This window comes from Colletes gigas, unplaced genomic scaffold, assembly GCF_013123115.1.
Source record: "Colletes gigas isolate AHSC1104 unplaced genomic scaffold, ASM1312311v1 Colletes_gigas_Sc00016, whole genome shotgun sequence".
Lineage (NCBI taxonomy): Eukaryota > Metazoa > Arthropoda > Insecta > Hymenoptera > Colletidae > Colletes > Colletes gigas.
In genome coordinates, this window is record NW_025106645.1 from 2,284,335 (window position 1) to 2,570,469 (window position 286,135).

Below are 286,135 nucleotides of genomic sequence, written 5' to 3' on the forward strand. Positions count from 1 at the left end.
TAGTTCTGCAAAGGAACAAGACTTAATACGGAAGTACGAGACCAAGCTCTCTCACGATTAAAAATTTGTAATATTTTTTTAGACACTGTACTTCTGTAACCTCTCAACGTTATTAATTTCTGATTGTGGTCCGTTTCGGGTACGGTAACTTTGTTTACCCTGTTTTCCTATCTTATCGTGACTTCTGAACAAAATTAATTGTCCACTTTGGAAGCAGTTTGTCAGTCAACGTTGCAATTATCCGAAAAAAAACGAAGTCATGGGCGGGATGGGACTTCGTATCGGTACGATTTTGATACCGGTATTACGTAGAGCCGAGTGTTAAAGCGCTAATCATTTTTGTTAGGCGTGAGTGCGTGCGTGCGTGCGTGTGTGGATGTGACTGTTAACGGTCTCTTTCAGATATCACAATTTGTACACTAGTATTATTATTAATTGTATCTGCGTATACAAACACACGTATACATATATATATGTATACATATATATATATCTTGTTTTTTTTTTTTTATTTTTTAAATTATTTAATCAAAGGCTTGGTCAGTCAGTTCAGCTGATGTGTAAGCATGTAATATGCGTGGGCGCTGTGTCTTTAGGTCGATCAACAAATTTGTTAAAAGGTTTTATTAAGTTATTGGTTAGCTGAGAGCAAAGCCGTTTTCAGGGACAATGCGTCTAAAAAATTTGTGAATTCTGTATCTTACGGGGCTGTTGAAAAAGTAATCTTGGTTTTAAAAAACTGACGAGCATCGGCTATAACGCGTGAGCCCGGTGAAGATTTAACAATATACTGCTCGGTGTAATTAGCGTGTCGCGTTTCTGGACGATTCTAGAGCGCGTTCCTCTGGAACTAAGAATATTAGAGATGAAAATATTCAGAAAGAAATACTATGTATTTAATATGGTAAATATTTTTCATCGAATTTGATGTAATTTGCAGCGTATCGAGCCCACAATTTGATTTCTTTTTCGGCAGGGAATGTATTCCAGTTAAATAGATATAACTTTCCTTGATATAGCAATGACAATTGGAATTCATTCTTCGAGCACCGAAAAGTATAAAAACTATCTTCGACCCGGTTATGCGTGTTTCGCTAAAAAAAAAACCGTTTCTATAGCTATAACTGTTATAGGTTTCGCGCGAAAAGATCGGTCAGGCACGATGAACGATCGAATTTGACGACGATAGTACTACTAAATTAGTAGAGATTTCGAATAATATCGCTACTGAATCAGTAGGATTTCACTGGACGCGAAAGCAGTGCTTTATTGCGTCAATATTCGTGCGATCGAATGAAACAAGTGCAATATAATTCTTGGGAATAGTCGAACGGAAAGCAATTCCTCGTTTCGAAACGAGTCAAAAAAAGAAAAAAAAAGGAAAAAAGTATAGAGTATCTAAATAAAAGTGTCCAACAACGAATAAAAGATAAAACTTCTTATCCGTTACTGGATCGAATAAAAATTAGAAAAAGTAAAGATATATGAACTGTTGGTTGTTCTCGTGTATCATTTGCCCGTCTCTGGTCGCGGGGAATCGTCGTCTCGTCGATTGTATTCACGAATTACGCTTGCACGCCCGGGCCCAATCTCGCGGCGCCATTTTCTCAGCTGGTAGGCTCGTTGCACCAAGATGACTTTTTCGAAAGCTGTCGCCGGGCTTCGATCGTCGATTGATTGTTGCTTCTCAGCTCGCTCGTTCTTCGTATATCTCAATTATTGTCTGTTTCTTTTAGTTCGGCAAGATCAGCATCGAGATTCGTAAACATATCCGAGCGTATTTTTTATTTGGACGGGGGAGGGGGGAAGGAAGAAGTCGGATAGAAAATTCGTCGTCCATATTTGCTGATCGCGTCCCGCGGCGAACGTCGGGATTTCTGTAAATTAAACGTGTCTTTCGAGGGAATGTATTTCCATAAGATCTCTAAATGGTGGAGAAATTCGTAAATTTCTCGGGGACGGTAGAAAAGCTGCTCGAGGAAAATTCAATTCTACGCGCGTGCGCGAACGGAAGTCGCATTTTGTTCCCTCCTAATAAGTTAACCATGTGACTGAATCAGATCGCACCGGGCTCTCGAACTGTGTAATTCGGTACCTTCGTTTAATCCGAAAGTCGTGCAATGGATGTAAATAGTCGTACTAGATGTTTTGGGGGCATTCTTAAGCTGCATAACCGGGACAAACAGGCAAAAGCGCAGAGGATGGTATCGTCAATTTTTGCTCGTTGAACGCGGAGTGAGTAACTAGAGACTTCGATCGACTTCGAAGCCACACTTTTGTACCTTCTGATGCATTTGTCGCGATTATTTTTCGATAATACTTTCTTTGTGCAGTATATTTCACAAGAGCATCGATTCGATATCTAAAAAACTAATTTTCGACAAATTCACAAGTAGGTTTAACTCTGAGGCACAGGATTTCAGATAATAAAATAGACCCATGTTGCATAGAAATTTAAAATTGGTATACTTAATTGGTATATAAAACATTGTCGCAATAAACCTTCCACTTGCAACAATTGATGAACCTGTACTGGCATGTTGAATATTGCCAACACAAGTGAATACATTTGTAACATTTGTTGAAGATTTTACCGACTGCTTTATGTAAATAAGACAAAATATAAATCTATGTGCATGCAGCCATTGCAATATTTCAAAATGGGACTAAAAATGTCCCATCATGCATTATGGTGCATCAAAAAGGTGGGACACTGGTAATTCCAGTGTGCTTCAAAGTACGCATATAATGGTACAATGCAATTACCTAATATTCTTTAAAATCTCCTTTATACCCCTTATTCGACTGCATAATTGCTTCAGTGAAAGTGTATATGCTTTCCACGTAGTTTTAACTTCATAATAACCCACATATTTTCTATAGGGTTTGCATCAGGTGATTGCGAAGGACAATCCAAGACATTGATGGCATATTCTTTTTTCCATCTGGTACACAGATGACTCCAGTGTTATGGATCATTGTTTTCTTACAGTATCCAGGATGTATTGCTTTCGCTGAACCACATTCTTGCAGAAATAAACAGTTTTGATATATTTTTAACATCCTTGTACAGTTTCAGTGAAGTTCCAAAACCCAGGGAACAAAAGCATTCCCAAATATCAATGTCTTAGATTGGCTTTCAATCACCTAATGCTAACCCTATAGAAAATGTTGTTTTAAACCCTAAAAGGCTATTATGAAGTTAAAACTATGTAGGAAGCATATACTCCAGAATAAATGAGATTCAATGTTAGGCAATTGCATAGTTCTATTGTATGTATACTTTGAACCTATTTGTGAATGTTTCAAAAATACTTATTTTCTTGGACATCAAGCCTATGCTCTTGTAAAATATAAAATCAACCTTAAATTAATTTTCTTACAAAAAGAAATCATTGAAATTATAATAACAATGTTTCAAGCAACAGATTCGAATTTCAATGTGTATATATCTTGGTTTTTTTGTTGTATAAAAAGAGCAAAACTCGTTATTATTCGTAAAGCTCATTTTGTAGAAATAAATTATACCTTTGTTGTGCTTAGAGTTTGCAGATATCCGATTTCTGTTGGTATTATAGTTTTACATGTTTTCTTTGTTTGCTTGTCAAAAATATTTCCATCGGTTTTTCCATCCCGTTACTAACGAGTTAATTTGCTGAAAGTCTGAATATCGATCAGATTTTGCCAGATTTCTTTTTACTAAAACAATGCTCGGGAGTTGCTCACTGCGCGTACAGCGAACGATCAATCAAAGGAAGCTGGCATCAGGACGAACGGAAACGTGGAAACGGGATCGTATTTGCCGTCGAATGGCAGGTACAAATAGCGACTACCGAGACGGGGAGCAACGATAACAAATTATCGTTTTCTTCAATTGTATATAGAGCTCGTCGATCGTCGGATGGCAGAAAGTATGGAGAACGTGCGGGGAATATTATGTGTACATGAACAATGTGATATAAGTAATTAATAAAATTACTTAGCACTATAGCGTTTAAGCAGAACTGTTAAACTGTTTACAGCGTAGACGTGTACGATGCTAACTATTATTTACTAACATCCTAAAAGAATCGTAAGGGAATCTAATTGTACATAAAAATTACGAAAGTGAGAGAGAGAGAGTGTGAGAAGATTAGTGCGAAAGATAGAGAAAGAGAGAGAGAGATAGGTGTGAAAGATAATCGCGAGATACAATTATATCGAATACGAGATATAAATGGATGAAAAAAAGTAAAAAATGAAACGAAAAAAGTATCGAGCGAGAATGCGACGCGAAAAAGAAAAGAACCTGACGTCTTGTATATCCTTCGTGATAGAGCCTCTAGATTGTAATTCTCGTGTGTGAATGGGAACAACGCGAAGAATAAGTGCGATCGAGCGTTCTAGTAAGAGTGTTGTTGTTGTTGTAGTCCATGTCGAATTTTGTTATATGCCATCGCTGGTATATGAAACACACGGTATATCTCACGAACCTTCGAACAACTTGTTGTGCATTGAAAGAACGAAAAAAAAAAAAAAAAAAAGAATAATAATAATAATAATGATAAAAACGAAAGAAAGAATGATAAACGCGAAAATGAAACGGAGCGCGTCGCGGGGACGCGAAGATCCCCGCGCAAACAACACTTTTTGTTTTCAAAAGAATGCGACAAATTTCAATACAATCTATTACAATAAAAACGTAAGCGTGAAGCGTTGCCCAGTCCTATAATTGCCCCTCACAACAACGTGTCTCGAGAAACTCGCCGTGGATCGGGCACGTAAAAATTTATTCTCGAACGATAAATATAAATCTAAAATTCGTATTAGTTGTTCGCAAGTAAAATTTGCTTCTTTAAATATTAATCAATCATGTAGTATCCATTCTATGTAACTACCCTTCAGGTAGTTTATTTTATTAAAATCGACAGTCGTAATCAATGAATTATAACACTTGTGTCGAATTGACTCGATTAGATTTACGAATGGTTACTAGTTCATCTTTTTACATGGAAGCAAAATGTTTGACGTGAAATAATTTCCATTCCTGTCGTTACAAGCATCGTCATTCTGCTTTCTGACACGGACACGTGTCCGTAGTTTCTTCTCTTCGTGCTTGAACATAGTCTTCCATCGCGTTAAGCGTAAAATACATCAACTTGAGATTACATTGGTCGGTTTATTTAATAAAAAATTAGTCCAAAGGTTATTTTCATAATAAAAAGAGGATGCATTACTGCACGATAGATGCACCTCCATCTACGGCAGCACGCCCAAATTCGTCAAGAAATAGTTCGTAATTTTGGACACTAGATACTGCCCCAATTAATGTCCCGTGCAGTTACGAGTGCACCTTTTACCGTATGGGCTTTCGTGGTCCAATCTGACTGCCATACCGACCTGAAAATTCGGAGGTGATTTTAGCGTCCTCTTGTCATGGATGGCGGTCAGTTGAGAAACTGTCCATTAAATTAGTATTGATGGGCAGACAGCTGTAGTGTGTGCGCAAATACATGGGACGGATTCAAAAAGGCAATCCAGTGTCGACAAAGGCAAACTGACACAAGCCCTCTTTCTCGATTCTCCGAAGCTGCCCGAAGTAATTTTGGACCGTCTCGTGGGAGTCGAGAGAGGAAGGTTCATTTGCCTTCTCGCTCATGAACAACTGAAATTCGACCTCACGTCGACGGCATACGATTCCAAGTCTCGACTGGCCAGGTATTTTTTATTTTCCGACCTATGTACGTAGACGAACTTACGCAAGATACTATAATGAACAAAATTTTGTGAAATTTTTCTTACGGAAATACACGTTTTAAGACCCCCCGATCATATTTGAATTATTGAAAAAAAATAAATTCATTTTTATTATTCCTATATATGAGCGTACATATGTACATGTATATCATTTCAGATACCACTTCTGATACATCTGGCAACGTATAACCATTACTGCTAGCTACTGCCAGCCTCTCGCAGCCTCTGCTGGCTTCTGCTGGCCACTGCTGACCACACCTGATACTTTCGACAACGTATAACGATTATTACTGGTTACTGCCAGCCTCTCCCAGCCTCTGTTGGCCTCTCCTGATCACCGCTTATATTTCTGACAACGTATAACGATTACGACTGGATACTGCCAGCCCTTCCCAACCTCTGCTGGCCTTTGTTGACCACCGCTTATATTTCTAACAACGTATAATGATTACGAGTGGTTACTGCCAGCCTCTCTCAGCCCCTGCTGACCTCAGCTGACCACCGCTTATATTACTGACAACGCACAACGATTACTACTGACTTCTGCCAGCCACCGCTGGCCTCTGTTGACCGATGCTGACCACCACTCCTGTTACTTCTGACAACGTTGTGGCGCTGCTTCGCTGCGGGTAGAGGATCTCGTGAGAATTCGTAGGAGGACAGAAAAGGAAAGGAGGGGAGGGGGCGCGTTTCGTCCGGGCCTACCAGTGGACTTATCAGTAAAAGGCTTTCTAGCAGTCCCTGCCTTAGACGACTGGGATATTGGGAAGTCGTTCGAGGAGTGTATATATAGCAACGGAGGGGTCGGAAGAGCGCTTGTGAGAGCGCGACCCCTCTGGTGGCGAGCATGGGAGGCGACGCCACAACGTATAACGATTACAACTTGCTATTGCCTGACTCTGCTTGCCTCTGCTGCCCCCTGCTGGCCCCTGCTGTCCCTTGCTGACCCCTGCTGGCCACTGCTGACCACTGCTGACCACTGCTGACCACTGCTGACCAACGCTGACCTTTGTTGACAACTTCTGATATTAATAATGTAAATCTATGCCAATAAATGTTATAATTTCAAAGAATTCTATGTGTTCTCGTCATTTTTACCTTTCTTTACCTCTCCAAAGCATTCCCATAGTTATAAGATACGTGCCACCTCTTCCCATATCATGCCCTCCTAATAACAAAGTCTAAAATGAACCTAAAACCGCCACCGCCATACCTACTCAGCTCTCTTACCTGCTGGCAAAATTAAAAATTAACTTTCAAATTTTTGCCCGAAAAATTTATAAGTTCCTGGAAAAGATTTGAGGGGGATCCCGTTTAAATTTTTTTCAGTAACCGTTACTCTCATACCTGCTGGCAAAATCGAGAATTCATTTTTTTCGTCAAAAAATTTTTGCTCGAAAATTTCGCCGATTTCCCAATTTTCCAGTTGTTTCAGGACTTTCCAGCTGTTTCAGGACTTCCCAGCTGGTCCGGGACTTCCAAGGGGGTTCCAAAATTCCAAGGAGTTTCAGGACTTTCCAGTTGTTTCAGGACTTTCCAATTGTTTCAGGACTTTTTGAAAAGTTAATTTTTGATTTCAGCAGCAAGTACGAGAGCTGGATACTTTGGGAATCCATTTCTAACCGGAAGAACGGTCTCTTAAAACTAAGGCAATGATTTGGAGAGGAAAAGAAAGGTGAAAATGATGAGAACACATAGAATTCTTTGAAATTATTTCATTTATTGCCATAGATTTACATTATACAAAGTTTTAATACATATACATCACGTCAGAAGTTGCCAACAAAGGCCAACAGTGGTCAACAAGGGTCAGCAGTGGTCAGCAGGGGGCAGCAGAGGGATGTAGAGGCATGCAGAGGCATGTAGAGACCAGCAGGAGCAAGCAGTAACACCTAGTAATCGTTATACGTTGTCGGAAGTAACAGGAATGGTCAGCAGCGGCCAGTAGAGGCCAGCGGAGGCAGGCAGAAGTCATTAGTAATCGTTGTGCGTTGTCAGTAATATAAGCGGTGGTCAGCAAAGGCCAGCAGAGGTTGGGAAGGGCTGGCAGTATCCAGTCGTAATCGTTATACGTTGTCAGTAATATAAGCGGTGGTCAGGAGAGGCCAACAGAGGCTGGGAGAGGCTGGCAGTAACCAGTAATAATCGTTATACGTTGTCGAAAGTATCAGGTGTGGTCAGCGTGGCCAGCAGAAGCCAGCAGAGGCTGCGAGAGGCTGGCAGTAGCTAGCAGTAATGGTTATACGTTGCCAGATGTATCAGAAGTGATATCTGAAATGATATACGTATGTACGCTCATATATAGGAATAATAAAAATGAATTAATTTTTTTTCAATAATTCAAATATGATCGGGGAGTCTTAAAACGTGTATTTCCGTAAGAAAGATTTCACAAAATTTTGTTCATTATAGTATCTTGCGTAAGTTCGTCTACGTACATAGGTCGGAAAATAAAAAATACCTGGCCAGTCGAGACTTGGAATCGTATGCCGTCGACGTGAGGTCGAATTTCAGTTGTTCAAGAGCGAGAAGGCAAATGAGCCTTCCTCTCTCGACTCCCACGAGACGGTCCAAAATTACTTCGGGCAGCTTCGGAGAATCGAGAAAGAGGGCTTGTGTCAGTTTGCCTTTGTCGACACTGGATTGCCTTTTTGAACCCGTCCCATGTATTTGCGCACACACTACAGCTGTCTGCCCATCAATACTAATTTAATGGACAGTTTCTCAACTGACCGCCATCCATGAGAAGAAGACGCTAAAATCACCTCGGATTTTCAGGTCGATATGGCAGTCAGAATGGGTCACGAAAGTCCATAAGGTAAATGGTGTACTCGTATACCTTGTCTCTGATACTAGATTAAGAATTTTGTTCCGCGTGGCCGTGCACAATTATGAAGAGGAACAAAAAACGACAAATTACAATAGCAGTTTCCTACTCGATAGGAATTTCTCAATTTTATGATCCATTTATTAAAAATATGCACTAATTCACATTGAGTGGTGTATGTGTGTATGTTCGTGTATTTCATTACTTTCAATTAGAGTAGAGTATGACACAATTATTAATATTGTCCTCTATCTACGCGTTCAGACACCTCTATATAGCATAGTAATTCTCAAAATATACAATATTCTCGTGTTCATCGTTTACAAAAGACTAAATTCATTTTTCTCTAGACGCTTCGGTAAATTTTGAATTTCTAACTAGAATCTCGATCATCTCTCTCCCTCTCCCTTTCTCTTCGTTACACGATTCACGTTTTTCCCCAAAACATCTTTTCACTTTATTTTTTGGTCAGGTTCGCAAGGTATATTCTCGTTTGCCGAAGATCGTCGCGTTTCCATCTCGCACGTGTACATATACACATTAAATAGAGAGCGAGTATAGCTATGAAAATCGCAAAGATTTACAATTTTTTAATTCCTTTCGAACGATGGAAACCGGTATTATGCCAGCAAAGTTATACCGAAATCGATATAAATACAGGTATTGCTCCGGTATTTCTACTACAGATTAATGTTTCTTTCCCAATGATTAAGAACAGTAACAATGTATTCATCAATTTACAAATTCACATTTTTATCAGATCTATGGTACTATAATATCGTTAAAAATATCATGAGGAAGAAAAGATTTATTTTAAAAACTTAAACTTACTTCAAAGCCATTCCGAACAACGAACATAAGAAACGAAATACATAAACAAAAATTTTCGCGTAGTTTCCTTCAACAGGATAAAGCATATTCGTAATGTCTAAAGTATGGGTAGAATTATCGTGATTGCGTCATTTATTGTCCAATTTCTGCAACATTTTTTCTCCATCGTTTGTTTCAACTTCGTCTTAAAACATTTTATCTTTATATTACCAAGTACAATTTGTTGTTGATTTAAAACTATATTATCACGTTAAGAAACATACATGCGAAGAGAATATTTGTCGAATAGATTAAAATGAGGACTAAAACATTGTTGTTGATTATTTTTCTTTGATATTACAGCGTTTTCGGTATGACTGCCAATATAATACCAGCGAAGAAAGTAATACCCATGTTGTGTCTCTATTTAAAAATATCGTGGAAATTTTAATCAAATAGGACAACTGAAAAAAATGATTGGTAAATATAGTTTGTTTCGGTACAAGTCCCTGCTCGAAATTTAAAGTCATGGATACCGTTGTGGTCGTTGATGGTTTTTAACTCAAGAGACGAAGTTCTCAAAGAACTTAGAAATTATCGAATCTATACTGTATCTATTATGCCTCGTTTCAAACGTTGAAATTATATAAAAATTTTATTGGGATTCTATTAAACTTGCCGCAACGAAACCATGATTTTTTAGTTTTCGCGACGATTACAAGTAATTATTCGCGGTACAATGTTATAGCATAATCGAACAGAATCTTACACAATCTTCGTTTGCACGAGTGCATGTATTTTACACGGTGATCACGATTACGAGGTAATTCCCGGACCGAGGATTAAAAACGATACGATGTCCGGTACAATGATCATCTTAATAGTAAAATATGGATAATAAAAATAATATAAATATACAGTAACATAGAATATAATAGAACATAATATATTAGATATCTCTGCATCAAAAAAGGTACTCTCGATTGTGTGTGTATGGCACGCCATACTAATACCAAAGGTAAACAAAAATGTTCGTAACCGAATTCTCGAATTCGCGATCACAGAATTCAAAATTTCGGTAAGGTAAGTGCGCCTAATTTCGAGACACTTTAAAATTTCATTCCATTTAACAGCAGTTTGGTAAACGGTATTATGTGTATTATATTTTTTAAATATACATTTTCGAAATTTCTTGGTAACGTTAAGAATAATAGGCAAGAATTTTCCGTTAAAGCGACGATTGTTAAAAAATGTGTCGACAATCGGGGGATTTACCTTACTGGGTTTTCGCCTTAGATCGTAATAGGAAATTAAACATACGTGTTTTACGTTAACATAGTCGAATTACAATTATTAAATTATTTGGTAATGCAAGATGGAAGGGCGTGTTATTACATAAATGGTACCTGAGCCTTTAAATATTAATGTTAAAATCATATCGACGTGGATATCCTACGATCCTACGTCTGTAAATACGTCGTTGAAAGAAACAGGAAAATACGCGCTTATTTAACGACGTATTTGTACGTCAGTGAACAACCTATCATTAGACTTCTTTATTTTTATGCCTATCCTAATAAAAGATAGTTGTAAAATATTAATTAGAAAAGAAACATTACCTAATTTAGGCAAATCCTTCAACCAGACAAATCTTTACACAAATTCGAGAATTGGTTCCCTAGCGATAGTTTTAAGAAACATGCGAAATAGAAATGAAGTTTTGTATATCGAAGACAGCGAGTATAAATATGACGTAATAACGAGTCATGGAATGTGACGACGAAGTCAATTCTTCGTGATAAATTCTTCGATTACTGGCAAAGGTTGAATATCGTGTAATGGTTAACAGAATATGTACAATTATTTATAAGTACTGTTTTACAGTTAACGCCTGGATATTTTACGTTTAGACAATTTTTTTGAGAATTAAATTAACTAAACTTTAGCATTTTCTAGAGTATTTTAGAAAATAATTGCCCGCAAATGAGTATTTATACATTAAAAATACCATAATGTATGGGAACTTGACGCGTACGAAAAAGTTGCATCTTCGATATACAATGAGTTGCAATTATTCTCGATTGCAATTGCAAAGAAACTGGAAAGTACGCAAAAGATATAGTCGGAAAATGTCAGAATTCTGTTCAAATTACCAAGTCACCTAGCAAATTTTAACTACATAATTGATAATACAAAACACAAGATTGTTTATAAACTGGAACCATGTTGAAACTTTTAAAAGTTTAAGAAATTCTATGAAATATAAAATGAAAACATGACTTCATAAACACAGAATCAAACTTTAAATTTAGAACAGTGTTGGTAATTGAAACAAAAACGACATCTGTACAGTAATCACGTTTCGATAAACGTCTAAGATCGAGAGATCTTTGGTCGCGAGAAGAGAATTCAATTATAATCGAACAACTAATCCTACGATTTTGTTAGTCTCGTAAGCTAAAATAGCGAGCATTAACATATTTGTTAACACATAATTCCTTTATCGAAACTCGAGGTATCTATCTAACGCAATGTCTCGACATTTTATTAGTAAAATATTATATTAAAACGTTCCGCCAGGAAGTACGTAAACATACGATAAAACAAACGCCTCACATTGATCGAAGAAAATGGCGACGTTACGCAAATTCACGCATAACAATAGGCTCGAACGACAAGGTGACATTCTTCTTTTTCATTCTTTCACGTTCGAATTATTATTAGAGTAATGGAATATACGACAGGGTGACCCTCTCGGGAATAGAATGAGAAAGTGAGTCTCGTAAATTATTATAAGCCCGAAGGAAATCGTTCGTTACGCGTAACAAATGCTCGAAATTTGCATTATAAAATCGTCTACACGAGATTATTTATTTAAATTCGAAACCTCCGTTAGAATCCATCGAATACGTAGTGCTCTTTACATTTTATTCGATTCAAATATTACAGAGAAGAAAGTAGCCGTTGCTAAAAAATAACTGCAAGCCGATAATTATTCCGTGAGTCGTATTTCTTTATTTGTTGTTTGGTTATCGGTACACGTAATATCTATCGATTAAAAAATAGTTCTCTCCTAATCACTCGCGTGCTAGTATCCGTAATCCTTTAAGAATATACTCGATAGAAAAAGATGAAATAAAGATGGCGACGCTTTGGTTCCAATGCCGCGGTTACGAGTCTCAATGGCGCCAGGGAATCGCAATTTTTCAACGCGGACAAACTTACGTGTACAACGCTAAAGTATTTCAGGTAAAACTATTTATCGTTACGCAAGTGAAATATAAATATAGAAAATATGTAAAGGGTTCGATCGTGTCGCGGTCAACGTTGTCATTGCTTTAGAGGAAACGAAGAACGAATTTCCCAGCGTCCACTGTTCGTTAATAGTAGCGTAGAAAAAATGGAAAATTGTTCTACGAACTCGTCGCGTAGACGGTTTTAAGAATTCACGAATTTCGATCGGAATTTCGATTTCACGTACGAGTCTATCTACGATAAATTCTTCGTCCGATTGGTTCGCCGCCGATCGCGAATAAAAATATAACTGAACACTTTTAGCGCGAAACGAACATCGTCGACCGGCGTTAAAGAATTTTTCATTTATTTCCCTGTAAATGCGCGTGGACGTCATTTTTTACTTTAATCTCGCAGCGAGTTATCTGAACTTTCTCGGTCTACGATTATCGAAGGAAAGAACTTTCACGAAGCTTTGTCGGACATCTTACATGGCGCGTTCTCGCATTGACTACTCATCGGAAAGGGTGCACTAAACGTTACTAAAAATAGCTTATATAAAACATCTGCCTGAGAGCGATAGATCTTTTTCTACTTTAATATAACCGGCATTTACAGCTTTTTTCCCATCGCTTATTATTAAAAATACTATATCGACGTGGACCTTACGACACCTCGTTCAACGACCTCATTGAATATAATTTCACCACGAAATTAGTCTCGTTTGTACTGCTCTAAATGTACTATGCTTTCGCTTTTTTCTATTTATTTTTCTCTTTTTTTTTTTTTGGAGGGGGAGGGGGGAAGACTTTTTTCTCAACGATCGACGATTTTACGTTTTTACGCTTCCCTCAGTTTAGGTACTCGTGACAGTTCATTTAGGAAAAATAATTCACGCTCCTTGCATTGGTTCGAAGACTTTTTCGTCGCTAACATCGGCGTTGAAGTAACAAAGAAATCGGTGGAATTCGTCCAAAATACGTTAGCCGATCGTTGCAGTATTTCCTTGCTGATCGTATGAAAGTAAAACAATTTCATTTCAGTTTCATTCGAAACGATAGAAACAACAAAAGTCTCGAAACCATTCTTGGCAAAGTTCTTTTCCTTCCAACTGTGTTCCTCGAGCAGCAAATGTACATTGGCGCAGGGCAATAATGGAATTTGTACTCTGCAACGTCCGATATTTGTTATTTCATCGTAACTGCGATATTGAGGCGGGGGGTGATAGCTGTCTCGAATATTCATAGGATGGAAAGAAAAAAGGTCGTACGTAACGTGAGACCTGCTTCGACGCGAGCGCTATTGCAAAACAGAATAAAAAAGTGCAATGCAACGGAATGCTCGTTACGCAATATAAATATATTCTTTTACTACAGCGGCGAGGAGATACTGTATTTACAAATTGGCACTTTCTTCGGTTTGGAATATTACATAGTTTGTTGGTAAATGCGATTGATTCCGATGCGTGGTCAACCGAGAGAATTTTTCGAGTTGCGAACACGACAAATGAGGAAACTTATGCTCATTTGCATTGTCTGTCATTAAGGTTTAGGCTAGTTTGAAACAGTATCGCTCGGTACTGCAAGGTGTTGCACGATTTAGGATCACCAGCAATCTACGTACATTCGAACAAAGTCGTTTTACACGCTAATTCTTCGTTTTTTAATTCGTCGATTGCCACCAAAAAAAGAAATATCAAAATTAATAAAAAAAAAAATGTTTGAAACTATATATTTAAGTTATTCTCGAGTTACTTACTCGCACACTTTTTAATGCAAGTGGCTCTCTATAAACTATGAATAATAATAGGCTACGCATCAACATTGTGCAAGTTAAAAACGTGCAAATCTATTATCGGGACATATCGTCGAGAACACTTTAAACAACCTTAATTTCCCCTATGACAGTGCAACACGCCAAACTATTTCAAACTGCGTTCGATCGTTTCGATGCAGAGATTCGATGGTTTACGCTACGTTAGGAAATCGTAATCGTGTCTTTTTGTCGAGTACTCCGGGTCGATCGATCGAACGATTATAAACACTTGCAGCAAACACGAGCAGAACTCAAAGTTTATATCCCAAAGAACAGGGACGGTTCGATTCTTGAAACGATTTTCTAGGATTCGTTTCTATACTTTGAAATTTTACAAGGCGTGAGATCGAAAGGTGATCGTTTACTATGAATTTTCAAGCGAGAATCACTCAAAAAATCAACAATGAATTACTAGGCTTTTGGCTGGACCCAAAGATTAAGTGGACTCTCAATCTCAACTGAATTATTTTAGTTAATTTTTATTTTTACCACATTAACTTTCTTTTAAAGGATTCAAAAAATAATGAACTAATAGAGGATTACATAAATTTTCGCATTTTTCCGTACACACATCAGCAGTGTATTGTACAAGTAAAATTAAGACTGAAATGTTACATAACAAAAAATCCATAAATGCTTTGTTACGCAGTTATAACAAAAATATGAACTGTGAAACTCGGTTGAGATTCAGGACATTAAAATGAGAAAAACAATTTACAATAAAATGGAATCAATCTTTTGCAAGTACTGAACATAAACTTGAACGATAGTTCAAAAAGTTATCATCGAAGAAAGAATGCTTCAGCAGTCAAAATAAATTATAGAAACTAAACTCTGATAAAGAAATGTTTAAGTTATCCACATAATTCTACGTAAAAAACTATTTTTTCGTGCCTTAACTAGTAGTTGCACTCTTTAAACAAAATTTTAGTAAATTTATTGGTTTAGTAAATAAAAGAATATTTTATATTTTTGTCATAACTTCTTAACAAATCATGTATGAATTTTTTGTGTATAACACTTTAGTCTTATTTTTACTTGTGGAACACACTGTTGAAGTGTGTACGGAAAAATGCGGAACACCCTGTATATTATCCAATATTTAAGCTGCAGTGGCACCAATAATCCACTTAAGGAAATTACACGGATGAAAATGGCGCGTATAATGCAGAAAAAAATATTTATTTACGACGAATGTACCAAGCTCCAACTTTTAACGTTTATTCGACGAGGGATATAAGAATTAAATTAATTAAACTTTAGTATTTCCTAGATATTTTAGAAAATAATTGCCCGTAAATGAGTATTTATACATTAAAAATATCATAATATATGGGAACTTGACACGTACGAGAAAGTTGCCCCGATATACAATGAGTTGCAATTATTCTCGATTGCAATTGTAAAGAAACAGGAAAGTAGGCAAAAGATATAGTCACAAAATGTCAGAATTTTGTTCAAATTATCAAGGTATCGAGCAAATTGTAAATAGTAAATATGAAAGTAAATATTTACTTTGCATTGAAAATGAAGATATTCAACCCTTCAAAATAAGATTGGATTTCAATTAGTTTGCACCAGTTTCGCTCCACGGTTCAAATTTAATCAAACTTAATTTAAGCCTAACCCTAACCCAAACCAGTTTGGATCGGTTTAAACCACTTTCGACGTGATTGATAAAATTAAAATTAATTGTAATATATCTCAATCAGTAAAATTGGAATTTTGTACAAATTAGCAAGACAATAATATTAGTTTAAGCTACAGTGATCCCAATGATACACTTAAGAGAATTACACAGTTAAAAATGGCGCGTATAATACAGAAATAAATATTTATTTTCGACGAGTGTACCAAGTTCGAATAACCCAAGGGGTACCTTACCAAAATGGCGCGTATAATACAGAAAGATATATTTATTTTCGACGAATGTACCAAGTTCGAATAACCCAAGGGGTACTTTATCAAAATGGCGCGTATAGTACAGAAATAAATATTTATTTTCGACGAATGTACCAAGTTCGAATAACCCAAGGGGTACCTTACCAAAATGGTGCGTATAATACAGAAAGAAATATTTATTTTCGACGAATGTACTAAGTTCGAATAACCCAAGGGGTATTTTATCAAAATGGCGCGTATAATAGAGAAATAAATATTTATTTTCGATGAATGTACCAAGTTCGAATAACCCAAGGGGTACTTTATCAAAATGGCGCGTATAATACAGAAATAAATATTTATTTTCAACGAATGTACCAAGTTCGAATAACCCAAGGGGTACTTTATCAAAATGGCGCGTATAATAGAGAAATAAATATTTATTTTCGACGAATGTATCAAGTTTGAATAGCCCAAGGGGTACTAGACATTTTTAATCGAATCGTTTCCTAGTTACTTTGTTTCAAAATCGAACGTTCCTGTTGAGGAACGATGCAAATGAGCATCGGGGTCGTTCCTTGGTCGCGTCTCGTTCTAAGCAAGGCATAAACCTCAGTTGCTATTATACACACGTAACTATGAGTATGTACAACGACTACGGATAGTTGACTTCCACGTCGTCTACTCCGCACGAACGTCTACTCTCTCTCTCTTCTCCCATTTTTTGTTAAGTTTACTTACGTTATGTTGAACACAATGATCGAATGTTTTCAATCACAATAGATTTACGCGAACGTAACGGCAAACATTCGCCTTAGTAACTCGATTCCCGGGTTGAATCGCGCTAGCCACGAGCCACCCTTAACACGTCGACTGCCCCGGCGATCTCGAACGAAACGATTTTCGTTCACGTTCTCAACGCTCGTTATTTCCTAATCGTAGATGGCGGCCGATGGACGAATTGTCGCTTGCAAGTTGACAATCGACGCGTTAATTTCCCTTCCAATCGCGATTTCAAGTTCGATTAGACGCCCAGAGGTTGCGATCCCGTCGTTCTTAAATCGACTAATATTGGAATCTAGAGCGTCCAGCGGAGTTCAACGTCGCTGGATCCCCGACGAGAATCGTCGACGCCTCCGGGAAGCCTTCTTCGAGGATCGAATAATCGTACGATAACGAAGATTGACTTGGCAATGTGCGTTTTACGTGACCGCGTGGGTACGAGCAATCGGCGGAGCCACGACCGGTTGTGTTCAGCGTCGCTTCGTCTACGTTTGAGGTAGAGTAATTCGGGAAAGAGAAAAAAGTTGTAGTGTCACCGATGGATTTATAGAATAGCAGAGAAAACCTTTGGTAGTGTAGAGTTCTTTTGCTCCATTCTTTCAGCTGTTCCGATCGCCTGGCCGTTCTGTCCGTTGCTCCGTTCGACATTACTTCGCCCCTGGTATTTTCCCTAACACCTGTAAATCACGATGATGTTATGTAAAATGTAGGAAGTAATTGGAAAATGGCATTTTGATCGGTTCTTGATGTCGCTACGATGTTTCGTTTGGCAGGAAACATTGCAGCCACATCAGAGAATCACTTTGCATATTGTTAATCCTTAAGTGGACTCTCAATCTTGATTGAATTATTTTACTTAATGTTGATTTAACCAAATTGGTAAATCAACTTTGTTTTAAAGTATTTAAAAAACAGTGAATTGTTGGAGGATTAGATAAATTTTCAAATAATTACGTTGATGTTAAGTTGTTCTGAGATATTTCTACAAGTTCTTCAAGCAGTTGTATTATAGATGTTTGACGCCGTTTGGCCAAGCTATTTCTTCCTTCGAATCTCAAATTCTATCTAATAGTTAAGTGCCAGTTTCCAGATATTTTTACCATGTACGATTGAATTGAATAATCCACTTAAGGGTTAAAGCTGAAGAAGAGTCGTGGCAAGTCTACGATCGCGAGCGGTGCAAAATCTCTACGTTTGTAACGTGTAATTTACAAGCTTTCTTTTTATACAGAAGTAACATTTTCGCTCTGGAGACGTGAAAGAAATGTATGATAGTATCCATAGACTTAGATTTGAATTAATTGTCAGGCAATGATCTTCAAGATCTTTATTCATATACGGGTGACAGGGCTTTTAGCTATCAAGACAAAGGAAATTAATTAATTATCGAATTTAGGTGTAAAGTGAGGATACAATAGTAGATACCAAGACAAATTTTAAACAGGTTTTGGTCAACGCGTTAATGTTAAAGTAGTTTGCAAATTTTCTGTATGAAGTTAAATTACTAATGCACAGTTAGAGCAAGATTATTGAATATTTTTGTACAGATTTTTAAAATACACGCTTTAAGAAAAGATATTCGATCTAATAGAGAAAGATATAAAATTAAAAATTAAAATTAATACAAAGATTAAAAATTAAAAATTAAAATAAAAAATTTTTATGGCAGATTCTAGAAGCCAAAATAAGACGAAACTCAAGAATACCAATTTGTTGATGGAGGCTTCGTTAAGAAGTTATTAACGTTCAAAGTTCCGCCAGTACTGAATTTTTTTCTCGAAAACGCGCAGGATTTTTGGAGTATGTCTATTCACCAAAAATGATTGTAATTGACCCCCGCAACCGAAAATAATTCTTTCAGAATGATTTAAAAATTTTTTTTCGCCTTAAAATTTCAGCAGTTGTCGATTTTTCATAAAAATTCGTTTTTCATTTTTAATCAAATTTGTTGACGCTGTACAAAAAAGTTGTTTAATACTTTTTTGTAGGTATCTATGAGCTCTACTTTAGAAAAAAGTTTCATTGAAATATATTCACTATCGTAGGAGTTATGACTGTTTGAAAATTGGACCATTTTTATGGGCTTTTTCTCATTTTGCGGGGTTAAGGATCAACTTTTTGAATATTTTTACGATTTCTACATATTCGCCACCAAAATACGCGCTGCTTGCCGTTTGAAACATTGAAATCCTCCAATCCGTTCAGAAGTTATGATGTTTTGAAGATTCGCGTGAGGGCAGACATTTCTCTGGCCATAAATTATAATTTCGGTGAGGAATTTTTTTCTCGAAACTGTGTTGGATTTCAGGGGTATATCTTTTGACAAAAAATACTTGTAATTGATCCCTGTAACTAAAAATAATTTTTCCAAGACGATTCGAAATTCTTTTTTTTCACCCAAAATTTTCAGCACATACACGAAATTTTGTCTCGAAACTGCGTAGGATTTCGGGGGTATGTCTTTTGACCAAAAATGCTTGTAATTGACCCCTGCAACTGAAAATATTTTTTCCAGAACGATTTGAAATTTTTTAATTTCACGGAAAAATTTCAGCACCTACTCGAATTGTTTTCTCGAAACTGAGTAGAATTTCGGGGGTATGTCTATTCACTAAAAATGCTTGTAATTGACCCCTGCAACTGAAAATATTTTTTCCAGAACGATTTGAAATTTTTTAATTTCAACACCTACTCGAATTATTTTCTCGAAACTGAGTAGGATTTCGGGGATATGTCTATTCATTAAAAATGCTTGTAATTGATCCCGTAAGCGAAAATAATTTTTCTAGAATGATTTAAAAATTTGTTAATTTAATTTTTAACGAAACCTCAGTCAAGAAATTGTTATCCTTGATTTTCGTCTTATTTTGGCTTCTAGAATTTCCCATTAAAATTTTTTCTAAGGGTGGCCGAACACCCTGTATAATACAAAAATTAGACGATTCCTAAAAGAAAAAAAGGACTGGTCATTTGACCTTGATAGGAATGAGTTTACACGAAGTGTTGGTAGATTTAGTATTAGATAATAATTCTCCAGTCCGAAAAGGGGTCCCTTCCCATACAAGTAATACTCGATCCACGATGGTGAATTAGCTATGTACAGTTTCTAGAGGACCCAAGGGCCTTTCGAACCTACTTTTGAAATATCTACACCGGTCAGTGCTTGTACAGCTGGAGGTACTTGCCCCACAAGGCGGGTAATGTCCCCGCTGATCGCGTCGCTTCCACCGAGAATTACGATCTCCTCCGTTCTGGCCAACGGTGCTGCAACCTCCGCTGCGATCTGAAAGAGGAACGTCGACGTTAGAGCGTTTGTACGGTTGTCGAACCGCGAAAATCGATGCCCACCTTTGGCAGTGCGTTCAAAGCGATCTGCAGAATGGCCGCCTCGCCGTATTTCTTGTACACAACGGCTTTCATCCGCATACGCTCCGCTTCCGATACACCTATCGCCTCCAGAGCCTGAGCCTCCGCTTCTCCGATCAATCGAATTTTCTCGGCCTCGGCCGCAGCCGCGTTCATCGTTTGCGTCCTAAAAACGACGCAAAACCCGGTAAAAGCTTACGCTAGAAATAGCGAAGCCGGACGATTGATTTCCTCTCGTCGGTCATTAATTCTGCCCGACATTTTCCTGACTGATTAACGGCCTTGGGATCGTTCCGTACATTACCATTCGATGATCTTTGGTGGTATTCTCATCGAATAGGGATGTAAGCCTCTCAAAAGTCTGACTAATCAACCACATTTTCAATTTTAGCGATATTTTGAGGGGAGTCTTCTACTGTAAGTCGCCAAAAAATTCGATTTTTTATCTTTTTGCGTTTAAAATTAACAAAGTTATACGTATTCCTCGAGCTATATGTGTTTGAATGCTCTGACCCTTCTATTCAAATGCGTTTTTCTAAAAACTATCTCTTCTGAATTGGCTCCCATGTTATCTCAACGAACAATAAAGTATTACTCATGTAGCACAATAACGTAAAAATCATTATTTTTTCTATTTTTTATTAGTCTGCTAAAGTTGAAAATAACCAAAAAGATCGATATTTCAACTTCAAAATACTGCCATTTTTTAAATTATAAATTTTATTCTGTCCATTTGTCTATAAACAAATGTATCCTAATTAAGAATCTTTTTCGTTTTTTTCACTTAGACAAACACAATGGCTGGAATCATGGAAGCCATTAGGGCTGGAATCTGTACTGCCACTAATTTTGACTATTTCTCGTTGCAAAAATTTGTAAATATTACCGAACGAGTAATAAATACATGTGCAAAACACTGATGCAAGAAGTTGCATAATTTCTTTATAAAAAAAAAAACGCGTTTTACTGAAGAAGACCGTAAGAAACGTCGTAGAAGCATAACGTCCATTTTGTGTAGCTTAGTTTCAGTGAACAATTTGGCACAACAGTTTGACTTAACGTTTTACCAATAATTTGGATGGCCTACGTTGCACGATTTTAAACCAAAAACTGACGTAATTTTAAACAGAAGGAAACGTCGACAGAATGAATGAGCTTTTTTCAGCTTTGTAATAGTGAATTACATTTTTCCTTCGGCCACTCTGCCAATTTTATAGTGTTCGGCCTCGGCTGGCAGCCGCACGGTGCTCTGGAGCTCGTGTTCCTTTCGACGGACTTCCTGTTCCTCCACTTCGATCTGTTTGCGCCTCTCCACGACTTCTATCTGAATCTCCTCGTTTCGTATCCGTTGCCTTATCTTGGCTGCTTGGAGTTCGTAGGCCAGCTGAGCCTCGGCTTTCTGTGGAAAGTTCGAAAGATCAACCGTAACCGTGGCGGATCGCAGCAGAGAAGTGGCTAAATGGAACGTAAAATTGTCTTTGAACGTCGACGTACCGCGGTGTTGACTTCCTGATCGAAGTGTGCTTTTTGTAGCTGGAAGAGTCTCGCGTTGTCTTTGATCTTTGTGTCGGTGTTGTACTTTATGTCCATCGCCGCTTTCTCGCATTCCGCTTCCTGTTCGAAGGGAGGAAGATGTTAATTGTGGCTGGGAGGCAATCGAGTCGAATAAAAATCAATTGTCCAAACGTTACTGCTATAGCTAGACTAGCTAGATTAGATTGTTATATTTAGGGGTTGAGACAGCCCTCTGCAAAGCTCACATTTCATTAATTCTATTAATAAAAATGTGAATTTCCATAAAGATCCGCGGTCTAGTTATAGCATTAAATTTTTGATTGCTTTTAAAGAATAATAAACGAAAAAGAACGATAGTTTTACGGAATAATTATTGAATGAAAAGAACGAACGAATGTATTAGTATTGTTATTTAATTTTTGTATCAATTGCCCTCGATCATCTTGAAACGAGACAATCTCAATTAAGACTCCTAACTACTTAGAAGACCGGCTCATTTGCGGAAGACTGATACATAGTTGCCAAGTTCCTTATTGTTGTCCTACTTTCCACAATAGTAATTCAACAGACTATTTCTACATTATACCGACTAACAGATGTTACATTTCACGTTTAAGGAGAGCCAATTCCGTCTGCCAGTTTCCCGCACAGCGGGCAGCCATATTTCTAATTCGCCACACAACGGGGAATAAATGGATCATACGGTTCATTACAAAAGAATTTTTTGTGTAACTATAAATATGATAATACTACGTGCAATTAATGCTTATGACTGGCGGAGTTGTTGACTAAGAATGAAAATAACATTGATTGCTGATCTGATGGGAAACTCTTAAATGGAAAAGAAAAGATACTAACTATTCAAAGCATGTTGGGTATAATAGTTTTCCATTTTTATTTCATGCAAACCTTTCTAATTAAGAGACAGAAAACGTATGCTTGGTATTACTATTCAAATATTTTATTTTATTGAAAGTAAAATAAGATTGCAGCATTGAGATTTGAATCTGAAATATAGGTGGATAGATCTTTTGTATTTTTTATGACTCTCAATAAGAGAAATTTTAAAGATAGAAATATATATTGTTGATACATATGTAGGTTGAAAAATAGTCAGAATTAAATTGAAAGCATTGTAATCACAAAAAAATAAAAAGAGATTGCAGTACTGAGATTTGAATCCGGAACATTAGAGGATAGATCATTGTATTTTTTATAAATAAAGATATGAGAAATTTTAAAGATTGAAATATATATTCTTGATGTAGGTTGAAAAATAGTCAGAATTAAATTGGAAGCATTGTAATCACAAAAAAATAAAAAGAGATTGCAGTACTGAGATTTGAATCTGGGTCATTGGTGGGTAGATCTTTGTTCTTCTTATAAATCACGACAAGGGAAATTTAAAAGATTCAAATATATGTATGCTGGTTGAAAAATAATCTGAAATAAATGCAATTTTGCATTGAAAGCATTGGAAACACCGAAAAGTAAAAGAAGATTGCAGCATTGAGATTTGAATCTGTGACGATCTTTCTATTTTTTATGAAATGCAATAAGAGAAATTTTAGAGATTGAAATATATATTCCTAATATATACTCACGTTGGAAAATAAACAAAATTAAATTGAAAGCATCGCAATTATCAAAAAGTAAAAAAAAATATTGCACCATTGAAATTTGCATCTAGGACATTGGTGGATAGGTTTTTGCATTTTTTATGGCCCACAGTATGAGTAATTTAAAAGATTTAAATATATGTGTATACATGCAGATTGATAAATAATCAGAAATAAATGCAATTTTGCATTGAAAGCATTGGAATCACCAAAAAGTAAAAAAAGATTGCAGCATTGAGATTTGAATCTGGGACGATCTTTCTATTTTTTATGAATTACAATAAGAAAAATTTTAGATTGGAATATACATTCCTGATATATACTCACGTTGGAAAATAATCACAATTAAATTGAAGACATTGTAAGTATCAAAAAGTAAAAACAAATTGCAGTATTGAGTTTTGCATCTAGAACATTGGTGGATAAATCTTTCTATTTTTTATGTATCACAGTATGAGAAATTTAAAAGATTGAAATATATATTCCTAATATATACTCACGTTGGAAAATAAACAAAATTAAATTGAAAGCATCGCAATTATCAAAAAGTAAAAAAAAATATTGCACCATTGAAATTTGCATCTAGGACATTGGTGGATAGGTTTTTGCATTTTTTATGGACCACAGTATGAGAAATTTAAAACATTGAAATATACGTATATACATGCTGATTGAAAAATAATCAGAAATAAATGCAATTTTGCATTGAAAGCATTGGAAACACCGAAAAGTAAAAGAAGATTGCAGCATTGAGATTTGAATCTGTGACGATCTTTCTATTTTTTATGAAATGCAATAAGAGAAATTTTAGAGATTGAAATATATATTCCTAATATATACTCACGTTGGAAAATAAACAAAATTAAATTGAAAGCATCGCAATTATCAAAAAGTAAAAAAAAATATTGCACCATTGAAATTTGCATCTAGGACATTGGTGGATAGGTTTTTGCATTTTTTATGGCCCACAGTATGAGTAATTTAAAAGATTTAAATATATGTGTATACATGCAGATTGATAAATAATCAGAAATAAATGCAATTTTGCATTGAAAGCATTGGAATCACCAAAAAGTAAAAAAAGATTGCAGCATTGAGATTTGAATCTGGGACGATCTTTCTATTTTTTATGAATTACAATAAGAAAAATTTTAGATTGGAATATACATTCCTGATATATACTCACGTTGGAAAATAATCACAATTAAATTGAAGACATTGTAAGTATCAAAAAGTAAAAACAAATTGCAGTATTGAGTTTTGCATCTAGAACATTGGTGGATAAATCTTTCTATTTTTTCTGTATCACAGTATGAGAAATTTAAAAGATTGAAATATATATTCCTAATATATACTCACGTTGGAAAATAAACAAAATTAAATTGAAAGCATCGCAATTATCAAAAAGTAAAAAAAAATATTGCACCATTGAAATTTGCATCTAGGACATTGGTGGATAGGTTTTTGCATTTTTTATGGACCACAGTATGAGAAATTTAAAACATTGAAATATACGTATATACATGCTGATTGAAAAATAATCAGAAATAAATGCAATTTTGCATTGAAAGCATTGGAAACACCGAAAAGTAAAAGAAGATTGCAGCATTGAGATTTGAATCTGTGACGATCTTTCTATTTTTTATGAAATGCAATAAGAGAAATTTTAGAGATTGAAATATATATTCCTAATATATACTCACATTGGAAAATAAACAAAATTAAATTGAAAGCATCGCAATTATCAAAAAGTAAAAAAAAATATTGCACCATTGAAATTTGCATCTAGGACATTGGTGGATAGGTTTTTGCATTTTTTATGGACCACAGTATGAGAAATTTAAAAGATTTAAATATATGTGTATACATGCAGATTGATAAATAATCAGAAATAAATGCAATTTTGCATTGAAAGCATTGGAATCACCAAAAAGTAAAAAAAGATTGCAGCATTGAGATTTGAATCTGTGACGATCTTTCTATTTTTTATGAAATACAATAAGAGAAATTTTAGAGATTGAAATATATATTCCTAATATATACTCACATTGGAAAATAATCACAATTAAATTGAAGACATTGTAAGTATCAAAAAGTAAAAACAAATTGCAGTATTGAGTTTTGCATCTAGAACATTGGTGGATAAATCTTTCTATTTTTTCTGTATCACAGTATGAGAAATTTAAAAGATTGAAATATATATTCCTAATATATACTCACGTTGGAAAATAAACAAAATTAAATTGAAAGCATCGCAATTATCAAAAAGTAAAAAAAAATATTGCACCATTGAAATTTGCATCTAGGACATTGGTGGATAGGTTTTTGCATTTTTTATGAACCACAGTATGAGAAATTTAAAAGATTGAAATTTGTATCCTTAATATATATGCACGTTGAAAAATGATTAGAATTAAATTGAAAGCACGGCAATTACCAATAATTTTCCAGGATCATGCGTTTAATATGAAAGGAAAAATAAATAAAAATTTCGTAACTGAAATTGTGTTGCGTTAACCTCGAGGTTGAGTTAATTAGAGCCATGCGGTGGATTGTCTGGTTACAGCAATAAACTAGAACGAAGGGGGTAGGGAGTTCTCGTGTCATTCGCTGGGTATTCGTGCGTGAACGTACCCGAATGCCAGCGTCGCGGTTCGCCTCGGCGACGCCGATGTCGGCGTCCCGTTTAACTGCGGCGGTCTGAGCCTTGCCAAGCGACGCCAAGTATTGAACTTCGTCGTAGATATCCTTTATCGTGAAAGACAGGATCTCGATGCCCATGCGACCGACGTCCGGGGCAGCGACCTCCCTTACGAGCGTGGCGAACTGATCTCGATCCTTGTAAATCTCCTCCACCGAGAGCGTGCCTTTAAATTTAGGAATCCTTCGTTAAACAGAGCGTTTTCGATACAGTAACGCACGATGAAATTTCAACTCGTTTTCTTAATCGCGAAATTAATTTGAAACTCCCACGACGGCATTTATTTTAACAAGTACAAACCAAAGAGGTATAATACACTTGAAAATTACAAAATACAACGATAGTGTAAATAAAACAGATATTTAATTGAATTTGTTTGTTCCTCTATTTGTTTAAATTACCCTACTTTTTAGTTAACGTAAATTTCAAATGAAACAGTTAAAAGCGTTGGAAGTTTCTGGTAACGAAATTGAAATATAATTCGGAGTGTAAAGGGTTAACGGTGACTTTCGACGAGAATAAAATTGTACATAATTCGTAACGAATATTTAATTTTTGTCGATCTAATAGTAAAATAGGGATAATAACAATTTAAAATATTAGATGTCTCTGCATCAAAAAGGTACTCTGGATTGTGTGGGTATGGCACACCATACTAATACCAAAGGTAAAGAAAAAGTTCGTAACCGAATTCACGAATTCGCGATAACAGAATTCAATATTTCGGTAAGGTAAGTGCGTCTAATTTCGAGACACTTTCAATTTTATTTCATTTAATACGCTTAATCAGCAGTTTGTTAAGTGGCATTATGTGAATAAAAACAGTTTGGATCACTTTTGACGTGATTAATAAAATTAGAATTAATTGTAACGTACCTGAATCGATCTACGCCGGTTTGAACTAGATTCGGACTAGTTTCAGTCAGTTTTACATTGTTTGATACAAATTGGGAAGAATTTGCACACACCTGATTCTAGTTTGAAACGAATAGAATCAGCTGGAATCAATTTTTCTCTGTTCGATACAATTTCAATGAGTTTGATTCGATTTAAACCGGTTTGAACTAGATTCGGATTAGTTTCAATCAGTTTTACATTGTTTGATACAAATTGGGAAGAATTTGCACACACCTGATTCTAGTTTGAAACGAATAGAATCAACTGGAACCAATTTTTCTCTGTTCGATACAATTTCAATGAGTTTGATTCGATTTAAACCGGTTTGAACTAGATTCGGATTAGTTTCAATCAGTTTTACATTGTTTGATACAAATTGGGAAGAATTTGCACACACCTGATTCTAGTTTGAAACGAATAGAATCAACTGGAACCAATTTTTCTCTGTTCGATACAATTTCAATGAGTTTGATTCGATTTAAACCGGTTTGAACTAGATTCGGATTAGTTTCAATTAGTTTTACATTGTTTGATACAAATTGGGAAGAATTTGCACACACCTGATTCTAGTTTGAAACGAATAGAATCAACTGGAACCAATTTTTCTCTGTTCGATACAATTTCAATGAGTTTGATTCGATTTAAACCGGTTTGAACTAGATTCGGATTAGTTTCAATCAGTTTTACATTGTTTGATACAAATTGGGAAGAATTTGCACACACCTGATTCTAGTTTGAAACGAATAGAATCAGCTGGAATCAATTTTTCTCTGTTCGATACAATTTCAATGAGTTTGATTCGATTTAAACCGGTTTGAACTAGATTCGGATTAGTTTCAATCAGTTTTACATTGTTTGATACAAATTGGGAAGAATTTGCACACACCTGATTCTAGTTTGAAACGAATAGAATCAACTGGAACCAATTTTTCTCTGTTCGATACAATTTCAATGAGTTTGATTCGATTTAAACCGGTTTGAACTAGATTCGGATTAGTTTCAATCAGTTTTACATTGTTTGATACAAATTGGGAAGAATTTGCACACACCTGATTCTAGTTTGAAACGAATAGAATCAGCTGGAATCAATTTTTCTCTGTTCGATACAATTTCAATGAGTTTGATTCGATTTAAACCGGTTTGAACTAGATTCGGATTAGTTTCAATCAGTTTTACATTGTTTGATACAAATTGGGAAGAATTTGCACACACCTGATTCTAGTTTGAAACGAATAGAATCAACTGGAACCAATTTTTCTCTGTTCGATACAATTTCAATGAGTTTGATTCGATTTAAACCGGTTTGAACTAGATTCGGATTAGTTTCAATCAGTTTTACATTGATTGATACAAATTGGGAAGAATTTGCACACACCTGATTCTAGTTTGAAACGAATAGAATCAACTGGAACCAATTTTTCTCTGTTCGATACAATTTCAATGAGTTTGATTCGATTTAAACCGGTTTGAAAGAGTTTTAATCTGTTTATTCCTGTCGCATGGAACTCGAAGCGGACAAAATAGAAACGGAGATAGGTAAAATGCAAGGAAATATTCTAAAGGAATATGTATATGTATCTCCAGACATTTAACGATAAAAAAATAAGCCATATAACGAAATATGTACACAAGAATGAATTGGGGGCCCGACTTTGATGCATTCTACGTATTTACGACAACGGTCTTGTCAGTAGCCAATCCATCACGAAACTTTCAAAAAAAGACTCGAATGTGTCGTAAGTAATGTGTAACACGCGATCATCGATGTTTATATTGGGATTAGAATTACTTGATTCGCTTTTATTTATACGCTTTCGCCATGAATATTAATCCCTCTTTGTAAATCACTACCAAAGATTCAGATAAAATAATTTTGTTTTCAAACCACCTCCACGTCGAGGTCTCTGATCTTTATTTCGACTGTACAGCCAATAAATTTGGAAAACACAACGAAGAAATACGACGTTAACAATATATCTCAAATACCATCTAGAAGGAACCCAAAATGAAACAGCTGCTGTTAACATTATTCCATCAACCGAACGTTATTCATTAAACCGTAGAAAAGATCATAGCCACGAAAATCCAAAGGTTGGTCTATAGTAGGTAAATTAAATAGACTTTGAGTACAAATTGGAAGGAGTAAGGATGCAGGTGATTAAATAATTAATTTTATTTTCGTGAAATTGACCTAATATTGCACGAAGATGACCCTCCAGGGTAGAGAGGATCGTCGATTTGATTTCGTGCACGCTCTTCCCGAGAAACTGTTCGCTGGCAGTGTGCAATAATTCGTCAGCCTTCATGATCTTGCATTGTGCGACCCCGGTGACGGTTAAGGGCACCCCCAAGGCTGTCTCCACGTTCTCACAGACGGGATTCAGCGTCATCACCTCCAAAGACAATCGTTGAACGTCGGTTACGAACCACCACGTGAAGGTGTAGCCTCCGACGATGGTCCTCTTCTTCATAGGTCCGCAGCATCCCCCTAAAAACAAATTTCGAAGACCAATATTAAACGCAGTTCGAAAATATTTATTTTTTTTAGATTTCTCGAACTAGATTTAGATATTATTTTCCGAAGAAACGACAATAAAAACAGTATTTTTACTCGTTATCGAATTGTATTATATCACGACCGGTTTGATTGCAGAATACGCGTGTTTCCTCGAGTTTGAAGAAACAGGCCTACAATGTCCGTTCCTTCACGAAATGGAGCATGCACGATATTCATAACACGCGATTAACAAAATTCCAATCCGAAATCCTGCGTAAGTTTCGTTTGATTATTGAAAATTCGATAAACACGGTGGACTGGGAACAACGTAAAATCGCGTTATTGCCAGTCTCGATGGAGTCAGAGCTTGTAATTAGTATCCTCGTTCGAACGTTACGTGGAAAATTATGCACGCAACTACAGAATTTTTGAAGGTCGGGGTTGTCGAATAGAAATACACGCTAAGAAGAATATTCGTTAAAGATTTGCATTTTTGGATCATCTACGTATAATTTGTTAAGAACGATTGCTGTGTTATTTTTATATAGCGGTCCATGTTCGGCGCCAGATTTGTTATCGCGAGCGTAAATCATGATACGAACTGAACATTACGATTTCGTGAACCATAAATTACCCCAAAATCCCGCCTACGTTAACCAGGTAAATCATCGAACGAAGTATAATTGAGGTAGTCTGTGTAAATTAGTTAACATATGTATACTATAAGAGAATTTTCACATAATAGAGCGCTCAGTTTTATACAATAATACTACGAACAGAAATTAAGAAATTTCTAGACAAATTGTCAGCAAGAAACAATATTAAATATAACATTGTTTACAACGTCTCCGTTTCATTTTTCCTACTTTCGATTCCATTTTACTTTCGACGAAGGTAAGGGTTATTTTCAATATTAAAAATCGTATCCATCGAAAGTTTGTACGAGAAATTGGATCACGACACTTTCGTCGAAAGAATTCAATCGAAGCTTTTGTAATTTGACGAATCGTTCGGTGGTTCGATTAACGTCAGAGGCGTCCAAATTTTTCCCCGAGCGTTGTTTATAATAATTCGCACGCATCGTCTTGTGATTCAACGATCGTTAAAGACAATACATAACCGCTTCTGTGTTGCAACGGTAAGTAGGTCGTTCTTGTACAGCAGTGGTGTACAGAGGCCAATTCGACACTTTCATCGAGTTTGTTAAACGAATTAAATACTCTAATTGCTACGAAATTAAAAAAAAAGCTAAGAAATATCAATTATTCTCTCGACAAAAGTGTCTTTAATCACGAATAACAGTTATAAGCAAAGTTGTATTAAAAAACGAGGATCTCATTTTTTCCAAGGGAATGCAATATTTATTGTAATGGAAATTCGAAACGTTTGAAATTAAAGTTTAGCATAAATTTAAAAATCTACTCAAATTCATACCAATTAATCTTACACGGTTTCTCATTCAGAATAAATAATATGGTCACAATCGTAGACACTGTGGAACGACTTTACTTAAAAGCGGCAATTTTAACATTTCTCGACCCAAAAAATTTCACAGTTTCGTTCGATCGTGTATAAATGAATTTTTGAAATTTGACTGCAAATGGAGTTGTGGTTTTTTTTTGGAAAAAATGCCCAAAGGAATTAAAAAAAATTGCATTTTATGTTAAACGATTCTTCTGAATTGGAAATTTGGTTCGTTGAAAATATTTTATAGTTTTGTTTGGCCCAGAAGCGAAAAAGGTTGAGCACCGCTGGCGTCTAGTGACCGACACCACTCTTTACCGCAAGTCGATGACGTCAAAAACTGACTCCTCGAATACCGTGTGTATCGTCAGTCGTAAACGTGATGCGTATCACGTAACCATCGATTTTGAAATTGATGGTATATCTTCTTTCCTTTCGAATCGAATTCTTTTTTCCCCCATGGGAAAATTACTATTAGAAATAATTACTGCAGGGCTTGAAAGTTGAGCACACTATTACCTGATTTTTTTTATTAAGCTCCAGGCATATCGATTTGAAACGAATAATTTTCTTATAAATATTGAGAACTTGGTAATCGTGGATCAGTAAATATTTATTTTATTTAATTAGAAGCACGTTCTTAAGTGCAACGATTAGAAACAGTGAAAATGAATGGATTCGTCGATCGCTAGAGATTATATTTCAACAAATAAGTATTACAAATTTTATATTTTCAAGTATGAATCATATATTTGAAGGATGAGGAAAGCTTTGTGTGCTCGTTGCGTGCTCGGAATAGGTAAAAAGTACGAAGAAGTTCGATAATGATATTCAGGAATCCCCCGGCCGTGCATTACGGTAATCCAAATCCCGTTCACGGCATTCTTCGATACTTTATCGTCCAAATTCATTCTAAGTTTCAATTATCTAATATTTAAACTTCCATGCTTCGCACGTACGAAACTTTTAATTTCGTTTTCCAAAAGTAATTTCACCGCTTTGGCAGAAATGTACATATCAATCGAAAATAATAATTGCAAGATTGATTAGAAAATGGCTTTGTATGTTTAAAATATGCGAATATTTTATACTTTTCATAAGATTCAACGCGATGTGAAAACAGTAAACACACATTTTTCTCGATATCTAAACAATTAATAGATACAGAACAAAAATTATTTGAGTAAAAATTATATTTAGTAATAAATTTTAATAATGAATTTAACCGTGAAAAGAGTTTTGCAAAATATCTATGTATTGTATAGTCTACTGTGCTCCGATCAGAAGTTGACAAGCAGGTCTGATCCGTCATGGCATAATCTCCTTTCTGCAAACTTAGGAGGCCTTACAGTCGTGAAAACTGCTTTTGAAACGATAGCAGGTGCAAGTTATAGTATATACCTAGTATTGATAAACCCTAATATGTTTCTTCACGATGGACCTTCTTTCTCGAGATATTTTAATTTAAAGTTTCGTACATATTTAGTAAAAGAATTACTTTTTACTTTACAGAACAAGATTTGGTTAAGTCCGTAGAATGATTGGCTACGAAGCTTTTGGTATTGGGTGGGAATCCCTGACAAATTATTTCCTTTCTTTTATTATTTTGAAATGCAGAAATATATTTTGTTTATTATGTATATGTGACATAAATATTAATGCAAAAAATCCTTAAATTTTTAATACAAAAGATAGTAGCAAATACAGTAGTAAAATAGCATTATATTTCTATCATAATCATTATCAAGTAAATTTTGTATTTCAAATATGTCCTACAATCATAAGCGTCGATAATGACGATACGAATGACTAATACAGAATTTACTCGTTAATGACTAACATGAACTATTAATAAAGAAAAATATATGCGACATATAATGTTATTTTACTACTGTATGCCATATATATTTAATAAATAAAATATATTTTTGCATTTAAATATAATAAAAGAAAAAAAGTTTATGGGAATTCGAACCCACTACCAAAAGTTTCGTAACTAATCACTCTATTGATTTTCCCACATCTATAAAGTAAATTTAAGTAATTCTTTTACTATATGTGTACCAAACTTTAAATCAAAATACATGAAAAACGAAGGCCCATTGCGAAGAAATCTATTACAGTTTTATAATATTAGGTATACACTATAACTTGCACCTGCTATCGTTTCAAAAGCAATTATCACGACTGTAAGGCCTCCTAAGTTCGCAGGAAGGAGACTATGCCATGACGAATCAGACCTACTTGCCGACTTCTCATCGGAGGCACAGTAGATCGTATAATACAAGCATAATAGATGAAGTAGATTATATTGCAACGAATCAGACCAACTTCTCATCCCAGAATAGTAACATTATAAAATAATAAATACAAGCGATAGAGTAGCCGACATAGACTATAATTAGCCGGTAAGATTAATCTATAATTAACACTTTTACGGCCGCTAACGCGTATACGTGACTTCGCCACCTAATAGATATCAGTCACTATCGTGTTACGTGACTTCATCAGTTACCGATTTTTGGCCACTATCGCGTACACATAACTTGGCTAACTGGTTATCGGCCGCTGACACGTATGTGTGATACGATTATTTCGGTAACTACGTCATTATTAATGTGCAAAAGGGATGAAGGTGATTTGTTCGTGAGGGACAGATGTGATTCTTATATAATATTAATTTGTGTAAAATGATTGTGTGATTGGTGCGTTTTAAATTCATTTATATAATTATATCGTTTGTAAATTTGTTCCAAATGCAATTCTCTTCGTTAAATCCTACACTATTAGGGGTCTTGGGTCGAAAATTAATTGCTTCGGAAGTTATGATTTTCGTCCCGAATTCTCATATACTCTTTGTTATATCCTACACTATTAGGGGTCTTGGGTTAAAAATTAATTGCTTCGGAAGTTACGATTTTTGTCTCGAATTTCCATATATACGAAACACCGTGTTAATTGAAAGTTTGTTCTTCTCTGGAAAATTCTATGAACGCTACCGGGGTATTTGTTTGTTAGAGAAACCGTTGCAGGTAAGTTCCATTTCAACGAGGGCCGCGCGTCGATGGGGTACCGTGCCGGAAGAACGGTCCCGCGAAGGAGGCGGAGATGAACGTCGATGGAACGAGCACGAGGCGTAGGAAGGAAGGGGAAACGGTCGACCGTTATGCGGCGTGTTCGAAAGGTTCGTAACCTGTTCGTTCGCCAGCCGTTGCTCCAATCTCGTGGATCCAGCATGCGGACGCCAGTGCCAGGAGCAAGGTCATGGTCAGTGTTACACCGTCCACAGCGCGACAATTGCCACGATCACGAGGAATTCGTCGATCTTCCGGCCGATAGAAAAGGCATTAGGCCAACGGTGACCTGGTTCGACGTCTCCAATTTTCTGGGACGTCGCTCGAGGAACCGGACGATTTGGTCAGCAGAGACTTTCGTTGACGTCAAAAGACATGTTACTTTTTTTATTATCGCCGTGTCGAGTCTCGCCTCTCGCTGCTGACCGTTTAGTGCGGAAGGGGATCTCGGAAGAGGATCTTCAGGGGCCTCGTAGATCGTCCAACGGTCGTGAAGTGTCCTTTCCAAAGTGAAATTAGAGGGAAGAGAGGAAGGAAATCGAGCTGAGAAAGTTGCTTCGAAAATTCGTGATGTTCAAGCAGGCCAGGATCAGGATCAGGATCAAAGTGAGAAGTGACTGGTAGAATTCTTGGAAAATGTTTGGGATTGTTCCGTGATAGAGAGGAACGAGTCATAGGGAGCTATGTGGGCAACGAAAGAGGCTGAAAGCAAACGTGACCAAGCAACGTTGAACCTGTGAATCCTCTTCCCGAAGAATGGACAGGCGGTGTAACGACTAAGTGCATCGATTACTTAGAGGAAAAGAAGCTTCTGGAGTGCAGGTTATCTGCAATCTCTCGGAAAGTAGGTGAGCGAGTACTGCTTTCCTTTTCGTATACACTGAATCCCTATCGAACGCGAAGCACATCTGTGTCTCCGGGATGATTTACTCTTTCATGGAAATGCTTTCAATCGACCGTCGAAGGCTTCGGTTACTTTTCCAATCCTTTTCACTCGGTTTCCCGGACTTTTAACAAACCGTCGACACCTTGCTTCGTTACAGCCAAACGCGATTATTTATTTACTGTTGTGGACACAATTAAGTGGACAGCTAAAGGAAATCAGTGTAAATTAAATTTAACCAAAATAGTATAACTATTGTGCACTTAAGTTTTATATATTAACGTGTTTCATTTGCTTACAGAACTTTTATAGAAACTTCAATAATATGAATTTATAGGAAATGCACTTTTGAAGTAACAGTGTAATAGTCAAATTTAAAATATATAATAACGGTTTAGGAAATGTTTACCTTTTTTACTGGGGCCCCCATTTTCCAAATTAGGCTCATAGTCCTTGTAATATGGAATACAATGACACATCAAATTCAGTAGAACTGGATCATTTTTGAAATTTTAAACCAATTAGTAAAGATATCCACCTGAATTCAACTAGAAGGGTGGGCTTTGAATATGGTTCCATGAGGAGCACCATTTTGCAATTTATTTTTTTATTTTGCCCCTCTTTTTTTTAATTAAATATTATAAATTGACTATAGCAATATTTTTAAATGGTATACAATAAAATTCTTATGAAATAATCTGATATGGTTTAAAAATCCTATTTAATAATAGAGAAATTTTCATATATCCAGTGAAAATTATCAATAATTGAATATGATTTTTAATTAAATATTATAAATTGACTATAGCAATATTTTGAAATGGTATACAATAAAATTCTTATGAAATAATTTGATATGGTTTAAAAATCCTATTTAATAATAGAGAAATGTTCATATATCCAGTGAAAATTATCAATAATTGAATATGATTTTTAATTAAATATTATAAATTGACTATAGCAATATTATCCTCGACAATCAACCAACATTTTCATTAAATATACTTTATTTCAACACCAATGTAAATATTAATTTCAATTATTCGTCAAATAATCTACGTACCATAAAGGTATAGAATATTCAAAACTTAAGTACATAATAGTTATACTACTTTGATTAAATTCATACCTATTTCCCCTACCTGTCCACTTAATTTTGTCTGCAACTGTATTTATTATATAAAAATCTGTCAGTGTACAGAATATAATATTTTTACAATTTAGGTAGAAAATAGATAAAGAATAGTATTTTATTTATTTAACACTAGAACTATCCAACTGCTCAAAATTGATCGTGGTTTTCTATAAGAGAATGGATAAACATTTCTTTAAGTATCTATCATTTTAATTTCTTTATAATTTTCGCTAGTTAAGGGATAAATCTTGAAGAAAGAGAGAGAAAGCAAATATGAACAGTAAGATAGAAGATAGTTCGAAGAAAATGTTAATGAAGGAAAAAAGTATTTTAAATTGACGCGTCACGTTAAATTGTAAAACGGATGGATAGGATTAAAATAGAACGAAACAAAGCAAATAGAACTTATATAACAAAAATAAACATAAACTCGATTTTTATTAGTTTGAATAATCGAAGGAGAAAGTCTTTCGAACCGGTAACACATCTGGATTAATGGCGTTTTGCTCCATTTTTGGCCTGACTCGTTCCCATATCGAATTGCTAATTATATCGAAACCGAAATGCAGTCAAATTTTCAATCAGCAGACTAACAAAACAGGGAGGCATATTTTACTATATTTACTATATTTTTCTATATTTACAAAAATGTCGAAGAATAAATTCTATGATTTTAACCAAAATTAGTGTTAATTTGTTTGAAATAGTCTCCTTTGCAGACCCTACTTTGTAAAGCTCTTGACCCAAATGAAACAAAGACACGACTTTTTAATTTGAAATTAACAAGCTATTCTCGTAATCGACGTTTGTCAAATCATCGTGTTTCGTCGAAGTTTTCGAACAAAAGGCGACCCGTTATCCCGTTTCACATTTTCTGCAAAATTCTGGGCACGATCTCCGTTCAACGAAGTACGCGACTTTCGACCAGCGGATACGTGAGGATCGTCGCGGGCGCACTGCCCGCGTTAATAGAGAATTACTTAACAGCTGAAAGTTTCACGTGTCATTGATATTCCTCTCGGATACGCGCGTTCCCTCCACGGGACCACGTGTCCTCTGATTTTTCCTCGACCGATTTCTAGTTCGACAGTATCGAAGGACCCTCTAACGAAGCCGGGCCCACCGCGAAATTAATCCTAACGAGTCGTTAACAGTTCGTTTAATGACTGTGCTCGCGTGGAAACTTCGATATCAATTCGAAGAGGTTCGACTTCTCAAAGGATCATTTTAATCGAGAATCATTTAAATCAAACACGATGACAAAGATATAGAATATACAAAGAGATAGAAGAAGTTATTTACGAACAACGAACAGAAATTTTAGATCGATTCGTAAATTAACCTCCGCGTAAGTTACGTTCGTAAATTTGTGTATAATATAGAATCCATTAACTTTTTTAAATCCATAAAAAAGCTACAGGCAAAAGCTGGTTTGCGAGAGAACGGAACATTTTCTGTCATTGTTCCGAAAATAAAATCTGCCTAACTCCGTGGAATCGAATAATGCTCGGCACAAGTAGAAACAGCGAGCGATGGACAGACGCGTCCGACGTTCCTCAAACTTTTTACTTGAAAACGTTCACCGCATATCATTCTGAATATTTAAGCCTGAGTTGCTCTGACAGTGAACGCAACATTTGCTTATTTACTCTTTCTGTCTCTACTTAGTTAAATGTTGCAACTGCATCCCTCCTTTTGATCCTTGTCAAAGCATACGCGGACTTGTTCGAGTGATTTTTAAATATCTATCGCTATAAATAAGTTAGAGTCTCGCAGAATTACTATTATATGTGTCTGGAGTGCGGTAAAAGTGGTTTACAATCATCGATTTGCATGTTGTTAGTCATTTGGAACTTCGAATTTCTAATAATTCAATCTCATGTTTTTCATCTTTCTACATTACGTATTTTAAAACAGTCGATTTTAATAATAGAATGCTGTGTTTTAATTCAATATTAATTTAAAAGTTTGTAGTGAACATTGTGCAACACGTATGACTGCAGAGTTGATTGCACCTCGTCAGATATATTAACAAATTCATCTGCAGAACTTATAAACGAAATATTCGTGTTCATTATATTCACCCCTGTAAACCGCTTGGATTTATTATAATAACTAGACTGCGGATGTTTATGCATTTATGGGAAATTTTAATTCTCTAGAAACTACAGTATGCATTTAATAATCAAAAAAAATATAAGAAATATTTAAGGAAGATAGGGAGTATTATTCCATTTCATTAAGGGTCATTTAATTTCATTAAAGAATTCTCAAAAACTACAGAATGCACTTAATAATCATAAAAAATATAAGAAATACTGAAAGTAAGATACGGATTATTATATTTAGGGGTCGAGACAACCTTCTACAAAGTTCCCATTTCATTAAAGAATTTCCATAAAGGCCCACAGTCTAATAATAACTGTCTTTAAAGCGTAACAATGTTTACTATCGCGAGAAGCTTTTAGAGCCTTATGTTGTTTGTAAAAGGAACGTATTTATAGTGAAAAGTATTATTAGATTGCGAGTCTATTCACGACTCTTTATTGACTTTAGTGACACAACCTCATGAATGAACGTATTAATAACACTTTTCTTTACGTAACGTTACAGGTGATCGATAGAGACAATTAATTATAGAAATACAAAATGGGGATCGAGAGCGTTTTAACGAGTGGTCTGACTTCTGCATCGAGCGGACTTTCATGGTTTTTCCCGGTTCTTGCAGCAGCGCTCGTCTACTTCCAATATGAAGTCATGGACAGCGAAGCGCCACCGATTAATATACCATCCGAAGTTCTCCTGCCATCCTACGATTTCATCGTGATAGGAGCAGGTTCTGCAGGTAAAATTAAATATAACATCACAATACCAAATAAAATATTCAATTGCTTCGAAAGTTCCTGGTCACCTATGATGTTTCATACTTTGAGATACCCGGAGGAACCATTTGAGATACGTGTGTCTTTCCACTTTCAACTGTTTGTTTTCTAGTTCAGATTTTTACGAAAATCCTCTTACCCAAATGTTCCTGTTCCGCCAGGAAACAGGCTCCTTCCGCTTCCTGTAAAATTTCGCGTTTCACGGACGACGGGTTTTATTTATAAACCAGTTTGCACAGATCGGATACTAACCTCTGCTCTTATGAATTTTGATCAAGCTCGTCGCGATATTCCAGTTCTATTTTCTCGTTTGAGAAATCTCTGTTGAGGTCAGCGTCCCCATGATAATATTTTTACTATTTAAATTTGCATTATACTGGATCTCATACGAGTTCTTTAAACTGACAGATAAATAACGATTACTAATTTATTCATCAAATAAAATTCACGTAAACGTCTAACAATTTTTAAAAAATACCAGAGATACTTGCGTATTCTTCTGCTTGTAAACTGTCAATAAAGTTTATTTTATGTGCTTTAATTTTGTTTCCCCTAATCATATTATCTGGCAATGACCACAGTTTGATATTGGCAGAAGTGAAATGATTGCTAAACAACGTCCATTAAACTTTTTTCCCCCTTACACGATTAACACTTTTCTTTTTCAAGTATCTCCTCGCTAATTTTCAAATTTCTAGAGAAGCATTGTGTATATTAATCTAAACCAGCTGCTGTCCCCCTGTAATGTATGGTGTTTTTTTTTATGGACAAGTGGGTACAGACACATATCCTAATTGTATTGTGTATCTATGCGCGTTGCTAATAATCCTGCAGAAGATTACACAGCATTCAATAAAAAAAACCCTGTTTTCAACATTGTACGAAGTGCGTTATTCTAATTTTACGTGTGTTTACGAAACTCGTGTGCACGTTCGCTGCAGGGGCCGTTGTAGCGAGCCGCCTCTCCGAGATCGAAAACTGGAACGTGCTTCTTCTGGAAGCTGGAGGCGACGAAACCGAAATCTCGGACGTGCCTCTGCTCGCTGGTTATTTGCAACTCAGCAAGCTAGACTGGCAATACAAAACGGAACCGGAAGGAGGCTCCTGCCTAGGTAAATATTTCGTCCTAAATGTCATCTAATCTTTCCCAATAATCAAATCAACCGTACCACAAATAAGATAAGCGTCGTCTTCGCTTTGGCGCCATCTTTGAATTCAATGCTAGCCTTAAAATTGCCCGTTTCTGGAGCTCTGTCGAAGCTGGAGGTCTGCCAGAACTTCTTGTTCCACAGAGTTACTTGGAATTTTTTGTAAGTTTGCTATTACGCGTCTACCTCTGCATAAGATATTAGCAATTTTAATGTACTTAACTTTTTGCTACATTCCTTCTTACTCGATACTACGCAAGTTAAGTTTATATTAAACTTGTGGGATGAAGACTTCCTACGAGATCTAATGTCTCCTATGTGGAATTACAAACTAACTAGTGAAACTACGTCTTATCGTTTTGTCCCTAGCTGTAACTCAAGTTCATAGTTTGGTACTGGGACTTTGCAAGGTATTATAAACGGCCATATAGGAAATGCAGGCCGTTATTAACACTTTACCGACCGGTAGCAATTTCCACTGCTCACTCGACTGCAGATACATAGCTGATTACCGGCTCTGTTTGACCCTAGGCTATCGCGTGAAAATGAAATTACAGAAACTTTATTATTATTTAACGGAATGAAAGCTGTACATACGCGTTGTTTGCATTCTGAAACATTAAAATCCTTCAATTCGTTCAGAAGTTATGATTTTTTAAATATACACATCAAATTTCGGGGAAACATTTCTGGTCAGACATTATATTTTCAGTAAGGAATTTTTTTTCTCAAAAGTGCGTAGGATTTCGAGGGTATGTGTATTCACCAAAAATGATTGTAATTGGTACCTGCAGCCAAAAATAATTTTTTTAAAACGATATGAAATTTTTCAATTTCGTCGATTTTTCAGGGGAATCGGAATTTCAGGGTCAGACATTGTATTTTCGGTAAAGAATTTTTTTCTCGAAAATGGTTAAGATTTCGAGGGTATTTCTATTTACAAAAAATGATTGTAATTAACCTCTGTAACCAAAAATAATTTTTCCAAATTAATTTGAAATTTTTTAATTTGCCCGAAAAATTTCAGTACGCCCTGTTGATTTGTCTTAAAAATTTGTTTGACGCTCTTTGGAAATGTTTTAATACACCACTGCTGTCTGCCCATCAATACTAATTCAGTGACTATTGTTTTTACTGATCGCCATCCGTAACAAGAGAACACTAAACTAATCATCTCCAAATTTTCAACTTGGTATGGCAGTCAGATTGGGCCACTAAAGTCTATATGACGTGTAAGATCTACTCGTATACCTCGTCTGTGCTATCAGAAGTCTAATCGACTTCTAGCCAATCGAACACTCTAAGCCTTCAGTTTTGAGTCACCCAGAAGGTGTATTCGGTCCAAAGGCTTAATTAAAAGCTCAAAACTTCTTCCTCCCTAATCTCAAATGTCTCCTGCCTGTTCCTCAGCAATGGAACACGGTCGCTGCAACTGGCCACGCGGCAAGGTGATCGGCGGCAGCAGCGTCCTGAACTACATGCTCTACCTGCGTGGCAACAAGCGCGACTACGATATCTGGGAGCAGCAAGGCAACCCAGGATGGGGCTCCAGAGACGTTCTCTACTACTTCAAGAAGTCCGAGGACAATCAGAATCCCTACCTAACGCGTACACCGTATCACTCGACAGGCGGATACCTGACGATCCAGGAGGCGCCTTGGCACACTCCGTTAGCTGCAGCGTTCGTCCAAGCTGGCCAGGAGATGGGCTACGAGAATCGCGACATAAACGGCGAACAGCACACGGGTTTCATGATCGCCCAGGGCACGATCAGACGTGGGAGTCGATGCTCCACGGCGAAGGCCTTCTTACGACCGGCCAGGCTTCGCAAGAACCTGCACATCGCCATGCACTCCCACGTCACCAAGATCCTCGTGGACCCCAAGTCCAAGAGAACCTACGGGGTGGAGTTCGTCAGGGACGAGAAGGTGTTTCGTATCCGCGCCAGGAAAGAGGTGATCGTGTCTGGAGGTGCAGTGAACTCCCCCCAACTGTTGATGCTGTCCGGAATAGGACCCAGGGAGCACCTGATGCAACACGGGATCCCCGTGATCCAGGACCTCCGTGTGGGTCAGAATCTCCAGGACCACGTGGGTCTGGGCGGGCTGACGTTCATGGTGAACCAACAGATCTCCATGGTGGAGAAGAGGCTGCACAGCGTCCAGGCGGTGATGCAGTACGCCATCTTGGGTGACGGTCCTCTGACCGTCCTGGGCGGCGTCGAGGGCCTAGCCTTCGTCAACACAAAATACGTAAACGCTTCCGACGATTTTCCTGATATCGAGCTACACTTCATATCCGGATCGACGAACTCAGACGGTGGTAGACACATCAGGAAGGTCCATGGGCTCACCAAGCAGTTCTACGATTCTGTTTATGGACCCATCAACGACAAGGACGTGTGGAGCGTGATACCCATGCTTCTCAGGCCTAAAAGTAAAGGGGAGATCAAGCTGCGCAGCAAGAATCCGTTCGATCATCCGATGATCCATCCGAATTACTTCAAGGAGCCGGAGGACGTCGCCACTCTGGTCGAAGGAGTGAAGATCGGGGTTGCTCTGAGCAGAACAGCAGCGTTCAGACGCTTTGGAAGTGAGCTGAATTCGAAGAAGTTCCCTGGTTGCAAGCACATGCCGATGTACAGTGATCTTTATTGGGAATGCATGATCAGACACTATTCTGCGACGATCTATCATCCCGTAGGCACCTGCAAGATGGGACCTTATTGGGATCCAGAGGCTGTCGTGGATCCTCAGCTTCGTGTTTACGGGGTCAGTGGCCTTCGCGTTATTGACGCTTCCATAATGCCCAATCTAGTTAGCGGGAATACTAATGCACCGGCCATTATGATCGGTGAGAAAGGTTCTGATATGATAAAGGAGTTCTGGTTGAAAAGAAGAGGTCGGGGCTGAACGCGTCTCTGTGGCGAATTCGGCGATAATTCGAAGAAGATTCAGATTTGAAGATCAGACACCTGAGAAACGGCGATTCTAGGTGGAAGAAAGTTAAATTCTCTTGGACTCTGAAGGATTGAAATCTTTGTGAAAGTTGAAGTTGTTGATTCGAGGAAGAAACTTTGGTACACGATTATCGTGGCAGTTCGACGATGGTACTGTGTTCACAGTCGATTGGGTACCATTTGAACGATGCAATTGCGCGTGGTTAATTGTTTCGGTGGTAAGATACTGCTAACAGCTTGTGTACAAAGGACAGATAATAGTCAAAACTAGAACAGTGTAATGAGCTCAGTTTGACTATAATTGTAACTGCAGTGAAAGGTATTACAAGATTGCCACTTTTGGTATTCTTTCGTAAAGAAACATTTTTACGAAACGTACGATTGTTGTAATAAACACGTACGCAGGTTGGAATGTTGTAACAAGAACAACTCGCTTATTTAATGTATTTTTAGCCTCGTTTTTCTCCGAGTACACATTTTCATCTGCGGGGCAGATAAAATAAAATAATATTCGATGTAACGTGTAAAAACGAGTGTAAAACGATATTTAATTTAATAGAGTATTAAATTTATTTAAAATAAGCATCTCTATCTTCTATTGCCTCCTTTAGATTAAATTGGAATACAATGGCTGACATTTTGCTTCTGAAATACGAGGCTTCTTTCAGACCTACCCTTTTTAGGAAAATTACAGGAAACTCTGATAATCTCTTTGATTTATTCAAATGTAAGAATTTCTGCTAAAGGATATAAATGAACGTAAAGTTTATGTAATTTAATATTTAATTCATGAACGAGCAAGTTTGATTAATGGTACTCTAATGACGACACCTACCCTACTTATGATAAGTTATTAATGAGCAAAAACCTACGTCATTAAATACGTTGACCATGAAACATGTGTCATCCTAAAAAAATGTATATATATATATATAATGCAATAAATTACACTTGTATAATAGAAAAAGGAGCAACAATACGGTATCGCCATTTGCGTAAACATATCGAATAAGCGTGTACGAGTTTTAATGCAGAAATTATGTGGATCGAACTCAGTTAAAGCGCTACCGGAAAGAAATTATCAAACTGTTTTCCTTTTATATAGAACAGCATATTATTCGAGTTTCGTCTGAGTTGGAAGCCTTACGAAACGCACTATCGAGATACTATCAGTTATTATTAATTCAAAAACAACGCACCGTAACAAATATAGATTATAGACGAGTAACTAAAGCAGATATTTTGCAACATTCCGCGCTGCATATCCTTGGCAAACGGAATAATACTTTATATCGTAACGGATTTATGATTTCCCTGCTTCGCTGGACTTTCTACTAAAGACCCTGAACGTTATCCTAAATAATTACTTCAGAAACGAACCAACGCTCGAAGTTGAAACGTCTTAAATAGGTGAGTACCAACAATCAACCTGTTTGATCCATTAATTTTTTTTACACAAATCGTCATTTTATCGCGTCACCACTATTTTGTTTTATGCTTCGTTTGGAAAACATGACTCGAGCCTTTCCACCGTTTCAGAAACGATGGATTTCTTTCGGGGATTCTCGGTGCTCCAGCCACCGTTGATATTCAGACCAGAAGTGACTTTTCTGCTCCTTCTAAGAATACTCATCAACGTGCACAGGCCCGACATCGTCGACATTGAGAACAGAGTGAAACCAATACGTCCAGTGTATATTCATAGCAATTATGATTTTGTTATAATCGGGGGTGGTGCGGCTGGTTCGGTGCTCGCCAATCGTTTGTCGGAGAATGGTACGTGGACGGTGCTCGTTTTGGAGGCTGGTCCAGACGAACCACTAGAAACTGATGTGCCCACCATGTATTCGATTCTACAGTTATCATCGGTGGATTGGCAATTTAAAACGGAACCTACGAACGACTACTGCCTGGCTTCGCCTAATCAACAATGCGAGTGGCCACGAGGAAAGGTATTGTACTTGATATGAAAGGAATTGATATATTATATTAAATTTTTTATTTTTTTATTTCCTTTATATTGTTTATTTATTTTAAGTATATTAATTGAACTAAATCGTAAACCATTTGATTTAATTGAAGGAGAATCCGAATTAATTTCAGGATTTAATACTGAGTATTTTAGAAGACAATTTACAATAATTTTTATGGTTATTAATCCCTATACATGTACTATTTAATTAGAATTTATCAGATGCGTATTGTTTAATTTTGTTTGAATTTTTATTATTTTTATTAATCAGCAATGTGAGTGGCCACGAGGAAAGGTACTTGATATATTATTAACCCCTATACATGTACTATTTAATTAGAATTTATCAGACGCATATTGTTTAATTTTGTTTGAATTTTTATTAATTTTATTAACCAACAATGCGACTGGCCACGAGGAAAGCTACTTCACATGAAAGGAATTTATATATTATTAACCTCTATACATGTATTATTTAATTAGAATTTATCAGATGCGTATTATTTAATTTTGTTTGAATTTTTATTCAGCCATGCTTGCAAAATTATATTTTGCCAATATTTTGGGGAACGTGTGGATTTTAATATATTAGACTTAAAAACGAGTGTAATCTCTCGTTCTGAATTCCTTGTATGAATATATGTATAGATATTATACGATAAAACGTAAATATAAATAAAGGTGAGAAACAATATAGGGTTCAAGAGGGTAAAGTTTTGTGAATCGAACCGTTTGTTTGACGTGCATCAAGAGATTCAACGCGTCAAAATAAGGTAAAAATTAGGAACGACGATAATGTATGTTTGAGACTTGTTTACTTTTCGAGATAGGTATAAGAAAAGCGTTGTTATTAAGAAGAAATTCCGAGAAAGTTTCGGTTATAAAAAACAGGCTTTAAATAAAGCCCTGATTACGCATCGATTACCAGAACAGGACAAATATTTTCTCGATGCGCGCGTGTAAATAAAAATTTGCATTCTTCAAAGTAAATAGCCTTTTTTCCTCTTTTATTTCTTCGTAAAGAATTAAAAGTGTTATTGCACTAGACTTTTAGTACTATTCATCTAATCTTTTCGTAAATAGTAGTTAAGAAGAAAAAATTTCAATATCAAAAAAAAAGTTGTTCTTCAAAATGTTATAGTTTTTAAAATTTTCCATACTTTTTGTTTAAAATAAATTCAACACCAGTGGAAATTTTTGTACACTTATGTATATTTTAATCGTCGGATTGGATTAAAAGACTTAACTACTATATAATAAAAGATAATAAAAAATAGACAAAAAAAATATTTTCGTATAGTTTATGCCCTTAAAAGTCTGCTAGAATAGAACTTTTAATTTTTTACGAAAAAAATAAACTTAAAATTTTTGAACTCTATTACACGAGAATCGCACCCCCCAACAAAATGCAAATTAATTGAATAATTTCCACGGTACTTTTCTAGGCCCTAGGGGGGAGTACAGTGATGAATGGATTAATTTATATACGCGGAAACAAGGAGGATTACAACCACTGGGAGAGATTGGGCAATCCAGGATGGGGTTACAATGACGTGTTACCCTATTTCAAGAAATCGGAAGATATGAGGATCCCGGAATTGCAAAATTCCCCGTACCACCACACCGGTGGATACCTAAGCGTGGAATACTTCAAGTATCGTTCACCTATAACCGACTACTTGGTGCAAGCAGGCGTCGACTTGGGTTACAATGTCGTGGATCCGAACGGACCATCTCAAACCGGATTCGTGTATTCGCAGGCCACGATGAGGAACGGTCTGCGTTGCAGCGCTGCAAAGGCTTTCCTTCGATCGGCTTCAAAAAGGCCAAATCTCCACGTTAGCATTTATTCATACGTGGAGAAGATTTTAATGCACACAGGCGAGTACACGATCAACTATTATCATTAGAATTTTAATCCATTAATTCTTTAACGCGTCCACTGCCACATGGGATCTCCCAAATTGCCCACGAAAACGAAACTTTGTTTTTAGACATTTGTAAACTACCCATAATTTGGCATAGAATTTATTTTAACGCGTTGACTGACACACTAAATCATTCAAATTGTCCACGAAAACGAAACTTTGTTTTTAGACAATTAGATACTATCCACGATATAGCATAGAATTTATTTTCTACCGTTTCATTCGTTGGTTCAGGAAATTTGGATATTTATCAGAGTTTCATAAAGTATAACTTCTGATAGAGTATATGGAAAGCGACTGCAATGTGAACTTGAACCCATTTCACCTGTTCTGCAATTCATTCTACTGTGGCGTCACCTCCTGTGCTCGCCACCAGAGGGCTACGCTCTTGCCTCTCTCGCAAGTGCTCGACTGACTGTCCTGGCCCCTAAGGCAGGGCCTCTCCTTTCCTTTCCTACCTTCGTGCTATCTCACTTACAATTCCTCCATTTAGCAAAGCGCGCCACACTATAATTTATCCTACTTATTCCCAGGTTAAAGAACTGAATGTATGGTATCTACGCACCGAATGAAATGTTTCTGAAATCTGAAATCTACTTTTATTCTCTATTTTCAGAGGGAGATGTGAAGACTGCCTACGGAGTGCAATTCCTCGTAGGTGGACAACGGATTGAAGTGAGAGCCAATCGCGAGGTTATTCTATCCGCTGGCGCGTTGCAATCGCCCCAATTGTTGATGCTGTCTGGAATCGGTCCTAAGGATCATCTGACAGAGATGGGGATCCCCGTGGTGCACAATTTGCCAGGCGTGGGTCAGAATCTTCAAGATCACGCGGGGGCGGCCGGTATAACTTTCGTAGTGGATCCACCGGCGAATTACAGGGGCTCAGAACCGTTCACGTTCGACGTATCGAAGACTGTTACACCGCGTACGATCACGGAATTCGCCACGAATCGTACTGGACCTCTGTACTCTTTGTCGTTAACCGGATCTATGGCTTTCGTCAACACAAAGTATGTATTTAATGCAACGAACATCGTATGATCACCGCCAGAGGGCTACGCTCTGGTCTTTCTCACAAGTGCTCGACTCATTCGTATATATACACTCCTCGATCAGTCTGTCCCGGTGTCTGAGGCAATAGACCATTTCTTTCCTCGTGCTATCTCGCTTACTTCTTCCTACAATTACAATAAATAATATAAATACCAGGTGATCAAACGTCGAAACGATTTTGTATTTCAATTTACAATTCTATGTGGAAAACCCGTTACATCTCAACAGTAAAATGTATTCAATTGGAAATGTATTCAAACAGACAGAGGAAAAATAGGTTCTTCATTAATTGAGCATATTCGTTGAAGATTCTTATCAACGCATGGAATAAATTCTTTCAGATACGCTAACGCGTCGGCGGATTATCCTGATATACAGTTCTTAATGAGCTCTACAGCCGACCATTGGGACCGTACTCCCATCATAAACACGCAAGTATACACGATCGTCCCGCTTCTTTTGAGGCCTCTAAGCAGAGGATACGTCAAGCTGCGTTCGCCATATCACATCCATCCGGTCATCGTCGCCAATTACTTCAAGGAACCATACGATCTCGAAGTCCTGGTAAAATAACTCTAATTAAAATACTCGAAAAGTTTCAGGATAAATTCCATTAACGCGAATCACAAAGCCCCATTATTCCCGTACACCGAAAAAAGCTAAGTAGAATGAAAATATCCCAAAGCCAAGAATGTACAATTCCATAAATTCCGAAATTCGGAGTTCTGATATCGCTAAATCGAATCGATAAATTCTTGAATGAGTCTTTAGAGTATTTTAACAATTATGAACGTTTAATTGACACAGATAGAAGGGGCCAAGATCGCTAACCAAATGGTGCAGACACCAACGATGAAGAAATTGAACGCTCGTCTGCTGTGCGATCCAAGATGCTCGCGGTACGCGTGTGAATCGGATGATTATTGGCGATGTATCGCTCGGCAGTATACAATGACGATTTATCATCCATCAGGGACGTGCAAAATGGGACCAGCTAACGACCCCATGGCTGTGGTCGATCCCAAACTGAGGGTTTACGGAATCAATAAGCTACGAGTGATCGACACTTCGATCATGCCGACAGTCGTTTCTGGCAACACGAATGCACCGACGATCATGATCGCCGAAAAGGCTGCTGACATCATTCAGGAAGATTGGAGAATAAATAGTTAGGGTTTTGCTGTTTTCTGAAATCGTGCAAACATGTTACGTGTTATTAACTGCAATAACAAAGACAGTAACGATAATGAAGATAAGAACGATGGTAATAAGGGAGTCACCGTCAACATTTATACAGAGAAAAACAACGATTATTGAAGTGTCAAAATTGTTTAAATGTCGTGGGAATAGTAATGTTAACGATTTATTTTTATTTAGACTATTGGAGGCATTGGAAATCCAGGGTTTTATTATAATAAGGCAATGTTATGCAAAATTTATGAGCTTTGCGCGATAAATACCGATTGTCTAACGATATATAAATTTTCCGTATATTAAAAACGTATTAAACTTTAATGCTTTGCAATCGGTTACGTACGCTCGGATAAATGCACGCTAGTTTTAAGGACGAAATGTTAATGCAAGCGAATTCTCATGACGTTTTGTATAAAAATGAAATATTATAGGTTTACGCGCACCTCTTTCCCGAGTATACATGATATTGAAAATGCAAATACGCATAATATGATGAGTTGTTATGAGACGTTTTATTAACGCAATTAATCTTCTATAATTTGCACGTATGAACTGGCGGTATTCTTCTTATCGGGCAATCTGTGTTGTTGCAATTGACTTGTACTGGTACGAAATACGACGATTGAAATAATTTAAAGATATAAAAAAAAATAAAGATGGTTCTGTCGTAGAGGTGAATATGAAACTCGAATAACAATTATCGAACTGTCCATTAGAACCAATAATTTTTAATGAACGTCTCACAAAAGGATAAATAAAAACTATTTTATTTAATATACAAACATATGAATTTAGTCGTAATAAAACTTATGTATACAATTTTATTTTCTAATCGAATAAAATCTTCCCACGTATGAGAAAAAGTATACTCCCTCCCCTCCATCAGCGACCCCTTCTTGTACTCTTTTGTCACATTAATGGTTAAGGTATTAACAACAAAGCAATAAATGTAAAAAAAAAGACGAAAATTTAAGGAACTAAAAGTTGGACCAAACGGAAAACAAGAATCTGACAGCGGAGGCTAAGAAAACACAAGGCAAATCCGTCGAAAGGCTAAATTCAACACAAGAGAGTGAGAAAACAAAAATCTGACAGAAGGGATTATACTTGAACTGCAGCGACCGAGGAAACGGAAAGTAAATCTGACGGAAGCGACGGATCGTAACGAAAAATAAAAAGATATTTATATATAAAAAAAATAGTAATTATAATTTAATAACGTAAAAACAATATCACTAGTTCGACTAAATTTTAAATAAGCATATAGTCGAAGTTTCTACCAAGATCAATAAAGAACCTACGTTGTGTCTTCAATGAAGTTAAATAATTTATGACTCAATTAATCTAGAAGCTAATCCTAACTTTCAGGCATAATTCAGATACGAAATTACCTTTCGTTCCTTCTAATAACAGCAGATTTAGAAATGACAAATACATTCTAAATAAGAAACCATATTTATGAAATTACACATGTATTTTTCCAGGTCGAAGTTTTCTTCTTTATAATATTATTACCCACAACAGGAAGCTTTCTCATACAAATAGAGTTTTACAGAAAGCATTTTCTAATTCTCTATTAAGAATGGACCTTTGGGAATAGCGAACCATCGCAAAATATAGACTCATAATACGCGATGAATCATCCATAGAACATGATTAATTATATTTATAACTATAATGCGATAAATTATATTTGCATAATAGGGTAGAAACGGTTCCACGTGCAGCCACAATAGGGGTTTGCCATTTGCGTAAATACTTCGATAAGTATATCAACGATTCTTTGTAGAAGTTTTGCGAAATTTTTTTTTTATATCGAACAACATATGTTCGAATTTTAGATGAGTTTTAGGAGTCTCGTAGAATGCAGTGCGCGGAGGTTTCGGTTATCATTAATCCTAAACTTGCTCTCCAATTTTAATAGTTTAATAATTTCTCTGCTTCGTTAAACCTTTCACAGAATTTCTAAACGATCGTCGAAATTGTTACTTTGGAAATAGATCACCGTTCGAAGAAGAAGAGATCGAAGAATACAAAATGCGTGAGTTTTCGATTTCTGTACTAACAAATATATAAAAAAATAGAGCCGGGAAAATGTTGGCATAACTTTTAAGTTATTTAAAAAGTTTCATTTTATTATCTGTGATAAATATTTTTAACAATAGCAATGACAAAATGTAAAAATATAATTAAATAATTTTCTAAATGATTAGATGTTCCTGATACTAGTGACGCGTTTAACTAAAAAATTTACAAATTTGTATTTGCGTGATTGGTTAACAGATAATTCACTACTATAGTTTTCGGCGTTATAAATTGCAACAATGCGTTCTAATGTTAAATCTCAATATTATGACGTTAAAATTTATGTTTGTGTTTATCCGTAACGAATAAAAATTTATTGGGGCAAATACGCCATATCTCATTTTTTGTATAAATTACGTTTACTGCAGTACTTTCCTTCCTCATAGGACGCAAAGTAAATACATTAAATCGCGAAGCTTATCAAGGAATAATCATACAAAAATCATTGTTATCTCAATCGCGTACTCCCACTCTTCGCTTTTGTTCTTATTTAAGAATGCAGCGCAGACCTGTGCATAGTAAATAATAACATTTTCTTGGGCAGACGGTGTGCATTCTTAATTTTCAATGTAAGTACAGACTCGAAAGTTCTTTAGAAATTATATATTATATCGATCAATTTCATTTCGAACTTCCTGTAATATTACTTTATAATTGTTTATAGAAAGTTTTTTACTTTAACGATTTTCACATACTTTTTTTCCAAGTACGAAAGGAAAATAAAAATATAAGACCTCGGAATTTATCATGTAATATCCATATTAAATTGTAAGTTATGTTTTTGGTATCTTTACTCAATTTTCCATTGTTATTTAAAGATCGCGTACTGCTTTAGTAACACTTTAGTGGACAGACGAATTGTAATTTTAAACGTAAGTAATTGAAGTTGTTCCTTACGAAATTTAGGATTCATTGAATTTGTCAAATTTGTTAGAATATGTAAAGTGTCTACTTTCCTGGAATATTTCTTTATAAATTTGTCTCGAACAGGAAATCAGTAAGAAATGTGGTAGACTATCTGATAAGAGAAATAGTTTGCACTTTGACGATTCATCCACAATCTGACTGAAACGGGAGTCTAAATTCTAGGTCTAAAAGGGTTAAAAAGGTGTTTTCGGAGGTAAAAATTGTAGACACGATGCTCTATTTCGATTCGTTTCTGTGACAACACAATTGTTACCGAAATCTCACTAACGCGTGTAACGTTTGCTTTATTAAAACACCGATTACGTTACAAAATGTTGATCATTGTTGTGTCTTTGGGGGTCGTAAATCACGAACAGTTTGCCCTGGTACTTGCATTGCACGATAATGGATGCACAGAAGCTTATTATAACGCTCTTATTATGTGTTTGATAAAATGTTGTTTCACTTTTCGAGATCAACACGAGAATTCTTGTCGATTTTCCAACGGTTTTCAGAATTTCTTCCACGCTTTCGTACACTCGCCACGACGTAATTCTCAAATATTAGCATAATTCCAATTTCTATGGAAGCAGCTTTCAATTTCAGCCATTATTATCGTTACTTCATTAACTTGTCAACTTTGACATTCGTAATTGCTTAAATGTATCGTTCAACGAGCAAGTGTATATATGAGTCAACGAATTAAATGAAAATATTCCCCACTCGTTAAGCGATGTAATTTGTCTAAGATAACATCACGAATCGTACGAAAGAAAATATACAGGAGTTAGGAACTTCGAATTGAAATAAAATGAAAACTACGGAAGATAATCTGGTGCTTGTTCTATTTTGATATATAAAAGATGAAATCGTTAACTGGTAATGGTCACATACTTCCTTCATTTTGATACAAATAAAGATCGATACACCATTCATAATTTTTTAGAGTATAAGGGTCGATTGGGGATTAGCATTTAAAATTCGACAATTTTGCTCATTTGCAATGCCAATCTATCCTAAAGTGAGCTCGATTTCTTTGGAAATATTGGGAATCAGAGCTCCATTAGCACTGTAGGTTTCAATTCTCGAGTCAATTGTGTCTTCTCAAGACGAAAGCCTAAATCTTAACACTTTAATGGCCGCACGTATCACGCGAAGACCTTTGTTGGTCACCACTGATATTGTAGACCAAAGTGAGATACATGAAGCTAGGAATATTATTATAAGGAATTATAAATGTAACCTCAAGAAACGTAATAAGTTGAATGTATGATGAAATGGTGGCTGATACAGTAAATCACGCACACGTGACAGTGGCCAAAGTCTGTTAGCTCGCAAAATCACGTATACGTGACAGCGGCCGTCAAAGTGTTAAGTCTGAGGAATGCCTGAATGATTTTCAACAGTTTCTCCCTACAGTACCAGTATTTTCTGAGCACTAAATTTTTCCACTAAACGATGCAATCGTGAGCTCCACAATGGTTTGCAAACCGAATACAAATGTCAGGTGCAAGTGTATAACATAGAGATCCTATATTAGTCGTAAAATTTAGATGAAAAATAACGATCGAAAGAGTTTTCTAGCGTTTCCAGGTGATGGTGAGCTATAATTCGCGACTTTTTCTGTCGACAGCGACGCGCGAGGAGCTGGAAACGATGTCGTCCATTACGAGACTCGGCGACAAGCTGTCGGTGGCTATGACCACCGCGGCGGAAGTGGTTTTCGTGGTAGCCCTGAGCATGTACATCACCCTGTACAGACCCGACATCGCCGACATCGACCACAGAGTGAAGCCTGTGATACCATCGAACATTAACAACAGCTACGATTTTGTCATAATCGGTGCTGGTTCCGCTGGCGCGGTGATGGCCCATCGTTTGTCGGAAGTTGGTTGCTGGTCGGTGCTTCTGTTGGAAGCTGGACCGGACGAGCCAGAAATATCGGACGTACCTGCCGTGTACCCGACTCTGCAAGGCTCGGTTTGGGACTGGCAATTTAAGACAGAACCTTCCGACAAATATTGCCAGGAGAGAGACAACCAACAGTGCGCATGGCCACGTGGAAAGGTACGATAGGATTTTAATTAAAGGTATTAAAAGTATAATTGCGATCCACGAAGCAATAGTATGAAACGCAATTTTGTTGTATTTGATCCTTAAGGGGGTCTTCCACTGTAAAACGCGTTTTTTTTTTTTTATGTTCTCTTTCGTATTTTTTGTATAAAGAGAAAACCAACAGTGCGCATGGCCACGTGGAAAGATACGATAGGCTTTTAATTAAAGGTATTAAAAGTATAATTGTGATCCACGAAGCAATAATATGAAACGCAATTTTGTTATATTTAAACATTAAGAGGGACTTCTGCTGTAAAAGAAGTTTTTTTTATGTTCTTGATACTTTTTTTATACAGGGTGTTCGGCCACCCCTGGGAAAAATTTTAATGGGGGATTCCAGAGGCAAAAATAAGACGAGAATCAAGAATACCAATTTGTTGATGGAGGCTTCGTTAAAAAGTTATTAACAATTAAATTCAAAAATTTCAAATCGTTCTGGAAAAATTATTTTCAGTTGCGGGGATCAATTATAATCATTTTTGGTGAATAGACATACCTCCAAAATCCTATCCACTTTCGAGAAAAAAAATCGGGTAGGTGCTGAAATTTTTCGGTGAAAAAAAAATATTTACAATCATACTAAAAAAATTATATTTAGTTACACGGATCAATTACAATCATTTTTGGTCATTACACATACCCCCGAAATTCTACGCACTTTCGAGAAAAAAATTCGGGTAGATTTTTTCGACAAAATTACAAAATCTAAAATAGTTCTAAAAAAATTACTTTTAGTTGCGGGGGTTAATTACAATCATTTTTGGTGAATAGACATACCCCCGAAATCCTACCCACTTTCTAGTAAAAAATTCGAGAAGGTGTGAAATTTTTCGACGGAAAAAAAAAATTGCAAATCGTTCTGGAAAAATTATTTTTGTTTGGGGGGGTCAATTACAATCATTTTTGGTGAATAGACATACCTACGAAATCCTGCGCATTTTCGAGAAAAAAATTCAATGAGGGCGGAACTTTAAACGTTAATAATTTTTTGACAAAGCCTCCATCAACAAATTGGTATTCTTGATTTTCGTCTTATTTTGGCCTCTAGAATCCCACTTTTCCTACAAAACATCAATCATAAATGGCCCAATAGTAAGGGTTGATTTCACAAGATTTTCATCGAAATTTTCCAGGCTCTCGGTGGAAGTAGTACGATAAACGGGATGCTGTACATTCGTGGCAACAAGGAAGATTACGACAACTGGGAGAGATTGGGAAATCCTGGATGGGGTTACAAGCGTGTATTGCCCTACTTCAAAAAGTCCGAAGATATGAGGATCAAGGAATACGAATCGTCGGAGTACCACGGAACCGGTGGATACCTGAGCGTAGAATTCTTCAGATATCGTTCCCCTATAACTACTTTGTGGATGAAAGCAGGTCAAGAGATGGGTTACGAAATCTTGGATGTGAACGGGCCCAGGCAAACCGGATTTACGTTCTCGCACGGCACTGTGAGGGATGGTTTGCGTTGCAGCACCGCGAAGGGTTTCCTTCGATCGGCCAGGGACAGAAAGAATCTGGACATCAGCACACACACTTTCGTGGAAAAGATTTTGGTGCGCAAAGGCGAGTACACGGCGTAACAAAAACGCTAATTGTTTCGTTAAAAAAGATTTTTTCCCTCTAAGTTGTCATCTGTTGCATGTAGGGGTGTGCGAGATCTCGATCGGGATGGAATCCTGAGAATTTCGAAATACCGAAAGCATCTGTGATTCCCGACATTTTAAGTTTCTCCATACTTCCAACAATTACCAGAATCCGAAAGCTATTGTGTTCTCGAAGATTACATATCTTATTAATCGTGAATGTTTATGTTAGTAATATTGTAGAAAATAATTGCAAATTTCGATAATTCTGGCAATGCAGAATTTTAATATCGATAGATATTTCTGAATGGATAGTCAATCACACAATTGTGTTCCGAGAATACCAGATATTATTCTATATCCCGTATGTGGTGGGGAATCTCGAACATTTTTGGGGTCCCGTATATTCTTGGAAATCCTAGATCTTCGCAGGATCACGTGTACTCTCGGGATCCCGCACATACTCGAGAATCCCGAATATTTTCGAGAATCCCGAATATTTTACGGAAATCCCGAATATTTTCGAGAATCCCGAACACCCCTAAATGTATGCACTATCGTCCATATGTCACGAGACATTTTGATCGTACGTCTTGATAAATGCAAATTACACATACAATTTTTAAAAAAAGGCGACTTTATTTTAAGTGACTGCTTTAGTATAAATTTTTCGAGAAATCAAGTGTTTAAAATCGAAAAAGGACACGTGAACAATATTGCAGAGAGCTTAGAATGGTATTAGTGAAAAAAATACAAAAATATAATTGTCGATAGAATTCTACCATTAATTTGAAGGATCGTTTTCAAACTGATACACTCATAAAACGAACATTTTGAATTAGTTAATGTTTGTCTATAATGAAATGAACAAATATGCGTTAGTTTCATTGTACTATTTACATCGCTTCACAGTGTTAATATGTTTTTATTCCACGTTCGAGTACCTGGTGACTTATGGGGGTGTTGCTGACTAAATTGTAATTATTTCGGTCTTTTTTGTGATTTTTTCTTTTAATGAGAGGTAGGTTGTCTTGTGCTGAGATTTTGCAGATATATTTAATTCATTTTATAAATACGTCCAGTATTTTTTGATGATAAAATATTTTCAAAAATACTGTGTTGTAGAAAAATTTCTATGTTATTAAATAGTTTCAATGTTTCACTTGCACTCTCCATCCATAAGGGGGTATTACTATCTAAACTGTAACTATTTCGGCTTTTTTTGTGATTGTTTTTAATGGTAGGTAGGTTGTTTTGTACTGAGATTTTGCAGATAGATTTATTCATTTTATAAATATGTACAGCACCTTTTGATGAAAAAATATTTACAAAAATACTGTACATATTTATAAAATGAATAAATATATCTGCAAAATCTCAGTACAAAACAACTTACATACCAATAAAAAAAATCATAAAAAAGGCCGAAAAAATTACAGTCTAGACAGCAACACCCTTATGAATGGGAGTGTAAGTGAGACATAAATATATTAATAGTGAGATATAAATATATCTGCAAAATTTCAGTACAAAACAACTTACCTACCAATAAAAAACAAAATCATAAAAAAGGCCGTACAAATTAGTCTAGACAGCAACACCCTTATGAATGGGAGTGTAAGTGAGACATAAATATATTAATAGTGAGATATAAATATATCTGCAAAATCTCAGTACAAAACAACTTACATACCAATAAAAAAAAATCATAAAAAAGGCCGAAAAAATTACAGTCTAGACAGCAACACCCTTATGAATGGGAGTGTAAGTGAGACATAAATATATTAATAGTGAGATATAAATATATCTGCAAAATCTTAGTACAAAACAACTTACCTACCAATAAAAAACAAAATCATAAAAAAGGCCGAAAAAATTACAGTTTAGACTGCAACACGCTTATGAATGGGAGTGTAAGTGAGACATATATATATTAATAGTGAGATATAAATATATCTGCAAAATCTCAGTACAAAATAACCTACCTATCATAAAAAGGCCGAAAAAATTACAGTCTAGACAACAATACCCTTATGGATGGGGTGTAAGTGAGACATTGAAACTATTTAATAACACAGAAATTTTTCTACAGCGTATAGAATAGTACAAGGAATTACTGTATCTTCTTATATTGGTTTTTCGTTTCGCAGAAGGAGGTGTGAAGACTGCGTATGGCGTACAATTTACCGTAGGGGGTGAACGCCACGAGGTGAAAGCCACTCGCGAGGTTATTCTATCTGCTGGCGCGTTGCAATCGCCGCAAATGTTGATGGTGTCAGGAATCGGTCCCAAGAAACATTTGGAGGAAATGGGGATCCCGGTGGTGCACGATTCCCCTGGCGTGGGTCAGAATCTTCAGGATCACGGGGCTATCGGCGGTGTAGATTACTACGTGGATAAACCGGAAGACTACAAAGGCTCGGAACCTTTCACATACCTTTTCCCGGAAATTCTCACTATTAAGACTATTATGGAATTCGCGAAAAATCACAGCGGACCCATGTACACAGAACCCTTGGGCGAGGGTATGGCTTTCATCCCTACCAAGTGAGTACTATCTTTAAAAATATTTTTTCTAGTATTTAGTAACTTTTTCACGAATGTAAACTACCGTGAATGTTGGAGAATCTCGATTAATTCAGAGGGAAAAGGAGCAACGTATGTACTATGTGTCTGCGAGAAGTTGACTGGTGAAAGGACCGCTAGATCCCCACTCTAGTTTAGAGTTTCGCGCTATTGGTCGTACCTAGAAAGTGGGGATGGGCGGAGCAAGCAAATCCTCCCTGTCAACTTTTCGCGAATGCACAGTAGCAACGACCGAATAAGCGAAGTAATTTTCACAGAATAACTAATATATAACCTGAATAAGAATTGGACACTCCAAAATTTTCCATTTCCACTTATTATCAAGGGAATCTATCCTAATATGCGAACACTGCAACACAACAATTACAACGGACCACCTAATTCTTGATTTGCTAAAATACAATACTCTTTGACGTAAACACAAGCTGGAATCTCAACGTAAAGAAAACCTCACCAACAAAAAGCTACGCAATCTATTGGGATTCATCACAGAAGCAAAATTAATTTAAAAAACTACTAAAAAAAAGAAGAAAAAAGAATCATTCTTAACCCTTTGCACTCCTTTGGCGCCGTCATGGTGATAATGCAATAGCTCAATTCAAGTTTCATTTATGATAACAGAAATTGAATTTAGGAAACATATGAATAAAATTTAAATTACAGGTATTTATACACTTTTGTAGAGAAAAGAATAATTTTTTATTTTTAGGAATCAAATCACAAAATTACAATTGACATTGCTAGTTGTTCATACTGATAAAGACTTTCAAAGTGCAAAGGGTTAATACTGTTCATGTTGAAAACTCGTGAAAAGATTTAAGTTCAAGTAAATATTTTACAGAATTTTATTAAACTATTCGTTTCTTCAAGTATCACCAAAATCGAAGGGAACAATTTTCGAATGTTGATCAAGCATACCACCAACTATTTATCAATCTTTATCAATATGATCTAAAACACATTGATAAATATTGAAAATTATTGCCTTCGATTTTGGTGATATTTGAAGGGACGAATAGTTTAATAAACTTGATAAAATATTTACTTGAACTTGAATCTTTTCACAAGTTTTCAGATTGATAAATATAGATTCAAATTGTAATGCACAGGAGTATTAAGTTTCATTAAACGAATAGAAATTTAAACAAAAATTTTGTACTGACGTGGCAAATAAATCTTAAATTTCAGATACGCCAACGCGTCGGAAGATTTCCCTGATATACAGTTCATAATGACTTCTGCGGTGGACAATTCGAACGGTAATCCCAAGGTATACTCGGACGCGTTCACGACTATTCCACTCCTGCTGAGACCTCGAAGCACAGGGTACATCAAACTGCGTACACCGAACCCGAAAGACCACCCAGTCATCGTTCCCAATTATTTCAAGGAACAATACGATATGGACGTCTTGGTAAGAATTGATTATTTATTGAAAGAATCTAAGAATACACGATTTTTCGCAAAAAAATTCAATTGTAAAGTTTCGTAGCATTTTTTGATTACGGGATTTTGTTTTGAAATTGACAAAAGATTAACACACATTTTAATTAACAATCTGTCTATTGAACGTTCATAAGTATACTGCGGATTTTTATGCAAAGGGGAGCTTTGTAGAGGGTCGTTTCAACCCCTAAATATAATAATTCGTACTTTACTTTAAGTATTTCTTATATTTTTGCATATTAACACATTATCGATGGGAAACGAGTATTCTCGTTTTACAAGTGAAAATATTATTCACATAAAACTCCTGAAAATTTCAATGAAAATACATTATATTAAAATATTATAACATTATATAAATATTATATATTAAAATCACCTATCGTATAGGAAAGTTTTAATAAAAATGCCCCGTCGTTAATGCGTTAAGTGCATTTTGTAGTGTTTTGAGAATTAAAAGTTTCCCATAAATGCATAAACATCCGAAGTCTACTCGAAAGCATCGACTATTTCACTTTTTCCTATTAGTATAGAAAAAGCAAGGTTTCCAAAGAGTTTTAAAAGATTCGTTCAAGGAATACAAAACACAAAAATATTTTAATTCAATTTTCTAATTAATAAAGATCGACGGAGCGAGGGTCGCCCACGAGTTGACCAAGACCCCAACGATGAGGAAATTGAACGCCAGACCGAGATGCGATATAAAATGCTCCCAATACGGATGCTTGTCGGATAAATATTGGGAATGTTTGGCTAGATCTTACACGATGACGATTTATCATCAATGCGGGACGTGCAAAATGGGACCCAAGAAAGACCACATGGCTGTCGTCGATGCTAGATTGAGGCTTCACGGTGTTGCTAAACTAAGAGTGGTCGACGCTTCCGTTATGCCAAAAATCACTTCCGGGAACACGAACGCGCCAACGATCATGATCGCTGAAAAGGCTTCCGACATGATCAAAGAAGATTGGAAAAGGCTATAAAAGATCGAAGTCTCTCTGGTTCTCGAAAGTATTCGAACGAGTTACGTTCTGTTAACCTCTTCCCGGTGCCATTTATTTAGCTGGATGAAATGACCCAAACGATAGGCGTCAACGCGCGGTAAACAGACCAGACTGATGCTAACACTGTTTTAACAGAGATTATAAGAATCGTGACCGACTCTTGCGGCGTACCGATAGGAACTAAAACTCAATCACGATCGTGATCTACTGTCCGGTAGCCTGGCTCGTGATGTTTACGTTTGGGACGACTTTCCGTTCGCGAGTCTGACTTGTGACATTCGTGTTTGGGTCAAAACCTTCGTCACGAGGCAGACTCGTTAAAGTACGGGAGGGGGTTAACTGAAATAACGAAAACGTTTACGATAACGAAGAATCATAACAACGACGGTGTCAACGATAACCTCAAGAATTCTGATCAATGTCAAAACTTTTTACACGAGAAATAACAATGCCTATGATTTTTTGTTATTCGAGCTGTTGGAGTTTGTCGCGAGTATATAGAACTTTATTGTAATGAAGTAATACGATGAAAAATTTGTAAGCTTTGTGTGGTAAATGACCATTGTGTAAGGGGATGTAAAGTTTCATGGTAATAAAAATGAATTAATTGAATGATATATATAGTTAGTACGTACGTCCCGGAACAAAGTCAGATTATTGTTATACTATTTTTAAGGGACAAGTGTCGACGACTGAACTGGACCCTCGTACTTCGTTTTTGATAATTGTATTTTTACGACTCTTTGTACTCAGCAATTATTTTTTTAAGATATCTGTTCACTTATCGTTGAAACACCATTTTCTAGTTTCGTTTGAGAATGTATGTATAATTTTACAAAGCAGACAGTACATTCTCGATAACTGAAAATACTAAATACTAAATATTATTCAGTCTGATAAGAGTTAACGTTAAAAAAAATTAGCTTCGATTCCTGAACTATTTAAGAACATTTTATGTGGATTGCATGGTACATTGGTGAACCTAATTACAGACCTGATATTGCAATGTTAACAAAAATTAAATACCTTTACCATGGACGAGACGAGCAACGAAAGTTGTTTCTTATTGAATTTGTCGAATTGGCAGAAACATCTTGTATTGGAATCGACAACGAACAGAAAACAGCTGATGCAGCGAATTTCATAGTATCGAACGAATTTAATTTACATTCTTTCGACCAGTCGAGTTTTATGGTTGGTGAACAAGAACGGTGCGCAAAGTGAAAGGTTTTTTAAACGTTCGATACATATTTATAATAAAGTATAAGTGTATAAAACGTATTCGTTACTACGAATTGACAAAGAGGTAATTATTTTCGAGGGATGTTCAGAGGTTCGAAAAATCTTTCTATAAATCTGGACCATTGTTATCGTAATACTTTACCGTTTCATTCAGAAATTGACGATGCCTCAATCGATCATGTTTATTGCAGAGTTCCATCACGTTCTGACAGAAACACGGACCAATATTTATATGGCAATCGACTAAATTCGACCTTACGTGCGTGTCGTTCGAATTACAGCGAAACAGTGAACGGCGTTAAATGGAAATAAATTTATTACACCTGCAATCGAATTTCGTCGACTCGTGCCAAATCACGCGACCCACTTGTGTTTCGTTCGCTCTCGTACTTCGAACACAAAAGCATCGTTAGAATCGTTATTTTTAGAACAAAGATAAAATTGTCGCGCTATTAAAAAACCATAATAATTATATCGATTATTCCGGAGGTTCGAAACGATGGCTACCATTGGCAGACTATCCGCGCTACGAATAGCGATGACCTACGGGCCGGAATTGAGCTTTTTCGTCCTTTTGAAGGTGCTTATCACTATGCACAGATCCGACATAGCCGATCGCGAGCATAGAATAAAACCAGTAACTCCGGCGGTCATTCGAGACGACTATGACTTCGTCGTAATCGGGGCTGGTTCGGCGGGCTCGGTGATGGCCAATCGTTTATCGGAAAACGGCAGTTGGTCCGTGCTTCTGTTAGAGGCCGGTCCAGACGAACCGGACATAGCGGACGTGCCTACCGTGTTTCCGATTCTGCAACTCTCCCCGATAGATTGGAAATTTAAAACAGAAGTTTCTGACGAGTACTGTTTAGCGATGAAGAAACACCAATGCAGCTGGCCACGCGGCAAGGTAAACTATTGGGCTGTTCGGAAAGTAATTTCGTTTCTCTCCTTCGTGAAAAGGAACAATTTTCTTATAATATGTAAATATCTTATGGAATTGTGTATTGGCCATTCTGGTCCAACACCTTTTGTTATCTTCCTGGTAATAGCATGTGTTAAGGATTCTTAAGGAACCTTCACATCGCGGGGTGTATGATACGGACGTGACTGCTCCGCTATTTTTGAGGATTATGCCTTCGAAAAATTTTTACTTGACGAATTATGTTATGGTAATTAAGGAAACTCCAAACTCCACACGGGACTTGGAATCCTTGGAGCTCTTCCTTGCCTCAATAGCGATTGACGTATCGTAAACTCGTGGGAGCGCACATCTGGAGATTACCGGGGTTTTGGGGGCTTTGGCTTTCCCCAAATGTTTATAAAAAAGGCAACGTTTTTGCTCATTCTTGCATGGTGCACCTGGACACTGGACAGCAGAGTGGGTGGGAATGTTGCAAAAGGCAAGAAACGCCCTGCCAAGGTGACCACTTTGAGGATTGGCTTGACCAATCCTCTCAGCGGTTAGCGCTGCGCATTTTCGTCACCTTGGTAGGAGAAGCCGAGCTTAGGTTAAGGGTAGCACTAAGTTTCGGATTAGATTCGTTTGATCGAGCCTTACAACCTCGAGTCGACTCTCCGCAAGTGTAGAAATACTCTTGTGCAACTAAAAAGAACATCGAGCTCTTCCTTGAAGCAACGGGTTTCAAGGTTATCGGTATTTTCCCAAACACCAGTTCGATAATAAAAAGCAAAATATGCCAAAAATGCAGATTCTGATTTTCCATATTTGAACACAATTGCACAGAAACAAACAAGCCTTGAAGTGTCAGCTGTGAAAACATATAATGAGAATACGGTTTAGAATGAAGTTGGTTGGTTAAAAATACAATTAACGTCTCTGTGATAAGAAAACTAAATTACTTTCCGAATTGTGTTATGGCGTGAAATAAACATTAGGGTTCATTATGGTAAAAATTAGAAAAACTAAAATCATAAAATTATAAATGTTTCATTTCTATTAACCCCTTGACGTACGATTTAATTTCGAATAATTTGTTAAACCCATACTGTTTAATTTTGTTTAAATTTGTTAGTACAAGGAATGGCCACGAAAAAGAATAGATTTGTTTTATGAATACTTCGTAAATGTAAATATGTGTTGATTTTAATACATAAGACTTGATGACGAATGAGTAGCATTTACGATTGTGAAACTTGACATCAAGAACTTATAACGAGTCAGACTCGTCATTGCATGGTAAGGGGTTAAATTCACTGCGCCGAGGTCCGTACCATAACACCGTTCTAGCGAATAGGTTAATCGTAAAAATGTAAAAGATTAAGAGATCTCTAGCAGAAGCAAGTTTACGAAGCCATTGAAACATTTTTCGCTTTTCAATTCTCTTTCCAAAGTCAACTGCCCTTTTATCATTGAAGTAATTACTGTTTTAACAGAATCAAAGCCCTCCATAACGTTATTAACTATAACTAGCGTTATTCGAAGATGACCACTATCTTGAAGGTTGCCACCTTTTAGAGACCATGAATCACCGAATCAAAACGATACACCCCCATCGTGACACCTCCACAGGCAATTATAAATAAACTAAAATGTCCAAGATAACGACAGATTCAGATTTACGCTTATATTCGACGGTTCACTATTATATTCAATATTCCAAGTAACTTAATCGACTGATTGTGATTAGTGTATACCTTTCGTATCCTAGGAACTATTCATTCGTCATTAAGTTTACATGTGAAGTAATACTTAAAAGATTTCTTTCATCAAATTAAATTTATTTGCTCAACCCCTCAACAAATGGATTGTTCGGAAAGTAACTTCGTTTTTCTTTATTTTTTTTTATTTATTCATGTTTTACGCTGGATTCTCTTCCTTTGGTGTGGTTATATTTTGTGGTAGGTGTACTATTGTTAATGTACATGGCGTAAGGTAAACAGTGTAGGAAATGAAACGTGGGAGGGCGATCTTAAAAATGAAAAAACTTTATACAGTTACTGTTTCGATGTTTAATAAAAACTAATTTGACGGGCAAAAAAGACACTAGAAGAAATTAAAAGGAAAATCGGAAGGTAACTAACTACATGAATTCGACAAGGGATATTCACAAAAATGAAGAAGTTACAAGATTTCATTTAAATAATTAAAGGAAAACTAAATTTCACAACTAAATATATTTATTTTGTAAATTGACAAACGTAAATATTCTAACTTTTAAGATGTAAAGGAAAAAACACAGTTTAAGGATTAATCTCAAGGATTAAATAGATGAAGTTATTAGCCTGTAAAGCTGCGACTGAAAACCAGTTTATTCGTTAATGGAGAATAAAATTTTCCCCACTCTTCTTTTATCGAAAATTTTGTAGTCCTTTATAAATGAACTTCATTGTCACCAACGTTTCTATGATGTAATAAGGATAATTCTGAATAAACCATAAGCGACGAGGCAAGTACCCGATTGTCGAAATTAAAACTAAAATTCCCTAGGTGCTCGGTGGAAGCAGCGTGTTGAACGCGATGCTGTATATTCGCGGCAACAAGGAAGACTACAACAATTGGGAGAGGCTGGGAAATCCAGGATGGGATTACAAGAGCGTGTTACCCTATTTCAAAAAATCCGAGGACATAAGGATCGAGGAATTTCAACGTTCTCCTTACCACCGTACCGGTGGAGATCTGACGATAGAACGTTTTAGGCATCGAGAACCTATAACCGATTATTTGTTGAAAGCAGGCATGGATTTGGGATACAAAGTCCTGGACGTGAACGGACCCACTCAAACAGGATTCACGTACTCGCACGGCACACTGAGGGATGGACTGCGTTGCAGCACTGCAAAAGCTTTCCTTCGAACGGCTTCGAAGAGGAAAAATCTGCACGTCAGCATTCACTCGGTCGCGGAGAAGATTTTGGTGCACGAAGGTGACTTGCAGTTTTGATCGATCGACTATCAAACGAAAATGCCTTCGAGAATGCTTTATTAAATTGGAATATTAATTTTTTTTGCGAGAAATGTTATTTGTCAAGTTGCGACGCATTTTGTAAACAGAATATTTATACATTTCCAGCGCTCGCCACTAGAGGGCTACGCTCAACTTGTCTCTCTCACGAGTGCTCGACCATAGTACTATAAAACCACCCTAAATAATTGTTGACATTTGTAGAAATGGAATATGCCATACTTGAGATTAGCAATCTATGTTTCTTTAGGAATAGTTGAATTATATTTATTCTAAAAAAATGAACTACAGAAAACTGATTGGTTCAAGCATTCGAATGTTGTTTTCTGTCAATATTTCGTCAGTTCTGTTTTGTCTAGTATGTTGGAAGTGTGAAAATATTAATTTGGTTAATAATGCTACGTGGAAGTTATTTAAGTGAGCAAGAAAAAGGCAAAATTTTAATTCTCACAATGTTGTGATCAATATGAACAAAATAAAAAAGGGGGATCAAAGAAGAAGCTTTCCTCCAGATCTCAACGTTTAATCCTTAACAAGAAATATGAAAAATCGACTAATTGAAATTCTTGAAAATAAGGAAGGTCCAATTCTTACTAAATTGTTGTTATAACTTAATTTAATTATATTCTCAACGCAATATTTATATAATTTGTTTAATAAGAATACTCCGTTATTCTGGTTTTATAGTTATGAAAGAAGAATAAATCAGTTTTCTTTAATCCAATTAATTCAATTTCAAATATGGTACACTTTTGAAAATTTTAGAGTGGTTTTATAGTTATCACGCGCAGTGTATACGCTACTCGACTGACCATTTAATGTCCGTACTAATTCCTTGAACTAATCATTCGTAAGAGATTTTTGAAATTTTTTCCTCTGGTACTGACACATGAAAACTACTATAACCCTACTGACTCAAAATAGAACTAAACACTAACTCTCATTCTAAATGCAGGTCCTAGGTTATAAAAAAAAAACATTGATCTTACTTATCTCTTCTCCCTCTTTCCTTTCCTTTCACTTCATCTTCGCCATAAATAATATAAAATAAAATAACAAGTCTTGTTAACACGTTCACTGCCAGATCAAAATCGTATAATATTCTGCAAAGGTAAAATTTTGATTTTAGACCATTATAAGGTACATAATCTACAATTTATTACTTATATTTCTAACCTTGTTAAAATTCACAAATTCTACGACGTCTTAACTAGAAAATTAATTTTTCTAGCGTCGTAGTGGTAAATCCTGTCACCCATGTCTAGGTGACGTGGCAGTCAAAGTGTTAACTAGAAAAATAGACCAGAATCCTGAGAATATTTCGAAATAAAAGAATTTGATTCGCAGACGGAGCATCGAAAATTGCAAATGGCGTGCAATTCCGTGTGGGAGGAGCGCTCCGGAAAGTGAGAGTAAATCGCGAGATTATTCTGTCAGCCGGGACGATACAATCGCCACAATTGTTGATGCTGTCAGGGATCGGTCCCAAGGACCATCTGAACGAAACTAAGATCCCCGTGGTGCACGATTTACCAGGCGTGGGCCAGAATCTCCAGGATCACGTGGCGATGGGAGGAATGATTTATTTGGTGGATCCACCGGCGAATTACGCGAAACCAGAACCTTTCACGTTCCTTTTATCGAGCTCGATTACTCCTGAAACGATCAAAGCGTTCGCCGTGAACTACACTGGACCTTTGTACTCGTTGCAAATGGCTGAGGCTATGGCATTCGTCAATACAAAGTAAGTATTTAGAGGAATAGCTACTTTAGAAGTCCGAATTCCGGAAATCTCGAATAATTTGGAGGGAATAAATAATTTAATTATAAAACAATATGGAGATCCTAGAACAGAGAGGGAAGCATCCTCGATGGAGGAACATTAAATAGAAAAGTTTCAGAGTCGTGATCAAGCTATCAGACGGTTTAGATTTTAGGTCTAAATTTTGCCAAATAGAAATTCCTATTTTTATGTTTGGATATAAGTATGACATTAATTCCTAAAAACCAATCAATCTGTTACTGGGGTTTTCAAACGTATCTACGTATATATGTATAATGAATGATTAAATACTTATGTACTTTAATTTATGCATTGCAATATTCACGAAATGGTAGACGTAATGTAATACATAGATTGAACTGATTCAAAGTACAATGTGTCTCGTTCAATTAAATTCCCATTGGAAAGAACTTAACATTTATTACATGTACGGTTGATAAAAGCGTTAGTTATTAACTCTGAGATAATAACGTACAAGGTGTTCCATTGTACATGAAAATGAAAGCCATAAACTCGTACATTTTTTTATTAAAATAATTGTATTTGATTTGGTTGACACGTCTGTAGTTACTTACTACAGTGAAAACTCGATAAATGTCGCTACTCCGGGTCCGGTCAGCAACACTTACGGAATAGGAGAATCGTCTTTCGAATTTGATTGTAGTTTGCCGACGCTTCGAACGTAGAAAGAGTCAGTAGCTAAAGAAGAAAGAGGGACTGAAACTCGGATTTATCGCCCCAGTTTAAATATCCGCGTCAGTGTGACCACACTACTGCACAGAAGAAAGTTTTTTATTTTTTACTTTTTGTTAATAAAAATTTCACTATCATGTTGGGGAGATTTCTCTGATTAAAATGAGGCTAAACACGATATAAATCGGTCAATATTTGGTAGCATAATATTGAATTAAATATTGTACTTGCGAGTCTTTCTCTCTTTATTTATCCTTCTTGTGCTGTCCTTTTCTGTGTTCGGAAATATCAAAGAACGACGCATCGAGGTGCTGGCTACATTTATCGAACGGGAGGTAGCTATTTTCAAACGGAACGGTTCCACCGTTTCGTAAGTGATCAAAAACTGCAACACTTATGAAATAGGGGGTTTCGTTAGCTACCACTGTTGGATAAATGTACCAATCCACTGACCTTGCGAAGATACGAGTACACAATATTTAATTCAATATTATGGTAACAAATATTGGCCGATTTATATCGTGTTTAGTCTCATTTTAATTAGAAAAATCTTCCCCACATGATAGTAAAATTTTTATTAAAAAAAAGTAAAAAATAAAAAACTTTCTTCCCGTACAGTAGTGTGGTCACACTGACAGGGACATTTAAACTAAGATGACGAAGGCAATAAAGATTTTTAAAGAAAGCCGCTACGTCTCCGGTTACACTTCGCCTCACTGGTTCAAGGGGGATCCCCCTAGTGGTGGGGATAAAAATGTATCATTTATGGAACAGCTCTTGAGGACATTTATCGAGTTTTCACTGTATTTCCACCTTTATTTCCGTGTATGATTTTTTGCCCATCCATTAACGAAGTCTCGTACATTAAAATCAACATGTTTTTGCATTAACGAGCTATTTGCAAAGCAAATCCGTTCCTTTTTGCGAGCATCGCGCGTACGAACAAATTTAAACGAAAGGAAACAACAATATGTAAAACGGATACATAAAATTAAATATTATAACGAAACATAACTTGCTTTTAGATACGCGAACGTATCGGCTGATTATCCCGACATACAGTTTCTTTTGTCCTCCGAAGCGGACAATACAGACGGTGGTCTGTTCGGGAAGAGGGTCTGCAACATCGAAGACGAATTCTACGCGCGTTTATGCGAGAATATCGTCTACCAATATTCGTACTGGGTCATTCCGCTTCTTCTCAGGCCTCGAAGCAGAGGATACATCAAGCTACGCTCAATGAATCCGCAGGATCATCCGATTATCGTTCCTAATTACTTCAAAGACCGCCATGATCTCGACGTCTTGGTAAAACAACCGATAATTACAGGAAAATTTAAAGAACAAGCAATTAAACGGCTACGAAAAAGGCTAAGATAACTTTCACACGATACTGTGAAATACTTAAATCGACGTACTTTTATTATTTAACAAGGGAAACATCTGATTTTCTTTTTTTTTTAATTATTAACAGCCAATAAGCGAAAGTAAATAAAAATGTACTATCCAACGATGACTTGATGGCTAGGCACGCCGATTGGCTGGACGCGAACGAGACGTATGGAGATAGAGTAGGATGGAATAAGAGTTAGCGACATTGGCGTAACCGCGCGCTCATAATACTAACCATGAATAGAACAAAAATCTTTCCCCACATTTTACAGTATCATTATAATTTGTAAAAATTACCCTGCACAATTTATCTGCTAGCCGAGTTTATTATGGGCCCGATTGGTCTGAACGTCCATCATTATCGCGTAAATTAAACATTTCTCTTGCAGGTATCGACCTAGTTATAATTTGCCTCCAAACATAGACGACTTATTTATTTGTAGCAGTCCCTATCCCGCCCATAGACAAGCGAAATGAACTCCTTTTGTCACAACTCTCTAAAGGATGAATGAATCCGATAAAATAAGCATTTATGAAATTCTTGAATGAAAAGAAATGCATATAATTTATTCGAATAAAAATCTTTCATACAAATAATTGCATACTTATTCTTAAATATTTGCAAAAAGATCTCAAAGCTTATTGATAATTCTTACATTTTTAAAAATATTTCATATGAATTATACGTTTATTCATGTTTTGGTTTGTTTATAATTTGTGAAATGTTTGAAGACTATTCTAGACTTCATCAAATTAATGAACTTGCATTATGTGTAGACAGTAAGTAAAAGCGTAGATATCGAGATCCTACTACTATGTAGCGTGACGTCTCTCCTTGCCCTTGCCCCGTTTAGTTTGTGGGTGTCTAGCCAACAAGTCGTCGATGGATAGTACATAGTTCGGGGTACAAGAAAATCAATTTTATTTTGCACACGAATTTCAAAATTATTGAATCTTTCTGATTAACAACAATTTTACGATCGATTAAGAACGATCTATTATTAAAACATATGGGTCTAAACGATTTGTTCAAACTTTACACTAACTTTTTTCACGACTAACTGACCATTGCGGCTGTAACTACTGATGCATGCATAAAAAATTGTAATATACAAAGTTCGACTAAAATCCATGAATTTTTGATTCACGACAGATAGAGGGGGCGAAGATCATCCATAAATTGAGCCAGACCCCAACGATGAAGAAGCTGAACGCTCGCCTGAATCCGAACCGCGTCGCGGAATGCTCGTCGTACGAGCATCTGTCGGACAATTATTGGCGATGTCTCGCTCGTCACTACACGATGACGATTTATCACGCGTCAGGGACGTGCAAAATGGGGCCCAAAACCGACCCCACGGCCGTCGTTGACCCCAGACTAAGGGTTCACGGAATCGCTGGACTGAGAGTCGTGGACGCTTCGATCATGCCAAAAATTATCTCCGGGAACACTAACGCACCGACGATCATGATCGCCGAGAAAGCTGCTGACATGATCAAGGAAGACCTGGGAACGTAAACGATTTGATTTTGCCGGGTTTTCGAAGAAATTCGAACGTGTTGCGTGCGCTGCTGATTGCAATAACGATGACAACGACGATAAGGGAGACAACGATGATAGATACGGGAACAGTACCACTATTGATACAGATAAGAACAAAAGAGATTTTGGCGAATGCCTCGTTCACTGTATTTTACACCATTTTCACCAACGACACTCGATGTCACGAAAGACTCTGTTATTATAATTTTAGTAACACTTGGATTGCTCCCACTGATCAACGCTGTGCGGATCGTTTGTATTAAATATCGTTAGAAGAAAATCTAGCCAATCATTGTTATTCGAACCCATGTGTCTCAACTGTTGTCCACGCTCCTTCAACCATTGTGAAACGTCACACGTTTCACTAAAATAGGAAAACTAGCGTAACGTTATTACAGATATCATGAATTCTCTTCGACACTTGTTTCAACATTTTTTCAGATTATTTACGATCGATTGAAAGTGGTTTGATTAATTGAACTCACCTTGTACACGCCCCCGAGTCCTTCAATATTGTAAGATACGGTAAATTGTGTAATTAACTACGGAAATGTACTCAAATTTATGTAAGGTCTTTATGCGAAGGACTTTGTTATCTCCAATAAGTTCTCCCACTCTTTGCTTTTATTCTTATTTAAGAAACGAATATTGCTCGATCGAGATTTATACGGGAAAAAACACATCACTGGGCCGACAGTGTGAAATCTCACTTTCACTGTAAGTACATCAGTCATACATAATATAATTGAAGTTACTCTTCGGAACATCGTACATTAGAATTTACTCGACTCGTCAAATTGGTGAGAACATTTATTTGCATTTGTAACGAACGTAATGTCTTAACCAGTTAACTGTGGTGCCCCCTTTTGAGAGAGCGCACCTATTACGTGCCGCGGAAATCGAGCGATGACGAGTATACTCGACAATCACAGCTAACTGGTTAGGGATGCCTTCCTCAATCCATCTATATTTCAAATTTATTTGGATTTTATTAAGGATTTTATAGTAGAATAATGTGTGGAAATGTTGGATCGAAATAATGACCTCAATTGAAATGAAAATTTTTAAAAGATATAGGACATGATTTAACATGAGAATATGTACATATAGATGGTCGTTTAATTTGCAATTCCCAAAAAATCTGTTTTCCTCGAACGCGATAAAGAAAGATACTTCAAGGCGCAAATACGTTTTCACCCAGATGCCATAAATAAAGATATTTCGCTGAACACACATGTTACTTACAGATATGTACGATAAACTAAGTTGCACGTTATGTATCATAGTGTGTCTTAGGCTTCGAAGAATAGTTAATTTATAATACAGGCGATTACATAATTCTCGCAATGGTAAGTAACTCGTAATTGTCAATAGCGCTGATGTCGTTTAAAAGCGAAAATTGCAATCTACTGCAAACATTAACAGCGAACAAATTATTATTTCAAATGCACGGAACGTATATTTCTTTCTAAAACAATTTCACTTGTAACTCCGCCATGAACGATAAGAATAAAAATATAATTTTTATCATTCACAGTGATCGACTGACCGTTCGAAGAGATGGCGGGTAGCTCTGGATCCGTCTGGGCAATTGTGGGTTACGTGATCTTTCTGAAGTCGTTGATCGACATATACAGACCCGACATCGTCGATATCGAGCACAGAGTAAAACCGATACCACCAGGATTGATTCAAAGCAACTATGACTTCGTTATACTCGGGTCTGGTTCGGCCGGCTCGGTGATAGCCAATCGTTTATCGGAAAACGGTAGATGGTCGGTGCTTGTTTTGGAGGCTGGTCCAGACGAACCAGAAATATCCGACGTACCTGCCATGATTTCGGTTGTACAGGGCAACATCAAGTACGACTGGCAATTCAGGACCGAACCCTCGAAGGACTATTGCCAGGCATTTCAGAATCACGAATGCGTGTGGCCGCGAGGCAAAGTACGATAGAACCCTTATCAACCCTCGATCTACCTTCGCTCATGGCACAAAAGATCAACCGTGAGTCTATTGGGACCCACTTCAGAGATTCGACGCAAGAAAACAATAACAAAAAGTCAGACAAACGTGTGTCTTATTCGACATTGTTTTCGAGTTATAGCGAGTTGGAAGAATTGTTTCGGAAGACTATGCCCAGTATCCGACGTTGGATCTTATATTTTAATTCTGTAAATATTTCCTGTGCTTAGAGTACCAGGTGACAGATTATTGAAAGCCGTGTTTGAAAATGGGAAATTTGTCTAGTCAACAAATGGTAGATACGAAGATCGAGTATGGGATTATTATTATAAATAATACCTTGACAAATAGAGAGAGTAAGATACAGCCAATGGTAGGATCATTCTAGGTTTATTTTTAGTCGCACGGAATGCCTATTCTGAAGGTATAGTCAGGTATGCAAGAAGAAACTCGCTATAATTTGAAAACATATTCAAACGAGACACACGTTTATATGAACTTTTCTTAATGATTGATCTGAAGTGGGTCCCACGCGCTCTATGTACTGATTACTGATAAGAACGGGTTTTTTTAGTTTGAAAAAAATATATATATTTATTCTATTGTAAACAAATTTACATACAAAAATTACGACTATTGAGTCTCATATAAAGTGGAGATTAAATGCGACCCAGAGTTGGCCTGCTGAGGGGTAACTACTCGGTACAATAAAAAGAAATAGTAACGTGATTCCCCACTAGACTCTGCCAGAATTAGAGACCTATTAAAACTAGAATTACCAATGACTTAGGTCCTCAGGTTATCTATTTCTGCAGAAGCAATACAAATGACTAATTTTTTTAAATAACAAGGAAACTCATTAACTACCAATGACTTAGGTGTAGCTATTTCTGCAGGAGCAATACAAATGACTAATTTTTTTAAATAACAAGGAAACTCATTAACTACCAATGACTTAGGTGTAGCTATTTCTGCAGGAGCAATACAAATGACTAATTTTTTTAAATAACAAGGAAACTGATTAACTACCAATGACTTAGGTGTACCTACTTCTACAAGAGCAATAAAAATGACTATTTTTTTTAAATAACAAGGAAACTCATTAACTACCAATGACTTAGGTGTAGCTATTTCTGCAGGAGCAATACAAATGACTAATTTTTTTAAATAACAAGGAAACTGATTAACTACCAATGACTTAGGTGTAGCTATTTCTGCAGAAGCAATAAAAATGGCTAATCTTTTAAAATAACAAGGAAACTTACTAATTATCAATGACTTAGGTGTACCTACTTCTACAAGAGCAATAAAAATGACTAATTTTTTTAAATAACAAGGAAACTCATTAACTACCAATGACTTAGGTGTAGCTATTTCTGCAGGAGCAATAAAAATGACTAATTTTTTTAAATAACAAGGAAACTTCCCCCAGTGGCAGACAAAGTTTTCCAATAAGAACAAAATAACAAAGTGTTCGATAAAAATTTCGTAGGTTCTCGGGGGAAGCAGCGTGTTGAACGGGATGCAGTACGTTCGTGGCAACAAGGAAGACTACAACCACTGGGCGAGTTTGGGGAATCCAGGGTGGGATTACAAGAGCGTGTTACCCTATTTCAAGAAATCCGAAGACATACGGGTCAACGAACTTCAAAATTCTCCGTACCATCAAACCGGTGGAGACCTGACCGTGGAATTTTTTAGGTATCGTACACCTATAACCGATTACATGGTAAAAGCAGGCACGGAAATCGGTTACGACATAGTGGATTACAACGGACCCGAACAGACCGGCTTCTCATTCTTATACGCCACGGTGAGGAATGGGCTGCGTTGCAGCACTGCAAAAGCTTTCCTTCGATCGGCTTCCAAGAGGAAGAATCTGCACGTCAGTATTCACTCGTTCGTGGAAAAGATTTTGGTGCGCACAGGCAAGCTACTTTCATTCGTTACTATCACTGTAATCCTTCCAGTAATAAATTATCTTCGTAATTGATTCTATGAAAAAAATAATCCTTTCGCGACGAAACACTGTAGACCCTCGCTAACGTTTGCTACTTTTTCCCTCGATATTGTTCGCGGAGCCACCCCCACCAATACCAGAAACTGCATCATCGGGGCAAACGTTGTAAACCTGATTGTTAAATGTTTATAAGCTTAACCGAACTTCCTCGAAAACGTGCAAAATTTAAAAATGAGGAAAAAGAAATACTTAATAAGCGAATGTTGAATGGGTTAAAAAGATGTGATAGAAAATAATGGACTGATGACCTCTGGTGAGTATGTTACAAGGTCTAACGTTGTTCACCAATCAGCCTTTGCAATTTTAAAGTTGAGTTGCCATACGACAGTCATGCAATTTGTAAAAAAACTATGTAGGTACTTTGATTACTGAACAATCTTGGAATATGTAGAATAAACAAACGTTGAGCAGTTCTTTCTATTTCACTCGTTTTCATCTGCAACGTGATCAAGCCTAACAGAGATACGAGTCGATTATTCTTGGAATAGTAACCTCCCTCGATAACGTTCGCGAACATTAACGAGGGACCACTGTAGTTAGGCACACCTTACATATTATCTTTTCTCGCAATTTTTTAACTATTCCCATAAAACAACGACGCGCCTAACGCAAGAATTCGAAGTCCAGTGGATAAAAATTTGCAAAACAGAGGCTGCAAAAGGACTACAACCGCGAACTTGGACGTTTGCGTTTACTTCTGTTCGATCGAACTGTAATAAAACTTCGGTCTATTATTTGTTTCATCTTTTCAATTCACAGATGGAAAGTCAAAGACCGCGTACGGTGTGCAATTCCGCGTGAGGGGACGCCTCCACAAGGTGAAGGCTAATCGCGAAATCATTCTATCGGCTGGCGCTATACAATCGCCGCAGCTGTTGATGCTGTCCGGGATCGGTCCTAAGGATCATTTGGAAGAAATGGGGATCCCCGTGGTCCACGATTCACCAGGGGTGGGTCAAAACCTTCAGGATCACGCTGGGATAGGTGGTATGACTTATTACGTGGATCCACCTGCGAGTTATAGAGGTTCGAAATCATTCACATACATCGAACAAGAAAACGTAAACGTGAAATCGGCCATGGAATTTGCCAAAAATCACACCGGGCCTCTATATTCGGTAGCATACATCGAGGCTACGGCTTTCGTTTATTCTAAGTAAGTATTTCGTGAAGTATTATGCCACAAATGCGACGCAAACACTTTTATTCTAAACATATAAAGGTTTTATATTTTTCGTTACACCTGCAGACCACCCGAATGAAATTCGCTGATAGGGCAGAGATATTGCGTGAATAGATCATGTTCAGACTCAAATGCTTGCTGCAAAAAATATTTATTACCTCAATGAATCGTTAATCTCTTTTAAAATTAAATTTTCCCTTCCTTTTTTTTTGTTTCGTATTTTTACGTCATTCTCATCTTACATTTTATATAAAATTCCATATTTATCTGATGCAAAAGGACATCATCGGTTAAAGAAACAAATATTAAATATCTTATTTTTAATAATATCAGTTGCCCTAATATGGGTACATTCCTAATTCGGGCACGTGTTCGTAAAAGAATATTGAAGAAAATATCGCAGTCTGAGTTTTTCAAAGTGATTTCTGATTTAATATAATACGTAATAAAGTAAGTGCATGAGCTTTGCGTTAGCTCGATTATTTCTTCGAATATAAATACAGTATTCCATATTACGAGCACCATGAGCCAAATATAGAAAATGAAGAGCTCAATAAAAAAAGTAATCATTTTCTAAACCGTTATTATATTTTAAATTTGATTGTTACCAGTCAAAAGAGCATAAAATTTTGCTATGAATTCATAATATTTAAGTTTTTATAAAAATTCTGCAAGCAAGTGAAACATGTGTATAAAAAAGAATATTCCATATTAGGGCAACTGACCCTAGTGTAGAGGTTTTCCCGATGAAAATCCATATTGAGACATTGGAATATTATAGAATAAATTCAACTTTCAGATTCGCGAACAAGGTGGCGAATTATCCGGACATACAGATTTTCCTGGGGGCCCAAGGCGACTCTCCGCACGCTTGTATCCCTTCCGATTGGAATTCGATCAACGGGAACAACGAACAATCCAGTCAATATTGCGAGAATGTTGGGAACAATAATGCGTACTTAATGATACCAACGTTTGTTAGACCTCGAAGCAGAGGATACATCAAGCTGCGAACGAAGAATCTAATAGATCAACCGCGTATCGTTCCCAATTATTTCAGCGATCCCTTCGATCTCGAAGTCGGGGTAAACGAATCAAATTACTCATAGAAAGATATAAAAAAATGCCCAAATTATTATACTAATACGGACGCCAAAAAGTGTTCGAAAGTACATGCTAAGAACTTTTTATTCTTTCGATGACTTCGATCGACTCCTGAAATTTACATTTACTAGAATCAACGTAAAATATACAGGGTGTTCACGCTAAAGTCGCAATATTTCAATAACTATTGATGACACAAAAAAATTGTTTATATGAAAATTGCAGGATAAATCCGCTGAAAATCAATAAATTTCCAAGCGTTATATCTTGAAAACTAATAAAAATCGGGTGAAAAAATTGCAGGTTAATGAATTCGTCTTGAGAAACACTATCGCATGATCCAAAAATATATATATAGTTCCATTTAAAAAACGAAACTTCACCATCGTATCTTTGAAATTAATGGTATAAACAAAATTTTCGCTTACGCCAAAATAAAGATTCTATTTTATCCTGCAATTTTCATACAAACAATTTTTTCGTATTATCAATAGTTATTGAAATATCGCGACTGTCACACTTTAGCGTGGACACTCTAGAGCAGTAATATTTCGTTCCCTTTTCTGGCGTATGAAAATCAATCAAAATATACGAAAGAAGTTGCAATATACTTAAGACGCACGAAATTTTAATTAATACAGTTAGAAGGTGCGAGAATCGTTCACGAATTGAGTAAAACACCATCGATGAGGAAACTGAACGCTCGACCGGCGTGTGATCCAAGATGTTCGTCGTACGAGTGCCCATCGGTTGACTATTGGCGATGTCTAGCTAGGAATTACACGATGACGATTTATCATCCAGTCGGGACGTGCAAGATGGGTCCCGAAATCGACCCACTGGCTGTGGTAGATGACAGATTAAAGGTTCGTGGAATCGATAGACTGCGAGTGATCGATGCTTCGATCATGCCGACAATCTCTACGGGTAACACGAACGCACCGACGATCATGATCGCTGAAAAAGGGGCTGATATGATCAAGGAAGATTGGAAAGATATATGATATAATATATGACAAGATGAAATAATTAATTTTATGATATGAATGTATTTGACAATATATAACTATGGTAATACTACTGTTTTGTTCACTAAGAGTACCATTGGAAATAGGCGGTGGAATAAAAAAACAATTTGAACGAAATAACTTTTAACTAACAATAAGCTTTATTAGAAACATTTGGAAGGCGCGTCTGCACGGTTTGAAAGAAACATTAGTGACGAAAAATTCGTCCCGTATCCTCTTGCCCTTGTATTTTGTCTAAACAAGCCAAGGAAGGGGCACAGCTGCACCCTCTTGACTTGTATCTCGAAACGCGAAACGCAACACACGCGTCGATGGTTTTTGTCACGGAAAGAAAACTTTCTCTTTTGGAAGAGAAAAACCAACAAGTATAGTCCGGGCCACAATATAGCGAGGTCGTAAACTCGAGTAAGTGTCTGTTCGTTCCGTGGTCGAGTGTTGCTCGTTCGGAAATTGTAAGTTTGCACGTGGTGTGCCGGCTAGATACAACTCGAAGGACCACCTTCTCGTATTTGGTGTTTATTTATTCCAACAAGAGATACAGTGACGTTTCCAATTATAATTTTGTTGTTAATCTGCCAAAGTCTTCCGATGCTCTTCTTATACACTAAAATTGCCGATGAGGCGTAACGAAACTGACCAATCAGCCAACGTCTCTGGTCGGGGTACAAACTGGACCCCGAGAATGGATATTTCCCAACACCCGACCGGGGACCGTGCCCATGTACTATACAGCGATGACTTGATGGCTAGGCACGCCGATTGGCCGAAGCTTAATAGCGACGCCTGCTCTCACACGCATTTCCATTATTGACTGAGTCGCTCACGACTACAATTCCATCGCGTAATAAAGGACACGAACGAAACGTACAGGAACAGAGTAGAATAGGACAATCAAAATACTAGCCATGAATAGAACGAAAGTGTATCTCTTGTGGTCATGGAGACTCTACTACTATGTAGCGTGAATAAGGCGGCGCGTAGGCCTTCTCTCCTTGCCCTTGCCCCGTTTAGTTCGGGGGCGCCTAGCCAACAAATCATCGTTGTATAGTACCAAGACCGTTAATCGACCGCGCGACTAGGTGGAAGGTTTATGACACGTCAATCGCTATTGAGAACGATGGAGCAGGGCCCTGGTACGAGTTCCTAATTGCTTCAATTTTTGTAATGATTCTTTAGGGCCCTGACTCTTCGTTTAGCTGTAACTATTAACAAGCGAATTGAAATTAGCCTGTTAGCGACGGCTTATTTTTAAGGGACGTCGAGGGCAATTAGCTCGACGATATTTCGTTTTCGAACGATTTATGATAGGGGCTTAGCCTGCGTGGGGCCCAAGAGGGATGGTTGCAAGGACACAATCCAGATGCCTGTCGATGGCTGGTGACTCGAAGTCACGCAGCTATCGGGCGTCATAGGATTGAAGGCAAGCGACCCGGCGTTGTCTTGCTTTAAAGAATAGGAACTCTGTTCCTTGAGGATCTGGCCACGGAGTGGGGAAGGCAAGGGTGCCTTCTGGTAAGAGGACTAAGCTTGACCTCTTGGCACTTACCCTAGAACCGGCACCGAGTAGAGTTGTTCTTTCAAAGGACAATGTTAAGTCCTAGAGGGGTTTACTGACCCAAGAGCGTACAGCATATGCTATACACCGTTGGAAAGGTCTCGCCAAGGCGAATCGACTGATACCATTTTTAACTTCGATATCAGATGGGATAATGTCGAAAAATGGCCTCAAAGTTCGAGATTTTGCGGTTTTGAACAAAAGAAACCGGTAGTAAAAGCCCATCCGGCCCGAGGGACCTCGGGTAGGCACCTGAGGAAAAACCGAGAGGTGTAAGCGATACTCTAGCAGATTGGGACGGCAAATGTGCCCCACCACCTTCATTTCAGTGCCGTGTTGGGCCTGCGTTTGCCGCATGGGCCCCGTTCCAAATGCCCAGGGCGAAATCCCCAATGGATCAGTTGTTTTTCAAACCCCTCTAGGACTTAACATTGTCCTTTCTAACAAGCTGTCCTCAAAAATAGCGATATTCACAAGCGACCGTATCGTAAACCTCGCCGAGTTTCTGACAGTGTCAGTTTACACGTTTCAGCTCCCGAAACAAGTGAATTGACAGAAATACGAGCAGTTAAGGGCCTTAAATCATAGTCAGGACCGTACGCAGAAATGTTTTATCTAGTGTCGCCTTTTTTAGAAAACCATTTTTAGAGGTATCGTAACAGGTAAGGGTCTTACTCAAGTCTTTAATATCGTAATTTACCTGCTTATAATATATGCACGTAGAAAATGAAAAAAGATAGTGCAATTGCGGACATAGGCACCCTTAAGCAAGATGTCATGTACCCCTAAGTACCCTAAGTGCCGCAGCAGGAGTCGGTCCCAACCCTCAAGAGTTTAGTTTACGACCTCGCTATATCATGCCCCGAACTATACCTTCACACAAAATTGATGGAAAGTAATTGTATTAATGTCTTATTGTTAAAATTGTTACGTGAAGTATCGTCAAATAAGGAATTACGATTATATTATGCAGTTTATCATACCTGTAAAACGTGATGAATCATGCTTCTATGACGTAATAAAGACACTTAAACGAACAATAACAGTGGAAAAACATTTGTGTAAACGTGAACGTACTATTTCGTTACGAACATTTGCCTTCTTAAACGGAAGTTTTGTGATCCGGGGTTCAGTTGTTTCTAGCTGCTTCTACTCGAGATCGCGTAGGTTTCCCGATTTTTCAAGATTTACAAATGCACGGTACGTAAAGATTTTTCTTTTACTGATTTCAAATTGAAGTTATAAATGTGAATTACGAAAACGATACATTTTATAATTAACAATCAAAGGACAATGTTAAGTCATAGAGGGGTTTACTGACCCAAGAGCGTACAGCATATGCTATACACCGTTGGAAAGGTCTTGCCAAGGCGAATCGACTGATACCATTTTTAACTTCGATATCAGATGGGATAATGTCGAAAAATGGCCTCAAAGTTCGAGATTTTGCGGTTTTGAACAAAAGAAACCGGTAGTAAAAGCCCATCCGGCCCGAGGGACCTCGGGTAGGCACCTGAGGAAAAACCGAGAGGTGTAAGCGATACTCTAGCAGATTGGGACGGCAAATGTGCCCCACCACCTTCATTTCAGTGCCGTGTTGGGCCTGAGTTTGCCGCATGGGCCCCGTTCCAAATGCCCAGGGCGAAATCCCCAATGGATCAGTTGTTTTTCATGAACATAATATATTCATGGTAGACAATTCGCAGGTATAAGTTGGGAATGTGCAGATTAGTATTCAGACTAATGCGTCACTTACAATAGTGAATGGAGTGACATTTTATTGATTGTACGAAACATAATGATGTGAATACTGAATACTAACCTGCATATTCCCAACTCATACCTACGAATCGTCTATCATGAATATATTATGTTCATGAAAAACAACTGATCCATTGGCGATTTCGCCCTGGGCATTTGGAACGGGGCCCATGCGACAAACGCAGGCCCAACACGGCACTGCAATGAAGGTGGTGGGGCACATTTGCCGTCCCAATCTGCTAGAGTATCGCTTACACCCCTCGGTTTTTCCTCAGGTGCCTACCCGAGGTCCCTCTGGACGGATGGGCTTTTACTACCGGTTTCTTTTGTTCAAAACCGCAAAATCTCGAACTTTGAGGTCATTTTTCGACATTATCCCATCTGATATCGAAGTTAAAAATGGTATCAGTCGATTCGCCTTGGCGAGACCTTTCCAACGGTGTATAGCATATGCTGTACGCTCTTGGGTCAGTAAACCCCTCTATGACTTAACATTGTCCTTTTAGTGAGTTCGAGTTTGTTGAAACAAACACATTATGGTACTATTTTTTTAAATTTGTATACAAGTATATGACTGATAAATATGATTCGTGGCGTGTTCAGGTGACGAATAAGTGATTCAAGTATGAAAGGTGACCTCGCCTTTTTTTTGAGAAATAGTATTCCTTATTAACAGTTTGGCCTGGCGGAAGGAATTCATGGTGCACCACACCACGATAATCGAAAAAAACTGTTAACATGACTTTGATTTTTGAACGACTTTGGCGCGATTTTTTCGGTCTTTCTTCACCTTTAGCACGATATTCGCTCGATTGGTCAGCTGTTCCCGTGTCGTAGGCATAGATCCAAGTCTCATCTTCCGTAATGATGCGTTTCACGACTGGTTAATAGTCGGAAATCATCTCTTTACAGATGTTAATACGACGCTTTTTTTCGAACAAATTCAGTGCTTTCGGTACCAATCGGGACTTGACACGTTTCAAGGCCAAAACATCTTTCAAAATGGTATTCACTGACCCTTTTGAAATGCCAACAGTGTCTGAAAGGTCTCTTATTGTCAGTCGACGATTTTGTAGCACTAGTTTTTTTATTTCATCGACATGGCTTTGATCAGTAGACATTGATGACAATCCTTGGCGCTCTTTGTCTTCAACGCTTTCTCGACCATCTTGGAACTCTTTGTACCACTTATAAACATGTTTTTTCAACACAGCCTGGGCGCCGAAGGCTTTTCGCAACATTTCCAAAGTATCCGCAGCAGAATATTCATTCCGCAAACAAAACTTAATTGCAAACTCTTTCGTCAACAAAAATATTCATTATGAAAATCCCCAAATGCATTTTTACTGTTGTGGATAAACAAGCGTATCTCAAAAACAACTGAAGATAATGACGTGAAATATGTAGTAGATAACAGTAATAGAGCTAAGAAGCTACACAAAAAAGTTTATCAGTTTGGGTAAAGCCACGAAGTTTAAAATGAAAAGTCATCTTACTTTTTGGACACAGTAGTATATATTGAAGAAAGTTTGAAGAAAAGCACTCAGTCTGTTAAAGACGTCGTCGTTGTCATAATTGCAGTCTGTTAAAGACGTCGTAATATTAACCTACGTGTGGCTACACACCCACACCCACGAATAAACATTTAATAATTGCGGAGTAGATCGTGGCGTTTTTATTTTAACTACCAGCCCCCTCACTTTAATATATCAAGATCTAATTCAATACCTTTCTTGCACATATGCACGACAAACAAAAAGACGAGACTCTCTTAATCTATCAAGTTGTATTTACAGAAAATGTTAATTACAGTCTTTGTTATCTTTATTACGTAACAAACACAGTTCATATAAATACGTATACAGCACCTCTGTCGAGTTTTACACAGAAAGTAACGACACACTGAATCAAACAGGCAGTGTGAATTCTGACTTTAAATGTAAGTACATATATCGTTCATAATAAAAGCAATTAAAATTGGTTTCTTAGGACAAAACATGTTGCATTAGTATTTATAACGAACTTCTGCTGGACCGTAGTGATTCTCTCCTCAACTTATATCGTGGCCATTTTTCATCAATTTTTTTTCTCGCTCCTTTCCATCGTTCCAAACTATTGGATAGAAAGTTCACATGGTTTTTCCCCAAATTACTTCGACGCTTAGTTTTATCACAAATTAATAATTAAAATAAAAGTGTTACTTTCAATTTCATCGATTTATTTCTATAACGCCATATTTCCTTATAGAAGTCTGAAAGACCTAATATTTAGGATTTCGAGGGTTCAAAGGGTAAGTTTACGAGGAAAACAAGTTCCTTCAGATATGACAGACGAAAAATTCATTTTGGACAATGTGTTAATTTCTTTTAGAAATATAATTTACGTCTTCGACTGTTCACAGCGATTCGTTGAACACCAGAAACAATGCCAGACAGCGCTAGACAGACCCTGCGTCGAGTGGGGTCGTCTTTCGTGCCTTCGATACTTTCCGTGGTCGCTCTGAAGTTGCTCTTCCAGATCTACAGGCCCGATATCGTCGATAGCGAGAACAGAGTCAAACCGATATCTCCATCCGACATTCAAAGCAGCTATGACTTTATTATAATCGGGGCTGGCTCGGCTGGATCGGTGTTAGCTAATCGTTTAACGGAAAACAGTAGTTGGTCGGTACTTCTGTTGGAGGCTGGACCAGATGAACCGGAAATAACGGATATACCCGCCCTCAATCCGATTCTACAAGTCAGCCCGTACAGTTGGAACTTCAAAACAGAACCCTCGGATAAGTACTGTTTAGGTACACCTGATCGTAGATGCATATGGCCACGTGGCAAGGTACAGTAAATCAGGCTCGAAAACAATTATAATTTTCTATCTTTTTTTTTTATCAATAGGCAATTATAATTTAATAAATTTTTTTTATCGATCACACTGACGCTCTAATAAAATAGACTAGCTTTCCACCGGTATACATACGAGCATTAAATTGATTTTCAATAGCAAAATTCGATATTAAATATTTTCAATCACGATAATATAAAATAAATTTTTTTCTAGTATTTAGTAATTTCCTTTGCGAGGATATATTTAATAATTCAAATTTTTTTTATCAATAGGCAATTACACTGACACTCTAATAAAATAGACTAGCTTTCCACCGGTATACATACGAGCATTAAACTCATTTTCAATAGAAAATTTATTCAATATTAAATATTTTCAACCACGATAATATAAAATAAATTTGTTTCTAGTATTTAATAATTTCTTTTGCGAGAATATATTTAATAATTCAAATTTTTTTTATCAATAGGCAATTACACTGACGCTCTAATAAAATAGGCTAGCTTTCGACCGGTATACATACGAGCATTAAACTCATTTTCAATAGAAAATTTATTCAATATTAAATATTTTCAACCACGATAATATAAAATAAATTTGTTTCTAGTATTTAATAATTTCTTTTGCGAGAATATATTTAATAATGCAAATTTTTTTTATCAATAGGCAATTACACTGACGCTGTAATAAAATAGACTAGCTTTCGACCGGTATACATACGAGCATTAAACTCATTTTCAATAGCAAATTTATTCGATATTAAATATTTTCAACCACGGTAATATAAAATAAATTTTTTTCTAGTATTTAGTAATTTCCTTTGCGAGGATATATTTAACAATTAAAATTGTTTCATGTTTAATAGTTTATTGTAACAGCGGTGTAACTTTAATATAGATTTTAAAAAACTGACCAAATAATAGAAAAAACTGATCAAAAGTTAAATATTTTCAACCACAATATTAAATCTAAAATAAATCTGTTCTATTATTTTATAATTTCTTTTACGAGTTTACATGTAATAATTTAAATTATTTCAGATTTAATAGTTTATTGTAAAAGCGGTGTAACTTGAATATAGATTTAAAAAAACTGATCAAATAATAGAAAAAACTGATCAAAATTGTACTATTATTTCTTTTACGAGTTTATATGTAATAATTTTAATTATTTCAGGTTTAATAGTTTATTGAGAAAGTTGTGTATATTTGTCAATTTTGACACAAGTGGATAACTATCGTTCGCGAGATTAAATTTAATTAAAGACGAACCGAATCAACTATTATTATTGAAGTATTTTGATGCTTGCTAGGCTCTCGGGGGAAGCAGCATGTTGAATGCGATAATGTACATTCGTGGAAACAAGGAAGACTACAACATTTGGGAGAGTATGGGTAATCCTGGATGGAGTTACAAAGACGTGTTGCCCTATTTCAAAAAGTCTGAAGACATCAGGGTCGCCCCATTGCAATATCCTGCTTATCACCATACCGGCGGTCATCAGACCGTAGAATTTCCTAGATACAGATCACCTGTAAGCGACTACTTGATAAAAGCAGGCCAGGAGATAGGTTACGAAGTGAACGATCCGAACGGACCCATTCAAACCGGAATTACACCCACATATGCCACGTTGAGGGATGGACTGCGTTGCAGCACCGCAAAGGGTTTCCTTCGATCGGCTTCCAAGAGGAAGAATCTGCACGTCAGTATTCTCACGTTCGTGGAAAAGATTTTGGTGCGCACAGGCAAGCTACTTTCATTCGTTACTATCACTGTAATCCTTCCAATAACAAAGTATCTTCATAATTGATTCTATGAAAAAAATAATCCTTTCGCGACGAAACACAGAAGACCCTCGCTAACGTTCGCTACTTTTTCCCTCGATATTGTTCGCGGCGCCACCCCCACCAATACCAGAAACTGCATTAACGGAGTAAACGTTGTAAATCTGGTTGTTAAATGTTCATAAGCTTGATCAAACTTCCTCGAAAACGTGCAAAGTTTAAAAATGAGGAAAAAGAAATACTTAATAAGCGAATGTCGAATGGGTTAAAAAGATGTGATAGAAAATAATGGTCTGATGACCTCTGGTGAATATCTTACAAGGTCTAACGTTATTCACAAATCAGCCTTTTCAATTTTAAGGTTGAGTTGCCATACGACAGTCGCACAGTGGGGCCATTGCATGCCACACGCGGCAAAAAGTGGTTTTATACAAATATACCCACAATGAAATAATGGGACACATGGGCCATTATTTAGTGTGATTTTTTTTGTCATTTGTCGATTTTTGATACGACTACATGATTTTGAAACGTTCAATCTTAAAATCATCGTTTATTGTTGCTTTGATTCTTCAAAGTAAATGATGAGTAATTGAATTAAATGTACTTAGTACGTATTTAAATTACACCAAAGTACACTTTTATATCTCCAACATTTTTTGAGTTATAACTAATTGAACATGTTCAGTTTTCATTTTATTTTTTAATAATGAATGCAGTGTGATTCAGTGTTCGTTTTAGTTGCTTTTTGTAGAGTGAAGCCTTACCTTTTTTTTTTAAAAAAAATTAGCTGCTACTAGCTGCTACTGCGAAAAATATAAAGATGATCAACTGAACATGTTCAATTAGTGATAACTCAAAAAATGTTGGAGATATAAAAGTGTACTTTGGTGCAATTTAAATACGTACTAAGTACATTTAATTCAATTACTCATCATTTACTTTGAAGAATCAAAGCAACAATAAACGATGATTTTAAGATTGAACGTTTCAAAATCATGTAGTCGTATCAAAAATCGACAAATGATAAAAAAAATCACACTAAATCATGGCCCATGTGTCCCATTAACTATTAGTGAATCATTATTTCATTGTGGGTATGTTTGTATAAAACCACATTTAGCCGCGTTTGGCATGCAATGGCCCCACTGTGAGTCGTGCAATTTGTAAAAAAACTATGTAGGTACTTTGATTACCGAACGATCTTGGAATATGTCGAATAAACAAGCGTTGAGCAGTTCTTTCTATTTCACTCGTTCTCATCTGCAACGTGATCAAGCCTAACAGAGATACGAGTCGATTATTCTTGGAATAGTAACCTCCCTCGATATCGTTCGCGAACATTAACGAGGGACGACTGTAGTTAGGCACACCCTACATATTATCTTTTCTCGCAATTTTTTAACTATTCCCATAAAACGACGACGCGCCTAACGCAAGAATTCGATGTCCAGTGGATAAAAATTTGCAAAACAGAGGCTGCAAAAGGACTACAACCGCGAACTTGGACGTTTACGTTTACTTCTGTTCGATCGAACTGCAATAAAACTTCGATCTATTATTTGTTTCATCTTTTCAATTCACAGATGGAAAGTCAAAGACCGCGTACGGTGTGCGATTCCGCGTGGATGGACGTCTCTTCGAGGTTAAGGCCAATCGCGAGGTCATTCTATCGGCTGGCGCTGTGCAATCGCCGCAACTGTTGATGTTGTCAGGAATCGGTCCTAAGGATCATCTGACAGAAATGGGGATCCCCGTGGTCCACGATTCACCAGGGGTGGGTAAAAATCTTCAGGACCACGCTGGGATAGGTGATATGACTTACTTCGTGGATGCTCCTGCGGATTACAGTGGCTCGAAACCATTCACATACCTTTTGCCGGAAGCTTTCGACCTGCCATCGGTTTCCGATTTCTTTTTAAATCGAGATGGACCTCTGTACTCGTTGATGATATCGGAGAACACGGCTTTTTTTAATACCAAGTGAGTACTTTCCACGTAACATTTATCGTTCGTCATTCGTACACCATAGTAGTGTATTTATTTGTATCAAGCAAATGAAAAAACTTGGGGAAATAAATGTTTATTCATTCCCTTACAGGAAACTAGGGTGAATTTTCAAAAATCCAGTCGAGTAATGTTTGTACAATTTTTATCAGAAATTACGAGCCATTTTGACCACTTCCGGTAGTTCTAGTGCTAATAAACGTTCACGCTGAGATTTCATACTGAATAAATATTGCTTTCAGATACGCAAACAAGTCGGCGGATTATCCTGACATACAGATTTTCCTCTCGCCCGCTGGTGATATTCCGCACGGTTGTCCCGAGGCGTATCGGAGTATGAATAGAACTGAACCTTCATGTGTAGAACTCCTGACTCACTATTCGTATTGGATCATACCGCTCAATCTAAGACCTCGAAGCAGAGGATACATCAAGCTACGCTCGAAGGATCCGCAAGAATATCCGGCCATCGTTCCTAATTACTTCGACGATCCCCATGATCTCGATATCTTGGTAAAATAATCCGACTAATTAAATAATTATAGAAAGATACGGAGAAGATATTCGAAGTAGCGTATGCGTCACGTAAATTGATTAAATTTATAGCTAACATATTAATCACATTCACTTTTAAGATTGCATAGAATTATTTTAATCAAAAGCTATCCTAATTACGACTGCTGACTGTTCGACAGAAATGAAAAAATTTATTCGACAGCTATTGCAATATTGTCCAAATTAGAAAATATAGACTATCCGAATTACAGACATTGATAATCATTGACACATGTTTGCTGAGATATTTGTTGTTCACCGAATAAATTCAATTTATTCGTTTAATTAACTAGAATCTAACTCGAATGTTGTTTCTGTCTTTTTGTTGGCATAACGAATTAATTAACACTAGATTTACGAAAGCCGTCAATTTGACGGATGTCAGATTCCATATTTAAAATTGCAGAACACGTAAATATTATTTTTTAATAACTTATGTTGAATTTGATGGCATGAATACATATTCTAATTAAAAGAAAAATCGTATTTTAAGGTAATCCTCAACATGAAAAATATCAATAAATATACGTGCGATCAATGCCCGTAAATCTGGTGTTCAAACGCGTGAAAGATCTTGGAATTGATTCTTCAAAGAATTTCTAGGAAATTGCATGTTGAAGGATGTTTGAAAACGCAATGAAATTTTAATCAATTCAGGTAGAAGGCGCGAAAATTGTTCACGAAATGAGGAACACCCCAACGTTGAAGAAACTGAACGCTCGACTAAGATGCGACCCACAGTGTAGTTCGAAGCACCAGTGTGCGTCGGATGACTATTGGCGATGTCTAGCTAGGATGTACACGATGACGATTTATCATCCATCCGGGACGTGCAAAATGGGACCCAAGAACGACACAATGGCTGTGGTCGATCCCAGGCTAAGGCTTTACGGAGTTGATAAACTACGAGTGATCGACACTTCGATCATGCCGAAGCTCGTTTCGGGGAACACGAACGCACCGACGATCATGATCGCTGAAAAGGCTGCTGACATGATCAAGGAAGACTTGAAGGACTATAAATAAGGCTTTTCCACCTTTTGAACGAGATAAGACAACGAGAAAGTAGATAAGAATCGTAGTAATAACAATGGCAATTCTGATATTAAAATAACAATAATTTTGACGTTTTCCAAAACTTTAGAAAATATAAATAATCTTATAAATGCTCTGCATCAAATTTCGACTGTGTAACTGAATTTTTCAAGATAATACAAAATTATAATGATATAATGTCTCGTTTATTCGTTCCTGAACGCCTTTCGACTTGGCCTGCCATGCGCGCATAGATAGCTGCCAGGTTGCCTGTATTTAGGCGCTTCTGACCGAAATTTTGGAATGGTAGAGGAGATCTGAAGATCAATCTAATTTTCTTAAATGGAATGCTATATTTTTTTCTTCAGATATCGCTTCATAGCGCTTCTATCGCTTCTATATCGCTTTATATCCCAGGAATGGTTTATGGGGAAATCGAGAAAACTGGTACAGTAGCGTTCGGATTATCCGGCACCTGATTATCCGAATAACTATAATATAAGGTAGTTAAATTTTTTGATGAAAGTAAAAAATTTCAAATCGTTCTGAAAAAATTATTTTCGGTTGCGAGGGCCAATTACAATCATTTTTCGTGCGTAAATATACCCCCAAAATCCTACGCATTTTCGAGAAAAAAATTCGAAAAAGTGTGAAATTTTTCGACAAAATTAAAAAGTTTCCAATCGTTCTAAAAAAATTATTTTTGGTTCCAGGGGTCAATTACAATCATTTTTGGTCAATAGAAATACCCCCGAAATCGTACCCGCTTTCAAGAAAAAAATTACTAACCGAAAATATAATGCGAAGCCAGAAATAGTTCCCTGAAATTTCATTTATATCTTTAAAATATCGTATCTCCAGAACGGATTGGACGATTTTAATGTTTCAAAACGCAGACAACGCGTATTTTGATGAAGAATATGTAGAAACTCCAAAAATATTCGAAAAGTTACTCCTTAACCCTGTAAAGTGAGCAAAACCCCATAAAAATGGTCCAATTTTCAAACAGCCATAACCCCAATAATAGCGAATATATTACATTGAAATTTTTTTCTGAACTAGACCTCATGGATACCTACAAAAAAGTATTAAACAACTTTTCTATAGAGAGGCAAACAAAATTGTTAAAAATCAAAAACTAATTTTTAAGAAAAATCGACACTATTGCCTAAATTTTTCGACCAAAGTAAAAAATTTCAAATCGTTCTGAAAAAATTATTTTTCGTCGCGGGGGTCAATGACAATTATTTTTGGTCAATAGAAATACCCCAGAAATCCTACCCGCTTTCAAGAAAAATTACTAACCGAAAATATAATGCGAAGCCAGAAATAGTTCCCTGAAATTTCATTTATATCTTTAAAATATCGTATCTCCAGAACGGATTGGACGATTTTAATGTTTCAAAACGCAGACAACGCGTATTTTGATGAAGAATATGTAGAAACTCCAAAAATATTCGAAAAGTTACTCCTTAACCCTGTAAAGTGAGCAAAACCCCATAAAAATGGTCCAATTTTCAAACAGCCATAACCCCAATAATAGCGAATATATTACATTGAAATTTTTTTCTGAACTAGACCTCATGGATACCTACAAAAAAGTATTAAACAACTTTTCTATAGAGAGGCAAACAAAATTGTTAAAAATCAAAAACTAATTTTTAAGAAAAATCGACACTATTGCCTAAATTTTTCGACCAAAGTAAAAAATTTCAAATCGTTCTGAAAAAATTATTTTTCGTCGCGGGGGTCAATGACAATTATTTTTGGTCAATAGAAATACCCCAGAAATCCTACCCGCTTACGAGAAAAAAATTCTTTACCGAAAATCTAATGTGAAGCCAGAAATGCTTCCCTGAAATTTCATTTATATCTTTGAAATATCATATCTCCTGAACGGATTGGACGATTTTAATGTTTCAAAACGCAGACAACGCGTATTTTGATGAAGAATATGTAGAAACTCCAAAAATATTCGAAAAGTTGCTCCTTAACCCTGTAAAGTGAGCAAAACCCCATAAAAATGGTCCAATTTTCAAACAGCCATAACCCCAATAATAGCGAATATATTACATTGAAATTTTTTTCTGAACTAGACCTCATGGATACCTACAAAAAAGTATTAAACAACTTTTTTGTAGAGCGTCAAACAAAATTATTAAAAATCAAAAACGAATTTGTAAGAAAAATCGACAGGGGGTGTGCCCAAATTTTTCGACCAAAGTAAAAAATTTCAAATCGTTCTGGAAAAATGATTTCCCGTTGCGAGGGTTATTTACAATCATTTTTGGTCAATCCTTTTTGGTAAATCCTCATGTTCCTCGTTTTTATCACTTCATATGTAGATATAGTTCAATTATCCGACATATAAAATTTAGTGGGAGATTTTGGAGGCAAAAATAAGACGAAAATCAAGAATACCAATTTGTTGATTGAGGCTTCGTTAAAAAGTTATTGACGTTTAAATCTGTGAGGTTGTCGATACGTCACTAAGTAGAGTTTCTCATGCTGAGTGAGAACCACTGTCTCGCGTACGCAGCTGCTTTACAGGCGGAACTTTAGACGTTAATAACTTTTTAACGAAGCCTCGATCAACAAATTAGTATTCTTGATTTTAGTCTTATTTTGGCCTCTAGAATATCCTATTAAAATATTTCCCAGGTACGACCGAGGTCTCCCAATATCTCAGCACGTAAGGCAAGGGCTGCTAGGATGCTTTACCGACGAGTTCGTTAGCAAACCCGTGACGAAACGCTCTCCCCTCTCCTTTCCTTTTCCATCTCTTCCACGGGACCCCAAAAAAGGAATAAAACCCGAGACGAAACGAAAGGGTTAAAAGAGAGAACCATCCTGGAGGAAGGTGTCCAAGCTTCTGAGCTTCGTTTGGACATGATTGCCTTAATGCCAAGAGACTTTCTTCCACCAGTCGAGCGGTGCTCCGCTACATACATATATCCGAAATGTGAACCGCGATATGCTTCACTTCCCCGGTTAAACTAGCATAAGTTGCTGGCCGGGTAACCGTGTGGTGTCCGAGAGAAAGAGACCAGCGTTGTAATTATATAATAAGAGTGGATTGTTACCGCGGTGGAAGGTAAGACGCGAGGTAACGCCGAAACGAACGGGGGCCCCGCGGTTTCGTTCCTCGTTATCTTCCGTTTTCGTTTGGGCCAGCCAGATATTTCGCGTTTCTGTTTCACATACTCGCCGCGCGGTTTCGTGACCGGTATTGTAAGCTAAAATGCAGTCTCCGCCGCGGCGTTGCTAATTTATGCTACGTCGGAGCCGTCGAGTATCGATACATATCGCGAGTAAAAGTCCGTTTCCGATATCGGCACCGCTGAGATCATCGATCTGGCCTAACGCAAAAGTAAAAGGAATTTCGCGATCCGTTTATTGTGTCAGTGCGAGTCCCGATTAATTAACGAAGTAAATCGTTTCGAGGGTACGCGTTAAAAAGAAAAAAAAAAGAAAAATGGTGCTGACATAAGTGAAACTCGAGGTAAAAGTTCGGGCGATAATATGGATATTGTTATGCAGGATTTCTTAAGCGGTGGCTCGTGTATTCTAATCGCTGCAAAAAGATGTTCAGGTAATTGCGCGCGATTTAATATGTTTCTTCTTTTTTGGTGAAACCCGCGTTCAAGTGGTAATAGTTTTACGATCGACGGCGATCGAGCGATTAATTTTCATATTTTCGTATTTTATGGTTCGCGCAACCCTGCGTGGAATATTTTAACGAACAAAGGCGGAGTTCTAAAATATTAAATTTTACTTTGTAATTGTACGAATTTAAAAAGATCTATTTGCACCGGATGGAAATTATTCTTGAATCGTTGAAGAATTTTTATTTATAAAATGCTTAACTTGACACGCTAAAATAAATGAAATACGTCGTACGAGAATGTGTTCTATATTCTTTAGTTTCAGTGTTACGATCGATCAAAGAAAATGTTCGATTTGCGCGCCCACGCACGCTATTACACGCTTTAGTACATCTCGTCGTGATCTGATATTTGCAAACAATATCGTTGATCGTAGGATTCGTTACTGGTTCAAATTATTTAATTATTTCAATCAAGAAAATAGAACAGAAGCATATAGATTGATATACAAATTTCATGGCAAGTTTTGAAAGAAATATAATACTGCAACAAATGCAGTACCATGACATTTGTCGACAATGTTTTTGGTCTTAGGGTTTTAGAAAATGCGATTAACGCGAAGGTTAACTTTTTATTCAAATAAATCCAAACCCTGTCTCAAACGTTCAGTCAACCAATTGCCAGTGTGTTGCAATTCTATGTTTTGCAAGACACTGTAACCGAAATATATTATATTGTTACGTTATAACTCGGTTTACTTTCCTCTTGTCCGAATTCCGACGCTATTTAAGACTGTTTATTGAACAGTAAATAAAGCGAGCTTTAAAAGTATGTGGAACATTCGTTCTGCACTATTAGCTCCGAATAACATAATTCCTACGAATATCGAATCAGGCTTTTCGATACACAAGCAGTTTACAAGTGGAATGTAACGAACAGTGAAATGAAAAGGAGAGGAAAATCCTGAATTTAGAAAGAGAAAAATCGTGTACATAAAAATTTCTAAACTTGTGGCCGAAAAGGGAGACCACAAGTTGCGTGTGTTCAATATTTTACAACTGCTTCAAGAAATTAATTTTCAAAAAATTCAAAATAAGCACCACCACAAATTTTATTTTATTTTTTGTATTGTTATTGAAATTGATCAAAATTTAATGAAAACACGCATCCAGCTGTCCAATAAATTAACAGTAATGAAGCAAGTAGCTACTGAAAATTGTTTTTAATTAATAAATAGATGGTTTCTTATACTATTGTTCTGCCATTCAGCATCCCGCGAAAGAAAGCAGTGAATGGAATTAAAAACAATAGAAAAAATTTACCACCACGGGTAGTTCTTTGGCGGAGTATTTGCAACAACGACGAACGAGATGATTCATAGATGGATATTGCACAAACCACGTTTCAGACAGATAATTTTGTTGAAAAGATGGAGGCGAATAAGTCTTGCGTGGCTAAACCTGATTCCGCGAGATCGCGACTCGGGGTCTTTCGCGTGAGGCATTATTTTTATAGCAATGATATCTGATTGTTAGTCGGCGTGGCGGAGTAGCAGATTTCTATTCCTTGTTCCAGTTATATTTCATCCTCTTACGAGAGAGAGAGTAAATTATGTATCAATAGGATCTGACTTTGAAGCGTTGGCGAACTATTAGTCACTTTAGCCATTTTATCTTGTACGTCGTTTCGCGCAATTGCTTTTTTTTTCCACAGTTGAATGTAGACCCCGTCGTTTCAAAATCATGTTGCGCGAATCGTTTCTAAAGGATTGCAATTCTGGGGGGAGCACAAAAGGCACCCATACTTGGTTCTCATATAACAGTTTTTTTAAAAACACATCGACTACCGATAATCTACCAAGCCTCGTTCTATCAGTTAATGTTTTACGAAATTTTATAATGTTTTCAAGTCATTTGTAACTGTTAGGTGTGCCTAGATGTATCAAACAATATACATCTGAAATTAAAGAAAATGAAGTACCAGGTTGTTAAGGGCTAAAAAATTTAAAAAGTTAACCAAAATATTTACCTGAACAGTAAATATGATTCTGGAGAACGTGAATTGATAAAAATATTTTAGTAAGCAAGTTAACCTTGACGAAGAGGTGGGAAGTTCTTTTGATTTGGAAAGATGTATTTTGAATGAAGTATAGGTGAATGAAAGGGGGGAAATAATTCGTAGAAGTCTTATGAAATGATCTGATACGCATTTTCTATCGCAATGGCCGTGGCCCGGTCAATTAAGGTTCCACTTTCTGTGAGGTTGGCGCGAGTGAAACCGTGGGGCACATCGGCGCAATTCAGTGATTCTCGTTGCTCGAGTCGCGTCAGCCGGAAACTCGCCTCTTTCCGGCGAATCGTCCGCCTCCGGTTCGTTCCCTGGGCGTCTCGCTCCTTTTTCGGCCCGTCCTCGTGTTATCTTTATTTTTTTACTAGCCGAACCAGACGAAGTAGTCGAGAGGAGATTCCAAACGGCTCATCGTCCGGTAAAAAATCTCCGCTCCCCCGGATCCTTTCTTCTTCGACGCGTTCATGGTTCGCCGCCGCCAGAGAACATTGTGCCCGCGAAACGTTCAGCAGATTCGAAAGGCGGAAGAAAGTATGTGATCGGTGTAAACTTGAACGAGCGGACGATCGAACCGACGGCGATGAATTGAAAAAAAAGAAAACAATCGCGAGAAAAATGTGGTGAAACAGGGTGAAAAATATCTGCGGGCCAGGTAAGAGCTAACCTTTGACCGTTTCGTCCGACCATAGCGATCAGGTTCGATAATCGGGGGGCTGATCACGAAGAAAACGATAGAAATAAAAATTCACGAAATCACGGTTCGATGTGCATGGTTTAACACTAGAACTACCGACAATTATAGTGTGTTCATTTGTATACGCGAAGAAATATATAATGCAATGGAAATAAGTGTTTATATATATATTCTCTTATAGAAAATTAAATTTATTAAATTTTTTACAAGTTTTATTAGAAATTATGAATGGATCATTTTGACTGGTTCGGTAGTTCTAGTGTTAAAAAGGAAAGTGCAAAGTTCGAATGTGTACATATTTGGTACGTGCTCGATTAATAAAAGTCGACCACGATTCTCAGGCATGGAACAGATAAACATCGTATCTAGTCTGATATTAATAAGAACACGACGAAAATTGAAGTTTGTCTATAATATAAAATATGCAACTCATTGAGTACCAATGTTTAGAAGATAATAAAATGAATATTATTGTTGATATTGAAACTTATTTAAATATCACGCGATTTTTAAGTTACGAGTTGAATACACGTAATATTTTGAATCTTTCTAATTCTATTTTGCGTTATTATATTTCGCTGAATAGTTTATAGAAGTCTATTGTTGATGATAGTGTTTATAGGAGACGTCGTAACTCGCGCAAAAATATTTCATTTATTTTGTGAAATATTTTTTAATACGACTTATAAAAAATATCAATTTTGATAATAGTTTGGTATTTAATTTATTTTGTCCAAAATTATCTAAACAAGTCGGTGACTTATTAACGAATTAACGTTATCGAAACATCCCTTTGGTTTAATAAAAAATCAATTCTCACTTTAACAGCAGGTCCTTCAATACATTATACATTTAGGAACGAAATTGTTTGCGAGCTATTTCGAAACTATTGCAAACCGGAACAAAGGGATTATCAATAACGATATCAAAGGTTATCGAGACAATAAAACATGAAGAATTAAGTTATCCCTAAATTCGAATTCTCGGTATCGATCCTATTATTGATTTCTATCGCGATACACTGATAAAAGTAAAGAATTTATAACCGCTTTAAACGTAAACAAATGTTATTAACGGTACAAAACACTTCCCGTTTTGTTTATCACGAAGTTATCGTACTAATTACAAGTGTACGGATTGTTATCCAGATCGATACATGGGACGTGGATCTTTGAACGTAAAAAACTAATCAATAACGTCTGATAATCATCTCGCGTTTCGTATAATTCTAAAACATTCGATATTATCAAACTACATGAATTTACAACCGCGATAACGTACCGAGATAATCGTGAAGAAATATAATTAACGCATCAAGAGCTAATCATTAGTACTTCGAATACGGAAGGGTGACCATCTACGACTCATCGTTCGAGGTATGTTTCGATTTCGATTTCGATTGTTTTTTACAACGTTCTACCCAGAAATTAGGAGCACGTTTCCCGGTAAAATCAATCGTCGTAAACAGCGTTTATGATCGTCGTTTCTCGTCGTTCCAACTCTTTTATAGTCGCTTTCAAACAAAATTAAGGTTCCAAAATTGACTTCTGACCAGCTAGATTGCTCGTCACAGTGTGCATCGCGTCTTTAACGCTGCCCTGACTCCGTGCGATGACTAAGTTTATGTTCCCAACGCGGTCTGGCTTCAATTCGCATGACGTGTACAGCAGGCTCGTGTGGTTCACTGACTGGATGACGTCGGATCGCGGCTCTTTCTCCAAAAGAAAGCGAACGTTCTCACCACCACAAGCCACGGTCTCTTTAATTAGCGTGGCTAGTATAACCGCGGCCACAGACGCGGCTCTTGACAAGACGAATCACACAGATAGAATAAACGAACGTTCGTATGGCGAGCATCGGGCAGCAGCTTTCACGCAGACCAGTGTCGCACAGCTGCCCCGGATGAGTTCTTTCTTTGTGCCGTGTTCCACCGAGAGGAGCCCGTATCTCCAGCCACCCAAATGTCTTCGAATTGTCTACCACCAGCCAGTGACACCGTCCACAATCGCGCGCTGTTCCATTTCGCACGGAATTTCAGGTGAAACTGGCCCACCGTTCCATCCCTCGACTCCTAGGTGCGGTTCCTAGGGAATTTGTCGCACGTGCGACTCTGTTTTCTCGGATAAATGGATCCCCCGGATTCTGCACACCGAGTGAAACTTAATCGAGCTATCAGTGAATCGCCCAACGCGAGAATCGACGAAAGTGCGGTGTACGACGAACGGAGTGTTTTCTTTCCTCGTATCAACATTTCCTCGAAGAACCAGTTTATTTGTATAGAACCGGAGAATTGTTTACGCAACGGATAGGACTAGCTAACAGAAGTTAGCACACCACGGATGGGGTTTGGTGAAGACGTTTTGTAACACGCGATGACTCGACGTGTAGTGATTGCGATGAAATGGAGCGACAGCCATTGGTGGCTGAACGATGCCTTGTTTCAAAATAAACTAGCTAGGATTCGGTGGATGAAACGACAGTAGAGAAAGGAACTGGTGAAGATGTAGAATGTCTAATGTAATAATGATTTACAGGGTTAGTCGGAACCTTTGAGGAGGCCATCTTCTTGCATATCTTCCTAACTTTGAATTAACGCGTCGATACAGTTCTCTTTGAAATTAGTTAATACGTTCCAAATAACAAACTATTGCCTTTCTCTAGATTCTTTTTCATTAATTTTTAATCAAGAGTATCTTTAAGGTTGCCAAAAACAAAGAAGCGACGTAGGTCGCGTGACTGAAATCGCGAGGATTACGTTTATCTAGATCCACTTTCCATCGAAAGTTTCAACAGCGAGCTACGTATGTACGTAGGAAGTGATCTAACATTTAGAAGAATCGTAACGTTACGTCGTACCCAAAGTCTTTCTCCGCTTGTGGTCATTACAAGACGCGACAAATTTTATGAATGCTCTCGCGGAGATAAAACTTTCGCGTCGAAAGGATTCCACGGCGATTCGAAAGTGGAAAATTCACCATCGAACCGGTCGCGTCGACCATCGACGAGCGTTTGGCTCTTATCTGTCCGGAAGAAATCGTCGGCTTTTCACGGTGTAGATCATTAGAATAGCGATCCAGAGCAGCGGTATCTGACGATCGAGACTTTCACATGAAAGGGAGCCCTCGTTGTTTCGTTATTTCCAATAACAGTCGGGTTCGAGAGCGTGGCTGGGGAGGCCTAAACGACCCGTACACGCTGCATTTACTTTCGGATTCAGCGCTCGCGAGACGTTTTATCTACGACGAGACGACTTTGATTCCGTTTTCGTCCGAGCCGCGTAGTGAAACTGCAATTTGATTTGGCTACGCGCGCGAACTTTCACGCTCGCGCGGATTTCACGTTCGCTTCGAGAGCACATTGTTGCATCCTCGTAAATTTCGCTCTCCTAACGTCAACCGGGCAACTTCTGCGCGAGAGTATCTCGTTAAGAGATGCACGGCTCTATGCCTGAAAGTAATTTACCGCGTCCGGGACTACAGTAACTCCAGAACTTATGGGATCTTGCCTAGGATCTTTCGTATCGCACGGTTTCGAACGAAATTGGATCCGTGAGAGAACAGTGAAAAGACGCAGTAATTGGAGTCCTTGTTACAAATAAAAATTTCTCCGAAATGTTTTCATCGTTTATATCGTATGATACAAATTCAGACACTCTCGGTTTAAATGTTAATTCTGGTAGATCCGCGACAACAAGATTTATTTAAAAGGTTAAGAACCGCTTATCTGGTGTTTAACAGACGCGATAAAACGAGAAACATAGCGAATGACGAATGCAGTATTTCTCGAAATCCTCGCGAGAATTGCGGGAAACTAGGATTGGATTAGTCAAGTTTTCCTTGTGCTTGAAATGGGAAAGTTTATGTACGTTAATAACGTTGAAGATAATAGAAAATATATATGAGGAATCGGTGGAAGCCTTAGGCAATTATCTCATCGAAGGAAACTGCAATTATTCTGATCTGTGGTCTTAGGAATTACCAATGAAGTGTAAAAGTCATTGTATACTCCCGAGAATAGTTGACGCTTACGGATCGGACGTGTAGATCGATTTACCGCGTGAATCATTAGGAATTTTTAAAATTATCTTCTCAAGTATTTTGAGATTAAGGGATCGAGACGATATGGTTATTATGGTCGAATTTGTTTTTTTGTACGAGCAAAGTTGGACAAAATTTAATTTGATTATTGATTACATTTGCCACGATTCGATTAATATAATCAGCGCGTTATTAAACTGTAATCATACGTTAGTTAACGTATCGATGCGGTATCATCATTATCGTAAATCTTTAAAGCGTGTTATAACTATCTAATTATAGTATGATTAGAATGAAATTACATTTCAACTCGTGCCCCTTAAAATAGTGTAACTTTTTTATAACATACGACAGATAAATATAATTGTTATTACTCAGTTTGTGATTTATACTCATAAAAATTGACGCAATAACGTTTCTAATCCCACTGTATTTCGACTTAAGTAATAACAAATTAATTCTTCACATATTCGCCTCGAATTTATATTATACTTTTTTCCTTAAACAGTATCTGCTCTTGAGCTACTTTTACGGGGAAAAACTTTTGATTATAGGACCTCGTTCTTGTGCAACAGACATTGAAAACATTTTTCTTATCTGCTCATGTATTACACAAGAACTTTATTTCTATTTCTAAACAGCAATCGATTGAAACAATCCCTTGATTAATGATTAAAAATCAATCGTCGGGACCTGTGATATTCTCTGAACGAAATTTTTAAGAGATCGAAGTTTTCGATCGCGCGTTCCGGATGTACCGATATCCGGATTAAAGAGACTCGCCGCAACCGACATGGTGATTCCCTGCTTTACGACACCAAATTGGAGATAATACCTAAAATGACGCAAGCTAAGAATACCTGGGTTTTCTGTTAGAGTGACAAATGCATTTCCCGAACGAATAAAAACTGCGAACAATGAACACACGATTATCATTTGCGTTCACGCGTTTCGACGATAAGGTGCATCGAATTTGTCGGAGGTTCGTACCGTGTAGTAATTCACACACGTCGCGAAAATTACGCTCAATTATACATTTAGTTGTAGCTGTTAGGCACAAAAGAACTTTAATTAGACGCTCGTTTGCCGTGTCGATCGCGACTCTAATCTGTCTTTTTTGTTTACAGGTGACACTGGCCTCTAATTGGATACAATGAAACTGTACATCCTGCTCTCCCTTCTGGCGCAATTGGCGTTCGCTTTTCAACATCCGTTTCAGGTAAATAGACCCGATTTCCTAGCTTAAAAAAACTACGGTCATCTATCAACAATTGTCAGAAACTTTAAATCCTACCGGGATACGTCTTTAAAACACAAAGTTAATTATCAACGATTCTAGACGATCGCTTAAGATCTTTAGAATTTTTTTTTATAAGAGAAAATTATTTCACGCATCAGTTTCAAACTTTCTAAATATATTTACTCGCGAACCAGCTGAAGTTCGTATCATCGATGTTCTTAACCCCTTAACGCTCATGCTCGAGTCTGACTGCTTTGAAAAATGATATTTGTTTAATGGATCGATTTAAGGGATGACAATATTTGTTTTCCTTGAAATTGTACGTTAGATACAACATTGTAATTAACAAAAATCGCATTTTTATACAGCTTAGAAACAAGCCCAATAAAGAAAACTGATCATTGTTGGTCCACCCGAAAAATGTGAGCGTTAAGGGGTTAAAATTATATGAGAAATCTCTTTTCACGAACAGAGGTAGGAAAAATTTGGAACATCTCGAGGTCTCGAGTATCTGAAATTCCCTTTTAGGAGTCTATAAATAGTATAAGGAAAACGTTTCGTCAGTTAGTACCCTAAATACGGGCGTTATCGCTCGAAGCAAGGTTGGCTGAAATTATTTAACGCAAGTGGAACGCGGCTGCGTTTTCTGCATTTCAGTCGGAACGATGTCGCGTCTCGCCTATCTCGCGATCGCCGTTTCTATGGTACACTGAAGATATAATTTCCGTAGAATTTGATAGACCTTAGTCGACTAAATCTGCATTAATTTCGCAACCGGAAGATACAGAGTAGTGAAATCACGCCGCAACAAGGAGAAAACGGTTTAATTAACGAGGTCGTTAACCAGTTTCAGCCCGACCATTTGGATACCAACAACGAAACCAAAGGATGTTGCAACTGCAACTTCAAAGACACGTCGTACATGGAGTCCAAGTGCGGCGTGACCAACTCCTTCATGAATCTGATACAAAAAGTAATAACCGCCAGGTGCGACATTTCTGATCCCTGTAGCAGGCTTGGCAGAGAGGATGTACCTACTGGAGAATGGTGAGAACTTTTCGACTTTTCGAAACCTCATTTATTCATCGAGCGACGTTAGGGAAACCTCGGTTCCAAGTTTGTCTTCTTTTATTGCAACTTGCGTTGGGAATCGACAAAATTTCAATTATCGAAAAGGTGACTTTCAGTGTGAATTTTACTCGATAAAAGGGGGTTCTGTTTATAATAATTATTTGTAGAAACGTGTCACCTGTCATCTTTTTTTATATAGATCAGTATATAGAGTGTTCAGCCACCTCTGGGAAAAATTTTAATGGAAATTTTATTCTAAAGGCAAAAATAAGACGAAAATCAAGAATATAAATTTCTTGGCTGAGGCTTCATTAAAAAGTTAAATAAAAAATTAAATTAAAACATTTCAAATCCTACTAAAAAAATTATATTTAGTTACAGGGGTGAATTACAAGCATTTTTTATGAATAGACATACCCCCGAATTCCTACCCACTTTCGAGGAAAAATTCGAGTAGGTACTGAAATTAGTAGACGAAATTAAAAAATTTCAAATCATACTAAAAAAATTATATTTAGTTACAGGGATCAATTACAAGTATTTTTGATGAATAGACATACCTCCGAATTCCTACGCACTTACGAGAAAAAAATTCTTTACCGAAAATCTAATGTGAAGCCAGAAATGCTTCCTTGAAATTTCATGCGAATCTTTAAAATGTCATAACTCCTGAACGGATTGGAGGATTTTAATTTTCCAAAATGCGAACAACGCGTATTTTAGTGGAGAATATGTAGAAATGCTAACAATATTGTAAAAGGTGTTCCTTGACCTCGTAAGGTTAGAAAAACCCCATAAAAATGGTCCAATTTTCAAACGATCATAACTCCTACAATAGTAAAGGTATCTCAATGAAATTTTTTTCCGAAGTAGAGCTCATGGGTACCTACAGAAAAGTGTTAGACAACTTTTCTGTAGACCGTCAAACAAATTTATTAAAAATGAGAAACTAATTTTTAAGAAAAATCGACAAGGCCTACATTTTTCGGTGAAAAAAAAATTTCAAATTGTTCTAAAAAAATTAGTTTTAGTTGCGGGGGTCCATTATAGTCATGTTTGGTCAATAGACATACCCCCGAATTCCTACGCACTTTTGAGAACAAAATTCGAGAAGGTACTGACATTTTTCGACAAAATTAAAAAATTTCAAATCGTTCTGGAAAAATTATTTTCGGTTGCGGGGGTCAATTACAATAATTTTTGTTCAATACACATACCCCCGAAATCCTACCCACTTTCTAGAAAAAAATTCAATACGGGCGGAACTATAAACGTTAATAACTTTTTAACGAAGCCTCCATCAACAAATTAGTATTCTTGATTTTCGTCTTATTTTGGCCTCCAGAATCTCCCATTAAAATTTTTCCCAGGGGTGGCTAAACACCGTGTATGTACTATTGAAGCTCGAGTTTAATTTCAAAGTTGCTTTGTTTCGTGTTTGAACAAAAAGAGCTATATCAAACAAGACGAAAGAGATTGGAGGAATTTAGCACGTATATTAAGCTGGCGTAGCCATTTGAAAAGGCCAAAGCAAAATTAATACGATATTTTTTTGCTATTTATTTGCTAATTATTTGCCAAAGAATTAATTTTTTTGCTCCAGCCGTTTTTGAGAAACAATGGCTACGCTACCGTAATATTAAGCTGGCGTAGCCACTTATTGTATCTCTGTACGTAAGACAGATATCAATACCATTCTTGCGGCATCTTTTGTTGCTAATTTATTGCTGTTAATCCACTGATTATTAATTTTTTTGCCCCAGCCGTTTTCGAAATACTGTGGCTGCTGTAGCTCAATATTAACATAACGTAGCCACATGTTGTATCACAGTAGGTAACAAAGCTATCGATACCATTCTTGCGGCATATTTTTTTGCTAATTATTTGCTATCAATCCCCCGAATATTAATTTTTTTTGCTGCAGTCTTTTTCGAGAAACGACGACCGCGCTGGACCAGCGTTAATCTAGCATAGCCACGTGTCGCGCCTTTGTACCTGACACAGCTATCGATACCATTCTTGCGGCATATTCTTTTGCTAATTATTTGCTATCAATCCCCCGAATATTAATTTTTTTGCTGCAGTCTTTTTCGAGAAACGACGACCGCGCTGGACCAGCGTTAATCTAGCATAGCCACGTGTAGCGCCTTTGAGCCTAAGAAAGCTATCGATACCATTCTTGCGGCATATTTTTTTGCTAATTATTTGCTATCAATCCCCCGAATATTAATTTTTTTGCCGCAGTCTTTTTCGAGAAACGACGACCGCGCTGGACCAGCGTTAATCTAGCATAGCCACGTGTCGCGCCTTTGTACCTGACACAGCTATCGATACCATTCTTGCGGCATATTCTTTTGCTAATTATTTGCTATCAATCCCCCGAATATTAATTTTTTTGCCGCAGTCTTTTTCGAGAAACGACGACCGCGCTGGACCAGCGTTAATCTAGCATAGCCACGTGTAGCGCCTTTGAGCCTAAGAAAGCTATCGATACCATTCTTGCGGCATATTTTTTTGCTAATTATTTGATATCAATCCCCCGAATATTAATTTTTTTGCCGCAGTCTTTTTCGAGAAACGACGACCGCGCTGGACCAGCGTTAATCTAGCATAGCCACGTGTCGCGCCTTTGAGCCTAAGAAAACTATCGATACCATTCTTGAGGCATATTCTTTTGCTAATTATTTGCTATCAATCCCCCGAATATTAATTTTTTTGCTGCAGTCTTTTTCGAGAAACGACGACCGCGCTGGACCAGCGTTAATCTAGCATAGCCACGTGTCGCGCCTTTGTACCTAACACAGCTATCGATACCATTCTTGCGGCATATTTTTTTGCTAATTATTTGCTATCAATCCCCCGAATATTAATTTTTTTGTCGCAGTCTTTTTCGAGAAACGACGACCGCGCTGGACCAGCGTTAATCTAGCATAGCCACGTGTCGCGCCTTTGTACCTGACACAGCTATCGATACCATTCTTGCGGCATATTTTTTTGCTAATTATTTGCTATCAATCCCCCGAATATTAATTTTTTTGCTGCAGTATTTTTCGAGAAACGACCTCGAAAAAGACTGCAGCAAAAAAAATTAATATTCGGGGGATTGATAGCAAATAATTAGCAAAAAAATATGCCGCAAGAATGGTATCGATAGCTTTGTTACCTACTGTGATACAACATGTGGCTACGTTAGGTTAATATTGAGCTACAGCAGCCACAGTTTTTCGAAAACGACTGGGGCAAAAAAATTAATATTCAGTGGATTACGAGCAATAAATTAGCAACAAAATATGCCGCAAGAATGGTATTGATATCTGTCTTACGTACAGAGATACAATAAGTGGCTACGCCAGCTTAATATTACGGTAGCGTAGCCATTGTTTCTCAAAAACGGCTGGAGCAAAAAAATTAATTCTTTGGCAAATAATTAGCAAATAAATAGCAAAAAAATATCGTATTAATTTTGCTTTGGCCTTTTCAAATGGCTACGCCAGCTCAATATACGTGAATTTAGCTGTGGACGAACTAGTTTCTATTGTTTCCGTGATTTTCTCTAGGTGGCTGTTTTAAGGGATACCTGGCAAATGCCTGGAAATTGACTTCCAGAATGCATCCACAGGTTTTCATGTTACGCATCGCGTACTAATGTAATGATTCATCGATAAATCATCAGAATGTGTCAACTATCGGTAATTACGATTAATCAAAACCGTGTAAACACAGGTTCGACTTCATCGTCGTCGGCGCCGGGGTGGCTGGTCCTATAGTCGCCAGGAGATTGAGCGACAATCAATGGTGGAAGGTTCTGTTGATCGAAGCAGGACCGGAAGAGCCATCGATGACTGCCATTCCAGGACTGGCGACTCATGCTGTCAACTCGAGTGTAGATTGGAAATTCAAAACGGAACCCACGGAGCCCCATCCCACCGCATGTTTAGGTACGCCATCTTACCAATTTGGTCCTCGACTCATATAATTATTAGAAATAATAGTCCAAGCATAATCAGAACAGAGTCCTCTATATAACTATAGAAATACAAAGTTAAGGTGGTCTACGTGATAGTGAGAGAAAAAAAGGAAGTGGAATTGCTTACAGTTACTCCCACTCGTATTCCTACGCTATAATAGTGATTCTCTATAAGTGAAAATGACTTGCTTTTCTTAAGGTTTTATGTTTGAATATATTAAAAATATAATTTATCGGCGTTCGTGCCACGTTGGAAACATCAAACATTTAATTACGTTGGCCGCGACCAGTATTAGGATGGGTGACCGTGTTTTTAAAAATAAAATAAAATGAGAAACAGGATAAGACAACACTATGGTAAATCGAGAGAAAACACAGTTGTAATAAACATCATTTCATAGAAGTAAATAGAAAGTTCCTTTTCATTTATAGTGTAATCGCCATTGTAGTGCATATAAAAAAAAACAATTACAGGGTGAGGTACGAATTAATCCACATGATTTTCAGCCCCTTTTGATGGTCTGACAAAAAAATGTTTCCTATCGAAGTTAATCAGTATTTAACCAACAAGAAATTGCAGTTGCTTAAATTTAAAAACAAATTGACTTTCGATAAAAAATTAAGGTCACTGTTATATTTTTAATTTCATAATATTGGAGGCGAAAAATTGCCATGAATCGATTGCCGCAATATTTGAAATAATTCAATGAGAAATTAATACTAAGGTCTCGAATTTAGACATTTAAAATAACATTTATTCAACTTCGTAAATTAACACAAAATAAAAGGAAAAATTTATACAAAACCAAACTGAAAATACGCATGTTAAAAAGGTGCATGTAATTAGTAATTAAATTAAATGTTCGAACTCCATTCTGCCTTCTGCAACGTGAAGTTCTACTCTTTCTACACTTTTACACATTTTATATAAATTTTGTACAAATTTTCCTTTTATTTTCTGTGATAAGCTCAGAAGGTAAATAAATGAGCATTCGTAAAGTTTACTTGTAAATGCGAGGCCTTCGTGTTATCTATCGCCGAATAATTTCAGATATTATAGTAATCGATTCATGACAATTTCTCTTTCAATGCCATCTGAAGGTCATGGTATAACAGGTCGTTAGATTCGTCTCGATGTCGCCTACAATACTATGAAATTAAAAATAGAACAGTGAAAAATATAATTTTCATCGAAAATTAATTTGTTTTTAAATTTAAGTAACTGCAATTTCTCAAGATAAGCATTTCTTTGTCAGACCATCGAGAGGGGCTGAAAAATCGTGCGGACTAATTCAAACCATGCAATTTCTTTTATACAAAATTTTTACGTCCATTGCATACTTTGATATATGTAGAGGTGTACAAATTGCATGGACCACTCTGTAGTTCAGAAATAGTTATTTCTACTGTAGGAATGGATGTGCCATGTGAATGTTTATTGATTGGTGTGGCTGAGGAATGTTTCGAGTGAATCTGTTACAGAACGAACACAGAAAGAACGCGTAGAGAGGCTTTAGCGAATTGTAAGAGAGTTTTCGTGTGTATTTGTGGACTTTTGTCAGTGTGAGTCGTGAGAATTACCTGAGTTATAAACGTTATTGTTTTAAAAAAAGCCTCCAAGCCACTACGAGGAATTTCCTACAAATAATTCCTACACTAAGTTCTAATTTAATTTGTCATCGGTAGAGACCAATGGTGTGTGCACCTGGCCACGAGGAAAGATGGTGTCCGGGACCAGCGGCATGCACGGGATGATGTACGTGCGCGGACACCCGGAAGTCTACAACAGCTGGGCCAGGTCCGGTGCTATCGGATGGTCCTACGACGAGATCGCTCACTACTTCGAACGCGCTGAGAATCCCACCGATCAATCTATGGTGTCCGATAAACCAAGAACCGTTCCCATACCGGGCCCAATGAAGATACAATATTACCCTCACAAGCCTGCGTTCGCCGACGAGGTTCTGAAAGCTGCTGGAGAACTGGGCTATCAGACGTCTAAACTAAGAGAGTATATGCAGACCGGATTCATGATCGCCCCGATGACGACGGCGGACGGTCTACGAGGCACGACCTCGAGAAATTATCTGAGACCCGTGTTCGGCAGAAGGAACCTCAAAGTCCTGATCAACGCCCAGGTGACGAGGGTTCTGATGAACCATTGGGAGGGCAAAGCGTACGGCGTGGAACTGATAGACAAGAACGGTTTCAAGAGGGTCTTGAAGGCTAAGAAAGAGGTGATCCTGACAGCCGGGGCGGTCGGATCGCCCCAGATTCTGCTGAACTCTGGAATAGGGCCAAAGGAACAGCTGACCAAGCTTGGAATGCCCGTGATCAAGGATCTACCGGTAGGGAAGAATCTTCACAACCACGTGTCAGTCGCGGTTCATTACAGTATTAAGGACACGGCCTACGAGTCCATGACGATGGACAGCGTCAACGAGTATCTGGAGACCAGAACTGGTCCTCTGACTAGCACCGGACTCACCCAGGTGACCGCGTTCCTTCAAAGCAATTTCGCGTCCGCTGGCGTGCCTGACATTCAAATATTCTTCGACGGTTTCTCGCCGAATTGCCCGAGAACCGGTCTGCAATTCGAGTGTCTGAGCGGTGCCCTCGCCCTCTGCTCGGACAGAAGACAAATCGTGATGAGACCGACGACGGTCACCGTGGCCAGTCGCGGAGAACTGAGGCTACGCTCCGCGGATCCTCTCTCGCCGCCCCTCATTTACCCCAACTACTTCACCGACACGAAAGATATGCTCGTATTGATGGAGGGTATCAAGAAGTCCATCGAGCTCACGAACACGGAGACTATGAAGAACTGGGACCTCCGGCTGGAGCCGGTGATCCACCCACTTTGCACCAAGTAAGTGTCGCGATCGTGAGGAAGAATGGGAGTTTTTTTTTTATTGAATGCTGTGTAACCGTCTGCAGGATTATTAGCAATGATTAAATCTATATTTAGATTATACTACACTCTTATCGATACAAAATTATACGTTATAGGAAGACAGCAGTTGGCTTAGATTTAGTATGTACACAATTCTTCTCTGGAAATTTGCATATTAGCGAGGAGATACTTGGTTAAAAAAGAAACGTGTTAACCGTGTAAGAAGGGAAAAAGTTTAATGAACGTAGTTTAGCAATCGTTCCACTTCTGTCAATATCAAACGGTGGGCATTGCCAAATAATATGATTAGGGTCTTGTTCAGGATAGTCACAACTGTATTTGGAATTGGTACTGAAAGTCTCCTTTGCCAGTTTATCTACTTCCTCGTTAAAGCAAATACCAGAGTGAGCCGGAACCCAAAAAAAGAAAATTTTTTTTGTCGCGAAGGGAGAGATTATGAAGAATTAGTTTGATATGACTCTGAAGACTATTGTAAAAGGAACTTTTCTATTTGATTAGAGTCTATATTATTCCAACAACTTATTCAGGGGTCCGGAACAATTTAAGACAGATGTTACATTCTATTAAGTGGAAAGCATGCATCGAATGAAATAACTATTAATGTATTGTGAGTATTTCGTCTCGTTCTAACCTCGTAATTTTCTGATTTAGCTACCACTTCGGCAGTGACGCGTACTGGGAATGCTATGTAAGATCTGCAACGGGACCTGAGAATCACCAATCGGGAACGTGCAGAATGGGTAACTACAATGATGTAACAGCTGTCGTAGATCCGGAGCTACGAGTGCGCGGAGTGTCGAACATTCGAGTCGCCGACGCCTCCATATTCCCAATTGTGCCAAACGCTAACCCGATCGCTGCGATCATGATGACGGCCGAAAAGGCGGCAGACATGATCAGGCATACATGGTCGAAGAAGTGAACATCGATTATAAATTTTTACGTATATTTTTAGAACGTTTAAATAAAACTATTTTTTTATCAGAAATACTGATGTCACCTTTGTTCACTGTGATCTTCCCTATTGTTTGGTACCTTTATAGTATTTTTGATATGTCTGTTAACCTTCAGTCACTTCGCGGAATGCACATTTTCTTATTTATCCAATCACTTTTATAATCTTTAATACGGAGTAATCTAAGCTATGGGATTTTAGATCTTGGAAGTATTTATCGATTTAGAAAGAAGTTGAAATTCTATTCTGTATTGTGCTTAAATTTGTAACCATTGCTCTGGTAAAATGAGCATTCTAAAAATCTGTACAAAAATATTCAATACTTTTACTCTGAATGTGCATACTACGTACTTTAACTTCATACAGAAAATTTACTCTTTGAACTTTGTTTCAAGTCGATACCGTACTTAATTCCGGAGAATTTTTGAAAAAATGCTGGTAATTGCGCAAACGTCCTTCATACAAATTTATGATCCAGTTTTATGGCACACCAGTCGTATGATCAATAGGAATCGCTGAAACATTTTTGGTTATACAGGGTGTTCGGCCACCTCTAGCAAAAATTTTAATGAGCGATAGTAGAGGCCAAAATAAGACGAAAATCAAGAATACTAATTTGTTGATGGAGGCTTCGTTGCAAAGTCATTAACATTTAAAGTTCCGCCTGTAGAATGACAATCCGCTAAACAGCTGGTTCGCGCGGACGGTTGCGGCAGGCGAGTGCTAGTGGTTCTCACGCAGCATGAAAAATTTTGCTTACCGACATTATCGACAGCCTTAGATTTTTGTCCACTTATGGGAATGCGAACACCTTACGTTGAATAAGATTCAACCTGTCTTATGAAAATCCAGAAGGGCATATCAAAACTCGTCCGACGAGATTTTCACAGAGAAAGGGTGAATGCCAGTTCCAATACACAATGTTGTGAACAAAAATCACCCACATGCGATTATACACGCCCCACGATTGTCCACAGTGTCCACAAGTATCCACAAATAATCCTTTCAGGCACTAACCACTATGCAATTAAATAAACACGTACCGCGATTATGTTATTCGTGAATGTCTACGTGTACGTGTATCACGATTCTTCCGAGTTACTTACGAATAAAACTGTTATTAATTTTTCAAATACACTTCAATTTAAAAATGTAAAAAGGAATCGCAGGATAAATGAAATTTTCGCATCGATTTACGTTCACGGCGAAGAATGTAACAATACTAGCAGCTGACTGTGCCATCGACCGACGAGGTTCAGAGAAACATATGCCGAACAGGCCCCGATTCTACGTCACTCGCCTCGCTTATCTCTCTCACACACAGCGGAGACAAAGGGCAGCATCGGCACGTGTTCGGCCAGCTAGTCAGTCGTAAAACAGTATCAGTCAAGCTAGTTCACGCGACACATTTCAGTTATGTATTAAGTAGCATGTAAGAAATACAGTGATATAAACAATCAGCGAATACTTATTAAATTCCTGTTTACATTTTTAAATTGAAGTGTATTTGAAAAATTAATAACAGTTTTATTCGTAAGTAACTCGGAAGAATCGTGATACACGTACACGTAGACATTCACGAATAACATAATCGCGGTACGTGTTTATTTAATTGCATAGTGGTTAGTGCCTGAAAGGATTATTTGTGGATACTTGTGGACATTGTGGACAATCGTGGGACGTGTATAATCGCATGTGGGTAATTTTTGTTCACAACATTGTGTATTGGAACTGGCATTCACCCTTTCTCTGTGAAAATCTCGTCGGACGAGTTTTGATATGCCCTTCTGGATTTTCATAAGACAGGTTGAATCTTATTCAACGTAAGGTGTTCGCATTCCCATAAGTGGACAAAAATCTAAGGCTGTCGATAATGTCGGTAAGCAGAATTTTTCATGCTGCGTGAGAACCACTAGCACTCGCCTGCCGCAACCGTCCGCGCGAACCAGCTGTTTAGCGAATTGTCATTCTACAGGCGGAACTTTAAATGTTAATAACTTTGCAACGAAGCCTCCATCAACAAATTAGTATTCTTGATTTTCGTTTTATTTTGGCCTCTACTATCGCTCATTAAAATTTTTGCTAGAGGTGGCCGAACACCCTGTATAGCGTCAAAATAAATTTCAAAATAAACATAGAAGACAGCATAAATAATGGTAGTTGGTATAGTCATTGGATAGAGGATGAAATGCCTGTTAAAACGAGCGTTCGAACAAGTCGATAGCTTTATTAGTTCCGGAGATATAGCGATTTTAGTTTCAAGTCGATGCGGTGGCTAGTTTCGGAGATAGAAGGGGCCGAAGCGTTTGTTTACATTCTTACTACGGCCTTGCCAAGGTCGTTGACCGCACGTGACTCGTAGGAAACAGTACACGCTACGTCACTCGGTCACTCGCGTGCGAGAGAAAGAGGTCCGACGCGATGCGTCAGACGGAGACAGAGATAGTCGAATTAAAAAAATTGACCTTTTACATAAATTACGATATCTTGAAAACGGAAAGTCGTATCGTCAAAAACCAAAAACCAGTTTAAAAAGGAAGCTTCACCGATTCTAACAGTAACTTAATTATTGATAAAGCACTAGTAGTTTCGAAATTACACGCATCTAAAGTTTTTAGTATTTTTAACGCGCGTTAACGGACTTCTGTAAGACGGATAGCTGAATTTAAAAAATTACCCTTTCACATAAATTACGATATCTCCAAAACGGAAAGTCGGATCGTCAAAAACCAAAAACCATTTTAAAGGGGAAGCTTCACCGATTCTAACAGTAGCGTAATTATTGATAAAACACTAGTAGCTTCGGAACTGTACAAGTGTAAAATTTAACTATTCTTAATATGCGTTGTTAGACTGTTCTAAGGCAGTGGAAACTGAAGATTCTATCCTTTCTTCTTTGCTATATGTATGTTTCTACTATTTACATCGGAAGCTAACCAGAATTTGATACCAAATTTTAACCAAAACAGATTACATATTTTTCTCAGAAGACAAACAATAAAAATAGAGAAGTGAATATTGAGAAATTCATTGTACATATATTGCAAGAAAAATTGTGAAATTCAATGGAGCTAAATTAACATTGTATGTTAGAAATTCTAAATGAAATTTTAAAAATGGAACCAGTAGTGGCAGGTATAGTGTTAAAGACTTTGATTATTTCTAAAATAATATTAATTTATGTACTGTAACTTAAAAAAATTTGGATTAACAGTTGCGGTCTCTAATGTAAAATAATCTTAGAATCGAACAGATCGATGTACATACTTAAAAAATTTGTTAGCGTCAATATACAATTGGCTGACAGCGTTGTATTTATCTAACACATAAAATAATAGGCAATATCTTTGATTTTTAATGAGTACATAGAACATAAAGTATTGTATAATATAAACGTGTAACGTTTTTGGATAACGTACATTAATCTACTGATAACGTGAACGTTGAATTCTCTTATCGACACGACGATAGTAAACGCGGCGTTAAAATTAAAAAGAATATATTTCATGTACATTATATATGCTTCTGGCTAGCTGCTTGTGTCCTCGAACAAGTCAAACGAAAAGTGAATGATATTCGAGACAGATTTTCAACAGATAACATTTGCATCTATTGTTAGTATTAGGCTCATATTCGGACCAAAATAAGTTGGGTCGAGAGCTCGTGATCTTTATGCAACGTTTACAATAAAGGTTACGCTCAATTTGGATATCAATCGCGGTGTATTTACGTTGCCTCTTCGGAGATAAAACATATACATGTCTTATCACAGCCGTAAATAACAATTTTACAGAGATAAAGTATACATAATTAGAGATATTTTCGTGGTATCTCGCGCCCAGCGATTAAATAATAATTTCTTTTTCGAGGTTTGTAAGATCATTGCTGTTACTTTAATGGAACCATATATTTTCTCTTCGTACTGTGGACTATTCACGGACGATTTATTTCATATAAAACATATTCTCGGTATATCCCATTCAAGTTTAGTTCCTTTAAGATTTCAACTTGAGAATTAATTATTTTAATCCTGTTAATCGTGCATGAATGACACGACAGTTCCTAAACGATTTTTGCGCACTGCAAGGTGAAGTTCAAAGTACGACAATCCATTACCGAGTTGCGTTTTATGTACCTATTGCTTTCTAGTAAACAGGGAAGAAAAAAAATAGAAAAAATTCCTGCTAAGAAGTGATCATATTGTGATCGTTTCTTAAGTTTAATTTATGTCCAGGCGTCCAACAAAAAATTCACTGCAAAAGAAAACTTTGAAAAGGCAACACCGGATTCTCTGCTTAGGTGGTCTACATACAGGGTGTCTCGTTTAGAAAGTAACAGCAGGCGCTGAGACAGATCCAAAGAGGTCCTATGCGATATTATTCTGAGTTCGATAAAGGTAAATCGTTATTTACTTTCAGCAATAATCCTCAATCTCTGTCTATAATATCACAAATGCAGTAACTTGATACGAACGCAACCAATGCTGCTGGGCTGTTGGTCGTCGACCGATGCAGGATGTACTAGGTGTACAAATGAATAATCCAATTTTTTCAGCCACATTCAATGTTTAGTTTAAAAGAAAGTAAATTGAATTGTTCAATCAAAGTATTCGCCGTTACTTTCTATAACTTTGAGCCATCTTTCAGGCAGCTGATGGATTCCATCTCGGAAAAATTTTACGTTTCTGGACCCGATAAAGTCGTCAAGCCATTTTCGGATCTCATCCACTGATTGGAAGTGCATATCGGATAAGGCGTGTTGCATCGACCGGAACAGGTGATAATCAGATGGAGCAATGTCTGATGAATATGCTGGGTGCTGCAAGAAGTCCCAGCCAAGACTCATTATGGTGTCTTTTGTATGGGAAGCAATATGTGGCCTGGCGTTGTCATGCAACAATTCCACTGGACGTTCTCATTTGCCAGTATACGGACGTTTTCGTTCCAATGCTTGACTCGAGCAGATTAATTAACGTTGGTAGCAGTCCACAGTAACTGTTTCACTCGGTTCCAACAACTCATAATAAACCACGCCCTTGATATCCCACCAAATGCAGAAAAGAACCTTCTTTCTTAAGCGACTGGTTTTGCAACCGATGTTGATGCTTCGAGGGGATTTACCCATGACTTTCTGCGTTTCGGATTTTCATAGAGTGTCCACTTCTCATCTTAACGATTTTCCACAAGAAAGACTTTCGACGCTGCTTATTGAGAAGAGAAAGACACGCTGCCACTCGTTGATTTTTGTTGGTTGCAGTGAGTTCATGCAGAACCCATTTTCCTTCTTTCTGGATCTTTCCCATCCAGGCGTTTGGAAATCGTTTGCTGGGTTGCTCCTAACTGTTCTGCAAGTTCTTTTTGCGTTTATGCCGCATTCTCAGCGAGCAGTTGTTCCAAATCATCGTTGTCGCCCTTCCGAGGGCCTCCAGGGCGTTGTTTGTCGATCAGACTCAAATCACCGCTTTTAAACCGCTTAAACCAAAATGCGTACACATCATACGATACAACACCTTCACCGAGAAAGGAATAAATCGATTTGCATGCTCTTGCAGCATTTTTCCCTTGTTGGAATTCGTAAAGAATGCAGTGCCGGATATGCACTCTATCTGTTGCCATTTTCGACTCTACTGAATCGAATACTTTTGAAGGTTATGTTGGGCCTTTCGCTAAACTATCTTTTGTTTTAACTAGCTATATGTCAACACTATATGACCGCAAAAGAGCGGGAAAATCTATTGACTTTAAACTTGATTTTATAACTGCTTAAGATAATTTCGATTATTCATTTGTACACGTAATAAATATAAGATAACGATTTACTTTTATCGAACTCAGAATAATATCATATAGCACCTCTTTGAATTTGTCTCAGTGACTGTTGTTACTTTCTGAAGAAAAAAATATACCATTCCATTTAAGAAAATTAGATTGACCTTCAATTAGTACTTCACGATGTAGCCCTTGCTATCAAATAACTTTTGTACGAACATTTGTTTAATAACTACAAATCCTTAAGAGATATGTTGTTCTTACTTGAACAAGACACCCTGTATGTATTCCTAGTATTGAATGCAACATTTTAAAATATACTAAATAGGAATTACACGTGAAACGATAAAATCCAAGAGAAAAAATGCTCCAAAAATTCTTTGATGAAACATCTTGCGAGAAGGCCTTGAAAAAATGCTAATTTCATAGCAAAGATTGCAAAAGTGATAAGATTTTGATCTGCTTGTAATTTCACTCGAGCGCCGAATCTGACATAAATTCGAACAGAGATTGCAATAAATTTATATTATTGTCGATTGGGTGTCACTTCTGGAAAAAATTGCACTTGCATTCTATAATTCTTTTTCTTTTCTTTTCTCATTTTATAGAACTCCTAAAACCCACTTTTAAGCAACACCAAACATTCGAATCCACAAATCTGTAGATCAGAGGTGTTATTTATTAGTTGTCGAATATTCGTGCGATTCGATGAGGAATTATTTATCGACAATGGACTGGAAATTTGGCCACATATTGAACGAAATTAAAGCAATGTCCAACATTCTATTACAGGCAACGAACGGGCTTAACTGTAATATTTATCTCTCAAACGATAATATTTGACACGAAAGATACATACGTGAATTATCATTGCCAATTTTCGTCTGCCGTCTTCATACAGAATTTGGAGTAAGATTATTGTGTGTACAGCCCCCACCAAGTGTTCTGGTTATCCCACTCTAAGGAAGTATCACCCTACTCCGCGACTTGAAGATAACATTATAAACGTCCGAACAACTCTAAAAACTGGTCTCACACCGCTATATAATCTATTCTCTGTTCTGTTCTACTCTCAGACACGTTAATAATCATTATTGTATCAATTATTGAGACAATCATTATTCATAATCGTAGTTAAGCCTCTCAGTGCAGTTGTCGAATTCATCTTGGAGGATATAATTGATCAAGTAAGTAATAGAGCACTAAGTACTAGCAAGATATAATTCCTCAAATAATTTCGTCAAACGTTAAAATCAAATTTCATATTTTCGATTTAATCTACGAACTCTAATTTACCAATTGCTAAGCTAATTTGCCATCTGTATAGCGTGTGTTAAAGATAATTAGTGCGTTAGATAAAGAAATTCAATAAGCTAAAATCACTTTTCTCACGAGTAAAGATATCAAAGTTGTTTTATTGAAATCATCGTTCAACGTTCAATCTTGGAAAGCAAGATTCTTGAGAAACGGACAAAAAATATCTCGGTAACTTTCAAGTTTGAGATTGACCTTAAGTGATAAAGATTAATACTGTTTACTCGGAATACTCGATTAAGTTACAGTGATTAAATTTGGTGGAATTTTCAATATTTTGCAATTACCAAAAGCCAACAGCCAAAGTCGAAACGTTCGTTTCTCATTAAATTTTATTTCACGGATTGCTCGCCTCAAGTCTGATCATTAGACTGCGGATGTTTATGCATTTATGGGAAATTTTAATCCTCAAAAAACTACAGAATGCATTTAATATGCAAAAATATAAGAAATACTTAAAGTAAGATACGAATTATTATATTTAGGGGTTGAGACAGCCCTCTAAGAAGCTTCCGTTTCATTAATTCTATTAATACAAATGTGAATTTGCATAAAGATCCGCAGTCTACTGATGATATTTGAACTTTTTCCCCGTTCACCGTAAGCTTTATATAAAATTTAACATTTGTAATTTTTTTTTTTATATAGATTTACACCGAATCTAGTTCGAAAATCTCGCAATGGAAGCGTGTATGACAGCAAGCTGTCATGCTGCACTGTCGCCAAACCCAGGTGTAATTTTCTCCAGCTTTGTGCAAGCGATTTTAGCGTCACAATGCGCTTTAGGGGACACTGTCTATCCAGCGGATCGTACAGACGAGATTTTAAAATCGAACGTAGAATTCGACTTCGTGATCGCGGGTGCTGGAACCGCGGGTTCCGTTCTGGCCCACAGATTAACGGAAGTGCCAAATTGGAACGTTTTACTGATAGAGGCTGGGGAGGATCCTAGGCCCGAAACCAACGTTCCTGGTCTCATGCTGAATAATATCGATGGACCTCAGGACTACGCGTACATGGTATTCGAATCGATTGACATTTAAATAATTCAAAAACAAATATTTTCAACGACAGTTCGTTGGAATCGAGCGAAGAACCGACGTAAAAAATATTTTCAAAAGTACAGTAATGATTTTTAAAATGATCGTGATTCGTAAGTTGAACGTTTCTGTACCTTCGACTGGGGGTCTGTTGGTGTCGGATTTCACCTCTGCTGTACGCAAGATGAACGCGTCGACCCCCGAGCGATGATCATTTTACGAATCACTACTGTATTCTTTCCCCCATACAAAATATTCTGTACGTAGTTTGAAAATATATCTCTTCTCATTATTCCATTAATCGAAACATTCCAAAATAATTGGAGTATAAATTTTCTTTTTCCAAATATATTCATTGAAACATTTTTTCCGTGCAAGACTGAACCACAAGAAGGCATTTACCTTGGCCAGAAGGGCAAACGAAGCAAATGGACGAGGGGCAAGGCGTTAGGCGGCAGTTCCGTCCTGAACGCCATGATCCACGTCCATGGGAACGAGAAGGATTACAACGAATGGTCGAGCCTGGGCAACGAAGGATGGGCTTACGAGAAAGTGTTGCCTTACTTCAAAAAGTCTCTGAAATGTACGAACGAACAAATAGAGAAATTGGGTGATAGGTACTGTGGAACCCAAGGGCCGATGACGTTGAGAAATTACAATAACACTTTCTGGAGCGTGGATGATAGCGTCTTGGACGCTGCACGGGAAATAGGACTAGGTGTTTTGGAACCCGTGATCGGTGATCGTTTTATTGGCTTTGGAAGATCTATGGGCACGCTCGATAACTCGCGACGCGTAAACGCAGCTAAAGCTTTTCTGTCTCCTATCAGAGACAGGAAGAACTTGTACGTGTTGAAGTCCGCCAGAGTGGAGAAGGTTCTGGTGTTCAATTCCCAAGCGACTGGCGTTCGAGTCACCCTGAGGGACGGTCAATCGATCAACATAAAAGCATCGAAAGAAGTGATCCTATCCGCGGGGAGTATCGGCAGTCCTCAATTGATGATGCTCTCGGGTATAGGGCCAAAGGAACACCTACAGCAGATGGGAATACCTACACTGGCTGATCTACCGGTTGGCAAGAACCTTCAGGATCATTTAGGCTGGTTTGGGTTGCACGTAAGTTACGTCAACGAAACGGCCACCCCTCCATCCCCCACGTTCCTATTGGACGGCGTTTACGACTATCTGCTGCACAACAAAGGGCTTCTGGCAACGTTCCCGTTCGATCTTTTGGGTTTTGTCAACGTCCACGAACCGACATCGAAGTACCCTGACATCCAGTTCCATGTATCCGCCTTCCCACAGTTCAACCCCGTCATGGTGAGTAACCTTCTCAAAATGTTCAATTTCCAAGACGAAATTGTAGAAGAAATAACGAAAACGATCATGGATACCAGCTTGCTGACGTTCTCTTCGGTTTTACTGAATCCTGAGAGTCGAGGTTTGCTCGAATTGCGCAGCAGGAATCCAACGGATCCCGTCAAGATCTACGCGAATTATTTGACCGAAGAGAAAGACTTGCAAACGTTGATCAAGTCCGTCGATGTGGTTAAGTCTCTGTTGAAGACAGAGGCGTTCAAAAAGCACAAGATGGAATTGCGACCCGTCGATACTTCTGGTTGTCGACACACGAAACCGGATTCCATGGAATATTGGGAATGCAACATTAGGCACATGTCTACCACGTTGTTCCATCCCGTTGGAACGGCTAAAATGGGCCCACATGGCGATCCTACGGCAGTTGTCGACTCTAGATTAAGAGTACACGGTGTTCAGGGACTGAGAGTGATCGATGGTTCGATCATGCCGACCATCGTCAGTGGGAACACTAACGCGCCGATTATGATGATCGCGGAGAAAGGAGCAGACATGGTTAAGGAGGACTGGTCGATAAATATTCACGAGGAATTGTAAAGGTTAACAAGGAAGAATCTGTACTGGATTTTATTTTCAATTTTTTTTTTTTTTGAATTAATAATTTACAAAACTTCAAACGTGTTCGTTATTCCTTATCTTATAATAACAGTGTGATCATTCTTTAAAGAATAATGTACAAAGGAGATTGATGAAATGACGAAGGATAATGTATAATATTATGTAATTATAATTGTTTATATTTTTAAATGTTTTTGGTTGCTGTCGCGTCCTACAATGTCCCTCGTTTCTTCCAAAATGAGATTTACTGCGACGATTACCCATAGTCACGGTTATCGACATAGTAAATTACACCATAGGTAAAGTACCGACCTGGTAAAATTGTCACTAGCCAATCTAGGAGAAAGTAACTAGACACGGTGTCGAGCAAGATTCCCTCTCCATCAGGCAATTTTAAATGACTGAAACCTTTTATTTAAAAGTATGGGGCTTGAAAATCTAATCACCGTGGTCTGGGTTAAAAGAAAAAAATTAATAGACAAAGAATCTAAATTATACTAGTAAAGAGAGATAAACTCTTGTTGCTATTACCACGTAAGAAAGGGACGGTGTTAGTATGATATGTTAAAACTATACAGATCTAAATTTTTACCAATAGCCACTCTAATCTTCGAGGAAGTAGGTTTCCCTGTAATTGTTGCATATTCGATGGAGAATGTAAAACACTAGAACAACGGAATGTTGGCGCTCGTTTCACAAGTCTGCAATTTTCGAAGAATTCCACGCCATTTGTGCGCATGAAATTCATTCGTAAAATTTAAGGAGCAATGATAATGACAGCAAAAATTGAACAAGCAACGAAAAGTAAAAGTATTATGGAGCCGAAACTTTGGAGAGTAGTTTGCAGATTTGTAAAAAAAAGTCCAAAAATAAGACATACGTATCTTTTTAAATTAAAATAAAAAATATTTAGGTATTTCATTTTTACGACCACTCTAGAAATTTGCAACGTTTCATCAAACTTCGTAAATATTTCTTGTAAATCTTAACATTGTGCTGAAATATACATTTCAAAAATTTACTGCACCACATATCATGAAAGAATTTAACGATGACTTTAAAAACTAATAAAAGTGTAGCTTCTTGATTTTAAACGGCAATGTTTTATCTCTATAGTATAACATAAAACACAATTACACGTAATAAAAGATTGTTTTAATTATTCGTGATAATACAGAATGGGCTCTGGGAAGAATGTAATAAATAAATGCAATCTGGAATAGTTGAATGTATCACCGACATAACTGTTTATATAATCGTTTGCGCTAAATCAATAAACATAATCATGTTCTTCGCCAGTAACTACAGAGACCACGGTGAAAGCGTGGAACTTTTTACTAAAATTTGTAACGTTGGCTGTAATTGCAAGTTATTTGTCGTTCTCATTTATCATTTCTGATAATAACTCGTGATTATTTTCAAAACTACAAGAAACAAATTATCTAAAGAAAGAAAATAAGCATACACTAGATATTAATATACTACGGAGTGGAAAAACATGTGTATAGATAAGCCAAAATATCGTTACCGAAATGACATGAAATCCTAGACTAACATTTTTTAAATCGTCTGTCGCGTAAATAAACTCTCGGATTTTACTACGATTTTATTTTTAATAATTTTTAGTGGTTACTGAATTAACACTAGATTTACAAAAGCCGTCAATTTGACGAATGTCGGATTCCATGTTTAAACTTGCAGAGCGGGTAAATATTATTTTTTAACAACTTATGTTGAATTTGTTTGATGCAATGATATGAATACATAGTCTAATTAAAAGAAAAATCGTATTTTACGGTAATCGTCAACATGAAAGATATCAATAAATATACGTGCGATCAATGCCCGTAAATCTAGTGTTAAAATAATTGAAATTGATTTTTTGACTCGTAGAATCGTAATTTCGCGAGATTTTAATTAATAAACGAGGAATTTCTGTTCGACGAAAGCGTTTCTTTTTAGTCCACGCAAAAAGCGCGGGAATTTTTGCTCGAGATTTGACGGGGAGGAGCCACGTTGCTTTCGTTCGTCAAATGGTCCACGAACTACGTGGATCTGCAACAGTTTCTGCAGTCGACATGATCCATTGTCAGTAGTGGATGCATTTCTGCATTCTTGTATAGACGAATATAAAAATCGTTCGAAAATTAAAAGTTTTATTTCGGTGATAGTTACGCTTTCATTTAATAATGTTCGTTCTTAGTGCAACGCGACGAAATTCATCGACAATTGCGCAAAATGAATGACAAACAAAACCGACCGGCAGTCAACGTGAAAACTAATTATTTCCAATAGAAGACAAGAGTTTCTCTTTTCATTTCTTCGCGTTGTTTTCTCTTCCGAACATTTGGGTCTGAAACGTTTACCTCGACTTAATTTTTCGAGATACTGTTATTATTATTATTTTAAATCAATCTAGTGCGTTTCGAAACTGTGAAATTAAGTTGTTGGAGACTGGTGAGTACGTTTTCATTTTTCCTAATGCAAAGAAGATTTTTTGTCTAATTTTTTTCGTTCACAATCGTATAATTGAATAATTTTTACATCGGAAACCAAAAAATACGCTTCATTATGAACACATAGAATTCCGCGCGTTAACATAAAAATCCAATGACTATTTGTAGCACATAAAAGAGAAAATTAAAACAAAAATTTGACATCCACGCACTGTAAGTCACTAATATTCATTATATTAGCAAGATTAAAAACTTTCTAGAGACTGATAATTTAGTTTTAATTCCCATCATAGAATTCGTCTATGAATAAATTCAAGTTACATTCCCCTCATAAAATTCGTACAACCTATTGATCTATCTTTTATCAACAGTATCCACCAACCCAGACAAAGCTGAAAGATCTAAACGGAGATCATGTCGTGGGTTGCCCCGGATTTGATTAGTCTCTGTTCACCCGAATCCGTAGTTTCAACCTGCCAATCCTCCACGTTCGTGTTCCTGGCGTTCATCGCCCGTTTGTTCGGCCATTCGAAGGACTCTCGATTCGCGTTCGACGATTTCGACTCGTTTCGTTCGCCGTGGGAGACTGCGTTTAATTCCCGTCAACGTCAGAAAAACAGGATCGATCGTTACAACGCGGGAGACTTTCCGTCGTCGCTGAATGGTCCACCAGCGAAATCATCGTCGAACGTTTATTGTTCATGGTCCGAGTGCGTTCCGTTTTCCCCCTCGGGTTTCAAGGATGAAAGCAAGGAAAGTGCACCAGTTTACGTGGAAGTGGCGACCGTGAATTTCGCCCGAGTTTACGACCCTCATCCACCAACGAACATCGCTGGCCAACCGATTACATCCACGTCGAAGGCTTACGATGACTTCTTCGGCCCGAAAAGTAAACGAATCTCAATTTCTATTGCACGTATACTCGGTCAAAATAGTCTCCGTAGGTCTCTATGCCCGCTGATCTAACGAGTTTCGCGGAAAATCCTGAACTACCGCGTATACAGTAATGATTCTTAAAATGAACATCGTTCCAGGATGGGCGTGTTCATCTTTCGTACAGCGGAGGCGAAATTCGACACCGTATTTTAAATGTCGTCTTTCATGCTTCGAGGGAGATCCTCACAATTGGGAGGGATAGAATTGTTCAACTTACGAATCACATCTGGGATTCATTTTAAGAATCATTATTGTATCGTTTTTTTAAATATCATATTTCACGCTTCACTGGCTCCAAGGGGAATCACCCAAGTTGGGAGGGAAATGTTCAACTTACGAGCCACGTTTGAGGTTCATTTTAAGAATCGTTACTTGTTATCATTCTTGGATCGATTCTATTACATATTACAATGATTCTTTGCTTCACGTGGGAAATTTATAACCTAGAAATCGTTGTTTTAATTCTTTAAAGATACTGACTTAAACATTATTTTACTAGGATCGAAAAAGTATGACGTGTCATTTGAACAAATAAAATTATTATTAGCATATTTTGCGAGTAAATTTTGCTGTATCTCTGAAAATAGAGATATTCAAGGGAGTTAACGTTATTTAGCAAGTCCTTTACATGTATGAAAATCGAGTTTCGTTCACGTTTGAAATGTAAACTTTTAGTAACTTTGTTAGAGATAAACATCGTAATGTAAGAAATTTGTATTATATCGACACCGGTGGAAGGCTTTGTATTTGAGTAACCGTCGCGTCGAGACAATTCGAGAACATTCGACGAGACCCAGATATAAATACAGGCCAGCGTGTCGAGCCGGGAGTTCGTCAATAAACGGCATACCTTACAGTAATTACTGAGATGCAGCATCATGGATGTCATGAATACTCTTTGTATAATAAATCGATTCTTTGTTCGCAGTTTGTATGTAATCACCAGTGTCAAGGTAAAAACACTTTTTCATATGCAAAAATCGTTTGCAGAAAAAGACTAATTGCACTGCCTGATAAATAACCGGATTGGCGATCTAAAAGTTAAAACAGTCATCGCATTGCTATAAATCTTCGTCAATAACAGTCGATCGAACTTGTAGTTAAAAATAGCATCCAAAGGTGTTCCTTTATTTATTAATAAAATACCTTCTTGCTCTGATTACTTTCTACTAATTTATTTACAGAACACGATGTGAAAAGAACAAGAAAAACCTCGTCAACTTTCTGTTTTAGGAAGATGAAAACCTTCATTAAATTTGTTTTTTTAATAATCTAGAATTTCCTAAAATTCGTTTCTCATATATCTGTAATAAAAACTATTTCAATATTTTTCTATAATCTATAGAAACGAGAATTTCAATAATTCCTAGAAGTACAGTGAAAAAAATAAATTTTGAATATTGTCCTTTAATTTTGCCTAATTATTTATCTTTCCAGATAGAATCTACACCGGTTCGTATGAAAAACTGAAACTTCAAGATTACAATCTGCAAACAATGCAGAAGATAACTGACAATGAAGACAATCAATGGAAGCGAATTAATCGAATCAACGATTACGCCAACTTCAAGATAATGGACGACCCAAATTTAACGTTCAACTATCCAAGAAAACCCGTGGAAATAGAAAGCACGAGCAATTTTCCGGATACCACGAATTTTCTAACGAAAGAATACGATTTTATAATCGTGGGCGCTGGATCGGCTGGATGCGTTCTCGCTAACAGGTTGAGCGAAATTACACATTGGAAGGTATTTGTTAATTATTTGCCATACTTTTCTATCGATACTACGATGAAACACTTATCGTATTGACTGCTGTATTAAATAATTATTTAAAATCTGAACTCTGGTCAAATTTAAACGTGCACAATCTCGCCACTGCGTTAAATTTTAGATTCGAATCAACAACGAATGCAAAATTCCATTGCAACTATAGTAATACGAACCTGGGATAGAAGGAATGCGTTTTCATGGCGCACTGCAATAAAATTAGCCTGACTTTTACTAAATGGCGCGACTGTGCATTGTGGATCAGTTTAGGGCGAGTTTCTTTCGTGGAAGAACGAAACAAATTAGATACGCAATCTTTCCTAATATCTCGGAAACCATTAAATTCACAAAAATTGAAATTTGATCTACTTTTTAAAATAGCAAGTACATATGTTAGGCTTCGTGTAAAAGATCCAAGTAATTACTAATCTACGTTCGTTAGGTTTTATGAATTAATGGTGTTACTTTTAATCTGTTTACTAAGCAATGAAGGTAGGACACTAGATAATCCTTTCGGTGAAAAGTCGAGCAATAGTCGGGGCTTCGTTGAAACGGGTCACAGAACACGAGATAGTCGGCGAGTATCTGCTACTATTCTGCGGCTTCGTAGCCATTAAACATGCCTCGAAAAGCAAAGTATTTATTGGATTACGCAGCACCAACGACAATAAAATCAGCATGCGTGTGTAGTGCACAGATCCCTTAATCGATTTGGCTAGTTTCAGGAGTTTGTACTATTCTATCATTTGTACCAGAAAAAAATTCTTTTCTCGTCGAGGAATATAGGTTTTATACTATTCGTTTAAATGAACAATTCAAATATGTATAAATGTATGAATTAACTCTAACGAAGATAATAGAAAGAATGTGACACTTTTGTTATGATTAAATAAAAAAAGTTAATCAACATTGCACATGACACAAAAGAACTTAATAATATTAAAAAATAGTGCAAATTGAAATTAAAAACTTGCAGTGTGAATTTATATTTCAGTGGCTGATTTTAATCGGCGAAACATTTTTTACAAAGGTTTCCCCGTTTTTCAGATACTGCTATTAGAGGCTGGCATAGAAGAACCAATAGTGGCAGATATTCCCGCATTTGCTACCATGTTACGAGCTAGTAATATCGATTGGATGTATCGAACGCAGCCGGAAGAACACTCTTGTCGATCGAGAAGGGGTAGAAGTTGTGGGTGGGCAAGAGGCAAAGTACGTATCTGAAAACCGTGAAGTGGACAATGTTCGATATAACATTTATTTTTCTTTCGACTCAACCATATCTTATACAGGGTGTTCGACCAGCCCTGGGAAAAATTTTAATGAGGGATTCTAGAGGCCAAAATAAGACGAAAATCAAGAATACCACTTTGTTGATAGAGGCTCCGTTAAAAAGTTATTAACAATTAAATTCCAAAATTTCAAATCGTTCTGGAAAAATTATTTTCGGTTGCGAGGGTTAATTATAATCATTTTTGGTGAATAGACATACCCCCGAAATCCTAGCCACTTTCTAGAAAAAAATTCGAGAAGGTGTGAAATTTTTCGACGGAAGGAAAAAATTTCAAATCGTTCTGGAAAAATTATTTTCGGTTGCGAGGATTAATTATAATCATTTTTGGTGAATAGACATACCCCCGAAATAATAGCCACTTTCTAGAAAAAAATTCGAGAAGGTGTGAAATTTTTCGACGGAAGGAAAAAATTTCAAATCGTTCTGGAAAAATTATTTTCGGTTTCTGGGGTCAATTACAATCATTTTTGGTGAATAGACATACCCCCAAAATCCTGCGCATTTTCGAGAAAAAAATTCAGTACGGGCGAAACTTTAAACGTTAATAACTTTTTAACAAAGTCTCCATCAACAAATTGGTATTCTTGATTTTCGTCTTAGTTTGGCCTGTAGAATCCCCCATTAAAATTTTTTCCAGGGATGACCGAACATCCTGTATAAAATTTTTAATCATTAATTTTTTTAAGTTTCTACGAAAAGGATCTCAATGTTTTATTACTAAATATATATTTGTTATATTGCTTTTATAATCGAAGAAAATTATGCTTCTCGTTTAATATATTTCAATTATACAATTTTGTATAGAGAGAATTTGAGAAAGAAACGAATAATTTATATATAATAATTTTGTTATTTAAGAAAACTCATGAAAAAATATTATTTCTTTCACAGGTGATGGGTGGTTCCAGTACAATTAATTACATGATGTATATTCGTGGTAATCCAGGGGATTACGACGAATGGGCCGACGAAGGGAACCATGGATGGAGCTACGGGGAAGTTCTACCATATTTCTTGAAATCCGAGAATAACGAGGATCCAGAGGTGAAACTTTATCAGAATTTTCTATCGCGAATTGAACAACGAATTAATTATTTCTACAGGAACAGTTTGACACAATTTACAGTTGAAATATTAATCGTATCTAAGCGATAAAAATGATCGTATTCTATGGTTGTTATTCAATATCTTTAGCAATGTCTTTAAACACAATATTAGTATCAATTTTCATCTACAAAACAATGGGTTCATGCCAACACTTTCCGCACTCGCCAGCAGAGGGCCACGCTCGACCTGTACTTTTCTCACAAGTGCTCGACCGACTACCTATTCCTACATTTATGCTCCTCTACTGCCTCATTGAATGCCTGAGACTGTTTCCTCTAACACTAAAATATTTAGTTAGTTAGTTTGTTACTTAGTTAGATAGTTTGTCAGTTAGATAGTTAGTTTATCAGGTAGTTAGGCAGTTTGCACACCTATTCCTACATTTATGCTCCTCTACTGCCTCATTGAATGCCTGAGACTGTTTCCTCTAATACTAAAATATTAAAACACTATCAGCTCTAGTAATAGACTCTTACAGACACTAACTACTCAATTTAAACGCAGGTTATAGGGCTCAGGTCAGAGTACCTGCAGCAACACAGGGTAAAATCATAAAAGAAAAAGAAAACACTGAATATCCCGGCGTCTAAGGCAGAACCTGCTAGGTCCCTCACTAGCAGGCCCAGGACTAAACGTTCCCCTATATAATAAGTAAATAAATATGATCACTACTCGCCAAGTTATGTAAAGCTCTATTTTTTCTCCAGGTCGTGAAGGAAAATCCTCGCTATCACGGTCAAGGGGGCTACCAAAACGTCGAGCGATTTCCCTACACTGACCCAAACACGGACATCCTCGTGAACGCTTGGCAGGAACTCGGGCACGAGCAGGTGGATGCCAACGCGGACAAGCAACTTGGCGTGACGAGATTGCAAATGACGTCCGTTCACGGAATGCGTCAGAGCACCAACGGCGCGTTCATCAGACCCATTAGACGCAAACGAAGGAACCTGACCGTCGAGACCCAGGCCCACGTCACGCGAATTCTAATAGACAGCACGACAAAGCTCGCGATGGGGGTAGAATACGTTTCCACGGTCACGGGATCGACCAAAGTTGTCCTAGCTAGGAAGGAAGTGATCCTCTCAGCCGGTACAATCAATTCACCCAAAATTCTGATGCTCTCTGGAATAGGTCCCACCCAAGAACTGAAGAAGCACGGGATCGAAACAGTGAGCCATTTGGCGGTTGGCAGGAACCTCCAGGACCACGTGACGATGGACGGTCTGGTGGTCGCTTTAAATACTACCGTCACGAGCAAAGACGACGAGGCAAAGAAGAAAGACGTCTTCTTCTACGAAAAGACTCATTTCGGTCCTCTGTCAGCGACCGGGACCCTCTCTTGCGGAGTATTTTTGCAAACTACATTCGAACACAAGGCTGGAACACCGGATGTCCAGTTCACTTTCGACGCTAGCAATCAGATGGACTTCCTTCAAGATCCCGCAGAGTTCGTCGAAAGCGCTGTCGAACCTCTGGCTTATTACGACGCTTTCAATATCAAACCGATTTTACTGTCGCCTAGGAGCCGTGGATTCCTGGTTTTGAACGATACTCATCCCTTGTGGGGCCCACCCTTGATTTATCCTCGATACTTCACCGCTCATCCCGATTCTGAGATCCTGCTGGAGGGAATAGAGGCAGCTCTGGAATTATTTCAAACCAAGTCTTTCCACGAACACGGATTTCGTTTAATCGACGTGCCTCTGCCAGCTTGCAGACAGTTTCTGTTCGGTACAAGGGATTATTGGAAGTGTGCCATGATGGAGTACACGTCCACGATCTATCACCCGGTGGGCACTTGCAAAATGGGACCAGCATGGGATCCATACGCTGTCGTGGATCCCAGACTGAGAGTTTACGGTGTTCAAGGTTTGAGGGTGGTGGACGCGTCCGTGATGCCCAAGATTGTCAGGGGAAACACTAACGCGCCTACTATCATGATCGCGGAGAAGGCTGGAGACATGATCAAGGAGGAGTGGTTGTAATTTTACAATTTTTGGAGAAGTCTTCTGGGACGAGAATTCTTCGACTTTGGAGTTTCGAAAGACGAGACTTTTGTGTACAATTCTTTCTCTTAACTTTTGATTTCGAATTTTTTTACTAATCTTGAATTATCGAATGTAATATTTTGAGACTGCAATATTTGCAATCTGTTGACGATTAGATAGGATGTAATTTTGTTTGATAAACGTGAGAATAAATGTATGAGAAATTATTTCTGCTTTATTGCTGTTCGATGTTAATCTTTAACTATTATACGTAATATTTTGAAACAGCAATGTTTGAATTTTGTTGACGATTAGGTGGGACGTAATTTTTTTTCTCATCGTGTAACATGATAAATGTGAGAATAAAGGTATAAGAAATTGTTTCTTTTAAATATTTTGCTGAATAACGAATAAAAGATAGCCATAAAATTGCATATTAAAGAATGAAATACTTCCTCATAGATTTTTGACGTTTATCGAGCACACCATCGCGCAATGGCAGGCTTTGGACACGCGTCTTTCACTACAACCACTTAGGAACGAAAACTTTCACTGAGAAGGGTCTTTCCCAATTTTTCATATACGCAGTGCCCACGGCACGCGGACGCGATATTATGGAATTAGAGTGAAAAAGTAAGCCGACCGGTTTCAAAATCGACTGGGCGAAAGTGAAATTTTTCTATCGGGTGTGTTGTGCGAATTCGACGTACAGAAAAGGAACGAGGGACGCCTGAATGGAAAGAAACGGAGAAAATAGTAGGGATGAGTTTTGCAAGGTTCGAATTCTCAATTGAAATTTTTACGTAAATCTTGAGCGACTAAACAAAGGTCAGGGTTACATGATCGTTGAGTTTAAAATGTACGTTCGACCGTGATATTTTAAACGAACGAAATTTTTATCACAGAATATTAAACGCATTAATACGAACTTCGATTGGTAAAGACGAAAGGTTGTAGTTAAAAAAAAATATCTAATTCGGTGATCAGATTTTCAGTTTCTATGGGCGTACATCCGCTTGAAATTTTTCTGGATGCTTGAGCAACGCGGTGCAAGTTGCACAAATCGTGTAAATTTTTACGAGCGAGTTGATCGGTTAAAAAGTCGCTAGACGAGTATCGCCGATATGGAACGCGCTGAACGATCGACTGAAGTTTCGACACTGGCTCCAAAATCTCCCATTGATCTTTTATAAATTCTGTATAAATTATAAAGTTATAAACTTTGTACTATCGTTAGTACTATAATAAAAGCCTGCAGAAAAATTCCTTTGCGCAGAGGGTTGCATTACTATTAAAAAAGTCTAATATCAATTATTACTATTAATATCATAATCCTATTACCTACTTGCATTAATTACAAAGGAATACATCAGAGATTTATCACAATTTCCTAACTGTGATACTTAATTAAATCGCCCTGGTTGCATGCATTAGCTGATTTCCAAACAAACAAAAACCGATCTCTTAATTAATATAATACCCCAGAGACAAAGTTCGCAATTATGCAGATCATATTACCACAGCCTCGTGACACTTACCATAATTCGTATTTCACCGCGATTATTCGTCTGGCGGCAGTCTCTCTGCCGGAGAAAGAGCTTCGTGTCGCAACAACGAGGATAACCTTACTATTAACTCTATAAATAAAAATCGAAAACGAGAGATACCTCTCCGTCCCGTCTCCGGCGCGCGACTGTTCGCTATTACAACTATGCTTTGGGCCAAATTAGCACCGTCATTCCCGTCCCACTTATTTCGTGGCATCTCTCCGTCTCGACTAATAAACAATGAATGTTTTCGTGACCGCGACCACGTACACCAAGCCGACCGCAAGACTCGATTCCTCTGCGAGAGGGAAAATTAGGATCACCTTCGACATCCGAGCTCTGACGTTGATCACAACGAAACCACGCAAAACAATAACGACGCGGTTCGTTGCTTCGAAATTGTTTTAAAAAGATGGATCGATTTTCTACGATTTTTAATTTACGAACGAATTATTGGAAAATAAATTTCATTAAACTGTAATTAAATTTCTATCTGTTCGGTTTTCCTTCCTTGACAATTTTTGTATATTCATCCACTCCTGGGAAAAATTTTAATGGGAGATTCTAGAAGCCAAAATAAGACGAAAATTAAGAATATCAATTTGTTGATGGGGGCTTTGTTAAAAAGTTATTAACGTTTAAAGTTCCGCTAACACTGAATTTTTTTCTAGAAAATGCGCAGGATTTCGGGGGTATGTCTATTCACCAAAAATTATTATAATTGACCCCCGCAACCGAAAATAATTTTTCCAGAACAATTTGAAATTTTTTTTTCGTCGAAAAATTTAGGCACCTAATTAATTAGATTTTTGGTAAGGAATTTTTTTTTCGAAAATGCGTAGGATTTCGGGGATATGTGTAATGACAAAAAATGATTGTAATTGACCCTGCAACCGAAAATAATTTTTTTAGAACGAGTTGAGAATTTTTTTTTCGCCGAAAAATTTCAGCACCTTCTTGAATTTTTTTCTACAAAGTGGGTAGGATTTCGAGGGTATATATATTCACCAAAAATAATTGTAATTGATCCCCGCAACTGAAAATAATTTTTCCAGAACGATTTGAAATTTTTGAATTTAATTGTTAATAACTTTTTAACGAAGCCTCCATCAACAAATTGGTATTCCTGATTTTCGTCTTATTTTTATCTCTAGAATCGCTCATGTAAATTTTTCCCAGGGGTGGCCAAACACACCCTGTATATTTAGATCATTTTTGTTCCCACGACTGACGATATAGCGAAATATTGGGTTGTTCTGAAAGTAATTTCGTTTTTCTTTTTTGTGAAAAGGAACAATTTTCTTGTAATATATAAATATTTTATTGGTTTATATACTGGACATTTTGGTCCAACATCTTTTGCCATCTTCCTGGTAGTAGCATGATTCCACGCTCACAAAATTTCTGATTTTTATTTGTAAAAAAACAAATTCAAATGATTTTTGACATGGTCACTTTAAGTGAATGTTTTAAGTAATTAAACATTGACTGCTGATACGATTATCGAAGAAAATAAATCTATACTGGAGTCTCGAATTTTAACGAGGCTGTAAAAATAAGTTCCACTTGTCCGAAAACAAAGTTTCGTTTTCGTGGGCAATTCGAGATGGAGTGAAATAGTGCCTTAAAAATTCCTGGAGTGCACATTTTTGGGAAATTTTTAACACATTCTTGTTGGTATAAGTTCGATAGAGACAGAAGCAGCATCTTCCAACCCGGATGCTTCCAAGGTTACGTTAGAAATTAAGGACAACCGAAAGTGATCGGTGAGGATGGGCAATAGTTCGAAACACGGAAAGTGAGTTTGGAATCAATGGAAGGAGTGTGTTGGGAATTCTAACATGTCGTACATTCTATTCGTAAACGCGAGTCTCCTTCTTTTGGAATTGCACAATAGTTCTTAGGAGTTGGAAGTTTAATTTATGGGAACAATTGCAAATCTACAACACGTTTGTCCTTAAATGGTGGTTCTTATGTATGAAAGAAAAATTACACTAACTAAATTTAGTCTAAACTTTTACATTTAGAGTTGAGTCTTCTACTATGAACCTTCGAAAAAATCGATTTTTTCTAATTTTCTTAACATACTTTAATTATTGACTTTTTCCTTATATTCTAGTACCTGCTATAGTAAATTTCCTACTAATCAAAATGACCGTAATCATGAACTCTGTGGAACTTAACTGTGGACTTTACTTAAAAGCGACTATATTTAAGAGGATCCAGTACTATCAATTTTAACTTTGTTTTAGCCCAAAAAGGTGTTACAGCAGTTTTTGCAAAAAATTCCCAAAGAAACTTAGAAAAACTGAGAACCCCTTCGAGGTGTCTAAATATTTAAAAATCGTTGCTTCTGGCTACGAATGGTGATATATTTCAGTAAGGGGAAATTAATATTTGCGACACATTGTACGTTATCTATGGTGTAATGGTAGTATCGAGGCAAAGGGACAAAAAATGGTGGACAGATGGAAAGGTTAGATGCGCCGGGACATAAAAAATGATAGTTAATCTGCAGATATGATCGCATTCTGAGGGTCAAATATGCAACAACGACAGGGAGCTGTTTCAGCATGCCAAAGTGGTGGTACCAACGCAAGGTTTATACGAAGAACGTAATGTTCGAACACTCAGTCTTTCGCTTTCTCTGTGTCCGCGAGCTGCTCGATCGTGGTCTCGGTCCACGTGGTTACGAACGTGGTCCACGGGAACGCTGCCATTTTTCGAGCATCTACAATCATCCTAATGGTACGGACCTCGGATGGAAAATTCATCCGCTACTGTATAATATCAAAGAAACGGTGGTTCGAATCCATTGGTCGCTGTTGTCAGTTCGGATCATAGTAAACATAGCTTAAACTAGTTTGTGACCAAGTTTGCAGCATCTTCAAACAGAAGAAAAACTGTCACTGATATCCTCTTGGTTTTGATTCGCGTCAAATTTCTAGTCAGTATTTATCAGCTATTAATTTGGATAGTAAACATAGCACAAACTAATTTGTGACCAAATTTGCAGCATCTTCAAACAGAAGAAAAACTGTCACTGATATCCTCTTGATTTTGATTCCAAGAGAAATAGCTATACAGATTCAACGTGCAATGTTAGAATATAGAAAAAATTTAGTTTGAATTCCTATAAAATTCTTAGTTTTTCAAATTTTAACACAAGCTTCATAGGGCAGAACTTCTTTCAGGAAATGTGTTAACACTAGAACTACCGACAATTATAGTGTGTTTATTTGTACCAAAGAAATTGAAACGATAGACACGCGAAGAAATATATAATGCAATGGAAATAAGTGTTTATATATTCTCTTATAGAAAATTACGATAAATTTTCAAAAATTCAGCCGAGTAAATTTTTTACAAGTTTTATTAGAAATTACGAATGGGTCATTTTGTCTGGTTTGGTAGTTCTAGTGTTAATAAAGTCGATGTTTCAAATTTCCATAGTAGATACAGCAGTGGACAGAATTATTTGATAATTAATTTGAATTCGTTCAAAAGCAAATAATAATTCTTAGTCATTTTAAAAACGTCAGAATCGTTGGATATACAAATACTTTTTTAAATAGAGAAGTTTAATAGCAAATCTTCCATCTTACGAATTGATTACCAACCTTGTTCCAATCGATTCAGGTTTACATTGTTTTCAAAAGGAAAAGAAAGTACGTGTGTCGTGATTTAGTTCGAAAAGGTGACGAGTGACGTATCTTGAATCGGACTGCATTGTCAAGAGAAAACAAATGAAAGTTATGCAAACACGTGATTGCTTCGAATCGTTCCGCGTTGTACGTTTTGCCGGTATCTTCGCGTAAATAAAGAAACGAGGCTATCGACGTGTTGGTGAATGAGACCCGTCAACATGCAAGTGAAAAAATAACGTTTCTGAGTTCCACGTTTACTGTCTCGTGGCCACCATTACTCAAATTATCTATAGCCAGGAGTATATAAAATAATAACAAAATAGACTATGTTTTCTTCAACTCTTTCGTACTCACACTAATAACAAACTATAATATTATGATTATTTATAAAACGAAAAAATCTAATGATCGAATTGTGAAAGTAATTTGACATTTTGAAAACTTCTAAAAACATTATCCATTTGTTGAATTTTAATTACATTAACTGTACGAGTAAATTGCGAACGTCAAACACCCAAGAGTTAACGTAAATAAATGTAGGTTTGTGCCTCATGCAATACACCGATTTCACAAAAATTCCAAACAGTTATTTATCACTGTGATTTTCACAACACTCGTAAATATAATTCCCGCGCGAAGAGAAAATGTTTCGTTCAATAGTTACATAAAAAAAAAACATAAAAAGTTTCGTTGTCTCGTTGCAGGTTCCCTCGAGAAGACATTCAAGAAAGCGCCCGATGATTTGAATTGGTAACTTCGGCTCGTCGAGACTTACAAATTCAAACTGGTTCCTTCGCCTTAATGGCCTCGAAAAGAAATCATCGGGGACATTAAAATTCGTTCGCGTGTGTGTCATTCGATAATGAATTCTACGCGATGTCATCGTGCACATTTCTCGGCATGAAACCACTCATTAGTGCTGAGAACGTCGATTTCATAATTAAAATCCACGTCGTTGACACAATGACGATTAGACAGTATCTTAAATATTGAAGTGAGTTGTTCTCCAAAAAGAAATGTTAAATATTTACTTGAAAATGTTTTAAACTCTAGAACGCACGATTTAAATCAAAAGACGAAAGGATTGTTTGGAATTTTGACAAAATTCATACAAAGGAACAAAATGGGGGTTGTGACGGCTGCCACGTTGGCTGTAAAGGGTGCCACGATTCTTTTAGGCAAAGTAGCCATAATCCCTATTTTGATAGCGACTCTAGCCTACTTCAATTATGATCTGATGGATCCTGAGAAGCAACCGAAAGTTACACTTGACCTGAGGAAAGAGTACGATTTTGTGGTGGTTGGGGGTGGATCGGCCGGAAGCGTGATCGTGAACAGACTTACGGAGAATCCGGAATGGAACGTATTGTTGTTGGAGGCTGGAGGCCACGAGACAGAGATAACCGACGTACCGATATTGTCCCTTTATTTGCATAAGAGCAAAGTAGACTGGAAATATAGGACTCAACCACAGAATTCAGCCTGTCAGGCGATGGTCGATCGACGATGCTGCTGGACCAGAGGAAAGGTTAAGTTTTCTCTAACAAACACTTTTAACACCCTTTAATTCTTCCACCCACACTTATTTAGAATTATCGAATTAACTATTTCTGTGGTCTGGATTTTCAAATCTGTCAATATTAATTCTTAAATAGAAAGAAAAGTTTTTTCCAAGAATTGAAAAGATTGCACTGTAAACAAAAACCTACACTCTCTTGAATTCAGTTTTATGAAATGATGGGGATCTATGATTTTTAAACGTAGATTATGATTTTTGAAAGAAAAAAAATATATGGAATATCGTTTGTGGGCAGCCTTGGTTTATTCCACTTTTATTCGAGCGTTCGAAAATAAGAAATACTTATTACTAAAGACATAAATTGTTCGAATACGTATTACATATACCAGAGAAATATTATCATAGAAATGAAAAAACTTCCATTAAGAAATACTTATTTGTTTAATCGAATGTTAATTGAACGAACGCTTACACAATCGATCGAATAATTTGAGCCACCTTATAAACATCTAAAAAGAAATCTGTTATCTGATAAGACAAATTATTTTCTTGCTTACTTTAATTTTTGATATCGTAAAAGTTTTGCGTTTTAAAAACTCCAATATTTTTAAGTAATCCAAATATTAAGTTTTTGCATAAAATAATAAACTCGTGAATTTAGTTAGCGACATTTACAGATATAATGTATACAAAACATTGAAAATTTATAGCTTCGTTTACTAGGTAAATCTCGTCGTCTTTTATGGTATACATTAGTAATTCATGTGTGCAGCAATGCGAGGAGAAATTGGAACATGCATTTCATTGTTACCGTACTTTACCGTTGAATTAACAGAAGACAATAGAGTCTGGCGCAATCCATGCGAGCGATTAACGCTATTACACGAGCTATTTACACGTTTTAACGCAAAACAATTCCAAAATGGGTTAGAAATTGTTAAATTTGAAGATCGTTTTTCTAATACAATCGTTAAAATTCCAGGTCCTTGGAGGTTCGAGTGTGCTCAATACGATGCTCTACATTCGTGGAAATCGCCGTGATTTCGACCAATGGGAGAGTTTTGGGAATCCCGGTTGGGGATATAAGGATGTCTTGCCCTACTTTAAAAAATCTGAGGACCAACGGAACCCGTACTTAGCTCGTAACAAATATCATAGTACAGGTAATAAATTGTATTCCACAATTGGGAACATTCTCAAAAATAAAAGTAAGACTCGAAAACTGGTTACTTTCGTTTCAATTAGATTAGAGGGACGATAGGAAAGTGTATTTACTTGGACGTTTGTTTTTTAAAATTATAACGAGTTTGGATTCCTATAGAAACTGAGTAATTCGACAGGTAGAGAGTCTCCGATGAAATATCCATCTCTATTTTCGTTAGTTACCTCTCTTTCAAAGATGTTTCATGCTCTGCATGTTACTGCAGTCATAAGCAATTGCAGGATGTTCTCAAAAAATTTCTTTAAAGAAAAATGAAAATCATACGTATCGATAAATGTGAAAGATTGCAAGGATCGTAATTGTGTCTCCTCGCTTATCGTTCACTAGCGTATTATCGGTGATGATAAAATGGTCGAAAGAATGCTTAAATGATATTACGTAGCAAGAAGCCTTACGTTCACCTAGAAATGAGGTCAAGTTGTAGCGACACAACTGGATCAAACACCGACAAACCGGTTCACGATTAAATAAAAAACCGATTACGTTAAGAATAGTTCAAGTCTAATGTAACAGAGATTACGCTAGACTAAAACATCGCGAATAAACGAAATTTGGATCATTTCGAAGTGTTTCTCTGCGCTGTTGAGCGAGCAAATTACTCGGATGAAAGTAGGACGTCGTTAACGGAAGGATAAAACTGCAACGAATGACGTACGTGCGCGTGAAAGAATTCTTGACCACGGACTAAACAACCCATTACGTTGCATAAATTACAATATTAACAAATACGAAACATGCAACACGAAGAATCTATTATTTAATTTACTCAAACATAAACCCTTAAATATCTCAATGTAGAACCAACCTTTTAATCATTTATCGTGAATCACTTTTACAGTGTACGAATACAACTGGGAGTAACTGTATATATACATTGTATACTGTTTTTCTTTTCATAAATTGTATTTGTCGGTTACTGAACTTGTTTAAACGAATAATATAAAATTACTTTTGCTCATATCAATATTGGGAAATCGCAAACGCGGAAAGAAAATCGAATCAAGAAAGTATAACGCATAGTACAGTAATGATTCTTAAAATGATCGTGCCTAAACGAATACTATAAAACTACCTTTACACTTATCAATATTGATAAATCATGAGCGTGAAAAGTAACCGAATCAAGAAAGTAGAACGTATAGTACAGTAATGATTCTTAAAATGATCGTGATTCGTAAGTTGAACATTTATATCCCTCCCTAGCTGGAAGAATCGTCGTTGTAAAGCGTGAAAGACTACGAACGATGAACGTGCCTACCCCGGAGCGATGTTCATCTTAAGAATCATTAGCACTGCGCGTGTCACTAAAAACCATTTGTCGTACTTTTTGTCTCAAGGAGGGTACCTGACGATTCAAGATGCGCCGTACAACACGCCCCTAGGGGTAGCGTTTCTGCAAGCAGGCGAGGAAATGGGTTACGATCTGGTGGACGTGAACGGCGAGCAGCAAACCGGCTTCGCGTTTTATCAATACACAATGAGAAGAGGAGCGAGGTGCAGCGCCGCAAAGGCGTTCGTAAGACCCATTCAATTAAGAAAGAACTTCCATTTGTCTTTGTGGAGTCACGTAACCCGGGTTCTGGTGGATCCGCGAACGAAAAAGGCACACGGAGTGGAATTCATCAGAAACGGGCGCAAAGAAGTGGTCTACGCGAGGAAAGAGGTGATCCTTTCAGCCGGCGCTATAAACACGCCCCAGTTGATGATGCTCTCGGGCATCGGGCCTCGACAACACCTCGAGGAACTGGGTATTCCGGTGATACACGACTCGCCCGGGGTCGGACAGAACCTGCAAGACCACATAGCGGTGGGTGGCCTCGCTTTTCTGATCGACTACGAGATCAGCGTGGTGATGAACCGTCTGGTGAACATCAACTCGGCTCTGCGTTACGCCGTCACCGAGGACGGACCTCTGACCTCTAACGTCGGTTTAGAGGCTGTTGGGTTCATCTCCACCAAGTACGCGAACCAGTCGGACGACTGGCCGGACATAGAGTTCATGCTGACATCCTCGTCGACCAATTCGGACGGAGGCACGCACGTGAAGAACGCTCACGGGCTGACCGACGAGTTCTACAACGAGGTGTTCGGGAAAATCAACAACCGAGACGTGTTCGGGGTATTCCCCATGATGCTCAGGCCCAAGTCACGCGGGTTCATAAAGCTCAGATCGAAGAATCCCTTGGACTATCCGTTGATGTATCACAATTACCTGACTCATCCGGACGACGTTGGGGTGTTGCGCGAGGGCGTCAAGGCGGCCATTGCTTTTGGGGAGACTAGCAGCATGAAAAGGTTTGGAGCTAGATTCCATAGCAAACCACTGCCCAATTGTAAACACATACCGATGTTCACCGACGAGTATTGGAACTGTGCTGTTCGACAGTACACCATGACGATTTATCATATGAGTTGCACCGCGAAAATGGGCCCGTCGAGCGATCCAATGGCCGTGGTGGATCCGGAATTGAGGGTCTACGGGGTTGACGGATTGAGGGTGATCGACGCGTCCATCATGCCCACCATCACGAATGGAAATATAAATGCCCCCGTGATCATGATCGGAGAGAAAGGAGCGGATATGATTAAGAAACAGTGGTTGTCGCGTCGGAAGAGGGACAACGTTACGATCGCCGGCTCTTGAAACGTCGAATTCTTGCCGAGAAATCGGTCATGTTCGAGTCGAACGAGCCGCCGTTCGTTGTTTTCTAAACGATAAGTCCGGCGACGGAATAACTTGGCTGGGAGCAGACTCAATGGAAGGAGGACTTTAGCCCCGAGGACTGCCGTTGATGTATTCATGACTGTCAAAGTGTTATGTGTTACGTGTTTACGACGAAAAAAACCGTTTTAGTTCCTAATGATGTCGTTAGAAAAACACCTGACAAGTTTTTATTTTGCCTATGAGTGTTGTTTGCACGTGGAATTGTTCTTGTTCTCTTGTAAGGATCGATGTTAATTTATACCGACGGTCTTGCGAATCGATCGTGAACTAATTCATCATTCGTTTTTATGAAAAGACATAGACGAACACGAATAACGAAATGTAATTCTGGAAAGTTTTTTGCCTTTAATAAGTTCACTGAGTCTGTAGACGAGGGAGAAAGATGGAGATAAAGCACGTAACCACTTCGACGAACTTGTTCTGAACTCTTAGAATTTATATGTTACCACATAATCGATACGCATTGCTACACACCTGTTTCAACTGTCCCATATTCTGACCAACAAGAAAGCAAGAACGAAGGTAGTTTGGTCGCCCTTTACATAGGGTGTGATGTGATTACTAATAAAGTAAATACATTGTTATCGATTGCGTCCCATGTTCGACCATTTATTTTTAATTCCTATCGAACGTGCCAAATAAATAAAAATAACGAGCGGAGTTGTTAGAAATCAAAATTTAGAAAATCGTACCTGCTGATTAATTTATCAAATTCTGCTCTTACATTTTAACGCATAAAGTTTATTAGACTGCAACGTCACGTATTAAAATTAATCAAAATTATACTAGAATTACAGTCTGTACATATTGTAGTTTCGATTTTTATGAAAACATAGACTTATATTAATTTTGTAAATAATTATATTGGTTATTTAGATGCACTAATTATTATCACGATCAACAATCGTCGAATTGATTTTGAATGAATTATATTTCACTATCGATTCTGTGTATAGAAATGTGAACAATTTAAAATATGCCAAGTTACTCAGTCAATAAGTTAGTTTTAGTAGCATTTCTTTAAAGCGTCCAATGTGATTATCACGACAAACGGTCAGTATATAGCCATATTAGTATGTCGTAAAAGTGGTTTTACTTTACGCAGGGAATAATTCTCGATTACGCTACCATTACTCAATACTGGTGCGAACAATGTGTCTACGCTTTCTCAGGACGAACAGACTGCTTTTAATTCTGTTTCGAGCTCGCAAATTTTCCGATTGTCGCACAAAATTGCGAGTGTGGCTACCTAGGAAGCAATAAACTTGTTCGAAAGTCTTTCTCGTAGACCATTGAAAAGGGAACATTTTGTAATTTATTTTACCGAAAATGTATAAGTAAAGTGCACGGAAGAATCAAATGGAAATTTATTTGAGATATTCCTACCCACATCTTTTATTTATGAGCAAAGTCTGAGTATTCAATTTTTTAAATTCTGAATTTTGAAAGTATGTAAATATTGATAAACATCTTTCCATTCTAAAGAAATTTTTATAAAATAGTTTTGACAATGAATGATTTAAATATATAAATAAACAAGCTCTATCCAAAAATATCTATGCAAAATTTTTCATAATAAAAATGGATATCAGGGGGTTTTAATGTTTAAGCAATTTTATTGCTATTTGTTGAAATACCTACGTTCATTATTTGTCAATCAAGATTTATAGGGTGAGACCCGAATTTCACGATTACTCGTCTACCTTTTAAACGTCCTTGAATGAAACGAATGAAAGTACATTTCACTCGTAACTTGTTGCATAACTCGTTAATAAGAAATCTCCGATCTTTCAGCCTTTATGGATAAAATACGTGTTCCCTTTTAAAGCCTATCGACTTGCATTCAAAGTAAATATTAATCAATTTTGCGATTAATTTACTTTTACACGAAACATTCTGAAAAGTGAATGTGCAACAGAAATTTGATAAAAGTTAATAATAATTGTAAAAATTTAAGAGACTAATAAAAATAATTTTTAATTTTCTTGAACGTTTGGAAAGCGACCAGAAATTTCAAATTTTGTTAAAAAAAACTCTTTAATGTGATGAAAGTTCATGAGAATTGGAACACTCAATTTCGACACTTGGAAAATTTGGAATCTTCTTTTAATTTCAGAGAAGCTTTAACTTTCTGCAAATATTTTGTTTCGGAATTAGGCTGTTTTACTTTGGAATTTAATTTTAATTCGAGAAAGTAGAGCACATGAACGTACCTAGCGAACTCTAAGAACAGAATATTGCAAGTAAGAATTACTGGATTCTCCATCATCCTTAACCGATAAAGAAGTTCTCTAATTAGAACTCCATCTCATTAGCAGGAAATTAAGATATATGATATCTTATAGAAATAAATAAGTAACTATGCAATCAATGTTCAGAGATAAAGGTAAATAAATAAAATTAGGAATAAACAATTATGTAAAAATGCCACTTAATTATAGATATGGTTATGGTGTACATATTTTATGGGTGCCCAATGAATCCCGTATAAATGAAAATTATACGATAACAAGAAACGTAAATTAATATACCACTACGTACATTTTTATAAATGATAATTTTGTTTGAAAAGAAGAAATAATATTCATGGGGAAAATAATAGTCTAAGCCTAAATAGAAAATTACTAATTTCGAAAGTAGTTATTTCCAAAAGAATTCTTACAAGGACGACTAACAAAAAGAAAGTGCAAAGATACGTAATTTGATATCGACATATTGCGTAGATATTGAAACGTAAATAATTATATTAACATGTAGGAGATCTTTACTTTCTCGTGTCGTATGGTCTACGTGAGTTGTTCTTTGTATCGTAATACGTTTCGAATGTAAATGTGCAGGAGAAACTTCAATATTTACGATGAATGACTTGACAATCAGCAGCCGGAAGGAAGGACATCCCATGTACTTCCAACAATGAGTTTTTGAAAAAGAATTAATCAGAAATCAGATAAGTAAAACAATTGGAATTATTGGTTTTTTATTTTAGTAGCCTGTTATATTATCGCACCGAACTGTAATGAATATAGTAAATTTGAAAGTTAAAGTGAACGTTACATACTTGAAACAGTGCATTGAACTTGTAAAACGTACGATGAAAAAAGTTGGAAACTGTTCAATCGTTATTTAAACAGTATAATATACACTCAAGTTCATTTCTAAATACTTTGACCTTAATCTGAAATCACAATTTTGTCTTGATTTTTGCTATAAAGATTTATAAGCTTCCAACCATTTTCTAATCAAATATTTTAAAGGTAAAAGATTCCACGAGACCAGTTGGAAGAAAATTAGGCAGATCGTCGCCTCTTTCGCCACGAACCTAACAGCAAGGCCAAGGTTAACGGGGAAAACGATGAGCGGCACGGCACGATTATTTGAACAGAGTGTTTGAAGAAAGCATTTGTTAAACTCATTTTGGTTATAAAACCAATTTGAAACGAAAATCTGTAGACATGTATTTGGCAAACTAAGATAAATAAATACGATCTCACACGAGAGATTTCAATTTTTTCTCTATCCTTAACCACTTCACGCCCTTGGCCACATATGTGGACGTTTAGTTTTTTTTTTTTAAATTATAGTTACTGTCAATAATAAATAGACAAAAAAAATTGTCCCTGAAGAGGTTAATAATGAAAAGACAAAAAGGAATCATATTGATTGTATGTTTAACCTACATCAGCAACATACGCCATAGATGTTTTACTAAATTTTTCAAAATGTTTCGTCTCAATAATTGTTTCCTTTATACGTCGGAAGGTATTGCGTCGTATTCGTTAAATTCTCAATGGATTTGCACAACTCTCGTGCGAACGGCTTCTATGTAAGCGGTAAAATGGAGTCGGCGCGAAAATTGACGGTGATTTGAATGCTGCTCGGTACGCACAAGCGGTGCAAACGTCCGAATTGAGATGCACAAAAGCCACAAGAAGTTGAGGCCCTGAATGGCACGCGGACCGTAGACGAGAGAAAGTACGCGGTCGAATATGTGGCTTCTTGGTTCACTCCATAAAAGCAAAGAGAAAGATTGCGACACGTTGTGTAGAGACTTTTAATTCGCACGCAGGAAGATAACATCCGGGGAACAAAGATGGGTAAAATTCTTATCTAGGCACAAATAACGAGCAATAACTGTACTCGAGTGCACCTGGTCGACTTCACGAGCGACTGTAAAAATATTAGGTCAGAGGTAATGATTATCGTGTAATCAAAAGGTTTAAAAATGTATATTTACCGAATGTTATATTTTCATTTTGATCATCAGAGCGATCTTCGAATGAAGTAACAAGTTTTTAGTTAACAAGATTTTTTTCATAGACATTTTTAGTATGTTATTTTTGGTTCTTGGATAACTATGGCTGTTACTATAGATAAAATTGTTATTTAGAGACAAATTTCTAATAACGAGCAAGAACTGTAGTCACCTGCAACTGGCCGACTTTACGAGCGACTGTAAAAATATACGGTCATAAGTAATTATTGTGTAACGTTGTGTTCTGATTAGAACGATCCTCGAACGAAGCAACAAGTTTTTAGTTAACAAGAATTTTTCCCCAGAAATTTTTAAGATGTTAATTTTGGTCTCTGAACAATTATTGTCATTGTTATAGACAAAATTCCTATCTAGATATCAATTTCTAAAACGAACAAGAACTGTAGTCAACTGCAACTGGCCGACTTTACGAGCGACTATAAAAATATTCGGTCATAAGTAATTATTGTGTAACCAATGTTGTATTTACATTTTGGCCATTAGAACGATCCTCGAACGAAGTAACAAGTTTTTAGTTAACGAGACTTTTTTTACAGAAATTTTTAAGATGTTCTTTTTAGTCCCTGGACAATTATTGTCATTGTTATAGATAAAATTCCTATCTAGATACAAATTTCTAAAACGAACAAGAACTGTAGTCAACTGCACCTGGCCGACTTTACGAGCGACTATACAAATATTCGGTCATAAGTAATTATTGTGTAACCAATGTTGTATTTAAATTTTGGCCATTAGAACGATCCTCGAACGAAGTAACAAGTTTTTAGTTAACGAGACTTTTTTACAGAAATTTTTAAGATGTTATTTTTAGTCCCTGGACAATTATTGTCATTGTTATAAATAAAATTCCTATCTAGATACAAATTTCTAAAACGAACAAGAACTGTAGTCAACTGCACCTGGCCGACTTTACGAGCGACTATACAAATATTCGGTCATAAGTAATTATTGTGTAACCAATGTTGTATTTAAATTTTGGCCATTAGAACGATCCTCGAACGAAGTAACAAGTTTTTAGTTAACGAGACTTTTTTTACAGAAATTTTTAAGATGTTATTTTTAGTCCCTGGACAATTATTGTCATTGTTATAGATAAAATTCCTATCTAGATACAAATTTCTAAAGCGAACAAGAACTGTAGTCAACTGCAACTGGCCGACTTTACGAGCGATTGTAAAAATATTCGGTCATAAGTAGACTGCGGATCTTTATGCAAATTCACATTTTTATTAATAGAATTAATGAAACAGAAGCTTCGCAGAGGGTTGTCTTAACCGTTAAATATAATAATTCGTATCTTACTTTAAGTATTTCTTATATTTTTGCATATTAAATGCATTCTGTAGTTTTTTGAGGATTAAAATTTCCTATAAATGCATAAACATCCGCAGTCTAGTCATAAGTAATTATTGTGTAATCGTTAAAACGATCCTCGAACGAAGTAACGAGTTTTTGGTTAACAAGATTTTTTTGATAAAAATTCTTAGGATGTTATTTTTGGTTCTTGGATAACTATTGTTGTTACTATCGCGTTCTGTCCTACTGTGCGATGGCGGCCACCAACACTCAACCTGTTAAACGTACGCATACCGAGAGACGAGTGGTACGGGGTCGCGACGTGGTTTCGTTTCGTGGTTTTCGAAGCCGTCATTGAAAGGAGTTACCTGGGTATACCTCTCTCCGGGTTCTCTCACTCTCTGCACTCGCCACAACGCGGTCGGATTCAGCCGGTGCGCAACTATTCACGAATCCTCTCGCGGTTGACTCGATTCGCGAGGAACCGTGCACTCGTCGGTGCTTAATGATTTTTGTCGATCGATGCACGATCCTGGACACAAGCTCCATCGCCGGAAACGCGGTCGTGAAACGCGGGAAAGTTCGAGTGCCACGAGAAAGTGCAGTTAAGTAGGATAAAGTCTGAAGAAGAACGAGTGACCGTGAAAATTGCACGAGTGACTTCCGTGTGCTCGTCGCTGAAGAAACGCGGGGAATTTGATGCTCGTGAGTTCTGGCCCTTCTATAAACATTGTATAGTTAATTAACGTTCTCGATTCTGATTGCTGGGCCTCTTGGAATACAGATATTGTGCTAATTTAACGAGGGAACTCCGCAACCGTGTCGCTGGAAATCTTGATGATGTAATGTTTGAAGGGATGAAAGTAGGTCTAAAGGGGTGTAGAATATTTCGTTCCAGTGAGCGTTTTTTTAGAAACAATTAAGATTCGAAATATAGAAGTTTGTGATTTGAATTTTGTGACACGTGGGGGCGATAGAAAATTTTTAACGCAACAAATAATGCATAACTTAGACAGTTTCTATTAATACATTAATTATCGAAACTTTTTTATTTTTTTATAAGAAAAATATATTTATAGTAAAGATTACCAAAATTATCACATATTATTATTTTTTCTAATTTGTACAGGGAATATAATCATTTTATTTTGAATCTATCTCAAAGCTCACGAGTCGAAAATCAACGTGCTACGATATTTAATCTTTGGGCCTTGCTCGAAATAAAATTTTCTCAGACCTGCTTACCGCGAAAGTCGTTTAACGTTCACAGCTATAGTTATGTTAATTGGGCCTAATGGTTTTCGTGCGTTCGGTCGGTACAAATATGGTATTGACAGTGATTCTATTATCATTCGTCCATATTTCGTCTCTTTGCTTTCCTATTTCGTAATATAGGATTGATCTGAAGAGAAAGTCGACAGTTTTATGTAATATTTTCGAGTTGACATTTTCATTGCGAATTCGAATTTATGTCAACATAAAAATGACATTAGCATTAATTAATATTAAACGATTCCATGTCGTAATCGTTTAAGAAATATATTCTTCAGTAAAGGACGAATTTCAAAATCGGGGACATCTTTTTGATAGTATTTAGAAATCGTTTTATCTTCCTCTAATCGTGATGTGAATGTAAAATTAAATCCCTTCAGAAAGGCACAAGTGAATTGCAATGTATCTATTTGGAAACATTATAAGAACAAACGCTGTTATCATATTTCAGATAATTTCAATCGACATATTTCACCTGTCGAATGGCACGCAATTGGAAGCAGTTGTCACGGGATGGAATTGAACGGAAATGGCAATAGGTCTGACCACTTTGCTGAGTACTACATCGATCCTCGGATTCAGCTTGATCCCCCTGCTAGCGATCAGCCTGACCGTGTTCCGATACAATCAAGCGGATCCAGAGTCTCATCCGACGAATGCTCGCGAGGTTTGATTCAAATTTTAACGATTCCCACTAATTAATTGCACAAATTGATTTCTATTTATTTAGGAACAAAGCCCAATAACGTATCAGGAAATACAAGCTTCTAATACTCGTATAAAAAAGAATTAATAAGATTATAAAATAAAAATTATTTACCAGAACAAGAATCAAATACACATTAACGAAAGGTATGATCCGATTCACTATCCTTCCAAGAATCCCAACTGTTACTCACAGTCGATACAACAGATTATAGATCGTTCGTAGTACCGAATTACGTGCAACTTACGCCACAGACGAGATATACGAGTAGACCTTTCACCCACTGTATTTTTTCGAACCGTTTTTATGGAGTCACAAGATGCATTACCATTTTCGTATCACTCGCGACATTACCAACAGGTTACAGAAATGAACACAAGAGGAAGTGAGACAGAAAATGAAATTACAGAAATTTTATTGTTTTTTAACGGAATTAAAACTATACATATGTGTTGTTTCCATTTTGGAACATTAAAATCCACCAATCTGTCGAGAAGTTATGAAATTTCGGAGAAACATTTCTGACCATACATTATACAATATTTTTGGTAATGAATTTTTTTCTCGAAAATGCGTAGGATTTCCGGGGTATGTCTATTCACCAAAAATGATTGAATATGACCCCTGCAGGCAAAAATAATTTTTTTAGAACGATTTGAAATTTTTTAATTTCGCCGAAAAATTCTCCACCTACCTATTTTGATTTTTAATAAATTTATTTGACGCTGTATGGAAATGTTCTTCAATACTTTTAGAACGCTAAAATTACCTCCGAATTTTCAGGTCAGTATGACAGTCAGATTGAGCCACGAAAGTTCGTAGATGTAAGGTCTACTCGTAACATCTACACTTCATAATTTTTTCTACTTTAATTACGCAACTATTTTGAAAAATGTTTGGAGGTTTTGTATGATGGATTATGAGAATGTTGCTTTATGTTATATTGCAGCTGCTGCGGACGTACGATTTTATAGTAGTTGGAGGTGGAAGCGCGGGTGCAGTAATTGCATCGAGGCTGTCAGAGGTGTCAAATTGGACGGTGCTACTTTTAGAAGCAGGCAGTGACGAAAATGAAATCTCGGACGTTCCTCTGTTGGCCGGGTACACCCAGCTTTCCGAATTCGACTGGAAATACCAAACTTCACCACCGACCGTCTCCGCTTATTGTCTTGCCATGCTCGGCGACAGGTGCAACTGGCCGCGTGGAAAAGTTCTTGGCGGCAGCAGCGTGTTGAACGCTATGATTTATGTCCGGGGTAATCGGTAATTCGAGATCAATTTAAGTTATACAAGAGAAATCTTTCTACTATCAAACTAAATTATACATGGGACTCTCCAGAGTATTAAACGATTATAGTTTAATTTTAATCCTACCGAGGTATAACTTTGTGTCACCTACTAACTAACTGTAGAGTCTGTTAGTAAATTTATATATTAATAACCGTTTGTATACTATTAAATTATAAAAACATATTATTACTATATAAATTTATTTATAGACAATTGGTATGCGACCTAAAGTCACATTCTGAGATTAGAGTTAAATCAAATCGTTTCTTTATTAACTATCAAGGAACAAAAACGACTTACTAGCACGGTTATGAAACCTACATTATTACAATATTTTGAACCCCTATAATTTTCACTGTAAGAACACCTAATTCAATGGAACAAGAACGTTTTGAAATGAAAAGTAATTGTCGTTCTTAGTTTCAACGATATTATGTATCTTTTTAGTCTTAAAATTAGATTCATTAATTTATGCTCGTATAAACGAATGAATAATTCTAAGCTTAGAATATTTAAATTGATAATTATTACATTCCTCTCCGTGCTTCTAATTGAAGCGTCCCTGGCAATAGGCAACCCGACACACTCGTAAGTGGCAACCTCGCGCCTATGAAGGCGTCGATCGTATTATAACTCGAATGTTCTAATAATTACAATTTAAATATTTGCTGTAGAACATTCAGTGATAAACTTTCAGGTCGTTGGAATCAGCATGTTTAGTACTATTAGTAAATTACCCAACTATATAATATATAAGAACTAAGAATAAGATTAGTAAGCCTTTTCAATGCATCTCAACAATTCAACCGAACTATGTAAATCATATCTCTAATGTTCCCAACAATTTCAGCCACGACTACGACAACTGGGCAAGGCTAGGTAACAAAGGATGGAGCTACGAAGAGGTTCTCCCGTACTTCCTGAAATCCGAAGACAACCGTAATCCTTACTTAGCGAGGACGCCGTATCACGCTACAGGAGGCTACCTGACCGTACAAGAAGCACCATGGAGGACGCCATTGTCGCTCGCGTTTCTGCAGGCTGGCCAGGAGCTGGGCTACGATATCCGCGACATAAACGGGGAGAAACAGACGGGCTTCATGCTAACGCAGGCGACGATACGCCGAGGTAGTCGTTGCTCGACGGCGAAGGCCTTCTTGAGGCCGGTCAAGAACAGGGAGAACCTCCACATAGCGATGAACTCGCAAGTTCTGAGGGTGTTGTTCAACAACGACAAGAGAGCGACGGGGGTCGAGATACTTCGCGATGGCCGCCAGCAGATCGTGAGAGTCAGACGGGAGGTCGTTCTATCGGCGGGGGCGATCAATTCGCCCCAGCTGCTGATGCTATCGGGGATCGGGCCTAAAGAACACTTAGCAGAGTTCAATATACCGGTGATGTCGGACCTGAGGGTGGGCGACAATCTTCAGGACCACGTGGGCCTCGGTGGGCTGACGTTCATCGTCAACGAACCCATCAGCCTGAAGAAGGACCGTTTCCAGACCATGCCAGTGATGATCGAGTACGTGCTGAACGAGAGGGGCCCTATGACCAGTCCCGGAGTCGAGGGTTTGGCTTTCGTAAACTCGAAATACGCGGATGAATTCGAGGACTACCCCGACATTCAGTTTCACTTCGCGCCCAGCTCGATAAATTCCGACGGCGGCGACCAGATCAAGAAAATTACCGGATTGAGGGACAGGGTGTACAACACTATGTACAAACCATTGAATCGCGCGGAGACCTGGTCCATTCTGCCGCTTCTGTTGAGACCCAGGAGCTCAGGATGGGTGAGACTGAAGAGCAGGAATCCCCTAGTTTATCCTGACATTAATCCTAATTATTTCACGCACAAAGAAGACATGGATATCTTGGTGGAGGGGATCAGGATAGCTTTGCAGTTGTCCAATACCACGGCTTTTCAAAGGTTCGGTTCCAGGCCTCACACTATTCGCATGCCTGGCTGCCATCGCTATCCTTTCGACACTTACGAGTACTGGGAGTGCGCGATTCGACATTTCACTTTCACGATCTACCATCCGACCGGAACCTGCAAAATGGGACCAAGGAACGATCCAACGGCGGTCGTAGATCCGAGATTGAGAGTTTACGGGGTGAAAGGACTGAGGGTGGCGGACGCATCGATCATGCCCGTGATCGTCAGCGGAAATCCGAACGCTCCTACGATCATGATCGGCGAAAAGGCGAGCGACATTATCAAGGAGGACTGGCAAATGAAGAGGAAACGATACGTGGGAGGTCGGTGAGAGATCGTAACGCATTGTTAATGGATCAAGATGAAAGTATTCTCCCGATACGAGGCTGGTGAACCGTTTGGCGCGAGGTGTGTTAGCTTTCTAGATCCGTGAGTACGACACTGGTCGTACGAATTGAAAAATTATAATTTAGAATGGTGCGCGTGAATTTGTTCGAAGAAATTTCAGTTTGCTTCTGGAAACAGGTTAAACGATAGATTTCACGCGTCTGCAGCGAATACTGTAACGTGACTAAAATAGTAATTTCGTAGTTCAGCGAACAAACATTATTTATACCACGTATCAAAATCCGAAGATCGTTCTCAGTCGACTAAGAATAACTGCATTAATATTTATAATACCTTGAACCTTCTACAACTTTGTATCCTATATTTATTACTGCGCCTCTATTTAATTCCTTTAGCCGATACAACGACTTGTAAATACTTCTACGTTCGTTGCAGCGATGATTGCCAACGTGGTCAACCAAAAATCGTACAATAATGTAACCGTGCCATCCGTCGCAAAAACATTTACTTTTACGCCAGACTGTGTTTCAGGTATAAATAAAAATTTCTTCCAACGATCTGCTTTGTCATTTTTGACACCTTCTTCCTTAAAGCGAATTAAAATAATTGAAAATTTAATTACATATATTTTATCAAATTAATCTATATAAATAAACAGCATATTTAATTCGATCCAAATCATATGTGTTGGAAAAAACTGTATTTAAATTCGATTACAATAGAAAAACTCAAAATGAAATATTTCGAATGACAGTATTAAAAGAAAAATTTTTTCGCGAATACAAAACTATTTAATAATAATTTAACAAATGAATTGTATATTTATATATTTCCTAAGAGCTCCCAGTGACTATACGTATGGACAGCCATTGAAAGGTTAGAAAGTAGCAATCGAAAGGTTAATAAAAACAAAAAATGTCCGTTTTTCTCGGCAGAGATCGCAAGCCTCAATTCGCGAAGTTGATTTACGATCCTGATATTTGAGTAACCGCGAACGTAACCGAACGAATAGAAGAATTTCTGGCAAACGCGTGTTCGTATCACGCGATGCACGACTTCCTGGGTGATTTCAATGCCCGCACTCGGCCGACGCGAGCTCTTCCGGCGCTCGTTTCTACGGCCGTGCACGAGAACTTAAATTCGAGATCGGTCGGGAGATCGATGGATCGCGAGAGCGAGGCAGACGATCTCGGAAGCGGAGATTGCGACACGACTTTCGTTTCGCTGGCAAACAACCGCCGCTTTTACGTAAGAGGTTCCGTGCCAAAAGTCTCGTTACTGGATACCGATTCTCACGTGCAGTTTTTACGTAGCGTTTCCGCTTCCTCGTCTCATCCATTACGGCCAATGAATACGCCGCGATCCCCGGTAGTTTTCGCGAATTTTTCCGTCCACCAGGCCGGACATGCGTGTCCTTAATTAGGATAATTGCCGTACGTTGCGTGGAAGCTTTTAGCGAGACGCTTTGATTTACCGGCCGCGAAAGGGAAACCTTTCTTTAGATTGGAATGAAGCTGGACACTTTTTGTTCCAGATCCAGCAACGCGTAAATAAGAGATAAAATAATAATTATAATCGAAACGATTCATGGGAAAATAAAATGTAATAAAGAGTAACTTAATAGGAAAATTTTTATAATTCTGTTCGATCGAGGTTTGCAAAGAAAATGTAATTTTCACACGCATTAAAATAAAGTAGATATACTGGTAAATTGAATAAATAAATTTCACTTTATACAAGTGTTCTATAATGTTTTATTTAGAAAATTAATAAGTAGGAAATGGATTAAAAACTATATTATTCGGGATAGATCTAGATAAAGAAAGAATTTTAGTGAAAAGAATATAGTAATAACAAAATCTTGTAGGAATGAAAATTTAACGAGATTGTACCATAGATACGGAAGAAATTTTGTATAGTAAAACATAAACTCCGAAGATACGTACCTATGTAACCGGGCTTTCACTAATCTTCTTAAATTTGCGTGCATAAAAAAGTATTTCATTCTCGATTTAACCGAATCTCGACAACAATGACATAGAATAGTATGATTCGTGGCACGCGGGTTTCGCTATCTTTAGGATCGCCAAATTGTTGCCGTTTCCTTTATTCTTGGATCCCCTATTCGCTGTGTAATTTCACGGTTCATAAATCTTGGACGTTGTTACGTAGGAATTGTTTCGGAGAAATAGAATTTTCCGAGAATACAATCCAAAACAAAGGAGATAAAAAATGTTCCTAGTGTGGCTTCGAAGAAAAATGGCGGCACGTTTATTTCAAACTGTATTCTAAACGGAATTTGTGAAGACATCTTTAAAAGGTTTGAATTCTATATTACGATAGTTGACTCTACCAGCGAAAATAAATTGAAAATATACAACTTTATGTACAAAGCTTCGTTAACCAGAAGAACGAGTTTCAAGGAATGTGGATTATGGCGTGGGCTTGACAGAGGAGTCTCAATGACACGCGTTTCTCTACAGTACTCAATAGTATTTGTTCAGAAAATCAGCAACCTAGACCTCTTTTGATTCTGACACACCTAGAATACAATACTGTATTCTTAACTTAGAAATTACAGTGTTTACCCTTCCAAGTCTCGATTATCTTGATACTAGTAACGATTCAAAAGTGATAGTTCACCGAAGACTTGTAATTTCCTCGTTCAAAAACATAGATTTATAATTAAATTATAAGTCTCGTGTATGTATGCGTACTTCTATATTATATGGTATATACTGTTTATCTATGAGCACCTCTATCTGAACTGTAAAAATATCGTTATATTTCCCCTTGTACAATAATGAGTTTTTACCCATATGATAAATAAATAAATAAATTTTGATAAAACTACAGTCATTACACGCAAACTACAATAATTAACACCGGTAAGCCCAAAAATGATAAGAATAATTTTTCAAATCGTGAGCTTAAAAATAAATCTGCAGTAAATAAAAAAACTATTCTACAAAGTCGTAGTTTAATATCCCGTCCGACACTATGAAAGTGTTATCGTTCGAATTTCACGTTACTAAATAACGAATTACTACTACAAAGTTGTGGTATGATAGCGCTGGGCGACGAGAGGCGTGTTATTCGCAGAAAGTCGTTTACTTTCTTCCAGGTTCGAATAAAACAACCCCGACCGCTGTATTCCCAGTAACAGGAGCCTAACGAACGAGCAAATTCTCCACACGGAGGTGGAAAAACTCGGTCTGCGCGGGCGTGGAATGAAATTTCACGGATTCTCAGGCACATCGTGCGAAGAAAAGTGGACAGTGAAAGTCAGACAGTGGCCGGTGTTGCGTTTACGCGGGGTTCATTTGTATTTTCAATTCACGTAGACGCGAGGCATGAGAGTATTTTGCAGGGAATATAACTAATGAAAGAAAGCGTTACGGTCAAGAGCGGATCGTGGCGCATTCGTTCTTGTTAGAGGCACGCGGGCTTCGCCTAGACTTTCATGGGTTCCGGCTTTCTTGCCAGCATCGGGCCGTGTAATTTGTAGTATCTGCTGGAAGTACTCCGGGGATCGGGAATATAGGTGTCAGCGATAATTAGTTACGTGCGTTCACCTTGCTAGTAGACCACGGCGTTTCTGACTCTGTTTCCTCGTGATGCTCCTTTAGAATCGCGTTCCGTCATCGGGTAAACGGCTTCATTACCGCGCACGAGGAATATAAACGTTCAAAAGTATTTCCTTTTTCATCGTATTTACAGTACCAATAGCTGTCTGCGATTATTAGCGATCTGTTTTACATTTGCTACGGCTTATTTAACGGTTTAGCGTTTGCAACAAATCCAATCCAATGTGACTTAATAATATGAATGATTTGATATTTATTGCAAGAAATTAATTTTTTGTACAATTTTTATTATTCTTCGAACGATAATAATACTCGAATAAATTCTTTAAATTTGCAAAAATTTGTATACTATTATTATTCTGCGATTTTAATCGTTGGTTCGTAAATTTCCTTGCGTTTGAAGTAATTTAAGACGCGCGAAAAATGTTTATCTACGAAGTAAACCGAGCAAGCGGAGGAAGTTGAAATTCGTAGCACGTTTCTAAAACTTCCGGATCTAAGTCTTCGGTGGAATTTATTGCTATTTTACTTTACGATGGAAAGTAATGTGCTTATCGAATCCATTGCAATCACAGATACCGCTATCGGTGCTGATCTGTATAAAAAACAATTTCTAATTTCATAAAGTTGTCGCTTGACGAATGTTGAGATATCACACCTTTCTCCTCGCGAGCAAAAAAGAATCGATTAATTCCGAAACGATTAATCTTTCGTGATATTTACGAACCCGTACGCGAGAGAATTTACATCGAGAAAATGGAAGAAAATGCGTTTTCCATTTCTCTTTCGAAAACCTGCGTGAACTCCGAGGTGTGATCTTCGACAGAATGTTACGCTAACCAGTTCTAGATATCTCACCTGTCTCCAGCGAGACAAAGCAACCACCAGGTACTAAATATGCGAACCAGCCTACGAGTAACATGCGCGTAACACGGTAATAATTGATAATTGATCATTCGCGCGTAATACTCGCGAACGATTAGAAAGCAGCACGCGCCACATCAACGCGCTTTTACGGAGCTTCTATAATATACTGCAATCTGTGCAGATTTTCAGGTGTTTCCATTGGAGCAATATCGCTTACAGACGGAAGTAGAACTATTTCGTAGTTTCGCTATTACCGTGTCTTATCTGGACGCACGGTCTGCACAGACGGCTCGCATTACTCAGAATGACATTTATTTCGAGCGAAATGGGACTGATGTTAAAACAAGAACATAATTAAAAGATAAATTCACCTATAAGCGACAGCAGAAACGATCAAATATAAATAGAAGTTACTTTTATAACACAATCTTGCTTATTCTAGTCGCAAATTCTCGCGTTTCTATTCGCTTTCTCGACTTGCATTCTTTCCTGTTGCGTATAGTGACAAAATACAGTGATCCCTCGTTAACGTTCGCTTAAAATTAATTTTAGCCCGAGAAGAAACGACTACCGACTGTCGAATCGACCGAGACAGATAAGTCGACTAAAATTAATGTTATCGAACGATAAGCCTGGGAAGGTCGACCCGAGGATATTTTGGTATTAAAAGAATGTAGGTTGGGAAAGCTAATAGGAAGGCGAGAACTGCAATTCTCGGGTTCATGAGTAAATCTTCAACAAGTTAAGTTCCATACCAAACCTCTCAAATTGTTCACGAAAACGAAACTTTATTTTTAGAAAATTGGGAACTAGTATACCTACAATTTGTCATAGAACTTATTTTTACAGATTTAATTTGTTTAAGATGTATTCTTGAGAAACATGATTCTCACTCAGAAAACTGTAAGACTGTCGTTACGTCAGTATGTAGAGTTTCTCATGCTGAGTGAGAACCACTATCGCGCGCACGCAGCTGTACGCAGGTTGCCTATCTACAGGCGCAACTATAAACGTTAATAACTTTTCAACGAAGCCTCAATCGCCAAATTGCTATTCTTGATTTTCGTCTTATTTTGGCCCCTAGAATCCCCCATTAAAATTTTTCCCGGGGATGGCCGAACACACTGTATCGAACAATAAATGATGCAAAATTTATACCTAGGATTGAAATACAGAGTTCTTGGAGAATCTCTGTCATCAGGTACCTTTCTTTTCTATGTCTACAGATTCGACTGTTACCCTCGATATTATTCTGAACGATTGTAGAATCTGCAGAATAAACAAACTTTTGTTTCTGCCTTCCAATGCAAGAGATAACGATTAGCAATTTCCTAGCACCTACCTCCTTAAAGAGGGATCAATGTAAATTGTAATCGACATTTGGTAGTATTTTGTTCACAACAGTTTCAAAGGAACATATACTGCCCCAAGCTGAAGCTTATTTTTCTTTTTCATACGTCCGCGAGTTCCGACGTTGAGATCAACATCTGGTATCGCTTTGTTTACAACTGCTTCAAAGTAAAATTCCCTCGGTAGCTCAAGCACGCGTTTATTTTTTTCCATTGGTCAATCCAGCCCTAAATAAAATGTTTTCGTGTGCGTGGCTGCTGGCGTATCGTGCGTGAGCGTGGACGAATCGCGATCGCGGCAACCTGCCCGAGCAAACTGGATATAATCGAGGCTAGGAAACAGGATCAAATTGAAGAACAAACAACGCGGACGACCAGCTGGTCGTTACTTCACCGCATTTCCAGACCATTGACCCGATCCGTACTCGACAACAGATTTTCAACGCACGATTTAACTTTTCCGGTTAATTACATTTCACCGCGCGGTTGCTTGCTCTCTGTTTCACGGGCGCGTTACTTTCTGTTCCCCGGAGATCGGATGATATCGAAACGCCTAACCGGATAATCCGAGGACGTCATCGATTCACGAAACAACGTTTCGACAACGTTTCGACAATTTTTCGACCATTTTTTAAGCCCCCATAACAAACGATTGATAGTCCAAGCAAGCCATACATTTAAGCATACGTGTATCTTAATTATACATTATCTAGTTTCAAATTCTTCGATGCGAAACAGAAAAAAATTAAAGATTTAATAAATTTAAAATTCATCATCATCATGCAAAACTAACGTGTCTCGTGGCCTTCGATTCAAACAAATTGCAGTATCATCTTAATAATATTCATTGAATGGTTTGCATATGGATCTTGTAACGCGGAAATAAATTCTACGGGGTCGGGAGATCGAGCTATGTATATTTTTAACGTTCGTGAATTCCTTTATACCTGATTTACTTTTCTATATCTTAACTTCAGAGTTACAAATTTTTTGTAGTCGATAAGTATATGTGTCAGAAATTCACGGGTTTCGTTATCATATAAATATTTATTTTCTGAAGCTGAATCTCGAGAAGTTAAATAAGCACAGTTTTATTTGCGAAACAATTTTAGAAAATTAAACGTGAACGATATATTAACGAAGTTTAAAGCGCTTTGTTTGCGCAAACATCTAGAGAGTGGTTGTTTGACGCGACGAAACGTGTTTAAACATCGAATCGAGCTATCCGTAGGAACTTTCTTTTCCACTTCGTTTTAACGTATTTGACATTCGTATGTAACACATTGGAGCGAGCGCTATTTCTATTTTTCAACGTGATCACGGTCACGTAGCTCTGAAACGACGTTTCGTGGCGTATTGCGAACTGACTGTAACCTGTAGCTTCGTTTGGTTTCACTAAAGATTTTTCAGTAATTTTTTGGAATAAATTTGCATCACGATGAACGTATTATACGATATTTATATACCAAAGTGATCTGAAATTGTGTTCTTCGGGATGGAAAAATAATATTAACATATTGGCCTCACTATCGATATCAAGAAAAAAATTATGTATTCATATTCATCTTTTCATAAAGACTGCTCCCACGAATGCAACTCGCAACGGAAATTCATTCAAGGCCAGCGACAATAAAAATTATTTTATAATAGGTTTGCACGATGATGTAAGAATCCTGAGCTATAATTACCGCAACGCCAGTTTTATTTTCTCGTTTAGTTACTGGTTTTCGGCGTTCGCTTTTACCGAAAGGTCGAACGTCCGGTTTGTCTCGACTTATTGCACGAATTATGAAATGTTTAACGCGAAAGCTAAACATAGTTCGGATATCGGCTCGGCATTAAAACTCCTGGCTCTCTCTAAAGGGTATAGCCGAATAAGGGGGTCAAATGTGCCCCCAAACCGAATGGAACGAGCCACGGGTCATTCGATAGCAAAAAAAAAAAACCCCTGTGTGCAAAGTTTTAACTTGAAATCTCGACCGTGGGGGTAGTAATGGGGTGAAAACGAAAATCATGTTTTTGTACAATTTCTCTTGACCTATTGAGTAAAAAAATGTAAAAAAATTCAGAGACATTTCGGGTACCGGGGCACATACTTTGGGAGATTTTCAAATTTTTTGACTGAAGAACCAGGTAGTGAAAAATAAAAAACAGCAAAAAATGCCGAAAAATGCCGATTACGTATTGAAGGAGGCCCGGAACTACTTTTATACTTTTACAGTAAACAGGTATTACTATTACTATTATTCTCAATTTTTTTCAGATTTTTCATTTTGGTGCGCCGCAGTGAAAAAAAATAAAAACCGAGTTTTTCCTCATTTTCTGCGTATTAGAGTAACTTACACGTTGAATTTTTATGCATCCTTCAATATATAAGTGTTTTGTAGACTGTTTAATGTTTCTACACTAAGCAGAATTACATAACAATTGAAACAAATATAATAAAGCCAACCGTTGAGCGCAAGATATCCTAGAAAATCAACAATATTTTCAACGGCGTCGATGGCGCAGCGTTAGAGTGTCCGACTGCTGAACCGCTGGAAGTTTTTTTACCGTAGGTTCGAGTCTCTCTTCTGGACTTAGTATTTTTTTTTCTTCATTATTTTTTTTTTCAAATTCTAACTATATAACAATGCTTTATATTTATTTATAAATGTTCTGAAAGCATTTTACAAATATTTTAACCTGAAATATGTATAAAAATAATTTTGGAGTGTTTTTTGCGTTTTTATTTTTTTTGTCAACCAGGATTATTGTTTAACATCTCTTACACTGAAATTAATGTGAAATGTTAGTTTTCAAATCTCTTACCTTTGACTATTGTGAATGGATCGGAGCAGAAGATTGTATATTGGCTTACTATTACTTCTTCGCGCCCTTCGATCAAGCAGATCTTTCCTTCTTTTTCTCTTTCTGTGATGATGAAAAAGTATCATTGGCAGAGAGTGGGTTAATAGATGTGGCGTGGAATGGCCCTTACATGTCTACGTTAGATACTAAAGCCGCAGCAAACATTCATATTTATCACAGAAAGAGAAAAAGAAGGAAAGATCTGCTTGATCGAAGGGCGAGAAGAAGTAATAGTAAGCCAATATACAATCTTCTGCTCCGATCCATTCACAATAGTCAAAGGTAAGAGATTTGAAAACTAATATTTCACATTAATTTCAGTGTAAGAGATGTTAAACAATAATCCTGGTTGACAAAAAAAATAAAAACGCAAAAAACACTCCAAAAATATATTTATACATATTTCAGGTTAAAATATTTGTAAAATGCTTTCAGAACATTTATAAATAAATATAAAGCATTGTTATATAGTTAGAATTTGAAAAAAAAAATAATGAAGAAAAAAAAATACTAAGTCCAGAAGAGAGACTCGAACCTACGGTAAAAAAACTTCCAGCGGTTCAGCAGTCGGACACTCTAACGCTGCGCCATCGACGCCGTTGAAAATATTGTTGATTTTCTAGGATATATTGCGCTCAACGGTTGGCTTTATTATATTTGTTTCAATTGTTATGTAATTCTGCTTAGTGTAGAAACATTAAACAGTCTACAAAACACTTATATATTGAAGGATGCATAAAAATTCAACGTGTAAGTTACTCTAATACGCAGAAAATGAGGAAAAACTCGGTTTTTATTTTTTTTCACTGCGGCGCACCAAAATGAAAAATCTGAAAAAAATTGAGAATAATAGTAATAGTAATACCTGTTTACTGTAAAAGTATAAAAGTAGTTCCGGGCCTCCTTCAATACGTAATCGGCATTTTTCGGCATTTTTTGCTGTTTTTTATTTTTCACTACCTGGTTCTTCAATCAAAAAATCTGAAAATCTCCCAAAGTATGTGTCCCGGTACCCGAAATGTCTCTGATTTTTTTTACATTTTTTTACTCAATAGATCAAGAGAAATTGTACAAAAACATGATTTTCGTTTTCACCCCATTACTATCCCCACGGTCGAGATTTCAAGTTAAAACTTTGCACACAGGGGTTTTTTTTTTGCTATCGAATGACCCGTGGCTCGTTCCATTCGGTTTGGGGGCACATTTGACCCCCTTATTCGGCTATACCCTTTAGTCGAACATCGAGGTCCTTCGAAAACAAATGCATTCATCAAGTTATCGATATTATTTCGCTTAACTGAGTATACAGGGTGTTCGGCTACTCCTGGGGAACAATTTAATGAGGAATTCTAGAGGCCACAATAAGACGAAAATCAAGAATACCAATTTGTTGATGGAGGCTTCGTTAAAAAGTTTTTAACATTTAAATTCAAAAATTTCAAATCATTCTGGAAAAATTATTTTCGGTTGCGGGAGACAATTACAATTATTTTTGGTGAATAGACATACCCCCGAAATCCTGCGCATTTTCGAGAAAAAAATTCAGTGCGGGCGGAACTTTAAACGTTAATAACTTTTTAACAAAGCCTCCATCAACAAATTGGTATTCTTGATTTTCGTCTTATTTTGGCCTCTAGAATCCCCCATTAAAATTTTTTCCCAGGGGTCGCCGAACATCCTGTATAGTATAGCAGCGATTGCATAACAATTTTTGGCTCATTATACATATATACCTTTTTAAAATCTGGTAGTCCGTGAAGAATTAAAAATTAAATTTTTTCGTCATATCTCTAATAACTGAAGAAACACTTAAAATGATTTCCGTGGAACACCGAGTGTTTTGGAGTACTTAACACGCGTCAGACCGTTCCCCAGCGAATAATGAGACGCCGTGCTTAGAATGACTTGGCCATGTTCTCCGTTCCACTTCTTGCCCCGAGAAGTCGTTCAAAATTGTCCGTAAGAAAAAAGATGTACGTGGAAAAGTTCTACCCCGATTGTTTCGTATTTCCTGGTACAACGTTCTCTACAAACGCTAAATTTATTTCCGTATCGCGTCTAAGTACATAAATACTGCAACATGGGTCTAAAATGACCCGGCGACATATTATCTTTTCACATGATTACTATTTCAAAGAACGCTTTCTTGGATCGCAAGAAATAAAATTTCCGCAATTTTTTCACGAGGCCAAAACTTCGATTTTAAGCAATATTGAATTTGACTTAATATTTATTTTTGTAAGCTCGCTGAAATTCATGAAATATTCAAATTTATTTCCTTCAACGTTTCAACTTGAAAATTATTTTAGTTCCATAGTGAAACATCCTGTCAAAGTGTTAATCCTTTACATTCCTATGTCGAGTGTGACTAACATCAGTTTTTATCTCAGGAGCTCCTTTTTCAAGTCCAAACCAAAGAGATACCATACACTTGAAAATTACAAAATACAACAATAGAATAAATAAAACAGATATTTAATTGAATTTGTTTAAATTGCCCTACATTATAATTAACGTATATTTCAAATAAATCACTCGAAAGCGTTGAGAGCTACTGGTAACAAAATTGAAATATAATTCGGAGTGCAAAGGGGTAAGATCACGTGATCCAAAACATGATGTAATCACAAAGACCTCGACCTGTTTCTAGACCAAAATACTGAAACAAAGACGAGCACAACTGAAAATCTAGTTACCCCAGCGTTTAGAGACCCGAGAAAATCGACAAAGCACAACAGACGAAGTGACCAGAGTGTCGAGGAACTTAGGCAGATGATCTCGAGAGAAACGATCAGTGTAACACACGGCATGCACAAGCGGTAATGACTGCGTTAGTGTAAGCACCGGTGGTTACCACATTGCAAGGAGGGGAGGGGGATAGGTGTGCGTAGGTAACCACAGGAAGAGAATACTTTCACTGCCAAAGTATGGTTGGGAGCCTACCAGAAGGACGAAGAAACCCAGTCACTGGCCAAGCCAACAAGGACGGTGAGAGTGAAATGAGTAGGGATTGTAGTATCGGTACAGTACCGTATCGTTCTTCCGAGTGTCATTACCGATTCCCTGGCGGTCACTCGGCGATCGTCTCGGTTACCAGTGTGCCCGAGAACCGTCAAAAAGTTTTTTCGTACACGCGTATCCTTGTCAGAGAGTATCGCGCGATTCATTGTCACGAATCGAACGAGTTCTGCGCGACAGACTCTGGAGAAACGATCGATCGGCGAAGACCAGCGGATTTGATGGGAGACGTTCAGCGAAGGGAAGAAAATCGAAGGTAAGAGCGAGTAAAAATCGAGAGGAACCGTCGAACAGGAGATTCTCCCTTAGAGAAAGTTTGACGCGCCAATTAATCTGACGATTAACCGATTGGACGAAAGGGCAAGTGCTTTCGCGAACACGAAATCCCGACGTCAGTCGCTAGTGAAACGGTTCGCTAATCGAACGAGGGGAAAACGCCATTAGTGACCAGACGAAGGCTTATTTTTATGCTGTCAGGAACCCTCGCGATCGAAACTGGCCTTTTAACCTTGCGTCGTCTGACTAGCGTACATTTATTTATGAACGGGGTAATAACCACTCGCTTTACAATATTTACATTTATAAATAAACAGTGATCGACACTCGCACGGCTATCGTTAAAATAGTTAATGGCGATCTCTTGGGGGTTTTTAGACCCGTGTCTTACGTTTCCCAATATTTACATATTTAGCCTTCTTACTTATAATAATGTAGAATATTTGTTTTACCCACTTGTTAGAAGACATGATGATCCCAATTTTGTCCTAAATATTTTTGAGTTTTATTAAAAGAATACATATTTTATTATACCCTTAATAAATACCAGACACATTAACGTTTTAGAAAATAGAGGAAGAAAGTTAAAGAAAAGTAAGTGTTAGCTGGATCCAAAAATATTGAAAAATAGACACTGAAACAAAATTTCAAAACATCCAAACTACTTCATTTTATTGGTAGACAAATGAAAATAATATTTTTTAACATTTTTTTTTTGTTAAATTTTAACAAATTACTTTAAGTTATCAAGGATAAAAAAGGACGAAGACTTCTTAATATCACAAGTTGAAATCCTATTACGAAATTATGTACCAGGTACCAGGTTTAGAAAAGTCTTTTGCACTAGATATATAAAAGAGAAACTATTCAAATCTTTTAACATTCGATAAAATTCAGGTTAAATCCACAACTAGACAAATAGCTAAACAAATAAAAAGAAACTGTGCCAAAAGTTCTCACCAAACCTTTGCTTTCATCCGGTTGCTGTTCTAGCGATTCCTGTGTCCTAGTGATAAATTCAAAATACCTATTTTAATATCTGCCCGAGAGCATACATCGATTCGAAGCAGTTGATACTTATCAGCGCTAATGATTGCTACTGGCATGATTCTATCAGTCAGTGCACGCGATTTGAATATGGAGGGAACGTCGTTGTAGAAATAATCCGACGAATAATTTATTGCTTAGAATCGTCTGGTGATGGTTACGGCAGTCGACATTATTAAGGTCGTGCATTCTTCGCAAAGTGGCGGGATAATTAGTGGGTACGACAGAGCGCGTCATTGCGCGCGTGAACATTCAGAGAACGTAATTGATTGTGTAAGAACGACTCGCGCGTACGACAATGGTGGATAGGAGAACCGAGATCGCGCTCGAGCGTGGATTAAATATCAAATATACGCGGCAGGACTCGAAATGCCAGGCTACGGAAGCTCAAACTTCTAAACTATTGACACGATCTTGACGTTTCGACCATCCTCGAATCGGATATTTTTAACTGGTATTTAGAATTAATGGATACAATACGGGGAAAACGAACACGGTGGCTGTCAGTATTCGCACGCCTGCAGAAGTTGGTGCCTCTTGTAATTTATGACCAGCCGATAAGTATTACATCTGCCTTTTCACTCGAAGTATTTGGAACCGGTTTCACGATATTACGCAACTCTCGAATTCGTGTAAAAAGCACGCCTAGGACCACTTTCTACGTCGCTTTTATCGCTTTTAATCGCTGAAAACGATGATCGAGATCTAAGAAAAAAAATAAATAAATAGACGATTATAAATCACTCAAATTTACTTTCGTTTGATCTACCTCGTTCGGAAGTTACGAGAAGATCTGTACTCGCAAGCAATTAATTGTATAATAGGGTGCTGGGTCCATGCATATACTTATACGCTAAATAAAAAGATTTAGAAAAAAAAACAAAAAATAAAAAATAAAAACAGTTTATTTTGACAAGCTTTTGCGCGTGCCCTCGAATACATAAACCTGCAAAAGATACAAACATTAAATTAAATACATACTTTGTCGAACATCGCCACTTTGACATTACGTGCACATATTATTAAAGCCTTGCAAACAAAAAAAAAATTTAATTTTCACTTAGAAACAGAAACGTGATAATAACAATTTTCTCCAAAATGAAGAATATCTTCGAACCTAAGTTCCTTTTCGCTTATTCTCTCTCGAGCAACTTTGTCACTGGCAAGGAGAGAGTATTACGCTTATATTTAGAAACGAGACGTGCCTCTACGAATGAAAATACGTGCATGTCATGCGACTAATTCAAAGAAAACTAATTTACGCTCGAGGGAAAACTCACGTGGCCTAGGAAGCGTCGCATTATAGTCGGCGAAACTCATACCTGAAACAAGAAAAACAGATATTACAAATAAACTGACGTCCGAGAACATTACGCGGATCATCGTTTGTATCGCGGAATGCGTTAACCTTCGCGAAGAGAGAATCACGGCAACAAAAAAAAGTTTATTATTACTGTGTTCGTACAGAACATAACGCCCAAGTCCGTGTAATAGGCTTGAAAAATAGTGGAACCTCCTTCCGCGGTCGATCCAACGAGCAATTCTAGAAAAGAAAAGTTCCGCCAGCTTCCGCGTTGCTTTCTTACATGATACAGAAATGCCGCGACGACAGAAACGCTACAATCCTACCTCCCCTATAATCACTTTTCCTATTTGTTTAGCACTCGACCGGAAATGTTGTTATTGATGAGACTCTGACCACGGGCTATTAAATTAACGTTTCATCTTTCTATTATAAGCATTATCACAGGAGACGATATATGTACTATTACTAACAAGTTTGTAAATATAAAGTTTTAATAAAATTATAATTATATTTAATATTAGAAGAAAACTAAGTGACCACTTACACGAACCATGTAAAATATGTCTGCTATGTTTCTGAACAGTTTTGGGCAAATTTTATTTCAAACAAAAATAAGAAATTACTGTTCCAAGCACGACAAAAATTTTCTTCTACGCTTTTAATTATAACATCAATAAATAAGGCATTTTTTAACCCGCGTATTGGTGACAGGATTTCTCACTGAAGAGATAAAATTTTCATTGGTATTTATCTTCATAGTAGATCTGTTCCGAACACCTGAAAGATCAAGATTAAACGTTCGATGGCTTTCTTCGATCAACGAAGAATCGTTAATTAATGGTTTTAATTATAGCATGATATATGTCATAATATAACTGTTCGATCGAAATAAACTGTTGTACACGTTGGTTTTATTCTTCGTCTATTATTCGAAAAAAATTTTGCCTATCTCTTCTATACGATCGAACGGTCCGTGGGTTTCTCTTTCGTTTTTTTCGTCCTCGAGATAACCATCGGTTCGACACACGCTTCGACAGCGTCTTTCATGATCTAAAACGATCCTCTGAAAACTTTCTCGGACGACGAGAATTCGGTTGTTTTTTGTTCGCACGAAAATGCATGTTCTTTCACGAGCGTGCAGTTGATGGCCATAAACGACGGGGAAGTGTAATTTCAAACAGTAGCTTTTCTCGTGTCCAATAAAACTATGATCTATATTTACACTTCCGGTCGAAAATGTATAGTTATGTTAGACGTTCGTTCGATAAACGAGAAAGAATTGATTACTGTTTTTAAGGAATTACGATCTATCAATAAATAAAAATAAATATTTATTGTACCGATCACGAAGCTGTTTACTGGCTGTAGTAAGTTACGTAAGGTTTAGTATAAATTGCTCTGATGATTTTTATGATCTTTTAACTGACACATTCGGATGATCGAACGGTTTTTGTCAACAACATAAAAACTGTGTCCTGAAGGAAAACTGTTTAACATAAATAGAGGCCATTCCGATTAAATGAAATTGTTATTCGATAAAAAGTCCAGAAGCTCGAAGTTATTTATGCTGCATAAATCAGTCGCTTACCAAAAATATTATTCTATTAAATCAAATTTATTCTCCTGAATTCTTTTATTACTTGAGCTGCGTATAAAGGATCATTAGGACTCACGATTAGAAGTTAATTTCAAATATTAAAAAAAAAAAAAATATTTGCACATCAGTAATCTTGAATGTCTAGTTGGATAAAATTCCTTCGTTAAATTGTTTTAACGACAGATGGCAAAAATCACCACGTTTTAATTCCGGAAACCATCTTTCGCAAGGAAACGACACGGTGGAATTTTCGATATTAATTTTCAACAAATTATCAACTCGAAGCGGTCACTTTTACCAGAAATTTTGACAGGTTATCTATCGTTTTAAACGAAAATTGATACAGACATCTATCGAGAATCCATGGAAACTTTTGCATGTACCCGATAGAATTCTACAGCCTTCTTTACGCGGTAGTCAGTGCACAGAACACGCAAGCCGCTGTACGCACGGTGTTATTCTATCGACAATGGCTTGATCGATAGCGACATGTCTGCTTCGTGATCGTCTATTAGTACCGTTTTCACGGTCAGGAAGGCTCGCAGTATCCGCAGACAGGTTCATAACGAAGCCCCGGGAACAAGACGGAGAGAGGAGAGGCCACGTAACGTAACCACTAGAGTCTCGTAAAAGGAAACAAGCATGGCAGAGGTTTACATCGGTGAAACACTTTCTCCTTTCCCCGTTATGAGATCACCGTCGCCAGTTTTCCACCAGAGGCAACATAACTTCGTCAATTTGTTGCTTGACTCGCGCGGGAATTAACGAACGCTACGAACCGCGGCACCCCTTTTAATTCAAACCTGGTCGATCAGGCGCTCTTACAAGACTGCAATTAGAATGTTTGATATTTCCTGCAACTCTTCCTCTTCCTTCCGCGTCATCCGATTTACATCCTAACGAACACCGTCAACAGGCCTCTTTGGGAAAACGTTTAAGCGTCTAGGCGCGTACGTGAACCGTACACGTTAAACGGCGCCGGTGGCGATTGTATGCTAGTTCGATGAAAGTGCATTCTTTGCAGGAACAATCGTTCAATTGTGAAACGGGAGAAATTTATTTCTTGCCTGTCGCTTCTTCGCTTATTGTTCCCTTACGCGAGCAACGGAATCGAATGGACTTACAAATCGTGTCTGCCCGTGAAATTTAAATTTGCTGCGCTCGCCACTAGAGGGCTACGATCGACTTGTCTCTCTCTCGCAAGTGCTCGACAAGAGATTTCTAAAACTTTTTCCTACAACACCAAAATATCAAAACGCTACCAACTCGAGCAATAGACTCTGACAAGCGCTAGCCATTCGATTTAAAAGGGTAAAGTCACAGGAAAAAAAGAAAACATTAAACCTAAGACAGGGCCTGCTAAAGTTGTTGGTTAAAATCTATTAATTTCCTGAGCGTCGAGTAGAAACTGTTGATTTTCGACAAACTATTCATCAGGAATTATACCTAAACCATTGCTTATCCCATTCCAGAACGACAACAGTCTCCATGAACGGGCTGGCGGAAGCATCGCGAGCACAATGAAGAGCATAAACTTCCACGCGGTACAAAGGATCGAGAAAATTGGTACACGACCGCCCGACATCTTCTAGCGCCGAAACCCACAACTTGCGTGATGACATTTACGCTGATCGGAACACCGAGAAGTCTACAAGCAGATTCGAGGGAGCCGAAGAAATTGCGATCGGATAAGAATAATGGTGTTCAGCGCGATAGTGGTCACGTCTGCCCTGAAAGGCGCCCTTGGACTGGTAGGTACGAGCCTGTGGCTGATCCCTCTGTTAATAGCAGGCCTGTCGTACTATCGTTACGACCAACTGGACCCGGAGAGTCGACCCATAGACAGGTACCCTTTGTTCCCCGAGTACGACTTCATCGTGATCGGTGGAGGATCGGCGGGTGCGGTGGTCGCGAACAGACTGTCGGAGATACCAACCTGGAACGTTCTGTTGCTCGAGGCTGGTCCGGACGAGAACGAGGTCACCGACGTGCCTTCGCTGGCGGCTTATTTACAACTGACGAAGCTAGACTGGAAGTACAAGACCGAGCCTACGGGGAACGCGTGCCTGGCGATGAAGGGCGGTCGGTGCAATTGGCCGCGCGGCAAGGTCCTGGGAGGCTCGAGCGTCCTCAACTACATGCTCTACGTACGCGGGAACAGACACGATTATGATTACTGGGAGTCGCTGGGTAATCCGGGCTGGGGGTACGATCAGGCGCTCTACTACTTCAAGAAATCCGAGGACAACCGTAACCCTTATTTGCAAAAGAGTCCTTACCACTCCACGGGCGGTTACCTGACCGTACAGGAGTCGCCGTGGAGGACTCCGTTGGTGGTGGCTTTTGTCCAAGCGGGAACCGAGCTGGGGTACGAGAACAGGGACATAAACGGGGAACGACAGACGGGTTTCATGATATCTCAGGGAACGATTCGCAGGGGCAGCAGATGCTCCACGGCGAAGGCGTTCCTGCGCCCGGTTAGGCTACGTCGGAACATCCATACAGCGATGAACTCGCACGTTACCAAGATCCTAATCGACTCGGTGACTATGCGAACGACCGGCGTGGAATTCGTCAGAGACGGTCGTCGACAGATCGTCCGAGCACGGAAGGAAGTGATTCTTTCGGCTGGCGCGATCAACAGCCCGCAAATCCTGATGCTCTCGGGGATTGGGCCCGGAGAGCACCTACGCCACCTGGGGATCCCGGTGATCAAGGATCTACGAGTCGGTGACAATCTCCAAGACCACGTCGGTATGGGTGGCCTGACGTTTCTCATCGACAAACCGGTGGCTATCGTTCAGGATCGCTACCAAGCCGCCCCGGTGACGATGCACTATGTGGTCAACGGAAGAGGACCGATGACCACTTTAGGTGGCGTCGAGGGCTACGCCTTCGTTAACACAAAATTCGCTAACCAATCTCTGGATTACCCAGACATTCAGTTCCACATGGCGCCAGCGTCCATAAACTCGGACGCTGGCGTTCAAGTGAGGAAGGTGCTAGGCATCACGGACGAGGTTTACGACACAGTCTACAGACCGATAGCCAACAAAGACGCTTGGACCATAATACCTCTTCTCCTGAGACCGAGATCGCGTGGTACGGTTAGGCTACGGAGCTCGAATCCCTTCCAAAGTCCCTTGATCGACGCCAACTACTTTTCCGATCCTCTAGACATCGCTACCCTAGTCGAAGGCGCCAAAATGGCGGTACGTGTCAGCGAGGCGAGGGTTTTCAAGCAATTCGGCTCGAGGATTCATCGCGTCAAGCTGCCCGGATGCAAGCATTTGAAATTTGCCTCGGACGCTTATTGGGAGTGCCACATTCGTCATATCTCGATGACGATTTATCATCCCGTTGGAACGACCAAAATGGGTCCCCCGAGCGATCCCGGTGCAGTCGTCGATTCCAGATTGAAAGTTTACGGGGTGGAAGGTCTGAGAGTGATCGATGCGTCCATCATGCCCACAATTTCCAGCGGGAACACTAACGCACCGGTCATTATGATCGGCGAGAAAGGCGCGGATCTTGTTAAAAATGACTGGCTGGCCACAGAGACAGCGAACAGTTGATAAATTAGACATTGTCGTGACAAAAGGCGATAACAATGAATGCGTAGCGTCGATAGGAATTGTTTTAGTTGATGTTTGTTAATTTAGTTATACGGTAGAACGTTAATCGCGCGAATTAACTTAATTTTTAACGACACGTTCTTGGATTTATTCGAGAGTTTGCTAATCGACGTTCTACCGTGCACATTTTGTTGACTTCGGAGTAAGATGCAAGTGTAACGTGAGTCAAATGAATGTTTAGGAAAGCGTTGAGCGTCCTACATTGTGATACGTTGAATGTATATACATAATGTATATAAAAATTAAGTTTTGTTAACCTAATTGTAACGCTATTGTTAAGCAACGTCAGTCGTTTGAGTATATTGGATAAAATTTCTTGAAAGGTCAAGTTGAAAAATAGCTTCGTTTAATTATCAGAATGTTTTCCATTTAAACTGTTGAAAATTAAAAATCAATACTTATTGATTAGTTTATGATAATTTAACGAGATTATTCTGGACAAAAATCTAAACGAGAAATGTTGATAAAATGTCGTGCAAAGTATGCTGCTTACAAGTGGTATCGAGGAAAAGCGTATGTTAAATAAGGAAATTACGAACGAATACTCGTATTATTATTTTACATTTTAAAAAACATAGAAGCTATTTGTAACAAGGGGGCATTTATCTTGTATGGAATATGTCTCGTCTACGTGCCATACTTCGTTACGTAACTTCCACATTGCAAAAGTGTAATTAAATAAAATATCATGTACGAACTATCGCATGCGTGTTTGTTTTATAATTGTTATAAACACGTTTAATCTGTTACCTCACTGTACGCTCGTAAAATAAATGATTTATGAAAGACCTATTTATTAATTTTTGTCCAATCGAACCTGTCGCAAAAAAACTTTCGCTTAAAACACCAACCGTACGAGTAAGCTTCGCCATATTAATACAATACAAAGCATGAACGATGCGCGCATATCGGTTTCCAATTTTAGCTCGCGGCGTTTATACAACGACAGATGACGAAAGGCCTTCGAAAAATTAATTTATACGAATAAATAACCGAAGATGAATCATAGCTGTATCAGAATGCACCGTGAAAGTGTTTATGATCGAAGATTCTGGGAATCTTCTGGGTCCATGAATTTGAAATAAAACGACGCGAGTAAATATTGTTCCGTTGCTTCATTTAACAACTGATCTTAAACATCACGCGGCACCGTGTGGACTGTCGTTTCTTCATTATTCTGTCGATGAAACAAGTACCGTTTACCAAATCACACGAGACGGAGGAGGAGTCGACACTAGGCTAGAATTAATCCACCGTTAGTCGTGCGGGTGACACGTGTCACCCACCTCTATGTTTTTCTTTATAGTTCTAAAGCGGTTCGCGTTAACGGACTATCCTTTAGTACAATCCTAGCAGTGTACAAGAAAACATTTTCTATCGTAAATCCTGTGTTGGAAAAAATTTTATTCAAATCTGTTAATTTCCCTGGATAATAATTGTTTGTGCTGTCGGAGAGCCCACTGCCACTTAAGCTACTTAAAACAGGTACTGAGGAGGATCTTATGCGTATGGAAGTATTTGAGACAAAACCGTCAGAAAAATCCAGATCGAATTTTTAGAAAATCTGTGAGTCGATTTCAGGAATAAAGTTTTGAAGAGGTCGACGTAAGAGTGCCATTTTGTCCCTAATGTTAATTTGACTCGATCTTAAAAATTTGGCTTGCAACGAGGAATTAAAAATACTTGCAATTTATAATCTTGAAACAAAGTTAGGCTGTAATCGACTAACAAATCGTTTTTACCAAAAATACGTAACAAAAGCTTTAATTCGATCATCTTCGGATATACGCAAGTGACTCTACGACCACGCAGCAAGATAATAATGAAGGGAGAATTATTGATAACGGACGAGTTGTTTAAATCAATAATGACCTTTGCAATTCTGTTCCGTGCAAGTCAGCGTCTATTACTCCTTGTGCCTCACTTATGACACGTTCGCCTAAACGTTCCATTAATAAGCATAAATAATAAATATGCATGCGATGTTCACAAAAAAAGGGCATTACCGCGTCACGTTTGCGGATATATATACCGAGCGTGAGCAACGAGACACTATTCTTATTTTCCGGGTTAAAATCGCTCGAAATGAATCTGAGAGGTGGTCTCGTCCTCGCCATCTCGCGGCTCGTTTTCTTTCTGGCGGTAGTGATTTTTCACGATCAGTCGCGCGTAAACGCCCAACGAAGACAATACGTGAACCTCTATGGCACCGAGGACTTCAACTCCACCGCGATGGAGAACGTGCTTGGCACAGGGATGGGACTGATAAATTTCTTGTACAACAACCAAATGTTGCAACAGAACGCCCAACCGGATGTGACGCCAGCGTCCAATTCCCAGTACGATTTCATCGTGGTGGGCGCTGGGACTGCTGGCGCGACGATTGCGGCCAGACTCAGCGAGATCGGGGATGCAAAAGTGCTGTTGATCGAGGCTGGTCCCGAGGAAACTCTGATCATGGACATTCCTATACTCGCGTCCTTCATGCAACCGGTGGACGAGATAAACTGGAAGTACGAAACGGAACCGTCCGACACGTATTGCACGGGGATGAAAGAGCACAGATGCAAATGGCCCAGAGGCAAAGTGATGGGTGGTAGCAGCGTTTTGAACTACATGATAGCCACCAGAGGCAACCCGGTGGACTACGATCGATGGGCCCAGATGGGCAACCCCGGATGGGCTTTCAAGGACGTTCTGAAGTACTTCAAGAAGATGGAGAACATGCAGATACCAGAGTTTAGGAACGATCGAGAGTACCATAGCACCGAGGGACCAGTGTCCATAGACAACGCGCCTTTCCACACACCATTGTTAACGGCGTTCTTGGAAGGCGGTCAGGAATTGGGGTATCCGTTATTGGACTACAACGGACGGAAACAGATCGGTTTCGCGCAGATACAATCGACCATGTACCGGGGATACCGAATGAGCAGCAACAGAGCGTATCTGGTAGGGAAGAGGCGGCCGAACCTTCACGTGACAAAGATGAGCATGGTGCACAAAATTTTGATAGACAGGGAGTCGAAACGAGCGGTGGGTGTTCAGTTCGTGAAAAACAATCGTCGTATCTCGGTGTACGCGACGAAAGAGGTGATAATGTGCGCTGGGGCTATCGGGACTCCTCAATTGTTGATGCTTTCCGGTATAGGGCCCGCTGAACACTTGAAGGAAATGGGAATCGAGGTGGTGCAAGACTTGAGAGTAGGTGACAATCTTATGGACCATATTGTGTACGGTGGTTTGACGTTCACGATCAACCAACCGGTCAGCTTGTCGATGCTGACTTTGACGGACATTTCGAAGCCTTATTTTAGGGACTTCTTGCAATCGAGCAGCGGCCCGGCCACGATCAGTGGCGGTTGCGAGGGCATCGCGTTCGTGGACGTGGACGATCCAACGAACCGCGACGGGCTTCCAAACATCGAACTGCTGAGTCTGGTCAGTTCGATTTACACGTACAAAGTCGCCATGGACAATTTCGGTTTCAACGACGAGATCGTGCAGAAGTTCTCGTCGTTCCAACACACCCCATCGTGGGGAGTGTTCCCGTTGTTGCTGAGACCGAACAGCCGCGGCTGGATAAGGCTCAAGTCCAAGAACGCGGACGTCAAGCCGATGATCGTGGCTAATTATTTGGACGACCCGGAAGACAGACGGGTTTTGGTGAAAGGGATCAGACTAGCCTTGCAGGTCGGTCGAACGAAAGCCATGCAGCAATTCGGCGTGACTTTTTACAACAAAACTACGTCCGAGTGCGAGAAGTACCCCTTTGATTCGGACGATTATTGGGTGTGCAACGCCAGGTCACAGACGCTTACTATTTATCACTATAGCGGTACTTGCAAAATGGGCCCACCGGAAGATCCCACTGCTGTCGTCGATCCGACTCTAAAGGTACGTAACCGAGCTATTAGGTTTCTTTCGATCGAAATACGAACTCTTAGTCCAATTTCGTTTCAGTGTAAGAGTTGATGAAGATGGTAACAGAAGAAAACGAGACTTTTGCATGAAATTACATCAAAAGTGTTAATATATTGAACAGTGCCTTTTGTTCGTAGTATTCTCAAGTATTATTATTAACAACGAAACGCTTAATTGTTGCAGGTGTACGGAGTCAAGGGATTGAGAGTGGCCGATGCTTCCATAATGCCGGAAATTCCATTGGGGCACACGAATATTCCTGCATACATGGTCGCTGAAAAAGCGGCGGACATGATTAAAGAAGATTGGGGATATCTGAATAGTTAATTATCAGACTTGAACTAGAAAATATAAAAGTGAAATGCTAAAAAATACTCATTTATAATAAATATGATATACAACGATAATTGAGAAATCATTAACACCGTGTGATACTGCATCTTGAAAAATGCAATAATCAAGAGCGATACGAGCAAAATATATATCATTTTATGAAATATTTAAAGAGAATAAAATCTAGTTAAACATGTGACAAAACAAAACGGCTAAAAAGTGCTTAAAAGAATTTACATTACTCATATGAATTTCAAAGATGGTAAATGTCAACATTTGAACTTAATATTTTTTTATTTATAAAAAGCGCTATATAAATTTTACGATTGAAAAACATGGAGTGTCGTAACTATTAGTCCATAAGTCAACCTTGAATATCTGCGCCGACCGTAAAGTGTTCGATTGAATAATAATTATGTCCGATAATTAACAAATTTCCACTCTCGTTTCTCGAGAAAACATTTAGCAGAATTGATGTTATCGATTAGATGTTAGTCTACTAATTACAGTAAGTACGTTTTAACGCAAATACGCTAGACTAATTTATTCAGATATGTGGTATATTTACATTACAGACTGTAAAGAGATCGTACAATGTGGGTACTTTGAACGAAAATATATGCAAGGGGATTTTTTACGTAAGAAATGGGAAGAGATCGCCACTCTGTAACCGCCATATATGCAAATTTGACGTATTAATTATTCTATCGTAAAAACACGTTCTGCTCGAAACTGTTGCTTCGTAAAAGTCCAATATATGTACATACATTTTCTATCAAATTGCCATCGAGCAACTGATACATTTCTGTTGTTTCCAACTAAAGCTTGTTTTGAACAGACTTCTGGAAATACCCAATTTCTACATCCATGGTTACATCACTTTTCCATAGCAAATAACAGAGAATTCTTTTACAAATGCAATCATCGAACCTTCAATATTTCTACATCTGTTTCGTTTGTTTTGACGATGATTTTATTTGATAAAGAAGCTGTTCCTCGACATTTAGCCAAACTTTGAATTCCACATTACGCGCCATTACGTATGGGCGTGCATACAGTGTCACAATGTTGCGAGCATAAAAGTGGAACGTGAGCGAGATAAAACAGATGCACGCCATAATAGTGAAAACACAAGGACGGGTCGACGGGGTACAAAATAACATTACCCAAGTCCTCTAAGTATTACGTGAACGGCAGCGAGAAAGCGCATTTCTCTAGTGGATCTCGAAGTGGAAAGTGGACACACGAGGACTTTGGAAAGAGTTTCGGCAGCCTCGCCACACATCATTTGTTCCCCGACGACGCTGGAAGCCTGCCATTAACTCACCGCGATCGAAAAAGAATGGTAACAACAATTTAATAACTTACACCGTTGTCGCGACGGCATTCCAACGATAAAGCAACGAGTCGAAACCGAACGCGTCGTTCGATCTTCGATTCGAGCAGCAGCGAGTCAACGAGCCTCGTACAAGGCTCGATAAACTGACAATAATAAAATGTATCGCGATACTTGTTCCAGAGTGTTTCGTTTTCTAGTTGCGTAACGTGTTCGGTATATGAATGAAAATGTACCCGTTTGTGGCTGACTTCTACGTATGGTGCGACTAGCACATACCGCGATTAGGTGCAGTGGCGAAAGCGTGCGTGTACGATTTGGTCATAATAAAGCTGTTATTACCAAGAAACGATTCTAAATTGCTCGTCGCGGAATTTACGGTGCGTTCGTATTTTTTCGCGCGATTATGTGTAAAATGTTGAAGAGATACACTGTGATATCGATTTGACAAAATTTTGTAGCATTGGAACCTACGGACACGCCCATCGTTATGAAGTCTCAAAAATTTGAATATCGAGTACGAAATTATTGTTGATAAATTTTCTGGAACCGATACAATACGAACTGTAGGGATTTTACAAAGGAGATAAGGACGAGGTAGGTTTTGGCTGAAACGCGAACCCTAATTGCTCGAAGCGGTAATGAGAATTGTGAAATTGCCTTACGGTTATCGTTTATGTCGCTTCATCTTCTCCTTCCTAGGTAATTGTAATAATAATGGTAGATGAAAAACGTGTCTAACGAGGTTAAAAATGACGGTTACTCGGGTAGGAAATAACGGTGTGATTATATGATAGAGTAAACGATACTACAATTTACGTCGATAAGTTGTTAGAAAAATCGTAACAATTTGCTCTTTCATATTGTATATTATAATTTTTAGAAGAATACTGTTCAATGATATCGAAAACGTTTTAATAAATTTAATGCTTGGACAATTTGTTCACTGTTCTCTTTCAAATTTATATTCTAGCTGCTAAGAGATCGTATTTATTCAAAACTGCAAAAAATGGTTAAAGAAAATTTATTTTATGCTAAACTGAAATAATTTTTATTTGATAGATTTATCTTATCGTTTAAATATATTACTTTGAAATTGTTTGAAACTTTTCGACCATCAATTCTTCCAAAACGTTCGAACTAATTTTAAGCCAAGCAACGATGAAAATTATTTTATAATCGAAAACTAATTCCTTTGCAGCGTCATGACTAACTACGTTGGAATCTTACTGTTAATGGCTTGCCTCGTCCATTGCGGAGAGTCTGAGTCGTTCTTGGACGCCATGAGGAGTTACGGACCGTCGCCGGAAGTCTTAAATAGAATCGATCCCAATAACAAGAGATACGACTTCATTGTCGTAGGCGCCGGATCGGCTGGCTCCGTGCTAGCCAACCGTCTCTCGGAGAACAAAAAATGGAACGTCCTCCTTCTCGAAGCTGGTGGTCCCGAGACTCTGCTCCATCAGATACCAATCCTCGTGGGTTACTTTCAATTATCGAACTTCAACTGGGGCTACAAAGTGGAGCCTCAACGAAACGCCTGCCTGGGAATGGTGAATCGACAATGCTCTTGGCCGCGAGGCAAGGCTCTAGGTGGCACGAGTACTCTCAATTACATGATCCATACACGCGGTAACAAGCTGGATTACGATATCTGGGCCGCGCTGGGCAACGAGGGCTGGTCTTACAACGACGTATTGCATTATTTCAAGAAGAGCGAAAAATTCGACGTACCAGGTTAGTCAATTATTTTCTGTACATCGATGTTTCATAAAATGAACCCGGACGCGATTCGTAAGTTGAACGCTTCTATCCCTTCCAAGGGGATACCTCGTGAAATTAGTAAAACAATTTGTACAATACGTATTATAAATATACCAACCTCTTAAAACGTAAGAAATTTGATCTTTTTAAAATAAATTACGCTGTAATAGTACTTTCTATTCCTAGATAGTGCTATAAAAATAAATATTCAAAAGCAGTTCTCTTAGATTGTTATAATTAATAATTTAAATGACGGAAATACACAGTATATTTTCGGTAACGAATTTTTTTCTCGAAAGTACGTAGAATTTCGAGGTTGTGTCTATTCACCAAAAATGATTATAATTGACCCCTTCAAACGAAAATAATTTTCCCAGAACGATTTGAAATTTTTTAATTTTGTCGAAAAATTTGTCTACCTTCCTGAATTTTTTTCTCGAAAGTGCATAGGAATTTGGGGGTGTGCCTATTCATCAAAAATAATTGTAATTAACCCTCGCAACCGAAAATAATTTTTTCAAGACGATTTGAAATTTCTTTTTTTTCATGGAATTTAGGCATCTACCGTCGATTTTTCTTAAAAATTTATATTTCATTTTTAATAAATTTGTTTGGCGCCCTATAGAAAAGTTGTCTAATACTTTTTTGTAGATATCAATGAGCTCTATTTCAGAAAAAATTTTCATTAAAATATATTCACTATTGTAGGAGTTATAGCTGTTTGAAAATTGGACCATTTTTATGGGGTTTTTGTCACTTTACGGGGTTAAGGAAGAATTTCTTCAATATTTTTGGAATGTCTACATATTCTGCACCAAAATACGCGTTGTTTGCATTTTGAAACATTAAAATCCTCCAATCCGTTCAGAAGTTATGATGTTTCAAAGTTGCGCATGAAATTTTGGAGTCACATTCTGGCTTGAAATTATATTCTCGGTGAGGAATTTTTTTCTCGAAATTGCGTAGGATTTCGGGGATATGTGTCTTCACCAAAAATGATTGCAATTGACCCCCGCAACCAAAAATAATTTTTTTAGAACGATTTGAAATTTTTTAATTTTGTCGAGAAATTTCACACCTACTCGAATTTTTTTCTCAAAAGAGAATAGGATTTCGGGGGTATGTCTATTCACCAAAAATGATTGTAATTGACCCCCGCAACCAAAAATAATTTTTCCATGAATGATTTGAAATTTTTTAATTTAATTTTTTAATAACTTTTTAACGAAGCCTCAATCAACAAATTGATATTCTTGATTTTTGTCTTATTTTAGCCTCCAGAATTTCCCATTAAAATTTTTCCCAGGATGGCCGAACATCCTATATACAAACTGTAAACGAAATTCATTTTATTTTAAATCTTATGTACAAAAACAAAAATTCAATAAATTATTACGTTTCCACCATTACGAATTATATCGAAAATTCGATGTTGCATACTTGCGATAAAGTTTCTTATAATATTTGTATCTATACTATTCCATGCTTCAATTATAACACGTTTTAATTCTTGTATATTCGTAAATTTTTTATTAATACAAAACATTCGTCCAACTAAAATTTCCCACAAATTTTCGATAGGTTCAGGGGAACGTGCAGGCCAGTTTAAAAGAGGAATATTATTTACTGCAAACCAGTGTAAAATATGGGTTGATCTATGAATCGCTGCATTGTCTTGCATGAAAATTAAATTTTGATCATCCTTTTCTAAGTGTTAAATAATTTTCTAACATGTTTGTGTAATCCAATATTCAAATCTTGATCCATGGAACGTTAACCTCTTCAGGGACGAATTTTTTGTTTTTTTTTTTTGTCTATTATTGACAGTAACTATAATTATAAAAAAAAAAACTAAATGTCCACATATGTGGCCAAGGGCGTGAAGAGGTTAAGGAACGGATGAAAAATATTTCCTTGCTTGATTTTTCCTCAAAAGTGGAAAGCGTCTTGGTTAATATATTTGGTTGGATTGATATATTCATAATACGCACTGTATTAACAACAATGCTTTTTTTTGTCGTATTTCATTTTAAGAATCGTTACTATATTCTACACGACGAACAAAGCTATTCACTGCACTCGACTAGCCACATTCTGCTCAGTTTACTCGATCTATCCAGCTACTTTTGCTCGTGTTAATAAACAGTGTCTCGACGATTATCACTGTAAAAGCTTCTCTATTATATTTAGACACGATTGTGTTCAGGTATCAAGAACTCCTCGTACCACGGCGACGAAGGCTATCTAAACGTTCAGCACGTTCCGTACCACACGGAACTGGCCACAGCTTTTCTGAAAGCTGGTACGCAACTCGGTTATAAGATCGTGGATTACAACGGCGCGGACCAGATCGGATTTTCGTACATCCAAGCGACAATGGACAAAGGGACCAGGTGCAGCGCCTCGAAGGCTTATCTTCGAGTCAACAGACCGAACTTGAACATCGTCACCGGGGCAATGGTCACCAAAGTCCTGATCGACGAGAACAAGCACGCGTTCGGGGTCGAGTACGTGTGGAACAATCGGACCAAGAAGGTCTTCTGCTCCAAGGAGGTTGTTCTATCGGCCGGAACTATAGACTCCGCGAAATTGTTGATGTTGTCTGGAATAGGTCCCAAGGATCACCTGGAGGAGCTGGGAATCGAGGTGGTGCAGGACTCCAAGGTCGGATACAACATGTACGAGCACATCGGTTTTCTCGGATTGACCTTCTTGGTGAACCAACCTGTGTCGTTGCTGCAAATCAGGCTAGCAAGACCAGGCGTGTTTGTGCAGTATATTCTGAATAGGAGCGGCTTGATGTCACTTCCTGGAGGAGCGGAAGCTCTGGCGTTCATCAGAACGAAGTACGCGCCCGACAGCAGACCGGACGTGGAACTTTTGTTCGCGTCTGGATCGCTGCACTCCGACGGAGGCGTGCCGTTGAAGAAGGCACTCAGGATATCCGACGAGCTCTACAACACCGTTTACAAACCGATCGAGAATCAGGACGCGTGGTCGATATGGCCAATCCTGCAAAATCCCAGGAGCATCGGTAAACTCACTCTGAGATCAGCGGATCCGTTCGAGCCGCCCAAGATGGACCCGAATTTCTTCGAGCATCCGGCGGACATCGAGATCATTCTCGAGGGGATCAAGCACGCGATCAACGTCTCGAAGACGGTTCATTTCCAGAAATACGGGACCAGGTTGCACGATATAAAGATTCCTGGTTGCGAAGCTTTCGAATTCGCTAGCGACGACTATTGGCGATGCGCCATCAAGCACATGCCCTCGATGATGAACCACGAAATAGGCACGGTTAAAATGGGACCTAAGAGCGACCCTTACGCTGTCGTGGATCCGCAGCTGATGGTGCATGGTGTGCAGAGACTAAGAGTCGCGGATGCTTCAATCATGCCAACGATGCCCACTGGACACGTGAATGCGGGCATTTATATGATCGGAGAGAAGGCGGCTGATATGATCAAACGATCTTGGAAATAATGATCCTAGTAACGGTAGATTGTAATAACATGGCTCGAAAACCTCGCTTTGTTGCGAATGAGACACCTAGACTATCCTGTTGCCACAAAGAATTGCTCAAGATTGTTCCTTATGGAAAACCTGATACTGGTCACAACATTTGTGGTAATTATCGATCAACTGCCAGACCAAATCCCTCAAATTGTCCGCGAATACGAAGCTTTGTTTTTAGACAATTGGAAACTAGCATAACAATTTCTCACTTATTTTTATAGCCTCATTAAAATTCAAGAGTTCTATCTAGATTTATTTTCTTTAACACCTAATCTCGAGAATTAATTTCTGTAGTTCCTTAGTGAAAAATCATGTCACCCGTGGGCGGCAGTCAATGTGTTAAGACAATTGGAACATAAGTCTGATTGTATATAGATGTTGCTTTTATCATGGGCAACTATTAACATTTTTATTGCCTTTGATGGTAGGAGTTTTGGACGAAGATATTATTTGATTTAAAGAAACGAATGGTAGGATTTTTTCTTTAAATCACCTTGGTCCAAACCTGCATTTTGTTACACAAGGACAAACAAATATAGTAACGAATAGAATCGTAATGTAAATTGTATGACGGTATTGAAAAACTAACTGTATCATCTAGCGTTGTCCAAGATAAATAAACTTCTTTTTTCTACTCATATACTTATATAAAATTATTATGGATAACTGTACCTTTAACCAACTATAATTAACAGCACAAAAAAACTAATTATACAGAGCTAACTACAGGTCGCAGATGTACAAGATATCTTAGAAATTCTGTTACAAAACGGCATCTCAGTCATATTCTTCAAGATTTCACGGTCATCGATATTCCTTTAACTGTACGAATAAAAATTGTTTCGTTATTTACGTTCAAAATATGGAATTTTAAATTTTATCTCGCACAAAAAATTGTATATTACTTTACATTGTTAATATAAAAATATTAAACGTCAATAATCGAAATGTGCAGTTTATTATCTAAATAAAAGGAAATATTAGTCACACGACAAGACAAGATATCATTTATCTGTATGATAAGGGCAAAACTTGAAATGTATAAATATATCATTTCCGTTATTTAGAAGTGTCCCTTTATAAAAATGAAAGTAATATAGTTAAACAAGTCGTTAAACTATTAATTCAGAAAAATGTTTAATTGCGTCACTATTCTTTACAAACAGGCGACATCGATGTTTAGAATTGATCCTTTTAAAAGTCGCGTAATTCAGTACCGCCATGGAGGGCAGTATCTTTGCTTGATTAATTAGATGAGTGATAATAAAATTATTTGCGTGCACGACACGTTGCACAACAAACGAGTGACCCACATCGTTGCTCATTCTAATAAAAGGGAACTTCAAGGGTAGAGGCATGCAGAGAGTTCATCAATGATGACGTAAAACGAGGGATGAGTCATGCCTTTCCTTTCATATACTTCCGCGTAAAACTGAAGAAGAATATGAGCGATCGAAGAACTGCGTCGTTGGTATCTCTACTATTTTCGTAATAGTTGACACATTCGCGTTTCTAATACAACCAAAGAAAAGAAATTTATAAAAAAACAAAAATTAAAAATGTATACATTTGGAACTCCGAAATTCATAAAAAGTTCTATTTATCATTTTTTCTAAAAAATTTGGCTTTAATAGGAGTAAATTAGGCTTTATTCCAACAATTATTAACTTCCTTTAACTAAACTTAATTGAAAACTGTTAAGAAATAAGTTTTTGTATATAATATTGTATACATAGAATATTCACATTTATCACTATGAGTTTATCAAATGTCATGAATAATGGAAAACATGTTGAATATTTATCGGTAATGCATGCATATGCACACATATAAAAAATATAATTTGCATTAATGTGTATGATTGCAAATTGTATATGAACTAAATTAAATTTGTTTTGTCAACACCATTTATCTGATAAACGTATGCAAATTTGAATATACATGACAGAAAATAATACAATTATACACATTGTCTAATCTTTCCTTATCAAAGTATTACATTATCGGTCCTTGTTCTAACATGTACGTATATAGACGGTTAACCCTATGATCTTATTTCCAATTGCCTGAATTAGACTACACGAGTATACATATGTTTATTGATTTCACCTTGAGATTATTTAGCCCAAATTCGTTATTTCTTTAATACCTTTATCAATATGACGGATAAAACTAAAATCTTGGTATATTTTAAAAATAATATGGACAAAATGTTCTTAAAACCATTAAGTATTCTTATGACTAGTTTAATTCCACTAATCTACTTTGAAACATACTAGATTTGTTATTACCAAATTTAATTATAAAACATATACAGATAACCTATCACATTGTTCTTACTTGTTTCCTTTTCCACTGCATGCAAAATAATAAATAAAACAATACTCAGGGCACTGTACTATGTATTTTAATATTTAACTATTTACTCTTTCTCTTTCAATAATAACACTTTTGTTTGCATGATGTATTTCTTATGTTTTTAACATACAAATATAACCTTTTAAATATTACAAAATAATCAGGAATAATGTCTGAGAATCTTGTGATTATTACTCTGAATGAAAAACCTGTTTACACATACATAAGCTGTGAAATGCAAACATATATGAAACTATAATCAAATACATTGAAGTGATACTAACCAAGTAAATATTATTTGAGTTAGAGAAATTTACAAATATAAAAATGAACCCTTCCAAAATGAAAAATGTTTAATTGTTAACGTTAACATTTCGGAGCCGGTAATGTAAGTAAAAGCTACAAAAAAGAATCAAGCGTGGCAGCTCTAGGTTATTATATTGCAGCGCTTGACCAAATTGTCAAAAAACATGTACTTCGTGTTTATTTGCATACCTGATACAACGAGAGCTTCGTTTGGGCCACAGGTGTGAACGTTTCCCATTGTCAGATTAACTCCTGTTAACGTAGATGTAACAACAAACCGGTCAAAGCAAACACCAACACAAGCACGATCACCACTAACACTAATCTGTACAATAAAATGGCAGTGATAAGATACGGATTAGTTCAAAAACCCCGGTAAATCATTAATAACATATAATAACCCGTATCTGTCGCGCGTCGTAAGGTTACGATGTTACTCAAAGCCACTACCCAAAATTATTTGTAGCTTTTGCAAAACCCTAGCTTGCGGCACTACCAACCTACGAGCTTTCGCGTATCGCGACTAGATTGCGACATCTGGGAATTATGCTTCTTTTCTATATTAGAGATTTGTTTTCAAACTTTAATTTCATTGATATTCTATACAGAATATTAATATTCCTATTTTATAAAAATGATTCTATTTAATGACTTTTCGAAATGAACTTCATAATATTATATTAGTAACAATGATATAACATTGCCCTTTAATTTCACCCCTTGCATAAATTTATTATCCGATAGCCGGAAGCTCGTGAAATTTTATACTTTATGTATTTAAAATATTCATTTTATAATTCTTATGCTTTAATATTATATATTTCGATGATGTTTCCTATCAAAATATAAACATCTTTTTATTATTTCATGTATTTAACAAATAAAATGAACCTATTATGAAGTAATATTGCAATACTATGAACTTGCATTTAGTAGACTGAAGTTTGTTAGTATGGTAACACTGTAAACTGAAGTAAACCGCATAATAACATTTCTAACCTTCAATATTTGATAGTCAATCTATTGTTTTGATTTATTTCTACGTGTTGTTTACATCTTATTAAGTTCAATACAATAAATACTATTAGGAATTTATTTCATACACGGTATTAATAAACATTGAAAGGATGTCGGAAGACGAAGTAGAAAGTTTTGAAATTACCGATTACGATCTTGACAATGAATTTAATATCAATCGTCCTAGACGTAAATTAACAAAGAAACAACAAATGCTTGGTAAAAATTTTGCTTTAATCTACTTTATGTTATTAAAAAATTCTAATCCAGTGCTTTACAGTTATTTTTGATAATGATTTTAAACGTTAATCAAACAAGCATTGTTTCAGGCATTTGGGCAGACGATAGCGATGAAGAAGAATTATCTGCTAGACCATCATTTAAAACTTTTGACAAAGGACCTAAAAACTATACAGCCCCTGTAAATTTTGTAGCAGGTGGCATACAACAAGCTGGGAAACCAAAAGATGAGATAGAGGAAAAAGATGATGATGACAGTGATGAAAATACAAGTAAATTGCAAAGAGAATTTCCAAATAGTTCAAGGTAATGCATTTAATGCGAAGAAATTTAATGTAGTATTAATACTATACACATGAATACTTTAATATTTTATCTATTTTATGTTTGTAGCTCCGAAGATGAAAGACCAAGTATGGCACCGTTACGTTCATCTTTTTCATTAAACACAGATGGAGATATTGCTGGTTTACGTAAAAAGAAAAGTAAAGTAAATCCGTTACTAATACAAAGTGGAATGGGCAGTTGGGAGGTTCATACAAAAGGCATTGGAGCTAAGCTGTTATTACAGGTACATATAAATTGTTAAATCTTTTATTCAAACATTACAATTTGTAATTTACATTACAAAAGTATATTTATTAATCTATTAATAATTTAGATGGGTTTTGAACCTGGCAAAGGGTTGGGTAAACAATTACAAGGTATAAGCGCACCAGTAGAAGCCCATTTGAGAAAAGGTAGAGGCGCAATTGGTGCTTATGGCCCAGAAAAAGGCCCAAAATTAGCAGATAAAAAAAAGGAAGACGAAATAGAAGAAGGAAAAGATTCAAAAGCTAAATTATCTCAGTGGCGTAAAGGAGATAGTACTGTGGTTAAGAAGAAAGTAAAATATGTCTACCGAAGCGTCGATCAGGTTTTAGAGGATGGAAAACTAAAACCCAGCAAGAAAGTAAGGTCATCTAACGAAATGAGCAGAGTTAAAGTTATAGATATGACTGGCCCTGAACAAAGAATTTTAAGTGGATACCATGCAATTGCTGGAGGTCAACAACGACCAGATGAAAGTGTCGTAGTTACTGATACAAAATCCAAACTTAATTTTGCACTGCCAGAGCTCCAACATAATTTAAACATACTTGTCGACATGTGCGAGCAAGATATTATACAAAATGACAGGCGAACGCGGCATTTGAATGATAGAGTAGTTGCATTAGAAGCAGAGAAGAAAAATTTGTCAAAAGTTATAGACCAACATGGTCAGCTCATTGACACGTTAGAAAACGTACTCGATATTGTAGACAGATTAATGGATGAAACAAATCAGATGTCGTTACAAGAGACTGCAGAAGCTTTCAAAGATTTACAAGATAAATATTATGAGGAATATAAAATGTATGAACTTGGTGAATTGGCTAGCAGTTTTGTTGGTCCAAAAATAAAGGAATGTTTGACTAGTTGGAATCCAATAATGCAACCGAAACAACCCATTAAATTATTTGAACAATGGAAGAGTATTTTAGAAAGCGGTGCTACGACCCTTCAATCGCGAACTATGCAATCGTACGACCAACTTGTTTGGAATGCGTGGATGCCATCAATTAGAGGAGCCATACAGTATGTATCAAGTTACAATAAGTAATTAAAACCATATATATAAAAACAAAACAATCCTTTATAAAAACCTTTACTTATTACGATTTTAGACAGTGGACGTGTAGACAACCAGAGCCGCTCATCGAATTAATCGAACATTGGATGCCATTGCTTCCAGGTTGGATATTAGAAAATATTCTAGATTTATTAATTCTTCCGAAACTTACTTTGGAAGTCGAAGAATGGAATCCCCTCACTGACACGGTACCGATTCACACGTGGATTCATCCGTGGCTGCCATTATTACGTGAGTATAACATATTTTCAAAAGAAACTTTAAGTTCTTGACTAACAACGAACGACGGCCACTGTTTAAGATTCCATATTGTTTGGATTCGATTTATCGATATTTTTGGTCTCGATCCAAGTCGAACCGCGCGCACATACAATTTGACACTTGAAATTTATCATCCACTAATAATAATAAAATTTTATATTTTTCGTAATATTTTCATGGGAGTATTTATAATGGGGTAGCAAGATTTTTCCGAAAAAATGAATTCTATGTTAATCTTATTCGCGACAATATCGCAAATATTGTGCATCGGATTGTACGTAATTAAAAGTAATCCTAATGGGATCATGTTTGGACTCATTCTCATTGGATACATATATTTTTTGTATAAAAATATAAATATAATATAAAAGTTTAACTTTTTATTAGTGGTTGACGTACGTTTTTGAATATCGGACGTCGACTGCGCGTAAATAAAAGATCATACGCTCTACATAGTTTCTAGAAATGAGATTGGGGGGGGGATAGAAATATACCTGTTTTAAAGTCTAACAGGCAACACCTTTGTATTGCTACAGGTACTCGACTGGATACTTTAATATATCCAATAATACGACGTAAATTAGGTTCTGCATTGGGTGGATGGCATCCATCCGACAGATCTGCTAGACTAATGTTACAACCATGGTCTAATGTCTTTGCAAAAGGAGATATGGAGGCCTTTTTAGTGAAAAATATAATACCAAAATTGCAAATAGCACTTTCGGAATTTGTTATTAATCCACATCAACAACATTTGGATCAGTGGAATTGGGTATATGAATGGAAAGAGTTAATTCCATCTCACATAATGGCAGGATTGCTTGACAAATTTTTCTTCCCCAAATGGCTACAAGTCTTGGCTCTTTGGCTAAACCATTCCCCTAATTACGATCAAGTTACAAATTGGTATATGGGATGGAAAGGCATGCTAAATGAAAAATTACTAGCCGAACCTTTAGTGAAAGGTGAGTGGTCTAATATCAATTTCAATCTGCATTATACGAACTACTTCATAAATCTATGGAATTTATTAATTTACAGAACACTTCAAGAAAGCATTGGATATGATGAATAGAGCAGTTACAGGACCACAGAGTCATCAACCAGGCGCAATGGAACAAGTTTCATATTTAACAAGCTTGGAAAGGACTCAACCTACCATATCACAGATGCCACCGACCGCACAACCAAGAATGGAGGTACAATTTAGACTATTGATCATATTAGGACTTCTTTAATAACATATTTTTTTTTACTTTCATAACATCATATTTGTACTTTACAGAGACTTGCTGAAGCAGTTCGAACGGCATCGCAAATACCACAAGGTTTTAAAGACCTTGTTCAAAAGAAATGCGAAGAAAGAGGTATTCTGTTCATGCCTATACCAAATCGTTATAGAGAAGCTAAACAAGTTTACAAGGTAGGCAATGTCCAAGCTTACATAGATAGAAATGTTTTATTTGTTTGTCATAATGGCATGAATTGGATGCCGACGCATTTAAATGCTTTATTAGACATGTCTGAACTTTAAAAGTAACTATACTCTAATTTAGTATGTAACTAACAATAAATAGTAAATTTAGTTATTTATCTTGTACATATATTGTAAGATACTATGTAAAATGTGACATTGAAAATGTATATTGCACAATGTGCATAGTTTGCAAAAGTCAACTATCATTTTTGTACGATCTATGCCGTATAATAAATTATACCAGCATATTTACATACACGTGGTTCATTGAGTAATCCGAAAATTTTTACCTAACCTCTCATTCCAAATTCTACTTCATCTTCTCTTTTCACGCAAGTAACTAAATTTATAATTACCATAATGCAATAATAACAGGTATACACAGCTATAGAAGATATCGCCGTGGTCGAACAGTTACATACGAGTTTCTTGTTAAAACAATAAAATTAACTTCTATTCGTATCCCATAAATCCTGAGTTCCTTATAAGGAATGTCCGCAAAGCGTCGCCATGCCCCCCACCACTCATTTCTTTTAATGGCGGTAATTCAAATTGAAGGAGCGAAACTACCCTCTAACTCTGTTGCTATCTTCGCAACTATTTGATATACAAGGAAGTCTTTTAAACAAATTCTGTATGCTTTTTGATTAAAAATAACATGATATATGTTTTAGTAGACGAAATTAATAAGAAAGAATAGAAAAAACTGAACTTTACAATTAAAATAAAACTCGTTCTGTGCTTTTAAAAGTGATTTCCTGATTGTTTAGAGAAAAAAGAATTTGTTTAAGGAATGTTTTCGTATGTTCAAGTTTTCAAGATAGTATTTAAATCTTTAGAGGCTATTTACACCTTTTAAACTTGAATTATTACCGTTAAAGAAATATACGTATTTCTCATTTTTAACCACTCTGCAAATCTCTTTAAAGTTTTATCAAAATCGTGATGACGTTTGTTAGGCTCTATATAGCCTTGCTTTGGGCATTATACCTACGACGTGTATCGAGGCGCTCCATCTGAAGTGTTTCTACGTGTTTCGTGCGAGAGGAGAACATCTCTTTTCTTCGATGGTACTCCTGGCATTCACGTTTCACGAATGCAGTCTCGCATTCGCGGATGTTTGTCTTATTGACCACTTCTGTTCGAAGCGGTCGAAGTCGAACGCGTGTAGGCGCCCCTGGTTATCCCACTACCGAGGCGCAGCTATAAACCTCCTCGATATGGAAAGTTGCACGTGATCCTGCAGAGTCGTACGTATGTACCTACAGAGTCGTCCAATAGGCACCGTGTATCAACCACCACGATGTGTGCTGGCTCTGTGTACCAACCATGGGCGCCACCATAGACAAGGCAAATGTGTTTCCAGACTTACCCAATGGGTGCCCCGATTTAACCACCTTACTATACAATTTTTGGGCCATAGGCGCCCCTCGAAGCTCTACAAATAGCGCTTTACAATCGTTCTATAAAATTCTATATCCCATAACGTATTTAAAAATAACTACACACAATTGTATAAACCAATAAGTCTCTGTTGAAAGGAATATAGTTAATAATGAGCTTATGGTTTGGAAGATGAAATAAATTACAAAAATTAAATACAATCGTCAACGAGGCTGATCCAGCAAACCCTGCCTTTTAGACTAAATCAAAATTGGTCAAACTCTAGCTTTTTCGTAATAGAAACGATTTTGGCTTCGAACAAGCGATCACAATAATTTGACCGCCCATTTTAATTGTAAAATTTTGGGAGTACGTAATAGCTCCGATCTAGCAAGAGGCTATTTTTCCATTCCTCCCTTGGACGGATAAGACTCTAGGTGACGCCTATGGCACCACTACCAACGACGCTCTGTCTCGTACGAGTGGAGGACTGGTCCTGTAAGAGGATGGACATCTCTCGCCTACACGCCTAGCAGATCCGTGCTCTCGGGTGTCGAGAAAATTTGCATTGGATCGGAGTGTGTCTGCCTAGTAACTGGCTGCCTTTACTGCAACGGTCGGATTCGAGACGGTCCCTTGCACTCCCTCACTGTGCAAGCAAAAGTATGCGTGCAGTTTGCACACGCGTCGCGGGGCACTTGTCGAACCCGGCCAGATCTTAACGTCTATCGTATTCTGAAAGGAGTTCGGGGCACCCCGCGGGAGGAAATATTGGGCCAACCGCGTCGCATGAAAAATAAAATAACGCGCCACGGAAAAGGACAGAGTCGCGTGTCCGGGGATTCTTGGAAGTACTTGTAATACTTTTAACGACGCGTGCAAACGAGTGACGACCACTGACTGCTACTCGAATCCTTCCTTTGCAAGTTTTCGGTCGGGTCCAGCCGAGTTTGCTCAGTTTCGAATTAAAATTAATTTGAAATGATAACTTGAAAAGAAATTCATTATTCGTAATTCCGTCACTCATGATTGAATTGTGTAGATGATCAAACCATTGTATATGCTGATGATATTTTAATAGTCATATTTGAGGTTAGAATCAGAAGGAAGAATTGGTACCTCCATTTTGCTGTTCGATGGAGATTAGTTTCGAGTCAGTAATTAAGTTTACCAGATTATAGTTTGGAAAGTAAATAATGGATAGGGTTAAGAAAGCATGTGTCCTCGTCGTTAAGTAGGTTTTCGAGAACGCGTACACGTAGCCTGAGAATTAATGCGAATTCAATTTAAAGGAAGTGAAATTACTCGAACAAGTCGAGCGCTTAATGGCGCCGCCATTGAGATTGCGCCATCATATCTCGGTGAATGAAGTCTCCTTGATAACAGGTGAAAGAGCGGACCTGCATCCATCGTGCCTACGTGCGATTCGAGTGCAACGCTTTTATACACCTCAAGAATTGAAATTTCCTGGAACACAGTAATGGCGTTCCACTTACGATAAAGTAATTCCGTTCGGGTCACTGTTACGAGGAGATTTGCATGCAAAAAAACCTGTTATTTTAGTCTCGTATAGTTACCAGCGAAATCTATACGGGATTTCTCTTCGTGAATAACGTATTATACGATTTTTATAGAAACGATTGAAATATCCTACAGTCACTCTACTTCGATATTGGACAGTGTTCCCGAATTTATTTCTTTATACGCGCGTCCACCATTACTTATTGTTTACTGTGTTGAATTGTTCGTTCTAGCTTAAAATATTTTTTTAAGAGACGTGAAATATTACAGTTACAAGTAAATTACGACGACATTGTTGGGAAGTAGTACACGCGTTACAAACATTTCAGAAATATTTACATTTCAATCCTCAATGCGTTTGCGAAAAAGGAATTGCGTTCGACGTTTTACGATCCCTGCGAGTAATGCTTGCTAACAGGTTTATAATTTTTCCCCTTTCAAACACTCCAAACGAAAGTTATGGATTTAATTACCTTGTAAGATAATTCTCGGCTTGATTTAAACGCTTCGTTTGTTTTCTGCTCTAATCGCGCACGTACCAATTACCACCTGTTGTATAATCCCTTGCAAGACTCGCCGGCAATTAAACTACGTCGGCATAAATTTCAATTCTAGGTATAAATTAAATCACAGAAATAGCCGTGCGTACAGAGTGTTACAGAAGAGGGGTCAAACTTACGGGCGTTTGGTATTGTTGGGTAGCGTTTTAATAATCCAGTATTTTATAGCAGCTAACTTGAATTAAATTTTTCAGTACATATAGCGTGTAATAGTTCGTTAGAGAGGTCGATGGCCTGGTATAGGTAGAACATTCATAGACATATGTTTTCAGCAAAACATGATCGCGCCCAAACATTCCAATCCCACACAAATCGCCGTCCCCAAGTCCCTCCACGAAATGCCAAGTACTCAAACGCGAGACAGCCAAACGCAGCAGCATTTTAGCGATCGATATTCGCTGGTTGCGTTCCCGATCCTAAATAGGTAGAAAGTTATTTACAACACCGGAACTGGTACTAGAAAGACGATAGTTTGCGGGAAAATTTATGACGAGAAGAGCGCGATAAAATACAAAATGATTTAAAGGATGTCATATAAATGTTGCGAAAGAAACCCGAGATGGATAAATTTCAGTTTTATAACTTACATGAAAAAGAACGTGTCTTGAATAATCGGACACCGGTTTCCCCGTGTTTTAGAAGTTTCTTGTAAATGATTGGTCGTATTTCCCCTTTTTTATCGACGCGGCTACTCAGTTTGAACACGTTGAGCAACGTCGTTCGTCAATGGATCCTCACACCAAATGATTACTCATTTTCTGCGATCACAAGCACCGAAATAAAAGTTTTTGGATTAACATGAGAATATTTTAATATTATGCTCTGTTCCTCATAGTTTATACCTGTTTATCCTCGTCATTGTTATATTTATAATACAAAACCGAACTGTCATTGTTCTGTCGTATCCTGCGGAGTATCTAAATTAGGCGTATACGAATCGCGGATTTTGGTGGATGATTTGCTCGATTAGGTATTTCAAGGAATTAACAGACGCGCGACTTATCGCGGCAGCGATCGTGGGCGTAGAGGAGAGATTCGAACAGGGAGAGGTTTACACGAGCTTTGCATTCTCGAAAGGCGCAGAAGAATCTTAATGTTGCAATACCATCGCACTGTTTTGGGATAATATCGTGCTTAGCAGCGAGTATCTCCGCTTTCTCTAAAATTTATTACATTGCTACGCCGAGGCGGGGAACAAGATGAAAGAATAACGCGAAATGATACTCAAATGTCAATTCTGCGACCTGTCGAATCGTTTTCCGGAGATAGACGTAAGAGAAACTAAAGATACTGGTTACTTTCTAACAAAATATTCTTTTTTAGTTTCTCTTGTTCCTATCAGAGACTTTTCCACTCACTGCATAAAGTAGAAAAACAATATTTCGTGACAGAAGTAACGAACGTTAATCAGAATCCTCTTCCGTTCGTACGCGTGGTCGATTTCCACAATTTCGATTTATTTTTTACCCATGGAATCATCCTGTTCGCGATTGCAACGCGTTTCTCGTCACAGACGGTAAATCATAAGTCACGAACATTTGTAATCGCACACGAAACGAAGGAGCAAAACTGCATTAATATACGATATTGCTATGTTGTGATGGTAACAGCCGAGCGTACGTTTATGTCCCGTCGCAAGAAGCTTAATGCGAACAACGCATAATGCATATCTGTACAAGATATAGTCGACAGGCTTCCTTTAGCCTCGATCGTTATTTTGCTCCTCTTTCCGCATTATCTGAAAGGCCTCCCAGGTCGTGGCTCTCGCTATAATGCACCGAACTGTAGTGCAGCGTGGTACGAACGCACTTATACGCGCTGTTCCCGCAGAACTGTCATTTATATAAATTGCAAAACCACCAAGAGGTAACTATTATTGTCTACGAACCGATATCCGACTCGAAAATCGTTTTAAAGTAAAATGCTGCGTCGTTCTTTCACCAGCAAATCGTCATCCGCCATTGTTGTTCTTGCTTATCTTCCTCGTACACCGTCACGATATTACATCGCGTCCTAGTTTAGCGTTGCACCGTCACAAATTTAACCGTGCATTCTTATTCCGTAACTAAACATTACAGCTTTCACATCTGGTGAATAGCTCTTTGGTATTATAAAATCGTGTCATTTTTCTGCTCCACTATCTCTCTTAGCTTCTTAGCTCGTAGCTTCCCCATTTTTCTTGCAAACCCTTCGATCGAGCAATATATAACACAGTTTATACTTTTTCCCAACAGAGTCAGAGTTCAATATTGCATTGATCCGCATATCTACAAACTCAACGTAAAAGCTTGTAAAATTATCTTCACTTTCCTCAGAGAATGTAAATTGCAAACTTTGTTGTAGCTGTTTTCTCTCGTTATTGTAAAGCACATAAACCTGTATGGTTTTAAATGTCTACTAAAACGGAAAAACAATATGGCGCAGGTTCGGTGATTGACTATATCTCTTTATGCACTTCCAAATATGATTATCCCGTTGCAAAGTTTCCCAAAATTTAGTAGCTTTCCCATTTTTCTTGCAAGCCCTTCGATCGAGCAATATATAACACAGTTTAATTAAACTCTTTTCCAATAGAGTCAGAGTTCATTATTGCATTGATCTGCATATCTACAAACTCAACGTAAAAGCTTGTAAAATTATCTTCTCTTTCCTCGGAGAATGTAAATTGCAAACTTCGTTGTAGCTATTTTCTCTCGTTATCGTAAAGCACATAAACCTGTATGGTTTGAAATGTCTACTAAAACGAAAAAACAATGTGGCGCGGGTTCGGTGTTTGACAGTTCGCGATGTTCCCTCGCGAGTATCAGAAGAACGGAATTCCGTGAAGTTAGTCACCATCGGGGGTCGACCAACCGACGTGTCGACTTTTTCCGAATGTTTTTTTGCGGTTGGATGAGTCAGAGGGGAAACGTGGTATGCCACGGATGAACGAACACGAAGAGAGCACCCGGTGTATCCGAACGAGCAACAGGTGTGACTCGAGTATCTCGGTTAGGTACTTACGCGAGTAATCCGGCTCGCCATTTTGTTGGCAACGTACGAACATGCAACCACGATCTGTCTATAGACGGTGAGTGTCCGCAGGAAATGACGCCAGTCGTTGTCTCTCGCAATAGTATTTCGTTACGAGCCGCGTGAACTTTCATAGATTCCATCGCCACATATCATCCGGCTCGTGGACGAAAAACCTGATTAGTTCCACCTGCGAGACACCGTGCCGCTTAACTCGCTTTAACTTCGCGTGTTTGGCCGGGTAATAAGTTCTTTTTGATTCTGCAAACAGAATGTCTATTTTGTCTCAAAATGTCCCAACGTGATTTCGTGCGTTTCTTATTAAATTTAAGCACCATTTTCATCGCTATCGGTAACATTAAATAACTGTGTTCTGTGAAAAGCGATGGGCAGTATGAATCCTTCAAAATGGTCTTCCTAGAAAGATATGCGTCTTCAACGTTCAGTCGAACTGGTTAATACCGTAATAGATCAGACTAATTATCGTATGACTAGGCTGTTATTATCAATCAGTTTGTTACTCATCCTGAGTCACCAAGATGTAATCCTGCTTCCACTACACCTCGAACGGAGTTCAAAAGCTGCACTTTTTACGTTTAGTTTAAATTCTGCGAGCACTCGAGTGATGTAATTTCTTTTATGATGTAGCGAATCTATTAGATCCGATACAAAGAGCGACATTTTGCCTTGCTTCTGCTAGATGAGCTCATTGTTGAAGCTTCTCTGGCGGGTCTCGTTTTAGACTCGACATTTTTAACCGCTTGAACAGTTCGCGAAGCTAATAGTAATAACCCGCCGTGTAACTGGGTCCGTGCATCCAAACGATCTCTTATCAAACAAACTAGAGCTTTTAATACCGCGGAGCGCTTAAAACATAAGTGGCTCGTGCTTCTTTGATGGTCGAAAGGCTCCTCGAGGAAGCGGTGGCAATAACTTTATAATAACCTGCAGGGTATTACTATATTCACTGCCCGCCGTAAAAAATATTATATTTCTGTAAAGTATACGGATCAGCGAGTTTCTTGCCCGGATTCTACCAATCTTGAACGCCCGGCGAAAGCAACAAAACCGACGGGATGGCCATCGGTTCCAATCCCCCCAACGAGTTCTCACGAGATAAACGCAGATGTTGATGATTTCTTTCTGGCGATAAAGTACGCGAACTAATTAAAATTCCGAACAATAAGCCGAAGATCGCCGTCAATTTGTGTCGCGGCATGAACCTGCGGGCTGAGTGAAATACGCGCTAAGGCTCCAAGCAAAAAGAGGGACGTTGGAAGGGGGGGTTGGGGTGGGGGAGGGCGGTATTCAGCCAAACGGTTTTCTCTGGCCCTTTAATCAAGAAGGAGGAACCCGTAACGACACAGCGCGTAATGAGTAATGACATCTGGTCGGTGCAGGGCGGGGCTAACAGGTCCCACGCGGTCTCCAACGATATTGCGTGCACTGGTCTACGTGCACACACACTCAGCGATGGGAATAAGCATATCGCAAGTATCTGAGTCTTGAAGATGTAGGGGCACGATTATCCGGGTGTTGTCCAACAGAACGTTTGAGATTAACCGAACGCCGTTTATGCCAACGTTTGATTACGCGCGCTACTACCGGGTGCTCGATTATCTGGACAATGTCGTCTAGAATAGTCTCTAAAACTTTTACCATCGTAACTCGCTCGAACGATAGTGCTCGGTGAATCCGTTCTTTAACGATTGTATTTTGTAACAAGCTCGTAAATGTAGCCGTCTGTAAACTTTGATGTTTAAGTTTTCTCTGAATCGAGAGTACTGTAAACGGAAGAGTTACATAGATTGGAACTTATTGGAGTTCGTAAGATTTTGCACAGCAGTGTTTCTGCTATCTTCTGACTGGTTAAAAGTAATTAAAACAGATAATACGATATACATGATAATGTAGCGTGCGTCCGTGAGAAGTTGGCTAGTGAAAGGAATGCAGGTCTGATTGGCGCTATTGGTCGTACCTAGAAAGTGCGCTAGCCAACTTTTCTCAAACGCACAATACAATCTTGAAACAATAGCGATCTTCGATAGCTCGCTACCGAGGCACGATAGAATTTAAACAAATCGTTGGATCGATTGACATTCGTGCGTCCTGAATTGATGCCACCACTACTCGCATCATCGTTCCCTTTCTGCTCGTTTAAACGCTTACCAACTCGAATTAAACGACCTCCGTCTGCACGGCTGTCTCTCGTCTGGCTGCTCGCGTCGTTCGTGCAAAGTTACGCACATATTTATGCGATTAAACTTATTTATGCGTTGCCCGCGCGCGAGGCAGTGTCTCTTACATTGTAAAAAATTACAAATAATGTAATTTCAGGGACTACGTGCTCGGATTCCGCCGCGTCGCTAAAGATTCACGCCTGGATCGTTTCGCGAAACGGTTCGATATATTTTCAACGTACGCGAGAACCAAATTTACGATCGTAAACTTCTTCGTGTTAACGATCTATTCCCGCGTTGATTAAATATGACATAATCGTACTTAGTTTCAGCTTACGACTTGTATTTTAATCAAAGTTGCGATGGTTTCTCATCGTGTTGTTATCGAAGCTTGACTCCTTGGGTCTCAAAATTATTTTATAGAATGTTTTTTTATATTATAAGTCGATGAACTTTCTTTGGACGCATAGAGTTCGTTTCAGTCGTGGAAACGAGAGGCTCGAAGGTTCTCGTAAACTTTGGTAAGCGGGTTTACGTAACGTTAGGAACGCACAAAGCGCGATTATAAATCCATTTCATAACGTAAACTGTTAATGCCGGATACAGGGGCGCGTACACACATCGAAAGTGCAATATGTTCGCGTTAACGCATCCGCGTGCTAAATACGGTATAATCGTATCTTACAATCGTACGAACGATACTGTTGCGCGTTTGAGCTTTGTCGCTGACGTCTGAATCGTAATTGCACGCGAAATATTGTACTCCGCGATGGGATTTCCTAATGCGGGAATACCGTGTAAGGAAAGATAAACTACCCCACATTAGGATGTCTAACATCTTCCAGCATCTCGCGGAGGAATGAGCCAGTTGTGTAACGGTTTAATAGCAAGAACTATATTACCCGCGTAAAAGAGCGGGAATACAGCTTGCGCGATCCTCCTCGCGCAACACAACTCCCCGTACGTGTTCGTGAATGTTTCACGGCGCATTTTATATGTTAATTGACGCCGCAGTATGTTGGCGAGAATATCTTCACCGCGGAAAGAAAAAAGAAAACGCTGTTTATCGACGGCGGATCGTAATTTGCGAGGGTGCGCCCTGGACGTGTTACGAGAATCTTCCTCAGCGTCTCTGCCGCGTTCTGAACTCTGCAAAGTAACTTATCTCGTTTAAGTGCGTCGCGCAGCCGGGTATTCCCGGGCCCAAAAGCCCCGGAAATTTAGTATCCAAGGCTGTTGAATGCGTTTGGTTGAAATTAAGAGATCTTCGTTTATTTTCGATTTCTGTGTTTGTAAACAGTCGCGTATATTTTTGCACTATGGAAGCTTTTCACAAAACAGTTTTTATTTTGTAAAAACAAAACTAAATTCGTTTATCAAATTCAACGTGTATTGTTAAAAACTAATATTTACGTTTCCTGTAACCTCAAATATGAGTCTTGGTAAATCTAGCGTCGAAGAAAACTGAGAACCTTTTGGACAACTAGTTATGCAATAGAATAAAATGGAGTGGACTAGGAGGTTAGCAGGCGTCGATGTTGCGTGAACCGTGGTTCCTCGAGGCGCCATTACCGAGTGAAAATATTGCACCGTTTTCCGAGCATTAACGAACAAGTTTCGCGGGTAACATAAAGCGTCGCCTGCTCGTATATTAAGTCCGGGGTCTGAATGTTCTATGAACGGATACGACAAATCCATGCTTCGGTTCTGACCTTCTTTGGCGCGACAGCGTGGGCGCATTTACTTCAGACGGAATTACAGTCCGCACTTACTCCATCTTACCTCAGTCATTTCAGTATAAGTAACTGCAATCGTGAACCGTGACCGTCGTTCGTATCATCTGGTTTACGTAATTACACGCACACCGGCGCACCGGGGCCCCTCGGAATCGAAGCAAAATCGCCCCGGAAGTAATTCGTGTAATCGAAGGTCCCACAATTACGGAGTTTAGAATTCGTCCGGGGACGCGGCAAGGAACTGGTTTTACCTGAATCGTTCCCTGTAAAAGAGATTGCACATTATCCGGGACAGCAACAGCTAAGGAACATTATTTCAGAATGTTATGTCGCTATCACGGAAAGTAATAATTGTTGTTTCTCGCGTTATAATGAAACGGAATGCTTCTACGACGTTCGCGAGACGGAAGGCTGGAATTCGGAACGATTTCGAGCCTCCCGACTGTGTCTTACCACTCCGTTTGCTACGGAATGTCCCCTCTAAATCTAATTTAAATTACCCAAAGCAAAGTGGTAATTCGAATTTTTATTTCCACCTCGAAAGTAACGTTCAAATTTTTCCCGGATATCTGAAACGTTTATTTTTGTTCCTCTTCGTCGCGTGCGAAGAAATTGAGAACATCAAGATCTATACGATAGATCATCCGTGTAGTTTCGTATTTAGGTGAACGGATGAAATTTGATATAAGAGGCGTTTAAGTAGCATACAATGTCGTACTAGGGAAACTTGGTCAAAAGCCAAAGAATGTAAATTACTTAGACGGCTGGATGTTTCTCTATGTAGAATGGTAACGGATATGCAAAACTAGAGTAAAGTGCTGGTGGCCGGTTGGCGACAGGAATAAGCATAATGTTCAATAATAATACCTTTGCAATCAATCATATAACTTTTACTGCTGTACAGAATAGTTTCCGTAGAAAGCTCGCATACGTAACTTATAATGAAACGACATAATTGTGAAAGAAATATGTTACGTAAATTTATTGCTTATCGTTGATATTAAATCATTGGTACAATGGCACGAATAACAGTTTTTTAGGGAAAATATATTGTCCACTCTTGTGCACAATCTTAAACAAAAATGTACAATTTATGGAACATCTGCATTATTAGAAATATTGTCAAGTTTATATTGGAATTCAAGTTATAATCATAATAATGGTTGAACGAATGAGCTTATACGGGCAAGTGATTGCTATAAAATTATATGATCCATTAAATTTTTATGAAATATTAATTAAAATCTGAATTTAATGCACGATGTGCTTCATCCTTAATTATTTCTACACTATACATATCATTAAGTGCATGAAATATTACGAGCTGCAAATAGAGCAATGGTGTAATAGAATATACACAACAGTAAACGCGATCGTGTATTTGAGTTTAAGTGTTAATATTGATCCCAAGAAAGATAAGGAATTTCTCCCCTTCTCTATGTGCAATATTTATAGTATATCCACTTCTAATCCGTTCACACGAGTATGCAATATTCCTAACAACTGTTACTTGTATCATTTTGTATTTTACTCACGCTTCAAACATTTTCTAACATAGTATTTAAAACTAATTTGCAAAAGATATCTGTCATGAATTATATGTTTTCTTGTATCAATAAATCGTAATTGAAATTTTTCTATTCAATATCTAGATAAGAATTTGGTTCATCTACCAAAGCTGTTATAACAATGGAGCTTTCCATAACTGCCGTTTAACCGTTTTCTCCTGCACCTTAACATTGAGATTTTCTAAAGCCATATCAACGCGCATGTGTTATAGATTACATCCAGAGCATAAAGAAACAAAGAAATAAGTATAGTGTAGTGTATTGCTGGTACAATCGGGCAATAGAATCGCAGTTTCGTTGGTTTTAACGGGCAACGCGTTACATGCGTGGATCGAGTAAAAGTGCAGATGCTTGAACCTTATCGTTTATCAACTGATTTAAACGACGTTGAAAGAACTGTGCAACGCGCTTGCTTCCGCATATAGAGCTAGTTTATCGCGTATCGAAACCCTGACATAAACTACATCTCGTTCTCGAAACTTTAAACTTTCTGTTTGCATAGTTACGGACATTTTTATGGTGGCGCGTTAGCATTGATATCGACGCGGATAAATGATATCTACATTTCTCGACCTCAACAGTTTACTTCCTGTTTGCACGGGAATAGCGGTCGTCACGTTCCGCGCCGCGAAATTTTATAAATATATTTTGTTTCCTCATCCAGCTGGCACTAAGCTCCAATCGAAATGGCGACACAATTTAACGCACATTTTTGGCTACAATTTATTGCGTCCAGCCCCTATGTTTGCCGGAACATATTTATGTTACGCTAATATAGCAATACTTGCATGTTTCCCCAAATTTCCTCTTTCGAACGCGTCGTTAACGTCGCACATGTGTCATAAGGACGCTTCCTTGAAATTATGTCTATCGTTTATTTTCTCGTGGACATTGAAATATGTTGGTAAACCTCTCGTAATCCTAAAACAGTTTCTCGTTGGTTCTTTTTATATCTTTGGAATAAGAAGTCTGTAGTTTCGGTGTAACTTAAATTATAAATAAGTAATTGTTCCAATTATCGATACATGCTTATCTAGAGGCCTTTTGCTTTCAATTCTACGCCTGATCCAACGATTATCGGTAACTTTTTCTCTTTGGATTTTGACCTGGCTGGAATATTAGCCTCTATCATTTCTAGCAGATGTGAATGCAAGTCCAAGTTGCAATTTTCAAGGATTGCAGAAATGCAAATAAATATGAGCCCTTAAAAAACAGCGTATAATAGTTGCAAAACAATATTGTGTACCTAACTTAGTCATAATTCATTAGAAATTCTATAAAGTGTAATACAATTTTCAAGGATTTAAGAAATGCAACTAAACATTACAAGGCCTCAAATCCAGCAACAATTAAAGATAACTTACGTTATAATAAAGTCATGCATACTGATATATGAGTATTTTTAACAATAAACGCTTATTTACAATTCCTTTTCATCTTTGTTACATTGAAATAACATACTTGAATAACACCATGAAGAAGAAAACGCTAACAATTTTTGAATCGATTTTGTCAAAATGGCGTGTTTGGCAAGGGGTTAAGAGCCCAGCGTATAATAGTCCTAGATTAGTGTTAAGATTTTTATTAGTTCTGTAAAGTGTGTGTTGACTCGTAATTGTACCCCCGTTGACGTTGGATGGAAATACGAAATCGAGTCGCGTCCATTGACAGAGAAACCCGAATGAGCGTCAGAAATGTCTCCCCCCGATCGAAGCGGTGCCCCGTTCGCTCGACGGAGCCGCCCGCGCACTAGACCGGGAGTCCGACGGGGTCCGAGGTTGGCCGAAGCTGGACGAGCGCGGACGAATAGTTGGCTCGAATCGCGCTGCCGCGATGCATCGGTTCGAAGCGCGCTCGGGCTGGCTGTCTCACTTGTCTCCCTAGTGCGTCTCCCTAGTCGTTCGAGATTCGTCCTCTCTCGTTCGTCTCTTATCGCGACGGCGCGTCGGGTTTTTCGAAAATACGCGCGCTACCACGACCGGCCCGGTGTCGTCGTACGACGCGACGCCCTCGACTGTCGGCCGACGTCGCGACGCTTATCGTTACCCGTTGTCGCGGTTACGCGAGACGAGGCCGCGAGAAACGCGCCACGCCGCGAACAGTGGAGTGACTCGATGAACTCGTCGGCCGCGTGACACTTGAATACGACCGACGACGCGCGCGTGCCGTCCATCGAAGAGGAGATACGCGGTTACGATCGTAGCCAGTGACAGGTTACCCGTTGCGTCCAACGCGACGCCTCGCACGCTCGTGGTTTCGAACGCGACGTCGAGGTCGTTCGGGGTGCGTCGCGCGAACGGACGGAAGACGAGAGGTGTGAAACGTATGTGCCAATTCACGGCTAACCTTTACGCGTGTGCGCGCGCCCGCCGCGTGGCTTTCCACGACGTGAAGTTTCCGCGGACCCACGGAGCACGCGCCGTTTCGCCACACGAGGAAGCTGCCTTTGCATCGAAAGGCCGGTTCGTTCGCAAACTGGAAAACTCCTCGACCAGGCCCGTTATGGATTCCTATTCGATGGTGAGACGCGTTCATATCGTTATTGTCGAATTTGTTCGATATTTGTCGATATTATGATACGTTATTAGAATACGTGCATTGACAATATCATCGACCATGCGCGGTCGATATCGGGGTGGTGATATTGATACTAATGTTGATCAAAGTCAAAGGTAAATACTACATGTTAATATAATAAGTGATTCGTGAGAAATTCAGTGCTCGATTCTATGACGGTCACAAATCAAAACGTGAAACGAAGGGTTAATGTTTGTATCAGATAATTTTGAATGTTTTTATTCGTGATATCCCATTACAAAGTTTCTTCTGAGAAGTGAAAATTTGGCTAATAATAAGAATTCTCGATTAGCAATTGCGTAGATTATTCGCAACGAATAGAGACATTTCTTCTTATTTGCAGCAGACATTCGATCGGGTGCAACGAGCGCTATTATGTCATCAAACGCAATGCGTACAATGGGCGACTAAGTATCAGGAGCGCGTCGGATATTTTCATAATCGTGAACGGAATGATGATAATGGCCGTCGTAATTTACGATTCCTGGAAACGGCTATTACCGGCCCGTGCAAATGTAGCAATTCGCGCGTTGTCGCAAAAACGCGGCGTCGTTTGGGAAATCACGGTATTCGTTGCGATCGACGACACTGATTTATTTAGTCATTAATTCTTGGAATGACTTCTTTATACTTACGAGTAAAACGTATTTATTTAATTCGCACAGTGGACACGGGTGGTCTTCCAGACATTAAAAACGGAAATATCAGAATTAGACACGAGTATTAATACTCATTGTTATGGTTGTTGTGAATTAACAGTTAAACACGTCTAAATAGAATTATATATTATTCTGATCTGACACATTTTATAAATTTAACAAAATTTTAATTTATGAGATGGGAATTTCGAGTTAAAACGCGTAATTTCTAATTCTCCCAAGCAAAGGCAGCGTTCGATATTATCGAAGCAACGTTTGAAAAACTAACAAGTAGAGCGTTAAATGTTTAACGAATATTAACGAGACAATGCTCGCCTTCTTCTGTTTTCCCCGAAGCGCGCGTTTCAAGTCGCGGGGAATGTTTTCCGCAAAAACATCTTCAAACGAGTTCTCGAATCGCGGAATGGCCAAGATCGAGATGATTAATTCCCGCGACGAAAACCAGGGGGAACGACGGGATTAATTGCGAAGTTATCACGATATCTTCTCCGTGTTGTTCGCGGTTAGGCAGATAAATCGGAGGAGCAGATCGCGAGGTAAAATCGTGTTGCTAACTGCTGCACCCGTTAAAGATGAGGTCTACAGGATGAGCCGGAAAGATAATGATCTCTTCTCGGGCGTTATCTTGATCTCTGCCTTGGAGGAACACTTTCAATGCTCCGATTTCATTCTATTTCGTACTACCGACTTTGCCATTTTTATTCAACGCACTATACATATATATATATATTTCGCGACTTTCTAAAACGCAACTTTCGTGCTCGTGTCGTAAAATTATATTACTCGGATTAAACGATAGTAATTATCGCGTGCAACGGCGATTAGAAAAATAGAAAATTTCTGGCTCGATACGAACCGTCGCACAGTGGCTAATTTCATAGATCTAAGTGGACAAATTGAAAATATTAATGTTATCGAAATAGCCCCAAATCCAATAAATTTATTTCATATACATTGTAAAATGCCTAACTTTATGAAAATCGTTCGATTGCTAGGTAAAATAACACTGTATTCATTCATATTATACGGACAGTTTGTTATGTCGATAGGTTATTTAAGTCGAAAGCTATTATACATTTGTAAATATTAAATATCTTTTGTGTTCTGTGATAACTTTTGATATGGTTAATAGATAAGGTAGTGTCTAGCTTGTTATACTTTATTAGTTAGATGAAGAAAAAATATTGAAAATTGCTAGAAATAATATTATAAATTCTTGTTATAAACATTCTGAAAGATGGGCAAGATGTAACCGCATAAAAGAGTTCTTGAATAACAGTACAGAATGGTTAAAACAAGAAAGAGATTTTCAAAATCCTATATCATCATCGTCTTCATCATCACCATAATAATGATAATAATAATTATTATTATTACTATTATTATTATTATATTACGATACGTTTGTATTATCGTTAAAACCCGTAAATATGTATAAAAAAACAGATAGTGGCAAAAAATTCATAAACATGTTTCTTCAGAAGTTTGTCCATCCAGATCGTTTAAATTGCCCAGTGTGAGTCGTCGTGAGGAATGTGTCCGCTTCCGATTTCGTAGCGATCGCTATGGAGGACGGAAGTATCGGGTTAGCAGGGGAATTTGACATAATTAAAAAGGAGAGACGCGCGTTTGGTCCTGTCGTTTTGTTTTATTTAACGAGACGGAGAGTCACAAAGAAATTCCAGGCTCGTCGAAAGGTCAAGATTGAGTTTATTTAGTTCCAGCTGTCCGGGACGGGGAACGAGCCGCAATTAATCGCGAAGCTATCGCGATATCCCCGGAAGGGGTCCCATAAACCGGCAGAAATAACCCGTCGGAATTTAACGCGATACAGAATCGTGTTATTAGTCAGCATGGACGGGCCTGGGAGGATATCTCGGCCGAGTTCATCGAGCGAGGCCGGAGCTTTACGTACGCTCGTATCAGCGCAGCTCGTCGCCGTGCGCCGGCTATTATTTCGACCTTCTTGCGCATTCCTCTCCGTGATTGCTACCTGCTTTTTGTTTCCTTCCTTCAACGAAATCCTTGGAATCGTCCGTGGATGAAGTCATTTTGAAGGAAAGAAACCGATGCACCTCGAGCAGCCTTGCGATCACTGACAAGTATTCCGCGCAGCCTTGGAATTTTTTGGATCGCTTATCGCGATCGACGAAATCGGGGCTGTGTTGATAACCGATCCAGAGGCGTGAAACTTCATCTTTGTCGCGTTAACCATCGTTTTCGACACAGTGCTTCCGCGTATATTTATTCACTTTCCATTTTCGTATTTGCCAGGTGCAAGCTAACTTCAGGGGTTGGTAATGCGAAGAGACTATCGTAATCGAGCTGAAAACTTTCGAATTAATTTGAAGAATTTATTTACACTCCATATGTGCGGATGCACGATACCGATAAATATAAAGAAAGAAGATGCGAGATCGCGATTTTACGTAGCGCGAGGAACGCCGCGTCGACGAGTATGCTTTATAAGGTGCTTGTTAAATTTTACAACCGCTCATTATGCCCTTGATTCCGGTAAAACTCGAGGAAATAATAATAATGCGCGCTGTTAATCTGCGTTTCGATACATAGTCAATTTAAAGACGGTGAAAAATTTGCTGGTCTTTAAGGAAAACCGAGATGCCTACTTTCTCGTGCAACTAATTCGTGCTCTCCGCGAACCGGCAAGATAAAATCTGAAAATGACCGTAATTATACGTATTTCTTTTGTTCCGTTTTAATACTCTGTCATAGAAAAGAAATCACTTTGGGACTGTTGAGCGCCGAAGCAGCCTCCTTTCATTCTTAGGCGAGGTTTATGGTAGGGCAAAAATCCTTCGACCGCGTGGACGGTCAAAACTCGACACCTGCTTGACAACACAAAGCCCTACTATCGACCTCCAAATCGAAAACCTAGGGAAAGTTGACCTGCAAACCAAAAACGGCAACCTTTCTCCAACGTCGTTCTACCAAAGGCATGATTCTAGGGGTGCTTGGAAGGTAGGGACAACCAAGAAACGAACACCTGGTTTTGATCCGCCATTAATATCACATCAACCTAAACTCTCAAACATTTATTCAAATAAAAACATTCACAGTCATTCAAAGAAAAATATTCTCATACATTCAGAGCAATACAGTTCAACTCACACTCAATCTACGAATAAATACAAGTCAACTAGAGTCATCGTTTTTTTATTTTACGATTCTCCGTTTCTGTCATTCTCGCGAGTGTCAACGCATCAGAGACTATAATCACTTTTGAATGATTATATGCAGGTATCACATTTTGTATCGATGCCCACTTTTTATATTAACCCTTAAGTGGACTCTCAATCTCAACAGAATCATTTTACTTAACGTTGATTTTTACCAAATTGGTAAATGGAAATCAACTTTCCTTTAAAACATTTAAAAAATAACGAACTAATGAAGGATTACATAAATTTTCAAATAATTACATTTACATATATTAAATAATTGTTAGTTTAATAATAATAATAATTGTTACCTGCAGAGGGCCTCAATAATCCATTTAAGGGTTAAATCATGTAACTTGTACTGTGCGCCCGTGAGAAGTTGGCTAGTGGGACGATTGAGGAGTCAGGGGAGTATTTTGCTAGATCCGCCCATCCCCACTTCTGTCGTCGTTTTGTTCAATGGCGTCAACTTCAAACTACAATGAGAGCCTAAGCACTAATCAGACTCGCGTTCCTTTCACTAGCCAACTTCTCGCGGACATACAGTACTTGGGGCATCGTTCTACACTCGTTGCCAGTCAGTTACATAATCTATTCTAACTTTCTAACTCACAAATATCGCCTCTGTTTCGTTTCACTTTTCCGTAATCAACAAAATTGCTCGTCATCGGTAAAAATTTGATTCTTTTTTTAAAAACGAGAAACTAGGGAGTTGGATTCTACAGCCTCGTATCTCAGGATCAATTTGTCAAAGTCTCGTGTTTGGTAGGTACGACGACCATTAAATCCTCGAGAAAATTTAACGAAGACGTAGGAGATCTTTTGTTCGCGGACCTTTTGCTTTATTTCTGCACGGTTATATTCTCAACCGGCGATCTCTCGCGTTGTTTCAGCGAGACTGGACGAAGAGAAACCGGCGCCATCGATCGACGATAAACGAGAATCTGTATCCTCGTTCCCTTGTCTTCTTGACATACATAATAAACCGCGTACCGACGCATAATTCCTCCATAAATTATCGGCCGGATATATTCTAATTCCGGCGCGTGGGTAAACGGTCATTATTGCAGCGTCGCGGCGACACGGAACGAGTCGCGTTGCGTGGTGCCCATTGCCACGCCGATGGCTGCGGCTGGAAACTTATGATGCCATATGGGACACGTCCGAGCCCGGAATAATTTATGATAGCTTTCTTAAAACGATGCTGGATTCCAGTTGGTGAAGCGTGCGTATAAACGAGGATTGATTGCATCCCCAGCGTCTCGTATATACGCACCTGAGGAACAGGAGATTGTTTAAGGCGAAGGCACGATGATTACAGGGCCCGTCCGGGTCTTTGGACGTGCGAAACGATTATTTAAATGTCACATCTACGGGCAGAACGTTCGACCATCCGCCGCTGTGGTTCTTAACCTTCTTAAGCTCGCGGCATAGAACAACGATGGCAAACAAATCGCCCGCGTTCCAACTTTGACACGTTACAGATCTCGTTAAACTGTTCTAAACTACATTTTTTATTTCATCAATTTTCTCTTAAATTAAATATACTGATGGGTGCATCACATAGTTTTACTCAATTTTTACAGGATGTTCGGGGAAAAATTTTAATGGACGATTCTAGAGGCCAAAATAAGACGAAAATCAAGAATACCAATTTGTTGATCGAGGCTTCGTTAAGAAATTATTAACGTTTAAAGTTCCGCCTGTAGAACGGCAATCTGCGAGCAGTTGCGTGCACGCAGCTATTCCACAGGCGCAACTTTAAACGTTAATAACTTTTTAACGAAGCCTCGATCAACAAATTGTTATTCTTGATTTTCGTCTTATTTTGTTCTCTAGAATCCCCCATTACAATTTTTCCCAGAGATGGTCGAACACTAGATCTACCGACAATTATGGTATATTTATTTGTACCAAAGAGATTAAAACGATAGATACTCGAAGAAATATATAATACAATGAAAAGAAATGTTTATTTATTCTTTCAATCGAGTAAATTTTTTACAATTTATACATTTTGACCACTTCGGTAGTTCTAGTGTTAAAATGAAGTGTACTCGTAGTCTCTTGTTTCAAACGGTAACACGAATTGGACATACATATAACTGTTATAAAGGTTCATGGTGGCACGTCTGAGACATTGTCTAGCATATTATAGGTGATAGAACATTCGTTCAGCCCAATACGTTTCACATTTACATAATTGAAAGAATAATCAAATAAAATGATCAGAAACATAGCGTGGATCGCGACGTATGGTTTCCGACTAAATGGTGGTAGTTAACGTATTAATTAAGCCTCGTTCGCATATGCGTCTAGTATCCATAGGATAATCAAGCCTTTAACCGCGCAGCCCGCCATATGGCGCGATTGTCGAGTCATAAGCTACTGCATAAAGCACCATATGGCGCTGAGTCTCTTCATTTTTTAATAGTTACGAATTTCACACCGAACGAGTGCATCGAAACGTCCGAAAACTAAACGCCATATTCTCCAATCGAATTTCTAAGTATTTACCAACACCACCGAGCGGTTATAAATGATCTTATTATTCGTAATGAAATTTTGCTCGTCCCTGTTTTTAACCCGCGGGTCGCGCGTAATCGAGCGTTTATCGCCAGATCGAAACAGCAAGGGGCTCGCTCATTAATTTGTTTATAGCGGTCGGTACACGATTTTCGTAATCAGAGAGCGTATTGTGTAGAACGTCGCGCGTACGTGGCACGTATCCCCGGTGTAAGTTCGTAATGTTCTTGTATCCATTCCGGAGAAATAATCACCGTCCGGTGTGTGATTAATAACTCTACTAGTTCTTGCCGGTCAGCCATTTTCATCGTTGTTCCAGCACCCGGGACCGTTTAGTATGCGGGGATAAGGGAACGCGTGGGTTTATCTGGATCGTCGTCTTCCATTCAGAGGCGAGCACAATGGCATTGAACGATCTTTGCAATCAATTAAATATCGTTCGAATAAATATGAGTTAACGAAGCACCGCGGATCGGATCGCCCTAGCGCGTTCTCCTCGATCCGGATCGATAAATCGCCGCGATGTCGCGCGCTCGTAACGCCGAATTGATCGCTTTCGAAAGCACACGGAGTTTCAAAAGCGTTCGCACCGAAAGAACACCTTCGATATAATTGGATCTGATAAATTACGTCTGCCCAGCGTCGCAGCGTGTTATTAACAGGCCACTTCTTTATTTACGAGCTTTACTTATCCCCCCTCCCCCCTTCTATCCCCCTTTTACTTTTGTATCGTTTCTTTCGAAGATGTATTTATTAACTTTACCTGCATCCTCGCGCAATGAAAGTACCTGTCAGTGGACCAATACGAGAGACATTGTATGTTATACAGGGTGGTCGAACATCACCGAGAAAAATTTTAATGGGAGATTCTAGAGTCCAAAATAAATCGAAAATCAAGAATATCGATTTCTTTATTGAGGCATCGTTAAAAAGTTATCAAAAAATTAAATTAAAAAATTTCAAATCATTTTGGAAAAATTATTTTCAGTTGTGGGGGTCAATTACAATCATTTTTTGTGGGTAGACATACCTCCGAAATCCTATCCACTTTCGAGAAAAAAATTCGAGTAGTTTCTGAAACTTTTTGGCGAAATTAAAAAATTTCAAATAGTTTAAAAAAAATTATTTTTGATTGCACGGGTTAATTACAATCATTTTTGGTCAATACACATACCCTCGAAATCCTAACCATTTTCGACAAAAAAAATTCCTTACCGAAAATATAATTTCAAGCCAGAAATGTTACTCCAAAATTTCATGCGTGTCTTTAAAACGTCATAACTTCTGAACGGATGGAAGGATTTTAATGTTTCAAAAGGAAAATAACGCGTATTTTAGTAAAGAATATGTAGAGATTCCAAGAATATTAAAAAAGTTATTCCTTGACCCCGTAAAGTGAGAAAAACCCCATGAAAATGATCCAATTTTCAAACAGCCATAACTCCTACAATAGTGAATATATTTTACTGAAACTTTTCTCTGAAGTTGAGCTCATGGGTACCTACGAAAAAGTATTACACAACTTTTCTGTAGGGCGTCAAACAAAATTACTAAAAATTAAAAACGAATGTTTAAGAAAAATTCGACGAAAAAAAGAAATTTCAAATCGTCTTGAAAAAATTATTTTCGATCGTGGGGGTTAATTACAACCATTTTTGGTGAATACACATACCCTCGAAATTCTACCCATTTTCGAGAAAAAAATTCGAGTAGATGTGAAATTTTTCGACAAAATTAAAAAATTTAAAATAGTACTAAAAAAATTATTTTTGATTGCAGGGGTCAATTACGATCATTTTTGGTGAATAGACATACTCTCGAAATCCTACGCATTCTCGAGAAAAAAATTCGAGTAGGCGTTAAAATTTTGGTAGCCAGGGTGACTAAATAACCTGTATATGGAAGTTACACGTACTTTGGATGACTCAAAAAATCATTTACCAAACTCTTTTAATGGATTGAAAGGTGAAACGTAGGGCTTGCGGGAAAGGTAGCCCTCTGTTGGAGGGCGCTGGAGGTGTCGCCAAAGTACGAAGATTCCGAGTCCTTGCGTCGCGGGAGAATTAATTTAAACACGATTCCAGGGAACGTTGCTCCACGTCGATTGGAAGCGGGAGAAAGGTAGAAGCATCGTGGCTATTGCGTTCGTTGCGCGAGATGATATTTTAATCCGACGTTATTAGCGATAATTTTATTTTACCATATAAAGAACGGGTTTCCATTAGATCGTACTGTAATTGTGGTCGATGCTCGTTACGCGGCCACGATTCAACGAGTCGTCTTCGTTTGCTGGTTATGACATTCCTGTTATACTCTTTCGACGTGGAAGAATAAACGTGTTCTTTATTTCCCATCGGGACTCCGGGCAGTCCTCAGCGTCCGGCGTTCTTACTGTACTTAAAATCCAGCGATCCTAGATCGCCGTCAAGCGTGACGGGACTACGATGAATGGGACAGGACTCTTCTTCCTCGTACTCGATGAATGAGACAGGAATCCTCCTTTTCTGCTTCGAGTTCTCGGGAACTGGTTGATGCCGGGACTCGTTAAGTCCGCTCGCGTTGCGAAATATCCCGGGATCGACGGCAGAAGTATATTACGTTTCTCATATCTTCCTATTTTTCCGTCGTTTCGTTCCACGTAGTTTGTCATTCGTTTCCGACATGCGCGCGCCTCTTGCTATCTCTCGTGCGACGCATTACAAAATAACGAAACTCCGCAGGCAAATAGAAAACGAACGAAGACAGATAACCGCAATTATTGTCGTCTTTTAACGTACCAGGAAGAGGACGGAGTAATGAACAAACGAACGGAATACGTTTAAATAATTATCGAAGCGACGGCTTCGACGCTGGAACTGGTTTCGTTGTACGACTCGAGTCAAATGACTCCGGACTGACAAGCTCGTACGGATGATGTTTCGAAAAATACGCGTGTGGTCGATTCGATGAACAACACGTCGGATCACCGCGTATGGGTGACATGATTTTTCACCGAGGAGCTAAAAAATTCTCAAGATTGGATGTTAAAGGACATAAATGTAGATAGGACTCTTAAATTCTAACAAAGCTACAAAAATCTGGTGACAAATTGTGGATATGCTAGTTTCAATTGCAATCTAGTGCAATTTGAGGGGTTTGGTTTGGCAGTGAACGCATTAAATCAGGGTTTGTAACTAATTTATAAGGGGCAATTGTCCTCCTGTTGCCACGTAGGACATTTTCCTACGATGAAATAAAAATTTAGATGAATTCCAAACATGGTTTATCGTAAGACTGCTTAGGACGCGTTCTTTATTTGTCGACCGTTAATAGTACGAGGGCTCAAGACCCTCCAAGTTACTCAACTGCATTTGGTCGTCTGGCGACCACGTTCAACTTTACCATCTTACTGCCTCACTCGACAATAGAAATTGATATATAGTAAAGCCATTGCACGACGCGTACTCTTTAATTAGTTTTCCAGGGGTACCTTAGGCTCAGATACCTGTTAGATACCTAACTTGATTTGCCAATTAAGTCACCTCCCATAATAAGATTTAAATATTTCAACAAGTACTGAACAGGACGAAAACTTATGAGAATTGCAATGTCACGAGCCAGACTCGCGGACAGTAAATGACGATCGTGATTGAGGCAGTTTAGCATCAGTCTGGTCTGTTTATCGCGCGTTAACGCCTACCGTTTGGGTACAAGAATCGAACAAACCTATATTTATATTATAGACTTTGTCGAATAAATTGTTACGCTTGCGAATAAGTATTTTTCTATTTGTTTTAACTTTGTGGCTCGCTTCGAAGCAGTTCAGATGTTAGATCGTCGGTCCATCCGGATGGATTTCGAGGACCGTGGGTGGTTGGGCTTATAAATTGAGCCGGCTAGGACTGATGCAACCGCGCGCGTCTGAAACGAGCGCATTGTTTCCACGAGAAACGGTCGCGTAACATCGGTGGTCGGCCCCTCGATAGAAACAAAACCAGAAGGCGGAGGCTGGCGGGTAGGCAGGAGGCGGCGTGTGTACGAGGAAAGGCGACAACATGAATGAAGCTTCCATTCATGCGTGGCTCTAACCCCTTCCTTCAACCCCCCCTCTCCTCCCCCCCGTGCACCGTCTATGGGATCTTGTCCGCGGTACGAACGACACGACTATGCGACGCACACGTGCACACGCGTAGCTCGGTGCCGCGCACGCCCGCAAAACGAAGCGCCGCGACACACGTGACCGCCATTGTTGATCACGGGGAAGAACCTGCAGCGCCGGCCCGCCGCGTTATTCCCGTGCTTTTTGCGGGAAACAGGACACCGATAGCATACTCGTTCCCGTTTAAGTGGTACTCCAGGGAGCAGATACCCAGGAGGAAGCTCATTCATTTGCGCGGTCACGTAACCGAGATTAGGCGTGTTTGGCGCCGATGTTTTTGACGGAAGGCGACATCGTCGACCTCTCGCCGATCGACCAACGGGAACTTCAGCCTTCGTAGACGCACACCGCTCGATGAACGACGATTTAGACGAGCAAAATGATATTTTACCTTGAAGGTGCATAGATCCTCAAAAACAAGTTTATCAACGATTATTGACACTGTTAACATTCATTTTCTCGATAATTTTTATATTATTTTATGTTAAATGAAAAGTAAATTATTTAATTGAGGGGGGAAATCACTGTGACGGCTGAAAATAAAGGCAGTTTTCAAGAATTTTACCTAACCTAACTCAATTCGTCATAGTGGTTTCCCTCCTTAAAGAAAAAAACGAAATGCATTTATTATGAAAGTTTCACTGCTGCATAACATTTTGAATTATGTAATGTATGTAAATAATGAAGAAAATAATAGAGAATTGGAATAATAAGAATGAGATTCGCCAACTTTAAAGTTAAATTATTAAAAAAGTAGCAAATCAAAGAATTGAACATAAACTACAAGCTCGTGGTAGAATTTTGACCAATATGTACCACTTTGATAACTACTATTCCAAAAACTTACGATAACTGCATACTGAAATTGGTTCTCTTTGATTACCTGTATTTAAAATTATAATAAATTTAGACCTATTGTTTTTATTCTAAAATAAAGTGTGTACCTTCCTGTGCAAGATTCATACAGTACAAAATGAAATTATTGTAACATCACAAGGAGAAATATGAACTGCAAAAACAGATTTCCAAGAAGAATAAAAATGTCAAGTTTCCGAGAAAATATTAACCTATTTAAACAATTTCTAGGAATAAGTAATATTTCAAATGAAGATCCTCAAGGATTTTTGAACTTAATAACACCTAAAGTGAACTGATTGGAGATGGTCAAAAATTGGTCTTCGCGTCTAAATCGCCGTTTTCGAACATTGTGGTTTCTCTCTCGGATTCATTACCAGGAAAAAGGTTATTTATTAATCATTCCCATACTCTCGATTTTACACTGTTCGAGAGATTAAAATCTTTTTTCCCATTTGGAAATATCCACTGGACGCGTGTAGAGCAAGCGAACATTAGCGAAGGATCGCTGTATTACGTGAAAAATGAAAACAATAGAAAGTTCTGGATGGTCTTAAAAAATAGAAAAAGTCTCCCGAATATGTTAGTACGTGGCTATTAAGGTTGTTGATTTTGTTACTCGATTTTAACTAGTCAGAAAATAATGAAACACCCAGTAATGGAAGAAGTAAGTAGAAACAGCGATCGCTGGACGGGCGCGTTAATCTTGGAACTCGATTTTCTCGAAGACGAAGTACAGTTTCGACTTATCGACGCTGTTTGGAAAGAAATAACGTTTGTCAGTCCCATTAATATTACACTGGAGGAAACTGTATACCCCAATCGCGAGAATAAGTAAAAGTAGAGTTTAAATCCCGCTATATCCAGGATAAATAACATATTACGCACGCTGCGCCTTTCCTCTCCGATTTGTTGCATACTGCATGTTCACTCGATACAAACTGTCTTGCGCTCCCTGTATTTCAGTCAGTTCCCCTTCGAATTGAGTGTTCAAACCATCCAATTGGCGATCGTATTTGAATGGAAAGCTAAGCGCGCGTCTCACAGTCGGCCAATAACTTTCTTCTCCGCAGCGTAAAGTCTTAGAAGTTCGCGTCCAAGGAGTCAATCACCATAAATTATCACTTTCTACTCCGGCGCAACATCTAGCACGTAGATCCTTGGAGCGTCGTGCACGCACTCGCGGCACATGCAAATTAGATATTTCATCCTCGAAGTGCAATTAAGCGTGAATCGAGGGCGTCGCAAATAAAACGAACCCGCCGTGAGAAATAAGTTTATTCTCCGTTCCACGATCATCTGGATCACGGACTCCTCTGATAATCGCGACCTCTCGAATATCTCCGCGCGAAATTAAGATCGTCCGTTCGTCGATTGTTCTACTCGTCTTGCGGAACCCGGATAATTGAAATTCAGTCGCGAGCTTCAAGGCTCGATCGTGGCGTGACCTTTGTCACGGATCACTGTCGGAGTACCGGTAGCTTCCCCATGGAAATGGCGGCGTGACAAGCGAGGTTCCTCAGTAGTGACAATCGAGAGGCAGGAACCCGTAAATCAAGCCTCGATCGTGCGGTCGGATAAAATCATTGTGTTGGCGACGGCAAAGATAAACGTGCACACAGGGTGACGCTTACAAACCGATCGATTCGATCCTTTATAAAGGTTTAGAAACGGTTCTTGCGCGGTGCGAACGATTGGTTTCTATATAAACTTTCTACGTTTGTTTCTGACCAACAGATGGGGGATGTTGAGAGGCTTATCTTGTTAATTAATAACAGAGTACTTTGACAATTTACTTGGACAAATTCAAGGATTTATAACTTGCTATCTTTCACTCGTATTCTACGTATGTTAAGAGCATCCTAGTAATACACACACGTACCTATTAACGGTATCATACAGAGTGGGTCACTACATATTGTCATCTAGATTATGCCTTTATAATAATGAATAATAATAACGTAATAACGTTAATGAATTCGCGAGGGGCACCTTCATTCAACTTCGTTTGAAACATTTTTCAATATGTAGTGATTCATCCTGTGTATAAAATATAATTTCGATAGAGAATTACAGGAAAACAACGAGCCCAAAGTTGACTGGAATTAAAATTTTCATTCATAGAAATCAGTATCTACGGATTCCTAAAATGTTAAATTTTGGATATATTCTTTCTCGATCGATCGTTAATTTTCTGTTTATTTGAGGTTTTCGAGGCAATTCCGTGGATCGGTTCGCGAGAATCACCCTGTATACACGCTCGGGACAGGGGGAATAAATAAATGCTCGGTCGGATCGTTTTATATCGAGCTGCTATCTCGACCTTTCTTTCCCGACGGAGAGGCTGGGAGGCTCGTCTTATAAGGAATAAGGGCTGCTTATGTGCGGCTACGTATTCATATAAGATCGTTTCCACGGCGAGACGCAAGCGCGTCTATCTTTCCCCGGTCACGAGACTTAAGTACTCGCGCGGTTTGATGAATGGACCGTAGGACACACCAAGCACGTGGGTGGAATTACAGACGATTCGCTGCGTTATTGGAAACGCGGAACGATCGACGATCCACGATTTATAGGGCAATCGCGCCGCCTGATGACCGAATCGATGGAAAAACCGGAGTAGAAAACTCTTCTCTGATTATTTCTCACGTTCCGATAGAATAAAATTTATAAAATTCGTGTATTTTTAAACGTTTCGAAACTCAATCTTTATGCACTTTGCAACTGTGAAAAAATACACAAGCAGAAAAGTGGGTTTTACACGAATTATTGGAGAACGTTGATTTTATCTTAGACGCTAACAGTGGATCCATTATGGAAATATGAAACGCAAGAAACCGGTGGTTAGATTCCAACGTCGAGGCATGCGCTTAGAATTTGGTTCGCCAAATGAAAACAAAAAGGTATCATTATACGTACCCGAGCTCGTTGAATTTTTGCTGGAATCATCGTCGCAGGGTTTTCTACGACGACGAGGCTCGATTTCCGAAGATCGGAGTGTTCGAAACGTCTAGTATATAACAAACTTCTTTCCGCGGTACACGCGTTGAATCCGCGCAGAAGAAGCGCAGGAATGTTTACGAGGTTCGTTGGCGTCGGTGTTCTTTTCTAGGAATGTACGAGGCACCTTCGTCGCTGGCCTCGTCGTGGAAGATCTTATTTGTAGAGCCAGCTATTATCTTCGAAAAACCGCGGCTGAATAATGTCCGGGTTGACGATGTGCCGCTGGAATACGATGTTTGATGAATGAAGGCGAAGAAGAAGCAGGGAACCAGACGAACGAGGTCTGGCTGACTTCCTCTCAATGGGACGAGTCGGTCGGTCGTCTTTTTAAAGGCTGGTCTCGTGTCGTTAGGCTCCGATAATTCGTTGAGTCGTTTTGTCCGTATATGGACGGGGAACGAATCGAGTTGCTCGTATTTATTCGTATCTTTTTTCTCTTTTGCGGCTTTGTTGATTTATAATAGCGAGGCCCGTGTCCTGTAATTATTAATACACGGGGAGAAGACGTTGGTTACTTCTAGATCATAAAGATACAGAGGGTCTCGCGAGGTTTCTGTTGCGACGTTCGGAATTTTTCAAAGGATAACAAAAAATCTGTCATAATTACGGAATATTCTTGTATCACCATTCGTTGTTGTTTATGTCGTCGAAAATAATTTCTCGTATATTCGTGTCGCGTGTTTGCCAATAATGAAATATTTACAAAAAATTAAATATTGCACGAACAGAAAGAGACAAATAAATAGATTCGATAAGCGTTATATTGGAATATTTAATTTATTCTAAATAATAACTTTTATATTATATCCATTCATCTTGTGTATGCTATTTTTTGACTTTATTCTATTTAGTTTTATCGTGAAAAAGTAAGAAATAAAGTAGCTCCCTATAAATCACAGTTAATATTGTGACGCTATGTGCTATCTCTGGATAATGGGAGTAACGTAAATCGCTAAAAATAGCCACTAAGTTTCTATCGATAGTTCATTAAATAGTTAATTACCACGCGTTGGTCGATGGAAACGTCAGTTTAAATTTTATACGATCGATGCCTATAGAAGGCTATTCTGATTTGTACTCTACTTCTGTTTATTCCTCGTACCAAGGTTCCCCCAACGAAACGACAGGTTATGATTCATGCAGTAACTATATTCGTTAATAACACGTTACAACAATCGCTTCATGAATATTTCCTCGTTTGCCGTATCAAGGTTCCCGTGTATTACAAACGTTTAAGAAACATAAAGTTTCCCATTATCAATCACGGTCATTTTCTTACATTTAATATATCAATACACTCGTTGCTTCGAACGTTTCATAATTCATAACAACTTTTTGTTTCAAATGAATCCAGAAACAGGAAGGAAATTTTAACAAAAAGACAATTATATTTTAAAATATTTTAAAATTTCATATCTCAATCGTAATAGAAGAATGTTTCGCAAATATTTAAACTCTGCAAAATGTTGATCCCAGACATTTGCTAATCTCTGAGTATTCATATAACAACGTTTTATTTTTGAAAAAAAAGGCAGAAACAGGGAAGAAAATTTAATAAACAGACGACTCGAATTATATTTCGATTAGGAGAGCGAAGGGTTTGAAAAATTTCATGAAAATAGTTAATGTCTGCAAAGTGTTGATTCTACACATTTGCTAATCTCGGAGTATTCATATAGAAACGTTTTATTTTTGAAAAAAGGCAGAAACAGGGAAGAGAATTGAATAAACAGACGACTCGAATTATATTTCGATTAAGAGAGCGAAGGCTTTAAAATTTCATGAAAATAATTAATGTCTGCAAAGTGTTGATTCTACACATTTGCTAATCTCGGAGTATTCATATAGAAACGTTTTATTTTTGAAAAAAAGGCAGAAACAGGGAAGAGAATTGAATAAACAGACGACTCGAATTATATTTCGATTAAGAGAGCGAAGGCTTTAAAATTTCATGAAAATAATTAATGTCTGCAAAGTGTTGATTCTACACATTTGTTAATCTCGGAGTATTCATATAGAAACGTTTTATTTTTGAAAAAAGGCAGAAACAGGGAAGAGAATTGAATAAACAGACGACTCGAATTATATTTCGATTAAGAGAGCGAAGGCTTTAAAATTTCATGAAAATAATTAATGTCTGCAAAGTGTTGATTCTACACATTTGCTAATCTCGGAGTATTCATATAGAAACGTTTTATTTTTGAAAAAAGACAAAAACAGAGAAGAAAATTGAATAAACAGACGACTCGATTCAATTATATTTCGATTAAGCGATTAAGGGTTTAAAATTTCCGATTTTAATCGTTGTAGACGAATGTTTTGGTAATAATTAAAGCCTGCAGAGTGTTGTATCTGTAGATGATACGCTGTGATTTACGGGTTGGTTGGGTTTGTTCAATAATGCGCCGCGTATGAAAGGTACCCGGAAGATTCTTCGATGGAAGATATCGAGGAGTTTTGCCATTTGGAATCGCGGTATTCCAGAGATAGGCATAGCGGCGAGCCAGCACCGTTGTTGCGCTGTTCTCCCAAAACCAGAAGTACCTAAGTAACACCAGGTGCACGCACTCCGAAGGAGAAATATTCTGCTCTCTGATCGTACGAAAGAATCTACGGGTTGGAACAAACACGCGAATCTCACCTCTGGCTCTCATCCTTCCCACCAACCAGAGACTAGCAAAACCCACCCACAATAATCCAACGAAAACATTCTTTTCGTCTTAATACTTTTGTGACGTTTGTGGGAGCCAATATTCATTATTCGTCTACCACTTTCTCCTATATCCAACTAAAAAAAGGATACTAATTCTAATTTCTAGAATCAGTCTATGATTAGACGTTAAGAAAGAACCCGTGATATGTATGGTAAAATATACATATAATTCGACCGTAGGTTAAAAGTGTTGTGAGCGACAAGGTATACAGATTGTTTAGTGCTTGTAAGTACAAAGTTAAATGATTAATGGGGCTTGTTGAAACGAGAAAGTTTAATGCGAATGCAGGTATGCAAATCGAGTCTGAGATGAAACACCTCTTTTGGAAGAGTTTGATATCTCGAGAATGCACATTTTATTACTCCAGGGCGCAGGTCATTAAGGAATAAGTATTCCCATCAGTATTGTCTCTTCAGCCATTCCCTATTGTGCTATTGTATTCGTAAACTCTTTATTTATTAATGGAAATTTACGAGTCTACTGTCAAATTATTCGCCAAAGATTAAAACACTACGACTCTGAAAGAAATAATCCGTATGGGTCCAAATAGACCCAGAGTCTACTGATCGAGGATTAAGCAAAAACCTTCTTTTCATAATCTGTGATTGGTCGAGAAAAGTAATACATATTGGTTATTCTTGTCTCTACAATTATTTAAGGAGGCATTCTAGTGTTTCTTTTTTTTTCATTTTCTTCAAGAATATAATTTGAGAAATATATCTGTAAAACTTTATGCCTGAACTCCCAAAATTGACGAAGTTATGGTTGTTTAAAGACATGGTGGTCAACGTCATTGTTATAGAGATACAAAACTTGAATGATATCTTAAAATCTACTTGACCAATTGGCTTCAAATTTTGGATGCACATTCAGTACATGCACGACTATAGCCCGTATTAGAATCAACCCAAAATTTTCACTTTATCATTCTTTCAAAGTATTATAGCCAAACTCATACTAAGAATTTCTCAGGTTTTTTCATTTCAAAGAAACAGAATCATGGACATTGTAAGACGATCTTTTTTAAAAGCGACTATGTTTGAGAATTTTTCAACCAAAAAATTTTTTAAATGTCACTGAAACATGTACAAATAAACCTTGTAAATTTGGCTGCAAAAGGTGATACAGTTTACTCACGAAAAATTCTCCAAGAAAGTTTAAAAAAATGCACGCTTTGCGCTAGAATACTTAGAATTTGTTGTGGTGACCTCGCGCGGGGATCTGTCTATTTTATCGAGGAGGACAATGACCGGTTAGAGTTTTCTAATCGGAGAACAGGTCTCACCATTAGCGGGTGATCCATCATTCGTCGAGTCTGCGTAGTCCAAGTGAAGCCGGGAAACCGAAAATACATCTGAAACAGGTGTGGTCGTCGTGGAAATAGAATAGGCAAGTTCGCGGATTGGCGTGAGACACAACGAACGGGTTTCGTCACGATGGGTTTCCACGAAAAAACAGCGTTGCGCAACCGACGGCTGTGCCTTTTCGAAATTTCGTGCACAATGCTGCAGCTATGGCTGCACGCGCGGAGGAGACCACGAAGGATTAAACGACGACGACGCATTGGCCGCGGGTGGGCGAACTCGTTACGACGTCTCATTAGTCAATGTTCGGTCTGTTCGCGAAGTAAAACGAAATTCTGTTGCGAGCTCAAGGTTACGGTGAAATAATGGATCGTACGTGGAAGGGAATACAAACGTCGGGAATAAGAAATTTTCAACAACGATTCCGATGCACAGGGTGTCCCGTTTCGATCCCCCCGAAACAACAATTAAATCTTCTTTCTCGAGATTCAAGAACTCAAGTTTCAAATTATGAGTGTATGTTAATATTTAAAATCGATATCGTTCAAAGATAGAATAATCTTTTCCTAACTCGAAGAAGAAACGAACAATGTAGATTACGTATTTGCATTTGATTTGGTTCTGATATTTTTCAAGTACCTTTGCATGGGTTATTAAGTCATTATATTCGATCGTAATGCTTTCACTTAGCACAGCGTTTCCACAGGATACATTAACCGTTTAAAGAGAACGACGTGAGGGAGTAGTCGGAGAAGTCTAATCCATTGCAGTATGAATTTGCTAATTTACATATCCCGGTCGTGGAGTACGTACGATCAAACCTAGAAGCGAATAATCTAGGTTCACGTATAGGAAGGATCTAATAATCCGTTCAAAGGCATTCGAGCCTACTCTACTCTGCACATTTAAACACGTAATTTGTCCATACACGGAAACGTACAGCTTGTAATACGCACTTAATTTTATTCAGAAGTTTAAATTTAATGTTCTCCAGAGACATAGACCCCTAGCTGAAACATCGTTAAATTTGTTTAAGCACGTTTAAAAATTTTTGAACGTAACTCGATTGAAATTACCAATGCTTTGCTCGAGCAAATTAAATTCATAATTTTCTCGATCGAATTTATGTGCAAAATAAAATTAAGAATTTAATTTTCTTCAGCGACGGGGGACAATTTGTTTCTCAAAAAAATTAGCACCTTAATTTCATAGCTACCGGACGCTCGAGGTTTTATTAGTAATAATTGCAAAAAACGGTTGAACGAAAGGGAGTTGTTTAGCAATATTCAGGAGAATTAAGTTCTTAATTTCATCCCGCGAGGAAATTACTGAACATTCCAATCGGGTAGATTATATTTTAAGTTTTAAAAATTTAATTGCTTTTACTTTTGTTCGACATCGTTTCAGGGAAGGTAAACGAAATGGCGCGTGTTAGTCTAAGTCGTATAATTAACCTTCGTGCCTGATAGGATATCTTTTAGCTTGATTATAGAGATGCACTTAACTGCAGAGACGCGAGCGCTTGTTCGAGAATATTGTAGTAATTATAGTTCAAATTATAGATTAAATTATGGCTATTTCACTGGGCACGTAAGAACAAAACAAGGTACGTTTTAATGACACGAGTAAAATCAATTTCGCAAGTATTAGTCTCGAGCAATTTCATCCTTAAATATTGTTGAAACTGTTATTTTCAAAAATTACTTCCTTCGTAAACAAAGAGTTTTACATTGGTACTTTTAAGAAGAGAATTTTTTACAATTCAATCTATTCTGATCGAACGTCCATAAAATCGACAGCAAACTGTTCTAGTTGGAAGTGAACGACAAGGTTGTTACACATCAGTCTCTAGCGACAAAAGACTTGGCAAAATGAATTCTGGACTCGCTCTCGTTATTAAGCTATTATGTTCGAGGCGTACTGGTCGTTTCGTCCCGCATTGTACCCTGCCATATTGAAATTTATTTAAATCTGGCTATGCTCGGAAGGCATTGGCAATACTTGGAGCAAAGCTGAACGCGGAGGCCGTCAGCAAGTAGCTTCTTAAATTGTTTCTGTCCCGTTTTTTGATTAATGACACTGTGGTATTCGTTTATTCGCGATACCACCTCTAATTGCGGCCTTTCGACGTGGAGGTCCAGTTTGCATAGGTAAAACGTTGTCTCAGGTACAGAATAATGAGATACGGACGACGAAACCCATTTACGATCCACGTGATCGATGCCATTGCCACGCACGTATATTTATCTCGGTGCTGTCTCGAAAACATCGTTCCATCATTTTTAATTAAGAGAACTCGTCTCGGTGATCTCATTTGCTTATCGATACCGCGATCGATATATAATTACGTAGGCAGAACTAGTTTCATATTCGACGTACCACATCCTGATTTCAGGCACTTTTTACCAGCGCCGCTTATGGCATCGCCTCGCGCATTTTTCTGACCTCGCGAAATGTCGCTTATATCGCACGGACATTTCACTTTTGCGTCGATCGACTCGCCGCTCCAACTTTCGAAAAATCCTGGTTTCTAGCTGGCAGATAGTCGCTGAATTATTCAAACCTACGACTATTTTAAATTCTTTCAAAATTACGACGAACTTGGAAAAACACATTCTCTTATTGAAAGGTTCAGATTATTTTTTGTTCTACTCTCTTCTTGGAGACTTTGGGGTTCCAATTTGTGCACTATAATGTTGATTACAACTTTCTCTTTGCTTCTCTATTTTCGAAGCAGTTTTGTCTCATTATTTTAATAAACCCTCTCCAGGGTGGTACAACCCTTAACAAAGTCTCGTTTTAATTTATTCATAATCAATTCGTGAGCAACAAGTTGAATTACTATTATAGTGTACGAGTACGAGTAACTGTATATATTTTCCTACTGTAACAATACAATTCTAAATTCGTTATTAATTATTAATAATGTCGTGGACTTCGACAACGAGGTGACATGCAAGAATTTCACTTTTCGAACAACGACTCCACTAATCCATAGCTGTTAAAATTATTACAAAATATGTATTTGATCATGTACACGTACAAATAAATCTATTAATATTGAAAGAGTGATAGAATTCGTGTGTATAACTAGACTCTAGCAACCAACAAAGAAGCTAAGTAAACACAGACATAGTTGATTGCATAATTTTTAAACGTCCAAGTTATAACAGAATTATACTTCGTATAGTGTACGAATACAAGTGGGAGTAACTGTATACAAAAGTGCAATTAACATGCTGTTAAGAGTAGTTACGCGAGCTATATTAATCCAGAAATGCACTGAAACAGGCCAGACCCCAGAAGCTCCGGTTAAGTTTCCGAGAACGTTCTCCAACTCGGTTCTGATTTTCAAGAATATTTTTAAACTGGTAACCGGTTGCTAGGTTAAAAAAAAAATGTTTTCAGATAGCTCCGAGCGCTCGTGAATCGATGCTCGAAAAAACATTTTCAAACAACATTTCCACCTAATACTTGGCACGATTCGAGACGCTTACTTACCCACCTTTATCAATAAATTTAAACAACATTATTCGTATTCTAATTTTATTTTCTATATTACGTTGAGTCGTGATGTTCACTTTCCTCCGCGGTTATTGCATAATAGGAACGTTACACCCCGATAAATTCTCGCATGAGAAAAAAGAAACAGTCGAGGCATCATATTATATGCCAATCCAAATAAACGGTTCGATAAGTTTATCCTCGACGGTTAATACAATTATTTCTGGACTAGGTTTTGTCGGAAACGCGAAACGAAAACAAATATTTGCCGATCGCGAGAACTTTTCGACCACGAAGGTTAGGCGCGAAGTAATTTAACGCCCGAATGATCGTACAGCGATGGCGTTCGTTTATGTAACAAGTGGCGAACGGTATCCGCCCGAAAAACTGTAAGAATTTAGCGATAAACAAACGCATAACGGGCAGAGACGCGAGAGTCGCACGCGTAGGTGTCAGTATTTTCGTTCTAACCTAATTCAGTAGTTCTAGGGTTACATGGTGGCTTCCTAAATATAAAATCTAGCGCGCGGTTCGCTGTAAAACGCCGGATGGCTTACTCGCGCGTGTTTTTTGTGCGAATCGATGCGCGTTTAGACGACGAGTGCTTCTCGACCCTTTGATACATTTCCAATAAAATTTCAGGACATCTTAATCGCTAAAGCTACGAAGAAAATCGTTGATTTTCTTTTAATATGGATGATACATATCCAGGATATTCGAGCAACGAGATGTTTGATCCTCCCAGGGATTTAACTTTGGATCGGATGCCAAGCTTAAGTAACTGTTTATTTTTGGAAAATATATCACACTTGGTTTTATTTTATAGGTGAAAAATTTACTTCTAATTAAATATCGAATATATTTCAGTTTGAACAAATTTTCTATCGTAAACGGATTTAAAGTAGACATTTATGAAATTTGATTTGAAATTAGTATTAGCCGCGTTTAACGTCCAGGTTGTTGAACTTGGTGAACTTTGCAAGTGGATTCCAACCTACTGGAACTTTAAGATCTTTCAACGATCTTTGAGGCTTCTTTAAACACAGGATTTCGAGAATTATTTAGAACCACAGAGACCCTAGACTCTGCAATGTGTAATTGTCTTACATGAAAGAGCCTAAGTTATAGACGTGCAAGTTTAATAAGACGAAGTAACGCGATGGAGTAACTTGAGTCTGATGAAGGGAATGGAGATGAGCTCGGACAATGAGACTATTACCTAGGCTCAGCTATTGGGTAACATTATATTACCTAGCTATTGAGTATCGTCTGACACTGTTTGGAGTCAAATGCATACTGCATGATACAACGCGATGCCCTTATAAAAATGTTTAATCGCAGTATTGGATATTATGAGATATATTCAAAGCGTCATTCGTATATCGACGAACATTTTTTAGTAATCACGACTCGCTGTAGCGGTTGTTAGAACGCTGTCTATTGTTTTTAAACATACACGTATCTAGATTCTGGATATTCCTGAATCTATCGGGTGAATTCTTTTATACATCCACAGATACAATAACGCCTACTTTACATTAGTCGTTTCAGTTTTGTATTGTATTTATAGGATGTCCAACACGCAGGAAACTTTTACATAACAATATTCCACAATTTATAATAAGTATCTTCGAGCTGTCGCTGTCTGTCTTGGCGCATCTCTGATCGAAGTAATTATGAAGCGTGACTGTTGGAAGTAAACATAATTTACTTCATAACTGCTGCATATGTCTGTTTTCCAGTAACAGAAACTAGCGTTACGTATAATAGCGTTTGTAAAAAGTGATAATAAAACCGGTTAACGTAGTGCGACTTCTGCTAGCATCCTTAATGACTACGTATCTCGAGGAATCGCCGATAAACGATGCAGAGAAGCAATTAAAGAAGAATTTACAAACGTTACTCCTTGGCGGTATATATGAATTTAATACATTCGAAATGCTCGGGGAAACATCTCCCGATCTCGGAGATGGTTACGATCTACGCAACGTTTCAAGCCATTTAACGCGACGAGCCATTGCCGGAAATAGATATGCATTGTTGATACCTCGTATAAACGAATATCCTGCTGAACATTGTAGAAACAGGTATGGAAGAAAGAAACGGACACACGACCAAATATTGAGAGAGAATTATAGTACATCCTAATCAATTGACATCCAAAAGCATTCTTCACGCTTGGTAACCGAGTATAAAAATATAAATCACTATTTTGCGATGATCTCTCCCTGTGGATATTAACGCTAGATTTTAGATTCTAAACTTAAGGGGCCATTCTACCTTGTAGGCATGAAAAATACGTGTTTCTTTGTGATTTTTTTTTGCGGGTTATTAAATATCGATTAATTCCGGATTTTGTAGATACATTTATTATATATTTAGCTATATTTACGAATTTTTGCAACGCATAATATCTATTGATTACGCTGTTTTTGTTGATCATCAAACAACAGTTTTTACGAACGGCACCCGACTGCGTACGTGATATCTTGCGAACAAGTTATTCGAAATCCTAAAACCAACGATATTCTTAATATAGATGAGTGTGGTTATAGCATGAACTAGGATCTTTTCAAAAAAACAAAAAATGGCAAAATGGCAGCTATTTTACGAAAAAATACTGAATATTTTCATATATTTGGTTGCTTTTTTGTTAATAAAAGAAAAAGTATTGCATATATCGCAATTATCCTAGTTCATGCTATAGGGAGACCAGTTCTGAAGATACCGTATAAATTTGATGTTGATATCTTGAATAGTTTTTTAGTTATCACGCACGCAGTGCCGAAAGATGTAGTTTCGAGAAAAACAACTTTAAAGTTTCACGTCTAGTTGTTATACCTACGCGCGGTACATTTCAGCAGGCTATAACTTCGTTAGGTTTCCAAATTTCAATTTAATATTTGGTGGACATATTTTCGAGACTACATACTAAAGGAAAATGCAAAAAAAAAAATATCGATTTTTTTAATCCCACAAGGTAGAAAGGCCCCTTAACTACAGAATTCATAAATATTATCTGCTAGCGATTCATGTTGGATTTAATTAAAAGGAAAACTGCGTTTTAACCCTAGAACTATCGTTAATTATAATGTACTTATTTGTACCAAAGGAATTAAAACGATACATGCTTGAAGAAACGTGTAATGCAATGGAAATGAATGTTGTTTTACTTTCTCATAAAAAAATACGGTCAATTTTCAAAGATCTAGTTGAGTTACTTTTGTACAATTTTTATTAGAAACTACGAATGGGTCATTTTAGTTAATTTATTTATTTATTAGTGGGATTAAATACCCATTTGTACAAAAAGAGATACAAGTATACAAGATAGTTATATAACAAAGATAAACAGAAAAACAAAATTAAATGTTACGAAGTATAAGACTGACTGTGAATAATTACAAGAAGATGCCAAGTAAAGAATTGAATGGTTAAACACATCGATCAAACCATATGCATAGAAGCCATGAAGTGTTCGATGGTGTTACATTTGAAATAATCCAGAACGACGTAGTATTCTGGAAGGAAAATTAAATCTAAACATTTCAATGATATTTGGACACGAGATCATACCATTAATAACTAAAATCCTCCTTAAAAAATGCAAAATTGTCGAAGATACACGGCTCTGAACACAAAGAAAATGATTTTTGCAATAGATTTCTAATATAATTACGCAAAAAACATAGTTTAAATAATTATTATTACGAAGAATGATAGTTCATACGACGCGTAATACTATTACAAACAAAATGTTCGATTTTTTATTCTAGATCAAAAAAAAAGAAGACTTCACGCCGTTGAACACCGTCGACGTAAGGAGTAACGTTTATTATTTCGTCCAGAGTCAATAAAACGTGACGGAAAAAAAATATTTATATCTTGAAATATCAAGGAATATACGTGGAAAGTGGCGAAAAATTTCATCAAATACTTATGTTGTAAAAAAATTGTAAAATACCGCTTCTCGTTTTACCATTTTCCATGAGTCTCCTCCTTTAAGATTCGAGGACTATAAGAGCGTTAAGATTCTGCGTCAAGTGCCGTGTGGACGCCTGCCGATTTCGTGAAGTGGACACGCGTGGAAAAATTAGGTTTCACCCCGTTGGATCGCGAGGATCGAAGCCACTGTGTGACTCGTCATTAGGAGTTAAGCATCCGGCTAACGATTCGGACAGCCATACTTTCTCGAATTAGCGGGTATGGCGATCGGAGGTGGGTTTGCTTGGGTCTGGTGATCGCGAGTCTCGTCAGAATGGGGGGATACTATCGAGTGGGACACGAAGGTGGGTATCGAGCCACGGGGTGGGAGAGTTTCCACATCGAGAGACCTGCCAATCGCGATCGGCGGGTTTTACCTCTTAGCCACGATTCCCCATGCATCCGGAGACAGATTGCAACGGTGAAATAATAGCGGCTCTACCCCTCCTTGGCTATGACATTTACATTCGGACATACCAGCTGGGAAAAGTTTTACAACCGGCGTCTCTCGATCGTCCAATCAAAGTTCCACAGAGGGGACTTGTGCAAGTGACACTGCACCGGCGTACGCACCGTCCCCCGCTTTTTGCCCGGCTTCTTTCAGGGAGATCGTTACTATCGCTGCTCCGTTATGCTAAAAGATTGCACGGTGACCCGTTTCTTTCGTCGCTGAACAACCCAATGAACCTACGCGTCCCTGAATAACAGGCCCCTTAGCGAATAGCTTCGATCGAGATCGAGGGAAGCTCGTTTCTTCTGGCGTTACAAATTCTTTGATATTTAGAATTATGGTAGGCGAGAAAGCATCGTCGACGAGAAGATATTTAATATAAATGTTGCATAGAACATGGTAGATAATATGTCAAGATATAGATTAAAACATTGCAATGCGAATCGTTGACGTACGATTGAGAAAGAATCACCCTTAACCTTTTGACTGCGGCGCGCCCTAGGAAGAATCCATCAACATAGATGGCGTGATCGTCACATGTCTGTCGCTGCGACTGGTGACCAAAAAAGTACCCGGAGATTTAAGAGACCATTCTTACGGTTTAAAAAAATAATAAATGCAAATAAATTAAAATATCCAATTTTTATCCAATTCCATATCGAATCAATTGGTAAAACAGTAAAAGGTATTATAGTAAAAAAAATGCAGAGGGCGTAAATTTACGCTTTTCGTATATATTGATGGATACGTGAGGGCGTATGTTTACGTCTTTCGTATATATTGATAGACTTGTGAAAGCGTATATATATGCCTTTAGCAGTCAAAGGGTTAAGGGGAGAGACTCAAGTAACGGATCAAAGAAATTGATGTTTTGTTCCTTTTTTTTTTTGCATAAAATAATGTTTTTAAGAATGTTGTGTGAACGGGTGAGAGTGGCGTGTTGCTGAGGCTGCAGTAAACGAAAGAAAATATGTTTATTGTACAATTAAATTAGAAATTTGTTGCAAGAATCATTTTATAGCGTTCAGAGCCGCATATTTTCGACAATTTTGCATCTTTTAAGGAAGGCTTTGATGCATCCGGCGCGTAGTATACTATTACGAACAAAGTGCCGTTTGATTTTTTATTCCAGATCAAAGGAAAATATGCTAGACTGGGAAGTCCATAAGGAATAACATTTATCATTTCGTTAAAAGTCGATAATATGTAATGAAGAAAATATTGTTGAATCTTGAAATGTTAAAGAATATATGTGGAAAGTGGCGAAAAATTTCATCAAGGTCTTATGTTATAAAAAAATTGTCAAAAATAACACTTTACTCTAGTCTCTCCCCATAAGATACAAGACTAGCTAATGAAAATGAGCGTAGGTACTACAATCACAGAAAATCCACTATACAATCTTTAGGTGATAAGTAGACTGCGGATGTCTATGCATTTATGAGAAATGTTAATTCTCAAAAAACTACAGAATGCACTTGTTATGCAAAAATATAAGAAATATTTAAAGTAAGATACGAATTATTATATTTAGGGGTTGAGACAATCCTCTACAAAGCTCCGATTTCATTAATTGTATTAATAAAAATATGAATTTGCATAAAGATCCGCAGTCTAGTGATAAGATTTGATTTGTAAACTTAAGAGTTACACGTTTATGGATCGATACAATTCTACAAAATAATACTTCAAATTACCTTTGTCAGTCCAATATCGCCATATACGCGGCACTCTTACTTATTAGGTCAAATGTTTATTATTATAAATTCATTATCTTATTATTTCGAAAATATATCAACGAATCTTCACTAAAAATAAATATCTAATACATAATTTCTTATGAAAAATAGCTTGCAAACAACTCTCGTTCGAAACATGTAATTTACAAGAAAAATTAAGGTAAAGATTTAAATCACTCACCCTGTACAGGGTGTCCCAGCTAAAGTGTGACAGTCGCGATACTGCAATAACTATTGATGATACGGAAAAATTGTTTATATGAAAATTGCAGGATAAAATAGGATCTTTATTCTGGCGTAAACGGAAATTTTATTTATGTTATTAATTTCAAAGATACGATGATGAAGTTTCGTTTTTTAAATGGAACTATATATTTTTTTTTGGATCATGCGATAGTGTTTTTCAATACGAATTCATTAACCTGCAATTTATTTACCCGATTTTCATTAGTTTTCAAGATATAGCGCTTGGAAATTTACTGATTTTCGGCGAAGACGTCTCGGCTTGAGTGGCAAGTCATAAAAGCGGCCCTATTGTTGCGCTGTTTGATTCCGCCTGTTGAAACCGATAGCAAGGGTCTACGCTCGGAACGGCACGTCCGAAGAGTCAGAAACATGAAAAGTATATTAAAATCAACAAATTTTTCCATTCACGAGGCATTCGCAAAACAAGTTTATTATTTTTCGTAGCCATTCCTTGAACGAATAAATTTAAACAAAATTAAATAATATACGTTTAAAAAATTGCTTGAAATTAAATTGTACATCAAGGGGTTAAGAGGAATATTAAACAGTTCTCTACGTAAAATTCTTCTTCGATCGATACTAGGCATGAAGGAGCTACGAATATTGTGCAATAAAAATATCATATCGTAAAACAAGTCTATTCTTTTTTCGTGGCCATTCTTTGAGCGAATAAATTTAAACAAAATTAACTAATATACGCTTGAAAAATTACTTAACCGTACATCAAGGGGTTAAGAGGAATATTAAACACAGTCCTTTACGTAAAATTCTTCTTCGAGCTACGAATTTCGTGCAATAAAAGCATAAGATCATTTCTGATACTTCGCAAATTAATCTTCCATCGATAAGTTCTCGTTTCATGTCCCTATTAGCGCGAGCATGTTGGTACACGACGTCGAATGATCGCGCACAATGAGAGGTCATTGGTAATTTCGATAAGTCAGACGTTCGTTGAGGTTTCGGATGAATGGAGTCCCGATAAACGAGCTGTCCTCGAACGACTTCGCAACGTCGAATGCTAAACGAGCCCTGCGAGAAGCACGCGAAGTGTACTTGATCGCACGATGGGATCATTCGTCAGGACTGTCATCGAACGAAATTTCACCGTACCGTTTCGTGGCCCGTGCCAAACATGGGCATAGTTTAGCGCGGTTTCATAGAAGAGACGCCCACGCGGTCGATCGAGTCGCGTGTTGCGTCATTGCCGAATTAAAAGCGGTACGCCTTGAATAGTTTCAGGGTAGAGAAGGCAAGGAGATCGGTCTTAACGGTATTGGTAGTCGGGGCTCGAGTATTCCTTTCAGATTTCAACGGGCGTGTGGGCGATCCAATTGGCCTAACCGTAAGGTGGTCCATCGACAGCGCGCAGGAAGTGCTCGTTTTCTCTTCTTTATACTTCGGACAGATTGCGTCGATCGTCGAATCGGGCGATATCGCGGGGACCTTTTTTCGTTCGAAAGCGGGCATACACTCGCCGCGAAAAGTATGCTCGTCACGGTTGCAAAAGCGCCCGTACGTCGTACGAGCAACAATACGAACGCCCGCCTTTTATCCACCGAGAGCCTTATTTATCGTTCGCTGCCCGGCGTGAATCAGTTTTCGATTTTATTTCGCGCGATCAAAGAAACATTTTTTTCGCGTTACGATTCCTTTTATTACAACTTACTCGTTTAATAGAGGTTTATGGGGCTGTACCGTGGATTTAAAATCCGTAAAACGCGCTCGCGGCGTAAATACCCACCGAATAACAGATCTTTTATTCGGCGTTTATTCGAAGAAAATCCTCTTTTTAGTATTACACGGCGGGGACAAACGGATTCAAACTAACTCGGAACCGAATCAGATTTGTTACAGTTCGTAAATATTATTACTATTTTTTTTTTTCTTAAAAGGCGGCCAGAAGTTTATATCGCGTATGAATCAGTATTAGGTCTTCTTTATACTCCAAAAAGTGTCATACGAATATTACGTATTTTACGAAAATAAAAATCACCAAGTAACAGATTTTTATTTACCCTTCATTATTTGAATTTCCTCTCTTTTCAGTTTTATCTAGAATAGGAACAAACGAATTCAAACCAACTCGAATTGAATAAAATTTGTTACAATGCACAAATATTTTTTTTTTCAGTTAAAAAGAAGTTTTTATATCCTGTATTAATCAATGTTCACCAGGCGTTTTATAAGTTCTAAAAAGATCCTTCGAGGCTCGGCGGGGTACTTTTCGCGACGAGTGTACGCGGTGCGTTACGAATATTACGTATTATGCGAAGATAAAAAATAAAAGGAGATACATATGCCGAATGGCAGATAAATACGACGAGGTAGAAAAATCGCGTGACAAGGTGAAAGCTGTGTATGCTCTTTTGATGGAAATCGACGTCTGTTTCCTTTGCGTCGAAACGAAGATATATTCCCCCTGGTATCGCCGACAATTTACCGTGTAAACGTTGCTACGCGTCGTGTATCGCGGGCCGCTAGATACGTGTTATTACATTTTTACGTTCTGCAACGATGCCCGTTCCGGCGAAGAGAAAATACGATGTGTATCTGCGTTATGGGAAATTATAATTCCCGAGTCCGCGCCGCTGCTGCCTACGTCGTAGAAAATTGACGGTCTCTATCCGCGGATTTTTCTCTGAAGTTCGCGTCTATTCAATAGAACCGATCGCAAACATCGACTGTATGATTAACTTTGCCCGCGCCGCGATCAAACTTCGGTTTCCATTGTCGTGAAATTCTTGGAAACGCGAGATTTGCTACGTTCGTTATTCAGAGAAAATTATAGGATACTTTTTGGGTCACGAGAGCGATACGTAATCGTTTTATTACCCTCCTCAGGGTGGTTTCTTTCTCTGGAATTAACAAAAAAAATTACATTGTTATTTAATGCAATAATTAGCTTGGCAATTGAGTCAGGGAGGATTTAATTTTTTCCATTTTATAACGCGTGTTTTTAGTTTTCTGTAAAAATATCACCTATTGCGAAGAATCTTGATGAGAAATATATTTATTTAAAACCCTATTGAAAAGAATTTATTAGTGTACAAGAGAAAATATAATATTTCTACATTCTCATTAAAAATTTTAATGGGAGATTCTAGAGGCCAAAATAAGACGAAAGTCAAGAATACCAATTTGCTGATTGAGGCTTCGTTAAAAAGTTATTAACGCTTAAAGTTGTACGCAGGTTGCCTATCTACAGGCGCAACTATAAACGGTAATAACTTTTTAATGAAGCCTCGATCAACAAATCGACATTCCTGATTTTCGTCTTACTTTGGCCTCTAGAATCTCGCATTAAAATTTTTCCCAGGAAACACTCTGTATAATACATAATAAAGAAATACACAGAACAATATAGAATTTATATCGAGACTCCATATTTAATTTAGTTATCTGATTTTTAAACGAGGAAATTTTAATAGAAAAAAATTCAACTCTTAGACAAGATCATCAACAGTTAAGGTGGTAAGAGATACTTTGACGTTTCTATTAATTCCTTCCACCGATGTTGCATGAATAAAACTTGGTTTTCGCACAAATTTTGAATGCATCCCTCGAGCACAAACGAATCGGTATCGACCAAGTACGGCGTCGACGGATCGGATCATCCAAAGGTGTACGGGAATGGATCTCGAATCAAAGCTGACATTTAATTCGCGCCTGTACGGATACCGTCACTCTGGCTACCGTCGATAGAGAAACGTCACGCTATCTCGTACGACAATGTGTCGCGAGTTTATGCGACTGTGTCCAATATCGCGGAGGCGTACATTATATCCCGCATAGGTTAAGCCACCCCGCCTACTTGCGCGACGTGTCCCAATACCTGGCAGCGATATGTCAACAGCTACTTTCCACTTCGCGTCCTGGCACCAGGTTTTATCTCCGGAGCTACGTTATGCTCGCTAGTCAGCTATGACGACAGCCAGGGAGCATACGAGAGACGGTTGACAAGCTGCCGTTTTAACGTATGTACGTTCGTGCTCGAGCGAAAAAAAAAAAGATAAGTCGTTAGGTACTTTACGCACGCTCGGGCCTCGATCATGATTAAACCCTTCGTACAGGATTTCGCTACTAGGATTAAACGGTTCTTAATCTTCTTATTTTCTCTGTGCATTCGTATAACTCTTTAAAGCAACGATCGATTTTTATCGATTGTAGAACCAATGGATTATCGTATGAGATTGAATGATAAACGTCTTAATTTGTAATAGATAATTTCGTAGGATAAAAATAAAGGAATCGAAATTAATCACCTTCGTTCCGCAACGCCCACAACGCCTACAATAGATTCTAAGATTGACGCTTTATGAATTTTATTATTCTACGTTTCATTCTATTTACTGGCGGGCAGAATAATCATTTATCTAGGAGACAGCCATTTTCTGTCGTTCTTAGACTAATCAGATCTATTCTGTTTTTTTTTTTATGGAATAATCTTTAGGAACTACTGGAACTTATGGCTTATGATGTCCCATTTCATAGTTTCTATATAACATTGACCTACGAGAAAGAGTTGGTGTTCAAAATTCGATGCTCGTGCAGTTAAAATGCATACATTATTTATACCTCATTCACACGCAATAATAGAATGCATTTTATACTTGGAACAATTTGTACTTGTCCTCGGTGCTGGCGGCAGAAGGATATGTAGAACGATGTCGTTTACAATTTATTTTTGGTTCAATAGCTACAAGCGGTGTAGATTGCATCGATGATACATTCCTTTCCTCGATGTTTTGGACCACTTTCAATGAAAATTCATATCTTGGTAACACGGTTCTACTATACGTGTACGATTTTACCCAATCAAACAATCGACATTTACATAATATTGTTCTATCCCAACCCGGGATTTATCTCCAACCATAACATACATAGAGATACATCTCACGTGTGATGAAACAATGTCTTTGATAGACGATGAATAGTTCTTATCAATTAATTTACACACCTTTAATAGAACTACAATGTGAAATGACCAATTAAAGTAGAAACAGCAAGTAACGAACAGATGTGTGGCGCTTCGTCGCTGCGGTGTGGAACTCGTGAGAATTTCCTAGGACAGAAAAGGAAAAGAGGGGACGCGTTTCGTCCGGGCCTGCTAGTGGACTCATCAGTAAGGCTTTCGTAGACGTATATTAAGCTGGCGTAGCCATTTGAAAAGGCCAAAGCAAAATTAATACGATATTTTTTTGCTATTTATTTGCTAATTATTTGCCAAAGAATTAATTTTTTTGCTCCAGCCGTTTTTGAGAAACAATGGCTACGCTACCGTAATATTAAGCTGGCGTAGCCACTTATTGTATCTCTGTACGTAAGACAGATATCGATACCATTCTTGCGGCATATTTGGTTGCTAATTTATTGCTCTTAATCCACTGAATATTAATTTTTTTGCCCCAGCCGTTTTCGAAAAACTGTGGCTGCTGTAGCTCAATATTAACCTAACGTAGCCACATGTTGTATCACAGTATGTAACAAAGCTATCGATACCATTCTTGCGGCATATTTTTTTGCTAATTATTTGCTATCAATCCCCCGAATATTAATTTTTTTGCTGCAGTATTTTTCGAGAAACGACCTCGAAAAAGACTGCGGCAAAAAAATTAATATTCGAGGGATTGATAGCAAATAATTAGCAAAAGAATATGCCGCAAGAATGGTATCGATAGCTTTCTTAGGCTCAAAGGCGCGACACGTGGCTATGCTAGATTAACGCTGGTCCAGCGCGGTCGTCGTTTCTCGAAAAAGACTGCAGCAAAAAAATTAATATTCTTGGGATTGATAGCAAATAATTAGCAAAAGAATATGCCGCAAGAATGGTATCGATAGCTTTCTTAGGCTCAAAGGCGCGACACGTGGCTATGCTAGATCAACGCTGGTCCAGCGCGGTCGTCGTTTCTCGAAAAAGACTGCGGCAAAAAAATTAATATTCGGGGGATTGATAGCAAATAATTAGCAAAAAAATATGCCGCAAGAATGGTATCGATAGCTTTGTTACCTACTGTGATACAACATGTGGCTACGTTATGTTAATATTGAGCTACAGCAGCCACAGTTTTTCGAAAACGGCTGGGGCAAAAAAATTAATATTCAGTGGATTAAGAGCAATAAATTAGCAACAAAAGATGCCGCAAGAATGGTATTGATATCTGTCTTACGTACAGAGATACAATAAGTGGCTACGCCAGCTTAATATTACGGTAGCGTAGCCATTGTTTCTCAAAAACGGCTGGAGCAAAAAAATTAATTCTTTGGCAAATAATTAGCAAATAAATAGCAAAAAAATATCGTATTAATTTTGCTGTGGCCTTTTCAAATGGCTACGCCAACTTAATATACGTCTTTTGTAGCAGGCCCTGTCTTAGACGACTGGGATATTGGGAAGTCGGTCGAGCGCTTGTGAGAGCGCGACCCCTCTGGTGGCGAGCATGGGAGGCGACGTCACAGACGTTTATCCTTCGCTCTTTGCAGTCACAGTTTTACATTCAACAAATAGAAAATTGAAGCAGAATTTTTAATCAATTCAAGTTACTATAACGTACAACGATTGTCAATAAAATTATGTTATATCAGAATGGATTTGATGTACAATAACCATTCAAATTCCATTATCGACAGAACGAAGCATTATAAGAAAAAATTTTATTCTACATTTTCAACCTATTTTATCATGAAAAATCCCTTGCACTACGAACGACAGAACAGCCTGTAAAATATTGCAAAATTCTAATTGATTGTCGACGACTCCAACCGTGAAATACACGACGCCTCGTTTGTGCTCGCTTTCGCGGCAAAAAGTATTTATTAATCCGTTGGAAATTGAATTTCAAATACTAGCAAAGCAGCTGGTAGGTAATATTATTCCATATCGGTGTATATAGTGCGCCCAGACGCCCCGAAGAACGGATACGCTTTTCCCTCTAAACGTTAAACGATCCCACGCGACGTCTCGTTCGCGTACACGCGATAGATAACAGCGCGCGTAATAAATCGCGTGCATTAACGGATGAACGTTGCGGTTGGACGGACGTGCCGCCGAAGAACGGAGATTGCACGTCGTCCGGTGCACCGCTGTGGGAAACATGACTTCTCCACCAGCGTTGGAGCCTTCAAGGCTCATTAACCCGCGAGACAGCGCGTTAGGCCGGGATTACGTCGTTTCTTGGTGAACGCGTACGCACCAATGGTCGCTAAGATCACGGAATGTTAGCTTTCGTTGCGTACATTAATCCACGCGCGAGCGAGGAAAGTGCATCCGCGGTTGAAATTTCTCCAAACGATCGCGTCCCACTTTTAAAGCTAACTTTTGATAACTAAGAACACTGAGAAATCTGAGTTCTCTTTGTTTGGTCTTGACTCCGTGAATTAAAACACTCTGTGATTTTAGTTATTTAATAAAGAAAAAAATAACATTTTAAGAGACTGTGTACGTATTTGCTCGCGTGGAATAAAAAGGAACGTTTTTCAAGATTTTATAAGAGGATCCTCGGTCGCGTCGATGTTCAGAATAGTCGCGATACGCATAGAATCTTGGAACGTTGGCCGTTTCTTCATCGCCTTCGAGACCGATACGCGCGTTCTTGTATCCCATTATTTTCGAAACGATAATTTAACGAGCGAGTTCGTTTGTCAGCGGCAACTGTTAAGTAACGATTCGTGTATGCGCTACGAGGTGAACGCCGCCGCGCTGAATTCTTAGCCGCAGCTGTTAATCATCGAGGAATTCGTTGCAAAAATTCGAACGCGTTATGCCTGCTGCACCCGTGTTTCGAGCCTTTTTTCCCTTCTTTACGCTACTGACTAATTGTTTCGACGTTGAATTTCTGCGGTGCCGCTGGAAAAGTCGCTGAATTTATCGTTCCCCGATCCTACTTTATCTTTTAGTAGATTCTATCGTACGCCATTTTTCTTTCCGCAGTTTCAGTAACTAAACTCTGAATATAGTTACTTCCACTTGTAATCGTACACTATAATCATTGTAGAGCTTTCAATCTTTTTTATCATTAACGAACTGGCCTTTCGTTTCCTACCTATTCATCATTTTCTTTAGTTAGTTTTTGCTCGTTTGGTGTATCATGGTTATCTCCACTTACTTCGTTCATTTTAGCAATTGTTGCTACCTTATTTATACTTTACTATTTTATATACGACGTACCAAAAAACGATAACATATACTGGTTACTCCCCACCTGTATTTGTACAGTATAGTGGCGATATAAATGGTTGGAATTCCTTTTATTCATTTTTATCAAATGTGTTTATTACAACTCTGTCTTACTACTCTCTGTTAATTAAGTACTTTTGTTTCGTTTCTTATTTTATTTTATTTGAAAAAAGCGCGAGGATCGATGCTCCCTAGAGTGATACAACCCTTAACAAAGTTTCTTTTGAATTTATTCATAATCAGTTCGTTAGAAACATGTTTTTTTTTCATTTATAGCGAATGACCATTATAGTGTACGAATATGATTGGCAGTAACTGTATACATACAGGGTGTTCGGCCAACCCTCGGAAAAATTTTAATGGGGTATTCTAGAGGCCAAAATACGACGAAAATCAAGAATACCAATTTGTTGATAGAGGCTTCGTTAAAAAGTTATTAACAATTAAATTCAAAAATTTCAAATCGTTTTGGAAAAATTATATTCGGTTGCAGGGATCAATTACAATCATTTTTGGTGAATACACATACCTCCGAAATCCTATCCACTTTCGAGAAAAAAAATCGGGTAGGTGCTGAAATTTTTCGGCAAAAAAAAATTTTTCAAATCGTTCTAAAAAAATTATTTTCGGTTGCGGGAGTCAGTTACAATCATTTTTTGTCATTACACGTATCACCGAAATCTTACGCACTTTCTAGAAAAAAATTCGAGAAGGCGTGGAATTTTTCGACGGAAAAAAAAATTTCAAATCGTTTTGGAAAAATTATTTTCGGTTGCGGGGGTCAATTACAATCATTTCTGGTGAATAGACATACCCCCGAAATCCTACCCACTTTCTAGAAAAAAATTCGGGAAGGTGTGAAATTTTTCGACGAAAAAAAAAGATTTGAAATTGTTTTGGAAAAATTATTTTCGGTTGCGGGGGGTCAATTACAATCATTTTTGGTGAATAGACATACCCCCGAAATCCTGCGCATTTTCGAGAAAAAAATTCAATACGAGCGGAGCTTTAAACGTTAATAACATTTTAACAAAGCCTTCATCAACAAATTGGTATTCTTGATTTTCGTCTTATTTTAGCCTCTAGAATCCCCCATTAAAATTTTTCCCAGGGATGGTCGAACACCCTGTATATTTTCCTACCCTAACAATACAATTCTAAATTCATTATTAATAATAATGTCGTGGACTTCGACAACGAAGGAACATGCAAGAATTTCACTTCTTTAACAACGACTCCACTAATCATAAGTAAACCGCGGATGTTCATGCATATATGGGAAATTTTAATTCTCAGAAAACTACAAAATCTCTCAATGTGCAAAAATATAAGAAATACTTAAAGTATTTAATTATTATATGTGGCAGTTGAACCTTCTGCAAAGCTCCAATTTCATTAATTCTATTAATAAAAATCTGAATTCGCTTAAAGATCCGCAGTCTAATTATAAGAGTGATTCGCGCGTATAACAAACGTTTGACTGAAGCTTAGAGCTTGCTAGAGTGCAACCAACGAAGAAACTAAATAAACACACGAATAGTTGATAATTTTTTAAGGTTCAAAACTATACACCAACGATTCAGTCTTTTCAACAATGAAGATACTTTACGTAACCTTTTAATGAACTATTGCTGTACTAATCAGAAGGTAGAAACGTACTTCGAGTGATTAATGTGTTTCTCGCTCGAAGTTAAAGGAGCTTTTTCACGCGAACGTCGTAATAGAACCACCCAGTATACAGCGACAGTGAACATGTTAAACGGTTAATTGCGTTCTGTCCTGTCTGGTTTAACCACGTTTCATTGTGCCCGCGTACGTTTCTCGCGACATTGGCTACGGAGCGCGAACGTGCAAGGTATTAACCGGCGCATACGTAAGCATGGTAATTCCCATCGGTACCAGTAATGGGCAGAAATAATTGACGAAACATGGCGCAAAAGTAACGCGATTGACCGTGTACCATCCTCGGAATTCGCTTCTATAAATTAGAAATAATTATCGCGATTAAGGAGTCGCGATCCCTGAAATTCCACCATCACCAGGGAAACGTCGACACGTTAAATTGCTTATCCAGATTCCTTTTTGTTTCGTAAGATCCTCGAGCCAAGATCGAGAAAGTTTATTATAAAAATATACAATGGGTTACAAGTTACTTAACGCGTATGTTTGCACGCGTTAACGGAACACGAAATTGAGCATTGACCGAAAGAAATAATAAAATCGAACCACACTCTCGGCCACTTGTTTTTTCAACTATGTTTACGCAAGTCGTTCTCGATATGAAACGATCGAATAATTTTACCTTGGAATATTAAACAATCCCTAATTTTACAAGTGCAATTCGCAACCGGATATATTTCTGTTCTTCGAGTTAAACGTTATTTCCGATAAAATTAACTAACAAGTAATGTAACGTATTACATTTCTCGCGTTCGAGGAAACATTACTTTGCATTTATTTTACAGCTAATAATGGTGTAAGGTTTCCAGATATGCTCGACTTTTTGGTAACTATTTCCGATTCTCGCTTATTTCGTAAACACTTCTATAGTGAAACCCGGGCGGTTTCAGACAGTTGGCAGGTCTATTTTGTTGGCAACACTTAAGACGGTTGCTTTCTTGCCCTCGTTTATGAGGTTCTTATACAGTCACCGTGACAACGTAATCTTCCGATGAAACCAACAAAGCGTTAGGAATAATCAAGACTTTCTAACCAATCGAGCACGAAATTGCAGCGTTTCGATCTTCTTTGTATAAATATTTATAAATAACTTTACGATCGAACGATTTTTAGCCACTTTTTGGTCTATATCGTTACCTACAATTCTATTGGTAAAGTTTGCACTTAATAAAGTTCCCATTCTTGAATTCCTAAAACTTTTATATAATTTCCAGTGGAACGTTATACTTCTAAATCTTCTTTTGCTTTTCACTCCAAAGCTGCTTTTGGTGGTTCTATATTCATCAGGCGACTCTACTATAATATAAACTTTGCATAAAAGATTCAAGTACTCGTTGACAGTGATACGACCATCTACGATAACCAGAATCAGCCGAATATTAAAATATGATCGTGGAAATCCTTTCAGAGCTTCAACAGTTGCAAGCAAGCTGAACTTTAGGTGTCATTATTTTGATTGATTCCTGAATATTAAAACTGTTATTATCAATGGTCAGGTGTGGATCGCTTAAACAAAGATTGACTTTTATAACGTATGGGATAACTTTAGAAGAAAAGTAACTTGTCCGCTTCAAAGAGTAGAAAATACAGAATAAAGATATACAAGAGGGAAAACGAGGTGAGGGTTTTTTTAGCAGAACTTGATGACATAATTCTAAGCAAATGTAACTGACACGTACGAAGTACGTAACGAGGACCAACTTTAACAAAAGCACGTAACAATATAGAAGTCGTGTCGGGTTTTGTACTAGAACTTATCCTTCTTAAGCTTGTTTTTCGATGTACAATTCGGCTGTAAAATTCATCCATTTATATCTACTCAATATTTTTAATAGTTTGCGACCCGTTGGAGTAAATACGTTTCACCTCCTCAACATCACATCAACTCTGCCAGTGTGCCAAATTTCATGGAAATTAGTGACACTTTGGTATGTTCCTATAATATATTAATAAATTTGATGAACGAGTGTAGAAAAGATATATCCCCTGCTTGAAATTGATTCCATTAGCGCCTTTTTTGGGCTCTTTTCGATTCCACCGTGTATCCTAGACACCGAGATGGTCGATCGATCATCGAACGTTGGATCGAGAAGCCTTCTGTCGCGCACCTTGCCATCCAGGAGTGCACGCGAGGACTCGTCGCGGAACGCGCTAAAAGGAAGAGCAGAAAATAAAAAGAAGAAGAGAATCGGCGAAAGAGAAGTGGCTTGCACGCGGCTCGTATCCTCGTTGGTGGTTCGCGGGGTTAAATATACTCTCGTGTTTGCATCATACGCATTGGCAAATCGAACAAGACCGATGCTGCGAGAAGAAAGGGAAAGCGAGGGAAACGGGAGAAAAGAAGAAACAAAGACGATTAAGTTACCAAATTTCCTCGGTTCTCCGTCGACCTTTGCCCCTTCCAAAACGACGAGAACGGAAACCGAAAGGAAATAAGAAAAGAAACGCGATAAAAACGCGAGACAAATACGGACAAGCAGAGAGGAGGCACTGTTAAGCGCCAAGGAAAATAAACGAAACCGATGGAACACAGGGAAGGATCAAAGTGCAACGGGGAGGGGAAAAAGGAAGAAAAGCATCGATAAAGGAAGAAACATTATCCAGCAACAGCGCGGTGCAGAGGAGGCAGCAGAAGAAAAACGATCGGCACGAAGCCACGCGCGATGAAAGAAAGATCGAAGCAGAAGGAGTCCGAAACGGAAAGAGACGTGCAAAGGAGAGAGCGCGAAAGACAGACGGAGAGAAAGAGAAGAAGGTTCGGATGTCTGCTATTACAGAGCACCTCCGTGGTCACGGCGCACGGCCCGATATGGAGCAATCTCAGATTTCCATCCGCCCAAATCAAGAATATACGCCCTCGCCTCCGCTCGCTCTTCTTCCTCTAAGGGGGACCTCTGGTCTCGTCTTGTTCGCCACCGCCGCCGTCGCTGTCGTCGTCTCGGTCGTCTCTCGGCGGAGGTGGAGGCTCGGGGTTGGTGCTTGGCCGTTCGTGCTGGTAACAGTGCCAAAACTGCCTCAAAACGGACTGCTCCGTTCTCTCGTCCCTCTCTTTCGCTCCCTCTAACGTCGTCGTCTCCTTTTCTCCTCCCCTCTCACGGTCCTCCTTGGTCCCGTGTTCCCGCTCGATGCTCCTATCTTCATCTTCCTCCTTGTATCGGTCCTCTCCTCGTCCGCGGATAACCCATCCCAGACACGTGCCCTCTATCCGCTTCTTACCTTCCTCCGCCATCGACCACGGACGATTTTCCCTGCTTTTCCAGGCCCTGGTACGGGTCGCGTGCTAAGTGACACTACCCGCCCCGGCTCCGACAACAAGTGTCCATCGAGTTCATCGTACCGTCGAGAGTTCGCGCGTTTCGTCGCGATCCGCCACGGATTACGCGTGTGGAGAAAACCGAGACGCTCGGTGGTGGCAGCCAGGATTTAACAAGAGCCCGGATCCTCCAGCAGCGCGCGTTCATGTTGCCGGAAAGCAAGTTTCCCGTAACAGGTAACGCGGGACAAACAGTGGCCAGTTATTTATTCGACGACCCTGTGGGTGTGTGTTTTGGGGTGTACTCGCGTAACCAGGCCAGTGGATCACGGTCCTCCTCGTCTACGAAACTTCGTTTTTAGGGAAGAAGGTCGTCTCGTCAGGATGTTACGAGGGATTCCGTTTCGTAGGAACGGGATTGATTACAGAGAGGTGACCGATCAGCCTAGGTGTTTCTTTATCGCGATCGCCTTGACATATTCCTGAGCATTGCAGCTGACTTACCGTTTTTAACCTACTTGCGCCCTTGCCAATCGAGACCGAACACATGCTCGCCCGCGTCCCGCATGCTGTTCGCTGCGAATCGTCCACTTGTTGCCCGTAATTGTGTACACGCTTGGTGGCCGATGGACGCGGCTACGAATTTCTTCGATACCGTGAACGTAAACATTCTAAAGTGTTTCAAGGGGAGAGGAAGGGGGTGGGGGGCGGGCGATCGAGTGTCGAAACGTCAGAGGCTGGCACCCCGGGTCCATTGTTCCCCGTGTTCGCGTGGATCGCGATGCGCAAATGGATCCCGAGGATAGGGAATAGAGAGACTGGCGAAACGCGGTGAGCGCGAACGAGGCAACGAAAGTGTCTCGACGGGCGTAGTCGTAAAGATACACCGCGCCGCGGGGCCGTCATCCATAATCCCAAATATGGAGTGAGAAATTTGAGAGAACCGAAAATAGTGGCGCTACGCCAACCGCTAAAAATAGCTAAAAAATAAATTGTAGTTACGCGGCCGCCTGCATCATTCTATAACTGGTCTTCAATGAATCGGGCCACCTCCCGCACACGCCGTTATTAATACCATCACAGACACTCCTCGGTAAGCTATATTGCTCCCGTTTTTGGCCTGCGCTTATCGCGAAAGCCAACACGAATTTTCGGGCCTCCCTGCCCGCTGACGGCCGGACGCTCGGCGGTCGAGGCGCAGATATTAGACCAGCCTGGATTTTCCGCCGGCCATCGGACTCGAGATTTTATTTTCAACATTATTACCTCCTTCGTCGATATTTTCGTTAATTATGTTAACGAATCAGCAAACGCTGTGGGGAAGTAAAATTTGCCTATGGGGTGTCGTGACAAACTGGATCTATGAAAAATTATATTTTTCTTAGACGATGTGCATTTCAAATAATATGATGAATTTTAAAACACGATAACGTCGGAGGCTTCTGCTGCTGATAATTTTTTTTAGTGGGTGACTTTGGGAGCCTGTCATCGGAGTCAAGCGAATTTTATACTCAACATTTTTCATTCTTTCGTTAACTCTATTCGTTAATAAGATTAACGAATTAGAAAAAGCTACAAAGAATTAAAATTTGGCATTGGAGTACCGTGACACACTGGATCTATAAAAAGTTATATTCTTTTTAGGGGATGTATATTTTTGCCAAGACTCAAATTTTAAAATAGCCTGAAAAATTTTAAGAGACGATAATGTCGTAGGCCTCTGCTGCTGATAAATATTTTAATGGATGGCTTTGGAAGCCTGTTATCGCTGTCAAGCGAATTTTACTTAATTTTAATTAACGAATTAGCAAAAGCTGTAGGGAAATAAAATTTCGATAGATTTATAAAAAATTATATTCTTCTTAGGGGATGTATATTTTTGCCAAGACGCAAATTTTAAAATAGCCTGAAAAATTTTATGAGACTATAATGTCGTAGGCCTCTGCTGCTGGTAAATATTTTAGTGGGTGACTTTAGCGGCCAAAATAAGACGAAAATAAAGAATGACGAAATTGTGGCGGAGGCTTTGTCCCACAGAGTTATTAATGCTGATGATACGCGAGGAAAGTATCGACTCCTTCTTTACTAGAGGAGATAGATGATTAGTTTATTTAACTTTTTTTTATGCGCAATTTTTAAGTCAGAAGACTGCAAAGTTATATGTAGCATTTTTACTCGAAATATATTTATAAACGTACGCCCACTCAGAAAATATATACATATATCTTTCTTATCAGTTGAAACGTGATTGTCTGGAATTAAATTTTTCCAATCTATTTCCTAACTTTAAAAAATTATACAGAGTGTTCAGCCACCCCTGGAAAAAATTTTAATGGGAGATTCTAGAGGCCAAAATAAGACGAAAATAAAGGATACTAATTTGTAGATTGAGGCTTCGTTAAAAAGTTATAGAAACATTTCCGGCCACACAGTATATTTTCGGAAAAGAATTTTTTTCTCGAAAGTACGTAGGATTTCGGTAGTATCTGTATCCAGCAAAAATGATTGTAATTGACCCCCGCAACTAAAAATAATTTTTCCAAAACGATTTGAAATTTTCTATTTTTGTCGAAAAATTTAGGCATCTACCCCCTGTCGATTTTTCATAAAAATTAGTTTTTCATTTTTAATAAATTTGTTTGATGCCCTACAGAAAAATTGTCTAATACTTTTTTGTAGGTACCTATGAGCTCTACTTCAGAAATAAATTTCATTAAAATATATTCACTATTGTAGGAGTTATGGTCGTTTGAAAATTGGACCATTTTTATGGGGTTTTTCTCATCTTGCGGGGTCGAGGATCCAGTTTTTGAATATTTTTACGATTTCTACATATTCTTCGCCTAAATACGCGTTGTTTGCCTTTCGTAACATTAAAATCGTCCCATCCGTTCAGGAATTATGATGTTTTAAGGAGCCATTTCTGGCCTCACATTAGATTTTCGGTAATGAATTTTTTTCTCGAAAGTGCGTAGAATTTCGGGGATATGTGTATTGACCAAAAATGATTGTAATTGACCCCTGCAACCAAAAATAATTTTTTTAGAACGATTTGAAATTTTTTAATTTAATTTATTAATAACTTTTTAACGAAGCTTCAATCAACAAATTGATATTTTTGATTTTCGTCTTATTTTGGCCTCTAGAATCTCCCATCAAAAATTTTTCCCAGGGTTGGCCGAACATCCTGTATGGAGCACTCTTGCTCAAAATCTAAATTGTATATACATATACATATATGTGCACACATATTTATAAACGTACGCCAATTCAGAAAATATATATTCTTCTTATCAGTCGAAACCTGAATTTTCTGAAACAAAATCTTCCCGGCGTATTTGCATATTTACAATTACCTTTTTCATAGATCAGAAAATAAGGAAGCCATGTTTTGGCTCGCTATAATATTTACCATTGGATAAACATTCCATATATAATCTTTCTCATCTCACGGAATTGCATACTCTGAACCATGAAGATAAGTAAAAGATTATTGCTAAAACTGCCAACAATTATAATATATTTATTTGTACCAAAAAAATTGAAAATGGATATTCAAAAAAATATATAATTCAATAAAAATAAATGTTCATTCATTCTCTCGTAGAAAACTAAAATTTTCAAAAATCCAGTCGATCAAATTTGTTGAAATTTTTATTAGAAATTACAAATTTTGACCGTTTCGTTAGTTCCACTGTTAGATGCTCGAAATAGTCACTTTGTTGGCATGGAATTATTAAGGGTCTCTGTAGGGGAGTAGCATAAGGCGTGAAATCCGATCGACTAAGGCCAAGTATGGGCCAGGAATTGCGGGTGTTGGGTGGGCCGTACGCGTGTCGGTTTCTATTTTCAGCCGGGGAATATTTTTATCCGACTGTGCTGTAAAGCCAGTATGTACAATACGCTTCTTCGTCTCCGCGTCGCCTTCTTCATTTTTTTTTTTTTCTACATCGTATTTCCGCTGGTCTACGAGTTACGTCTGCCTTTGATACCGCGTCATCGGCGTCGTTCGTCGAACCGTATTTTCGGTTAAATAATCGTACCGCCCGGGTTCCTTCGCCTCTCACGCGACTACTGGTTATCAATTTATCGTTATTACGCTCTCTTAAATGTATCTCTCTCTTAACTACAGAGGATGCTGATAAATCGACGCAACTCGCGCGGACGATCTTTGAACACGCTTTTCGTCGAATTAAAAATACCAGATCTACAAATTGATTCTCGACCGTATCGAATCGCTCAAAATATCTATTCAAACCGAACTTTTTCCCCCTCTTTTGCTCAGACAGCTGCCTGGGAATCGATAGAAACAATAATACCCAGACACTCGTAAAGATTATTTTTATACTTAAAATCTTAATTGGCTATTCTGAAATATACCACAGGATGAAAATTAATTTGTGGACAAACTCTCACTTGGAATTAATTATTCATTTTCGCTGTGAGACGTATTCGAGATGGCAGAATATATTTAAGTACAGTTTATTATTTATCATCTGCTTGCATCGCACGGTGGATGATGTTTTGGTGAACAGTTTCGTTCGCGTGGGAACGTTCAAAAAACCGTTATTCTAATCTACCCCTCCGAATGTAGGGAGTCGGTTTTTACCAGATGCAGCTGGCACCTAACGGACGGGCCTAAAAGATCTCCCTGTATGGACATTTGTAGAACATCCCCCCCTCCCCTCCTCGTTTTTGAACATATATAAGTTCATTGCTTTCGACCCAGTGGGGCTCAGAATCGTCTAGTAAAAACTTGTAACGCGTTCGTTAGAATCGGGTACAAGTTCCCTTGCCAATTATTAGTTAACCTTATAGAATCGACGAGTTTGGCATAAATACTATTACAGGGAATTTTTTCTAATCACTGTGCATCAACGTCGAGCAACCCACATGGTAATTAAACCAATTTTTCATCGCAACACTAAACATTTGCACCTCAAAGACCTACGATACACGGTACAATTTGTCGAGATAGAATAATTTTAATTTTGAAACCCATCCTCGTAATCACAGTAGAATAATTTATCCAACCACTCGAGTTGTATCAAATTTAAAATATTAAAGTTACGAGACTGAACCTTACCCGAAAAAAATTAGATTTTTACACGATTTTTCCAAGATTAATGTAACCCAAACTACAAGGTTCGTATCCAAATTAATATCATATCTAGAATTACTACACTTGTCACCATATATGTAATATTTCTTTCCTATCACAAGACGAAGATACATTTTCATAGTTTGTACAATGATTTTGAGTTATAGTAGAACCTCAAACTATAATGGATCTGCCATTAACGTCTGCCATGTCAGTTGTCTAGAGACGTATGTACATATGTTGAAATTGTAATGTCAAGACTAGAGATGTTCGACGATCCAATGGTGTATTTATCATTTAATAGCATTCCCGATCCCCGGTAGAGTTATTTAAAATTACCATCAGAATTCTTTTATTATAAATAACTTTAAAACGCCGCGACAACATATTAAACGTTTCGATAGAAGAAACTATATATAATGGAGGTTCTGTCGCAATTTTTCCCCATTTGTTCGTACAGTTTCACGGGTGTATATCGCTCGTTTACGACCTTTCTCGCGCGTAACCGCCCCGCGTTTATTATTACGCTTAAAGAAGACGCGACCGACACGGGACTATTTATAAGTCAAGCATCGACGTTTCGATGTGCTTAAAAGAGCATTATGAGAAATTATACGTGACAGGTGCGTAGAGGCGACGCACCGAGGCATTCCAAAGGCGATCGCGTAACGTAATGGCAGTCGCGTTACCTTTTATACGATTTCGAAGCCTTGGACGTTGTCTGGTGTTGCCCACACGGGCCCCGGCGATGGTGTAACGGCCCGCCATACTCGTTTCCACGATTTGCATGTGGGCATTTGTTTCAGTTTCTTCCATTTCTCACGCCCGTTTGTCCCCGCGAGGCGCGCTGCACGGAGAGGCGCGCATAGAAAACGCTCGTCTCCCGTTCCCCGTTAATCCGGCAATGTTTCATTAGCGAGAAGGTTATGAATATTCCGCAACATACAGGTTTCCACCGCGAGCAAAAGTCACTGCGGCGGATGTACCCACGCGCAACCTTTCCTGTTGGACCTATATGCATACGCTTATCGACGATTCCTCGAAACGGAAAGTCGAAATTCTGTGGGAACACTCTCTCCATTCGAATACACTGGACTCTCCTGTGCACAGTCTACGTTTCATTGGAAAATTTATCAGTCACTTGGGTCTTTTTTTTATCTTCTATCCCAGATAAACGAATCTTTCTATATTTTAACATGCGACGAAGTTGGGAAGACTTCACGTAAAATTACATGGAAAATTATTTTCGTCTATTAGATGGGAATCCAGACTGTTACATTTGTAATAAAACCTTAAGATTTTAATTTCTTAAATAAATAGAGAATCTTCTGAAGCAGCACACCTAATCCACGGACTGGAGGGAAACTAACGAAATCGTGCGTTACACTTCCCAGCGCACAATCTGTGTTTCGTTGGAAAATTTATCAGTCAATTAGGTCTTTTTTTATCTTCTATCCCAGATAAACGAATCTTTTTATATTTTAACACGCGACGTACTTGGGAAGACTTCACGTAAAATTACATAGAAAATTCTTTTCGTCTATTAGATAGGAATCCAAACTGATACATTTATAATAAACAGAGAAGATTAGATAAGATTTAAGATTTTTAAATTTCTTAAATAAGATAAGATTTTAATTTCTTAAATAAACAATCCATTACATAAACAGAATTTTCTGAAGCAGCCACTGCAACAAAATGCAGTTTGTATAATTTTTACTTATATCCTTGTAGTAAATACAGTAAAGAACTTCTTTTTAATAGAGCTCCTATAAAACTTAGTTACTTTCCTAATTGTCTGGAAAATTCAAAAGTATTCGAATTGTACGTTCAATACTAGAACTACCGACAATTATAGTGTGTTTATTTGTACCAAGGAAATTGAAACGATAGGTGCGTGAAGAAATGTATAATGCAATGGAAATAAGTGTTTATTCATTCTCATATAGAAAATTACGGTAAATTTTCAAAAATTCTGTCGAATAAATTTTGTACAGGTTTTATTAGAAATTACAAATGGGTCATTTTGACTGGTTTGGCAGTTCTAGTGTTAAATCATGGAAACGTTCGAATACTCAAAATACAGAAAAATTGTGTTTCCTCGACGGTTCTCGGTTTAAAAATGCAGTCTTATTTCCGTCCGACGCGATGGCAGTAAAAAGCTCCCTCGTAGATCGTTAGCGTTCCGTAACACGTTTTTATCTTTGTAAAAACATTTTCTCCGCCGTTTGCATCCAAAGTCGCCGTACGGGAAACGGAAAGTATCGAAGTTTGATCTCTTCTTTAGAGCCGATTCGGCGTGTTATTGGCTCGACCTCTCCGTGATAACCGTATGGGGTATTTTTTATGTTTCAGGGGGCACTATGCAGACCGAGGAAGTCGTACCTCGCGCACAATCTACTGGTATAGACGGTGTCCCCACAGACAGCACCTCTTTGCAGCATCATCTGCATCACTCGTCGCATATAAAGTGTCCGTTGCCACCTCTGCTCCACATGGCGGTCAAGCAGGAGCCTCAGGAGGAGGAGGAACGGAGTCGTGACACGAATGCGTTGAGGTAAGCCTACGATTATGCTAAACGACGTTTACCATCTGTTAATTGCTTATCCTTATAACGCTTTCTCTTGTTCACTATACGCTGGTTCGATGAAATTTTTTCTTTAATTAAAATACCACCGTGGAAAATATCATTTCCAGTCAAGGTTTACACCAGGTGATCCTAAGAAGGGGGTCAAACGATTTTTAATAGCAACGTTTAACTATTTTAAAAGCTTTTGTCCCAACCTGTATATTTCCCGTCTTAACACTTTGACGGCCGCTGTCACGTATATGTGACTTTGAGAGCCAGCAGACGTCGGCCACTGTCACGTGCGCGTGATCTACTGTATCAGTTACCTTTTCATCGTACATTCAACTTATTACGTTTGTTGAGGTTACATTTATATTTCCTTATAATAATATTAATGTGTTAACCATACGCTGGTTCGATGAAATTTGTGTTTTGAATTAAAATATCACCGTGGAAAATATAATTTCCAGTCGACGTTTCCATCAGGTGATCCTAAGAAGGGGGTCAAACAATTTTTAGACGCGCAATACAAAAGTTTATTTTCGTTGTAATAGCAACGTTTAATTATTTTACTATTTACTTAACGCGAGGCAAAACAAAAAGCTATATTTCATAGTGGGCAAAGTTTTTGTCCCAACCTGTATATTTCTCAAGTCTCGATCCGCTTTTTCCGACAACTCTGTATAATTGTGTTTTGCCTAACTGTTCTTCGGCTTACGAGAACGGTATTAATATTCCACCGTGTAAATGTCCATTTCGAGAGATTAATGAGTCAATGTCGTGTTACGTGTAAATCATGGGAAAGATATCGATTATTATTATCGGTCACGATGCATCTTAACGAGTTCCTGCAGTTTGTAATAGTGCGTAACGAAGCATTAGGTGTGTCACGTGCATACACAAGTTTACACGTAGCTTATACACTTCATCACTTATATGAAGTTTAATTTCGTTATAAAATTAAAAAACATTCGATAACGGTTTTCCGTAGTTGAACAAAAACTACCGTTTACAGTTATTATTTTTAATTTCTGCTATTAAGACCCCTTTTTTAGATGACCTCTGAACACCTTTTTTATTATTTTACAATTTACGAGCGTGGATGTTTGTATAATATAGGAAGCGTTTCCCCGCTTTTCGCGCTTTCACCGCGTTTTATTTGTTCCTTGCGCGTTTCGAATTATGATCGAGAAACGCGGATATAAGGGACAAGGTCCCCTTGGTTTGTTCGTCACGATAATCGATGGGAAATTTCATAGTCCGCAAGTAGATGCAGACATTTCTCCGACGTCCATCGATGGTAAACACCATGGACACGAGACCGGCCACCATCAGATCCAGGAGCTGGAGGAGAGCCCAGGGCAAACTGTTTCGGATCTCACTAACAGAGGAAGACCAAGGTAATTTACCATTGCAATCTAAATACTTTAGTAATATTAGCTTCGATCATAAATTAAACCCAAACCATCGACCATCTTGTTTCAAATTTTTCTCCATCAAGATTTCTATCCGGATGCTAAGTTTAATTTAAATTTTCTGTAAAAAGAAAACTGTTTAGACGATTAATCGTGTCTAAGACAAGATCTGCTGGACAGGTCTTACCGAATAATCCATTAACATAGTCAAGAACGAACGTACAGAAATCTTTTCTTGCATAACGAACAAATTACTTATCATTATAAATCGGATAACATTTATTAGTTCAGAGTATTTTCATTTATATTATTTGAACGGCACCGAGGACAGAAATAATAAAGCTGAGAATGCGTTGCGCAAACAAGGAAAAATTGCATAAATTATTAGCAACGGTACACAAACTTGTTATTCGATCGACTTTTGAAAGGTCAGTTCTGACATTGCAAATTCGAAATGGTGCACAGCGAAAGGATCCTGCATCGTTCGTTGCAATTAACTGCTCTGGGGAATAGAAAGAGCACGAATTCCACGATTAATCACTTTGAAAATAATAACGTCGACGATAAATCCACGAAGTAATAATTGTGACTATTTTTACTCACTGACGTACCCCATTCATTTATTTCTTTCAAGCAAAAAATTGTATCTTCTCTTAAAAATAAATTTTTCCCCTCTAATTTTATTTTCTGTATATATGAAGTCAACCGTTGTGAGATTTATCTCTCCATCCACTGGATTTAATTACTTTCTCCCAAAAAATTAAAAACAATTGTTGACTGATTCCACGAGCGTCCAAATAAATTTTTAAACGAAACAAAATAAAAAATAAAAAAGATCCGTTAACGAACAGTCTATGTTACTATTATCTCTATCGTGTGTTTTCTCGATTTAATTCTTAATTAAATCATTGGAAGACTAACGACGGTTAAATTTGTCCGACACCTTTCACCGACAGGCGACATATATTTTTCCACGTATCTGGACGTTTCCTTTGGTTCTCGTCCTCCGTGTTAGCTGACACGTTTCCTCCTCTAACGACCCTTTCGACGTAAAACTCGCGGCGCTCGAGAAAGCACTTTAGACGGCCTGCAAGAAGGATAAGGCGCCGGGGGAAAACTGGTTCGTTCCGTGTACGCGAGTCTTCTGTGGTCGTAGTGACAAAATATGATTTCTTAGGTACGTCGTTGAAATGCCGCGAGTCGATTACCGTTATTGAATTTCATTAAAAGCCGCGTTAGAGCTGACGATAGAAGAGGACCGACGTGTTCCTTGCATACGCTCGAAGGTGCTACGTTACGCGGCATAAACTGCCACTGAGGTGTGGTCTGGAATGCAGCCACGTAGAAAACAACATTAACGAAAGACCAGTATATCGTCAATATGTAATTATTGTTATTAGTAACGATGGGCCAATTTCTATCCCAACACTCCACACATTTACGATCCTAGCTGTTTCTATACTATGTATAATACTTCATTTTAAATAAGAACCGTTCGAGTACTCGTAGAAACATTATTTGAATATTCATGAATTTTTATTACATCGTTCGAATATATTAAAATATTATCACCGAGGGGCTCTGTGTTAAATAAAATGTCCAGTATAATTGTAGAGCAAGAAATTTTGTGGATAAAAGTACGAAGTTTTACCCCAAAGTTTGAAACAAAAACAAAAAGTTTCCCCCTTTCAGTTGAAAAGTATCGAAGAGAATAAAATGGATTTAACAAAATCAGCCGAAATTTGAAAATGGAAATGATACGATAATGGTGTCGTCATTGTTAAAAACCCCTTGAGTAAAGTTACTGACGCTTGCATTAGCATTTAAGTTTTTTCAGCCACTGTTTCTCCTTGCATTGTTACCGCCTCTGCAAACGTGACGCAACTGCAAAGTTATTGCTTATAGGCATAATAAAACAGAAAATCATTGATGTGTTCGTGGAAACCCATTAAAATTGGAAATAATAATTTCGAAACGCTCGACAATATTTCAGATGATAGTCTAGGAGATCCTCAACGTGTCAACAGAAATATTCAGTGGGTCGTGTTTAGCAATGAGTCTTTCTACAAATATTTTAATGTCTTTCTGTGGTGAAATATAAACCTTGAGGAGGCTGTTTGACACTCAAACCGTTAAGTAGAAAAATTCGTAAAATGTGGAGAAAAGTTTATAGAAAGCATGCCTAAAATTGTCAAGAAATAATCACTAACGCGGGAGATTAGACCCATTATTAAACAAAACATATTTTTCTGATTTATCGCGTCCACACTCTTATCAAACAGACCTGCACATAAAATACGTTAAAAACCATGGATCTCGAACCATAATACAAGCGAATCCTCGAACGTCTGTTGCAGTCGTGGCCGCAGGAAGTCGCGCTGGAAGCTCAAGTTCCACCATCAAGCGCTGCCCCCGGAGTACCTGGACCACTACGAAGCGTCGCTGGCCCAGGAGGCCTTGAACTCGTCGCCGACGCACGTGGCGGAGCCGACAGTTCCTAGCCCAGCGCCTACCAGCTCGACTTCGACGCCCAGCCCCATCGCGGACGTGCATGGCTGGTTGCAACGGATCGCGGCGATGCAGCAGGAGCTCTGCCCCCAGATCTCATCTCCCCAGTGCCCGTCGTTGAACTCGACTCAGCCGTCGGGCTCCAGGAGGTCGGTGATCACGTCGACCTCCTCCCATGCCTACAACCCGAACCACCATAACCACGCTCAACAGCAATCCCAAGCGACCAGCAGGCCACCAATGAAATATTCGGATTTGCCCTACATGGGCGAGATCACGCTGGACAACAGCAAGCCTAGGAGAGGCAGGAAGCCCAAGAAGGCGGATATCTGTCACCTGATCTACAAGAACTACGGCACCATACTGCCTGGAACGCCTGGACACGAGGAGAGAAGACTGTCGCCCAGGGACAAGCTCGACTGTCGCGAGAGAGTCTCTCCTCAGATCCCGTTCCAACGAACGGACGTGCAGAACAGGATCAGCAGTTTGCTGGAGAAGAGGCTGACGCAGGAGTCCCGTCGAACGTTTGGTCTGATGGAGCACTCCAAGGAGCAGGACGAGCCTCTGAATCTCTGCATCAGGGACCTGAATCAGCTGAAGATCAGACTCCTGAGGAAACATGGGAACGTGTACGAGTCCGGTCACGTGAAGAGCGAGACGTCCAGCGACGGCGAGGAGGTTGAGTGCATAGGCACCACGTTCCCCGCGGAGCCTGGCTACCGTCCGGTGGACGCCATTAGTCGCGGGGGTGGTAACGTCAACCACAACAACAATATAATAGACCCCATGCTAGGCGGCAATCCCGGGTTCGTCTACTGGCCCAACGCTGGGGTGTTCATCCATCCGATGGCGCTCCAGTCGCAGCTCCTCTACTACCAAAAAATGGCCCAGAACGACAAGTGCTACCCCAGGGTCGTGGACCAGCCGAAGGAGCAGAAAATCGTCCCCAAGTCTCTCTACTCTATGATGGAGACCAAGAGTCCGCCGGTGATCCCGCCACCTGCTCAACCCACCTCGCAGACCGCCCCTGTGCCACCCCCCGTGTCACCCAGACCGAAGAGGAACGCTCCGGTCGGCCAGAGCCAGACTCAGCCGACCAAGAGGAAACGTTCCGCCATCTTCATTCCCCCGATGCCCACGGAGAACAACAACAACCCCGCGACGGAGGTCAGCATATGCAAGTTCAAGTTCACCGGGGGTGCGAAGCCCAGCCTTCAGGAGAAGAAGAGCCTGTCCGTGGACTCGGGGGGCAACTTCAGGTACTACAGCGGCACCGGGGACAAGAGCATGCGCGGCTACGAGTTCTTCCCCCGGGAGGCCCTGCAACAGTCGGCTGGGCAGTCCGGCTCCTCCACGGGAGCGTTCCTCAGCGCGGCTGGCGAGAGGATTCAGCCCGCTCCCTGCCAGAAGATCGCCAACCAGGACGAGGGTCGTCGCAAGAGGAAGACCCGGAAGTCCCTGCAAAGGGAGAAGCTCGAGCAGACGTTCAAGGAGAAGGGATTCCTCATACAGACCCAGCAGCTCGAGTCCGCCGAGGGCGCCACCTACTGCAAGTTCAGGCAGCTGAGGAAGTTCACCAGGTATCTGTTCAGAAGCTGGAAGGACTATCTTCCGGGCAATGTGCGCGAGTTGACCGGTGCCACGGACAGCGAAATCGTCGACGGGGACGCGGAGAGTGACACGAACGTGCTACCCTCGCCGGGTCCTCATTCAAACATGGTGGACGTGTCCACGGGGTTCGTCGACGATCATCGCGCGTTGCCTCTCACGTGAAACCGCGAGACTTATCACCCGAAGTGATATTGGTTTGGCCTTTACGTAATTTTTGATGGCATCGAGCGTCGAGGAGGATGCGACGCGATACGACGATTCGTGCGTTTAGGCGAACGCAAGAGGTTTTCAGTGATTTTCAAGATGGTCGATCTCGGATACGGCGGTCGCGTTTCGGGGAGCTGAGAGGGCAGGAAGGTCTCTGTTTTAGACCGTGTCTTGAACCGCCGTAGCCATTATAGTAATGATTCTTAAAATGAACATACGTGATTCGTAAAATGAACACACGTGATTCGTAAAATGAACCCCAGATGCGATCCATAAGTCGAACGTGTCCATCTCTCACAACCGAGATGATCAACTCCGAGAGTGTCAATCCCGTGTTCATCTTAAGAATCATTACCGTAATACTGATTTGCAACCTAATGGTTCGTAGAGCAGGGGCCTTACTTTTTATTTTCAGACGCTGCAGTTGCTTTGCCCGATTCGGGAACGAATGAAAATATATTTTAGAACGAAGTACCAATTAATGAAGAGTTTTAAATTTGATGAAATTTATAGTTTGGAATAGTAACATTTCATAAAAAAGTGAGTTAATCGATTTTGCAGCGATCGAACACGATCGTCTCGAAGGTATCTATTTTCTCGAATAATGCACACGTTTATAGAACGAAGAGGACAGATGCTGCTAAGAACGTTGAAATTTATTTTTGCAAACGTTACTTGCATTTACCGCATTCGATGGTGTCTAACTGCCTTATTACCGTATCGTTAGGAGTTCTCGCGCAATTTATACACGGGGACAAAGTGAAAGTACCAGTAATTAGAAGAATTTATGTCAGGGAGGTATTCGTCGTCTCAGAAATCTCGTTCGATACCGGAGTATTTATACGTCTTCTTTCTTACGAACGCGATTAAAAGTCGGCTATGTTAAACTTGCAAGACAATTCCCGTAACTTTCACCGTGTGCTCGCGATTAATAGACCGTTAATGTCATAATAGTTGAATACCAGTGCTTCATAACGCGCGTAAAATGCGCCTACGTGAATCGGGCCTACACACGCCGCGCTCCCTTCGAAAGTGATTATTTAATAATTTGTCGTCCGTGCGATGGGGTTAAAATATATATCCTGGACCGTTCGAGTATATAAAATTCTGTCGAATACGCGTTGTACGCTCGCTTGTCGATCCGCGAGCAACGATAGTCGAAATCGATCGAGAGAACTTGGGAAAGATTAATGGCGGCGTTACTGCCGTTTGAATTAATTTCATTAAGAAGCAAATATAGTACAAGGATTTTGTCGTCATCTCGCTTTATTAGCTACGCGGGCGTGTTGACTATCGTCTACGATCCTACGAAGAAGGCGGGAATAATAATGCACCTTGAACGAATCTGTCGACAATATGATCCAGTTGTTGTGCCACGCGATAGCCTCAATTACTATGAGCTCCAACGAATTGAACATGATCGTACAATTGCCTGTCGAGCATGGTCAACCGTAGCAATCTCGTTGCAAATTGCAATGAACGGTACCACGAGATCTACTGTTCGCTTCGAGGGATCGAAAATGCCGGTCGGTGAAATGGGATTGCTTGGTAATAGTATGTGATTTGCAGTTTGGAATTCGTCAACGTGAACAGTACCGTGTAGAATTCATTGGCGATCGATAGAAACGTAGCAATTCTACGCAAACTTCTAAGTAACTTTTTGTTATTGATTTTATATTATCAGCGAAGAATTCTAATACTGTCCGACGATAATTGACAGAAACGCGAAAGTGTTCACTGTTTGTCATTTTTTTTATAAACGTGTAGCTTGCTAGCAATCTATAAACACGAGTCGTGATAATCGTACACAAACCTATAAACTTCACTGCCATTGAATAATAACTCATATAAGGAAGTTGTGTAATTATTAACGTATACGAACACTGCTCGTTGATCGACGAAAGAACGTATTACTACGTGCCATTTATAGACCACTTCAAACGATCGAAAACGTAGCAGTTCGTTGTATGTTACTCGTCAACGAACGCAGATGAGTACAGTTGATATCACGTAGTAGTACGTTCTAGTAGACCGATAATACAAGTAAAACCAGTACGTGACGCCCAGTGATCTTTTTCTTAATCGAAGAAACAGACAAAATCATACAAAGTCGATCTATGTTTAATCCCGTTACAGGTTTACGCTATCTTTACGACGAAGAATTCTTGACAATAATACAGAACATTGAAACGATAATTTGCAAATATCGATGCACCAGACTAATCTTTAAACGCGTTAATAAATATCGTTACATTTTTATGAAATTCGATACTCTATATATAACGATTAAGTATTTATTTTCACATTAGAACGCTATCTTTACGACGAAGAATTCTTGAAAATAATACAGAACATTGAAATGATAATTTGCAAATATCGACGCATCAGACTAATCTTTGAACGCGTTAATAAATATCGTTACATGTTTATGAAATTTGTTACTCTATCCATAACGATTAAGTATTTATTTTCACACTAGAACGCTATCTGTGCGACGAAGAATTCTTGAAAATAATACAGAACATTGAATTTGCAAATATCGAAGCGCCAGACTAATCTTTAAACTTGTTAATAAATATCGTTCCATGTTTACAAAATTCGATACTCTATTCACAATAATTAAGTATCTATTTTCACACTAGAAAAATTGAAATTGATTTAAGTTAAATGTGTGGAATTGTTATGAGAAAGGTACTTTTGGTTTCGACGTCTCCAAGATGGCGTAACCCCAAGAGGGTCGTAAATCGGCAAGCGAGCATGGCGTTGTCGCGTAACGGTGTCTCGATCGATCGTTTGACGAGAAACAAAACGCTCGTTTAATTCTTGTTACAAGTGCTGTAATTAGTAACCGTATAATGGGAGCAGGAGCGAAAGAGAGGGAGAGAAAACAAGCATGAGATCGCGGCGACGCTATCGCCGCGGCGCGTTTTAATAATAATGTAAATTCGATCGTAGTTCCGTGCCAAAGATGGGAGACTGGAATGTACATAGCGCTGAAAGAACGTGTTAACCAAAGAGTGGTTTCGTGCTCACCGATTAGAAGCGGATGCGACGATAATCTGCGTTAAGGGACGCGAGGCGATAAATTCAGGTTTCTATCGGCTCGGCCAACCCCGGGGGACTCACCTCGGGCCCGATTTTGCAATGCATTTCGCGAGGTTCGCGCCTCGCACGAGCGAAAACGGAGATAGCGAGCGTGAGAGAGATCAAGACTCGGAACACAAGAGAATAGAAAAATGTAGAAAGAGGAAAAACGAGCGATGTTATCATATTATACACACATACATACATATATATATTTTTTTTATCGTAAGTTACACGCGAATTATTTAATAACGCCTAACGAAATCTAGTCTTATTTATACTCTTTGTTAAATCAAAAGCCGTGTTTTTCTTTTTTTTATTATTATTATTATTGTTCGAGAGCCTCCAGTCTTGCGCCGACCAGTCTTCGATTTTTATATCTTGTATGCTTCGACGTTGATTTCTTCGACATTACGATTAATTAAAGACGGTTCAAGTCTCGATTTAAATTTTGATAAACGTCGAACTTTCGTACGTTTGCTTGAAATTGTTTAAAGAATACACCAAGAATAACATCCGGTCGAAACGTGCAAAATGTATGAGTCTGTTTGCCCAAGGCTGGAGACCCTCGAATCTATTATTATTATTATTATATAGCGATTTATTTATGCACGCGTACGCCGTGCAGAATTGCGACGAAAGTTTGAATGTATCGAGAAGGAATCGTGCCTTTTGCGCGCGTATCGAAGACGTGGACGGAGCGACGATGTCCGAGACACTGTTGGACGACGTTGGCGAACGTTTGGAAGCGCGAATGAAACGATCGTACCTGAGGTTCGGCGAATCGTGTGCTTCGAAAGGGACACGCTAAAGTATATTCGCGAATTTCTCGTTTCCAACGCGTTTGTCGCGTCTCCATTGTCGTCGACCAAGCTCCGTTGTACGAGAATAGAGGCGCTCGAACGATGATCGCGTCGAAATAACGAGAGAAGGTGCAACAGGAACCGTCCTATATCCGTATCGTTATTATCCTGTGCAACGACACGTAGAATTTTTTACGTATTGCCGATTGTAAATTGATCAATTCTTATAGTCTGTAATAATAAAGCGTAATTGTTACTGATATTTCCACTGTTCTGTTGATTGACACTGAAAATTCAGAATTATTATTATAATTCCCTCGCGTTGAAAGATTCTCTGAAAACTAGGGGGAATAGAAATTAATTTTTATAGCAAAGAAGCAGACCTTTCGAGGTTTGGCTTTGTTCGACGACGAAGTAGGTGGTCGGAAACTTTTAGCCAGTAATGCATATGCATGATGCGGAAGATTCTTCGAAACTTCATTAAACGTCCTCCGACGGTTCCATTGATACATTGATGGGTCGGAGGATCCGTGTGCATCGCGATGCAGCTTGCTCGGGCACAGGTACACGAATGCACACACTGTCAAACCACACAGAAAAGGGACGAGGATGCGTGTGCACGCACTCCACACGACCGATCGGTCTCTGGCTCGGTGCGTACAGCCAACCATTCATGCATACGCCCATTCATACGTCTCTCTGGCTCACCTTGAAGACTTTTTATCGCTGGTCGATGTGGACGAGGCTATGAAGCGGTGCAAAACCATCTCCGTACAGCGCTCTTCCAGAGAAGAATATTATCACAGCGAGCCTCCGTCGAACCGAGCTAATCGAGAACTTGAATTTTGGGGACCAAAATGGCGGACCAAACCTCGTCCATCAGAAATTCTCGAGCATCTTTGTCACGCCATTTTGCAGCGGGGTGGTCCGTGCGTTCCTGAAAATGTTTGGTAGTCTATAATAATTGTTCTCTCGAAGGGAGCTGTTGAATTAATATTCGAACGGGTGATTGGAAAAGGATAAATGGGAAATAGAGAGAAAAATTCTGTTTTTGTTTTCAAAACTCGCCAGAAAGATTAAAAATATATTTTGCTAGTTTCCCTCTTGAGAGTTTTGCGTGATTGGTCCTCGAAATGGTCGTGAATTTGACGTCGTGCGCGATTTTTCCAAGCAAGCACGTGTCGTCGTCGGCGTCGCCGTTCAGCGCGGAGCGCACAATGACTACAGGTTTCCTAATACGGTCTCTCGCCGTGGAACCCGATGAAAAAAAGAGGAATTTTGGTCACCATCGGGGGCCTGGGAAGGAACGTCCCGCGTTAGATGCCGCTGGCACCAAAGTTTCATAATCAACCATCGACAGCTTCGACGCGAAACGCTTATTTACCATCTCGAATCCCTTCGATTCGTCCATCTTCGTTTTCTATCAAAGCGTCAGAATTGCTCAAGATGCGCTAGCTTTCACTCTGAAAATAAATAAAATGAAATCAAGAAGATACGTTCCACTTTTGAGGAAAAATTAAGCAAGGAAATATTCATCATCCGTTCCTTAACGTTCCATGGATCAAGATTTGGATATTGGAGAACATTCAAAGGGACGAAACCATAGAATATTCGTAATTTTTAATCAAATTTACGCGACTGAATTTTTGAAAATTTAATGCAATGCAACGATTCATAGACCGACCCAATCCTTAAACTGGTTTGCAGAAAATAATATCCCTGATGTCAATCCTATTAAAAATTTGTCGAAAATTTCATTTAGGTGAATGTTCTCTAATAATACAAAATTTGCAAATATACAAGAATTAAAACGTGCTATAATTGAAGCCTGGAATAGTATACATAAAAATATTATTAAAAAACCTTATTGCAAGTATGCAAAATTTAATTTTCGATATAATTCATAGCGGTGGAAACGTAATGAATTACTAAATTTTTGTTTAAAATAAAATGAGTTTTGTTTACAATTGGTATATTTATGAAACACATATTAAATAGTATTTCCGTCATTTAAATTATTAATTACTGTTATAGCTCAATTTATTTCCAAAGGATGAAATTCCTTACATTTTTAGGGGTTGGTATATTTATGATACGCACTGGGAGTACTATGCTTGAAAAATAAATGCAAACCACGGGTATTCTTCGTCGCTGGAGGCGCGAACGAAGAATTCGAGTTTCCCCTGGCGCGTTATCCGAGATGTCCTGGCGGGACACGGAACGCGCGTGACAAATTGAAGTTTTTCGCGAACGAACCTGTCTGTAGAACGTGAACCTGTCCTACCTTCGGCAGAACCAGCCGCCCCAGCAGTTCGCTCTATCAGATCTCTGCTTGTTGGGTTCGCGCTCGACACGATTCCGTGGTTGCTATCTTCCTCGCGTCTCGCCTCTAGCGTGGAGGCGCACCTTAAATCGCCGATTTACTGAACGCGCGAAATCCTTATCTTTTTGCGGTATAAGGCGCTGCTTCCTAACCCTTTTCACGTCGCCTGGCAAACGCTAACACTTGCACGACAGAGTTTATTAAATAGCAGAGATTAGGCCCGATATTCCTGCGATCATAGCACAAGTACCTCGAGCCAGCGAACATTAACGAGGGATTCACAGTACTAACCGGAAAGTGGACGATTCTTCGTGTAGAAACACCTTTCACGATCTATGGAGACGTAGTGCACACGATTAATTGTCTTGTGTATATTTAAAAAGCTAATTGAACGGAGGCTATATTGTTATTATTGTACCAGAAGTGTAAATTCTGTATCTGTATTCTGGAATGAAATAGTTATTCAACGAAGGACTACTTCTACACAATTTGATATAAATCAAGACATGTTATTGATTAGTTGCAATTATAATAGGTAGGTGGTCCACATAGTTTTTTAAAATTATTTACGTTTAACATACAGTTACTCTCCATTTGTATTCGTACACTCTAATGGTGATTTGCTAAAATGAAAAGAAACTTTCTTATGAATTCTTTCTATTTACCAGATGTTGCTTATTATACCTGTGTTACTTACTTCTCCATTTACAAAGTAGTTTAATCTCAGTACTGTATTCAATTTATTAAAATTCAAACCCTTAGGTATCTTAATGTATGAGCAAGTGGACACCAGATTCAAAAACAAGCTTTTTTTCATTTATAGTGAATTACAATTATAGCAAACAAATACTAGTGAAACTGTATACATTTAGTAGTTTAATCTCAGCACTGTATACAATTTATTCAAATACAAACCCTTAAGTATCTCAATGTATGAGCAAGTGAACACCAGATTCAAAGACAAACTTTTTTTTCATTTATAGCGAGTCGCCATTATAGCATATGAATACTAGTGAGAGTAACTGTATAAATTTAGTAGTTCTTGGATTCATTTAGTAGATCTTAGTACTGTATTTAATTTATTCAAATACAAACCCTTTATCTCAATGTATGAGCAAGTGGACACCAGTTTCAAAAGCAAGCTTTTTTTCCATTTATAACGAATCACAATTATAGCGTATGAATACTAGCGAGAGTGACTGTATGCATTTAATCGATTGGACATACGTGAACGTGTATATTATTTTTCGAGGAACAAATTTCCCTGTAGCAGCGTTCCATAATGATTGAACGGTCCTGGGGAGGCGTGGGCGAAGCCACGGTTTTAAAGAACTCCCCGTACGCATTAATTAAATCGATCCTGGGTTCGCGCTCGTTACGAATGCACGAACGACTCCGTACAAGGTGACCGGTCTTAATTTGGCATTGACGAAATAGTAACGCCGCGCCGGTGCCGCTTAACACGTTCATTGTTCTGTCCCCGGGGTTTCAAGGAACGTAGCTGCCCCGATAATTAATTAACTGTACCCTTCATCGAACGCTTCCATTTACGCGTTCCCGCGACCCGCACGAATCCATCGAGGGAAAACATGGAATTATCTTCCCGGTTAATCGCGAAATGCGTTCTTCCTTTTAAGCGTTACGCTCGAGCCCTGGTTGGCTTATTAAAGCGCGCTCGAGCTTCAGCCACCGCGACTGCAGATCTTCGATTTATCGGCTCGTTTCCCATAGATGATGCAAACTTTTCTATTACCCGTTTATACGGAGCACAAACGAGCCTGACGAGGCCACGCGAGACCAACCGATTTCTCGAATCTCGCGTGAAATTTCACGCTGAAACGTTGCTCCGATTTCCTTCAGTCGTCATTCAAATTTAAAATGAACGATAATAATAGGTAAAGAATTTATAAATAGAGTCATGCACGAATTCAATTAGGAGTTCATCGTCGAGGTAATATAAAGTACGAGACGACCTAGTATTTGGTATTCCCCTCGCAGATATACTATTGGCACCATCTTGTCAAAATTGAAGTTTGGCTCACGGATAAAATGACGACTACTTAGTTTACAAATACAATAATGCAAAAATTCAGTTAGAAGGCTATCGTTGAGGTAATATAAAATACAAGATGACCTAATATTTGGTATCTCTCTCACCTATATACAGTAAAATAATTGGACTATACTTACATATCAAGTGATAAAAACGAGCATTTGGACCATTTTTATGGGCGTTTTCTCATTTTATAAGGTTAAGGAATAACTTTTCGAACATTCTTAGAATTTCTAGATATTCTTCACCAAAATACGCGTTGTTTGCCTTTTGAAACATTAAAATCTTTCAATCCGTTCAGAAGTTATGACGTTTTAGAGACACGCTTGAAATTTTGGAGTTACATTTCTGGCTTGAAATTATATATTCGGTAAGGAATTTTTTTCTCGAAAGTGGATAGGATTTCGAGGGTATGTCTATTTACCAAAAATGATTGTAATTGACCCTCGCAACCGAAAATAATTTTTTTACAATGATTTGAAATTTTTTAATTTCAACGAAAAATTTGTCCATTTACTGAATTTTTTTCTCGAAAGTGCGTAGAATTTCGAGGGTATGTTTATTCGCCAAAAATAATTGTAATTGATCCCTGCAACTAAAAATAATTTTTTCAGAACGATTTGAAAATTTTTTTTTCGCCGTAAAATTTCAGCAGCTACCCCCTGTCTATTTTTCTTAAAAATTCGTTTTCGCTTTTTAATACATCTGGTTGACGCTCTATGGAAATATTGTCTAATACTTTTTTTTTGTAGGTATCCATGAGCTCTACTTTACAAATATTAAAATATATTCACTTTTGGTACATGCGTTCTTTGATTACATTCTCCCCATACATTTTACACAAATTTTTACAGCTTTGCACCTTGCTTCCTTCATTTGTAAAATTATGCCAAAATTATAAAACAAATCTAATGTTCAAACTGTTTTCTTACTATTTATAATTAAATGTTAGCTATTGATTAACCATGCGCTTGTAAGATTTGATCTGAAGTTGCATTTCAGAATGTCTGATGGCAAGTGTAATACTTACAAAAATCTGCACATATTTTTTGGGGCAACCCAATACTTTACAAATAATGTAAAAGTTCAGTTAAAAGTCCAACGTCTATGAGTTAATGTGAAAATACGAATCGACCTAATATTTCAAAAGATCGATTCACAGATAAAATGGCGACCAATTTAGAAGCTGGTCTCGTCGAAACGGAGGGAACAACGTTCGGAAGACGATCGTTCGATGGCCTGTGGCAGTGACACTCGTCAGTGCCGATAATTCTCGGTCGATTAAGATGCACCATGTCGCCGCGTGCTCGCGCAATTCACGTAATTCCTGCAATTAACCCCTTAAAGCCGCATTCCCGGTGGTTCGTTGGCATCCGCGGGGCGTTCGTTCATCGCGGTTTCGTCGGGGAACGGGTTCATGAATGAACTCGACCGGCGTTCGACAAAAAACCCGGGGTCTTTTTTCCTCGGGGGTCTCGTCCGCCCTCTTCTTCTTCTCTGTTCGACGACAGCACGTAGAAACTGGTATATCGTCACAATGCCGACGGAATACGCTATCGGGTTCCCTCTATCTGGCCGCTATTTCAGCCTCGGCTCGTCGCCGGACAAGAAACAGACGCCACCGGAAATCATCATTCTACCCTGGTAGGTTTAATCGAAGGAAAACCGGAATACGGCGCGAGCTGACTGACAACAAGAGCAACCTGTCCCCGCGCCAGGATTCCACGGTAATAATTTTTCTCATCCGACGCGGTGTCGTTCCCTCTTTCACGACCATGCTCTTTCTGTCGATTAATTAGACGACTCTGGTAACCGTTGCGTTACCACGGAATCCTGTCAGCGCGATCAAACAATCGCTCCTTGACCACGGAATCGATTATAATTAATCTCGCGATACCCATTTTCCATTATAAAACGAACCCCATTTATTCACAGCGTGAACCACATCGGTTTATTCTGGTACCGGTGGAACGTTGAAAATTTTCTTTATCAAGTATTACATGGTTCAAGGAGAGCTTTGGGACTAGTATAATTAATTTTTTGCTAATTCTTCTTTTTCAATGTTTTCAAAGTAACCTACACTTTTTTACTTTTTTACTACTTTTTTACACTTAACGTTCAGTGGATACTAGGACGAAAGGCAAGCAGCGTAATAAATACATTTTTTTCTATGCAAAGAATTTTACAATTAGCAATAAAATTTAATATCTCTCTAAACCACTTTATGTTAGAGAAAAAATATTTTTAACTGGCCACTAGTAACAGAAAATTATTCTCTATATTATTCTTCACACTTTGCTATACAAAAATTATCGTCACCAAACTCAGACTACTGGAAATCGTCTAAACATAGACACATTTTGATTTAAAGTTCTCTGCAAAGAATAAAATAATATTTTTTTTTATATAAAAGAAGCAAAATTACGAAGTTACAATTTGCAACTATGCCAGACAAAAAGCATTTTTAACGAGCCACTAGTAACAGACTTTACGCTATACAAAAATTATCGTCACCAAACTGGAAATCGTCTAAACGTAGACACATTTTAATTTAAAGTTCTCTGCAAAGAATAAGATAATATTATTTTTATATAAAAGAAGCAAAATTACAATTTACAATTTGAAACGTTCCGATTTGTTGGAAAATGCAAATCACCAGGTGTGCTACTTTCTTAAGATTGTTTTCTTTCGATCGGTTTGGCCCGATTCGACGTCCATCGCGAAACGATCGACCGGTACCGTAATATCCACGGGACGCGCGTCGTCTAAGTTTTGCCAGGACGCCGCGAGGATATCGTGGCGCGTACACCAGCTGGTCCAACTTCTTGTCCAGCGCCGACAGCTGCAACGAAAACGAAAAATCTGAATCGGAATCGGCGGGAGCAAGAACCCCCAACATCCAGAGTGTTTCTGGTGGGGAGTCGAACGATTCGAGGGCCAAACGGGGAGAGGGAGGACCGTGAGGGGGGGAGGATGCAACCGGGAACGCGACAGAATGATGGAACCGGATGCGACGAAACGCTGGAGACGCGAAAGGCTCGGTCGTTTTGGGGCCCCTATGTTCTTCGCCAAACGTAATTTACATTTGCCACGATCGTTCTCCTTGAAATAATTGCACGGCTAGTGCATCGTAGTTACGACGGATTTATAATTAAATTACGATGGAATTCAAATGATGATTAAATGGTTTTACATTCGTAAATAGATTGCAAATTTATTTCCGATTAAATACCGTGGTTCGCGATTTTATTAAAATTATTATTCCATCATAGATCGTTTTCTTATTTTAAATTTGTACACTTTGCAAAAGCGAGCGGATTAAATTTTGCTGAACGAATATGAGTAACTGAAGTAGGATGCAACAGATAGTAAAATTGGTTGAATCTATATTTATTCTTTTTCGAATTTATTAGAGAAAATGTATTGGTGTACCTTGGATGCAGCCTCGTGTTTTTGTCTTGTTTTAGAAAATAATTTTTCATTTCGTAATGTATGTATACATTATACTGTTTGATAAAATGTATTTCTGAAGAAAGAGAGAAAAATAGAAAGGATAAATAAATTCACTACGGAAAGACGCATTCTACTTTATCTTCAGATGGATACGATCGAGAATGATCCTCCGACCACAGACGAGGTATACAAGTAGATCTTTCATCGTATGGACTTTCGTGGCCCAATCTGACTGCCATACCGACCTGAAAATTCGGAGGTGATTTTAGCGTCCTCTTCTCGATTACGATTTTTCAAAATCAAAATACTTTAAGCTTGAAAATTAATAAATTAAAACGAGTGTCTACTATTTGCCAGTATCGTGCACACTGATACTTCTTCAATAAGAAGTGTTCTTATTTTTATGACATGAACAAAACAGAAGAATTAATTGTTGCAGAAATTAATTAATAATGATTTTCCTCAATATATTTTGAGATAATCGTATCAATTTGTATACAATCGTATAAAATTTTAAAAGGATATAGCCGAATATTTTTTCAGGTACAAAACATAGCGTTTAATTTTAGAACAATAATTTGAGTTATCAGGTAATGTCAGAAGTCGTCGTCAGAAGATGTTTAGTCAGCAATAGCCTGTAACAGTCGCTATATGGTGTCAGAAATTGTCAGAAGTTCTTTACTTTAATTATCGAATATTTTTGTATAGATTTTTAAAAGGCATGCTTTACAAAAAAAATATATCAAGTAAAAATAGGTATCTTACGGATAAACTTCAAAACACAATTTTCTATACATATAATACAAAAATTAGAAGTACCTTGCCTCGCTAAACAGGAAAAAGAAAGGTCATTTGACCAGTCATGGTAGAAATGGGTATGCATGGAGTGTTTAGGTAGGTTTATTATTAATAGAAACTAGACAAACAATTAAATTTCAAATACTAAAATTTCGTCCCCCAACATGACTAAAGAAACTAATGAAGACAAATGTAGAAATTTTCAGGATAATTATATCTCCAATAAATGTTCTCGATTTACGTCAGCAAATTGCTAAAACATTTGCACGTTTCCATACAGTTTAGAATAGATAGGTTAGGTTTATTGTTAATAGAAACTAGACAAACAATTAAATTTTAAATACTAAAATTTCGTTCCCCAACATGACTAAAGAAACTAATGAAGACAAATGTAGAAATTTTCAGGATAATTATATCTCCAATAAATGTTCTCGATTTACGTCAGCAAATTGCTAAAACATTTGCACGTTTCCATACAGTTTAGAATAGATAGGTTAGGTTTATTGTTAATAGAAACTAGACAAACAATTAAATTTTAAATACTAAAATTTCGTTCCCCAACATGACTAAAGAAACTAATGAAGACAAATGTAGAAATTTTCAGAATAATTATATCTCCAATAAATGTTCTCGATTTACGTCAGCAAATTGCTAAAACATTTGCACGTTTCCATAGAGTTTAGAATAGATAGGTAGGTTTATTGTTAATAGAAACTGGACAAACAATTAAATTTTAAATACTAAAATTTCGTTCCCCAACATGACTAAAGAAACTAATGAAGACAAATGTAGAAATTTTCAGGATAATTATATCTCCAATAAATGTTCTCGATTTACGTCAGCAAATTGCTAAAACATTTGCACGTTTCCATACAGTTTAGAATAGATAGGTAGGTTTATTGTTAATAGAAACTAGACAAACAATTAAATTTTAAATACTAAAATATCGTCCCCCGACATGTCTAAAGAAACTGATGAAAACAAATGCAGAAATTTCTAGGGTAATTACTCCAGCAAATTGCTAAAACATTTGCACGTTTCCATACAGTTTAGAATAGATAAAATAAACCGCTATTAGAACTGAACAAGGATAGAGAATCAGGAATGAAAAGCACCAAGGAATAGTAGATATAGTATATTCAACTTTAACTAGTATCTCATAATAATCATAATAATAATAATAATAATAATAATCATAATAATAATAATAATAATAATAATAATAATGTACGTATGTATAGTCGTATAGACAATGCCGGCGCGAATGTACAATATTTGACAGTTGAGTAATTACGCACGATTCGTTAAAATAGTGTTAGCGCTTACATGTACCGTATATATCATTAACGTTACTCTTATGGATAACGCATACATCGTACTTCGGTTCATCCTTCGCTTCATTGATGCTCGATCGTTCCACTCCGCGGAAACAGATCGATCTTTCGAACACTCGTCTCGCAACCGTGCATCGTTCACTTGAATTCTTCGCAAAACGAAAATGTCGGAGGATGGACCGCAGGGGAAATGTACAGTTTTCAAGCTCGACTAAATTGATTAAGTAAGATCTAAGAGTGTTGCTTGAATCCTCGTGATCGCGCTAGCCACGTTCTCGTTCATTGGAAGGACAGTTTGCAAAATATCTTCGCCGCGGAAAGGATCTGTCGCGTTCGAACGATTAATCGTAAATATCGAGTAATCGTTATATCCCCGATCAGATCGATCGTAAACGATAAAATGTCACGGACGATCGACGAGCATCGATATCACAAACGCTCGATCGTCCCTTTTCTCGTAGTTGTATTTCTTTTTTGTACTGGCTGTGTTTCGGTCATTTTTATAGATCTTCCGTTGATCTTCGAAGAAACTGTTAACGCTTAAATAATAATTCACGTTCGGTCTGTTTCGTTATTCTTCGCCCGGAAATGAGATAAAAAATTGCGATCAAAAGTCTATTCAAAATCATACTTCAAGCTGTTTCTAAAACGCTTGCGAAGAAATGGATATCGCTACGAGTCCCATAAGTATATTTCATTTTTACACAATAATGAGTATTAAATAGGTATGTATCTAATACATACGTCTATCGTTTTTCAAACTTCATCTATCGATACACGAATTGCGTTGTTTCACACGCTAGGACCGAAACTCTTCGATTTCTAACGTATCGAAGCGAGAGAGAGAGAACGACGGTTCCTATTAAATAGATACGTGTCAAGCATAAAAATTTCTTAACTAACTACGGACTAGTTCGCGTGCAATTCCGTATCCTAAACGCTAGAGGCGGTCCTGACGCTATTTACAGAATCATTAACAGGCTTAGTTCGGCGCAGATCTCCTGTATAGTTAGAAAATAGTCGTAGAGAAGGCAAAAGAAGTAGCACACCCACCGGTAACGTCGCGTTACCATTTACAATCGCTACGATATTTCTATTAATAATTTTCTTACGCAACATCTACCTACTTTACAATCCTCTATTTACGTTCTAAGTTATATTTTACAAGTTCCCCTCTCTGCACGGTAGCCGTAAAATTAGAAAACAATCAATCGTCGATTATTCTACGAATCAAAACTTTCAAAAGGTGTTAGGATCGTGTGACCAGTATCAAAATCCTACGCCAGGTTGAACACGCGAAACTATAGACTAATCGATTATTATTAACGACGCTAGTGTAGAGAATACTAAGGTCAAAGAGTATTGCTGAGTTTGTTGCCCGATCTGTCTCCTACTTTCACGCTTTGAGTCCCAATCGTGCGTACAGAGCGCAAAAATTCTAGTTTTGAAAAACATCCGAAAATACAGCACGAGCCACAGCAGCCAGCCACCATGATAAATTTACTTTCTTTAGAAAATGTCTCAAAGATAAATACGATTTATTTAATTTCTTGTATAATATGGAATAAACTACTAAAATTCTGAATATGTGTTCGTTATTTATTAAGAATAAAATATCAAATTATTAAAGAAAATTAAGAAATTTGTTAAATTATGAGAGTATAGAAATTAATTTAGGCGCCAAGCTGCATGGACTCTCTGTATAATGAGATCCTTCAGGTACAATTAAACAAGGTGCGTTTATTGAAAATTTATTGCGTTAGATTAAGAAACGTAGCTTCGATATGCATTTCGAGATACTTTAAGAAAAGCTTCTGCAGGTACGCAAGTTTCAAGATTCTAGAAAGAAGATGGGAGATTTTACAGGTGTCGATATACAGGTTGTTTCTTAAAAGTGGACGTAACCTCGGGCGATGAATTCGAAATATAGAATTATTTTCAATAATACTCGTTTCAGGGACAATATAACATAAATATGTCACCAAAAACCTGTTATCTAAACCTTTTATCTCAAAATTGGACTTCGATAATACTCTATGCTGATACGCGAGCTACTAATAAATAAACCATTTATAAAAGCTTCTACTCCCTATTCTTATTAAGTGTAACTATTAAAGTTATGTCCAGATTTTACGAAACACTCTGTACACTCCGAGATATATAATACAAACGAAATAAAAACTTTTATACACGTTCCAAAATTGTACACGTTAATCAAGAGAGTTTATACTTTATAGGAACATATTATAGTTTGCTCTATATTCTAAGATTTTACAAAGACAAACGTATGTAATATCAATTTCCATTCGTGAATACGAATTTTCGTAGCACGATAATCGATAGACGATTTCGATAATACGATGAACCGAACGGAAGCTTGTACGCTGATTGATTTATTTCCACGAATCCCGGCTCATCTCCGATTATCCAAAATCACTCTCCATTAATGATCTTGGCCCCTGTTTAACCGAATAAGACACGTGTCTCGATTCACGTGCGCGACAGAGATGCGATTTTAGGTAGAATCGATATTCCCGTAGCGAATTTAAATCGTTCGTTCGGAACCAGCTAACCGTCGATAATCTGAAAATACACAGCCAGTGCAAAATATTCGCCATTCGCAGCGACCAGGCCGGAGATTGTCAAATTATTCTCATCGACGCATCGATCCTTTCGATCGCTATGTTCATCGAGTGACAGTACAATTCGTTACATTTATGCATGTTGGTACAGACTATCCAAATAAACCATGTTACTTGAAAGCAAAGTCACCAGAATAAGTTCTAGTAACTCGTTCATTGGTTTCGTGTCGTAAATTTTAATTCGAATTTTTATTCTGCGAGAATCAGTGATGGATAATTTAAAAATGATAGAGTATAGTTGGTACAATACGTTGCACCAACAAATTTATGCATATTGGTACAGACTAATCAAATAAACGATGTTACTAGAAAGCAAAGTTATCAGAATAAGTTTTCGTAACTAGTTCATTGGTTTCGTGTCGTAAATTTTAATTCGAATTTTTATTCTGAGAGAATCAGTGGTGGATAATTTAAAAATGATAGAGTATAGTTGGTACAATACGTTGCACCAACAAATTTATGCATATTGGTACAGACTATTCAAATAAACAAAGCAAAGTTCTCGTAACTCGTTCGTTTGTTTCGTGTTGTAAATTTTAATTCGAATTTTTATTCTGAGAGAATCATTGGTGGATAATTTAAAAATGATAGAGTATAGTTGGTACAATACGTTGCACCAACAAATTTATGCATATTGGTACAGACTAATCAAATAAACGATGTTACTAGAAAGCAAAGTTATCAGAATAAGTTTTCGTAACTAGTTCATTGGTTTCGTGTCGTAAATTTTAATTCAAATTTTTATTCTGAAAGAATCAGTGGTGGATAATTTAAAAATGATAGAGTATAGTTGGTACAATACGTTGCACCAACAAATTTATGCATATTGGTACAGACTATTCAAATAAACAAAGCAAAGTTCTCGTAACTCGTTCGTTTGTTTCGTGTTGTAAATTTTAATTCGAATTTTTATTCTGAGAGAATCATTGGTGGATAATTTAAAAATGATAGAGTATAGTTGGTACAATACGTTGCACCAACAAATTTATGCATATTGGTACAGACTAATCAAATAAACGATGTTACTAGAAAGCAAAGTTATCAGAATAAGTTTTCGTAACTAGTTCATTGGTTTCGTGTCGTAAATTTTAATTCAAATTTTTATTCTGAGAGAATCAGTGGTGGATAATTTAAAAATGATAGAGTATAGTTGGTACAATACGTTGCACCAACAAATTTATGCATATTGGTACAGACTATTCAAATAAACAAAGCAAAGTTCTCGTAACTCGTTCGTTTGTTTCGTGTTGTAAATTTTAATTCGAATTTTTGTTCTGAGAGAATCATTGGTGAATAATTTAAAAATGATAGAGTATAGTTGGTACAATACGTTGCACCAACAAATTTATGCATATTGGTACAGACTAATCAAATAAACGATGTTACTAGAAAGCAAAGTTATCAGAATAGGTTCTCGTAACTCGTTCATGGGTTTCGTGTCGTAAATTTTAATTCAAATTTTTATTCTGAGAGAATGAGTTGTGGATAATTTAAAAATGATAAAGTGTAGTTGGTACAATACTTTGTGTATAATTTAAATAAAATTTTATCTCTGATGTTAGAGTCTTGCAATGATTTTAATGAACCGATTAACGTGTAAGTGTGTAAGTGTATCGTTATGCCATAATGTATGATACTAAATTAGACAGAAGGCTTATCCTTAAACTTCCCCCTCAAGTAACAGGATTTATTGGAGCCATCTGAGCATAATAACCGTGTACATGGGATGGTTTTCGAATATGAGGGATTTAAATGCCAACTGGTGCAAGTTCTTAATCGATTGAAATTTTTTCAAACTTATTGTATAAATAAATTGTTTCATCAACAGTACACTACCTAGAGCGTAGTATTGTGTATAATTTCTAAGCTACAATAAGTTACCGGAAAATTCTAATTTATAAAATATAATTAACAAACGTAAAATATTTGGTTCCTCGAAACGTAAAGTTAAACGATTCTAAACTGTTCGGTTTATCTTACACGAGAACATATGTACAACTTGCAAATGATAATTAGCAAAATTTACTAATATGAAACGGAATGTACACGAAATAAAATAAAAACATTAACTTATATTAGAGCGATACTATTAATTAATTAAAGCTTCCTCGTATGCGATAATTTAATACTTAGATTCGACTAGGAAAACATTAATGCTACTTTTCTACAACCAATTTAGAATCGTTCAACCGTTACTGTTATCGGGGACTAAAACATTTTTATTCTACAGTCGCATCGAATTTCAAACATTTTGCAAACCCGATCAAAGTTTTTCGTTTCCCACAATTTTATTGCTAAAAGCATTTATCGGTCCCGCTGTTTGCAAAGATCTTTTTAGGGATATAAACACCATTTGGCTTCTCCGCCCCTCGATCTCAAGCGAAGTTATTGATCCAGCATAATCGCCAACGTAGCAGTCAATTCTTTTTTTATCGCTGGGATAATCGTTTACTCGCAATTGGTAACTAGACAGTAGTAGTAAAAACAGTATTATTCAGCACGTGTCGAATCGATCCCGAAAAGCTGGATAAGTTTCATGGTTCCCGCGATCGTTTCGACAGTTTATCGTTAAAAAGTCAACAGCACTGTCGACGAGCTACTGCTAACAGATAGTAGAGGCAACTACGGTGATATGATTGAGTTTCGTTCATCCTATTCCCGTAGCTTCAAACGATTTGGTCGTGAGCCCTCTCCGCGACCATTCTTTCCCTCCCGGTGAATTCGACGTCTCTTGCGCCGTGGATCCCCCCTAGCCACGCTTTTGATGGCCTTTTACTACAAAGCCCTAAAAGGCATTGTCGCATCGGGTTCACTTTGAGAGTCTGAAATGCAGCTGTTGCATTCGATTTCGTTCCCGACAACTAAAATTGCACTATTACGACAAATTCCGTTCGGTGGCATAAAATTCCAATATTTTGGACACGCCTCTTTTCGAAAAGTGCCGTTGGAAACTGTATTTTACCCGAAAAAAAAGAAATAAAAAATACACCTAATGAATATTAGAAAATCCATCAAATTTCTTTCGAGAATCGATCGAATGATAAATGTTCGTATCCGCTTCTCGTTGAAAATTAGAAATACAATTTGGGGTCAAGTTCGAGACGATAGTTAGGAATTCGCTTCTAGAATCAGAGATGTCTTTTGGAATTGAATATTTTGACAAAATTAGAATCGTGCAGGTAATCTCATTACATTTGCGATCATTTCTATAATGCAATTGCGCTTTAATTACTTGGTAATTACGTGGTAATTATTATTTAATTGCCGCGTAAGCATAATCGTGTATCGTTAAGCCGCGTGCTTACTATATAATTACAAGGCAATTGCACTGTATAATTAATCGTGGCGAATGTAATCAGATTATATTTTGCTCGACGCTGATTCACAGTACACGCGATACCAGCTCCGACGTCGATGATATATTGTAACAGTATTAATCATTTTACTCTTTAATATTTCACTTACGATTTAGGCTGAAATGTTCATGATTTTAACTCGATTAAGATATTCGATCGTGTGAACTCAAACGGCAGTTGTGGTAACAGGTTGATAGTTCGGTAGTCTCTTTTATGGAAAATGTACAATAAATTTCAATAATTTTTAAAAGTTCTCTCTTAAACACATTTCCAAAATTCCTCAATCTTGTACGAATTTCACGTTTCTTAAAATCAATTTTTGCGTTAAACGTGGGCGTTGGTACCCTTCTTTTTACTAAAATACAAATATACAGCTCGCGTTTACGATAGACGATATTTCGTTAAAATTTTATGCGAAATTAATTCGAATTTCGTGATGATATTTTGCTAAGATTGTCATTCGAGCTATGCGATAAAAATTTCCAGGAATATCGAGATTAAAACATCGGCGATAGAATTGCAACTTGTATATCAGAATTCGTTTCTGTACATTGTAATTTATTTTCTGAAACAACTTGATATTCTATGTATTCCAAAAATATGAGCCAGCGATCGAAAAGAATTATATTTGAAAACCACAACGCGTCGAAGCGGGCCATGCTTGTCGAGTTTACCTCGACAGATTTTAATTAGTATTTAAAATAGTATTCAACGAGCATGGCCACCCTTCGAGTATCCAGTTTCTTTTCGAAACTCGTCTTTAAGATTAAATCGTTCCGTAAGATGCAGTTAATTGCACAAAAGAGATAGTTCGATCGAAAAATATAAAACGTAGATTCGTTCTGTAAACAAATACGTAGGTCCACCCTTCGAAGGGTCGCGATATGGCGATCGTAGATTCTCGTTTCCATATTTCTTTGTAAAAATAATTTTTCGGTTAATATTTCACGTAATAAATATAGCAAATATAGCAAATGAGATTTCTTTTACAAGTGTAACGGAAACGATAAACGCTACACGATTTATACGACTACCACAAGTATTCCAAAGTTTCGAGATGAAATTGCGATCTATAGAGATCCGAGAAGAGAGGCCAGTCTACGCGAACGAACCTGGATCACTTTTAGAGCGACTACAGACTAAAATCGAACGTTATCACATAGTCTAATTGCAGGCTGTAAGTACAGCGGAATTTTCGTAAGCGTAATTCGTGAAACTAATTGCTTTACTCGTCCTTTCGTATACTGCAAGGAGCTATAAAAAATTCCATGAACGTTTCACACATTTTAGAATTTCTTTTTTCATGACTGTGCACGCTTAATTTAATTTTTCATACCCATGTTTACAGTATGCAACATGCAATACGAGAGTATTGTCGAATTTTGTTAATATGTAAATTTGATTTTTTGGTTAATGGTCGTTAATTCGGTGAAACACATTTTAAGGGTGGCAGTAATATAAATGAATTAAATTGTAAACAAAAATAGAGATTCTGAGAGTCGCGTTATGGAGTAATAAGAAAGAAGGAAAACCTGTGGTTTTGGTAAAAAAAAAATAATGGAATATTGTCAAAGTTCAGAGATGACAATAATTTTAGGTTCCTTTAATTTTAAATCAGAGGCATTTTCTCGAGCTCCCCGATATACGAGTGTGTTACTACTTTAGATATTGCATTTATATAATTCTTTCGAGATATTTAATAGTGTTTTTACAATTCCGATCTTAACGCTTTGCGCACGGCTTTTTAACAATTTTCGTACGTTTAACAAAAAATGCACGTCTCTTTTAACACGTTTTGAGGAAACTGAAAAGAAAGAAGCGTTGCATTGAGTTTGGGATATTTTCGTGTCCTTTCATTTCCCTCGAGATATTTCTTTCCCCATAGAATATTTATACATTCAAATATTTTTAATACTCGGAAGTCATTTTTGCACGCCTTTTCAGTTCTTTAAGTTTATTAAAAGGAACTGTTAAAATAATGTTAAATACCAACGACGAAAGAAAGAAATGTTTCTCTTTAAGAAAATTACATTCGTGATGCTTACGAACAAAGATGAATTTGTGAAGGGAATACAGATGATTACATCTAGGGTAAGATAAGAAATTAATTAATAACGCGAATTTATGATTTAACACAAAATTAAGTAAACGAACGAGTAAAGAAAGTTCGACCTAAAAATCAGAGAATGATAAATTAAATAAATGGGAAGATATTAAGCTTGTCACAAATTCTAGTAATATTAGGTGATTAATATAATAAATACTGACTGTTTAATGAAAGGAAGGGTCAAACAACAATCAATGGAGACGTGCTTCCGAGTTAATTGCTGAAAATAAAAAAAAAAGCCGCGAATTCGTGATCGAACTAAATTTTTCTTAATTGCAATATAACGAGTTTTTCACTCCATTGCATTTCTACGTTTAAAGAATTTCACTTTGTACTCTATGTTATTAAATGCATATTGTTTGGTACTATTCCTAATGTACATAACCAACAAAATTGATAAAACAATCTTAAATTGACAACAAGAAATTGAATATTTAACTCCTTAATAAAACGCGTACTTTACAAAATTGAGTGAAACAAAGATTTAAATGTAATTAATTAATTTGTTCGCTATCTACGACTCAGATATTTTGTTTACAACAAAAAATACGATTATTTTTAAAGTCGATACGCAAAGCGTTAAGTGCATTAAAAGTTAGACTCTCTCTCTCTTTCTAATTTCAATCGAATATATGCGAATATTTGTATGTTTATAAGGAGTATACATGCGTATATACGTACACGATATATTTGCACACGCATATTATCGTTAAAAATCGTTTTACAGGTATTTTCGGCCGATTCGCGAACACTACTTGCTTCTCAAGATTCTCGCGACGATATTTTACGATTCCCGTCAACTTACGTCGATATATCATATACACGTAATTTCACGACAATCGGAAAATCTCACCGCTCGTCTCTATATATAATAAATATACTTTTTATACATAATTTTATATTTTTCTTTACACTTCGAAACATCTCTATATTCGGATAGTATCTAATCACCGATAAACAATCAAACTCCGCAAACAAAAATATCTACTTTCGAAGCGTATTTCCTTCTGCAAGAATCGTCGACCCGATTCGCGTAAGTTGAAGCAAAAATTTACGAGTTTCGTCTAATTTTATTTCCGATACTCTATATCGCCTTTCATTTTCGATACTTTTCGATAATCACTACGAATTTGATGAGCATCTTTCGTGAACACTACCGTACTACACGAATATACATATTAATATTTAACACGCGACTTTTCGTTCCAAGCTTCTTTCGTGGACCACGAACGTAACGATTTATTTTGATTTTATCGACTTTGTTCGTCGATTATTCGGTAAGCTGTAATAGGATTGTTAGAATAACAATTGTGATGAAAGAAATGGTCCTTTTTCTCGATGTCAATGTACTGTACGAAAAAAGAAAATGTAATTTTGGATTAAAGAGTGTGCTTGAAAAGGTACACGTTTAATTAATTTTCGCGATGCAAAAGAATCGTGTCAGACTTCGATATTTGTATTTAATATTGATATTTCTTCTTATGGTAAAAATTTATATACCTATAGACTACTTATAGAGTATATTATATTTGTGAAATCTGTCTCTGAGAAAAACAAGATCGATAAATCGTTACGCCTGAGACCCGAAGTGATGGGACCAATTCTATCGATACGTATCAATTCCTAAATCTTAAACCATTCTATTTCATCATACTCTAGAATCGTTCTTCCATTACAATTACTGATGTCAAATTTCTTACCTTTTCCTTAATATTTGAAAGATTGTCGAGCGTTATAGTTGCTTCTTTTATTTCTGACGAGTCGCGTAATTAAAAAGACATCGAATATATATCGATTGACCAGTAATTTTCGAATCGTTTCGTAATCCTTAAAATAATTTGATAGAAAATTATCAATTTCTAAGGTAAACGTATCGATGGTATCAGCTCGGTCCCATCACTAGTGACCCGTTTCAGATTTTTTTTAAATTGTTCAAGGAGATTCATCGCTTCCAGCATCTGTATTGTACATCCCTTTCTCGCGTTTCTCGCGATTCGATAACCGATTCCAGGCGCACTGAATTTCACACAGTGTCCATGGAAAGGAGCAATTCAAGAAACAACGTGACAGAACGAAGTTAAAGCGAAGCTACGAAAATACAATCCTCCGTGAGTATATTGTCAGGAAAAGAGGCCGTACAGTATAGAACAGTACAGTTTACGCGCACGAGAAACCGATGATAGTCAAAATGGCGTTCGTCGCCAGATCTGGGCTCGAAATAACCTTATTCTCTAACATACGATTGCATTTTATTTCTAAAAAATAATTGGAACTTTGAAATTTGTGAACCTTTAAAAATATTGACTGGACCGTCATTTAAATCTCGTTTGAATCGAGAACCTAACGAATATTAGTCCAAATAATATCGTATCGAACAGAAAATCGAAGTATCGATTCGTTATTTCGAATTTTAATTTCAATTTGCCCAACGCTTCGATAAAGACGATTCGAGCTTCGACGAAGAATTCGTCTCTTAAGTTCGTAGCTTCCTCGAAGCGTCAACGATCTCGTCGCAGTTACGTTTATTTTACAAGTTTTATAGTAAGTGTTCCCAGGTTCTCGTCGACGAGAATACGTGAACGTAAAATCGAAAAGGGTTCGAGTATTTGCCGATTTACAACGAGAGTCAATCGTGAAACGAAACATTATTGTTTATTTATTGTTTGCACGCGTGCACGCGTACGTTGTTGATTGTCTCTACCCATGGTCGGCAATATAATCCAGCGATACTTCGTTAAAAGATCCGTGGAGCGTTAATTCTCGAAACGTAACTCTCTGAAGTTCAGCGATGATTTTTCGGAGCCCGGTAATCTCGATTCGTCGCCTTCTTTGGTCGTTTGAAAGTTCTAAGGTAAACGGTACAGAGCTGTGAAGAACATTTCTCGTCAAACTTTTTCAAAACACACGAAAGATTTCATTAATATTTTCCTCGCTATCAGAATGGTAAACAAAATTACCCGTTGTAAATGAATCTTCGTTATAAAACATTTAATAAACGAATAAATTTAATTTTAATTAAACATAAATCGAAATTTACGATTCGAAGCAAACTCGTCTTTCTTTAATCGAAAACTTAAGAATCTTAAAACTTAATAATTTAAAAATTACCCATTGCAAATGAATCTTCGTTATAAAACATTTAATAAACGAATAAATTTAATTTTAATTAAACATAAATCGAAATTTACGATTCGAAGCAAACTCGTCTTTCTTTTATCGAAAACTTAATAATCTTTAAACTTAATAACTTAAAAATCACCTATTGTAAATGAATCTTCGTTATAAAACAGTTAATAAACAGGTTAATAAACGAAGAAATTTAATTTTAATTCAACATAAATCGAGATTTACTTTTCGAAGCAAACTTGTCTTTCTTTTATCGAAAACTTAATAATTTAAAAATTACCCATTGTAAATGAATCTTCGTTATAAAACATTTAATAAACAATTTAATAAAAGAAGAAATTTAATTTTAATTAAACAGAAATCGAAATTTACGATTCGAAGCAAGCTCGTCTTTCTTTTATCAAAAACTTAATAATCTTAAAACTTACTAATTTAAAAATTACCCATTGTAAATGAATCTTCGTTATAAAACATTTAATAAACAGATTAATAAACGAAGAAATGTAACTTTAATTAAACATAAATCAATACTTACGATTCAAGCTCGTTCTTCATTCATCGAAAACTTAATAATTTTCAATTTTGCACATTTAGTTCGTGTTTTTTGGATGTGATATTCGACGAGAAAGATTTTTCAAGCGCAGATAACGATGAACGTTCAGCGGCTTCGCTATACGAAAATGAAAAATTCTGTGCTGTACCTTCGGAGCCTATATTGCCATTATAGTTCCACACTCCTACGACGTTATTTACAACGCTATCTTACGCTAGATTCTATCACCGATATTTATTAATATTTATCAGTTGCGTCACAGTAGAGTTAGTCGAGTGAGAGGCACCATAGAATTTTTTTTATATCGTACGTTTGTACGTGCTCGAGCGCGTTTTACAAGAGTATTTTTCGTTCCTCGACCAGGCAGAATTTGAAGGAGAACACTATCTACACTGAACCGAGCGCACACCGGCGCCAGGAAATCGAATCTGTCGTTGCAAGAAACCAAGCTCGACGGGAAAGAATTTATAACGGTTATCCGGTTGACTAGGATCTCATCCTTTATCCGTCAACGTTCATCTTTGACAGCTCGATGCGGAAACGTAATCTCTCGGAACGATCGAACGAACGTTCCAAATAAACAGTTTTCATTTTTCGATCATCGAAATAAAATTCTGCCCAAGTTTGGTGCGTCTGCTTGGAAGGAATGTGCGCGTTTCATTTAATATGGTTTCAAACGACACGGAATGTACAAGGAGTGCGCTATAGCTTGCCTGTTAGGTTAAAAAAATACTCTTAAAATTCGCTTCGCTTAAGAAAAACTTTCTCCTACCCTCGCTATAAGTATATATTTACAGAGTTACGTTGCGTTAGACTCTAATAATAATAATATAGTTTAGACAATAGATATTTTCAGTGCAATATTTCGCCCGACATTAAACGTTACCTTAATTAACAAGAGACTGGTCCTTCTCGCGCGGAGATCCCTCGATCGT

General features: G+C 37.9%; 16 protein-coding genes and 1 pseudogene across 23 annotated transcripts; 16 read left to right on the forward strand and 1 right to left on the reverse strand.

Moving 5' to 3' along the window:
* Positions 1–17,667: 17,667 nt before the first annotated feature.
* Positions 17,668–186,020, reverse strand: LOC122400222 (flotillin-2). 2 transcript variants are annotated; one of them, XM_043401574.1, is made up of 9 exons: positions 185,944–186,020; positions 185,732–185,867; positions 29,376–29,672; positions 26,221–26,453; positions 21,947–22,066; positions 21,637–21,851; positions 20,435–20,618; positions 20,223–20,369; positions 17,668–17,763 (listed from the first exon to the last, which is right to left on the reverse strand). In XM_043401574.1, exons 2-9 carry the CDS (start codon positions 185,778–185,780, stop codon positions 17,734–17,736), a joined length of 1,275 nt encoding a protein of 424 aa, XP_043257509.1. In that variant the 5' UTR covers positions 185,781–185,867; positions 185,944–186,020; the 3' UTR covers positions 17,668–17,733. The 2 variants fall into 2 exon arrangements, with proteins under 2 accessions (XP_043257509.1, XP_043257507.1); XM_043401572.1 differs by having other exon boundaries at positions 185,732–185,979.
* Positions 38,887–43,179, forward strand: LOC122400210 (glucose dehydrogenase [FAD, quinone]). Its single transcript, XM_043401551.1, has 3 exons — positions 38,887–39,082; positions 40,061–40,231; positions 41,678–43,179. Exons 1-3 carry the CDS (start codon positions 38,887–38,889, stop codon positions 43,177–43,179), a joined length of 1,869 nt encoding a protein of 622 aa, XP_043257486.1.
* Positions 44,301–50,218, forward strand: LOC122400208 (glucose dehydrogenase [FAD, quinone]-like). Its single transcript, XM_043401548.1, has 6 exons — positions 44,301–44,636; positions 44,766–45,178; positions 46,644–47,079; positions 47,743–48,139; positions 48,524–48,746; positions 48,990–50,218. The coding sequence occupies exons 2-6, from the start codon at positions 44,771–44,773 to the stop codon at positions 49,353–49,355; spliced, it is 1,830 nt and encodes a 609-aa protein (XP_043257483.1). The 5' UTR covers positions 44,301–44,636; positions 44,766–44,770; the 3' UTR covers positions 49,356–50,218.
* On the forward strand, positions 51,199–61,727 carry LOC122400206 (glucose dehydrogenase [FAD, quinone]-like). Its single transcript, XM_043401545.1, has 6 exons — positions 51,199–51,417; positions 54,001–54,434; positions 55,616–56,051; positions 58,222–58,618; positions 59,846–60,071; positions 60,727–61,727. Exons 1-6 carry the CDS (start codon positions 51,414–51,416, stop codon positions 61,087–61,089), a joined length of 1,860 nt encoding a protein of 619 aa, XP_043257480.1. The 5' UTR covers positions 51,199–51,413; the 3' UTR covers positions 61,090–61,727.
* Positions 71,051–71,998, forward strand: LOC122400233 (annotated as a pseudogene).
* On the forward strand, positions 73,231–90,719 carry LOC122400202 (glucose dehydrogenase [FAD, quinone]-like). Of its 3 annotated transcripts, none has more exons than XM_043401540.1 (6): positions 81,633–81,740; positions 84,703–85,133; positions 86,455–86,890; positions 88,516–88,912; positions 89,179–89,449; positions 90,149–90,719. In XM_043401540.1, exons 2-6 carry the CDS (start codon positions 84,726–84,728, stop codon positions 90,515–90,517), a joined length of 1,881 nt encoding a protein of 626 aa, XP_043257475.1. In that variant the 5' UTR covers positions 81,633–81,740; positions 84,703–84,725; the 3' UTR covers positions 90,518–90,719. The 3 variants fall into 3 exon arrangements, with proteins under 3 accessions (XP_043257477.1, XP_043257475.1, XP_043257476.1); XM_043401541.1 differs by lacking the exon at positions 81,633–81,740 and adding an exon at positions 84,176–84,240; XM_043401542.1 differs by lacking the exons at positions 81,633–81,740; positions 84,703–85,133; positions 86,455–86,890 and adding exons at positions 73,231–73,632; positions 75,143–75,578.
* On the forward strand, positions 100,402–111,476 carry LOC122400200 (glucose dehydrogenase [FAD, quinone]-like). 2 transcript variants are annotated; one of them, XM_043401535.1, is made up of 6 exons: positions 100,402–101,911; positions 102,057–102,148; positions 103,017–103,216; positions 106,964–107,178; positions 108,894–110,076; positions 110,773–111,476. In XM_043401535.1, exons 2-6 carry the CDS (start codon positions 102,083–102,085, stop codon positions 111,041–111,043), a joined length of 1,935 nt encoding a protein of 644 aa, XP_043257470.1. In that variant the 5' UTR covers positions 100,402–101,911; positions 102,057–102,082; the 3' UTR covers positions 111,044–111,476. The 2 variants fall into 2 exon arrangements, with proteins under 2 accessions (XP_043257470.1, XP_043257471.1); XM_043401536.1 differs by having other exon boundaries at positions 100,402–102,148.
* On the forward strand, positions 117,497–121,965 carry LOC122400205 (glucose dehydrogenase [FAD, quinone]-like). The gene is made up of 3 exons (XM_043401544.1): positions 117,497–118,031; positions 118,807–119,177; positions 119,577–121,965. The coding sequence occupies exons 2-3, from the start codon at positions 118,839–118,841 to the stop codon at positions 121,110–121,112; spliced, it is 1,875 nt and encodes a 624-aa protein (XP_043257479.1). The 5' UTR covers positions 117,497–118,031; positions 118,807–118,838; the 3' UTR covers positions 121,113–121,965.
* On the forward strand, positions 125,260–131,818 carry LOC122400195 (glucose dehydrogenase [FAD, quinone]-like). The gene is made up of 5 exons (XM_043401530.1): positions 125,260–125,478; positions 125,963–126,276; positions 127,345–127,509; positions 128,483–128,635; positions 129,406–131,818. Exons 1-5 carry the CDS (start codon positions 125,394–125,396, stop codon positions 130,684–130,686), a joined length of 1,998 nt encoding a protein of 665 aa, XP_043257465.1. The 5' UTR covers positions 125,260–125,393; the 3' UTR covers positions 130,687–131,818.
* Positions 137,007–142,728, forward strand: LOC122400207 (glucose dehydrogenase [FAD, quinone]). The gene is made up of 3 exons (XM_043401546.1): positions 137,007–137,411; positions 138,385–138,565; positions 139,962–142,728. The coding sequence occupies exons 1-3, from the start codon at positions 137,007–137,009 to the stop codon at positions 141,266–141,268; spliced, it is 1,893 nt and encodes a 630-aa protein (XP_043257481.1). The 3' UTR covers positions 141,269–142,728.
* LOC122400209 (glucose dehydrogenase [FAD, quinone]) lies at positions 147,128–152,748 on the forward strand. Of its 2 annotated transcripts, XM_043401550.1 has the most exons (4): positions 147,128–147,623; positions 148,642–148,857; positions 149,846–150,159; positions 151,037–152,748. In XM_043401550.1, exons 2-4 carry the CDS (start codon positions 148,720–148,722, stop codon positions 152,451–152,453), a joined length of 1,869 nt encoding a protein of 622 aa, XP_043257485.1. In that variant the 5' UTR covers positions 147,128–147,623; positions 148,642–148,719; the 3' UTR covers positions 152,454–152,748. The 2 variants fall into 2 exon arrangements, with proteins under 2 accessions (XP_043257485.1, XP_043257484.1); XM_043401549.1 differs by lacking the exon at positions 147,128–147,623 and having other exon boundaries at positions 148,051–148,857.
* On the forward strand, positions 163,629–169,918 carry LOC122400238. Its single transcript, XM_043401590.1, has 2 exons — positions 163,629–164,397; positions 169,840–169,918. The coding sequence occupies exons 1-2, from the start codon at positions 164,051–164,053 to the stop codon at positions 169,889–169,891; spliced, it is 399 nt and encodes a 132-aa protein (XP_043257525.1). The 5' UTR covers positions 163,629–164,050; the 3' UTR covers positions 169,892–169,918.
* LOC122400203 (glucose dehydrogenase [FAD, quinone]) lies at positions 170,065–172,068 on the forward strand. The gene has a single exon (XM_043401543.1). It carries the CDS (start codon positions 170,065–170,067, stop codon positions 171,940–171,942), a length of 1,878 nt encoding a protein of 625 aa, XP_043257478.1. The 3' UTR covers positions 171,943–172,068.
* Positions 174,078–176,856, forward strand: LOC122400197 (glucose dehydrogenase [FAD, quinone]-like). The gene is made up of 2 exons (XM_043401531.1): positions 174,078–175,899; positions 176,110–176,856. Exons 1-2 carry the CDS (start codon positions 174,088–174,090, stop codon positions 176,251–176,253), a joined length of 1,956 nt encoding a protein of 651 aa, XP_043257466.1. The 5' UTR covers positions 174,078–174,087; the 3' UTR covers positions 176,254–176,856.
* On the forward strand, positions 177,030–183,480 carry LOC122400211 (glucose dehydrogenase [FAD, quinone]-like). The gene is made up of 3 exons (XM_043401552.1): positions 177,030–177,604; positions 178,797–179,332; positions 181,566–183,480. The coding sequence occupies exons 2-3, from the start codon at positions 178,801–178,803 to the stop codon at positions 182,843–182,845; spliced, it is 1,812 nt and encodes a 603-aa protein (XP_043257487.1). The 5' UTR covers positions 177,030–177,604; positions 178,797–178,800; the 3' UTR covers positions 182,846–183,480.
* Positions 186,021–186,562: 542 nt separating the features above from the next.
* Positions 186,563–190,404, forward strand: LOC122400188 (tuftelin-interacting protein 11). Its single transcript, XM_043401517.1, has 8 exons — positions 186,563–186,778; positions 186,889–187,105; positions 187,193–187,370; positions 187,461–188,416; positions 188,506–188,702; positions 189,269–189,697; positions 189,774–189,931; positions 190,018–190,404. Exons 1-8 carry the CDS (start codon positions 186,670–186,672, stop codon positions 190,264–190,266), a joined length of 2,493 nt encoding a protein of 830 aa, XP_043257452.1. The 5' UTR covers positions 186,563–186,669; the 3' UTR covers positions 190,267–190,404.
* Positions 190,405–203,945: 13,541 nt separating this feature from the next.
* LOC122400192 lies at positions 203,946–262,013 on the forward strand. Of its 3 annotated transcripts, none has more exons than XM_043401521.1 (4): positions 203,946–204,689; positions 253,614–253,815; positions 255,087–255,227; positions 257,600–262,013. In XM_043401521.1, the coding sequence occupies exons 2-4, from the start codon at positions 253,622–253,624 to the stop codon at positions 259,521–259,523; spliced, it is 2,259 nt and encodes a 752-aa protein (XP_043257456.1). In that variant the 5' UTR covers positions 203,946–204,689; positions 253,614–253,621; the 3' UTR covers positions 259,524–262,013. The 3 variants fall into 3 exon arrangements, with proteins under 3 accessions (XP_043257456.1, XP_043257458.1, XP_043257455.1); XM_043401523.1 differs by lacking the exon at positions 203,946–204,689 and adding an exon at positions 245,862–246,589; XM_043401520.1 differs by lacking the exon at positions 203,946–204,689 and adding an exon at positions 245,862–246,394.
* The last annotated feature ends 24,122 nt before the right edge of the window (positions 262,014–286,135 follow it).

What these genes read in the sequence shown, in the direction of transcription:
- LOC122400205 (XM_043401544.1), top strand. Translation starts at nt 118,839, where the DNA reads ATGGAAGCGTGTATGACAGCAAGCTGTCATGCTGCACTGTCGCCAAAC. An exon ending in CTCAGGACTACGCGTACATG is followed by an intron (nt 119,178 to 119,576) that starts GTATTCGAATCG and finishes TTTCCGTGCAAG; the next exon opens with ACTGAACCACAAGAAGGCAT.
- LOC122400208 (XM_043401548.1), top strand. Translation starts at nt 44,771, where the DNA reads ATGGATTTCTTTCGGGGATTCTCGGTGCTCCAGCCACCGTTGATATTC. An exon ending in GCGAGTGGCCACGAGGAAAG is followed by an intron (nt 45,179 to 46,643) that starts GTATTGTACTTG and finishes GTACTTTTCTAG; the next exon opens with GCCCTAGGGGGGAGTACAGT. An exon ending in ATGGCTTTCGTCAACACAAA is followed by an intron (nt 48,140 to 48,523) that starts GTATGTATTTAA and finishes AAATTCTTTCAG; the next exon opens with ATACGCTAACGCGTCGGCGG.
- LOC122400211 (XM_043401552.1), top strand. Translation starts at nt 178,801, where the DNA reads ATGACTAACTACGTTGGAATCTTACTGTTAATGGCTTGCCTCGTCCAT. An exon ending in CGAAAAATTCGACGTACCAG is followed by an intron (nt 179,333 to 181,565) that starts GTTAGTCAATTA and finishes GATTGTGTTCAG; the next exon opens with GTATCAAGAACTCCTCGTAC.
- LOC122400203 (XM_043401543.1), top strand. Translation starts at nt 170,065, where the DNA reads ATGGTGTTCAGCGCGATAGTGGTCACGTCTGCCCTGAAAGGCGCCCTT.
- LOC122400202 (XM_043401540.1), top strand. Translation starts at nt 84,726, where the DNA reads ATGCCAGACAGCGCTAGACAGACCCTGCGTCGAGTGGGGTCGTCTTTC. An exon ending in GCATATGGCCACGTGGCAAG is followed by an intron (nt 85,134 to 86,454) that starts GTACAGTAAATC and finishes GATGCTTGCTAG; the next exon opens with GCTCTCGGGGGAAGCAGCAT. An exon ending in ACGGCTTTTTTTAATACCAA is followed by an intron (nt 88,913 to 89,178) that starts GTGAGTACTTTC and finishes TATTGCTTTCAG; the next exon opens with ATACGCAAACAAGTCGGCGG.
- LOC122400210 (XM_043401551.1), top strand. Translation starts at nt 38,887, where the DNA reads ATGGGGATCGAGAGCGTTTTAACGAGTGGTCTGACTTCTGCATCGAGC. An exon ending in GATAGGAGCAGGTTCTGCAG is followed by an intron (nt 39,083 to 40,060) that starts GTAAAATTAAAT and finishes CGTTCGCTGCAG; the next exon opens with GGGCCGTTGTAGCGAGCCGC. An exon ending in GGAAGGAGGCTCCTGCCTAG is followed by an intron (nt 40,232 to 41,677) that starts GTAAATATTTCG and finishes CCTGTTCCTCAG; the next exon opens with CAATGGAACACGGTCGCTGC.
- LOC122400200 (XM_043401536.1), top strand. Translation starts at nt 102,083, where the DNA reads ATGAAACTGTACATCCTGCTCTCCCTTCTGGCGCAATTGGCGTTCGCT. An exon ending in CCATCCCACCGCATGTTTAG is followed by an intron (nt 107,179 to 108,893) that starts GTACGCCATCTT and finishes TGTCATCGGTAG; the next exon opens with AGACCAATGGTGTGTGCACC. An exon ending in ATCCACCCACTTTGCACCAA is followed by an intron (nt 110,077 to 110,772) that starts GTAAGTGTCGCG and finishes TTTCTGATTTAG; the next exon opens with CTACCACTTCGGCAGTGACG.
- LOC122400197 (XM_043401531.1), top strand. Translation starts at nt 174,088, where the DNA reads ATGAATCTGAGAGGTGGTCTCGTCCTCGCCATCTCGCGGCTCGTTTTC. An exon ending in TCGTCGATCCGACTCTAAAG is followed by an intron (nt 175,900 to 176,109) that starts GTACGTAACCGA and finishes TAATTGTTGCAG; the next exon opens with GTGTACGGAGTCAAGGGATT.
- LOC122400195 (XM_043401530.1), top strand. Translation starts at nt 125,394, where the DNA reads ATGCAGCATCATGGATGTCATGAATACTCTTTGTATAATAAATCGATT. An exon ending in GCGAAATTACACATTGGAAG is followed by an intron (nt 126,277 to 127,344) that starts GTATTTGTTAAT and finishes CCCGTTTTTCAG; the next exon opens with ATACTGCTATTAGAGGCTGG. An exon ending in GTGGGTGGGCAAGAGGCAAA is followed by an intron (nt 127,510 to 128,482) that starts GTACGTATCTGA and finishes TTTCTTTCACAG; the next exon opens with GTGATGGGTGGTTCCAGTAC.
- LOC122400206 (XM_043401545.1), top strand. An exon ending in AAAGATTTTGGTGCGCAAAG is followed by an intron (nt 56,052 to 58,221) that starts GCGAGTACACGG and finishes TTCGTTTCGCAG; the next exon opens with AAGGAGGTGTGAAGACTGCG. An exon ending in ATGGCTTTCATCCCTACCAA is followed by an intron (nt 58,619 to 59,845) that starts GTGAGTACTATC and finishes CTTAAATTTCAG; the next exon opens with ATACGCCAACGCGTCGGAAG.
- LOC122400188 (XM_043401517.1), top strand. Translation starts at nt 186,670, where the DNA reads ATGTCGGAAGACGAAGTAGAAAGTTTTGAAATTACCGATTACGATCTT. An exon ending in TCAATTAGAGGAGCCATACA is followed by an intron (nt 188,417 to 188,505) that starts GTATGTATCAAG and finishes TTACGATTTTAG; the next exon opens with ACAGTGGACGTGTAGACAAC. An exon ending in CCGCACAACCAAGAATGGAG is followed by an intron (nt 189,932 to 190,017) that starts GTACAATTTAGA and finishes TGTACTTTACAG; the next exon opens with AGACTTGCTGAAGCAGTTCG.
- LOC122400207 (XM_043401546.1), top strand. Translation starts at nt 137,007, where the DNA reads ATGGGGGTTGTGACGGCTGCCACGTTGGCTGTAAAGGGTGCCACGATT. An exon ending in GCTGCTGGACCAGAGGAAAG is followed by an intron (nt 137,412 to 138,384) that starts GTTAAGTTTTCT and finishes TTAAAATTCCAG; the next exon opens with GTCCTTGGAGGTTCGAGTGT. An exon ending in TAACAAATATCATAGTACAG is followed by an intron (nt 138,566 to 139,961) that starts GTAATAAATTGT and finishes TTTTGTCTCAAG; the next exon opens with GAGGGTACCTGACGATTCAA.
- LOC122400238 (XM_043401590.1), top strand. Translation starts at nt 164,051, where the DNA reads ATGGTTGGGAGCCTACCAGAAGGACGAAGAAACCCAGTCACTGGCCAA. An exon ending in CGAAGGGAAGAAAATCGAAG is followed by an intron (nt 164,398 to 169,839) that starts GTAAGAGCGAGT and finishes ATCCCATTCCAG; the next exon opens with AACGACAACAGTCTCCATGA.
- LOC122400222 (XM_043401574.1), bottom strand. Translation starts at nt 185,780, where the DNA reads ATGGGAAACGTTCACACCTGTGGCCCAAACGAAGCTCTCGTTGTATCA. An exon ending in ATCAGGAAGTCAACACCGCG is followed by an intron (nt 21,852 to 21,946) that starts GTACGTCGACGT and finishes AACTTTCCACAG; the next exon opens with AAAGCCGAGGCTCAGCTGGC. An exon ending in CCGGTGTAGATATTTCAAAA is followed by an intron (nt 17,764 to 20,222) that starts GTAGGTTCGAAA and finishes CGTGATTTACAG; the next exon opens with GTGTTAGGGAAAATACCAGG.
- LOC122400192 (XM_043401520.1), top strand. Translation starts at nt 246,364, where the DNA reads ATGTTGCCGGAAAGCAAGTTTCCCGTAACAG. An exon ending in AAGCAAGTTTCCCGTAACAG is followed by an intron (nt 246,395 to 253,613) that starts GTAACGCGGGAC and finishes TTTATGTTTCAG; the next exon opens with GGGGCACTATGCAGACCGAG. An exon ending in CGTGACACGAATGCGTTGAG is followed by an intron (nt 253,816 to 255,086) that starts GTAAGCCTACGA and finishes GAAATTTCATAG; the next exon opens with TCCGCAAGTAGATGCAGACA.
- LOC122400209 (XM_043401550.1), top strand. Translation starts at nt 148,720, where the DNA reads ATGGCAATAGGTCTGACCACTTTGCTGAGTACTACATCGATCCTCGGA. An exon ending in ATCCGACGAATGCTCGCGAG is followed by an intron (nt 148,858 to 149,845) that starts GTTTGATTCAAA and finishes GTTATATTGCAG; the next exon opens with CTGCTGCGGACGTACGATTT. An exon ending in ATTTATGTCCGGGGTAATCG is followed by an intron (nt 150,160 to 151,036) that starts GTAATTCGAGAT and finishes CAACAATTTCAG; the next exon opens with CCACGACTACGACAACTGGG.